The following is a 232,500-nucleotide window of genomic DNA, read 5'->3' as shown; positions in this document are numbered from 1 at the left end:
TGATAAATTGGATTTCCATTGATTATTTTTGGGTGATTTTGTTGTCAGCACATTCAACTATGTAAAGAAAAAAGTATTTAATAAGATTATTTCTTTCATTCAGATCTAGGATGTGTTGTTTGTGTTCCCTTTATCTATATATATATATATATATATATATATATATATATATTTATTTATTTATTCAATGTAGCTACTGTGTGTGTGTGTGTGTGTGTGTGTGTGTGTGTGTGTGTGTGTGTGTGTGTGTGTGTGTGTGTGTGTGTATATATGTGTGATATATATATATATATATATATATATATATATATATATTTTTATATATATATATACAGTAGCTACATTGTGTGTGTATGTGTATATACATATTTTAAATGTAGCTACTGGGTATATGTATGTATTATTAAATGTAGCTACTGGGTATATGTATGTATTATTAAATGTAGCTACTGGGTATATGTATGTATTATTAAATGTAGCTGTATTATTAAATGTATTATTAAATGTAGCTACTGGGTATATGTATGTATTATTAAATGTAGCTACTGGGTATATATATATGTATGCATTATTAAATGTAGCTTCTGGGTGTATATATATATATATATATATGTATTATTAAATGTAGCTTCTGTGTGTGTGTGTGTGTGTGTGTATATATATGTGTGTATGTGTATATATATATACGTATATGTATATATATATATATAAATATACGTATATATGTATATATATATATATATATATATACGTATATATATATATATATGTATGTATATATACGTATACATATGTATATGTATATACATATGTATATATACGTATATACATATGTATATATATACATATGTATATGTATATACATATGTATATATATATATATTATTAAATGTAGCTACTGGGTGTATATATGTGTATTATTAAATGTAGTATATATATATATATTAAATGTTGCTACTGGGTTTATATATATATATGTTTATGTGTGTGTGTGTGTGTGTGTGTGTGTGTGTATATATATATATGTGTGTGTCTATGTATATATGTGTATTGCTAAATGTAGCTACTGGGTATATATGTGTATTTTTCAATTGTCATGTAAATGAAATGAATTCCAACAGAGACTTCACGCAGCATCACTACCTACCTTACTACTACTCCATACGAGGGGTGCTGAAAGACGGGTTCACATACGTACTGTACATCAACGGAGGGCATCCGCCCTGGACGCTCTTATATCCTTTACTACAAGGGGGGTGGGCGGGGATTGGTGGGGGGGTACAAGTGTGGGGGTAGGAGTTTGAGTGTGTGTGTCCATGTGGAGCTCCTGGACTAACTTAGATGTGTCACAGCAAGGGGGTGTGAAGACCTTTGCAATCAATATTTCTTTGTTTTTATTTGTAATTTATTTCAGAAATTGTTTTTTTTTTTCACTTTTAAAATGTGGCATAGGTTGTGTAGATCAGTGGTAATAACATCTCTATTTTGAAATTGAAGACAGCAACACATGAAGACTGTGCACGGGTATGTAGACTTCCCCTAGGCACAATTCTGGAATTCAAGCAGGAAGTGGAGAATTTAATTACATTTGAATTGGAATTGCAGTAATCTTTAAAAGTCTAATTGTAAAAGAAAATCATTCCTGGAATTGGAATTGAACTGAATTGAACAAGAGCCATCATTGGCTGTGTTTGCTAGTGACAGCGACATGGTTGTTGTGTTCAGTTCTTATCCATTCTGCAGCCTTCCCAAAGTGAGTGCCTAATTGAATATATTATCCTTAAAATGTATCCCGTTATATCAATACATTACATATCATCAAATCAACGTTTATTTGTCACGTGCGCCGAATACAACCGGTGTAGACCTTACTGTGAAATGCTTACTTACAAGCCCTAACAACAGTGACATTTTTAAGTAAAAAATAGGTATTAGGTAAACAATAGATAAGTAAAGAAATACAAAATAAAACAGTAAAATTATAGTGAAAATAACAGTAGCGAGGCTATATACAGGTGGTACCGGTACAGAGTCAATGTGGAGCCTATATACAGGTGGTACTGGTACAGAGTCAATGTGGAGGCTATATACAGGTGGTACCGGTACAGAGTCAATGTGGAGCCTATATACAGGTGGTACCGGTACAATGTGGAGGCTATATACAGGTGGTACCGGTACAGAGTCAATGTGGAGCCTATATACAGGTGGTACCGGTACAGAGTGAATGTGGAGGCTATATACAGGTGGTACTGGTACAGAGTCAATGTGCCGGGGCACCGGTTAGTCGGGCTAATTGAGGTAATATGTACATGACTGTATAGTTAAAGTGACTATGCGTAGATGATAAACAAAAATAAAAAAATACAAATAAAAAGAGTAGCAGCAGCGTAAAATCATAAGGTTATAGCTCAACAGCGTAGTTTTACCCCAACGCAGTGGTCTGAAACTCCTGGTTTGCAGGCCATATCAGGCAAGTCACATTATGCTGGCTTGTAAAGGGGGCAATAAGTCCAACTACTAACAGATTGGATTTGTTTAGATTGTATGTGGGGTTCCTCTATGATGCTTTTGGCCTTGTCCCTTGCATGTTTGTCAGAGCGGCCCTGAAGCCCCCTGCACTGCAGCCCACAGAGCTTGGACCCTTTTTATCCCACCGACAGCCCACCGTACCGGGTCCACCGACAGCCGTTCAGTCGTCTCAGTCTGGTGTTGACATTCTGAATGATCAAAATGATAGTAAACTGTTCCTCCTCCTTTATATTTATCCCTTGGGTTTTCTTCTCAGCTTGTCACCCTAAAGATCAATTACAAAAACACATATTTATTTTTTAAATCCACCTGCAATAAAGCATGCTGGGAAATATGATAATGATGGGTGTGGTTTTGAGAGTTTTACTGTACACAGAGTGAAAATGACACAATCACCTCTGGTCGTTAACACCAACACTCAGGTCTTTACAACACTGAGTGTTCATTTAACTCCTAAATTACCTTTTTTTAGTATTTTTGCTTTAGACAGACACAGCATGATCGGTGGAGATGGGAATCGAACCCTGGGCTCCAGTGGGGAAGCTGGGAGTGTTGACCACATGACCACAGCTCAGGATGAGCCTCTAGTTTCTACTATGAATCTTGTTTCTAACAGTGCATTTAAGCAATTTACAACGTGTAAATGTTACAATTGTTTTTGTTGAAATATAATAATGGTGTTTTTAGTTGTTTCCCAATCTCATAAAAAAAGTGTTTCGGGATTATTGTAATTGTTTTTAGAGCAGGAAGTTTTGTTCCCCACAAAGTGCCAAACCAATTGGAAAAAATGGGTAACTCAATAAAGGATAATAATCACATTTATTTATAATGGCCTTTTTATATCAGCTGATGTCACAAAGTGCTATACAAAAACCCAGCCGAAAACCCCAAACATCAAGCAATGCAGATGTAGAAGCACGGTGGCTAGGAAAAACTCCCTAGAAGTCAGGAACCTAGGAAGAAACCTAGAGAGGAACCAGGCTATGAGGGGTGGCCAGTCCTCTTCTGGCTGTGCCGGGTAGAGAGGAACCAGGCTCTGAGGGGTGGCCAGTCCTCTTCTGGCTGTACTGGGTAGAGAGGAACCAGGCTCTGAGGGGTGGCCAGTCCTCTTCTGGCTGTGCCGGGTAGAGAGGAACCAGGCTCTGAGGGGTGGCCAGTCCTCTTCTGGCTGTGCCGGGTAGAGATTTTAACAGAACATGGCCAAGATGTTGAAACGTTCCTAGATGACCAGCACGGTTTAATAATAATAATGATAATGATAATAATAATAATAATCAATACAGTAGCCTATACAGAGTGGAATAGAGTATTGAGCATTTCCAGAATGATTTCATGCTGTTCATATTAAACAGCTTCAACAGCTCTGATATTCACTCATTGGATTGGTTAAATTTAGGATCATGTTTTACATCTTTGATTTGTATGTTTTAATATGAAAGCAAATACCTGAAAGTTTTCAGAATTCAGGGGACATTTAGAGGTTTACCAGGAATATTCCCTGTTAGTTCGTTAAGAGTTTGACTTAGTCTGGAATTGGACATTAGTTGAATTAAATATAAATTGAAGAACTGTTATAGAATATTACATTGATATATAGGGAGATGGAATTGAATTTGTGTAATTGACCCCGACCTTGTTACATAAATCCTATAGTCCTTGACGATCCCCTTGCACTGACTACATCCAACACATTGGCTCGGCCCTGGCCAGCCTCAGTCCCTGCTCAATCCCCCAGAGACTCTACAGACAGGCCCAGTCTCTGCTCCGCAGCCTGATACCCTGGTCCGGCATCGCATCCAAGACTGGTATCCAGTACAGCAGGACCATGTGACAGTAGAGGTGTGTATTTGGGAGAGGGGGAGGTGTGTGTACAGTATCTGTTGTTGATTGACTTTCATTTAACTCAATACTCTCTCCCCCCTCTCTCTCCCCCCTCTCTGTCTCTCTCTCTTTCCCTCTCTCTTCTCTCCCCTCTCTGTCTCTTCTCTCCCCTCTCTGTCTCTCCTCTCCCCTCTCTGTCTCTCCTCTCCCCTCTCTCTCTCTCCTCTCCCCTCTCTCTCTCTTCTCTCCCCTCTGTCTCTCCTCTCCCCTCTCTGTCTCTCCTCTCCCCTCTCTGTCTCTCCTCTCCCTTCTCTGTCTCTCCTCTCCCCTCTGTCTTTTCTCTTCCCTCTCTCTCCTCTCCCCTCTCTGTCTCTCTTCTCTCCCCTCTCTGTCTCTCTCTGTCTCTCCTCTCCCCTCTCTGTCTCTCTTCTCTCCCCTCTCTGTCTCTCCTCTCCCCTCTCTGTCTCTCTTCTCTCCCCTCTCTGTCTCTCTCTCTTTTCTCTCCCCTCTCTGTCTTTCTCTGCATCTCTCTCCCCTCTGTCTCTCTCTCTCCCCTCTCTCTCTCTCTCTCCCCCCTCTCTGTTTATCTCTGTCTCTCTCCTCTCTCTCCTTATCTCCTTCTTTTCTCTCCCCATCTGTTTTTCTTCAGGGTCTTCACCTGTGTTCTTCAGGACCCTCTGACCTCACCTGACCCACCACCACCCGGAACCCTGGAAAGACTGAGGGCTGAGACCCCCCAAACACCAACCAAGACACCCAGCCACTAAGCCCAGACCCTACAAACCAAGCCGCCCAGCCCACCAAACCAAGCCGCCCAGCCCACCAAACCAAGCCGCCCAGCCCACCAAACCAAGCCGCCCAGACCCTACAAACTAAGCCTCCCAGCCCACCAAACCAAGCCTCCCAGCCCACCAAACCAAGCCGCCCAGCCCACCAAACCAAGCCGCCCAGACCCTACAAACTAAGCCTCCCAGCCCACCAAACCAAGCCTCCCAGCCCACCAAACCAAACCAAGCCGCCCAGCCCACCAAACCAAACCAAGCCGCCCAGCCCACCAAACCAAGCCTCCCAGCCCACCAAACCAAGCCGCCCAGCCCACCAAACCAAGCCGCCCAGCCCACCAAACCAAGCCGCCCAGCCCACCAAACCAAGCCGCCCAGCCCACCAAACCAAGCCTCCCAGCCCATTAAACCAAGCCTCCCAGCCCACCAAACCAAGCCGCCCAGCCCACCAAACCAAGCCTCCCAGACCCTACAAACCAAACCAAGCCTCCCAGCCCACCAAACCAAGCCTCCCAGCCCACCAAACCAAGCCTCCCAGCCCACCAAACCAAGCCTCCCAGCTCACCAAACCAAGCCTCCCAGCCCACCAAACCAAGCCTCCCAGCAAGCTACACACCAAGCGTCTCATCTCTCCCTAGCTGTCCTATCCTGTCCTACAGCTCATACAGAGACGATGTATTATAGCTGTACATTACATATATCCTCTAATATATATATATATATATATATATATATATATATATATATATATATATATATATATATAATATACCCTGTCAGTAGCTGCCCTGTCCTCACTGTACTGTCTGAGCCAGTGGTGTAGTGGAGGGTCAACACATGTAGATGCCATTCACCTTTTCTTTACTATTGTGGGAAAATGCATTGAAATACAGAGATTGAGTGTTACCTTATTCACTGGAATGGTGTGGACCGGGGTGAGATTCAGTAGGGTTGAAGTCAACTCTGGTTTCAACTAGACCGGGGTGAGATTCAGTAGGGTTGAAGTCAACTCTGGTTTCAACTGGACCGGGGTGAGATTCAGTAGGGTTGAAGTCAACTCTGGTTTCAACTAGACCGGGGTGAGATTCAGTAGGGTTGAAGTCAACTCTGGTTTCAACTGGACCGGGGTGAGATTCAGTAGGGTTGAAGTCAACTCTGGTTTCAACTAGACCGGGGTGAGATTCAGTAGGGTTGAAGTCAACTCTGGTTTCAACTGGACCGGGGGGAGATTCAGTAGGGTTGAAGTCAACTCTGGTTTCAGTTCAGACAATTTGAAATTCTATTTGTCAATAATCCGAATCCACATAGAAAAATAATTTGTCTTATTTCAATACAATCATTGAAATTCTGATTCCCGAGTTGAGATCAGCACTCACATTTTCACACAAATCTTCCATTGACATCAATGTATGATCTACACGGAAGTCTACTTTAAGTGTGCACAGAGATCTCAAGGACTAGGATTCCTCCCAGATTGACTTTCAGTTCACTTTGTGTTCCGATTCAGACTTGAGATAAGTAGACTTACAGTAAATCCATTTTTTTGTTTTACTGAAGTCCACGTTTAGTCAACTTTATCTCAAGTCTGAATTGTGCCCTTCCTGACCTAATTTTGATCTGAAATGTGTTTTGACCTGAAACCCTGCTGTCTGTCTGTCCCCTTCAGGGCTGTCTGTCATTCTGCTGGTCATGTAGACAACCAGACAGTCTGGTTTAAATCCAGATGTTTAACATAGCTGACAATAGATTTGTTTGTCTTCCTGTTTGTATTAACAGATTAAAAAATATAACATGGTAGAAGTTCCTCCCTCTGTGAGATTCTCCCAATACCCCAAATATATGTATGTGTGTGTGTGTGTGTGTGTGTGTGTGTGTGTGTGTGTGTGTGTGTGTGTGTGTGTGTGTGTGTGTGTGTGTGTGTGTGTGTGTGTGTGTGTGTGTGTGTGTGTGTGTGTGTGTGTGTGTGTGTGTGTGTGTGTGTGTGTCTAGTCAAATGTAGTGCACTATATAGGGAATATGGTGCTATTTGGGACTGAACCGAGGTGTAGTTAAGTTAGACAGTTTCTAGGTAATGTTTTAAAGAGGAGCAGTGTGTGTATAGGGTTACGGAATTCCTCTAACTTTCCCAAAATCCTGGTTGGACGATTCCTGGAATTACAACGGAATACGTGAATCGTCCAACTAGGATTTGTTAAATACCATGGAACTTTGAGAAAGTTAACGGAGTTCTGCAACGCTACTAGGTGTCTAGATAACATCTTTAAACAGGAGGGTGTATTGAGGTAATACTGAATGTAGTGTTGATAGCACCAGTTAACTGACCAGTCTGATTTTAGAAGAAACAACTCAGTCTGAACACGGATCCTAAATTGAGATGTATTCTCATCAATAGCAGCATTAGAGCCACATTTTTATTGTGCAAAATGTACTGTAAAACTTGTTATAATGTGGAAGTTGGATTTCATTTAAAACTTTTCTTCAACAATGTGTAACGAGAGGTATATTAATGCATCACTCAGTTTACTAAACTCTAGTTAGGCAATCGCCTCTATTTTAACGCATATTGTTGAAGAAAAGCTTCAAATTAAATCAAACTGCGAGATTATAATGAGGTTTATGGTACTTTTGCGCAATATTTTTGCAAAATAGGAACCCTTAATCAGGGTCTGGGAACCTTCCCCTGTTGATGAAATGGAACAGAGTGGGTCTCGTAGAAACTGTCTGAACCCCAAATGGCACCCAGTTCCTGAATTTGTCCACTACTTTTGACCACGAACCAATGTTAAGCTCTGGTCAACAAGTAGTGCACTATATAAGGAATAAGGTGCCATTTTGGATCGAGACACTATTGTTCAACTGAAAATATTATTTTGTCAGGAGGTGTTTCAAAAAAATGTTTTATTGTGCTTGACAGCCTTGGTCACATGCAGGTCACGTTTGTGTCTTAAGAGGCATGTGTGTCCCAAATGGCACTCTATTCTCTACGTAGTGCACTACTATAGACCTTAACCACAGAGGGTTAGCCATTCAGGGCTATGGTTAAAAGTAGTACACTACTATAGACCTTAACCACAGAGGGTTAGCAATTCAGGACTCTGGTTAAAAGTAGTGCACTATATAGGGAATAGGGTTCCATTTGGGTTGTAGTTCATCTGGTTGTAGGTAGTGTAAATACAAAATATATAGTGTCCTTTTTTTCCACAGCAGAAGAATGGATGGTTTTTAAACTATTGTCTGTGATTGCATCTTGAGCTGGTTTTCTATTTAATATATATATATGTTTGTGCTTATTTCTTTCTGTTGATTTGTTGTCTTCTATGTGGACAGGGACAGGAAAGATCCCTTTTATTTGGTTTGTTAAGTAAGTCTTTTCACTACATTGTCTTGCCTTGAGTTTTTCAATAAGTTTGGTTTTTCAATAAGGGACAACCTTGTATCGTTCTAGCTGATTTGACTAGAACTTCAAATTGATCCTTTTCTCCGTTGTGAATGAGAAACCACTTTTTCAAGTTCACCTGCGGCCTTGGTTCCAATACACCTTTATCCAGACCAAATATAACCGTTCAGATGCGGACTACTAGACATGATGACGCAGAATACACATTACATGTATCCAGTAGCACGTTCATGTTAATATTCTGTGTTACAGAAATGAATCACTTTTCTATCATGTAGAGGTTACCAGGGTTGGGGTCAAATCACTTTTTAAATTCCAGTCAGTTGAGGATGTACACTGACATTCCAGTTCCAATTGTCTTCAATGCATTTCAATAAAGAACATTTGGAGTTTGGTTTACTTAGTGAATTGAAATAGAGCTCCACCCTGATAGCTATATATATTGCTGTGTATACTGATAGGTGTACTACGCTGTACAACCCTTTCCCCAACCAACGGTAAAACTGTTGTGGCGCCATCTGGTGTTTAATGGAAGTAGTGCAGTCTAATGTCCCCCTTCACGTCTTCACACACCTGGGTCGTGTTCATTAGTAGCACACCTTAGCAAAACGCTTTACAACAGAAAATGAGTGTTTCTTATTAGACATGTTCAGGTCGTCCCTCCTCGTTTCAGCCTGTTTGCTTCCGTTTGATTCCTAGTGAATATGACCCTGTCCTGTGGTGTATTCATTATGTTTGATTCCTAATGAATATGACCCTGTCCTGTGGTGTATTCATTATGTTTGATTCCTAATGAATATGACCCTGTCCTGTGGTGTATTCATTCCGTTTGATTCCTAATGAATATGACCCTGTCCTGTGGTGTATTCATTATGTTTGATTCCTAATGAATATGACCCTGTCCTGTGGTGTATTCATTATGTTTGATTCCTAATGAATATGACCCTGTCCTGTGGTGTATTCATTATGTTTGATTCCTAATGAATATGACCCTGTCCTGTGGTGTATTCATTATGTTTGATTCCTAATGAATATGACCCTGTCCTGTGGTGTATTCATTCTGTTTGATTCCTAATGAATATGACCCTGTCCTGTGGTGTATTCATTCTGTTTGATTCCTAATGAATATGACCCTGTCCTGTGGTGTATTCATTATGTTTGATTCGTAGTGAATATGACCCTGTCCTGTGGTGTATTCATTATGTTTGATTCCTAATGAATATGACCCTGTCCTGTGGTGTATTCATTATGTTTGATTCCTAGTGAATATGACCCTGTCCTGTGGTGTATTCATTCTGTTTGATTCCTAGTGAATATGACCCTGTCCTGTGGTATATTAATTTGTGCACACTAGGAAAACGTAGCAAAGTGTTTTGCAACAGAAAATGCTTTGTAATGAAATTGAGTGTTTCCTACTGGATAAGTTCAGGTAGTCCTTCACTGTTTGCTTCTGTTTGGTGCCTAATGAATACAACCATGTCCTGTTTCCTGCATCTGGTTTAGTTTGAATACAACCGTGTCCTGTTTCCTGCATCTGGTTTAGTTTGAATACAACCGTGTCCTGTTTCCTGCATCTGGTTTAGTTTGAATACAACCGTGTCCTGTTTCCTGCATCTGGTTTAGATTGAATACAACCGTGTCCTGTTTCCTGCATCTGGTTTAGTTTGAATACAACCGTGTCCTGTTTCCTGCATCTGGTTTAGATTGAATACAACCGTGTCCTGTTTCCTGCATCTGGTTTAGTTTGAATACAACCGTGTCCTGTTTCCTGCATCTGGTTTAGTTTTTGATTTCATACATCCAGTACCAGGGCTGTTCCTTACTTGTGTTGATTTCAGAACATGTCTTCACAGCTCCTGTTCCTCTGGTTTATATCATCACATATTATCATCAGACATACATTCTCTCTATCTCTCTCACACACACACACCAATGTTAAACGTTTGTACCAACAGCTCAGATAAAAATAAATGAATTTACAATGTCACGCTGTGGGGTCCCTTGATTGAGTGTTTTGTTTGTTAGGGCATGTCTCAGTGTTTTGTTTGTTAGGGCATGTCTCAGTGTTTTGTTTGTTAGGGCATGTTGGAGTGTTTTGTTTGTTAGGGCATGTCTCAGTGTTTTGTTTGTTAGGGCATGTTGGAGTGTTTTGTTTGTTAGGGCATGTCTCAGTGTTTTGTTTGTTAGGGCATGTCTCAGTGTTTTGTTTGTTAGGGCATGTTGGAGTGTTTTGTTTGTTAGGGCATGTCTCAATGTTTTGTTTGTTAGGGCATGTCTCAGTGTTTTGTTTGTTAGGGCATGTCTCAGTGTTTTGTTTGTTAGGGCATGTTGGAGTGTTTTGTTTGTTAGGGCATGTCTCAGTGTTTTGTTTGTTAGGACATGTCTCAGTGTTTTGTTTGTTAGGGCATGTTGGAGTGTTTTGTTTGTTAGGGCATGTCCCAGTGTTTTGTTTGTTAGGACATGTCTCAGTGTTTTGTTTGTTAGGGCATGTCTCAGTGTTTTGTTTGTTAGGGCATGTTGGAGTGTTTTGTTTGTTAGGGCATGTCTCAGTGTTTTGTTTGTTAGGGCATGTCTCAGTGTTTTGTTTGTTAGGGCATGTTGGAGTGTTTTGTTTGTTAGGACATGTCTCAGTGTTTTGTTTGTTAGGGCATGTCTCAGTGTTTTGTTTGTTAGGACATGTCTCAGTGTTTTGTTTGTTAGGGCATGTCTCAGTGTTTTGTTTGTTAGGGCATGTCTCAGTGTTTTGTTTGTTAGGGCATGTCTCAGTGTTTTGTTTGTTAGGGCATGTCTCAGTGTTTTGTTTGTTAGGGCATGTCTCAGTGTTTTGTTTGTTAGGGCATGTCTCAGTGTTTTGTTTGTTAGGACATGTCTCAGTGTTTTGTTTGTTAGGGCATGTCTCAGTGTTTTGTTTGTTAGGGCATGTTGGAGTGTTTTGTTTGTTAGGGCATGTCTCAGTGTTTTGTTTGTTAGGGCATGTCTCAGTGTTTTGTTTGTTAGGGCATGTCTCAGTGTTTTGTTTGTTAGGGCATGTTGGAGTGTTTTGTTTGTTAGGGCATGTCTCAGTGTTTTGTTTGTTAGGGCATGTCTCAGTGTTTTGTTTGTTAGGGCATGTCTCAGTGTTTTGTTTGTTAGGGCATGTTGGAGTGTTTTGTTTGTTAGGGCATGTCTCAGTGTTTTGTTTGTTAGGGCATGTCTCAGTGTTTTGTTTGTTAGGGCATGTTGGAGTGTTTTGTTTGTTAGGACATGTCTCAGTGTTTTGTTTGTTAGGGCATGTCTCAGTGTTTTGTTTGTTAGGACATGTCTCAGTGTTTTGTTTGTTAGGGCATGTCTCAGTGTTTTGTTTGTTAGGGCATGTCTCAGTGTTTTGTTTGTTAGGGCATGTCTCAGTGTTTTGTTTGTTAGGGCATGTCTCAGTGTTTTGTTTGTTAGGGCATGTCTCAGTGTTTTGTTTGTTAGGGCATGTCTCAGTGTTTTGTTTGTTAGGACATGTCTCAGTGTTTTGTTTGTTAGGGCATGTCTCAGTGTTTTGTTTGTTAGGGCATGTTGGAGTGTTTTGTTTGTTAGGGCATGTCTCAGTGTTTTGTTTGTTAGGGCATGTCTCAGTGTTTTGTTTGTTAGGGCATGTCTCAGTGTTTTGTTTGTTAGGGCATGTTGGAGTGTTTTGTTTGTTAGGGCATGTCTCAGTGTTTTGTTTGTTAGGGCATGTCTCAGTGTTTTGTTTGTTAGGGCATGTCTCAGTGTTTTGTTTGTTAGGGCATGTTGGAGTGTTTTGTTTGTTAGGGCATGTCTCAGTGTTTTGTTTGTTAGGACATGTCTCAGTGTTTTGTTTGTTAGGGCATGTTGGAGTGTTTTGTTTGTTAGGGCATGTCTCAGTGTTTTGTTTGTTAGGGCATGTTGGAGTGTTTTGTTTGTTAGGACATGTCTCAGTGTTTTGTTTGTTAGGGCATGTCTCAGTGTTTTGTTTGTTAGGACATGTCTCAGTGTTTTGTTTGTTAGGGCATGTCTCAGTGTTTTGTTTGTTAGGGCATGTCTCAGTGTTTTGTTTGTTAGGGCATGTCTCAGTGTTTTGTTTGTTAGGGCATGTCTCAGTGTTTTGTTTGTTAGGGCATGTCTCAGTGTTTTGTTTGTTAGGGCATGTCTCAGTGTTTTGTTTGTTAGGGCATGTCTCAGTGTTTTGTTTGTTAGGGCATGTTGGAGTGTTTTGTTTGTTAGGGCATGTCTTAGTGTTTTGTTTGTTAGGGCATGTCTCAGTGTTTTGTTTGTTAGGGCATGTTGGAGTGTTTTGTTTGTTAGGGCATGTCTCAGTGTATTGTTTGTTAGGGCATGTCTCAGTGTTTTGTTTGTTAGGACATGTCTCAGTGTTTTGTTTGTTAGGGCATGTCTCAGTGTTTTGTTTGTTAGGGCATGTCTCAGTGTTTTGTTTGTTAGTGTAGCGTGGTTCTTTCTGCGTTGTGTACTTTTAATCAGGACACTGCCACAACTGGAATTATGATGGTTGAATCATGTTTATTGGTCCTGCACACGAAGAGACAACACACAATATGTTAGCCCTCGGTGCAGTCACAGCTCTCGGGCACCTTGCTAGCTGAAGGTCCGGCCAAAAGAGCGGGAACTGCACACATACATTCAGTGCCCAACAGCACACTATACAATACAATTAAAATTATATACAACATATTCGGAACAAAATAAAAGACATACCTGCACACGAAGAGACAACACACAATATGTTAGCCCTCGGTGCAGTCACAGCTCTCGGGCACCTGCGTGAGCACATAGCAACTCACTCAAACACGGTCCCAAATACTCCCGAGTTACAATAGGTACCCTAATTAGCGAGCTTGGTGAAAGTTAACATAAATCTTTATAATTGTTCACATTGTAACAAAACATATAATTGCGTAACAGCACTTTATGTAACTTTACCACAGTTTTATATTGCCAAATTACGGCGCCAAGGACAACATACCTTGCTAGCTGAAGGTCCGGCCAAAAGAGAACGATAAAAGGGTCCGTAAGTACGGATAACCCGCGATGGACCAAACCAAAATATACCAACTTTTACAATTAGGTGTATTTACAATATAGATATCAAAAAAAAATTGTACACCGAAAAATAACATTAACTATGCTGCTGTAATTAAATAAAGAAAACACATTGAATTATTATTATTGTTATTAACTTATTAACATCCCCTCTTGACCTGGCCTACTTGAACTGTCCTTGCGTGCAACTTGGTGCATAATCTAGGGGAACAACATCACTCTACTACATTCACCCCCACTGTATTACACTAGATTATAGGCACAAAACAAAACACATTACCTCGAAGGTAACAAAGCAAAGAAAGAAAAAAAAAATTCACACCCACAGAGCGACGGAGTAACCCAGTGTAGTCCCTTAAGTCTAGACCCACAAATGGTCGATCAGCTGGAAAGCTATCCCACGAAGGATTAGGAAAAAATAAGAGGTAGCTAATCCCTTATTCAACCGTATACAAAAAATGCCAAATACATTTTATGCTGATGAACTACACACAAAGTTACATGAATTGTCAAAAATATTAGACCAACCCACAAATCACTCTAAGACCCAGTTAGATTACCATATACACCCAAAAAAATGAAAAGGTAGGCAATATCCTACCGTCACTGAGAAACCAAGAACGGTTTCATTTCCTGTGTAGACATAGTTTGGATTAACCTATTCACTGGCTTAATAAATCTACCTAGTCTAGTCCGAACACCCTCACCCAAAAACCTAGCAGGAATGTCACGGACAGCACTAACCGTGCTCAGAGGTCTAACCTCAGGTTGGGGAATACTACAACTCGGCCTATCCGGAGCCAGCACACTTTCAGTTACAGACTCAACACTAGTAGTGTCAGACGACTGATCAGAATCCTGGTAGATTGCCACAGACCACACTGACAAAGCATCTTCAACCAAGTTAACAACATCTGTTACAGCACCATCCCCACTGAATGGAGTTTCGCCATCAGAACTCTTGTAGGCTTTGGGGATCTCTCTCTGGTCCACTTCTACTGAGCACACCTCACTCAAGGGGACGTCATATGGCCGTTCCACTTCACTTCCATCAACTGGGACTACACTATCCTCTTGGAATATCCTCCCAGAAGACTCAGGAAGGCTTGCTACCCAGTGGACAGTCCTTGCGTCACTCCCATCCATTTTGCTGGACGCTGCAGACATCTCAGAGAACACGTCACCACTCGATAGATAAACCGTGACTCTCAGGTTCCTCCCAAGAAGGCAAAGGCAGAAAGTTGACTGGCATAATCAGGTTCCTATGCACCGTCTTGATGCGTCCAGTGGTAGGGTGCTGTATACGATATGTGTTCAGTGAGCTGTTCTTCGCAACAACTATGTACACCGCACTGTCCCGGCGATCAGCCAGTTTCTTCTTGCCCCTCTCTCCCTTGTTAGCAAGTAGAACTCTGTCTCCCTTCTCTACCGAATGACCCTTCGACCGTCTGTTGTAGACCTCGGCTTGTCTCTTTTGTTGCTTACTTGCATGCTGCTGAGCCAATGTCATGGCTTCTCTCAGATCCTCACCCAAAGACTGGACATACTTATCCACATCGACCGTGTCCCCATCCAACAGCACACTTTCAAACATAACATCTACTGGCAGCCTAGGGGTGCGTCCAAACATCAAGAAGAAGGGCGGAAACCCAGTAGTCTCGTGAACAGTGCAGTTATAGGAGAATGTCAATGTGTTCAACATCTGAGGCCATTTAGCCTTGGACCTAGCTGGCAGAGCTCTAATCATCCCACCCAGCGTGCGATTTAGACGTTCTGCTTGACCGTTCCCCATGGGATGATAAGGTGTGGTGTGGGACTTTCCAACACCAGATAACTGAAGTAATTCTGCAATAAGTGAACTTTCAAAGTTAGCACCCCTGTCAGAATGGATACAATCAGCGAACCCATAAACGCAGAAGAAATTATTCCAGAGAACACGAGCCACAGTCTTAGCAGACTGGTTTGGACACGGATACGCACATGCCAGCTTAGTAAAGTGATCAGTCACTACTAACACATCAATAGACTTGTTGTTTGAATCTTCTGCAGTCCAGAAATCAATACACACAAGTTCCAAAGGTGCCGTTGTCACAATGGAGACAAGTGGAGCTCTTGCTTCAGGCTCAGGTGCTTTACTCAACACGCATCTCTTACAGTGGGCCACGTATTCCTTGACATCCTTTTCCATAGAGTCCCAGTAAAACCGCTGTCTCGTAAGCCACAATGTGCGCTGCTGACCCTGATGACCAGCATCATCATGAACTCCCTTCAACACAAGGCCTCTCAAAGACACAGGTACAACATACTGGAATATTTTCTTCTTACTCACTGGGTGTTTTGAGACACGATACAGAATCCTAACCGTGTGGTGAGTTTTCCCCACTGTCTTAGAGTATAAACTGTTTCATTAGCTTCAAGGACTCGCTCTCTCCTAGATGGGCGCCGGCCTCTATCTACAAAGAACATGACTCTGCTGATGACAGGATCCAGTGACTGGTTATCATACAGCTCCTTGTGTGTAAAGACAGGTAAAGGGCTCTGACCCATGGACATCAACTTCTCAAGGTGCTGCGCATGTGAAATGGCCCTCACCGTGGCACCATCATCCCATCGGCGGTGAGCATGGAGGACAGCAGACACCTCTTCACAGGAAACCAACCCACTGACATCGTCTCCAGCTCTACTTAACTCACTCCCAGGAGCCATAGACGTTCCACAGCCAGCCTTGGGCTGTTCACAGGAGAGGCGGAACATGTCTTGAACATCACCCACTCGAAGACCTCTGGCTTCCTCCAGCAGGACATCATATGGGATTCTTGTCAGTCGGTGCAAAACTGTGGAGCGAACAAATGGCTCTCTGCTCAAGGCATCAGCAACGACATTCTTGGGACCTGGTATGTACTGGATATCAAAGTCAAAGGGTGCCAGCTTTGCGACCCATCTCTGCTCGCATGCATCAAGTCTCGGCTTTGTAAGAATATATTTGAGTGGATTGTTGTCGGTCCACACAGTAAACTTATGCCCTCGCAGCCAATGGCCGAATTTATCATGAATGGCCCATTTCATGGCTAGAAATTCCAGCCGGTGAGCAGGATACATGGATTGTGCATGATTAAGAGATTTACTAGCAAAAGCTATTGGCCTGGCTATTGCCATCCCATCTTGCACTTGGGATAGTACAGCTCCAAAACCACTAGTAGATGCATCCACAGAAAGTAAAAATGGCTGAGAAAAATCTGGATGAGCCAGCAGTGCCTGGTCAACTAGTGCTGATTTCAAAGCTTCAAAAGCGAGTTGACATTCGGCAGTCCAGTCTGCAGCAGTGAGCCTGCGAGAGGGACCAGGCCTCCTCCTACCCTTGCCTCCCCTAGGCTTCTTCTGACCTGTAGTTAGCTGAAACAACAGCCTAGCAACCATGGAACAATTCTCAATGTAGTGTTGATAGTATACTACCATACCAAGAAAAGAACGGATTTTGCTAGGAGACGGAGTGACACCATCAGCTTCCATCATCTCGCTCTCAGTCACGTTCAAAATAGTTTGAACTTTAGCAGGGTCAGTGGCTACACCCTCCTGAGAAATGATGTGACCCAAAAACTTAACAGACCTCCTCAAAAACTTGCACTTAGACGGAGACAGTTTAAGATTGTGCTCCTGCAACCACTGAAAAACCATCTCAAGTCTCTGCAGACTCTCTTCCTCAGTCTTAGCAAAAACCATCAGATCATCCAAATAACAAAGGAGACTTAGAAAGTTTTGGTCACCAAAGATGGTCAGCATCATTCTCATAAACGTAGCCGGGCTGTTGCATAGGCCCTGAGGCAACCGATTGTACTCGTGCAGACCTAAAGGAGAGGAAAAGGCAGTGTATTTCTTATCCTCTTCATGCAGTGGCACGTTATAATACCCTGACGTCAAGTCCATTGTGCTGAAGAAGGCATTACCTCCCAGCGCGGCCAGTACATCAGCCTGATGAGGCAGGGGATGAGCGTCCTTTACAGTGCGTGCATTTAACCACCTAAAGTCAGTACATAGGCGCAAGTCCCCATTCTTTTTCCATACCAGCACCAAAGGTGAGGCATACTCACTGCTGGATTTTCTGACGATTTACTTTTCCTCCATATCATCCAGTGTTTCCCTGAGTTTTTGGTAATGAGCTGGAGAAAGCCTACGATAAGGTAATCGAAATGGGCGGTCATCAGTCAGCCGTATGCGATGGCAGAACCCCTTTGCCTCACCACAATCTAGGCTATGTCTAGAGAACACTGTGTCATACTTCCCAATTAAATTGACAAGTTTATCCTTCCAGAACTGTGAAACTGGACACTCCTCAACAGACAGGCCTTGAAGTCCAAGATTGCTCAGTGTACTGTTGCCATGAACTACACTGCCACCAACTGAACTCTTAGCTGTCAGACTGCCGTGTGAGCTGTCACATTGAACTTTAGCCACGTTCTGGTAAGCTGCTTGCTGCTTGACATCATCAAAATCCTCTAATGCAATGCAAGGATACACATCCGCCACTTTAGCATTTCGTCTCAGGGTAACTGGTGATGTTGTTGGATTCACTATCTTCACAGGTAGCCATCCATCCCCCCACAGAGGCGTAACTACTCTCCCCACTAGTATGTGTCGATTCACACAACGAGACGTGCTGGGCTCGACAACAACAGTACTGCCCACAGAAAGTTTTGTCTTTGGGGGTAGGCGGCCCCACACCAGATGCTCACTCATGGGTTGGAGTGTTACTGCCCTCTTCAACTTAATGGTGCCTACTTTATCTGGGATAGAGTCTCCTCTCCATCTCTCCAGATTTGACAGAAGACGCAGGAAGTGGCTGTCATCGCACTGGCTAGAGGAACCTGGTGTACCCACCACCCGCCAGTAGCTGTCATTTGATTTGAACTGTCTAATCAAAGACTTCAACACATTAGTGCCCACAATGAGTTCATCAACCTGCCCATCTACAATAAGCACTGGGACGACATAGCTGAAACCATAAAGCTGAATTTTTAAATCACACATGCCCACTGGGCTAGTTTGCTTCCCACCACAACCCACCAGGATGATATCTGAAGGAGCTAGAAAGTTCCCCTCTACCACTCCTGCCTCCCTCAACCGAGGTACAATATCTGCGCGCAGAGTAGTAGCCATGGACCCACTATCTAACATCCCCTTCAGCTCAACTTTATCCTGTACTAGCACAGAGGTGTAAAACAAACTGTCATTCGGAGTAATTCTCATTGTGTTCTGAAAAATGACTGTGTTGTTCTTGGGTACTGACTCACAAAAGTAAGAATAAACAGATTGGATATCATCATCAGTGGAGGAAAAATAAGACTGCCCCACATTGCCCTCCTCAGAATGGAGGCATTCTAGTTTTCCTGAGACCTGCCAGTCTGTCCACATCCAGGGCTCTGTCGCTGCCCAGCCTCACTACAGTCAAAGCTCATGTGGCCCGGAGAGAAGCACTTGAAGCACAGCTGGTGCATCTGACAGTGAGCTTTGGTCCAGTGATTAGTGCTTCCACAGACGGCGCACTCACGCTGACGTTTGTGGAACTGTTTACGGGGCCCTCTGTTCACAGACTGAGTATTGCTGACCAGAGCCTTCTCTAACAAAGTCAAAACCTTCTCTAATGTCTCACCCTCAGATATAGATGGTGCCTGGTCTGGTTCACGGCCACATTGAGAAAAGGATGACACCTTAGGTCTGTTCACAGGACCCACTCCCTCCTGGGGGGAGTCAAAGACGGCAGCCACCTGCTGTGAAAGTTGTGTTCTACATGCTTTACGTTCCCTTAACAGTTCATCCAACTGATTCTGTACCTCACTGGCTGTCCAGTCATGAAGGGCTTTGCTCTTGAACACTTGGGCCAACTCTTTATCAGGACAGTTGCGTACAAACATGACTGCCAACTCTGAGCACTCATTGGGTAGGGTCCTGCCCTCACTCACAAGGTACTGTTTGGCTGCCACTGCAGCTTTGTTAAGCCTAATCCAGAAATCTATTGGACCCTCATTAGCATATGGTTTGATTGAATAGAAATCAGCTAATGGCATACCTGAGCAGACAGTATCCCCAAAGTGTTGTTTGAGAACACTGAACACCGCCTTAACATCTGTGACAACAGGGTTGTTACGCATCCAGACTTTGGTCACATCCCGTGCCCTCCCCATGAGCCTAGACATCACCTCCCCAACATTCTCAGACCCAGTGTAACCCCTCTTCTCTAAGTAGACTCCCATTAACTCCTCCCACTCCAGGACAGAGTACTTATCTGAGCCATCACCCCTAAAGAAAGGTGGAGGACTAACATCGGACTTCACAACCAGATTCAGCTTGGACGCATCAATAAAGGTTGACCCACACTGCTCAGGCAGGGGAAACTGCTGGGGTTGGTGAGAGGGACAGGCAGGAGCAAGACTTGAAACCCCAGACTGCAGTAAACTCGCTCTGATAGATTCACCTATCTCTGAACCAATCTGCTTAATAATGTCACTAAGCTGACTCGGAGGCGTCCCATTATCACTGAGGACTGTGGATGACGGTACATCAAAAGACAGAGGTGGGATACCCTGGTCAGGTGGAACAAACAGCCTACCCCTCCCAGCGCTTGCAAACTCAGGACTAGCAAACGCTCTACTCCCAGGAGCTGACTGTACAAGTGGTGTAAATGCAAGGACACCCCTCCCTCTACCCACACTAAAATCCCCAGCATAACTAAATTTGTGGACTTGAGAGTCTTCCATGGCTCAACAGAGCACTAAAATACAATGTAATTACTGCAATCAAATACAAAAAAAAATTGCAATAAACAAATTCATCAAAAACATACAAATAAGCACGAATACCTGTATCTAATGAGTATGGTACACTCACATTCACTGTTCACAGTATATATTAGCTTACAGCAAACCATCAACAAATGCGCATGCGCAGGTCGTGCACCTCAGCCACATGCACAGCTCCCGGGGGTCGGCTTGAGCTGACCAGTCGGCAGGTCACGGCACCAGTTTGTAGCGTGGTTCGTTCTGCGTTGTGTACTTTTAATCAGGACACTGCCACAACTGGAATTATGATGGTTGAATCATGTTTATTGGTCCTGCACACAAAGAGACAACACACAATATGTTAGCCCTCGGTGCAGTCACAGCTCTCGGGCACCTTGCTAGCTGAAGGTCCGGCCAAAAGAGCGGGAACTGCACACATACATTCAGTGCCCAACAGCACACTATACAATACAATTAAAATTATATACAACATATTCGGAACAAAATAAAAGACATACCTGCACACGAAGAGACAACACACAATATGTTAGCCCTCGGTGCAGTCACAGCTCTCGGGCACCTGCGTGAGCACATAGCAACTCACTCAAACACGGTCCCAAATACTCCCGAGTTACAATAGGTACCCTAATTAGCGAGCTTGGTGAAAGTTAACATAAATCTTTATAATTGTTCACATTGTAACAAAACATATAATTGCGTAACAGCACTTTATGTAACTTTACCACAGTTTTATATTGCCAAATTACGGCGCCAAGGACAACATACCTTGCTAGCTGAAGGTCCGGCCAAAAGAGAACGATAAAAGGGTCCGTAAGTACGGATAACCCGCGATGGACCAAACCAAAATATACAAACTTTTACAATTAGGTGTATTTGCAATATAGATATCAAAAAATGTTTGTACACCGAAAAATAACATTAACTATGCTGCTGTAATTAAATAAAGAAAACACATTGAATTATTATTATTGTTATTAACTTATTAACATCCCCTCTTGACCTGGCCTACTTGAACTGTCCTTGCGTGCAACTTGGTGCATAATCTAGGGGAACAACATCACTCTACTACATTAGGGCATGTTGGAGTGTTTTGTTTGTTAGGGCATGTCTCAGTGTTTTGTTTGTTAGGGCATGTTGGAGTGTTTTGTTTGTTAGGGCATGTCTCAGTGTTTTGTTTGTTAGGGCATGTTGAAGTGTTTTGTTTGTTAGGGCATGTTGGAGTGTTTTGTTTGTTAGGGCATGTCTCAGTGTTTTGTTTGTTAGGGCATGTCTCAGTGTTTTGTTTGTTAGGGCATGTTGGAGTGTTTTGTTTGTTAGGGCATGTCCCAGTGTTTTGTTTGTTAGGACATGTCTCAGTGTTTTGTTTGTTAGGGCATGTTGGAGTGTTTTGTTTGTTAGGGCATGTCTCAGTGTTTTGTTTGTTAGGGCATGTTGGAGTGTTTTGTTTGTTAGGGCATGTCTCAGTGTTTTGTTTGTTAGGGCATGTTGAAGTGTTTTGTTTGTTAGGGCATGTTGGAGTGTTTTGTTTGTTAGGGCATGTCTCAGTGTTTTGTTTGTTAGGGCATGTCTCAGTGTTTTGTTTGTTAGGGCATGTTGGAGTGTTTTGTTTGTTAGGGCATGTCCCAGTGTTTTGTTTGTTAGGACATGTCTCAGTGTTTTGTTTGTTAGGGCATGTTGGAGTGTTTTGTTTGTTAGGGCATGTCTCAGTGTTTTGTTTGTTAGGGCATGTCTCAGTGTTTTGTTTGTTAGGGCATGTCTCAGTGTTTTGTTTGTTAGGGCATGTCTCAGTGTTTTGTTTGTTAGGGCATGTCTCAGTGTTTTGTTTGTTAGGGCATGTCTCAGTGTTTTGTTTGTTAGGGCATGTCTTAGTGTTTTGTTTGTTAGGACATGTCTCAGTGTTTTGTTTGTTAGGGCATGTCTCAGTGTTTTGTTTGTTAGGACATGTCTCAGTGTTTTGTTTGTTAGGGCATGTCTCAGTGTTTTGTTTGTTAGGGCATGTCTCAGTGTTTTGTTTGTTAGGGCATGTCTCAGTGTTTTGTTTGTTAGGGCATGTCTCAGTGTTTTGTTTGTTAGGGCATGTCTCAGTGTTTTGTTTGTTAGGGCATGTCTCAGTGTTTTGTTTGTTAGGGCATGTCTCAGTGTTTTGTTTGTTAGGGCATGTTGAAGTGTTTTGTTTGTTAGGGCATGTTGGAGTGTTTTGTTTGTTAGGGCATGTCTCAGTGTTTTGTTTGTTAGGGCATGTCTCAGTGTTTTGTTTGTTAGGGCATGTTGGAGTGTTTTGTTTGTTAGGGCATGTCCCAGTGTTTTGTTTGTTAGGACATGTCTCAGTGTTTTGTTTGTTAGGGCATGTTGGAGTGTTTTGTTTGTTAGGGCATGTCTCAGTGTTTTGTTTGTTAGGGCATGTTGGAGTGTTTTGTTTGTTAGGGCATGTCTCAGTGTTTTGTTTGTTAGGGCATGTTGAAGTGTTTTGTTTGTTAGGGCATGTTGGAGTGTTTTGTTTGTTAGGGCATGTCTCAGTGTTTTGTTTGTTAGGGCATGTCTCAGTGTTTTGTTTGTTAGGGCATGTTGGAGTGTTTTGTTTGTTAGGGCATGTCCCAGTGTTTTGTTTGTTAGGACATGTCTCAGTGTTTTGTTTGTTAGGGCATGTTGGAGTGATTTGTTTGTTAGGGCATGTCTCAGTGTTTTGTTTGTTAGGGCATGTCTCAGTGTTTTGTTTGTTAGGACATGTCTCAGTGTTTTGTTTGTTAGGGCATGTCTCAGTGTTTTGTTTGTTAGGGCATGTTGAAGTGTTTTGTTTGTTAGGGCATGTTGGAGTGTTTTGTTTGTTAGGGCATGTCTCAGTGTTTTGTTTGTTAGGGCATGTCTCAGTGTTTTGTTTGTTAGGGCATGTTGGAGTGTTTTGTTTGTTAGGGCATGTCCCAGTGTTTTGTTTGTTAGGACATGTCTCAGTGTTTTGTTTGTTAGGGCATGTTGGAGTGTTTTGTTTGTTAGGGCATGTCTCAGTGTTTTGTTTGTTAGGACATGTTGGAGTGTTTTGTTTGTTAGGGCATGTCTCAGTGTTTTGTTTGTTAGGGCATGTTGGAGTGTTTTGTTTGTTAGGGCATGTCTCAGTGTTTTGTTTGTTAGGACATGTCTCAGTGTTTTGTTTGTTAGGGCATGTTGGAGTGTTTTGTTTGTTAGGGCATGTCTCAGTGTTTTGTTTGTTAGGGCATGTTGGAGTGTTTTGTTTGTTAGGGCATGTTGGAGTGTTTTGTTTGTTAGGGCATGTCCCAGTGTTTTGTTTGTTAGGACATGTCTCAGTGTTTTGTTTGTTAGGGCATGTTGGAGTGTTTTGTTTGTTAGGGCATGTCTCAGTGTTTTGTTTGTTAGGACATGTTGGAGTGTTTTGTTTGTTAGGGCATGTCTCAGTGTTTTGTTTGTTAGGGCATGTCTCAGTGTTTTGTTTGTTAGGGCATGTCTCAGTGTTTTGTTTGTTAGGGCATGTCTCAGTGTTTTGTTTGTTAGGGCATGTCTCAGTGTTTTGTTTGTTAGGGCATGTCTCAGTGTTTTGTTTGTTAGGGCATGTCTCAGTGTTTTGTTTGTTAGGGCATGTCTCAGTGTTTTGTTTGTTAGGGCATGTCTCAGTGTTTTGTTTGTTAGGACATGTCTCAGTGTTTTGTTTGTTAGGGCATGTCTCAGTGTTTTGTTTGTTAGGACATGTCTCAGTGTTTTGTTTGTTAGGGCATGTCTCAGTGTTTTGTTTGTTAGGGCATGTCTCAGTGTTTTGTTTGTTAGGGCATGTCTCAGTGTTTTGTTTGTTAGGCCATGTCTCAGTGTTTTGTTTGTTAGGGCATGTCCCAGTGTTTTGTTTGTTAGGGCATGTCTCAGTGTTTTGTTTGTTAGGGCATGTCTCAGTGTTTTGTTTGTTAGGGCATGTCTCAGTGTTTTGTTTGTTAGGGCATGTCTCAGTGTTTTGTTTGTTAGGGCATGTCTCAGTGTTTTGTTTGTTAGGGCATGTCTCAGTGTTTTGTTTGTTAGGACATGTCTCAGTGTTTTGTTTGTTAGGGCATGTTGGAGTGTTTTGTTTGTTAGGGCATGTCTCAGTGTTTTGTTTGTTAGGGCATGTCTCAGTGTTTTGTTTGTTAGGGCATGTCTCAGTGTTTTGTTTGTTAGGGCATGTCTCAGTGTTTTGTTTGTTAGGGCATGTCTCAGTGTTTTGTTTGTTAGGGCATGTTGAAGTGTTTTGTTTGTTAGGGCATGTTGGAGTGTTTTGTTTGTTAGGGCATGTCTCAGTGTTTTGTTTGTTAGGGCATGTCTCAGTGTTTTGTTTGTTAGGGCATGTTGGAGTGTTTTGTTTGTTAGGGCATGTCCCAGTGTTTTGTTTGTTAGGACATGTCTCAGTGTTTTGTTTGTTAGGGCATGTTGGAGTGTTTTGTTTGTTAGGGCATGTCTCAGTGTTTTGTTTGTTAGGGCATGTTGGAGTGTTTTGTTTGTTAGGGCATGTCTCAGTGTTTTGTTTGTTAGGGCATGTCTCAGTGTTTTGTTTGTTAGGGCATGTCTCAGTGTTTTGTTTGTTAGGGCATGTCTCAGTGTTTTGTTTGTTAGGACATGTCTCAGTGTTTTGTTTGTTAGGGCATGTCTCAGTGTTTTGTTTGTTAGGACATGTCTCAGTGTTTTGTTTGTTAGGGCATGTCTCAGTGTTTTGTTTGTTAGGGCATGTCTCAGTGTTTTGTTTGTTAGGGCATGTTGGAGTGTTTTGTTTGTTAGGGCATGTCTCAGTGTTTTGTTTGTTAGGACATGTCTCAGTGTTTTGTTTGTTAGGGCATGTCTCAGTGTTTTGTTTGTTAGGGCATGTCTCAGTGTTTTGTTTGTTAGGGCATGTCTCAGTGTTTTGTTTGTTAGGGCATGTCTCAGTGTTTTGTTTGTTAGGGCATGTCTCAGTGTTTTGTTTGTTAGGGCATGTCTCAGTGTTTTGTTTGTTAGGGCATGTCTCAGTGTTTTGTTTGTTAGGACATGTCTTAGTGTTTTGTTTGTTAGGGCATGTCTCAGTGTTTTGTTTGTTAGGACATGTCTCAGTGTTTTGTTTGTTAGGGCATGTCTCAGTGTTTTGTTTGTTAGGGCATGTTGGAGTGTTTTGTTTGTTAGGGCATGTCTCAGTGTTTTGTTTGTTAGGGCATGTTGGAGTGTTTTGTTTGTTAGGGCATGTCCCAGTGTTTTGTTTGTTAGGACATGTCTCAGTGTTTTGTTTGTTAGGGCATGTTGGAGTGTTTTGTTTGTTAGGGCATGTCTCAGTGTTTTGTTTGTTAGGACATGTTGGAGTGTTTTGTTTGTTAGGGCATGTCTCAGTGTTTTGTTTGTTAGGGCATGTCTCAGTGTTTTGTTTGTTAGGGCATGTCTCAGTGTTTTGTTTGTTAGGGCATGTCTCAGTGTTTTGTTTGTTAGGGCATGTCTCAGTGTTTTGTTTGTTAGGGCATGTCTCAGTGTTTTGTTTGTTAGGGCATGTCTCAGTGTTTTGTTGTTAGGGCATGTCTCAGTGTTTTGTTTGTTAGGGCATGTCTCAGTGTTTTGTTTGTTAGGGCATGTCTCAGTGTTTTGTTTGTTAGGGCATGTCTCAGTGTTTTGTTTGTTAGGGCATGTCTCAGTGTTTTGTTTGTTAGGGCATGTCTCAGTGTTTTGTTTGTTAGGGCATGTCTCAGTGTTTTGTTTGTTAGGGCATGTCTCAGTGTTTTGTTTGTTAGGACATGTCTCAGTGTTTTGTTTGTTAGGGCATGTCTCAGTGTTTTGTTTGTTAGGGCATGTCTCAGTGTTTTGTTTGTTAGGGCATGTCTCAGTGTTTTGTTTGTTAGGACATGTCTCAGTGTTTTGTTTGTTAGGGCATGTCCCAGTGTTTTGTTTGTTAGGGCATGTCTCAGTGTTTTGTTTGTTAGGGCATGTCTCAGTGTTTTGTTTGTTAGGGCATGTCTCAGTGTTTTGTTTGTTAGGGCATGTCTCAGTGTTTTGTTTGTTAGGGCATGTCTCAGTGTTTTGTTTGTTAGGGCATGTCTCAGTGTTTTGTTTGTTAGGGCATGTCTCAGTGTTTTGTTTGTTAGGACATGTCTCAGTGTTTTGTTTGTTAGGGCATGTCCCAGTGTTTTGTTTGTTAGGGCATGTCTCAGTGTTTTGTTTGTTAGGGCATGTCTCAGTGTTTTGTTTGTTAGGGCATGTCTCAGTGTTTTGTTTGTTAGGGCATGTCTCAGTGTTTTGTTTGTTAGGGCATGTCTCAGTGTTTTGTTTGTTAGGGCATGTCTCAGTGTTTTGTTTGTTAGGGCATGTCTCAGTGTTTTGTTTGTTAGGGCATGTCTCAGTGTTTTGTTTGTTAGGGCATGTCTCAGTGTTTTGTTTGTTAGGGCATGTCTCAGTGTTTTGTTTGTTAGGGCATGTCTCAGTGTTTTGTTTGTTAGGGCATGTCTCAGTGTTTTGTTTGTTAGGGCATGTCTCAGTGTTTTGTTTGTTAGGGCATGTCTCAGTGTTTTGTTTGTTAGGGCATGTCTCAGTGTTTTGTTTGTTAGGGCATGTCTCAGTGTTTTGTTTGTTAGGGCATGTCTCAGTGTTTTGTTTGTTAGGGCATGTCTCAGTGTTTTGTTTGTTAGGGCATGTCTGCAGTGTTTTGTTTGTTAGGGCATGTCTCGAGTGTTTTGTTTGTTAGGGCATGTCTCAGTGTTTTGTTTGTTAGGGCATGTCTCAGTGTTTTGTTTGTTAGGGCATGTTGAGTGTTTTGTTTGTTGGGCATGTCCCAGTGTTTTGTTTGTTAGGGCATGTCTCAGTGTTTTGTTTGTTAGGGCATGTCTCAGTGTTTTGTTTGTTAGGACATGTCTCAGTGTTTTGTTTGTTAGGGCATGTCCCAGTGTTTTGTTTGTTAGGGCATGTCTCAGTGTTTTGTTTGTTAGGGCATGTCTCAGTGTTTTGTTTGTTAGGGCATGTCTCAGTGTTTTGTTTGTTAGGGCATGTCCCAGTGTTTTGTTTGTTAGGGCATGTCTCAGTGTTTTGTTTGTTAGGGCATGTCTCAGTGTTTTGTTTGTTAGGGCATGTCTCAGTGTTTTGTTTGTTAGGGCATGTCTCAGTGTTTTGTTTGTTAGGGCATGTCTCAGTGTTTTGTTTGTTAGGGCATGTTGAAGTGTTTTGTTTGTTAGGGCATGTTGGAGTGTTTTGTTTGTTAGGGCATGTCTCAGTGTTTTGTTTGTTAGGGCATGTCTCAGTGTTTTGTTTGTTAGGGCATGTTGGAGTGTTTTGTTTGTTAGGGCATGTCCCAGTGTTTTGTTTGTTAGGACATGTCTCAGTGTTTTCTTTGTTAGGGCATGTTGGAGTGTTTTGTTTGTTAGGGCATGTCTCAGTGTTTTGTTTGTTAGGGCATGTTGGAGTGTTTTGTTTGTTAGGGCATGTCTCAGTGTTTTGTTTGTTAGGGCATGTTGAAGTGTTTTGTTTGTTAGGGCATGTTGGAGTGTTTTGTTTGTTAGGGCATGTCTCAGTGTTTTGTTTGTTAGGACATGTCTCAGTGTTTTGTTTGTTAGGGCATGTCTCAGTGTTTTGTTTGTTAGGACATGTCTCAGTGTTTTGTTTGTTAGGGCATGTCTCAGTGTTTTGTTTGTTAGGGCATGTCTCAGTGTTTTGTTTGTTAGGGCATGTCTCAGTGTTTTGTTTGTTAGGCCATGTCTCAGTGTTTTGTTTGTTAGGGCATGTCCCAGTGTTTTGTTTGTTAGGGCATGTCTCAGTGTTTTGTTTGTTAGGGCATGTCTCAGTGTTTTGTTTGTTAGGGCATGTCTCAGTGTTTTGTTTGTTAGGGCATGTCTCAGTGTTTTGTTTGTTAGGGCATGTCTCAGTGTTTTGTTTGTTAGGACATGTCTCAGTGTTTTGTTTGTTAGGACATGTCTCAGTGTTTTGTTTGTTAGGGCATGTCCCAGTGTTTTGTTTGTTAGGGCATGTCTCAGTGTTTTGTTTGTTAGGGCATGTCTCAGTGTTTTGTTTGTTAGGGCATGTCTCAGTGTTTTGTTTGTTAGGGCATGTCTCAGTGTTTTGTTTGTTAGGGCATGTTGAAGTGTTTTGTTTGTTAGGGCATGTTGGAGTGTTTTGTTTGTTAGGGCATGTCTCAGTGTTTTGTTTGTTAGGGCATGTCTCAGTGTTTTGTTTGTTAGGGCATGTCTCAGTGTTTTGTTTGTTAGGGCATGTCCCAGTGTTTTGTTTGTTAGGACATGTCTCAGTGTTTTGTTTGTTAGGGCATGTTGGAGTGTTTTGTTTGTTAGGGCATGTCTCAGTGTTTTGTTTGTTAGGGCATGTTGGAGTGTTTTGTTTGTTAGGGCATGTCTCAGTGTTTTGTTTGTTAGGGCATGTTGAAGTGTTTTGTTTGTTAGGGCATGTTGGAGTGTTTTGTTTGTTAGGGCATGTCTCAGTGTTTTGTTTGTTAGGGCATGTCTCAGTGTTTTGTTTGTTAGGACATGTCTCAGTGTTTTGTTTGTTAGGGCATGTCTCAGTGTTTTGTTTGTTAGGGCATGTCTCAGTGTTTTGTTTGTTAGGGCATGTTGGAGTGTTTTGTTTGTTAGGGCATGTCTCAGTGTTTTGTTTGTTAGGGCATGTCTCAGTGTTTTGTTTGTTAGGACATGTCTCAGTGTTTTGTTTGTTAGGGCATGTCTCAGTGTTTTGTTTGTTAGGGCATGTTGAAGTGTTTTGTTTGTTAGGGCATGTTGGAGTGTTTTGTTTGTTAGGGCATGTCCCAGTGTTTTGTTTGTTAGGACATGTCTCAGTGTTTTGTTTGTTAGGGCATGTTGGAGTGTTTTGTTTGTTAGGGCATGTCTCAGTGTTTTGTTTGTTAGGACATGTTGGAGTGTTTTGTTTGTTAGGGCATGTCTCAGTGTTTTGTTTGTTAGGGCATGTTGGAGTGTTTTGTTTGTTAGGGCATGTCTCAGTGTTTTGTTTGTTAGGACATGTCTCAGTGTTTTGTTTGTTAGGGCATGTCTCAGTGTTTTGTTTGTTAGGGCATGTCTCAGTGTTTTGTTTGTTAGGGCATGTCTCAGTGTTTTGTTTGTTAGGGCATGTCTCAGTGTTTTGTTTGTTAGGGCATGTCTCAGTGTTTTGTTTGTTAGGGCATGTTGGAGTGTTTTGTTTGTTAGGGCATGTCCCAGTGTTTTGTTTGTTAGGACATGTCTCAGTGTTTTGTTTGTTAGGGCATGTCCCAGTGTTTTGTTTGTTAGGGCATGTCTCAGTGTTTTGTTTGTTAGGGCATGTCTCAGTGTTTTGTTTGTTAGGGCATGTCTCAGTGTTTTGTTTGTTAGGGCATGTCTCAGTGTTTTGTTTGTTAGGGCATGTCTCAGTGTTTTGTTTGTTAGGGCATGTTGAAGTGTTTTGTTTGTTAGGGCATGTTGGAGTGTTTTGTTTGTTAGGGCATGTCTCAGTGTTTTGTTTGTTAGGGCATGTCTCAGTGTTTTGTTTGTTAGGGCATGTTGGAGTGTTTTGTTTGTTAGGGCATGTCCCAGTGTTTTGTTTGTTAGGACATGTCTCAGTGTTTTGTTTGTTAGGGCATGTTTGAAGTGTTTTGTTTGTTAGGGCATGTTGGAGTGTTTTGTTTGTTAGGGCATGTCTCAGTGTTTTGTTTGTTAGGGCATGTCTCAGTGTTTTGTTTGTTAGGGCATGTTGGAGTGTTTTGTTTGTTAGGGCATGTCCCAGTGTTTTGTTTGTTAGGACATGTCTCAGTGTTTTGTTTGTTAGGGCATGTGTTTTGTTTGTTAGGGCATGTTGCAGTGTTTTGTTTGTTAGGGCATGGAACTACACTGCCACCAACTGAACTCTTAGCTGTCAGACTGCCGTGTGAGCTGTCACATTGAACTTTAGCCACGTTCTGGTAAGCTGCTTGCTGCTTGACATCATCAAAATCCTCTAATGCAATGCAAGGATACACATCCGCCACTTTAGCATTTCGTCTCAGGGTAACTGGTGATGTTGTTGGATTCACTATCTTCACAGGTAGCCATCCATCCCCCCACAGAGGCGTAACTACTCTCCCCACTAGTATGTGTCGATTCACACAACGAGACGTGCTGGGCTCGACAACAACAGTACTGCCCACAGAAAGTTTTGTCTTTGGGGGTAGGCGGCCCCACACCAGATGCTCACTCATGGGTTGGAGTGTTACTGCCCTCTTCAACTTAATGGTGCCTACTTTATCTGGGATAGAGTCTCCTCTCCATCTCTCCAGATTTGACAGAAGACGCAGGAAGTGGCTGTCATCGCACTGGCTAGAGGAACCTGGTGTACCCACCACCCGCCAGTAGCTGTCATTTGATTTGAACTGTCTAATCAAAGACTTCAACACATTAGTGCCCACAATGAGTTCATCAACCTGCCCATCTACAATAAGCACTGGGACGACATAGCTGAAACCATAAAGCTGAATTTTTAAATCACACATGCCCACTGGGCTAGTTTGCTTCCCACCACAACCCACCAGGATGATGTCTGAAGGAGCTAGAAAGTTCCCCTCTACCACTCCTGCCTCCCTCAACCGAGGTACAATATCTGCGCGCAGAGTAGTAGCCATGGACCCACTATCTAACATCCCCTTCAGCTCAACTTTATCCTGAACTAGCACGGAGGTGTAAAACAAACTGTCGTTCTGCGTAATTCTCATTGTGTTCTGAAAAATGACTGTGTTGTTCTTGGGTACTGACTCACAAAAGTAAGAATAAACAGATTGGATATCATCATCAGTGGAGGAAAAACAAGACTGCCCCACATTGCCCTCCTCAGAATGGAGGCATTCTAGTTTTCCTGAGACCTGCCAGTCTGTCCACATCCAGGGCTCTCTCGCTGCCCAGCCTCACTACAGTCAAAGCTCATGTGGCCCGGAGAGAAGCACTTGAAGCACAGCTGGTGCATCTGACAGTGAGCTTTGGTCCAGTGATTAGTGCTTCCACAGACGGCGCACTCACGCTGACGTTTGTGGAACTGTTTACGGGGCCCTCTGTTCACAGACTGAGTATTGCTGACCAGAGCCTTCTCTAACAAAGTCAAAACCTTCTCTAATGTCTCACCCTCAGATATAGATGGTGCCTGGTCTGGTTCACGGCCACATTGAGAAAAGGATGACACCTTAGGTCTGTTCACAGGACCCACTCCCTCCTGGGGGGAGTCAAAGACGGCAGCCACCTGCTGTGAAAGTTGTGTTCTACATGCTTTACGTTCCCTTAACAGTTCATCCAACTGATTCTGTACCTCACTGGCTGTCCAGTCATGAAGGGCTTTGCTCTTGAACACTTGGGCCAACTCTTTATCAGGACAGTTGCGTACAAACATGACTGCCAACTCTGAGCACTCATTGGGTAGGGTCCTGCCCTCACTCACAAGGTACTGTTTGGCTGCCTCTGCAGCTTTGTTAAGCCTAATCCAGAAATCTATTGGACCCTCATTAGCATATGGTTTGATTGAATAGAAATCAGCTAATGGCATACCTGAGCAGACAGTATCCCCAAAGTGCTGCTTGAGAACACTGAACACCGCCTTAACATCTGTGACAACAGGGTTGTTACGCATCCAGACTTTGGTCACATCCCGTGCCCTCCCCATGAGCCTAGACATCACCTCCCCAACATTCTCAGACCCAGTGTAACCCCTCTTCTCTAGGTAGACTCCCATTAACTCCTCCCACTCCAGGACAGAGTACTTATCTGAGCCATCACCCCTAAAGAAAGGTGGAGGACTAACATCGGACTTCACAACCAGATTCAGCTTGGACGCATCAATAAAGGTTGACCCACACTGCTCAGGCAGGGGAAACTGCTGGGGTTGGTGAGGGGGACAGGCAGGAGCAAGACTTGAAACCCCAGACTGCAGTAAACTCGCTCTGATAGATTCACCTATCTCTGAACCAATCTGCTTAATAATGTCACTAAGCTGACTCGGAGGCGTCCCATTATCACTGAGGACTGTGGATGACGGTACATCAAAAGACAGAGGTGGGATACCCTGGTCAGGTGGAACAAACAGCCTACCCCTCCCAGCGCTTGCAAACTCAGGACTAGCAAATGCTCTACTCCCAGGAGCTGACTGTACAAGTGGTGTAAATGCAAGGACACCCCTCCCTCTACCCACACTAAAATCCCCAGCATAACTAAATTTGTGGACTTGAGAGTCTTCCATGGCTCAACAGAGCACTAAAATACAATGTAATTACTGCAATCAAATACAAAAAAAAATTGCAATAAACAAATTCATCAAAAACATACAAATAAGCACGAATACCTGTATCTAATGAGTATGGTACACTCACATTCACTGTTCACAGTATATATTAGCTTACAGCAAACCATCAACAAATGCGCATGCGCAGGTCGTGCACCTCAGCCACATGCACAGCTCCCGGGGGTCGGCTTGAGCTGACCAGTCGGCAGGTCACGGCACCAGTTTGTAGCGTGGTTCGTTCTGCGTTGTGTACTTTTAATCAGGACACTGCCACAACTGGAATTATGATGGTTGAATCATGTTTATTGGTCCTGCACACAAAGAGACAACACACAATATGTTAGCCCTCGGTGCAGTCACAGCTCTCGGGCACCTTGCTAGCTGAAGGTCCGGCCAAAAGAGCGGGAACTGCACACATACATTCAGTGCCCAACAGCACACTATACAATACAATTAAAATTATATACAACATATTCGGAACAAAATAAAAGACATACCTGCACACGAAGAGACAACACACAATATGTTAGCCCTCGGTGCAGTCACAGCTCTCGGGCACCTGCGTGAGCACATAGCAACTCACTCAAACACGGTCCCAAATACTCCCGAGTTACAATAGGTACCCTAATTAGCGAGCTTGGTGAAAGTTAACATAAATCTTTATAATTGTTCACATTGTAACAAAACATATAATTGCATAACAGCACTTTATGTAACTTTACCACAGTTTTATATTGCCAAATTACGGCGCCAAGGACAACATACCTTGCTAGCTGAAGGTCCGGCCAAAAGAGAACGATAAAAGGGTCCGTAAGTACGGATAACCCGCGATGGACCAAACCAAAATATACAAACTTTTACAATTAGGTGTATTTGCAATATAGATATCAAAAAATGTTTGTACACCGAAAAATAACATTAACTATGCTGCTGTAATTAAATAAAGAAAACACATTGAATTATTATTATTGTTATTAACTTATTAACATCCCCTCTTGACCTGGCCTACTTGAACTGTCCTTGCGTGCAACTTGGTGCATAATCTAGGGGAACAACATCACTCTACTACATTAGGGCATGTTGGAGTGTTTTGTTTGTTAGGGCATGTCTCAGTGTTTTGTTTGTTAGGGCATGTTGGAGTGTTTTGTTTGTTAGGGCATGTCTCAGTGTTTTGTTTGTTAGGGCATGTTGAAGTGTTTTGTTTGTTAGGGCATGTTGGAGTGTTTTGTTTGTTAGGGCATGTCTCAGTGTTTTGTTTGTTAGGGCATGTCTCAGTGTTTTGTTTGTTAGGGCATGTCTGCAGTGTTTTGTTTGTTAGGGCATGTCCCAGTGTTTTGTTTGTTAGGACATGTCTCAGTGTTTTGTTTGTTAGGGCATGTCTGGAGTGTTTTGTTTGTTAGGGCATGTCTCAGTGTTTTGTTTGTTAGGGCATGTTGGAGTGTTTTGTTTGTTAGGGCATGTCTCAGTGTTTTGTTTGTTAGGGCATGTTGAAGTGTTTTGTTTGTTAGGGCATGTTGGAGTGTTTTGTTTGTTAGGGCATGTCTCAGTGTTTTGTTTGTTAGGGCATGTCTCAGTGTTTTGTTTGTTAGGGCATGTTGGAGTGTTTTGTTTGTTAGGGCATGTCCCAGTGTTTTGTTTGTTAGGACATGTCTCAGTGTTTTGTTTGTTAGGGCATGTTGGAGTGTTTTGTTTGTTAGGGCATGTCTCAGTGTTTTGTTTGTTAGGACATGTCTCAGTGTTTTGTTTGTTAGGGCATGTCTCAGTGTTTTGTTTGTTAGGGCATGTTGAAGTGTTTTGTTTGTTAGGGCATGTTGGAGTGTTTTGTTTGTTAGGGCATGTCTCAGTGTTTTGTTTGTTAGGGCATGTCTCAGTGTTTTGTTTGTTAGGGCATGTTGGAGTGTTTTGTTTGTTAGGGCATGTCCCAGTGTTTTGTTTGTTAGGACATGTCTCAGTGTTTTGTTTGTTAGGGCATGTTGGAGTGTTTTGTTTGTTAGGGCATGTCTCAGTGTTTTGTTTGTTAGGACATGTTGGAGTGTTTTGTTTGTTAGGGCATGTCTCAGTGTTTTGTTTGTTAGGGCATGTTGGAGTGTTTTGTTTGTTAGGGCATGTCTCAGTGTTTTGTTTGTTAGGACATGTCTCAGTGTTTTGTTTGTTAGGGCATGTCTCAGTGTTTTGTTTGTTAGGGCATGTCTCAGTGTTTTGTTTGTTAGGGCATGTCTCAGTGTTTTGTTTGTTAGGGCATGTCTCAGTGTTTTGTTTGTTAGGGCATGTCTCAGTGTTTTGTTTGTTAGGGCATGTCTCAGTGTTTTGTTTGTTAGGGCATGTCTCAGTGTTTTGTTTGTTAGGGCATGTCTCAGTGTTTTGTTTGTTAGGGCATGTCTCAGTGTTTTGTTTGTTAGGACATGTCTCAGTGTTTTGTTTGTTAGGGCATGTCTCAGTGTTTTGTTTGTTAGGGCATGTCTCAGTGTTTTGTTTGTTAGGGCATGTCTCAGTGTTTTGTTTGTTAGGACATGTCTCAGTGTTTTGTTTGTTAGGGCATGTCCCAGTGTTTTGTTTGTTAGGGCATGTCTCAGTGTTTTGTTTGTTAGGGCATGTCTCAGTGTTTTGTTTGTTAGGGCATGTCTCAGTGTTTTGTTTGTTAGGGCATGTCTCAGTGTTTTGTTTGTTAGGGCATGTCTCAGTGTTTTGTTTGTTAGGGCATGTCTCAGTGTTTTGTTTGTTAGGGCATGTCTCAGTGTTTTGTTTGTTAGGGCATGTCTCAGTGTTTTGTTTGTTAGGGCATGTCTCAGTGTTTTGTTTGTTAGGGCATGTCTCAGTGTTTTGTTTGTTAGGGCATGTCTCAGTGTTTTGTTTGTTAGGGCATGTCTCAGTGTTTTGTTTGTTAGGGCATGTCTCAGTGTTTTGTTTGTTAGGGCATGTCTCAGTGTTTTGTTTGTTAGGGCATGTCTCAGTGTTTTGTTTGTTAGGGCATGTCTCAGTGTTTTGTTTGTTAGGGCATGTCTCAGTGTTTTGTTTGTTAGGGCATGTCTCAGTGTTTTGTTTGTTAGGGCATGTCTCAGTGTTTTGTTTGTTAGGGCATGTCTCAGTGTTTTGTTTGTTAGGGCATGTCTCAGTGTTTTGTTTGTTAGGGCATGTCTCAGTGTTTTGTTTGTTAGGGCATGTCTCAGTGTTTTGTTTGTTAGGGCATGTCTCAGTGTTTTGTTTGTTAGGGCATGTCGCAGTGTTTTGTTTGTTAGGGCATGTCTCAGTGTTTTGTTTGTTAGGGCATGTCTCAGTGTTTTGTTTGTTAGGGCATGTCTCAGTGTTTTGTTTGTTAGGGCATGTCTCAGTGTTTTGTTTGTTAGGGCATGTCTCAGTGTTTTGTTTGTTAGGGCATGTCTCAGTGTTTTGTTTGTTAGGGCATGTCTCAGTGTTTTGTTTGTTAGGACATGTCTCAGTGTTTTGTTTGTTAGGGCATGTCCCAGTGTTTTGTTTGTTAGGGCATGTCTCAGTGTTTTGTTTGTTAGGGCATGTCTCAGTGTTTTGTTTGTTAGGGCATGTCTCAGTGTTTTGTTTGTTAGGGCATGTCTCAGTGTTTTGTTTGTTAGGGCATGTCTCAGTGTTTTGTTTGTTAGGGCATGTCTCAGTGTTTTGTTTGTTAGGGCATGTCTCAGTGTTTTGTTTGTTAGGGCATGTTGAAGTGTTTTGTTTGTTAGGGCATGTTGGAGTGTTTTGTTTGTTAGGGCATGTCTCAGTGTTTTGTTTGTTAGGGCATGTCTCAGTGTTTTGTTTGTTAGGGCATGTCTCAGTGTTTTGTTTGTTAGGGCATGTTGAAGTGTTTTGTTTGTTAGGGCATGTTGGAGTGTTTTGTTTGTTAGGGCATGTCTTAGTGTTTTGTTTGTTAGGGCATGTTAGTATTTCGTTTGTTAGGGCACGTCTCAGTGTTTTGTTTGTTAGGGCATGTCTCAGTGTTTTGTTTGTTAGGGCATGTCTCAGTGTTTTGTTTGTTAGGGCATGTCTCAGTGTTTTGTTTGTTAGGACATGTCTCAGTGTTTTGTTTGTTAGGGCATGTTGGAGTGTTTTGTTTGTTAGGGCATGTCTCAGTGTTTTGTTTGTTAGGGCATGTTGGAGTGTTTTGTTTGTTAGGGCATGTCTCAGTGTTTTGTTTGTTAGGACATGTCTCAGTGTTTTGTTTGTTAGGGCATGTCTCAGTGTTTTGTTTGTTAGGACATGTCTCAGTGTTTTGTTTGTTAGGGCATGTCTCAGTGTTTTGTTTGTTAGGGCATGTCTCAGTGTTTTGTTTGTTAGGGCATGTCTCAGTGTTTTGTTTGTTAGGGCATGTCTCAGTGTTTTGTTTGTTAGGGCATGTCTCAGTGTTTTGTTTGTTAGGGCATGTCTCAGTGTTTTGTTTGTTAGGGCATGTCTCAGTGTTTTGTTTGTTAGGGCATGTCTCAGTGTTTTGTTTGTTAGGGCATGTCTCAGTGTTTTGTTTGTTAGGGCATGTCTCAGTGTTTTGTTTGTTAGGGCATGTCTCAGTGTTTTGTTTGTTAGGGCATGTCTTAGTGTTTTGTTTGTTAGGGCATGTTAGTATTTCGTTTGTTAGGACACGTTAGTGTTTTGTTTGTTAGGGCATGTCTCAGTGTTTTGTTTGTTAGGGCATGTCTCAGTGTTTTGTTTGTTAGGGCATGTCTCAGTGTTTTGTTTGTTAGGACATGTCTCAGTGTTTTGTTTGTTAGGGCATGTTGGAGTGTTTTGTTTGTTAGGGCATGTCTCAGTGTTTTGTTTGTTAGGGCATGTTGGAGTGTTTTGTTTGTTAGGGCATGTCTCAGTGTTTTGTTTGTTAGGACATGTCTCAGTGTTTTGTTTGTTAGGGCATGTCTCAGTGTTTTGTTTGTTAGGGCATGTCTCAGTGTTTTGTTTGTTAGGGCATGTCTTAGTGTTTTGTTTGTTAGGGCATGTTAGTATTTCGTTTGTTAGGACACGTTAGTGTTTTGTTTGTTAGGGCATGTTAGAGTGTTTTGTACAGATATCATGCTTGCAAACAAATTCTAGAGTTCACAAACCATATTAATATTAGATTGCCTTTTTTTATAAATAATGTCTTGTTACATTTAACAATGTTATGAAGGTTATTTCCTTAGTAGGTGATGTCAGAGGTCAGTATGTGGTGGAAGTGGGTGTTCAGGATGATAGACTAGTAATTACCAGGATTCCCACTTCCCAAAAACGGAAGCAAACGGGATGGAACAGAGAGTGACCTCTGTGAATTTGTCCAATAAAAACTCCTTGTCGTTGCGAGACATTTTTTACTACGGTGTGCACAGGTTAGTCCCTCCCTGTTTTGGCCTGTTGGCTTCTGTTTGGTTTCTAGTGAATACCACCCACTTGAAGCCCACAGGGTAACAGTTTGCCCATTCACCTAATCTTTTTATTTAACTAGGCAAGTCAGTTAAATACAAATATTAGGGGAATGGGCAAACTGTTACCCTAATGGTAGGTTAAAGCTGGGTTTCAGTCCTGGTGAGGGTTTGACCGGGGTAGGCCGTCATTGTAAATAAGAATTTGTTCTTAACTGACTTGCCTAGTTAAATAAAGGTAAAATAAAAATAAAAAATCCAGACGTTGTAAAATCTGGCATGTGTCTGTAATGTAGTGAGACAGGAACTCGACCAATGGCCTGGTAATCTGTTCCTAGATCTGTTGGTAAAGTCAAATCCTTTACTCTAGGCTCATGTTGCGTAAGGTAAAGGTTGACTTTTGCACTTGGAGACAATATTTTGGCGTCCTAACGTGCCGCACGGAGAGCTGGACGATCGATATCGAGTGCTACTGAAGCCATGTATCTCCGTTGTGGGGGTTTAGATTCAGATCCTTTCGGTGAGTTACGGTACTGATTAGTCTACTCCATGATGATGTCATCGGTAGATGGAAGCTAGTGGGTCCTGCCCATCGGGACTCGCACCGAAACGAACGGAGAAACAAACCCAGCTTCACTGCTGTCGTGGACTTCACATGTCCCATCTATTCTCCCAGATAAGTGTTTTGTTGTGAGAAAAGGTTACCAATTGACTGATTCCAATCTCAGACTGTAGGGGGGTAGTTTTATCCATTATCTGCTGCTCGACCTCAAAAGGAAAGTGTTTTTGTTTCCTCCACGGAAAAGTTCAGAAAAGGTGAGTGGTGACGCGCTTCACTTCAAAGCCTTGCGCAAACATGATTGATTCATTAATGCCATTCATATAATGCGTACAGCATTTATATCGTACAGCATTTAGAAACAGTTACGCTGTTAGCCTACATTATTGATGAAAATCAGTGCAGTCGCTCGATACAATCAAAATAACTGTAGTTGGCTATTTTACATAGATTTTTCATAATTAAGTCTAAATCATACCCATTAATGATTGATTAACTGATTTGGATTCAAAACGAAGTGAAGCATATTTTTATTTATTTAAATATGTGTAGTTGTAAATTAGGGCGGGAGTGGGTTGCGTGGGGGCGGGGTAGTTTAGGGGGGCGAATGGGGGGTTGCGTGCGTGTTGGTGGATGCCCTAACAAACAAAACACTAACATGCCCTAACAAACAAAATACTTAAATGTCCTGACTGGTGGAAATCCCAGTTTTCTGCTGTCAATATGAATGGTTCTAGAAGGCTAATGTTCTGTAGACTAGTGTTCTATTGTCAATATGAATGGCTCTAGAAGGCTAGTGTTCTGCTGTCAATATGAATGGTTCTAGAAGGCTAATGTTCTGTAGACTAGTGTTCTATTGTCAATATGAATGGTTCTAGAAGACTAGTGTTCTGCTGTCAATATGAATGGTTCTAGAAGACTAGTGTTCTGCTGTCAATATGAATGGTTCTAGAAGACTAGTGTTCTGCTGTCAATATGAATGGTTCTAGAAGGCTAGTGTTCTGCTGTCAATATGAATGGTTCTAGAAGGCTAGTGTTCTGTAGACTAGTGTTCTATTGTCAATATGAATGGTTCTAGAAGGCTAGTGTTCTGCTGTCAATATGAATGGTTCTAGAAGGCTAATGTTCTGTAGACTAGTGTTCTATTGTCAATATGAATGGTTCTAGAAGACTAGTGTTCTGCTGTCAATATGAATGGTTCTAGAAGGCTAGTGTTCTGCTGTCAATATGAATGGTTCTAGAAGACTAGTGTTCTGCTGTCAATATGAATGGTTCTAGAAGACTAGTGTTCTGCTGTCAATATGAATGGTTCTAGAAGGCAAGTGTTCTGCTGTCAATATGAATGGTTCTAGAAAGCTAGTGTTCTGCTGTCAATATGAATGGTTCTAGAAGGCTAGTGTTCTATTGTCAATATGAATGGTTCTAGAAGGCTAGTGTTCTATTGTCACTGTAGACTAGTGTTCTGCTGTCAATATGAATGGTTCTAGAAGACTAGTGTTCTGTAGACTAGTGTTCTGTAGACTAGTGTTCTGCTGTCAATATGAATGGTTTTAGAAGGCTAGTGTTCTGCTGTCAATATGAATGGTTCTAGAAGGCTAGTGTTCTGTAGACTAGTGTTCTGCTGTCAATATGAATGGTTCTAGAAGACTAGTGTTCTGTAGACTAGTGTTCTGCTGTCAATATTAATGGTTTTAGAAGGCTAGTGTTCTGCTGTCAATATGAATGGTTCTAGAAGACTAGTGTTCTGTAGACTAGTGTTCTGTTGTCAATATGAATGGTTCTAGAAGGCTAGTGTTCTGTAGACTAGTGCTCTGTGCTAATGGTCCCTAGTGGGCAATAAGACGAAAGTAGGAGGGGAGGATAATAGGAGGGGAGAGACAGAGGGGGAGGATAATAGGAGGGGAGAGACAGAGGGGGAGAGACAGAGGGGGAGGATAATAGGAGGGGAGAGACAGAGGGGGAGGATAATAGGAGGGGAGAGACAGAGGGGGAGAGACAGAGGGGGAGGATAATAGGAGGGGAGAGACAGAGGGGGAGGATAATAGGAGGGGAGAGACAGAGGGGGAGAGACAGAGGGGGAGGATAATAGGAGGGGAGAGACAGAGGGGGAGGATAATAGGAGGGGAGAGACAGAGGGGGAGGATAATAGGAGGGGAGAGACAGAGGGGGAGGATAATAGGTGTGAGAGAGGAAATAACTACATAATAGAAGTAGAGGGGGAGGAAATAACTACATAATAGAAGTAGAGGGGGAGGAAAGGTAGAATGAGGAAGAGATATGGGGGTGGAGAAAGATAATAGATGGAGAGGGGAGGGAGTAAAAGTTACAGTGAGGTATAAGGTTAAGGTGGTCTCTACCACTCCGAGGTCTGGGAATGGGGAAGAAGATGTCTCTACCACTCCGAGGTCTGGGAATGGGGAAGAAGATGTCTCTACCACTCCGAGGTCTGGGAATGGGGAAGTAGATGTGTCTCTACCACTCCGAGGTCTGGGAATGGGGAAGTAGATGTGTCTCTACCACTCCGAGGTCTGGGAATGGGGAAGTAGATGTGTCTACCACTCCGAGGTCTGGGAATGGGGAAGTAGATGTCTCTACCACTCCGAGGTCTGGGAATGGGGAAGTAGATGTGTCTCTACCACTCCGAGGTCTGGGAATGGGGAAGTAGATGTGTCTACCACTCCGAGGTCTGGGAATGGGGAAGTAGATGTGTCGTGTCTACCACTCCGAGGTCTGGGAATGGGGAAGTAGATGTGTGTCTCTACCACTCCGAGGTCTGGGAATGGGGAAGTAGATGTGTCTCTACCACTCCGAGGTCTGGGAATGGGGAAGAAGATGTGTGTCTCTACTACTCCGAGGTCTGGGAATGGGGAAGTAGATGTGTCTCTACCACTCCGAGGTCTGGGAATGGGGAAGTAGATGTGTCTCTACCACTCCGAGGTCTGGGAATGGGGAAGTAGATGTGTCTCTACCACTCCGAGGTCTGGGAATGGGGAAGTAGATGTGTCTCTACCACTCCAAGGTCTGGGAATGGGGAAGTAGATGTGTGTGGGGGAAGTTCTAAGTGTCATAGAAATGCTGTACAGTAAATCCTCTGTGTTTGTCCGGGTAAATGTGTACAGTTCTGTTTTGTGCCCTAAATGGCACCCTAATCCCTCCATAGTGACCTACTTTGGACTGGAGCCTTATGGGCCCTGGTCAAGTAGTGTAAAACATAGAGAATAGGCTGCCATTTAGGACACAGTCCTGGGAACCTTGCCTTTGTACAGTATTATGACTGCTCACTCACACTAAGTGTGTGTGTGTGCTGTATTATCAAAACATTTCAGCTGTTTGTGAATGTGATATCAGGAACCATAATGTTTAGAAGGATCTTGACAGAGTAGAAGGGTTGTGTTACTAAAGGTATTGAGTTACAATGTGGACGGATGGGGGGGCAGACAGACAGGCAGACAGAGAGACATGAAGTCAGACAGTCTGAGAGTTAGTGTCTTTTCTGTGTTTTCTTAGAGAGCGCTGTGAGTTGGCTACATCCCTCCAGACTCCCGCTGTGTGTTGTTGAACAGAAAGACACATTAGCTGTTACCTTCTCTGTTGTTGAAGAGGCACAAAGACATGGACACACCTGTTACCCTCTCTGTTGTTGAACAGACACAGACATGGACACATTAGCTGTTACCTTCTCTGTTGTTGAAGAGGCACAAAGACATAGACACACCTGTTAGCCTCTCTGTTGTTGAACAGGCACAAAGACATAGACACATTAGCTGTTAGCCTCTAGCTCCTGTCAGCCTGACGATGGTGTTATGAAACTATTATCTATAGAGATGCATGATATATCGTTATTTACAATGACGGTCCGGACGACGCTGAGCCAATTGTGCGCCGCCCTATGGGACTCCCAATCACGGCCGGATGTGATACAGCCTGGATTTGAACCAGGATCTGTAGTGATGCCTCTTGCACTGAGATGCAGTGCCTTAGACCGCTGCGTCCATGTGTGTGTGTTAAGTATTTAACTGTACTAGAATGCTTAAAAGGCCTCAAAATATTTTTATATCGGCATCGTTTTTTTTGGCAAGGAAAATATATCGGTATCGGCCAAAAATGTCATATTGGTGCATCACTAATTAGCTATTAGCCGCTAACTCAGATCAGTCTGACCCACAAGGGTGTTATGAAACTGTTAGCATTAGCATTGTTAGCTATTAGCCGCTAGCTCAGATCAGTCTGACCCACAGCATTGTAACCCACAATATTTCTGTGTCTCTGTCCCTCCATGCTATAAATCAAATGTAATTTTTTACATGCTTGGTAAACAACAGGTGTAGTCTAGCAGTGAAATGCTTATGGGCCCTTTCCAACAATTCAGAGAGAAAAAAACATGAGGAATAAATACACGGGCTATCAGTACCGAGTCAATGATAACTTGGCTATATGTACATGGGGTATCAGTACCGAGTCAATGATAACTTGGCTATATGTACATGGGGTATCAGTACCGAGTCAATGATAACTTGGCTATATGTACATGGGGTATCAGTACAGAGTCAATGATAACTTGGCTATATGTACATGGGGTACCAGTACAGAGTCAATGATAACTTGGCTATATGTACATGGGGTACCAGTACAGAGTCAATGATAACTTGGCTATATGTACATGGGGTACCAGTACAGAGTCAATGATAACTTGGCTATATGTACATGGGGTACCAGTACAGAGTTCATGATAACTTGGCTATATGTACATGGGGTACCAGTACAGAGTCAATAATAACTTGGCTATATGTACATGGGGTACCAGTACAGAGTCCATGATAACTTGGCTATATGTACATGGGGTAGCAGTACAGAGTCCATGATAACTTGGCTATATGTACATGGGGTAGCAGTACAGAGTCCATGATAACTTGGCTATATGTACATGGGGTAGCAGTACAGAGTCCATGATAACTTGGTTATATACACGGGGTACCAGTACAGAGTCAATGATAACTTGACTATATACATGGGGTACCAGTACTGAGTCCATGATAACTTGGCTATATACACAGGGTACCAGTACAGAGTCAATGATAACTTGGCTATATACACAGGGTACCAGTACTGAGTCCATGATAACTTGGCTATATACATGGGGTACCAGTACTGAGTCAATGATAACTTGGCTATATACACGGGGTACCAGTACTGAGTCAATGATAACTTGGCTATATACATGGGGTACCAGTACTGAGTCAATGATAACTTGGCTATATACATGGGGTACCAGTACTGAGTCCATGATAACTTGGCTATATACATGGGGTACCAGTACTGAGTCCATGATAACTTGGCTATATACATGGGGTACCAGTACTGAGTCAATGATAACTTGGCTATATACATGGGGTACCAGTACTGAGTCCGTGATAACTTGGCTATATACATGGGGTACCAGTACTGAGTCAATGATAACTTGGCTATATACATGGGGTACCAGTACTGAGTCCGTGATAACTTGGCTATATACACGGGGTACCAGTACTGAGTCCGTGATAACTTGGCTATATACACAGGGTACCAGTACTGAGTCAATGTGCAGGGGTACGAGGTAATGGAGGTACATGCACTGACCCCTGAGTCAATGCGTGTTAGCATTACCTTTGGTAGTGATTACAGCTGTGAGTCTATCTGGTTAATTCTCTAAGAGCTTTGCACACCTGGATTGTACAATGTTTGCACATTATTATAAAAACAATTCTTCAAGCTCTGTCAAGTTGGTTGTTGATCATTGCTAGACAGCCATTTTCAAGTCTTGCTCATACATTTTCAAACCGATTTTTAAGTCAAAACTGTAACTAGGCACCTCAGGAACATTCAATATCATCTTGGTAAGCAACTCCAGTGTATATTTGGCCTTGTGTTTTAGGTTACTGTCCTACTGAAAGGTGAATTCATCTCCCATCTCTCTGGAGAAAGCAGACTGAACCAGGTTTTCCTCTAGGATTATGCCTGTGCTTAGCTCTGTTCAGTTTATTTTTGTTCTCAAAATATGAAGTGGTACTCAGTGATGTGTTGTATTGGATTTGCCCCAAACATAACACTTTGTATTCAGGACATTAAGTACAGTTCTTTGCCACATTATTTACAGTTTTACTTTAGTACCTTGTTGTAAACAGGATGCATGTTTTTAAATATTTGTACTCTGAACAGGCTTCCTTTTTTTCACTCTGTCACTTAGGTTAGTATTGTGGAGTAACTACAATGTTGTTGATCCATCCTCAGATTTCTCCTATCACAGCCAATAAACTCTGTAACTGCTTTAAAGTCACCATTGGCCTCATGGTGAAATCCCTGAGTAGTTTTCTTCCTCTCAGGCAACTGAGTTAGGAAGGATGCCTGTATCTTTGAAGTGACTGGGTGTATTGATGCACCATCCAAAGTGTAATTAATAACTTCACCATGTTCAAAGGGGTTTTAAATGTCTTTTTTTTTTGTTGCATGGCAGTGGAAAACCTCCCTGGTCTTTGTGGTTGAATCTGTGTTTGAAATTCACTACTCGACTGAGGGACCTTACAGATAATTGTATATGTGGGGTACAGAGATGAGGTGGTGATTCAAAGATTATGTTAAACACTATTATTGCACACAGACTGAGTCCTTGTAACTTATTATGTGACTTGTTAAGCACATTTTTACTCCTGAACTTATTTAGGCGTTTCCATAACAACGGAGTTGAATACTTATTGACTCAAGACATTTATGCTTATTAATTTGTTAACATTTCTAAAAACGATATTTAACTTTCTCATTATGGGGTATTAAGTGTAGGTCAGTGACACATCTCAAATTTAATCAATTTTGAATTCAGGCTGTAACACACAAACATGTGAGGAAAGTCAAGGGGTGTGAATCATTTCTTGAAGGCTCTGTAACTAGGAATAAAGTGACTAGGCAACAGGATTGATAATAAACAGTAGCAGCAGCATATGTGATGAGTAAAGAAGTGTAGTGCAAAAAGGGTCAATACCAACTATCTACCCAGACGGACTATTTAGCAGCCTTATGGCTTGGTTAAATATTGAACTAACTATTTAGCAGTCTGATGGCTTGGGAGGTAGAAGCTGTTCAGGGTCCTGTTGGTTCCTGACTTGGTGCATCGGTACTGTTTGCCATGCGGTAGCAGAGAGAACAGTCTATGACTTGGGTTGCTGAAGTCTTGGACAATTTTTGGGGCCTTCCTCTGACACGGCCTGGTATAGAGGTCCTAGATGGCAGTCTCAGTCTGACTACTGCTTTACATCTTCTGCTGCTCCTTGCTTCACCCTTTGCAGGAAGAGTAGAACTAAATAGAACAGAAGGACATTTCTCAGTTTAGTTAAAGGTATTTAATCTCCGGTGACTGGGCAAGAAGAGACTTGGGCACTTCCTGATTTGTGTTTTCCAGGAAGCGCCAGTCCTGTTCCTGGTTTCCTCCCTGAGGATGGTGTGGGAAGGAAGGATAGGGGTGGGGAGAAAGAGAAGGGGAGGGGGGACTAGCTGTGTCTCTACCCATGGTGTGTGTGTGTGTGTGTGTGTGTGTGTGTGTGTGTGTGTGTGTGTGTGTGTGTGTGTGTGTGTGTGTGTGTGTGTGTGTGTGTGTGTGGTGTGTGTGTGTGGTGTGTGTGTGTGTGTGTTTTAAGCCTATCCTTAACTATTCAGAGTTAATGCCTAAACTTCACCATAAACACAAAATGTGATGTTTGAGAAACATGGATGAACATCTAATTCTGACGTGAGACTGAGACAGCTGATAGGACAAACACAGACCAGAAAGACTACTACTAGAACCAGCTGATTCTCCTCCATTATGTCAACCTGTTGTTGTGTTCACTACTAGAACCAGCTGATTCTCCTCCATTATGTCAACCTGTTGCTGTGTTCACTACTAGAACCAGCTGAATCTCCTCCGTTATGTCAACCTGTTGTTGTGTTCACTACTAGAACCAGCTGAATCTCCTCCGTTATGTCAACCTGTTGTTGTGTTCACTACTAGAACCAGCTGAATCTCCTCCGTTATGTCAACCTGCTGTGTTCACTACTAGAACCAGCTGAATCTCCTCCGTTATGTCAACCTGTTGCTGTGTTCACTACTAGAACCAGCTGATTCTCCTCCATTATGTCAACCTATTGCTGTGTTCACTACTAGAACCAGCTGAATCTCCTCCGTTATGTCAACCTGCTGTGTTCACTACTAGAACCAGCTGAATCTCCTCCGTTATGTCAACCTGTTGATGTGTTCACTACTAGAACCAGCTGAATCTCCTCCGTTATGTCAACCTGTTGCTGTGTTCACTACTAGAACCAGCTGAATCTCCTCCGTTATGTCAACCTGCTGTGTTCACTACTAGAACCAGCTGAATCTCCTCCATTATGTCAACCTGCTGTGTTCACTACTAGAACCAGCTGAATCTCCTCCATTATATGTCAACCTGTTGCTGTGTTCACTACTAGAACCAGCTGATTCTCCTCCATTATGTCAACCTGTTGCTGTGTTCACTACTAGAACCAGCTGAATCTCCTCCGTTATGTCAACCTGCTGTGTTCACTACTAGAACCAGCTGAATCTCCTCCGTTATGTCAACCTGTTGCTGTGTTCACTACTAGAACCAGCTGAATCTCCTCCATTATGTCAACCTGTTGATGTGTTCACTACTAGAACCAGCTGAATCTCCTCCGTTATGTCAACCTGTTGCTGTGTTCACTACTAGAACCAGCTGAATCTCCTCCGTTATGTCAACCTGTTGCTGTGTTCACTACTAGAACCAGCTGAATCTCCTCCATTATGTCAACCTGTTGCTGTGTTCACTACTAGAACCAGCTGAATCTCCTCCGTTATGTCAACCTGCTGTGTTCACTACTAGAACCAGCTGAATCTCCTCCGTTATGTCAACCTGGCTGTGTTCACTACTAGAACCAGCTGAATCTCCTCCGTTATGTCAACCTGCTGTGTTCACTACTAGAACCAGCTGAATCTCCTCCGTTATGTCAACCTGTTGTTGTGTTCACTACTAGAACCAGCTGAATCTCCTCCGTTATGTCAACCTGTTGCAGTGTTCACTACTAGAACCAGCTGAATCTCCTCCGTTATGTCAACCTGCTGTGTTCACTACTAGAACCAGCTGAATCTCCTCCGTTATGTCAACCTGTTGCTGTGATTGGCCACAGCCAGTTACTTTGAAGAAAATAGGAACATTCTCTCTGAAGGTCACCAACGTTTCAGCAGCTTCATCATCATGTAAATAGCCCATCCAACCAACTACCTACCTCATCCTCATATTTTTTATCTTTTTTTTTCTGCTTTTTTGCACACCAGTATTTCTACCAGTATTTCTACCAGTATTTCTACCAGTATTTCTACTTGCACATCCTCATCTGCACATCTCACTCCAGTGTTAATTGCTAAATTGTAATTAATACGCTACTATGGCCTATTTATTGCCTTACCTTCTTACTTCATTTGCACACTGTATATAGATTTTCTGTATTCAGATTTTCTACAAACGTACAGTCAATGTACAGTGTTATTGACTGTACGTTTGTTTGTGTAACTCTGTGTTGTTTGTGTCACACTGCTTTGCTTTATCTTGGCCAGGTCGCAGTTGTAAATGAGAACTTGTTCTCAACTGGCCTACCTGGTTAAATAAAGCTGAAAAAAATCAAGCTGTAAAACAACTGAGATGTAGTGTCCTGCTGGTTAGTGTCTACACTATTAAACAGTGATTCACTGGTAAGGACTATATTTCATCTGTAGTGTCCTGCTGGTTAGTGTCCACACTATTAAACAGTGATTCACCGGTACAGACTATAATTCACCTGTAGTGTCCTGCTGGTTAGTGTCCACACTATTAAACAGTGATTCACTGGTACAGACTATAATTCAGCTGTCGTGTCCTACTGGTTAGTGTCTACACTATTAAACAGTGATTCACCGGTACAGACTATAATTCAGCTACTCAAGTGGAAACACTGCATCTAGAATCATGGAGGATAACTCAACGTGTTGACTTGTTTCCATTGTGGACACACTACATAGTGTCAACTCCAAGAGGTTTAACTGTGTCTGATCCTATACAGACATGAGGGAAGGGACAGTGATGATAATCACCGTGATGGTGTATTTATGTATGTTATGGTAGCAGTACTGCTAAACCTGTCTGACTGGTAATATTGATGGAGGTTATTCAAAAACCAAAAATATAGGCCACACACACACAGAGATGTAGAGATCAGCATTGGTCTCTGGTGGAATATTCCATGGGTCTGATCGCTACTGAAACCAGTGTGTGTGTGTGTGTGTGTGTGTGTGTGTGTGTATGTGTGTGTGTAAAATAGCCACACATGTCAACCAGATGGACACAATGGAACTATCTCAATTGCAGCCAGAGGAGGAGGGTCAGTTTATACAGGGAATGTATCCAAAATGGTACCCTATTCCCTGTGGAGGGAACCCTATAGCACCCTCTTCCCTGTGGAGGGAACCCTATAGCACCCTCTTCCGTATTGGCCCTGGTCAAAAGTAGTGCACTACATAAGTGATTCCTCAAAAAACCTAGTCCCCAAAAAATAGTTTGGGGGTTTTCAGGAAACGTAAACCATAGAATAGTCCTTTGGCGGAAAGATTGTTGACATATTTGGCGTTTGTATCTAAAAGCACAATGGAGAAATAATTAAGCAAAGTTAGCATATATATGCCTTTTTGGCCTTACACAGGCTTCCTTTAAGACTCCATAGTGCTTCATCTATAGAGGCTACAGGCCTGCTTTAAGACTCCATAGTGCTTCATCTGTAGAGGCTACAAAGCAACATTGGTGTCACATGAAGCTTTACTGCTTGCTCTTGAGCAAGTGAATTTTCCCCAGTGTCTGGTGGAAAGCAGACTGAACCAGGATTTTCTCTAGGATTTTGCCTCTATTCTGTTCATTTTTGTCCTAAAAGACTCCCTAGTCCTTGCTGATGACAAGCATACCCATAACATTATGCCACCACCACCATGCATGAAAATATGAAGAGTGGTACTCAGTGATGAGTTGTGTTGGATTTGCCCCAAACGACGCTTTCTTTTCAGGACATAAAGTTAATTTATTTTCCATACTGTTTTAATGTCACCGTTGGCTTCATGGTGAAACTGACGGGTTTCCTTTCTCTCTGGCAACTGAGTTGTAGTGACTGGGTGTATTGATACACCATCCAAAGTGTAATTAATAACTTCACCATGCTCAAAGGGATGTTCAATGTCTGTTTGTTTTTTTACCCATCGACCAATAGGTGCCCTTCTTTACGAGGCATTGGAAAACCTCCATGGTCTTTGTGGTTGAATCTGTGTATGAAATTCACTGCTCGACTGAGGGTCCTTACAGATAAATGTATGTGTGGGGTACATAGATGTGGTCATTAAACACTGTTATTGCACACAGTGACTCCATGCAACTTATTATATGACTTGTTAAGGACATTTTTACTCTTTAACTTTAGGCTTGCCATAACAAAGGGGTTGAATACTTATTGACTCAAAACATTTTTAAATAATTTGTAAACATTTCTAAAAACATTATTTAACTTTAACATGATCGGGTATTGTGTGTAGGCCAGTGACACAAAATCTGAATTGAATCAATTTTAAATTCCGGTAGAATTTGGTAGAGCATAGCTCGGTTGGTAGAGTATGACTCTTGCAACACCAGGATAGTGGGTTCAATCCCAGGGACCACCCATATGGTAAATGTTGGCACGCATGACTAAGTTGCTTTGGATAAAAGCGTTTGCTGAATGACATACAGTTGGAGTTGGAAGTTTACATACACCTTCGCCAAATACATTTAAACTCAGTATTTCACAATTCCTGACATTTAATCCTAGTAAAAATTCCCTGTCTTTGGTCAGTTAGAGTCACCATTTTTATTTTAAGAATGTGAAATGTCAGAATAATAGTAGAGGGAATTATTTATTTCAGCTTTTAATTTTTTCATCACATTCCTAGTGGGTCAGAAGTTTACACACTCAATTTGTATTTGGTAGCATTGCCTTTAAATTGTTTAACTTGGGTCAAACGTTTCGGATAGCCTTCCACAAGCTTCCCACAATAAGTTGGGTGAATTTTGGCCCATTCCTCCTGACAGAGCTGGTTTAACTGAGTCAGGTTTGTAGGCCTCCCTGCTCGCACACGCTTTTTCAGTTTTGCCCACAAATGTTCTATAGGATTGAGGTCAGGGCTTTGTGAAGTCCACTCCAATACCTTGATTTTGTTGTCCTTAAGCCATTTTCCCACAACTTTGGAAGTATCCTTGGGGTCATTGTCCATTTGGCAGACCCATTTGCGACCAAGCTTTAACTTCCTGATTGATGTCTTGAGATGTTGCTTCAATATATCCACATAATTTTCTTGCCTCATCTATTTTGTGAGGTGCACCAGTCCCTCCTGCAGCAAAGCACCCCCACAACATGATGCTGCCACCCCCGTGCTTCACGGTTGGGATGGTGTTCTTCGGCTTGCAAGCCTCCCCCTTTTTCCTACAAACATAACGATGGTCATTTTGGCCAAACAGTTCTATTTTGGATTCATCAGACCAGAGGACACTAATCCAAAAAGTATGATCTTTGTCCCCATGTGCAGTTGCAAACCGTAGTCTGGCTTTTTTATGGCGGTTTTGGAATAGTGGCTTCTTCCTTGCTGAGTGACCTTTCAGGTTATGTTGATATAGGACTCGTTTTACTGTGGATATAGATACTTTTGTACCTGTTTCCTCCAGCATCTTCACAAGGTCCTTTGCGTTTTGTTCTCGGATTGATTTGCACTTTTCGCACCAAAGTACGTTAATCTCTAGGAGACAGAACGCGTCTCCTTCCTGAGCGGTATGACGGCTGCGTGGTCCCAAACTATTGTTTGTACAGATGAATGTGGTACCTTCAGGCATTTGGAAATTGCTCCCAAGGATGAACCAGACTTGTGGAGGTCTAGAATTGTTTTCTGATGTCTTGGCTGATTTCTTTAGATTTTCCAATGATGTCAAGCAAAGAGGCACTGAGTTTGAAGGTAGGCCTTGAAATACATCCACAGGTACACCTCCAATTGACTCAAATTATGTCAATTAGCCTATCAGAAGCTTCTAAAGCCATGACATTTTCTGCAATTTTCCAAGCTGTTTAAAGGCACAGTCAACTTAGTGTATGTAAGCTTCTGGCCAACTGGAATTGTGATACAGTGAATTATAAGTGAAATAATCTGTCTTTAAACTATTGTTGGAAAAATGACTTGTGTCATGCACAAAGTAGATGTCCTAACTGACTTGCCAAAACTATAGTTTGTTAACAAGAAATTTGTGATGGGGTTGAAAAACAAGTTTTATTGACTCCAACCTAAGTGTATGTAAACTTCAGACTTCAACTGTATATATAAAATGTGTTCTACACATTTCTATCTGAATGGTCTGTAATGTTAAACCCTCCTGAACAGGCCCCATGGGCTAGAACCTGGCAGCTCTTTGATTGGTGTTGCCATGGTGAAGAGGATTCTTAATGTCCTAGGAGGACACTGATTGGACAGCCAGGGTTTGAGTGGGTGTGTTTGTGTGTCTGCAGTCAGGCTTGTGCCTATGTAGCTGATGGACAGTTTTCAGTGTGAGTCTAATAGAGTGGAAATAGCCTGGTCCCAGATCTACTGATCTATCATAGTAGAGTGGAAATAGCCTGGTCCCAGATCTACTGGTCTATCATAGTAGAGTGGAATTAGCCTGGTCCCAGATCTACTGATCTATCATAGTAGAGTGGAATTAGCCTGGTCCCAGATCTACTGATCTATCATAGTAGAGAGGAAATAGCCTAGTCACGTCCCAGTTCTGTTTGTGCATCATGCTAATACGTCTTGTCATGTCTAACAGTGGCATAATGGCACAAACAGACTGGTACCCAGGCTAGGGAAGAAATGACAGACCAAATACATTTCCGAGACAGTGGAACAGGAAATGAAAGTGGAAGAGTTTGGAGGGAAGGACAAAAATGATCCACCCCTCCCTCCCTCTTATCTCTTAGTATTCTCTGTAGTTACGACATCCACCTCTCCTGTCTATTGTAAACTGTTTAGAGGGCTATTTGGAACTGTGATGTTATTATCAGGTCTATTAGTATAACAACTAAAATGGGTTTCTCCTCCCTTTCTCTCCTCTCCTGTCTGCCTCTTTCTGTCCGTCTGTCTACTCTAGGTGGTTGTCACGACTGCCCTTCCTCCCACAATGTCTTCTGAAACAAAGCCCATCCAGGGGTCAGTATCCCCATGCTCTACGACCCCTCCCCTGACCTCCAGGTCCCCTGGCTCCCCGGTCTCTCCGGTGTCCCCTGGGTCCCTGTGCCCGCCAGCCTCCCGGCACCGAGACCGTTCCCCCTCCCCCATGAGAGGTTACCTCATACCCAGCCCCCTGCCAACCAGACGTACTAGGACCTGCTCCGCGTGAGTACATACACACACACACACACCACACACACACACACACACACACACACACACACACACACACACACACACACCCAGTTAGTGTTATAATTCAATAGTTATGAAACTGCTTAACTCATTATGTCTAGGAGTCCTAGCTACATGGTCTGTAACCTGACACATTATGTCTAGGAGTCCTAGTCCTAGCTACATGGTCTGTAACCTGACTCATTATGTCTAGGGGTCCTAGCTACATGGTCTGTAACCTGACTCATTATGTCTAGGAGTCCTAGTCCTAGCTACATGGTCTGTAACCTGACTCATTATGTCTAGGGGTCCTAGTTACATGGTCTGTAACCTGACTCATTATGTCTAGGGGTCCTAGCTACATGGTCTGTAACCTGACTCATTATGTCTAGGGGTCCTAGTCCTAGCTACATGGTCTGTAACCTGACTCATTATGTCTAGGAGTCCTAGCTACATGGTTTGTAACCTGACTCATTATGTCTAGGAGTCCTAGTTACATGGTCTGTAACCTGACTCATTATGTCTAGGGGTCCTAGCTACATGGTCTGTAACATGACACATTATGTCTAGGAGTCCTAGTCCTAGCTACATGGTCTGTAACCTGACTCATTATGTCTAGGAGTCCTAGCTACATGGTCTGTAACCTGACTCATGTCTAGGGGTCCTAGCTACATGGTCTGTAACCTGACTCATTATGTCTAGGGTCCTAGCTACATGGTCTGTAACCTGACTCATTATGTCTAGGGGTCCTAGCTACATGGTCTGTAACCTGACTCATTATGTCTAGGAGTCGTAGCTACATGGTCTGTAACCTGACTCATTATGTCTAGGAGTCCTAGTCCTAGCTACATGGTCTGTAACCTGACTCATTATGTCTAGGAGTCCTAGCTACATGGTCTGTAACCTGACTCATTATGTCTAGGAGTCCTAGCTACATGGTCTGTAACCTGACTCATTATGTCTAGGGGTCCTAGTTACATGGTCTGTAATCTGATTGGATGTGTGCATTAATATGAGAAGTAAGCGTATGTGACCAGGTGTTGACTGCATTTACCCAGGAGACACCTTACCTTGGTCCAGGACCAGCTCTGTCTCTCTTGACCTCATGGTCGGTCAGTCCAAGAGGATTATTATTGGTTCAGATGGTGAGGAAACATTAAAATGGATAAAAAGGAAACATACCAAAGGCCCAAACTAAAGACCAAACCAAAGGCCTCAAGGCCACCAAAGTAAACCTCCAGCCTCAGGGTTTTTCCAGCTGGGACACCGACTGATATTCACCTTAATTGGCAACACCTGATGTGCTTATCAAGGCTTAGCTCAGCACCTAGACCCGGTTGCTGCTGCCACCTGGGGAATGGAGTGTGGAAGTGTATCCTGGCAGTGGCAATGTGTTGACTAACTGTTTGCCAACACTACCCCCCACCCCATATCGTAACACTGTGCAGCGTATCGTAACACTGTGCAGCGTATCGTAACGCTGTGCAGCGTATCGTAACGCTGTGCAGCGCACCGTAACGCTGTGCCCCGCACCGTAACGCTGTGCCCCGCACCGTAACGCTGTGCCCCGCACCGTAACGCTGTGCCCCGCACCGTAACGCTGCGCCCCGCACCGTAACGCTGAAGTGGTACCTCAATTAAAAGTTGTGATCTTTATGCCTCAACTTCTGTCATTGCACCACACTATCACAAGGGGGAGTTAGAACGCTGATATGTCACTCGTCTAAACTGTGGCACAAATTGGGGGATTTTTCACACCAAGCTCAGCTATTTACACTATCCTTTTGTAAATGAATGGAGGTGGGAATGTTTCAGTCTGAGAGTCTCTCTCCTCTGGCGCTAGAGTCCTGCATCAGGCAAAACAACATTTAGCTGGCGGGTTGGTCCCAGAATTGAGAGAGAGAGAGAACATGGGTCAATACAATGGCTCAATTACACTTGACATGTGGACTGATGATTTTAGAAAAATAGACATGGTGTCCTTTTGGTTTCTCTCCCTCTAAAAACAGAAATAAACCATTCTAAATAACAAACTGTCTTTATTTACCACAGTGTGAGAGTGACAGCCCCTCTATAGAAAGTGAGTTTCTGAAACACGGAGTCCTTCTTTACTGATGAGAAGAAGAAACTGAATGAAAGAAAGTACAGCGAGGATAGGGAGGGGAAAAAGATTGCCCATATTTTCAAGACCTGAGCTAGTTCATTTATATAATTAATGAAATGTACTAGTTTATTTAGGCAATTTAATATTAATCTAGGTTTGGCCTATTTAGTAGGCTATTTACAGCAAAATCTATATTTGTCAGCATAAAGCTGTGACTCACTCATTTCTGGCTTTGGATCAAAATAAATAAGTACCAACATTCTTTCTGTTTTAACTTGGTCAAAACATTTCTTTATTGAAGACTAATCTGCTCATATTGTTTGTGTTCAATTATTTGTGACGTTGTTGTGGTTACAATGAAGAATGGAAACAAAATATATCAAATCTTATTCACACTGAATAATTAGATGAGTGTTGCAAGCTTGTCATTGTTCCTTTTTTTAAATGTTGCCTGCCTTTTATTGTGTGTGTGTGTGTGTGTGTGTGTGTGTGTGTGTGTGTGTGTGTGTGTGTGTGTGTGCGCGCGTGTAGGGCGGAGCGTGCAGCGGAGGGTCCTTCGTTCAGCGGCGTATGTAAGTGTTTCTCTCGGACAAAAGGACACGGCTTCATCACACCAGCCGACGGAGGCAGCGACATCTTTGTCCACATCTCAGAGTGAGTTTGTGGGTCACAGCCTCAACACACATTAAAAAAATAATAGCAGCTCCCACTCACCCAGTGATGAGGACGGTGACGAGGGGTACGGTCTGCAGTTCACTGTGTGTCCTTCCACCTTTTATCGTGGCGTCATTGGTCCCTGAGGTCCTAGTGCCCGTCTTTAGAGAGGAGATTCTCTCTCCTTCAAAAGCAGGCTATTCGAGTGGTCGACCGTATCAGAAGTGGGTACAGCCGGTACTTTTAGTCCCCAAGAGCAATGGAACGTAGCGTCCCGTCCTGAACCTCAAGGTAGCAAGTTCAAAATGCTCACACTCTGCCGCCGCCGGCTACTGCAGTCGGTGCCTCCCAGCAGTTGGTTCAAGTCCATTCATCTGAAGGATTTCTATTATTTTCAATGTGCTATACATCCTCCCCATCTCCCAATCATCCTTCTCTATGGTAGTGGAGGCGGTGCCAGGGGATCAGAGTATTGGCCTATCAGGGTCATTGGCTGGTCGTAGCGGAGTCGAGAGAACAAGTGGAGCTCCACGCTGGTTTCCCATAGTCAGTCTCTGAGTTCATAGTGAATCTCTGGGGTTCGTGGTGAATAACAAGAAAAGTTGTTTGTCTCCGGCTCAGTGGATTCAGTTTCTGGGTCTGGTTTTGGACTTGCTTCTGAATCATTTGTTTTTGTCCCAACAGAGGAGGGTCGCATTGCAGCTTTGTAATTGCAAACTGTCTGGAACAGTTTCAGCTGGGGCACTCTTTTAGACTTGTGCATGCGGTTATTGTGTCTGATGGTCTCTATGATAGCTGTGGTGCCTCTGGGACTTCTGTTAATCATACCTGCTGGCCTTGTACGAGTCGCGTTGGGATAGGTCATCGGGGTTCGTTCTGTTGACATTGAATGCTGCAGTATGGGCTCTCAGCATGGCAGGGATTTCTCCGTTCATCCAATGTTTTTGGTTGGTTTATGTCCGGATTGTTATTTTGTAGGTACATCATCATCAACACATTTCCTAATGAAGTCTGTGACTGACGATGTATATTCCTCAATGTTGATGGATGAGTCTTTAAACATATTCCACTCAGTATTCTCAAAACATTCCTGCAGCATTGAGTCTGCCTCTGTCCAGCTCCTCACTGTTCTCTGTGTTGGTGGCTCCCTCTTGAGTTGCAGCTTGGAGGAGGGGAGTAGGAACAGAGAGCCATGATCTGATTGGACGAAGTGAGGGCAGGAGATGGTTATTTACGAGTCACTGAATGTACAAAACATTATGGACACCTTCCTAATATTGAGTTGCCCTTTGTTCAAGGCACAAAAAAATGTTCTTGCCCATTCACCATTTTTTTCAAAAATGTTTATTTTTAATTGAACCTTTATTTAACTAGGCAAGTCAGTTAAGAACAAATTCATATTTACAATGACGGCCTACTGGGGAACAGTGGGTTAACTGCCTTGTTCAGGGGCAGAACAACAGATTTTAATTTTCTTATTTTTTTATGTGTGCCTTTTGAATAGCACACATACACAATCCATGTCTCAATTGTCGCAAGGTTTAAAAACACTTCTTTACCCTGTCTCCTCCCCTTCATCTATACTAATTGAAGTGGATTTAACAAGTGACATCAATAAGGGATCATATCTTTCACTGGATTCACCTGGTCAGTCTGTCATGGAAAGAACAAGTGTCCATAATGTGTTGTACACTCAGTGTATGTTTGTGGTCTGGCAAGTTGTGTACATGTGGTTCTAGGAGAGAAGACAGTTGGAAAAGAGAAAACTGATAAAGATGAGCATGCATTCTCATCTCTCACTCATCCCTCCTCCCTCTACAGTATCGAGGGGGAATACGTGCCAATGGAAGGAGATGAGGTGAGCTATAAGGTGTGCTCCATCCCTCCCAAGTACCAGAAGGTCCAGGCGGTGGATGTCACCATCACCCACCTCAACCCAGGATCGAAGCACGAGACCTGGGGTGGGGCGCTGCTCAGCTCCCCCTGAGTCCCGGAGGTTTCTGGAGGGGAGAAATGTCAACAGGGAAAGGGTCCCCTTCTTTTTAGTTTTTCTGAAGGGACATATGGGTTAAAGCTTGTTGTGGGAGGAAATGGAAAGGTTGGTATTTGAATGGGGAAGATATGTATCATTAGATGGGAAGGTTAATCAAATAAAACTGCATCACTTCAACAATACATGGTTCTCTAGTTTTTATTCATGGTTTGAACTAATATCACTGAGATCTCCTGTTCAATTGGATTCAATTCCATAGTGCCTGCCGACCGATGCACCATTTCAAGCATCTGCAGTGTTGTAGAGTTAATGCAGTCTCTACAAACATGGTAACATTGCCTTTTAAAAGCCGCATCGTCGACAACACCTGATCAGATTGAATCTCGGCCTATTTGTGAGTGTGACTGTTGAATATAACAGAATGAGAGGGTTCTGTTGTGAATGGGAGGTGTGTTTTCAAATGGGAGGTGTGTTTTCAAATGGGAGGTGTGTTTTCAAATGGGAGGTGTGTTTTCAAATGGGAGGTGTGTGTTTTCAAATGGGAGGTGTGTGTTTTCAAATGGGAAGTGTGTGTTTTCAGATGGGAGGTGTGTGTTTTCAGATGGGAGGTGTGTGTTTTCAGATGGGAGGTGTGTGTTTTCAGATGGGAGGTGTGTGTTTTCAGATGGGAGGTGTGTGTTTTCAGATGGGAGGTGGGTGTTTTCAGATGGGAGGTGGGTTTTCAAAGTTGCGTTTAAATACAAATTGACAATGCAACTTTCATAACAGTTACATAACAATAAAAAAACACTAGCCTGCTGGTCTTACTGGGTCAATAGGAACATTAGCCCAAGCTATTTAGGAGAGATATCACACCGCTAGTTCTGTTTTTCCTGCCGAGGGGTGCCTTATACCTGCGCCCAGAGGGGAGTAGTTCAAATTCCGGGTACAGGGGGTGGCTTGGGTCTAAAATGATTTTGTAAGCCTAGCGTAGGGCCCTGACCTTAAAGATCTCATCCAGGCCTGTCTGTTTGACTCCAAGTACCCTGCTGAGGGCCCTGACCTTAAAGATCTCACCCAGGCCTGTCTGTTTGACTACAAGTACCTTGGGGAGGGCCCTGACCTTAAAGATTTCATCCAGGCCTGACTGTTTGACTACAAGTACCTTGGGGAGGGCCCTGACCTTAAAGATCTCATCCAGGCCTGACTGTTTGACTCCAAGTACCCTGCTGAGGGCCCTGACCTTAAAGATTTCACCCAGTCCTGACTGTTTGACTACAAGTACCTTGGGGAGGGCCCTGACCTTAAAGATTTCACCCAGTCCTGACTGTTTGACTCCAAGTACCCTGCTGAGGGCCCTGACCTTAAAGATTTCACCCAGTCCTGACTGTTTGACTACAAGTACCTTGGGGAGGGCCTGACCTTAAAGATTTCATCCAGGCCTGACTGTTTGACTCCAAGTACCCTGCTGAGGGCCCTGACCTTAAAGATCTCATCCAGGCCTGACTGTTTGACTCCAAGTACCTTGCTTGCTGTGGTGATAATCCTTCTCAGCATATTTCTCTGGCTGACAGTGGCATTGCCAAACCAACAAACAATACAAGAAGTTAAACTACTCTCATTGAAAGATTTGTAAAACAGAGTCCGTATAGTACAGTCAAAATTAAAAGATCCCAGCTTTTTGAGAACGTACAGTCTGACTCTTGTTGTAGATCAGATCTGAATACTGTAAAGTATTCAGATCCCTTGACTTTTTCCACATTTTGTTACGTTATTCTAAAATATATATATTTTGTAATTCCTCAATCTACACACAATACCCCATAATGATAAAACGAAAACAGGTTCAGAAATCTTAGCAAATGTTTAAAAATAAAAAAACAGATACCTTATTTACATAAGTATTCAGACCCTTTCCCATGAGACTCGAAACTGAGCTCAGGTGCATCCTGTTTCCATTGATCATCCTTGAGATGTTTCTACAACTTGATTGGAGTCCACCTGTGGTAAATTGAATTGATTGGACATGATTTGAAAGGCACACACCTGTCTATATAAGGTCCTACAGTTTACAGAGCAAAAACCAAGCCGTGAGGTGGCAGGTAGCCTAGTGGTTAGAGCGTTGGACTTGTAACCGGAAGGTTGCAAGATCAAATCCCAGAGCTGACAAGGTAAAAATATGTTGTTTTGCCCCTGAGCAAGGCAGTTAACCTGCTGTTCCTAGGCCGTCATTGAAAATAAGAATTTGTTCTTAACTGACTTGCAAAGTTAAATAAAGGTAACAAAATAAAGGTAACAAATGAGGTCGAAGGAATTGTCCGTAGAGCTCCGAGACAGGATGGTGTCGAGGCACAGATCTGGGAAAAGGGTACCAAAAAAATTCTGCAGCATTAAAGGACCCCAAGAACACAGTGGTCTCCATCATTCTTAAATGGAAAAAGTTTGGAACCATCAAGACTCTCCCTAGAGCTGGCCGCCAGGCCAAACTGAGCAATCGGAGGACAAGGGCCTTGTTCAGAGAGGTGACCAACAACCCGATGGTTTCACAGTTTCACTCTCTCCACGTACTGGGGGGGTGCAGTTTCACTCTCTTGGGTTGCTTTCTATGGTGAGATACTGCACATTCAGCCTCTTGTGAATTGAAGGAAAATTATGAAACACAGAGCGACGAAAGATACATTTTTTTGTTGTATTATACAGTTTTGGGGGGAAGCCTAGCTTCTCTTGGCTTCCATTAATACATGCCACAACTACATTTCAACGTACTTGCAGCCTATACACATGGACACAGTATAACAAATTGGTCAATGAACAATTTTATTAACAATCATACATCACTTCAGTATTTCATTACAACGTTCAAGTGCTAATTGTCTTTTACACTACTGAAGGAGGATGACTCAAATCATTACCTACTCATAGTTCAAATATTCAGCAGGACAAAACATCTAGCGTGACAAAACATCTAGCATCACAAAACATCCAGCATGACAAAACATCCAGCATGACCAAACATCCAGCATCACAAAACATCCAGCATGACCAAACATCCAGCATGACCAAACATCCAGCATGACCAAACATCCAGCATGACAAAACATCCAGCATCACAAAACATCCAGCATGACAAAACATCCAGCATGACCAAACATCCAGCATGACAAAACATCCAGCATGACAAAACATCCAGCATGACAAAACATCCAGCATAACAAAACATCCAGCATGACCAAACATCCAGCATGACCAAACATCCAGCATCACAAAACATCCAGCATGACCAAACATCCAGCATGACCAAACATCCAGCATGACAAAACATCCAGCATGACCAAACATCCAGCATGACAAAACATCCAGCATAACAAAACATCCAGCATGACAAAACATCCAGCATGACCAAACATCCAGCATGACAAAACATCCAGCATGACCAAACATCCAGCATGACAAAACATCCAGCATGACCAAACATCCAGCATGACAAAACATCCAGCATAACAAAACATCCAGCATGACAAAACATCCAGCATGACCAAACATCCAGCATGACCAAACATCCAGCATGACCAAACATCCAGCATCACAAAACATCCAGCATGACCAAACATCCAGCATGACCAAACATCCAGCATGACAAAACATCCAGCATCACAAAACATCCAGCATCACAAAATAATCTCAAAACATCCAGCATGACAAAAGATGCATGGAAAAATATTTAAAATGTCTCACCATTAAGTGAATTATTGTCAGTACAGTAGATAAAAGGGTTTTCCATTCGGATTTCATATTTGCATTTCATGTAACATTTAGCAGTAATCATTATTTATGCAACCGACAGTGTTACATTTTTTTTGTCAAACAAGCTTATATTTTGGTTTGGACATTGCATCCTATTCTTACTGTTTTAATCAATGCATCAACATATTGGAACATATATGTGCAAAAGCAAAACATCTTGGTCCATCTTAGTATGAAAAACAGTATAAGTGCAGCATGTATATTGGTAAACACATCCCCCCATGGTAGGCTACAGTGGTAAACATCCCCCATGTAGGCTACAGTGGTAAACATCCCCCATGTAGGCTACAGTGGTAAACATCCCCCATGTAGACTACAGTGGTAAACATCCCCCATGTAGGCTACAGTGGTAAACATCCCCCATGTAGGCTACAGTGGTAAACATCCCTCCATGTAGGCTACAGTGGTAAACATCCCTCCATGTAGGCTACAGTGGTAAACATCCCCCCATGTAGGCTACAGTGGTAAACATCCCCCATGTAGGCTACAGTGGTAAACATCCCCCATGTAGGCTACAGTGGTAAACATCCCCCATGTAGGCTACAGTGGTAAACATCCCCCATGTAGGCTACAGTGGTAAACATCCCCCATGTAGGCTACAGTGGTAAACATCCCTCCATGTAGGCTACAGTGGTAAACATCCCTCCATGTAGGCTACAGTGGTAAACATCCCCCATGTAGGATACAGTGGTAAACATCCCCCATGTAGGATACATTGGTAAGCACCCCTCCATGTAGGCTACAGTGGTAAACATCCCCCATGTAGGCTACAGTGGTAAACATCCCCCATGTATGCTACAGTGGTAAACATCCCTCCATGTAGGCTACAGTGGTAAACATCCCCCCATGTAGGCTACAGTGGTAAACATCCCTCCATGTAGGCTACAGTGGTAAACATCCCTCCATGTAGGCTACAGTGGTAAACATCCCCCATGTAGGCTACACTTGTAAACATCCCCCATGTAGGCTACACTTGTAAACATCCCCCATGTAGGCTACAGTGGTAAACATCCCCCATGTAGGCTACAGTGGTAAACATCCCCCCATGTAGGCTACAGTGGTAAACATCCCCCATGTAGGCTACAGTGGTAAACATCCCCCATGTAGGCTACAGTGGTAAACATCCCCCATGTAGGCTACAGTGGTAAACATCCCCCATGTAGGCTACAGTGGTAAACATCCCCCATGTAGGCTACAGTGGTAAACATCCCTCCATGTAGGCTACAGTGGTAAACATCCCCCCATGTAGGCTACAGTGGTAAACATCCCCCATGTAGGCTACAGTGGTAAACATCCCTCCATGTAGGCTACAGTGGTAAACATCCCTCCATGTAGGCTACAGTGGTAAACATCCCCCCATGTAGGCTACAGTGGTAAACATCCCCCATGTAGACTACAGTGGTAAACATCCCCCCATGTAGGCTACAGTGGTAAACATCCCCCCATGTAGGCTACAGTGGTAAACATCCCCCCATGTAGGCTACAGTGGTAAACATCCCCCCATGTAGGCTACAGTGGTAAACATCCCTCCATGTAGGCTACAGTGGTAAACATCCCTTCATGTAGGCTACAGTGGTAAACATCCCTTCATGTAGGCTACAGTGGTAAACATCCCTCCATGTAGACTACAGTGGTAAACATCCCTCCATGTAGGCTACAGTGGTAAACATCCCTCCATGTAGGCTACAGTGGTAAACATCCCTCCATGTAGGCTACAGTGGTAAACATCCCCCCATGTAGGCTACAGTGGTAAACATCCCCCCATGTAGGCTACAGTGGTAAACATCCCTCCATGTAGGCTACAGTGGTAAACATCCCCCATGTAGGCTACAGTGGTAAACATCCCTCCATGTAGGCTACAGTGGTAAACATCCCTCCATGTAGGCTACAGTGGTAAACATCCCCCATGTAGGCTACAGTGGTAAACATGCCTCCATGTAGGCTACAGTGGTAAACATCCCTCCATGTAGGCTACAGTGGTAAACATCCCTCCATGTAGGCTACAGTGGTAAACATCCCCCCATGTAGGCTACAGTGGTAAACATCCCTCCATGTAGGCTACAGTGGTTGTATAGACCGTTTTCTGTGTTTACAAAGTTGGTGTCAGAACAAGGGGGAGTTCTTAAAGAAGGCCAGCAAAAAAAGGGCTCTATTTACATGTTTCTTATGAGGACATTCACTCTACTTATGGATTATAATGGGATTTTAAGGCTCATATGAATGTCCTGTTTATTATAACGTTTGTGTCATCATCGCAAATCAACTGCATTATACTTTAAAAGAAAAACCACTTCAAGTTCAACCAGTAAAATGGCTCTTTCTTTAGCTTTTGCTACAGCCTGTATCAATGAGCTTTAGCGTTCTAGCTAACGACTGCGGCATCCAAAATAGTTATTTTGCAAAGATCAAAACCACATTTTAATCTTAGCGACTGTTCAAGCAAGAATCAACATATCACTGTAAGTGTATGAGAACCCCAAAAATATGTTTAGTTTAGAAGTGATTAAAAGGTAGATCTAGGCTGTGTTGAATGGGCGCAGATGGAGAGGGCTTTCTTACTGCAGCCAATAGTCGCGCTCATCTGTGCTTGACGTCAGTGTGTCGTGTACAGGAAATGAGTCTATTGTCGGAGGAGAAAAACATTCACACATTTAAAAACAATTTGCTACTTATCCTTTTATCTATAAAATGTGTTGCAACTTTTAACTTCATTTGTTTTTATTCACTTTACACATATTTTGGGATCCACCCTTGTAAATGTAATTTGCTTGATGACGCGCAAGTGGGAAAGGAGCTTCTCGTTTCATACAAGGGTATTCTCCTCGATTACCTTTGACCTTTATCAAAAAGAGGCGAGAGAGAGAACAGAGGAGAAAGGATGCAGGAGTTAAGAGTCCATTGAAAAAGAAAGAGATGATGCGATGCAGGAAGCAAACATTTTCTTCCTCTCCTTTCCTTCCACTGAGGTAAAATTCACAGGTGGAAGCTGATTCCCAGTTCTTCTCTTCCATGCTGGACCCTCGTCCTTCCACCTCTCATTTCCTTCTGTTTAGATAGAGAAGACTGGAGAGTTGCTATATGCCTGTTCTTTAACATCTCCTAATAAGGTCACTTTGAATACTGCAAGCTCAACTTCCTGATCATAGTGGTTTCTTCTCAGGGTATTTCAAAGTTAAAAATGCTGTGACGCAACCAATAGTTAATGCAATGTAACGCCTACACATCTAGTCAGGCAAGAACTTAACCAGTGGTTTCCTGCCAGGGGGTTACCCCTCATCGTGACGCCTCCATCACACGACAGCTTCATTGTGCAAAATTGTACCCAACACCATCTGGATATGTGTGCAACAAAAGTTCAATATTTACGTGTCAAGCCGTCTACACATATCGTTTGATGCATATGTTTGATAAATCCAAAGTATGCACCACACAGAACGCACTGCAACTGCCTCTGCAACGCAATGCTGCAAGGCAAACGTGGCGTTCCATTGGAAATTAATGTACTTCCGGTCTACCTAAACGCCATAACACTGTTGGTGTGATCGAGGCATGAGATGCTGTGATGCAGGAAGTGAACATAATTGAGAAAACAGAGAAGTGAATATGTAGCTGCTATAAAAGAGAACAGAGTGAATATGTAGCTGCTATAAAAGAGAACAGAGTGAATATGCAGCTGCTATAAAAGAGAACAGAGAATGAAGTAAGTACAATAATATACATTACAAAGAACAGAGGATGAGGAGATTATTAAATATGATTCATAATGTTATGATTTTTGTGGAATACTGTTCATGTGACTCGATTTAGTCAAATATGGAGATATGTTCTGACTGGAAAGTGAACCCACTGAGTCGACTAAATATGATTCAACTCTAAACTTGATTGATTCAGTTAATTTACCTAATAAAAGCTATGCATGTGGTTGATGACGCATGAATTAATCATAAAAATTGAGCATTAGCTGACAACTGCGAAACAAACATTCTGGATAATATAGAGAACCTTGAACTATTTATTGATCAGCATTTTGATATCCTCGAAAAAGAATCAGATACATCGAAGCGAACAAGTGAAGACCTTTCATCTAGCGAAACTGAAAGGAACCCGCCCTAAAAATTCCACATGTAACGTGATTTAGGCAATTTGGAACTTTGGACTGTATGGACTTAAAATCAGGTTTTGATTTAGGGAAGGCGAAGATGAGTAAGGCTGACCTTTTTTCTTTTTGATTGTTTTTTAAATTTAATTTGAACATTGTACATTAGAAATTCCATGTTTTTTTGGTTTGATATGATATGGCCTAGTTGTATAGGTCGGGTCTGCTATATTATGACTTAAAAGCTGTTATATAGTGCGGCCCTTGTTCGCGGATGTGAATCGGAATGATTAGCTTTTAAGATGAAACGTAATACATATGAAAAGATCTAATGTAGGGCTAGGATAAAGGATTATAAAGTTAAAAACCGGATTAGGCTCTCTATTGGAGTAGGTCTATACGATTCCAAAAGAAATGGTGTCATTTTGTTTTTATTTCAAAAAAAAAAATACATCTCAATATAAAAACTGTATTGTTCCGATACACACCTGCAAATGGATTAGGTATTGTCAACAGGGTTGTTGTCTGTGTGTGGAGGGCTGGATAACACTGGGATAAACTGATTAAAGATAACGCTAGAACCAACAATTATGGAAACACTTGTGAGAGAGAGGTATATTATATATTTCTATATAAGCTATTTTACGCTACCTTTTATATTCTTGATCCTAATGATATAGGCTGAGGTGACAGAGCAACGACCCTGGAATAAAAACAAAATGTGTGTAGGGTGGAGTGAGGGTTGGTTTTACAGGTTAACTCGCTCTGGATTGTCAGTACTGCATGTATTCTATCGTGCCATGGTTGTGTCAGAGTACATTGGAAGTTAAACTTAGTCGTCACACTACCCATAAAGGAATACCTACGTCATTAGTGGCCGTTAGAATCAATGTTCCTTTTTCCTTCTTTTTTTGCCGGAATATAACAGGATATAATGAGGACATGTCTTTCTGCTGATAGGAATATAACAGGATATAATGAGGACTACATGTCTCTGCTGATAGGAATATAACAGGATATAATGAGGACATGTCTTTCTGTTGATAGGAATATAACAGGATATAATGAAGACTACATGTCTCTCTGCTGATAGGAATATAACAGGATATAATGAGGACATGTCTTTCTGTTGATAGGAATATAACAGGATATAATGAAGACTACATGTCTCTCTGCTGATAGGAATATAACAGGATATAATGAGAACTACATGTCTCTCTGCTGATAGGAATATAACAGGATATAATGAGGACATGTCTTTCTGTTGATAGGAATATAACAGGATATAATGAGGACATGTCTTTCTGTTGATAGGAATATAACAGGACATAATGAGGACTACATGTCTCTGCTGATAGGAATATAACAGGACATAATGAGGACTACATGTCTCTGCTGATAGGAATATAACAGGACATAATGAGGACTACATGTCTCTGCTGATAGGAATATAACAGGACATAATGAGGACTACATGTCTCTGCTGATAGGAATATAATGAGGACTAGAATGAGAGCTCCTATAGGACCAGGGCACAAATATTAATATAATAATAATCCATAATTTTGTTCTTTATTTAACTGTCTTATAAAACCTTATTTGTTCATGGAAAATTGTGAATAACTCACCACAGGTTAATGAGAAGGGTGTGCTTGAAAGGATGCACATACCTCTGCAATGTTGGGTTGTATTGGAGAGAGTTTTAGTCTTAAATCATTTTTTCACAGTCTGTGCCTGTATTTAAAAATTATACAATGATGGAAAGACCTGTGTGTTGTCCTTGTTAATGCAGACAGAGAAGAGCTCCAACTTCTTAATCATAGCCTCAATTTTGTCCCGCACATTGAATATAGTTGCGGAGAGTCCCTGTAATACTAGATTTGTAATTGTTTTTCACCTTTATTTAACCAGGTAGGCTAGTTGAGAACAAGTTCTCATTTACAACTGTGACCTGGCCAAGATAAAGCAAAGCAGTGCGAAAAAACAACAACACAGAGTTACACATGGAGAAAAACAAACGTACAGTCAATAACACAATAGAAAATCTGTATAAAGTGTGTGCAAATGAAGTAAGGAGGTAAGGCAATTCAGATCATTTAAGCGAGAAAAAACATCTCCCAGATAGGCCAGTCGTGTGAGAAACTCGTCATCATGCAAGCGGTTAGACAAGTGAAAATGATGGTCAGTAAAGAAAACTTTAAGCTCATCTCTGAATAAAAAAAACATGTCAATACTTTGCCCCCTGATAACCAGCGCACTTCTGTATGTTGTAAAAGCGTTACATGGTCGCTGCCCATATCATTGCATAGTGCAGAAAATACACGAAAGTTCAGGGGCCTTGCTTTAACAAAGTTACTCATTTTCATTGTACTGTCCAAAACGTATCTTTCAAGCTGTCAGGCATTCCCTTGGCAGCAAGAGCCTCTCGGTGGATGCTGCAGTGTACCCAAGTGGTGTCGGGAGCAACTGCTTGCACGTGCTTTACCACTCCACTATGTCTCCCTGTCATGGCTTTTGTGCCATCAGTACAGACACCAACATGAGCAGCAGCTACATTTGGCTACATACAGACCGTTAGTGGAATTCCCACGAGAGAGTAATGGTTAATGTGATTGAATGTTTATTATTTGACTAGGCTACCTGTATTTGACATTATATTGTTATTTCGCTGAACACTAGATGGTTTAATTTTACTTTTGGCAGTGAAACAAGGCTACTCAGGTGAGAAAAAAAACTCACCCAAATGTATAGCCTCTTTGGAAAAAATAAATGGACTGTTTTAAAATGTGAAGAAAAAGAAATTAAAAAATATATACATTTTAAGGCAGAAGTTAACATACACCCAGGTTGGAGTCATTAAAACTAGTTTTTCAACCACTCCACGAATTTCTTATTAACAAACTATAATTTTGGCAAGTCGGTTAGGACATCTACTTTGTGCATGACACAAGTGATTTTTCCAACAATTGTTTACAGACAGATTATTTCACTTATAATTCACTGTATCACAATTCCAGTGGGTCAGAAGTTTACATACACTAAGTTGACTGTGCCTTTAAACAGCTTGGAAAATTCCAGAAAATGGTCCCGTGTGGCTCAGTTGGTAGAGCATGGTATTTGCAACGCCAGGGTTGTGGGTTCGATTCCCACGGGGCGCCAGTACGGGAAAAAAAGTATGAAATGTATGTATTCACTACTGTAAGTCGCTCTGGATAAGAGCGTCTGCTAAATGACTAAAATGTAAATGTAATGATGTCATGGCTTTAGAAGTTTCTGATATGCTAATTGACATAATTTGAGTCAATTGGAGGTGTGGATGTATTTCAAGGCCACCTTAAAACTCAGTGCCTCTTTGCTTGACATCATGGGAAAATCAAAAGAAATCAGCCAAGACCTCAGAAAAAAATTGTAGACCTCCACAAGTCTGGTTCATCCTTGGGAGCAATTTCCAAACACCTGAAGGTACCACATTCATCTGTACAAACAATAGTACGCAAGTATAAACACCATGGGACCACACAGCTGTCATACCGCTCAGGAAGGAGAGGCGTTCTGTCTCCTAGAGATGAATGTACTTTGGTGCGAAAAGTGCAAATCAATCCCAGAACAACAGCAAAGGACCTAGTGAAGATGCTGGAGGAAACAGGTACAATAGTTTCTATATCCACAGTAAAACGTGTCCAATATCGACATAACCTGAAAGGCCGCTCAGCAAGGAAGAAGCCACTGCTCCAAAACTACGGACTACGGTTTGCAACTGCACATGGGCACAAAGATTGTACTTTTTGGAGAAATGTCCTCTGGTCTGATTAAATAAAAATAGAACTGTTTGGCCATAATGATCATCGTTATGTTTGGGGGAAAAAGGGGGAGGCTTGCAAGCCGAACAACACCATCCCAACCGTAAAGCATGGGGGTGGCAGCATCATGTTGTGGGGTGCTTTGCTGTAGGAGGGACTGGTGCACTTCACAAAATAAATGGCATCATGAGGAAGGAACTTTATGTGGATATATTGAAGCAACATCTCAAGACATCAGTCAGGAAGTTAAAGCTTGGTCGCAAATGGGTCTTCCAAATGGACAATGACCCCAAGAATACTTCCAAAGTTGTGGCAAAATGGCTTAAGGACAACAAAGTCAAGGTATTGGAGTGGCTATCACAATCCCTGACCTCAATCCCATATAAAATATGTGGGCAGAACTGAAAAAGCATGTGTGAGCAAGGAGGCCTACAAACCTGACTCAGTTACACCAGCTCTGTCAGGAGGAATGGGCCAAAATTCACCCAAATTCACCCAATTGTGGGAAGCTTGTGGAAGGCTACCTGAAACATTTGACCCAAGTTAAACAATTTAAAGGCAATGCTACCAAATACTAATTCAGTGTATGTAAACTTCTGACCCACTGGGAATGTGATGAAAGAAATAAAAGCTGAAATAAATCATTCTCTCTGCTATTTTTCTGACATTTCACATTCTTAAAATAAAGTGGTGATCCTAACTGACTTAAGACAGGGAATTTTTACTAGGATTAAATGTCAGGAATTGTGAAAATCTGAGTTTAAATGTATTTGGTTAAGGTGTATGTAAACTTCCAACTTCAACTGTAGATATGTATATATTTTTTTAAATGTGAATCACATTTTTATTTGGCTTACACCCGATGGCATTGCACGTACCCCTGCGAGTATGCCTACCCAATTTTGGGAATACCTGATTTAAGGAAATCAGTCAATTGAAATAAAATGTTGGTTACAGATACTGTAAAAAAAATATTAAAAAATTAGGGGCATGGATCAGAAAACCTGTCAATATCTGGTGTGACCATAATTTCCCTCAGGAAGCGGGACAGTTCCTTGCGACATAGGGCTGTGCATTATAATGCTGAAACATGAGGTGATGGCGGCAGATGAATGGGACTACAATGGGCCTCAGGATCTCGTCACGGTATCTCTGTGCATTCAAATTACCATTGAGTAAATGCAATTGTGTTTGTTGTCCGTAGCTTATGCCAGCCCATACCACAACCCCACTGCCACCATGGGGCACTCTGTTCTCAAAACGAACATCAGCAAACCGCTCACCCACATGACCATGACAGGGCAGCAGGTAGCCTAGTGGTTAAGAGCAATGGGCCAGTAATCAGAACAATCTGTCTATGTGCGCTTGAGCAAGGCACTCAACTCTAATTGCTCCTGTAAGTCGCTCTGCTATAACTAAAATGTAAAAACAACGCCATATATGCTGTCTGCATTGTGTCCGGTACAGTTGAAACTGGGATTCATCTGTGAAGAGCACACTTCTCCAGCGTGCCAGTGGCCATCGTCGGTTATGACTCCTGCAGTCAGTTCAAAACTTTGGTGAGGACGACGAGCACACAGATGAGCTTGTCCGGGTGGCTGGTCTCGGATGATCCCGCAGGTAAAGAAGCCGGATGTGGAGGTCCTGGGCTGGTGTGGTTATATGTGGTCTGTGGTTGTGAGGCTGGTTGGACGTACTGACAAATTCTCTAAAACAACGTTGGAGGTGGCTTATGGTAGAGATATTAACCTTCAGTTCTCTTGCAACAGCTCTGATGGACATTCCTGCAATCAGCATGCCAATTGCATGCACCCTCAAATCTTGTGGCATTGTGTTGTGTGAAAAAAACTCCTCATTTTAGTGGCCTTTTGTAGTCCCCCGCACAAGGTGCACCTGCGTAATGATCATGCTGTTTAATCAGCATCTTGATATGCCACAGCTGTCAGGTGGATTATCTTGGTAAAGGATAAACACTCCTCCTTACAATTGCCCATGTCCCTTAAAGTGTATGATGTGGTTGTTACTGACAAGAAGCACATGGCTGAGCTTTATAATCACCACTTCATTAAGTCAGGATTCCTATTTGACTCAGCCATGCCTCCTTACCCGTCCAACATTTCCTCATCTCCCACCCCTTCTAATGCGACTATCCCCGATGCTCCTCTCTCTTTTTCCCCTGCCCCACTACAAAGTTTCTCCCTGCAGGCGGTCACTGAGTCTGAGGTGCTTAAGGAGCTCCTTAAACTTTACCCCAAAAAAACATCTGGGTCAGATGGTTTAGACCCTTTCTTCTTTAAGGTTGCTGCCCCTATAATCGCCAAGCCTATTTCTGACCTTTTTAACCTGTCTCTCCTCTCTGGGGAGGTTCCCATTGCTTGGAAGGCAGCCACGGTTAGTCCTTTATTTAAAGGGGGAGATATAGCTGATCCTAATTGTTATAGGCCTATTTCTCTTTTGCCCTATTTATCAAAAGTGTTGGAAAAACTTGTCAATAATCAACTGACTGGCTTTCTTGATGTCTGTCTATAGTATTCTCGCTGGTATGCAATCTGGTTTCCGCGCAGGCTATGGATGTGTCACTGCAACCTTAAAGGTCCTCAATGATGTCACCATTGCCCTTGATTCTAAGCAATGTTGTGCTGCTATTTTTATTGACTTGGCCAAAACTTTTGATACGGTAGACCATTCCATTTTTGTGGGCCGGCTAAGGAGTGTTGGTGTCTCTGTGGGGTCTTTGGCCTGATTTGCTAACTACCTCTCTCAGAGTGCAGTATATAAAGTCAGAACATCTGCTGTCTCAGCCACTGCCTGTCAACAAAGGTGTACCACAAGGCTCGATCCTAGGCCCCACGCTCTTCTCAATTTACATCAACAACATTGCTCAGGCAGTAGGAAGCTCTCATCCATTTATATGCAGATGATACAGTCTTATACTCAGCTGGCCCCTTCCTGGATTTTGTGTTAAACGCTCTACAAAAAAGCTTTGTTAGTGTCCAACAAGCTTTCCCTGCCCTCAACTATGTTCTGAACACCTCCAAAACAAATGTCATGTGGTTTGGTAAGAAGAATACCCCTCTCCCCACAGGTTTGATTACTACCTCTGAGGGTTTAGAGCTTGAGGTTGTCACCTCATACAAGTACTTGGGAGTATGGCTAGATGGTACACTGTCCTTCTCTCAGCACATATCAAAGCTGCAGGCTAAAGTTAAATTTAGACTTGGTTTCCTCTATCGTAATTGCTCCTCTTTCACCCCAGCTGCCAAACTTAGCCTGATTCAGATGACCATCTTACCCATGCTAGATTACAGAAATGTAAGTTATAGATCGGCAGGTAAGGGTGCTCTCAAGTGGCTAGATGTTCTTTACCAGTTGGCCATCAGATTTGCCACCAATTCTCCTTATAGGACACATCACCACACTCTACTCTTCTGTAAACTGCTCATCTCTGTATACCCGTCGCAAGACCAACTGGTTGATGCTTATTTTTAAAACCCTCTTAGGCCTCACTCCCCCCTATCTGAGATATTTACTGCAGCCCTCATCCTCCACATACAACATCCGTTCTGCCAGTCACATTCTGTTAAAGGTCCCTAAAGAACACACATCCCTGGGTCGCTCGTCTTTTCAGTTCGCTGCAGCTAGCGACTGGAACGAGCTGCTACAAACACTCAAACTGGACAGTTTTATCTCCATCTCTTCATTCAAAGACTCAATCATGGACACTCTTACTGACAGTTGTGGCTGCTTTGCGTGATGTATTGTTTTCTCTACCTTCTTGCCCTTTGTGCTGTTGTCTGTGCCCAATAATGTTTGTACCATGTTTTGTGCTGCTGCCATGTTGTGTTGCTACCATGTTGTGTTGCTACCATGCTGTGTTGTCATGTGTTGCTGCCATGCATGTTGTTGTCTTAGGTCTCTCTTGTCGTGATGTGTGTTTTCTCCTATATTTAATTTAATTAATTTTTTATTTTTAATCCCAGCCCCCGTCCCCACAGGAGGCCTTTTGCCTTTTGGTAGGCCGTCATTGTAAATAAGAATTTGTTCTTAACTGACTTGCCTAGTTAAATAAAGGTTCAATAAAAAATAAAAATGCTCACTAAACAAATTTGTGCACAAAATTTGATAGAAATAAGATTATGGAACATTTCTTGGATCTTTTATTTCAGCTCATGAAACCACCACTTTACATGTTGCCTTTATATTTTTGTTCAGTGTAGTTTTAATCACTGATATTTAATGATATTTCAAAGCCCCAGGGGAGAGAAGAGAGGTGGGCAGCTTTAGTAGGACATGAGAAGACGTTCATGAGGAAAGGTTAAGACTATGCTATTGGGATTTGTGGGGCTTGGAGTTACTCCCCCAACATTAACACAGTAGAAAAAAATGTAATAACTTCTGCATACACGATTTTACCTCTGAACATTTATTGTCATCAAGGTTATTGTCATTGAACTGTCCACACACTGTTTAAAGATGAGGAAGTAAAATGTTGCAATACTGATCATTACATTAAAAAAAAAATCATTTTAACTACAGTTTAGGGCAAGACTAGAAAATAAAGTATTGTACCGAAACATTGACAATAAATGTGCAGAGGTAAAATCCTGCTCGATTTTTGTTGTTGCAATGATCAGTATTGCAACATATTACTCCATCTTTAAACAGCAGGTGGACAGTTAATCAACATATTACTCCATCTTTAAACAGCAGGTGGACAGTTAATCAACATATTACTCCATCTTTAAACAGCAGGTGGACAGTTAATCAACATATTACTTCATCTTTAAACAGCAGGTGGACAGTTAATCAACATATTACTCCATCTTTAAACAGCAGGTGGACAGTTAATCAACATATTACTCCATCTTTAAACAGCAGGTGGACAGTTAATCAACATATTACTCCATCTTTAAACAGCAGGTGGACAGTTAATCAACATATTACTCCATCTTTAAACAGCAGGTGGACAGTTAATCAACATATTACTTCATCTTTAAACAGCAGGTGGACAGTTAATCAACATATTACTCCATCTTTAAACAGCAGGTGGACAGTTAATCAACATATTACTCCATCTTTAAACAGCAGGTGGACAGTTAATCAACATATTACTCCATCTTTAAACAGCAGGTGGACAGTTAATCAACATATTACTTCATCTTTAAACAGCAGGTGGACAGTTAATCAACATATTACTCCATCTTTAAACAGCAGGTGGACAGTTAATCAACATATTACTCCATCTTTAAACAGCAGGTGGACAGTTAATCAACATATTACTCCATCTTTAAACAGCAGGTGGACAGTTAATCAACATATTACTTCATCTTTAAACAGCAGGTGGACAGTTAATCAACATATTACTTCATCTTTAAACAGCAGGTGGACAGTTAATCAACATATTACTTCATCTTTAAACAGCAGGTGGACAGTTAATCAACATATTACAGTGGGGGAAAAAAGTATTTGATCCCCTGCTGATTTTGTACGTTTGCCCACTTACAAAGAAATGATCAGTCTATAATTTTAATAGTAGGTTTATTTGAACAGTGAGAGACAGAATAACAACAAAAAAATCCAGAAAAACGCATGTCAAAAATGTTATAAAATGATTTGCATTTTAATGAGGGAAATAAGTATTTGATCCCTCTGCAAAACATGACTTAGTACTTTGTGGCAAAACCCTTGTTGGCAATCACAGAGGTCAGATGTTTCCTGTAGTTGGCCACCAGGTTTGCACACATCTCAGGAGGGATTTTGTCCCACTCCTCTATGCAGATCTTTTCCAAGTCATTAAGGTTTCAAGGCTGACGTTTGGCAACTCGAACCTTCAGCTCCCTCCACAGATGTTCTATTGGATTAGGGTCTGGAGACTGGCTAGGACACTCCAGGACCTTAATGTGCTTCTTCTTGAGCCACTCCTTTGTTGCCTTGGCCGTGTGTTTTGGGTCATTGTCATGCTGGATTACCCATCCACGACCCATTTTCAATGCCCTGGCTGATTTGACGGTACATGGCCCCGTCCATCGTCCCTTTGATGCGGTGAAGTTGTCCTGTCCCCTTAGCAGAAAAACACCCCCAAAGCATAATGTTTCCACCTCCATGTTTGACGGTGGAGATGGTGTTCTTGGGGTCATAGGCAGCATTCCTCCTCCTCCAAACACGGCGAGTTGAGTTGATGTCAAAGAGCTCCATTTTGGTCTCATCTGACCACAACACTTTCACCAGTTGTCCTCTGAGTCATTCAGATGTTCATTGGCAAACTTCAGACGGGCATGTATATGTATTCTTGAGCAGGGGGACCTTGCGGGCGCTGCAGGATTTCAGTCCTTCACGGCGTAGTGTGTTACCAATTGTTTTCTTGGTGACTATGGTCCCAGCTGCCTTGAGATCATTGACAAGATCCTCCCGTGTAGTTCTGGGCTGATTCCTCACCATTCTCATGATCATTGCAACCCCACGAGGTGAGATCTTGCATGGAGCCCCAGGCTGAGGGATATTGACAGTTCTTTTGTGTTCCTTCCATTTGCGAATAATCGCACCAAATGTTGTCACCTTCTCACCAAGCTGCTTGGCAATGGTCTTGTAGCCCATTCCAGCCTTGTGTAGGTCTACAATCTTGTCCCTGACATCCTTGGAGAGCTCTTTGGTCTTGGCCATGGTGGAGAGTTTGGAATCTGATTGATTGATTGCTTCTGTGGACAGGTGTCTTTTATACAGGTAACAAACTGAGATTAGGAGCACTCCCTTTAAGAGTGTGCTCCTAATCTCAGCTCGTTACCTGTATAAAAGACACCTGGGAGACAGAAATCTTTCTGATTGAGAGGGGGTCAAATACTTATTTCCCTCATTAAAATGCAAATTTATAACATTTCAGACATGCGTTTTTCTGGATATTTTTGTTGTTATTTTGTCTCTCACTGTTCAAATAAACCTACCATTAAAATTATACACTGATCCTTTCTTTGTCAGTGGGCAAATGTACAAAATCAGCAGGGGTCAAATACTTTTTTCCCTCACTGTACTTCATCTTTAAACAGCAGGTGGACAGTTAATCAACATATTTCTTCATCTTTAAACAGCAGGTGGACAGCTAAATCGATTCAAATCACTATTTTCAAGTGTTCATTTTGAGACTTATTAGACAGTGAGGGACTAAAGTAAAGTTTGTGTCACTTGTTGTAATTCTCCATTTCCAGATAGCTTTTGCTCTCTTTCAGAGCAGCAGTGTATCTTTAAAGGGCAATTCCGCCACAAATAAATGCCTGTTTAAAAAAAACGCCCGGTCTAAATTAATTATTTACAATGTTACTATGAATTACCATGACTTGTTTACAAGGTTTAATGTTTGATTTGTTAAATTAAATAATTCAGTAATGACTCGAAATTATGGCAATCATTCATTTTTATCACCAGTAAGAACCTGCTAGCTATTGGCTGCTAACAAGTGACAACTGCTAGCTAACTAGCAAGCACAAAAACAGTCAACAACTTCGGGAGTACAGACCCCAAGAAATCGGCCCTCTAATGGCGAAAGAAAGAACTGCTGAATATGCACAGTCAAAGAGGAGAATAATGTATACATTTTTGATCAAAATATAGGCATACTAAGACAAAAGAAACGGGATACAGTGTGTAAACGATGACACGTTAGTGCCAGAAATCAAGAAATGTATTAAAATGCTGGAAGTGAATGCTAGAATTAAAGAATTAACTATGCAAATGAGCAAAAGCTGTGTGCATTAAGGAAATAGACGCCTGACTCAAATAGAAGCCTGTCTCTAATAACTGCCTGTTGTGTCCAGTGAAAATAAACGCCCGGGCTATTAATTGAAGTTCGTTTCTATGATCTGTGGTTAAAAAGAGAAGGTCCTAAAAAAATGCTTCTCTCTGACATCACAGGGTAGGATAGAAAAATTCTAAAAAATAATTACTTGCAAGGAGTTTCTAGCCAAAGGGAGGGTATTTTCTTGATCCCCACATCACCGCAAATCTCAGAGTTTAAAAAATCACTGTTTTAAAAATATTTTAATTTTTGATGATGTCATCAGATATAACTTTTTCAACTTTATTTTTTTTTCTACAAAACTTAGAAATGGGCCATTTTCACATAGTAGACCCTGGTATTGAGATGGAGATAATGAATAGTAGGTTGAAAAGTGATGCAATTACCATTTTAAGTGAGAGCTGGGTCATTCATTAGTGCATACATAGCAAAACATTTTGCAACGGAAAACTAAAACAAGTGCCTCCGTTTCAAAAGAGGACGCTGCCGCCATGTTGTAGAGTTCATGTGCTGGTCCTTGTCTTTGTACATTACATGTTCATTTTTTCACAGTTTGCAAAAAGACAAACATTCCTGTCCTTTTCTTTGTTCCTTATTTAGGTGTGGAAGCAGTGCAGATAGTTAAACTGTTTCTGTGCAGAATCCATTTTAAGATTCTGAGAGGTCTGTTGTAGCCAATAGTCTGAATCAATACTAATGCAAAGTCTTGGCTCCACCTCCTCCTGCTAACAGTTGTTAATGGGTTTGTTGTCAGCTGGAACTGAGAGAAGAAAGACTACAGGATACATTTTGCGACAACATAGCTGTGTGCTGGTGAAGGGTGACCTGTAGGACTGGTTACTCCTATTGAAGACGACCCTGGTGGGATCCAACAAATTTACATCTTGCGACAATGAAGCAGAATAAACTGATTTATAGACCAGAGAATAATGGAAGTTAGACAATTCATGTGTTGGTCCTTCTGTTTGTACACGGCATGTTTTTCCTCTTATTCTTTGTTCCTTATTTGGGTGTGGAAGCAGTGCAGAAGGTTTTGAACTATTTCTGTGCACAATCTATTTTAAGTCTGTTGTAACAAATAAGGTGGGAGTGGTGACTGAAGTGTGACACCAGACAGGCCAATATGTCGCTAGGCCAACAAACACGTCGCTAGGCCAACCAACACGTCGCTAGGCCAACACGTCGCTAAGCCAACCAACATGTCGCTAGGCCAACCAACACGTCGCTAGGCCGAGACGGCCAACATGTCGCTAGGCCGACACGTCCGTCGCTAGGCCGACACGTCCGTCGCTAGGCCGACACGTCCGTCGCTAGTGTAACAGATGTAAATCGTACACTCCTTGCCTTGTGTTTTCTCCAAATAAATCACATCAGCCAGTGGTCCCAGTTGAGCATAATTTATTTATGTTGTTAAATGGGAAACAGCACGTTAGTTGTGCAGGGCTTAACGATATTGATGGCTGTTGATGGCAAAATCTGTAGCATGAAGACAACTGTGTTAGCAGTGGGCTTATGTGACCATTACATCGGTGTATGCTAGCTAACACACTTATTTACAGCAATCATATGCCAAAGCACATCCCAGAAAGCCCCTCAATCCCTAACAGGTACCATATACGCACACATGTATAAATCAGTAACGTACAGCAAACTTGTAAAATATAAAATATAAAACAGTATTCAGAACGTGACCTACCCCTTGCATCACATTTTCATACTGGGAAGACCTGACGTTCGCGATCTCCCCCTATCTGCAAGCGGGGACAATCACAACACACCTTATTGTCATCAGAGTTGAACCAACCAATAAGAATGCTTGAACATGAAATACACATTTCTTTAGAGGCAAGTGGAAACATAACCAACCCTGTTACACTAGGTCGACACATCGCTAGGCCGACCAACACGTCGCTAGGCCGACACGTCGCTAGGCCGATCAACACGTCGTTAGGCTGACACGTCACTAGGCCGACCAACACGTCGCTAGGCCGACCAACACGTCGTTAGGCTGTCACGTCGCTAGGCCGACCAACACGTCGCTAGGCTGACACGTTGCTAGGCCGACCAACACGTCGCTAGGCCGACACGTCACTAGGCCGGCTAACACGTCGCTAGGCCGACCAACACATCGCTAGGCCAACATGTCGCTAGGCCGACCAACACGTTGCTAGGCCGACACGTCGTTAGGCCTACCAACATGTCGTTAGGCTGACACGTCGCTAGGCCAACCAATACGTCGCTAGACCGACATGTCGCTAGGCCAACACGTCGCTAGGTCAACCGAAATGTCGCTAGGCCAACCGACACATCGATAGGCCGACCAACACGTCGCTAGGCCGACCAACACGTCGCTAGGCTGACACGTCGCTAGGCAGACCAACACGTTGTTAGGCCAACCAACACATTGCTAGGTCAACCAACACGTCGCTAAGCCAACACGATTAAGCAGAAGACATAGCATTCACATTATGCTACAGAACTGGATCCCGGTTCCCAGTGTTAATCCCTAATTCACACACACCTACTGCACTCATTTACAAAAAAACAACCTCCCCAACATTTTAAGAGGTGATTGAAGACAGGAGATGTCTTGAGAGATAGCAATCTCCCTAGAGGACTTTGGGTCTTATCAACATTTTAACAGATGATTGAAGACAGGAGATCACATGAGAGATAGCAATCTCCCTAGAGGACTTTGGGTCTTATCAACATTTTAACAGATGATTGAAGACAGGAGATGTCTTGAGAGATAGCAATTTCCCTAGAGGACTTTGGGTCTTATCAACATTTTAACAGATGATTGAAGACAGGAGATCACTTGAGAGATAACAATCTCCCTAGAGGACTTTGTTTTGGGGTCTTATCAACATGTTATCTGCTCTTTTGTTTCATAGTGTCTGATTATCTACAATGGCATCATCTGTACCAGAGCTGCTTCTGGCCACTCTGAATCAGCTGGCTGATGATGACTTGAAGACATTTAAATGGTACCTGAAGCAACATGACGGCTTTATATCTCAGATGGGCTTATGTGCCATTTCAAAGAGTCAGTTAGAGAATGCTGACAGAGAGGACACAGTAGATAAGATGACGGAGACCTACAGTTATGCAGACACATTGAAGATCTCACTGGAGATACTGAGGAGGATTAACCAGAACAATCTTGCTGAGAAGTTGAAGACTGACTACGAAATAGGTAATTCACAACTGATACGTGCATGACATGTTAGTGTACTTTTTGGTGCACAGGAAGTAAATCATTATAAATGTGAAACTTTGTATTGTTGAAAGTCCAAACAAGCTTTTTCTGGTTAGAATATGTATTTTATCACCCCAACACCACCCCCTTCTTTTGAGGACAACGTTGTTGTGGATTTCCATTTCCATGACGACCTCATTAGACTGATGTGTGTTGCTGTGCCTAGGTCAGCAGTCTGGGTCGGGTCCTGATCAGCACATGCACCAAGCCCCAGCAGTTATAAAGACTGACTACGAGAAACCTGTAGAGAAACCTCCTAGCTCAACAACAGGTAATATACTGTAGAGAAACCTCCTAGCTCAACAACACAGGTAATATACTGTAGAGAAACCTCCTAGCTCAACAACACAGGTAATATACTGTAGAGAAACCTCCTAGCTCAACAACACAGGTAATATACTGTAGAGAAACCTCCTAGCTCAACAACACAGCTAATATACTGTAGAGAAACCTCCTAGCTCAACAACACAGGTAATATACTGTAGGGAAACCTCCTAGCTCAACAACTGGTAATATACTGTAGAGAAATCTCCTAGCTCAACAACAGGTAATATACTGTAGAGAAACCTCCTAGCTCAACAACACAGCTAATATACTGTAGAGAAACCTCCTAGCTCAACAACAGGTAATATACTGTAGAGAAACCTCCTAGCTCAACAACAGGTAATATACTGTAGAGAAACCTCCTAGCTCAACAACACAGGTAATATACTGTAGAGAAACCTCCTAGCTCAACAACAGGTAATATACTGTAGAGAAACCTCCTAGCTCAACAACAGGTAATATACTGTAGAGAAACCTCCTAGCTCAACAACACAGGTAATATACTGTAGAGAAACCTCCTAGCTCAACAACACAGGTAATATACTGTAGAGAAACCTCCTAGCTCAACAACAGGTAATATACTGTAGAGAAACCTCCTAGCTCAACAACAGGTAATATACTGTAGAGAAACCTCCTAGCTCAACAACACAGGTAATATACTGTAGAGAAACCTCCTAGCTCAACAACACAGGTAATATACTGTAGAGAAACCTCCTAGCTCAACAACACAGGTAATATACTGTAGAGAAACCTCCTAGCTCAACAACAGGTAATATACTGTAGAGAAACCTCCTAGCTCAACAACAGGTAATATACTGTAGAGAAACCTCCTAGCTCAACAACACAGGTAATATACTGTAGAGAAACCTCCTAGCTCAACAACAGGTACTATACTGTAGAGAAACCTCCTAGCTCAACAACAGGTAATATACTGTAGAGAAACCTCCTAGCTCAACAACAGGTAATATACTGTAGAGAAACCTCCTAGCTCAACAACACAGGTAATATACTGTAGAGAAACCTCCTAGCTCAACAACAGGTAATATACTGTAGAGAAACCTCCTAGCTCAACAACAGGTAATATACTGTAGAGAAACCTCCTAGCTCAACAACACAGCTAATATACTGTAGAGAAACCTCCTAGCTCAACAACACAGCTAATATACTGTAGAGAAACCTCCTAGCTCAACAACACAGGTAATATACTGTAGAGAAACCTCCTAGCTCAACAACACAGGTAATATACTGTAGAGAAACCTCCTAGCTCAACAACAGGTAATATACTGTAGAGAAACCTCCTAGCTCAACAACAGGTAATATACTGTAGAGAAACCTCCTAGCTCAACAACACAGGTAATATACTGTAGAGAAACCTCCTAGCTCATCAACACAGCTAATATACTGTAGAGAAACCTCCTAGCTCAACTACAGGTAATATACTGTAGAGAAACCTCCTAGCTCAACAACAGGTAATATACTGTAGAGAAACCTCCTAGCTCAACAACACAGGTAATATACTGTAGAGAAACCTCCTAGCTCAACAACACAGGTAATATACTGTAGAGAAACCTCCTAGCTCAACAACACAGCTAATATACTGTAGAGAAACCTCCTAGCTCAACAACACAGCTAATATACTGTAGAGAAACCTCCTAGCTCAACTACAGGTAATATACTGTAGAGAAACCTCCTAGCTCAACAACAGGTAATATACTGTAGAGAAACCTCCTAGCTCAACAACACAGGTAATATACTGTAGAGAAACCTCCTAGCTCAACAACAGGTAATATACTGTAGAGAAACCTCCTAGCTCAACAACACAGGTAATATACTGTAGAGAAACCTCCTAGCTCAACAACAACAGGTAATATACTGTAGAGAAACCTCCTAGCTCAACAACACAGGTAATATACTGTAGAGAAACCTCCTAGCTCAACAACTGGTAATATACTGTAGAGAAACCTCCTAGCTCAACAACACAGCTAATATACTGTAGAGAAACCTCCTAGCTCAACAACAGGTAATATACTGTAGAGAAATCTCTTAGCTCAACAACAGGTAATATACTGTAGAGAAACCTCCTAGCTCAACAACAGGTAATATACTGTAGATAGTTCCTGTATTGTTTATTGATGTTGAGTAGCCAGAGAACACATGCTTGCCAACTTCATCTCCAACAGAAGAACAGCTGTTGAAAAGGATGGTGATATTAGTGCTGCATACGTTACGTAACCCCCCTCCATCTATGTATATACCCCTTCCTCTTTCTCTTAGCAGGGGTTGGTGTTGAGAAAGAAGCTGTTGAGGAAACATCTAATTCTTCTGTTCTAGTTCAGAGTCCCTCTGCAGATCCTTCCCTCCAACAACATTGAGACTGAAGACCCTGGTGTTGTCCCTACACTTCCTGTTTTAAAGTCTACAAAAGATGGTAATGCTTAATCACAACATTTTAATATTCACTAAACCATTCACAAAATAATGGTTCTATATAGAGCCAAGTAAGGGTTATTTGGCTCATAGCCATAGCGGATCCCATTGTGTTCCAAATGGAACCTTTAGGATGCTATAAATAACCGTTCCTAAGGTTCTGTAAATAACCATTATTAAACATTTCTATATAGCCCCCAAAAAGAGTTCTGCTATGGTTACAACCCTTAAGGGGCTATATAGAACCGTTTAAACTTTTTTTATCGAACCTTTATGGAGAACCATATTATAAAGAACCTTCCTCAATCTCAATGGTTCTTTGTAAACCCCTTTGAAGAACCATACCGGGCTTTTTATTCTGGGTAGCCATATTATATTTGTTTAATTCCATAAATATTATTATTGTGTTAATTGACCAGTTTAATCAGGTGTGGTAGCTCTGGAACAGCTGGGGGTCCCTGAGGAGAACATTGAGAACCACTGACTTCATCAACCATTGTCAGTTGACAGAAGGCCATATATGGCAAAAAAAACGAACAAAACTAAAAAGTCTGGAAATGTACTGTAAGTCGCTCTGGATAAGAGCCTCTGCTAAATGACTCAAATGTATGACCTCACTAGTGCAAGTCTCTCTGGATAAGAGCTAAATGACTTCAAGATAAATGTGAGGCTTTCACAAGATACCGTCACTGGCCATAGTCATATTTAACATGTAAAGGCATAACACAACTGATTAAATAAACTGGAATTACACTCTCACGGTTGCACAAAAAGTGCTGGGCGCAAACCACGCCACAAAATATTCTAATGATCCACCGCCACTAAATTTGAATCGATAAAAGGTGAAAGAACCATTTTCTGAACTGCAAAGAACCATTGAAGGGCTCAATGGGTTTTCATTATGGTTCCACATAGAACCAAGGTTTAGTGAATATTAAAATGTTGATTAAACATGACCATATTTTATAGACTTCTAAACAGGAAGTGTAGGGACAACACCAGGGTCTTCAGTCTCAATGTTGTTGGAGGGAAGGATCTGCAGAGGGACTCTGAACTAGAACAGAAGAATTAGATGTTTCTTCAACAGCTTCTTTCTCAACACCAACCCCTGCTAAGAGAAAGAGGAAGGGGTATGTCCCAGAGAACCTTTGAGAAACCCTCTTTTCTTCATGTCTTTGAACATTTACTAAATTAAATGTTGTTTGGATATATAGATCGTTCTGCATACCAATGGAAACTCAAGTCTTACCTGAAAGATACATACACAAATGTATTTGAGGGGATACCTGAAGCAGGAAATTCAGTAGATCTCAATGAGATCTACACAGCGCTCTACATCACAGAGGGTGGAAGTGGAGAGGTCATAACTGGACATGAGGTGAGGCATATTGAGACAACAACCAGGAGATCAACAAGACCAGAGACATCAATCAAATGCAATGACATCTTTAAACCCTCAACTGGACGAGGCAAACATATCAGAACTGTGCTGACAAAGGGAGTCGCTGGCATTGGAAAAACTGTATCTGTGCAGAAGTTCATTCTGGACTGGGCGGAAGGAAAAGCAAACCAAGACATTCATTTCATTTTTCCACTCCCTTTTCCAGAGCTGAATTTGATGAAAAAGGAAGAGCATAGCTTTGTTGGCATTGTAGATCATTTTTTTGTAGGTGTGAAAGAATCAGGAATTTTCAAGAACAACAATTTCAAATTTCTGTTTATCTTTGATGGTCTGGATGAGTGCCGACTGCCCCTAGACTTTGAAAATAACAAGAGTTGCCGTGATGTGACAAAGTCAACCTCAGTGGACGTGCTGTTGACAAACCTCATCCACAGGAAGCTGCTTCCCTCTGCTCTCCTCTGGATAACCTCCCGATCTGCAGCAGCCAATCAGATCCCTCCGGAGTGTGTTGACCAGGTGACGGAGGTACGAGGGTTTAACGATCCACAGAAGGAAGAGTACTTCAGGAAGAGATTCAGTGATGATGAGGACGTGGCCAGCAAAATAATCACTCACATAAAGACATCAAGGAGCCTCCACATCATGTGCCACATACCGGTCTTCTGTTGGATTTCTGCCACAATTCTTGAAGACCTGTTGTCTGAAAAGAAGACAGGAGAGATACCCAAGAACCTGACTGAGATGTACTCACAATTCTTTGTATTTCAGTCCAAACAGAAGAATAGGAAGTATAATGGACAAGCTAAGACAGTGTCACACTGGAATAAAAAGATGATAATGAAAATCTGTAAGTTGGCTTTCCAACAGCTTCAAAATGGCAACCTGATCTTCTACAAGTCAGACCTGAAAGAGTGTGGCATTGATGTCACTGAAGCCTCAGTGTACTCAGGAGTGTGCACACAGATCTTTAGACAGGAGACTAGGATTTCCAAGGAGAAGGTGTACTGCTTTGTGCATCTCAGCATACAGGAGTTTCTAGCTGCTGTGTATGTCTTTCTCTCATTCAACAACAGAAATCGAAATCTATTATCTAAGACACAGTCAACCCCCCGAAGGCTTCTCACGCAGTTCAGGACAATATCGACAATTGAATTCCACAAGCGTGCAGTGGACAAGGCCTTACAGAGTAAGAATGGACACCTGGACTTGTTCCTTCGTTTCCTTCTGGGTCTCTCACTGGAGTCCAATCAGATTCTCTTACGAGGCTTACTGAACGAGAGAACAAGAAGGTCAGAGGACAATGAGGAAACAGTCAAGTACATCAAGGAGAAGATCAGGGAGAATCCCTCTCCAGAGAGGTGCATCAATCTGTTCCACTGTCTGAATGAACTGAATGACCATTCTCTAGTGGAGGAGATCCAAAGCTACCTGAGATCAGGAAGTCTCTCAAAACCCAAACTGTCACCTGCACAGTGGTCAGCTCTGGTCTTTGTGTTGCTGACTTCAGAAAAGGAGCTGGATGTGTTTGACCTGAAGAAATACTCCAGATCAGAGGAAGGCCTTCTGAGGCTGCTGCCAGTGGTCAAAGCCTCCCAAACCGCTCTGTAAATATGGGTTTTTAATATAATCATCAGTCAGAATACACAGATACACATCAGCATATTACAAATTCATTGTTGATTCTCAAATGCTCTGCTACATGTACACACAGTGGTCTAAATTAATGTTCATTGTGTTTTACTTTTCAAAGGCTTAATGAGTGTAACCTCACTGTGAAATGCTGTGAAGCCTTGGCCTCAGCTCTGTACACGACCTGTAAACAACACCTGAGAGAGTTGGACCTAAGTGACAATGACCTGCAGGATTCAGGAGTGAAGCTGCTCTCTGCTGGACTGGAGAATCCCCACTGTAAACTGGAGACTCTGAGGTCAGTGAATCTTATTGTTTTGTCATTAAATCCACAAATGTCTACTCCGTATTCCTGCTGTTCTTTAGTTTCCATTAAACTGAACTATCACTGTTCCCAAGCTAACCAATTAAAACCCTGTTTGTAAATGAAAATCTAACTCACCATACAGTACAGTATGTGATTAGACTGACCGTATACAGTTGACATGGTGGTTGGGTTTTAAACTTGAGGTTCTGTCAATTGGAATGAGACTTGTAAGACGTGTGATCATCAAAGCGGCCCCCTTGAACCCTTCAAATGTAATCTCTCTGTCAGGCTGTCCGGCTGTCTGCTCACAGAGGAAGGCTGTGCTTTTCTGGTCTCAGCTCTGAGGTCAAACCCCTCACACCTGAGAGAGCTGGACCTAAGTGACAATGACCTGAAGGATTCAGGAGTGAAGCTGCTTTCTGATGGACTGGGGAATCCCCACTGTGAACTGGAGACTCTGAGGTCAGTATTCCTGTAATTGTGATAGTTCAGTAGAACCATATGTTTATAGTAGACGGTATCAGCCTGATGTGTTTGGTATCAGCTGATTTGAAATTAAATGTCATGGATCCCATACTTCTAATTGTACAGCATGTTTATGTGACACGCTTACCGTTTTGTCTTTTTACTTTTCAAATAGGCTTCTTAGATGCAACCTCACAGAGAAAAGTTGTGAATTTCTGGCTTCATATCTCAACTCCTCACACCTGAGAGAGCTGGATCTGAGTAACAATGACCTGAAGGATTCAGGAGTGAAGCTGCTCTCTGCTGGACTGGAGACTCTGAGGTCAGTATTCCTGTAGTTGTGATAGTTCAGTAGAACCATATGTCTATAGCAGACAGTATCATACTAATGTGTTTGGCATCAGTTGAAATGAAATGTCATTGTTCCCAAACTTCAACTTGTACAGTATATTTATGACATGCTGATCATTGCCTTTTTGGGTTTCATGTAGAGTTAGAGGATGCAACCTCACAGAGAAAAGCTGTGAATTTCTGGCCTCATATCTCAACTCCTCCCACCTGAGAGAGCTGGACCTGAGTGACAACAACCTGCAGGATTCAGGAGTGAAGCTGCTCTCTGCTGGACTGGAGAATCCCCACTGTAAACTGGAGACTCTGAGGTCAGTAAATCTTATTGTTTTGTCAGTAATCCACAAGTCTACAGATACCAATGTTCTCCTGATCTTCTTAATTTCCATTGAACTGAACTTTCACTGTTCCCAAGCTACCCAATTAAAATCCAGCTTGTATTTTTTTTTTCACTCACCATACAGTATGTGATTAGACTGACCATAAACAGTATGTGATTAGACTGACCATATACAGTATGTGATCAGACTGACCATAAACAGTATGTGATTAGACTGACCATACAGTATGTGATTAGACTGACCATACAGTATGTGATTAGACTGACCATACAGTATGTGATTAGACTGGCCATACAGTATGTTGTCACGGCTCCTCCTCTGCAGTGCAGGGGCGGTTCCTCCTGCAGGCAGAGGAGGGTCGTTAGTGATTGGAGCTGGTGTGATTGGAGCCACCTGGGCTCAGGGTATTTAACAAACTGCTCCACTAACCTCTCTCTCACTTGGCTTGCTCTCTCTCTCCCTGCTCCTCCAGGTATGATCCTGTTTTGTTTGTTCCTTTGTTGGTTTATTTAGTTTCCACTCAGTCATGTTCACACACACATATTCACGCATCCATGCACCCTACATACACCCTACATTATGACATTTCCACACCTCATTCCTTTTTCTTTGTTTAGAATTAATAGTTTTGTTTTATAATAAAGAACTTTTTGAATTGGCCTATACCGGTTGTTGATGTCCTCTCATTTTTGCCACAGGCTATGAGCCGGCCTGTGATTAGACTGACCATAAACAGTATGTGATTAGACTGGCCGTATACAGTATGTGATTAGACTGACCATATACAGTAAGTGATTAGACTGACCATACAGTATGTGATTAGACTGACCATACAGTATGTGATTAGATTGACCATAAACAGTATGTGATTAGACTGACCATATACAGTATGTGATTAGACTGGCCGCATACAGTATGTGATTAGACTGACCATATACAGTAAGTGATTAGACTGACCATACAGTATGTGATTAGACTGACCATATACAGTATGTGATTAGACTGACCATAAACAGTATGTGATTAGACTGACCATATACAGTATGTGATTAGACTGGCCGCATACAGTATGTGATTAGACTGACCATATACAGTATGTGATTAGACTGGCCGTATACAGTATGTGATTAGACTGGCCCTATACAGTATGTGATTAGACTGACCATATACAGTATGTGATTAGACTGGCCATATACAGTATGTGATTAGACTGGCTGTATACAGTATGTGATTAGACTGACCATGTACAGTAAGTGATTAGACTGGCTGTATACAGTATGTGATTAGACTGACCGTAACTTGAGGGCCCCCTTGAACCCTTCAGATGTAATCTCTCTGCAGGCTGTCAAGCTGTCTGCTCACAGAGGAAGGCTGTGCTTCTCTGGTCTCAGCAATGAGGTTAAACCATTCCCACCTGAGAGAGCTGAACCTGAGTGACAACAACCTGCAGGATTCAGGAGTGAAGCTGCTCTCTGCTGGACTGGAGAATCCCCACTGTAAACTGGAGACTCTGAGGTCAGTAAATCTGTATTAGTTCATCAAGTGATAGTTTATTAGAACCACATGTTTTACAATGGACTTTGTGTTTGGTACCTTTGGAAAGTATTCACTATTCAGACCCCTTGACTTTTTCCACATTATTCAAAAATGTAATAAAAGAAAACAGGTTTTTAGAAATGTTTTGACATTTTTGCTAATTTAGAACAGTTACATACACTACCGTTCAAAAGTTTGGGATCATTTAGAAATGTCCTTGTTTTCAAAGTGTGGTGGTTAATTGCTGTATTACTAAATGAGGAGAGACAAACTTCACACATCAGTCAGAGTTATACTTAAACTACATCTTTAATTATAAGAGCTTTGCAAAAGCACTTGACTTTCAACGATTAACCATCTAATGAACCATTGAGTGTCAACACAATAGCTACTGAGATCTTTTATAGCAAAGATCCACCCCCCTTTGACATGACAAACCACAGACATTTAGGAACGGTTCACAAAGAAAGACTGTTTACTTTAGAGAGGAGTATCCACAGCCAGATGGCATTCGCTATAAATTATCGTTCAGTTTGGTCCCCTTGATGAGGTTCTACTCTCGTTCCTGGTACTTTATAGTACAAAAACACCAACTCATCCAATGGCATATATCAATTGTCAACTCTAGATACTCCCATCTCAAGCAAACCCCCTCTTGACCCCACTCCTGGACAAGCTCACTGAGGGGAGTGAGCCTCTAGGTCATACACTATCCTAGGATAAGTGCAAGATCTAAAAGAGGACACACACATACATGGTTCCAGACACTGCCATACACCTCCCCACAAAATGGAAAAGGAGGGAGTGACTTGTGCACAGACATTGTGGAGACAAGTAATTGGTTCCCCATTAATCACGCCATCCCTTCACATGGTTTAAGAATAGGTAAAGACACATTCACATATGAAGACAATGTTCCATTCTGACCAGTCCCCTCTCTGGGCCCCAAGTGACTAAGCCCCAGCTGAGGGAAGAAGTACAACTGCCAACACCAGAGTCCAAAGGGATACATTCTAATGACAAGTATCTCACATAAGCATATTATGCAAATAAAACATCTTAATTATTTATGTTACCCAACTAATTCTGATTCATCCGCCACAAAAGAAAAGCAAAAAATGTTGTCCATTGTTATTCCATTGTTAATGTTGTAAATGACTATTGAAGCTGGAAACAGCAGATTTTTAATGGAATATCTAGGCCCATTATCAGCAACCATCACTCCTGCGTTCCAATGCCACGTTGTGTTAGCTATTCGAAGTTTATCATTTTAAAAGTTTATAATTTTAAAAGGCTAATTGATCATTAGAAAACCCTTTTGCAATTATGTTAGCACAGCTGAAAACTGTTGTTCTGATTAAAGAAGCAATACAACTGGCCTTCTTTAGACTAGTTGAGTATCTAAAAATGGCCAGAAATAAATAACTTCCTTTTGAAACTCGTCAGTCTATTCTTGTTCTGAGGAATGAAGGCTATTCCATGCTAGAAATTGCCAAGAAACTGAAGATCTTGTACAACGCTGTGTATTACTCCCTTCACAGAACAGCGCAAACTGTCTCTAACCAGAATAGAAAGAGGAGAGGGAAGCCCCGGTGCACAACTGAGCAAGAGGACAAGTACATTAGTCCTCAACTGGCAGCTTCATTAGATAGTACCCGCAAAACACCAGTCTCTTCGCCAACAGTGAAGAGGCGACTCCAGGATGCTGGCCTTCTAGGCAGAGTTGCAAAGAAAAAGCCATATCTCAGACTGGCCAATAAAAAGAAAAGATTAAGATGGGCAAAAGAACACAGACACTGGACAGAGATATTTGAATTTGTATTTATTAAGGATCCCCATTAGCTGCTGCCAAGGCAACAGTTACTCTTCCTGGGGTCCAGCAAAATTAAGGCTGTTCATAACACTTTTCACAACACATTAAGTGTGTTCCCTCAGTCCACATATCTACAATACAAAATCCATGTGTACGTGTGTGTGCATGTCTTATCATGTGTGTCTGTGCCTGTGTGTGTGTTTCTTCACATTCCCCGCTATTCCATAAGGTATAAGCATTATTCTGCAGCATACTGTAAATTATGATACATTGTGGGAAAAAGTTGTGGGAAGGGAAATAATTACTGTAATTTCACCCGACAGAATACAGTACCGTACCGTATTTTTGGAGCGCCAAAAATCTTTTCACCACTAGAGATTGCATGGTATTGTTGTTTCTGGCTCATTAACATACATTATATACAAAAGTATGTGGACACTCCTTCAAATTAGTGGATTTGGCTATTTCAGCCACCCCCGTTGCTGACAGGTGTATCAAATCGAGCACACAACCATGCAATCTCTATAGACAAACATTGGCAGTAGAATGGCCTTACTGGAGAGATCAGTGACTTTCAACGTGGCACCTTTCCAAACAAGTCAATTCGTCAAATTTCTGCTCTGCTAGAGCTGCCCCAGTCAACTGTAAGTGCTGTTATTGTGAAGTGGAAACATCTAGGAGCAACAACGGCTCAGCCGCGAAGTGGTAGATCACACAAGCTCAGAGAACGGGACCGCCGAGTGCTGAAGCGCGTAAAAATGGTCTGTCCTCGGGTTGCAACGCTCACTACCGAGTTTCAAACTGCCTCTGGAAGCAACTTCGCACAAGAACTGTTCGTCGGGAGCTTCATGAAATGTGTTTCCATGGCCGAACAGCCACAACACAAGCCTAAGATCACCATGCGCAAGGCCAAGCGTTGGCTGGAGTGGTGTAAAGCTCGCTGCCATTGGACTCTGGAGCAGTGGAAACGCGTTCTCTGGAGTGATGAATCACGCTTCACCATCTGGCAGTCCGACGGACAAATCTGGCTTTGGCGGATGCCAGGAGAACGCTACCTGCCCCAATGCATAGTGCCAACTGTAAAGTTTGGTGGAGGAGGAATAATGGTCTGGGGCTGTTTTTCATGGTTCGGGCTAGGCCCCTTAGTTCAAGTGAAGGGAAATCTTAACGCTACAGCATACAATGACATTCTAGACGATTCTATGCTTCCAACTTTGTGGCAACAGTTTGGGGAAGGGCCTTTCCTGTTTCAGCATGATAATGCCCCCGTGCACAATGCGAGGTCCATACAGAAAGGGGTTGTCGAGATTGGTGTGGAAGAAATTGACTGGCCTGCACAGAACCCTGACCTCAACCCCATCAAACACCTTTGGGATGAATTGGAACGCCGACTGCTAATCCCCCAACATCAGTGACCTCACTAATGTTGTCACTAATATTAAAGTAACAATATTAGATACCATAAAATACGGAAACATACTTTACTTTTTTAGTGTAACTTACAGGCAACTGGCCTGAAAAAACAACAGGAACATTTTTACGGTGCATGCTCAACAGAGGAGATTGACTTACATCGGGTTTGGGGCTGAAAAATGTTATTATTAGCGTTTGTTGTCAGTGGCTAGCTTGTTTAGGGCAGTCCCTCCTTGTACATAGACTGCTGTCAAGGTAAGGAAACAAACATCTAAATACAAAGTTTAGCTGAATTTAACAAGATGGTCATTAGAACCTTGTGTTTTATAGCAAGTGTGCCTAAACCTATTTGAAAGAAATCAGACACTATTTGAATCCAGGTCTGTCAGGGACGTGACGTGTTGTTATTAAGAGCATCTGAGAATGAGAAGATAAGGTTGTATTGTCTGGTGTGGTCTGGTATTTAGTCAGTGTGTGGTTAAATAATGTTTAACTCTGCAGGCTGTCAGGCTGTCTGGTCACAGAGGAAGGCTGTGCTTCACTGGTCTCAGCTCTGAGGTCAAACCCCTCACACCTAAGAGAGCTGGACCTGAGCTACAATCACCCAGGAGACTCAGGAGTCAGACTGCTCTCTGCTGGACTGGAGGATCCACACTGGAGACTGGAGAAACTTGAGTAAATTGATAACTTGTGGGCCAAACATCCAGTTAAATTAGGACAGTGTTTGGAGCTCTCGTTGTCTCTTTCTCATAGAATCTGAATGTCTGTAATGCGTAATTATTGTTATTATTATTTTTGTGTATTTTAAGTGTCTATTTGATTCTCCTTCAGCATTGGAAATGGTGAAAAGTGCAGAATCAGACCAGGGCTAAAGAAATGTGAGTATTGGCTGCTGGGAAGAATAACCTATACCCCCTCCCACTGTCTACTAGCTCCTCTCCCATTGGATGAATAACCTATACTCCCCTCCCACTGTCTACTAGCTCATCTCCCATTGGATGAATAACCTATACCCCCTCCCACTGTCTACTAGCTCCTCTCCCATTGGATGAATAACCTATACCCCCTCCCACTGTCTACTAGCTCCTCTCCCATTGGATGAATAACCTATACTCCCCTCCCACTGTCTACTAGCTCATCTCCCATTGGATGAATAACCTATACCCCCTCCCACTGTCTACTAGCTCATCTCCCATTGGATGAATAACCTATACTCCCCTCCCACTGTCTACTAGCTCATCTCCCATTGGATGAATAACCTATACTCCCCTCCCACTGTCTACTAGCTCCTCTCCCATTGGATGAATAACCTATTCTCCCCCTCCCACTGTCTACTAGCTCCTCTCCCATTGGATGAATAACCTATTCTCCCCCTCCCACTGTCTACTAGCTCATCTCCCATTGGATGAATAACCTATACTCCCCTCCCACTGTCTACTAGCTCCTCTCCCATTGGATGAATAACCTATACTCCCCTCCCACTGTCTACTAGCTCCTCTCCCATTGGATGAATAACCTATTCTCCCCCTCCACTGTCTACTAGCTCATCTCCCATTGGATGAATAACCTATACTCCCCTCCCACTGTCTACTAGCTCACCTCCGATTGGATGAATAACCTATTCTCCCCTCCCACTGTCTACTAGCTCCTCTCCCATTGGATGAATAACCTATTCTCCCCCTCCCACTGTCTACTAGCTCCCCTCCCATTGGATGAATGAACTATTAGGGCGCCCACCAATGCAGCCTGTCCCATTAATAAATGAGGGATAACATATTACAAAAACACTATTCCTTGTGTTTTGAATTTTGATGTGTAGCATATTCTAAACTTGATACCGTATTGGTTTCTACTTTCCTAAAACAATAATTGTCTACCTCACGGTTCAGATGTTGGGAGATTTGAGCTTTAAATGTATCAGGGCATTGCATGCATAGACCTATAGGCTGAGGCATCCACTGTATGATATTAATATTACAAAATCTATATAAAGAAGAGAAGCCCCAGAGAGAGAGAGAGAGAGAGATGCTGGTGACATGCTACAACACCCACATTCTTTATGTCAGATGGCTACTGTGTCTGCTAAACACATATAGACTCACAGAAGGAGTCTAATTCCTACATTTTTTGTATGTAAAGATAAGAATTATATTGTTAGATTATCGGAGTAACTCCTGTGGGCCTAAAACCTTCTTCCTCACCTCAAGTTGAACTGTCGGAGCGCCAGTGCACACTGCCTTCATATCGTAGACCTGCACTATAACAGACTAACAGCCACACCACACCAAACCTTTAGAAACTTTATTAAGGTCACTTCAAAAGTAATCAAGCCATTGTTTCTAGGGTAAATACGAGCAGGATTGTTTCCTTCTCAACAGAATGAAACAAAACACGTTTTGCATAGGCTATTAAAATAACTGGTTTAGATGAATAAATAGGACTATAATAATAACAATGATATAAGATTATAATGATAAAACAAATGATTATAAATACAACTTTTGTTAATAAATTAAGTTCCAAAATTGCATCCTAGAGAGTTGATCAGTAGCCTGCATTTGGCCATTTGTGTGGTATTCAAAAATATTCTGTTAAATATCCTTTAAAAACACTTCTTTATAGAGCCTTTATCAATCTCAAAGAAGAATAATGTAGGGTTTTCTATTCTGGGTAGCCATATTATATTTGTTTATTTCCATAAATGTTATTGTGTTAATTGACCAGTTTAATCAGGTGTGGTAGCTCTGGAACAGCTGGGGGTACCTGAGGAGAAAATGTAGACCCACTGACTTCATCAACCATCCTCTATTGACACAAGGCCATAGTCATAAATATAACACAACAGATTAGATCAACTGGAATGACACTCACTCATGGTTGCACAAAAAGAGCTGTGAGCAAACCACGCTCCCTTACATTTTAATTACCACTACAGAGCAAAGAACACTTTTGTGAACGGCAAAGAACAATTGAAGGGCTCAAAGGGTTCCACATAGAACCATCACCCATCCCAAAGAACCCTTGAGGAACCCTCTTTTCTTAGTGTGTAGCCCTGTACAGAATTCAGTGAATTGAGTCTAAAACGTGGTTCTGTGCACAGAGCCAGGTATCCAATCCAATTGATTTTGTTTGTTTGTTTACATGTAAACTGTACTCTATAACTGACATCTTTCTGGTAAACCACACGAGGGTTTAGGGTCAGCCGTTATTATGAGCCATCCTCCCCTGGTCACACAATCATCAGACTTGAGATGAAAAGACCCCCAAAAATACATATTGATGCGCTGTCTGTCAGATGAATTAAAGAGGAACTATCGCAAAAACAAACTTTTCCGGTTGACAACAGGCTATGTGGCATCCGTAATAGTCACATCAATTATAGTCCCAAACTTAACCCCAAAATACCAGAGACTACACAAAGGTCTTAACAAGCAGTATGTCTGTCTGATGTCATAATTCCATTACATCATCGTCTTCATAAAAGGCCTTGATGATTAACATTCTGATGTGAATGATTTCTAATACTGATCTTCCCTAACAGATGCCTGTGATGTCACACTGGACCCGAACACAGCATACAGAAACCTCTCTCTGTCAGACGGGAACAGGAAGGTGACATGGAGGTTAGAGAACCAGCTGTATCCTGATCACCCAGAGAGATTTAACTACTGGGACCAGGTGCTGTGTAGAGAGGGTCTGACTGGGTGCTGTTACTGGGAGGTAGAGTGGAGTGGGAGGGCTCATATAGGAGTGACATATAAAGGAATCAGCAGGAGAGGAGACAGGAATGATTGTGTGCTGGGAGCCAATAACAAGTCCTGGAGTCTGTGGAGTTCCAACGACAGTCACACTGCCTGGCACAATAACAAGGAAACTGACATACCTGTCCCATCAGCCCACTCCAACAGAGTAGGAGTGTATCTGGACTGGCCAGCCGGCACTCTGTCCTTCTATAGAGCCTCCTCTGACACACTGACCCACCTGTACACATTCACCTCCACGTTCACTGAGCCCCTCTATCCAGGGTTTTGGGTTTGGTATGAATCCTCAGTGTGCCTGTGTCAGGTAAAAACATTTCATTAGGAAAGCTTAGATCTTACTGTTGACTGATGTTTGTAAATAATGATGTTTGTAGAATGTTTATTTAGTCAAATTGTTGACGCAACAACCCTGCCTCTGTTTGAACTCAGTTCCACTATATGGGACGTTCTTGGTTCGGATAAAGAAAAAATAAAGCTGTTGTTTTAAAACACATTAAAGATGTTTACTTTTTTTGTCCTATGAAAGAAGAATGGGCTGTTAAATGTAGTGTTTGGTTGACAGCCTGTCAGAAACCAACACAACACACACTTCCACCCCTCTCCATTGTTGTAGACAAGGCAAACAGAACCATATGAGAAGGAACACACAAACTCCAGAGGAATTCATTCAAATGGGATTCTGCTTTTATTTTAGGATACATAAAGAGGATGCTTCATAGACAACAATAATTAGATATCTGCAATAACCTTTAACCTCACAGAACAATGTAAACAAACATAGCAATGCTTCTACTATTGTTAAGGGTTACCAGGAAATCAGCTCTCTATACAATACTGATTGTTAAGGGTTAACAAGACAGGTATCATCATCACTGTAATCGTCATCACCATCATCATGGCCATATTATAATGCTGAAGCCTACTCCTTGGTGTTACTGCTGCTATTTCAACCTGTCCACAACATTTAAAAAAACAACGTAGACACCTTGTGCTGTACATCAATGAGTTCAGTCGTTTCATGAGGAAACCGGATGAATATGGCAAGATGCACTACTACGACTACGTCCCAAACAAGTCAACATCTTTTTATTAGCGGTCCTTACTGCAAAAACCTGCCTTCAATTTAAACATGGGTATATCTGTATGGTTATGGGTTTAAAATAGACTGTTAGCCCTGGCGTACGGTGAGTCTGGAACCCAGGTCTCAATTCCTTCAACCCAAAGGAAGTTCAGGAACAACAACATGCAGACACACTACATAATCTAATATAATATTCTCCTTCACAAAATCCCAATGTCTGGGGTTGAGATAATCCAAGACAAACAGAAACATAATTGTTCTGTTAAAAAGAGCTAGGACCCACAGAACCCAAACTAGGACATGGGTTAAAGGTCGGTGTGCGGCAGCCATTTTGTATCATTACAACCTCGTTTAGGTTAGCTTGCTGCTAACCACTCCTGTCAGGTGTGTTTGTTCTAAAATATCTTGCTGTTCCTTCATTTGTTAGGGAGTTGGAGGGTTTGTGTGACATGACCAAAATAAGACTATGTTTTGTGCTTGTGCCTTTTGCAGGCGTATCATTAGGACATTACTGTGACATGAGGAATGCTAGGACTGCCACATGAGCAATGGGACAAATTCAAGTGTGTATGGTGTGTGTGTTAAAGGGATACTTCGGGATTGTGGCAGTGAGGCCCTTTATTCACTTCCCCAGAGTCAGATGAACTCGTAGATTCCATTTTATGTCTCTGTGTCCAGGTTGAAGGAAGTTAGAGGTAGTTTCACGAGCCAACGTTTCCAGTCATTGCGCTAATGCTAGTTAGCAATTGCACTAGTTAGCAACTTCCTTCAAACAGCACACAGATACATATAAATGGTATCCACGAGTATCATCTGACTCTGGGGAAGGAGAAAAAGGTCTTCAATCCCGTAGCATCCCTTTAAGTGTATGCGTTACTGTGTGAACCTCTGTGATAGGTTAAGACTCTTGTGCTTCCTCTCCCCTACACCGCATCCCCAGCTGATCTTGGCCCATGTTGGTTTGGCCCAGTCCAGTGTGGACGGGACCGGGGCAGGGTTCTAGTTGTGTTCTGCCAGGACGTCGCTGAACACGTTCAGGAACATGTGAACATGGTACTCTTTAAACACCAGAGCAGGACGGAACCGGATGGACCGATCTCCACAGCCACCCAGCAGAACACCTGAGAGACAGACAGAGAAGATAGAGGTTACACAGAACATCACCAGCGTGGAGTGTGGATATGAGTGTGTACGCAGGTGTTTCTGTCTATCCGTGTGTGTGTGTGTGTGTGTGTGTGTGTGTGTGTGTGTGTGTGTGTGTGTGTGTGTGTGTGTGTGTGTGTGTGTGTGTGTGTGTGTGTGTGTGTGTGTGTGTGTGTGTGTGTGTGGTGGGGGGGGGGGGGGAATAGTGTGTCTTACCCTTGTCCCGGGCTTTGAGGATGATGCTGTTGCGTGTGGCGTCATCACGGATGTCGATGGCACAGAATGTCCCCTGTCCCCGAGCACTGCTCAACAGGTTAGGGTACTGGTCCTGAAGGAGAGGCACAGACGTTAGCATGCACACACAACGTCTCTGGTACCTGTAGTTTTATAGAGTCTCTGGTACCTGTAGTTTTATAGAGTCTCTGGTACCTGTAGTTTTATAGAGTCTCTGTCTCTGGTACCTGTAGTTGGTAGAGTCTCTAGTACCTGTAGTTGGTAGAGTCTCTGGTACCTGTAGTTGGTAGAGTCACTGGTACCTGTAGTTGGTAGAGTCACTGGTACCTGTAGTTGGTAGAGTCTCTGGTACCTGTAGTTGGTAGAGTCTCTGGTACGTGTAGTTGGTAGAGTCTCTGGTACCTGTAGTTGGTAGAGTCTCTGGTACCTGTAGTTGGTAGAGTCTCTGGTACCTGTAGTTGGTAGAGTCTCTGGTACCTGTAGTTGGTAGAGTCTCTGGTACCTGTAGTTGGTAGAGTCTCTGGTACCTGTAGTTGGTAGAGTCTCTGTCTCTGGTACCTGTAGTTGGTAGAGTGTCTGGTACCTGTAGTTGGTAGAGTCTCTAGTACCTGTAGTTGGTAGAGTCTCTAGTACCTGTAGTTGGTAGAGTCTCTGTCTCTAGTACCTGTAGTTGGTAGAGTCTCTGTCTCTAGTACCTGTAGTTGGTAGAGTCTCTGTCTCTAGTACCTGTAGTTGGTAGAGTCTCTGTCTCTAGTACCTGTAGTTGGTAGAGTATCTGGTACCTGTAGTTGGCAGAGTCTCTGTCTCTAGTACCTGTAGTTGGTCGAGTCTCTGTCTCTGGTACCTGTAGTTGGTAGAGTCTCTGTCTCTAGTACCTGTAGTTTGTAGTCTTTGGTACCTGTAGTTGGTAGAGTCTCTGTCTCTAGTACTTGCAGTTGGTAGAGTCTCTGTCTCTGGTACCTGTAGTTGGAAGAGTATCTGGTACCTCTAGTTGGTAGAGTCTCTGTCTCTGGTACCTGTAGTTGGTAGAGTCTCTGTCTCTGGTACCTGTAGTTGGTAGAGTCTCTGGTACCTGTAGTTGGTAGAGTCTCTGGTACCTGTAGTTGGTAGAGTCTCTAGTACCTGTAGTTGGTAGAGTCTCTGGTACCTGTAGTTGGTAGAGTCTCTGGTACCTGTAGTTGGTAGAGTCTCTGGTACCTGTAGTTGTTAGAGTCTCTGTCTCTAGTACCTGTAGTTGTTAGAGTCTCTGGTACCTGTAGTTGGTAGAATCTCTGGTACCTGTAGTTGGTAGAGTCTCTGTCTCTAGTACCTGTAGTTGGTAGAGTCTTTGTCTCTAGTACCTGTAGTTGGTAGAGTCTCTAGTACCTGTAGTTGGTAGAGTCTCTGGTACCTGTAGTTGGTAGAGTCTCTGGTACCTGTAGTTGGTAGAGTCTCTGTCTCTAGTACCTGTAGTTGGTAGAGTCTTTGTCTCTAGTACCTGTAGTTGGTAGAGTCTCTAGTACCTGTAGTTGGTAGAGTCTCTAGTACCTGTAGTTGGTAGAGTCTCTGGTATCTGTAGTTGGTAGAGTCTCTGGTACCTGTAGTTGGTAGAGTCTCTGGTACCTGTAGTTGGTAGAGTCTCTGGTACCTGTAGTTGGTAGAGTCTCTGGTACCTGTAGTTGGTAGAGTCTCTGGTACCTGTAGTTGGTAGAGTCTCTGGTACCTGTAGTTGGTAGAGTCTCTAGTACCTGTAGTTGGTAGTCTCTGTCTCTAGTACCTGTAGTTGGTAGAGTCTCTAGTACCTGTAGTTGGTAGTCTCTGTCTCTAGTACCTGTAGTTGGTAGTCTCTCTGGTACCTGTAGTTGGTAGAGTCTCTGGTACCTGTAGTTGGTAGAGTCTCTGGTACCTGTAGTTGGTAGAGTCTCTGGTACCTGTAGTTGGTAGAGTCTCTAGTACCTGTAGTTGGTAGAGTCTCTAGTACCTGTAGTTGGTAGTCTCTCTGGTACCTGTAGTTGGTAGAGTCTCTAGTACCTGTAGTTGGTAGAGTCTCTAGTACCTGTAGTTGGTAGAGTCTCTAGTACCTGTAGTTGGTAGAGTCTTTGTCTCTAGTACCTGTAGTTGTTAGAGTCTCTGTCTCTAGTACCTGTAGTTGGTAGAGTCTCTGTCTCTAGTACCTGTAGTTGGTAGAGTCTCTGTCTCTAGTACCTGTAGTTGGTATAGTCTTTGTATCTAGTACCTGTAGTTGGTATATTCTCTGGTACCTGTAGTTGGTAGAGTCTCTGGTACCTGTAGTTGGTAGAGTCTCTGGTACCTGTAGTTGGTAGAGTCTCTGTCTCTAGTACCTGTAGTTGTTAGAGTCTCTGGTACCTGTAGTTGGTAGAGTCTCTGGTACCTGTAGTTGGTAGAGTCTCTGGTACCTGTAGTTGGTAGAGTCTCTGTCTCTAGTACCTGTAGTTGGTAGAGTCTTTGTCTCTAGTACCTGTAGTTGGTAGAGTCTCTAGTACCTGTAGTTGGTAGAGTCTCTAGTGTCTGTAGTTGGTAGAGTCTCTGGTACCTGTAGTTGGTAGAGTCTCTGGTACCTGTAGTTGGTAGAGTCTCTGGTACCTGTAGTTGGTAGAGTCTCTGGTACCTGTAGTTGGTAGAGTCTCTGGTACCTGTAGTTGGTAGAGTCTCTGGTACCTGTAGTTGGTAGAGTCTCTGGTACCTGTAGTTGGTAGAGTCTCTGTCTCTAGTACCTGTAGTTGGTAGAGTCTCTGTCTCTAGTACCTGTAGTTGGTAGAGTCCTGCTCGGCACCTGTAGTTGGTAGAGTCTCTGGCACCTGTAGTTGGTAGAGTCTCTGGCACCTGTAGTTGGTAGAGTCTCTGGTACCTGTAGTTGGTTGAGTCTCTGGTACCTGTAGTTGGTAGAGTCTCTGGTACCTGTAGTTGGTAGAGTCTCTGGTACCTGTAGTTGGTAGAGTCTCTGTCTCTAGTACCTGTAGTTGGTAGAGTCTCTAGTACCTGTAGTTGGTAGAGTCTTTGTCTCTATTACCTGTAGTTGGTAGAGTCTCTAGTACCTGTAGTTGGTAGAGTCTCTAGTACCTGTAGTTGGTAGAGTCTCTGGTACCTGTAGTTGGTAGAGTCTCTGGTACCTGTAGTTGGTAGAGTCTCTAGTACCTGTAGTTGGTAGAGTCTCTGGTACCTGTAGTTGGTAGAGTCTCTGGTACCTGTAGTTGGTAGAGTCTCTGGTACCTGTAGTTGGTAGAGTCTCTGGTACCTTTAGTTGGTAGAGTCTCTAGTACCTGTAGTTGGTAGAGTCTCTAGTACCTGTAGTTGGTAGAGTCTCTAGTACCTGTAGTTGGTAGAGTCTCTGTCTCTAGTACCTGTAGTTGGTAGAGTCTCTGTCTCTAGTACCTGTAGTTGGTAGAGTCTCTGTCTCCAGTACCTGTAGTTGGTAGTCTCTGTCTCTAGTACCTGTAGTTGGTAGAGTCTCTGGTACCTGTAGTTGGTAGAGTCTCTGGTACCTGTAGTTGGTAGAGTCTCTGGTACCTGTAGTTGGTAGAGTCTCTGGTACCTGTAGTTGGTAGAGTCTCTGGTACCTGTAGTTGGTAGAGTCTCTAGTACCTGTAGTTGGTAGAGTCTCTAGTACCTGTAGTTGGTAGAGTCTCTGGTACCTGTAGTTGGTAGAGTCTCTGGTACCTGTAGTTGGTAGAGTCTCTGTCTCTAGTACCTGTAGTTGGTAGAGTCTCTGGTACCTGTAGTTGGTAGAGTCTCTGTCTCTAGTACCTGTAGTTGGTAGAGTCTCTAGTACGTGTAGTTGGTAGAGTCTCTGGTACCTGTAGTTGGTAGAGTCTCTGTCTCTAGTACCTGTAGTTGGTAGAGTCTCTAGTACCTGTAGTTGGTAGAGTCTCTAGTACCTGTAGTTGGTAGAGTCTCTGGTACCTGTAGTTGGTAGAGTCTCTAGTACCTGTAGTTGGTAGAGTCTCTAGTACCTGTAGTTGGTAGAGTCCCTGTAGCAGAGTCTTCCCAGAGCGGGTCACCTCCTCCAGAAGGTTCTCTCTGCGGATCACGTTCAGAACCTCAGCCAGGAACAGGTTCTTAGACGGGTCACCCATCCACGTGTTAAAGATACGGTAGGCCTGGGAAAGAAAACACACACAGCCATAATAAGGTTATACATTGTACACGTAAACAAAGTGTGTGTGCATGTCTGTGTCCTGTGTGTGTGTGTCCTGTGTGTGTGTGTTACCTTGTCTGCCTGCAGCTCATCTTTATGGTAAAAACCTCCAGTGAGCATCTTCTTGCTGAAGGAGACAATGTCAGCGGGGTCGTCCATCCCCCAGTGTTCATGAGCCCAGAACTTCCCGGTAGCTCCTCCACCTGTCTGCACCTCATCCACATGGAACGCACTGCCATGCTGAGAGAGGGGAGAGGAGGGGAGGATGTTTTGTTCCTTCCATGATTGATGGATGGACTTTATTTCAGTGTCACCCCAGACTACCATGTGTTAAGGCTGGGCGATATGACGATATATATCGTGTGATGATAGACGTTTTTCTATCGTTTTATATTATGCTCTATCGTTTATTTCATTGTGTCGCAAATCACACTATTTACGGCAATATTTTTAGTCAATTGGACGACGCTTTGCGTTGTGTAAGGAAATTTGCTACACAAACAAACATGAAAGAAAGTGAATGTGACACAGAGCACAGAGACACGGAGCTCGTAAGTAAAAGAGGGCCTCATGGACGTGGTTTGGGTATGAAAAGTCTGACAAGGACCAGAAAACCATCCACTACTAAATATGCCGCAGGCCGGTCCCGACAACAAGCTCAAACACCACTAACCTCCTTTACCACCTAAACAAGAATCATGTGAAACAGTACGGAGAGAGTCTACGGATGAGACCCAAAAACGTACAGTCGAGTGCCATATGGTGTGACGCGGGGAAAAGCCTCTTGCAACGTCTGAGTCAGGGGGTTTGTTTTGAGCACTCGGCTGTACGTTTTTGGGTCTCATCCGTAGACTCTCTCCGTACTGTTTCACATGATTCTTGTTTAGGTGGTAAAGGAGGTTAGTGGTGTTTGAGGCCCTCTTTTACTTACGAGCTCCGTGTCTCTGTGCTCTGTGTCACATTCACTTTCTTTCATATACATATATACACACACACACACACATACATACATACATACATATATATATAATATTTATTTATTTATTTATTAGGCCTATATTTATTTAGTTTGCAACTATAGTTGAAGTGTTTTCTATATACCTTTTTAGATTTTATACATTAATATTTTGTTACATGCTTAATTGAAAATTTGCACAAAGGTTGTAAATAAAAGGAGAAATAATCAAATATGAGTCAGTACCTTTTATTTGTTGAGTTTAATTCAAAATGTAATAAGAAATAGGCCTTTAACATGTGGCCATTTTATATAAACTATTTATTCAATGAATTTACAGAAAATGTGCTATATCGTGATATGTATCGTTATCGGGATATGAAATGTACTAAATCGGGATATGAGATTTTGGCCATATTGCCCAGCCCTACCTTGTTAATGACTCTCATCCCCTCCCTCCCTCTCCAGACTACAGTGGCTTGTGAAAGTATTCACCCTCGGCATTTTTCCTATTTTGTTGCCTTACAACCTGGAATTAAAATCGATTTTGGAGTTTGTATCATTTGATTTACACAACATGCCTACCACTTTGAAGATGCAAAATATTTCTCATTGTGAAACAGACAAGAAATAAGACAAACTGAAAACTTGAACGTGCATAACTATTCACCCCCCCAAAATCAATACTTTGTAGAGGCACCTTTTGCAGTAATTACAGCTGCAAGGTCTTGGGGTATGTCTCCATAAGCTTAGCACATCTAGCCACTGGGATTTTTGCACATTCTTCAAGGCAAAACTGCTCCAGCTCCTTCAAGTTGGATGTGTTCTGCTGGTGTACAGCAATCTTTGTCATACCACAGATTCTCAATTGGATTGAGGTCTGGGCTTTGACTAGGCCATTCCAAGACATTTAAATGTTTCTCCTTAAACCACTCGAGTGTTGCTTTAGCAGTATGCTTAGGGTCATTGTCCTGCTGGAAGGTGAACCTCCGTCCCAGTCTCAAATCTCTGGAAGACTGAAACAGGTTTTCCTCAAGGATTTCCCTGTATTTAGCGCCCTCCATCATTCCTTCAATTCTGACCAGTTTCCCAGTCCCTGCCAATGAAAAACACCCCCACAGTGTGCTGTCACCATCATGCTTCACTGTGGGGATGGTATTCTCGGGGTGATGAGAGGTGTTGGGTTTGCGCCAGAAATAGCATTTTCCTTGATGGCCAAAAATCTCAATTATAGTTTAATCTGACCAGAATACCTTCTTCCATATGTTTGGGGAGGCTCCCACATGCCTTTTGGCGAACACCAAACGCGTTTGCTTATTTTTTTCTTTAAGCAATGGCTTTTTTTCTGGCCACTCTTCCGTAAAGCCCAGCTCTGTGGAGTGTACAGCTTAAAGTGGTCCTATGGATAGATACTCCAATCTCCGCTGTGGAGGTTTGCAGCTCCTTCAGGGTTCTCTTTGGTCTCTTTGTTGCCTCTCTGATTAATTCCCTCCTTGCCTGGTCCGTGGGTTTTGGTGGGCGGCCCTCTCTTGGCAGGTTTGTTGTGGTGCCATATTCTTTTCATTTTTTAATAAATCAAAACAAATTGATTTATATAGCCCTTCTTACATCAGCTGATATCTCAAAGTGCTGTACAGAAACCCAGCCTAAAACCCCAAACAGCAAGTTATGCAGGTGTAGAAGCACAGATAATAATGGATTTAATGGTGCTCCGTGGGATGTTCAAAGTTTCTGATATTTTTTTATAACCCAACCCTGATCTGTACTTCTCCACAACTTTGTCCCTGACCTGTTTGGAGAGCTCCTTGGTCTTCATGGTGCCGCTTGCTTGGTGGTGCCCCTTGCTTAGTGGGACCTTTCAGAACAGGTGTATATACACTGAGATCATGTGACAGATCATGTGACACTTAGATTGCACACAGGTGGACTTTATTTAACTAATTATGTGACTTCTGAAGGTAATTGGTTGCACCAGATCTTATTTAGGGACTTCATAGCAAAGGGGGTGAATACATATGCACGCACCACTTTTCAATTTTTTTTACTTTTTTGAAACAAGTCGTTTTTTTTCATTTCACTTCACCAATTTGGGTTATTTTGTGTATGTCCATTACATGAAATCCAAATAAAAATCCATTTAAATTACAGGTTGTAATGCAACAAAATAGGAAAAAATGCCAAGGGGGGTGAATACTTTTGCAAGGCATTGTACCTTGTATATGACTCTCACCCCTCCCTCCCTCTCCAGACTACCTTGTGTATGACTCTCCCCCCTCCACACTCTCTCTCCAGCCAACCTTGCGTGCGATGTTCCGTAGCTTCTTGAAGAAGTCCGGTGTTGCGTGGTTGTCTCCTCCCTCAGCCTGGATGGGTTCAATCACTATCCCAGCCACCGGCCGGCCCTTCTGACGCCACTGGACTATCAGGTCCTCTACCTGGTACACACGTACACACGTACACACGTACACACACACACACACGCGTACACACGTACACACACACACACACGTACACACGCACACACACGTACACACACACACACACGTACACACACACACACACACACACACACACACACACACACACACACACACACCACACACACACACACACACACACACACACACACACACACACACACACACACACACACACGTCAAAATACCAGCAGCGGTTTGAGGCACTCGCCACGATCCAAGCCACCCCAGTCTGTGGCCAATTTGTGACCAAGATCAGAAAACCAGGAAGCATTGGTGCACTGTGCTTTTTGAGAGCCCACAGGTACAGCCTATAGCCTATGATTTTGTTTGTTAGTTTGTTTGCTACGGGGTAGGCCCACCAGGTTGATTTACGTAGCCTAAGTTGTGTGTAGAATGCTTTTCTACATTTGTTTGGCTGGGTCTTGAGAATCAGTCAGCTACAATCACAGTAACCTACCTATATTTACTCTGTTTCTGACAGAGTCTGTTTTTGACCCAGAGACCCATAGGGCAGTGCCTACATTGGCCCAGCGTTGTCCGGGTTAGGGAAGGGTTTGGCCGGCAGGGATGTTCTTATCCCATCGCGCTCTAGCGACTCCTGTGGCGGGCCGGGCGCAATGCACACTGACACGGTCGCCAGGTGCACTGTGTTTCCTCCGACACATTGGTGCTTCTGGGTTAAGTGGGCATTGTGTCAAGAAGCAGTGCGGCTTGGCTGGGTTGTGTTTTGGAGGACGCACGGCTCTCGACCTTCGCCTCTCCAGGGTCCGTACGGGAGTTGCAGCGATGAGACAAGACTGTAACTACCGATTGGATACCATGAAATTGGGGAGAAAAATAACGGGAGAACAGGGTGTCTTTTAATGAACTCAAATTGAACAAGAAAGTTTTGTGAAAATGAAAAAGTGATAATGGTGTAAAGTAATAAAGGAAAACAGTAATGTCTCGAGGTCTGGACTTGTTTACAACATCTTATTATACAGTCATTGACTTTATTGCTAGAAATATGCCTACCATAGATTTTTAGGCTAACAAATGCTAACGAATGCTAACAACTGATATCGAATATGCTAACAACTGATATCGAATATGCTAACAACTGATATCGAATATGCTAACAACTGATAACGAATGCTAACAACTGATAACGAATGCTAACAAGTAAATGTTATCTTTTATATGAAACATAGCCAAACTTAGAATGGCGTATGATTCACAGTGGGTTTAGATACGCGGGCAATTTATAATCCACAGCGCTATCCATGGTACTGAATCTCCGCTACAGCGGATCGGTTTGATTAGCGGAGAATCAGATATGTTCCCTCTGTCAAAATCACCACAACAAGAGAAATAAAAAAACTGCCACAACCTTCCCTGATTCCCCCGATAGCCAGGTGTAAGGAGAGAGAAAAGGACCAAGCTTCATCTTTCAGTTAAAGGTAGGCTAAAATAAATAGAATTTTCACTAGACTGTAATAACCTCATCATATTTTACTAGTCGGCCAACAGTGGTTCATAGACCTACATTAAAACTAGACTAAACCAGTCATACAACAGTGGTTCATAGACCTACATTAAAACTAGACTAAACCAGTCATACAACAGTGGTTCATAGACCTACATTAAAACTAGACTAAACCAGTCATACAACAGTGGTTCATAGACCTACATTAAAACTAGACTAAACCAGTCATACAACAGTGGTTCATAGACCTACATTAAAACTAGACTAAACCAGTCATACAACAGTGGTTCATAGACCTACATTAAAACTAGAGTAAACCAGTCATACAACAGTGGTTCATAGACCTACATTAAAACTAGACTAAACCAGTCATACAACAGTGGTTCATAGACCTACATTAAAACTAGACTAAACCAGTCATACAACAGTGGTTCATAGACCTACATTAAAACTAGACTAAACCAGTCATACAACAGTGGTTCATAGACCTACATTAAAACTAGACTAAACCAGTCATACAACAGTGGTTCATTGACCTACATTAAAACTAGACTAAACCAGTCATACAACAGTGGTTCATAGACCTACATTAAAACTAGACTAAACCAGTCATACAACAGTGGTTCATAGACCTACATTAAAACTAGTCTATACCAGACAGTAGTTCATAGACCTACATTAGAACTAGTCTATACCAGTCAGTGGTTCATAGACCTACATTAAAACTATCAACCAAATAGTGTGGTGACTTCAATAGAACTTTGAGATTGATTCAATTGAATCAATGTGTCTATTTCTCCATTTACAGTGGTATAATTATGTGTCTATTTCTCCATTTACAGTGGTATAATCATGTCTTTCTCCATTTACAGTGGTATAATCATGTCTTTCTCCATTTACAGTGGTATAATCATGTCTTTCTCCATTTACAGTGGTATAATCATGTCTTTCTCCATTTACAGTGGTATAATCATGTCTTTCTCCATTTACAGTGGTATAATTATGTCAGATTTGTTTTTGGGCTGGTATTATACGCTTTTAAAATAGCACTTCCAGTTTGAAAGGGAATACTGGAAAATTGGTAGATTCTCAGGAAAATATTAAATCCTAACACACACACACACACACACACACACACACACACACACCTCCTCCAGGCAGCGGGCCTCTTCCTGTGCGTTCTCCCGTTTGAACTCCTCCAGAGGGTACTTCAGTTTAGGGAAGGGAGCGATCGGCCAATCAAATGACGGCACATCCAGCTTGTGGATGGCCTTGGAGTGCGTCGTTGCCAAGCAACCTGAAAACAGATCAGACATGGTGAGTTGTTGTTTTTAAGGAGTGGGGCAGTCCTACCCTCGTTCGAGCATCCTGATCCTGCGAGGTTACATTGTTACGCTACCGTAAAACTAAACGAGACCGCAGGATGGTGGATCTTAACTGACTTGCTTAGTTAAATAAAGGTTCAATAAAAAAATATAAAAACATCAGGATAGGGCAGTCCTCAGGATGGTGGATAGGGTAGGGAAGTCCTCAGGATGGTGGACCTGGAAGTCCTCAGAATGGTGGACCTGGAAGCCCTCAGAATGGTGGACCTGGAAGCCCTCAGAATGGTGGACCTGGAAGCCCTCAGAATGGTGGACCTGGAAGCCCTCAGAATGGTGGACCTGGAAGCCCTCAGAATGGTGGACCTGGAAGCCCTCAGAATGGTGGACCTGGAAGCCCTCAGAATGGTGGACCTGGAAGCCCTCAGAATGGTGGACCAGGAAGCCCTCAGAATGGTGGACCAGGAAGCCCCCAGAATGGTGGACCAGGAAGCCCCCAGAATGGTGGATAGAGCAGTCCTCAGAATGGTGGATAGAGCAGTCCTCAGAATGGTGGATCAGGATAGAGCAGTCCTCAGAATGGTGGATCAGGATAGAGCAGTCCTCAGAATGGTGGATCAGGATAGAGCTGTCCTCAGAATGGTGGATCAGGATAGAGCTGTCCTCAGAATGGTGGATCAGGATAGAGCTGTCCTCAGAATGGTGGATCAGGATAGAGCTGTCCTCAGAATGGTGGATCAGGATAGAGCTGTCCTCAGAATGGTGGATCAGGATAGAGCTGTCCTCAGAATGGTGGATCAGGATAGAGCTGTCCTCAGAATGGTGGATCAGGATAGAGCAGTCCTCAGAATGGTGGATCAGGATAGAGCTGTCCTCAGAATGGTGGATCAGGATAGAGCTGTCCTCAGAATGGTGGATCAGGATAGAGCTGTCCTCAGAATGGTGGATCAGGATAGAGCAGTCCTCAGAATGGTGGATCAGGATAGAGCAGTCCTCAGAATGGTGGATCAGGATAGAGCAGTCCTCAGAATGTCGACTGGCTCACATCTGGGTTATGTGGAGCTGTCAGTCTTTGTCAGGCTTAAGGCTTTTCAGGAGCCTGTTGATGTCCTTGGGGTTTGAATGGGTCTCGATAGAGCAGCTAGAGGAAAACTCCATACATGGAGCAAGAGTCTTTTGCATCTTGTAGGTGGCATTTCTGTGCAAAAGCCTCACAGAACACTTCTGCTCTGTCCCATGCAGTGAGGTGTGTTACGTCGTGGTGTATGATGACAGGGATATCAGAGTTAGCAGCTCTTCCAGAGAGGGAGTTGACAAGCCTCCACCATCTCTTGCTGCTTAGGGTGTTATCAGTGAGTTCCTTTGTGAGTTTGATATCACGGTTCCTTCTAGCTTGCTTCTCAGTCTGGTTGAATGTGTCTGGCCTGGGAAAACTTCTGCTTGTTGGCGGCATTTTCTTTTTTTAGCTGTTGGGGAAGAAAAAGCAACATTTCTTCATCCATGCTGCTCTCTTGGTCTTTCATCAAACCATACTTTTCCCCCAGGCTTTCTGGTGACAGTTCTGCTAGGGATGAATTGCTCCATGGCATCATGGGTGATGTCAGTGATCTAGTTATACATCTTCTCCGTATCTTCCTCAGAGAAGACTTTCTGCCAGTCAGTGGATGTGATAAAGCCTGGCATTCCCCAGTAGCTGGCTTTGTTGTATTGTCACACTTTCCTCTTGTAAGTATTGTCTCTGTATACAGGCAGATCAAGCTTTACTAGGACAGGGTTGTGGTCAGAGGTGCCCAGGTTGGTGAGTGTTGTAGACACAGTCGGAAGGTCAGTCATGATGTGGTCCAGGATTTGATCTCCTCTGGTTGGAGTAACCACAATCTGTTGTAGGCCTAAGCAGCTTGCAAGCTGTCGGGCCCAGCAACCAGCATGACAGTTGTTCGGCTACCCAGCCAGTCTTCATGGTGGACATTGAAGTCGCCCGCCAGCATGACAGTTGTTTGGCTACCCAGCCAGTCTTCATGGTGGACATTGAAGTCGCCCGCCAGCATGACAGAATGTGCACCAAACTCTGTCATTTTGGGTTTCAGTGTCTAGGTCTATAAAACAGCTCCTATGAGCAGCTTCTGGGAGTGTAAGGTGACTAGAAGACATGTCTTTTGGGTCTTTGTGGGTCTCATGGTGGATGGAGATTTCTTGCAACTGCAATGCTGATGAGTCAGGTCTGTTATTTTACTTTCATTCAACAATAAGACGTGTAATAATATTTAACCTTACTGACCCATTGTCCTGCCATGAAATCCACCCATAAACGACAGGATGCTGAGGTCTGGACAGCCAGGGCTCTGGGAGAGAGAGAACAAGGGAGAGAGGAGAGAGAGGGAGAACAAGGGAGAACAAGGGAGAGAGAGAGAATTAGAGTGAGAGAGTGTTTTTAGTGTGGCTACTAAAGAATAGTCAAGAGGAACGTGATGATGAACACCGGTCATGGCCTGCTCTGATTCTCCGCACCTTACACACACACACACACACACACACACACACACACACAGATTATACTGCTCAGTTTATACACTGCCCCTCATCCCCTCCTTCCCAAATACATGTGTAAATACTGGACTATAAATTGTTCCTTCCTGTATTATACTGATATTAAAATGTTTATTCTACTGAGACATTTACTTTATGTTCCTAGTCATATCTTTTAAAAGTTCTTATTGTTGTTGCATTGTCCAGAAGGAACCTGCCAGTAAGCATTTAATTGGACAATGTGTACCATGTGTATCCCGTACACACGACTAATAAAACAGATTTCACCCACCTGGTTGATCATACAGGAGCTCATGTCTTCATCAGAGGGGATGTTGTGGCCTCTCTCCTTATTCTGAGACAGACAGACAGACAGACAGACAGACAGACAGACAGACAGACAGACAGACAGACAGACAGACAGACAGACAGACAGACAGACAGACAGACAGACAGACAGACAGACAGACAGACAGACAGACAGACAGACAGACAGACTACTATGTTTCTATTGTGTCCAGTCGTATTCAATACATTTAGTAAATATATTGACTGTATAATATGTATTGTCTCAGCTAAACATGGTAGTGTTTCATCTATCTATCTATCTATATATATATATATATATATATATATATATATATATATATATATACACATACACACTACTCAAAAAAATAAAGGGAACATTAAAATAACACATCCTAGATCTGAATGAATGAAATAATCTTAAATACTTTTTGTCTTTACATAGTTGAATGTGCTGACAACAAAATCACACAAAAATAATCAATGGAAATCCAATTTATCAACCCATGGAGGTCTGGATTTGGAGTCACACTCAAAATTAAAGTGGAAAACCACACTACAGGCTGATCCAACTTTGATGTAATGTCCTTAAAACAAGTCAAAATGAGGCTCAGTAGTGTGTGTGGCCTCCACGTGCCTGTATGCCCTCCCTACAACGCCTGGGCATGCTCCTGATGAGGTGGCGGATAGTATCCTGAGGGATCTCCTCCCAGACCTGGACTAAAGCATCTGCCAACTCCTGGACAGTCTGTGGTGCAACGTGGCGTTGGTGGATGGAGCGAGACATGATGTCCCAGATGTGCTCAATTGGATTCAGGTCTGGGGAACGGGCGGGCCAGTCCATAGCATCAATGCCTTCCTCTTGCAGGAACTGCTGACACACTCCAGCCACATGAGGTCTAGCATTGTCTTGCATTAGGAGGAACCCAGGGCCAACCGCACCAGCATATGGTCTCACAAGGGGTCTGAGGATCTCATCTCGGTACCTAATGGCAGTCAGGCTACCTCTGGCGAGCACAGAGGGCTGTGCGGCCCCCCAAAGAAATTCCACCCCACACCATGACTGACCCACTGCCAAACTGGTCATGCTGGAGGATGTTGCAGGCAGCAGAACGTTCTCCACGGCGTCTCCAGACTCTGTCACGTCTGTCACGTGCTCAGTGTGAACCTGCTTTCATCTGTGAAGAGTACAGGGCGCCAGTGGCGAATTTGCCAATCTTGGTGTTCTCTGGCAAATGCCAAACGTCCTGCACGGTGTTGGGCTGTAAGCACAACCCCCACCTGTGGACGTCGGGCCCTCATACCACAGACACATGCACATTTGTGGCCTGCTGGAGGTCATTTTGCAGGGCTCTGGCAGTGCTCCTCCTGCTCCTCCTTGCACAAAGGCGGAGGTAGCGGTCCTGCTGCTGGGTTGTTGCCCTCCTACGGCCTCCTCCACGTCTCCTGATGTACTGGCCTGTCTCCTGGTAGCGCCTCCATGCTCTGGACACTACGCTGACAGACACAGCAAACCTTCTTGCCACAGCTCGCATTGATGTGCCATCCTGGATGAGCTGCACTACCTGAGCCACTTGTGTGGGTTGTAGACTCCGTCTCATGCTACCACTAGAGTGAAATCACCGCCAGCATTCAAAAGTGACCAAAACATCAGCCAGGAAGCATAGGAACTGAGAAGTGGTCTGTGGTCACCACCTGCAGAACCACTCCTTTATTGGGGGTGTCTTGCTAATTGTCTATAATTTCCACCTGTTGTCTATTCCATTTGTACAACAGCATGTGAAATTTATTGTCAATCAGTGTTGCTTCCTAAGTGGACAGTTTGATTTCACAGAAGTGTGATTGACTTGGAGTTACATTGTGTTGTTTAAGTGTTCCATTTATTTTTTTGAGCAGTGTATATTCTGCTTATACTGACTAGATATTGTGTATATAAATATATACACTGAGTGTACAAAACATTAAGAACACCTTCCTAATATTGAGTTGCACCTCCTTTTGCCCTCAGAACAGCCTCAATTGGTCGGGGCATGAACTCTACAAGGTGTTGAAAGCGTTCCACAGGGATGGATTCTGGCCCATGTTGACTCCAATGCTTCCCACAGTTGTGTCAAGTTGGCTGGATGTCCTTTGGGTGGTGGACCATTCTTGGTACACACAGGGAAACTGTTGAGTGTGAAAAACTCAGCAGCGTTGCAGTTCTTGACACAATCCGGTGCACCTGGCATCTACTGCCATATCCCGTTCAAAGGCACTTAAATCTTTTGTCTTGTCCTCTGAATAGCACACATACAATATCCATGTCTCAATTGTCTCAAGGCTTAAAAACACTTATTTAACCTGCCTCCTCCCCTTCATCTACACTGATTGAAGTGGATTTAACAAGTGACATCAATAAGGGATCATAGCTTTCACCTGGATTCACCTGGTCAGTCTATGTCATGTATAACACATGTATTACACCTGGTCAGGCTATGTCATGTATTACACCTGGTCAGTCTATGTCATGTATTACACCTGGTCAGTCTATGTCATGTATGTCATGCATAACACCTGGTCAATCTATGTCATGTATTACACCTGGTCAGTCTATGTCATGTATTACACCTGGTCAGTCTATGTCATGTATGTCATGCATAACACCTGGTCAATCTATGTCATGTATAACACCTGGTCAGTCTATGTCATGTATAACACCTGGTCAGTCAATGTCATGTATAACACCTGGTCAGTCTATGTCATGTATAACACCTGGTCAGTCTATGTCATGTATAACACCTGGTCAGTCTATGTCATGTATTACACCTGGTCAGTCTATGTCATGTATTACACCTGGTCAGTCTATGTCATGTATTACACCTGGTCAGTCTATGTCATGTATGTCATGCATAACACCTGGTCAATCTATGTCATGTATTACACCTGGTCAGTCTATGTCATGTATTACACCTGGTCAGTCTATGTCATGTATGTCATGCATAACACCTGGTCAATCTATGTCATGTATAACACCTATCTTATACATAGGTCAGTCTATGTCATGTATGCCATGTATAACACCTGGTCAGTCTATGTCATGTATGTCATGTATAACACCTGGTCAGTCTATGTCATGTATGTCATGTATAACACCTGGTCAGTCTATGTCATGTATGTCATGTATAACACCTGGTCAGTCTGTCACACTTTGTGAAATCAGCTGATGTAAAAAAGAGCTTTAGAAATATATTTGATTGAAAGAGCAGGTGTTCTTAATGTTTTGTACACTCAGTGTATGTACTCACTCTGTACCAGATGAACATGGCTTTATATGCATTCTCATTGGAGCAGGATCCACAGGCCATGGTCTGAACACGGCTCATACCACTAGGAGCAACCTGGACAGAGGAGAAAAGGAGAAGTGGGGAGGAGAGAGAAGGAGCATTTTGGATGGTATCCAGTCAGAAGGATTGCACAATCCACAAAATGGAGGAAGTCAGTCTACAGCGGTGGGGTCCAGCTAGAATCCCTTCACTAGTTAATTTCTGGTCTTTCAGTAAAGGATCCAGTGTATTCAACGTGTGTGTGGCACTCACTGAGAGAAGGCTTTCCGCCAGCTTTTCCGGAAAGTTCTCGGGTGGCATGATCCCAAGAGCTGGCCTGTTCACAAACGCACTCTGAGAGGAAGGGAGAAAGAGGTAAACATGGGGAACTAAGCAGGACTGTCAGATAAACCTGGGGAGAGATGTTCAACTCCAATGTCTTCTGATTGGTTTTCAATAACAGTTAGTGCTGAGAGATTCCATTTCGTTAGGTTTTTTCTGTGAGCTCATAGAGAGCAGTTACTTCGCAAGGTATCTCTACCTGAAAATACATGATCTAAGTGATTGATAGTTGGTATTCAGCAGTCATAAAGCCTTATTTACTATGAAGAAATACTAAAATAGTGATTTTGTCAGACAGCAGAGACAGCAGCTCTATAGAGATGAGATGATGACTTGGAATGAGATAATAAAGTCATCAAATTAAACTAATGTAATATACACAACAGCTGAAATATTCTATTAAAGTAAAGTGAATAAGTGATGGTTAATAAGTGATAAGCAGTAATGAACAGTCACTAGCATCATGGGACTTTTCTAAAAAATATATTCTGTGTTACAGCATTCAACCCACATAACGCATTCCCTCCCTCCCTCCCTCCCTCCCTCCCTCCCTCCCTCCCTCCCTCCCTCCCCTCCCTCCCTCCCTCCCTCCCTCCCTCCCTCCCTCCCTCCCTCCCTCCCTACCTACCTACCTACCATATTGTTGGGGTTGGACATCACTTTAATGAGTGAGGGATGGTTATATCCTGAAAGAGAAAAATTACAATTCGTGTTACCACTTCATTATAACTAAACCATTTTAACCCAATGGAGTCAAATACAAGCTATAACCTAACCAACTATTGTAGTGTAGAAGACTGATTCCCACTGATGTAGCATATGAAACACAACAGTGTTTGACTGTACTATCAGCCTTATATAAAGATCTGCATAGCAGTTCCAGTTCCCACCACTAGGGGCCAGTACGAGAAGATGGAACCCCTCAGACACCAGGGCCTGTTTCCACAAAGAGTCTCAAAGTAGGAGTGCTGATCTAGGATCTGTCTATCTCAGGGTTCTCCAACTCTGTTCCTGGAGAGGTACCCTCCTGAAACCTCTCCAGGAACAGATACCCTCCTGAAACCTCTCCAGGTAACAGATACCCTCCTGAAACCTCTCCATGTAACAGATAGCCTCTTGAAACCTCTCCAGGTAACAGATACCCTCCTGAAACCTCTCCAGGAACAGATACCCTCCTGAAACCTCTCCAGGAACAGATACCCTCCTGAAACCTCTCCAGGAACAGATACCCTCCTGAAACCTCTCCATGTAACAGATAGCCTCTTGAAACCTCTCCAGGTAACAGATACCCTCCTGAAACCTCTCCAGGAACAGATACCCTCCTGAAACCTCTCCAGGTAACAGATACCCTCCTGAAACCTCTCCAGGTAACAGATACCCTCCTGAAACCTCTCCAGGTAACAGATACCCTCCTGAAACCTCTCCAGGAACAGATACCCTCCTGAAACCTCTCCAGGAACAGATACCCTCCTGAAACCTCTCCAGGTAACAGATACCCTCCTGAAACCTCTCCAGGAACAGATACCCTCCTGAAACCTCTCCAGGTAACAGATACCCTCCTGAAACCTCTCCAGGAACAGATACCCTCCTGAAACCTCTCCAGGTAACAGATACCCTCCTGAAACCTCTCCAGGAACAGATACCCTCCTGAAACCTCTCCAGGTAACAGATACCCTCCTGAAACCTCTCCAGGTAACAGATACCCTCCTGAAACCTCTCCAGGTAACAGATAGCCTCCTGAAACCTCTCCAGGTAACAGATACCCTCCTGAAACCTCTCCAGGAACAGATACCCTCCTGAAACCTCTCCAGGTAACAGATACCCTCCTGAAACCTCTCCAGGAACAGATACCCTCCTGAAACCTCTCCAGGTAACAGATACCCTCCTGAAACCTCTCCAGGTAACAGATACCCTCCTGAAACCTCTCCAGGTAACAGATACCCTCCTGAAACCTCTCCAGGAACAGATACCCTCCTGAAACCTCTCCAGGAACAGATACCCTCCTGAAACCTCTCCAGGAACAGATACCCTCCTGAAACCTCTCCAGGTAACAGATACCCTCCTGAAACCTCTCCAGGTAACAGATACCCTCCTGAAACCTCTCCAGGTAACAGATACCCTCCTGAAACCTCTCCAGGAACAGATACCCTCCTGAAACCTCTCCAGGTAACAGATACCCTCCTGAAATCTCTCCAGGTAACAGATACCCTCCTGAAACCTCTCCAGGAACAGATACCCTCCTGAAACCTCTCCAGGTAACAGATACCCTCCTGAAACCTCTCCAGGTAACAGATACCCTCTTGAAACCTCTCCAGGTAACAGATACCCTCCTGAAACCTCTCCAGGAACAGATACCCTCCTGAAACCTCTCCAGGTAACAGATACCCTCCTGAAACCTCTCCAGGTAACAGATACCCTCCTGAAACCTCTCCAGGTAACAGATACCCTCCTGAAACCTCTCCAGGTAACAGATACCCTCCTGAAACCTCTCCAGGTAACAGATACCCTCCTGAAACCTCTCCAGGTAACAGATACCCTCCTGAAACCTCTCCAGGAACAGATACCCTCCTGAAACCTCTCCAGGAACAGATACCCTCCTGAAACCTCTCCAGGTAACAGATACCCTCCTGAAACCTCTCCAGGTAACAGATACCCTCCTGAAACCTCTCCAGGAACAGATACCCTCCTGAAACCTCTCCAGGAACAGATACCCTCCTGAAACCTCTCCAGGTAACAGATACCCTCCTGAAACCTCTCCAGGTAACAGATACCCTCCTGAAACCTCTCCAGGTAACAGATACCCTCCTGAAACCTCTCCAGGTAACAGATACCCTCCTGAAACCTCTCCAGGTAACAGATACCCTCCTGAAACCTCTCCAGGAACAGATACCCTCTTGAAACCTCTCCAGGTAACAGATACCCTCCTGAAACCTCTCCAGGAACAGATACCCTCCTGAAACCTCTCCAGGAACAGATACCCTCCTGAAACCTCTCCAGGTAACAGATACCCTCCTGAAACCTCTCCAGGTAACAGATACCCTCCTGAAACCTCTCCAGGTAACAGATACCCTCCTGAAACCTCTCCAGGTAACAGATACCCTCCTGAAACCTCTCCAGGAACAGATACCCTCCTGAAACCTCTCCAGGTAACAGATACCCTCCTGAAATCTCTCCAGGTAACAGATACCCTCCTGAAACCTCTCCAGGAACAGATACCCTCCTGAAACCTCTCCAGGTAACAGATACCCTCCTGAAACCTCTCCAGGTAACAGATACCCTCTTGAAACCTCTCCAGGTAACAGATACCCTCCTGAAACCTCTCCAGGAACAGATACCCTCCTGAAACCTCTCCAGGTAACAGATACCCTCCTGAAACCTCTCCAGGTAACAGATACCCTCCTGAAACCTCTCCAGGTAACAGATACCCTCCTGAAACCTCTCCAGGTAACAGATACCCTCCTGAAACCTCTCCAGGTAACAGATACCCTCCTGAAACCTCTCCAGGTAACAGATACCCTCCTGAAACCTCTCCAGGAACAGATACCCTCCTGAAACCTCTCCAGGAACAGATACCCTCCTGAAACCTCTCCAGGTAACAGATACCCTCCTGAAACCTCTCCAGGTAACAGATACCCTCCTGAAACCTCTCCAGGAACAGATACCCTCCTGAAACCTCTCCAGGAACAGATACCCTCCTGAAACCTCTCCAGGTAACAGATACCCTCCTGAAACCTCTCCAGGTAACAGATACCCTCCTGAAACCTCTCCAGGTAACAGATACCCTCCTGAAACCTCTCCAGGTAACAGATACCCTCCTGAAACCTCTCCAGGTAACAGATACCCTCCTGAAACCTCTCCAGGAACAGATACCCTCTTGAAACCTCTCCAGGTAACAGATACCCTCCTGAAACCTCTCCAGGAACAGATACCCTCCTGAAACCTCTCCAGGAACAGATACCCTCCTGAAACCTCTCCAGGAACAGATACCCTCCTGAAACCTCTCCAGGTAACAGATACCCTCCTGAAACCTCTCCAGGAACAGATAGCCTCCCGAAACCTCTCCAGGTAACAGATACCCTCCTGAAACCTCTCCAGGAACAGATAGCCTCCCGAAACAGGGTTGGAGAGCCCTGGTTGATATATTCTTAATGATCCTGGATCAGCAGTCTTACTCTGAGGCACTTTGTGGATACGGGCCCTGAAGTTATAGAGCCCCATCATCCTAACCTACCACTTCCCAACACACCTGGGTTCAAATACTATTTGATATTTTCCGAATTCCGCAGGGTTTTTGTATTTTTGAGCCATTCTATTGGTCCATTAAAGCCAGGCCACCGCAATCAAACGAAGAAAATGTATATAAAATAGTATTTGAACCCAGGTCAGTTAACACAAAGAATGTATAATCTGGGTGAAAAACATGTGGTTCTCTATGACAGCTGTTTTAGCCAGAAAAACTAGACAACATGACATGAGGATTTCAAGCTTAGTTTAGAGCGAGGCAGCAAGGCAGGTAATACCATGGTTGCTCATTGAAGGTTGTGATTGTGTGTGTGTGATTGTGTGTGTGTGTGGTGTGTACTTTGACGGAAAGTGCACCGGGTGTATAGCCAAGGGCTGTGTGTGTTTGGTCCAATACAGTGTGTGTGATCTCTGCCTCATGGCTTTATCTTAGTATTCCAGACCACTGTTACGCCTCAGAGAGAGACAGAGAGAAAGAACGAGAGGGAGAGAGAGAGAGAAATTGAGAGAGAGAAATTGAGAGAGCGAGAGAGAGAGAGCGAGAAAGGGAGAGAAATTGAGAGAGGCAGAGAAATTGAGAGAGACAGAAATTGAGAGAGACAGAAATTGAGAGAGGGAGAGAAATTGAGAGAGAGAGAGAGAGAAATTGAGAGAGAGAGAGAGAGAGACAGAGGGGTGGGGTTATAACAGGTCTTGTGATTATTTGAGAGGAAACTCAGACAGTGAATGAGAGGATTTATTTTAAATGGTTATGTAATTGCATTGGTCCAGGGCAGGGACCTGTGTGTGAGTGGCCTGTGACAGGGTGAGTCATTGACCTGTCTCCATGCAGTCTGTTAGACAGAAACTGATTGGATAATATTAATAATAAATACTGTCAAACGCCACCACAATGTCCTGTCCTGGTAAGCCTGGCCTCTGTGGCTGTGTGTGTGGGTCTATCTTCTGTGTGTATGTGTGTGTGCGTGCCTGTGTGTTAAACGCACCATCTCCCCTCTTATTAAGCTGTCGCTGAGTTGTCACAGCGAGTTTACATCAGGACATGCTTCTGGTAACCTTAGCAACCAGGGCTATGTGTTACTATGGCAGCATTAGTCCCTGAGAGAGAGAGAGAGAACACCATCACTTTATCACTAACCCTACTGTAGATCCCTGTCCTGTCTGACTGGACCACAACACTTTATCATTAACCCTACTGTAGATCACTGTCCTGTCTGACTGGACCACAACACTTTATCATTAACCCTACTGTAGATCCCTGTCCTGTCTGACTGGACCACAACACTTTATCATTAACCCTACTGTAGATCACTGTCCTGTCTGACTGGACCACAACACTTTATCATTAACCCTACTGTAGATCCCTGTCCTGTCTGACTGGACCACAACACTTTATCACTAACCCTACTGTAGATCACTGTCCTGTCTGACTGGACCACAACACTTTATCACTAACCCTACTGTAGATCACTGTCCTGTCTGACTGGACCACAACACTTTATCACTAACCCTACTGTAGATCACTGTCCTGTCTGACCACAACACTTTATCACTAACCCTACTGTAGATCACTGTCCTGTCTGACTGGACCACAACACTTTATCACTAACCCTACTGTAGATCACTGTCCTGTCTGACTGGACCACAACACTTTATCATTAACCCTACTGTAGATCCCTGTCCTGTCTGACTGGACCACAACACTTTATCACTAACCCATTGTAGATCCCTGTCCTGTCTGACTGGACCACAACACTTTATCACTAACCCTACTGTAGATCCCTGTCCTGTCTGACTGGACCACAACACTTTATCACTAACCCTACTGTAGATCCCTGTCCTGTCTGACTGGACCACAACACTTTACCACTAACCCTACTGTAGATCCCTGTCCTGTCTGACTGGACCACAACACTTTACCACTAACCCTACTGTAGATCCCTGTCCTGTCTGACTGGACCACAACACTTTATCACTAACCCTACTGTAGATCACTGTCCTGTCTGACTGGACCACAACACTTTATCATTAACCCTACTGTAGATCCCTGTCCTGTCTGACTGGACCACAACACTTTATCACTAACCCTACTGTAGATCACTGTCCTGTCTGACTGGACCACAACACTTTATCACTAACCCTACTGTAGATCACTGTCCTGTCTGACTGGACCACAACACTTTATCACTAACCCTACTGTAGATCACTGTCCTGTCTGACCACAACACTTTATCACTAACCCTACTGTAGATCACTGTCCTGTCTGACTGGACCACAACACTTTATCACTAACCCTACTGTAGATCACTGTCCTGTCTGACTGGACCACAACACTTTATCATTAACCCTACTGTAGATCACTGTCCTGTCTGACTGGACCACAACACTTTATCATTAACCCTACTGTAGATCCCTGTCCTGTCTGACTGGACCACAACACTTTATCACTAACCCATTGTAGATCCCTGTCCTGTCTGACTGGACCACAACACTTTATCACTAACCCTACTGTAGATCCCTGTCCTGTCTGACTGGACCACAACACTTTATCACTAACCCTACTGTAGATCCCTGTCCTGTCTGACTGGACCACAACACTTTACCACTAACCCTACTGTAGATCCCTGTCCTGTCTGACTGGACCACAACACTTTACCACTAACCCTACTGTAGATCACTGTCCTGTCTGACTGGACCACAACACTTTATCACTAACCATAACCAGTGGGGTAGTGGAGGGTAAACGCTGTTAAAAACATTTTTAATTTGGAGCAAGCAGTTACTCACCTACAGCAGAAAAATGCATTGAAAAAATACAGGCCGTTACTTGATTTACCATGAATAGGGAACAGAGTTGATGTTTACTACATCACTGGCCTTAACCAGCATGTAATCTGGTCCTCAACCTGCTAACTCCTACAGCATGTAATCTGGTCCTCAACCTGCTAACTCCTACTGCATGTAATCTGGTCCTCAACCTGCTAACTCCTACAGCATGTAATCTGGTCCTCAACCGGCTAACTCCTACTGCATGTAATCTGGTCCTCAACCTGCTAACTCCTACAGCATGTAATCTGGTCCTCAACCTGCTAACTCCTACTGCATGTAATCTGGTCCTCAACCTGCTAACTCCTACTGCATGTAATCTGGTCCTCAACCTGCTAACTCCTACAGCATGTAATCTGGTCCTCAACCTGCTAACTCCTACAGCATGTAATCTGGTCCTCAACCTGCTAACTCCTACAGCATGCAATCTGGTCCTCAACCTGCTAACTCCTACAGCATGTAATCTGGTCCTCAACCTGCTAACTCCTACAGCATCTATTGATATCTGTATTGTGCCAATGTTGCCGTTAGTTATATGATAACTATATATCTCCTTTAAATCTTAATCCACCTTCTCTCTGGGTAGAATGTACCTCTCCTGTTCTATTATAGTCCTAGTCAGAGAGATTCTCAACTAGAATAGCTACATTGTGTCCTTCCTCCACTTCCTGACAGTTCCCTTAGAACATTCTACAGTGATGTTATGAAACCTAAGTTAATAGGAGACATACTGTAGATACACATTTACATCATTAATGTCTACATGGAAATCCATCAGGAAAAAGTCAAATATGCCACACGCACGCACACACACACGCACGCACACAGTTATCCTCATAAACCAGATAGGACATGAATAAGTCAGTCCCTGAACAGATGGTTTCTCTCTCAGTCTCAGATAAGATGTCCAGAGTCCTAGAAACACTTCACACGCCCTAAATGGCTCCCTATTCCCTACATAGAGCTCTGGTCAAAAGTAGTGCACTATAAATGGCTCCCTATTCCCTACATAGCGCTCTGGTCAAAAGTAGTGCACTATAAATGGCTCCCTATTCCCTACATAGCGCTCTGGTCAAAAGTAGTGCACTATAAATGGCTCCCTATTCCCTACATAGCGCTCTGGTCAAAAGTAGTGCACTATAAATGGCTCCCTATTCCCTACATAGCGCTCTGGTCAAAAGTAGTGCACTATAAATGGCTCCCTATTCCCTACATAGCGCTCTGGTCAAAAGTAGTGCACCATAAATGGCTCCCTATTCCCTACATAGCGCTCTGGTCAAAAGTAGTGCACTATAAATGGCTCCCTATTCCCTACATAGTGCTCTGGTCAAAAGTAGTGCACTATAAAGGGAAAAGGGAGCCATTTGGGACACAAACACTATCAATCCATTAAAGTGCAGAGCAGCGTCCAGTCCTCCATTGACCTTCCCACATTTTGTTACGTTACAGCCTAATTCCAAAACTGGTTCAATATCTTTTCCCCCATCATTGATCTACACACATACCCCATAATGATAACCTGTTTTTACTTTAACTTTTTTTGCTAATTTATTATAAATAAAAAACTTAAAAATCACATTTACATAAGTTTTCAGACCCTTTACTCAGTACTTTGTTGAAGCACCTTTGGCAGCGATTACAGCCTTGAGTCTTCTTGGGTATGATGCTACAAGCTTGGCACACCTGTTTTTAGGGCGTTTCTCCCATTCTGCTCTGCTGATCCTCTCAAGCTCTGTCAGGTTGGATGGGGAGTGTTGCTACACAGCTATTTTCAGGTCTCTCCAGAGATGTTCGATCGGGTTCAAGTCCGGACTCTGGCTGGGTCACTCAAGGACATAAAGAGACTTGTCCCAAAGCCACTCCTGCATTGTCTTGGCTGTGTGCTTAGGGTCGTTGTCCTGTTGGAAGGTGAACCTTCGCCCCAGTCTGAGGTCCTGAGCGCTCTGGAACAGGTTTTCATCAAGGATCTCTCTGTACTTTGCTCCGTTCATCTTTGTCTCGATCGTGACGAGTCTATCAGTCCCTGGTGCTAAAAAACATCCTCATATCATGATGCTGCCACCACCATGCTTCACCGTAGGGATGGTGCCAGGTTTCCTCCAGATGTGATGCTTGGCATTCAGGCTAAGTTCAATCTTGGTTTCATCAGACCAGAGAATCTTGTTTCTCATGGTCTGAGAGTCTTTAGGTGCCTTTTGGCAAACTCCAAGCGGGCTGTCATGCGCCTTTTACTGACGAGTGGCTTCTGTCTGGTCACTCCACCATAAATGCCTGATTGGTGGAGTGCTGCAGACATGGTTCTCTCATCTCCACAGAGGAACTCTAGAGAGCTCTGTCAGAGTGACCATTGGGTTCTTGGTCACCTCCCTGACCAAGAACCCTGATTGCTCAGTTTGGCCCGGGCAGCCAGCTTGGTGGTTCCAAACTTCTTCCATTTAAGAATGGTGGAGGTCATTGTGATCTTGGGGACCTTCAATGCTGCAGAAATGTTTTGGTACCCTTCCCCAGATCTGTGCCTCCACACAATCCTGTCTCTGAGCTGGACAGACAATTCCTTCAACCTCATTGCTTGATTTTTGCTCTGACATGCACTGTCAACTGTGGGACCTTATATAGACAGGTGTGTGCCTTTCCAAATCATATCCAATCAATTGAATTTACCACAGGTGGACTCCAATCAAGTTGTAGAAACATCTCAAGGATGATCAATGGAAACAGGATGCACCTGAGCTCAATTTCTAGTCTCATAGCAAAGGGTCTGAATACTTACAGTGGGGCAAAAAAGTATTTAGTCAGCCACCAATTGTGCAAGTTCTCCCACTTAAAAAGATGAGAGAGGCCTGTAATTTTCATCATAGGTACACGTCAACTATGACAGACAAAATGAGAAGAAAAAAAAATCCAGAAAATCACATTGTAGGATTTTTTATGAATTTATTTGCAAATTATGGTGGAAAATAAGTACTTTTAGGCATGAGTAGTCCTGGGAATCAACCCCACTAACCCGGTGTTGCAGGCGCCCTGCTCTACCCAGCTACAGTGAACCGCTAACCTTGAGAGTCTAGGGTCGCAAGTTCAACACCTGCCAGGCAGAAGTACTGTGGTGTTAAAATGGGAAAATGCTACGCTACAGATAAGTTGCTTACCTCCAGCACGCTACTCTGTCAAACTATAGAACACATGACTAGATAGATCTTCTAGACACCAACCGATAGGAATAGAGGAGATGTGTGTGCTAACCAATAGGAATAGAGGAGATGTGTGTGCTAACCAATAGGAATAGAGGAGATGTGTGTGCTAACCAATAGGAATAGAGGAGATGTGTGTGCTAACCAATAGGAATAGAGGAGATGTGTGTGCTAACCAATAGGAATAGAGGAGATGTGTGTACTGACCAATAGGAATAGAGGAGATGTGTGTGCTAACCAATAGGAATAGAGGAGATCTGGGTACTAACCAGTAAGGATGGAGGAGATCTGTGTAAATCAAATAACATTTTATTGGTAACATACACATGGTTAGCAGATGTTATTGGTAACATACACATGGTTAGCAGATGTTATTGGTAACATACACATGGTTAGCAGATGTTATTGGTAACATACACATGGTTAGCGGATGTTATTGCGAGTGTAGCGAAATGCTTGTAGTGTAGCGAAATGATTTTACTGACCAATAGGGATGGAGGACATGTCTGTACTAACCAATAGGGATGGAGGAGATGTCTGTACTAACCAATAGGAATGGAGGAGATGTCTGTACTAACCAATAGGGATAGAGGACATGTCTGTACTAACCAATAGGAATAGAGGAGATGTCTGTACTAACCAATAGGAATAGAGGAGATGTCTGTACTAACCAATAGGGATGGATGAGATGTCTGTACTAACCAATAGGGATGGAGGAGATGTCTGTACTAACCAATAGGAATAGAGGAGATGTCTGTACTAACCAATAGGAATAGAGGAGATGTCTGTACTAACCAATAGGGATGGAGGAGATCTGTGTGTAGACGTCCAGCATGCGGTTTCCGTCCACGTCCACCAGGTAGTTTCCTCTGCTCTCCTCATAGTTACAGAAGAAATTGATTGCTCCCACATTCTAGGGGGGAGGGAGAGAGCGAGAGAGAGCGAGAGAGAGCGAGAGCGAGAGAGGGACAGAGAGCGAGGGACAGAGAGCGAGACAGAGAGCGAGTGAAAGGGATACAGAGAGAGAAAGAGATAAGGTAGTCATTCAGTTAACACAGACTAGACACAGAGAGAGACTGTGTGTCTGCATTGTGTGTGTGTGTGTCTGCGTTGTGTGTGTGTGTGTGTGTCTGCGTTATGTGTGCACGCATGCAAGTGTGTGACCCAATAATGCATTGTTTTATTCCATCATCAAAACAGCCTCACACACACACACTCTCTTGGCGTACCTGCATCTCTCCCAACTGTTTGGTCAGCTCCTGGTGGGGGAGGAGAAGGAGGGAGGGGAGGAGAGAGGAGAGAAGAGGGAGGGGGAAGAGGGGAAGAGGGAGATGTCATGTCAAGATGGTTCCTCAACAGTATGCTAATGTTAATGTAATGGCAGCCTATTCCCTCCATAGTGCCCTGTCCTATGGGCCCTGGTCTAATGGCAGCCTATTCCCTCCATAGTGCCCTGTCCTATGGGCCCTGGTCTAATGGCAGCCTATTCCCTCCATAGTGCCCTGTCCTATGGGCCCTGGTCTAATGGCAGCCTATTCCCTCCATAGTGCCCTGTCCTATGGGCCCTGGTCTAATGGCAGCCTATTCCCTCCATAGTGCCCTGTCCTATGGGCCCTGGTCTAATGGCAGCCTATTCCCTCCATAGTGCCCTGTCCTATGGGCCCTGGTCTAATGGCAGCCTATTCCCTCCATAGTGCCCTGTCCTATGGGTCCTGGTCTAATGGCAGCCTATTCCCTCCATAGTGCCCTGTCCTATGGGCCCTGGTCTAATGGCAGCCTATTCCCTCCATAGTGTTCTGTTTGGGACGAAACCTGTGTGCAACAGAGTGTTCAGGACGGGTGTGTACAGTCCACTGTTGCCAATACAGGGTCACACAGAGGTCACCATTGAACATGAACAAATGTCAAACGGAACGAGCCTTTTAACAGATACCTATTCTTCTTACTGATTCATTGTGCTGTTAGTGACATACGGGGAATCAGGCCCGGCATTTAACCCGATGTGTGGTTCAGTACCTTGGAACGGGGTCCTGGGACCTCGGTCTTCATGGAAGGCCCATCGTATTCAAACTCCATCTGAGTCTTAGCTGCTGCCTTACTGACATACCTGCAGCCTGTCCGCACGCACGCACGCACGCACGCACGCACGCACGCACGCACGCACGCACACACGCACGCACGCACGCACGCACGCACGCACGCACGCACGCACACACACACACACACACACACACACACACACACACACACACACACACACACACACACACACACACACACACACACACACACACACACACACACACACACACACAGAGTGTTAAGGCAATGCTGTGTTGCTGACTTGTCCTGCAGAAGATCCTTCAACTTAACCTTAGACAAGGACAAGCCCTCTATTCATTATGTCATGCTCTATCAGCCTTAGTTCCTGTCTGTCTGGCCACAGGGTATGTAGGGTTAAATCATTAGTCTGTCTGGCCACAGGGTATGTAGGGTTAAATCATTAGTCTGTCTGGCCACAGGGTATGTAGGGTGATATCATTAGTCTGTCTGGCCACAGGGTATGTAGGGTGATATCATTAGTCTGTCTGGCCACAGGGTATATAGGGTGATATCATTAGTCTGTCTGGCCACAGGGTTTAAAGGGTGATATCATTAGTCTGTCTGGCCACAGGGTATGTAGGGTTAAATCATTAGTCTGTCTGGCCACAGGGTATGTAGGGTGATATCATTAGTCTGTCTGGCCACAGGGTATATAGGGTGATATCATTAGTCTGTCTGGCCACAGGGCATGTAGGGTGATATCATTAGTCTGTCTGGCCACACGGTATGTAGGGTGATATCATTAGTCTGTCTGGCCACAGGGTATGTAGGGTTATATCATTAGTCTGTCTGGCCACAGGGTATGTAGGGTGATATCATTAGTCTGTCTGGCCACAGGGTTTAAAGGGTGATATCATTAGTCTGTCTGGCCACAGGGTATGTAGGGTTAAATCATTAGTCTGTCTGGCCACAGGGTATGTTGGGTTAAATCATTAGTCTGTCTGGCCACAGGGTATGTAGGGTTAAATCATTAGTCTGTCTGGCCACAGGGTATGTAGGGTTAAATCATTAGTCTGTCTGGCCACAGGGTATGTAGGGTGATATCATTAGTCTGTCTGGCCACAGGGTATGTAGGGTGATATCATTAGTCTGTCTGGCCACAGGGTATGTAGGGTGATATCATTAGTCTGTCTGGCCACAGGGTATGTAGGGTGATACCATTAGTCTGTCTGGCCACAGGGTATGTAGGGTGATATCATTAGTCTGTCTGTACATTGCCCACCCTATGTACAGCTGCAGTGATCGGTGTGTGTACACCAAACGGGATATAACTGGTATAGAGCATTAGCTGTTTGCATATAGATATTACCTCTAACAGACATAACCTCTACACACGACTGTTCCTACTAGCTCTGTGTGTGTGAGCGGTGTGTACCTGGTGCAGTGAGCCTGAGGTTCTGCTGGAGGGAGAGGACCAGCTGCCTGCTGAGCAGAGAGGACGCCATGACTCAGAACAACAGAATGAGGCAGAGAGAGAAAGACAGTCCTCAACACCTGCCTTCACGCCACCTGAAGACGGAGGGAGAAATGTCAGTCATATACAATCAGAGGACACGCATAGAGACAGTGACAGAGAGAGCACTAAGGCATAGGTACAGTTCTCAGAGCAGTGGATTTAACTGAGAGTCCATCCTACAGCACCACAACAAGTCTGACAGACAGTGTAGAGGTTAGCAGCACAGTGACAGACAGTGTAGAGGTTAGCAGCACAGTGACAGACAGTGTAGAGGTTAGCAGGTCAGTGACAGACAGCGTAGAGGTTAGCAGGTCAGTGACAGACAGTGTAGAGGTTAGCAGGTCAGTGACAGACAGCGTAGAGGTTAGCAGGTCAGTGACAGACAGTGTAGAGGTTAGCAGCACAGTGACAGACAGTGTAGAGGTTAGCAGCACAGTGACAGACAGTGTAGAGGTTAGCAGCACAGTGACAGACAGTGTAGAGATTAGCAGGCCAGTGACAGACAGTGTAGAGGTTAGCAGGCCAGTGACAGACAGTGTAGAGGTTAGCAGCACAGTGACAGACAGTGTAGAGGTTAGCAGGTCAGTGACAGACAGTGTAGAGGTTAGCAGCACAGTGACAGACAGCGTAGAGGTTAGCAGGTCAGTGACAGACAGCGTAGAGGTTAGCAGGTCAGTGACAGACAGCGTAGAGGTTAGCAGGTCAGTGACAGACAGTGTAGAGGTTAGCAGGTCAGTGACAGACAGTGTAGAGGTTAGCAGCACAGTGACAGACAGCGTAGAGGTTAGCAGGTCAGTGACAGACAGCGTAGAGGTTAGCAGGTCAGTGACAGACAGTGTAGAGGTTAGCAGGTCAGTGACAGACAGTGTAGAGGTTAGCAGGTCAGTGACAGACAGCGTAGAGGTTAGCAGGTCAGTGACAGACAGTGTAGAGGTTAGCAGCACAGTGACAGACAGTGTAGAGGTTAGCAGCACAGTGACAGACAGTGTAGAGGTTAGCAGCACAGTGACAGACAGCGTAGAGGTTAGCAGCACAGTGACAGACAGTGTAGAGGTTAGCAGGTCAGTGACAGACAGTGTAGAGGTTAGCAGCACAGTGACAGACAGTGTAGAGGTTAGCAGGTCAGTGACAGACAGTGTAGAGGTTAGCAGCACAGTGACAGACAGTGTAGAGGTTAGCAGGTCAGTGACAGACAGTGTAGAGGTTAGCAGCACAGTGACAGACAGTGTAGAGGTTAGCAGGTCAGTGACAGACAGCGTAGAGGTTAGCAGGTCAGTGACAGACAGTGTAGAGGTTAGCAGGTCAGTGACAGACAGTGTAGAGGTTAGCAGGTCAGTGACAGACAGTGTAGAGGTTAGCAGCACAGTGACAGACAGTGTAGAGGTTAGCAGGTCAGTGACAGACAGCGTAGAGGTTAGCAGCACAGTGACAGACAGCGTAGAGGTTAGCAGCACAGTGACAGACAGTGTAGAGGTTAGCAGGTCAGTGACAGACAGTGTAGAGGTTAGCAGCACAGTGACAGACAGTGTTGAGGTTAGCAGCACAGTGACAGACAGTGTAGAGGTTAGCAGGTCAGTGACAGACAGTGATAACTAAAAAGCATCTGAGGACAACACTAACTGTCTCATTCCATCTCACTAGATAGACCCTGGTGCAGCCATACAGTACTGTTATGTAGACAGATGACTGTAACTCTGGTGCAGCCATACAGTACTGTTATGTAGACTGATGACTGTAACTCTGGTGCAGCCATACAGTACTGTTATGTAGACTGATGACTGTAACTCTGGTGCAGCCATACAGTACTGTTATGTAGACTGATGACTGTAACTCTGGTGCAGCCATACAGTACTGTTATGTAGACAGATGACTGTAACTCTGGTGCAGCCATACAGTACTGTTATGTAGACTGATGACTGTAACTCTGGTGCAGCCATACAGTACTGTTATGTAGACAGATGACTGTAACTCTGGTGCAGCCATACAGTACTGTTATGTAGACTGATGACTGTAACTCTGGTGCAGCCATACAGTACTGTTATGTAGACAGATGACTGTAACTCTGGTGCAGCCATACAGTACTGTTATGTAGACAGATGACTGTAACTCTGGTGCAGCCATACAGTACTGTTATGTAGACTGATGACTGTAACTCTGGTGCAGCCATACAGTACTGTTATGTAGACAGATGACTGTAACTCTGGTGCAGCCATACAGTACTGTTATGTAGACTGATGACTGTAACTCTGGTGCAGCCATACAGTACTGTTATGTAGACAGATGACTGTAACTCTGGTGCAGCCATACAGTACTGTTATGTAGACAGATGACTGTAACTCTGGTGCAGCCATACAATACTGTTATGTAGACAGATGACTGTAACTCTGGTGCAGCCATACAGTACTGTTATGTAGACAGATGACTGTAACTCTGGTGCAGCCATACAGTACTGTTATGTAGACAGATGACTGTAACTCTGGTGCAGCCATACAGTACTGTTATGTAGACTGATGACTGTAACTCTGGTGCAGCCATACAGTACTGTTATGTAGACTGATGACTGTAACTCTGGTGCAGCCATACAGTACTGTTATGTAGACAGATGACTGTAACTCTGGTGCAGCCATACAGTACTGTTATGTAGACAGATGACTGTAACTCTGGTGCAGCCATACAATACTGTTATGTAGACAGATGACTGTAACTCTGGTGCAGCCATACAGTACTGTTATGTAGACAGATGACTGTAACTCTGGTGCAGCCATACAGTACTGTTATGTAGACTGATGACTGTAACTCTGGTGCAGCCATACAGTACTGTTATGTAGACTGATGACTGTAACTCTGGTGCAGCCATACAGTACTGTTATGTAGACAGATGACTGTAACTCTGGTGCAGCCATACAGTACTGTTATGTAGACAGATGACTGTAACTCTGGTGCAGCCATACAGTACTGTTATGTAGACAGATGACTGTAACTCTGGTGCAGCCATACAGTACTGTTATGTAGACAGATGACTGTAACTCTGGTGCAGCCATACAGTACTGTTATGTAGACTGATGACTGTAACTCTGGTGCAGCCATACAGTACTGTTATGTAGACTGATGACTGTAACTCTGGTGCAGCCATACAGTACTGTTATGTAAACAGATGACTGTAACTCTGGTGCAGCCATACAGTACTGTTATGTAGACTGATGACTGTAACTCTGGTGCAGCCATACAGTACTGTTATGTAGACTGATGACTGTAACTCTGGTGCAGCCATACAGTACTGTTATGTAGACAGATGACTGAAACTGACTGGCTTCACTGATACCATAGTTGGAACATTCTGGAAACTTTCCCAAAATCCTATCAGGTTGTATAAACCCTATCAGGTTGTATAAACTATATAAATCCTATCAGGTTGTATAAACTGTATAAATCCTATCAGGTTGTATAAACTACATAAATCCTATCAGGTTGTATAAACCCTATCAGGTTGTATAAACTGTATAAATCCTATCAGGTTGTATAAACTACATAAATCCTATCAGGTTGTATAAACCCTATCAGGTTGTATAAACTGTATAAATCCTATCAGGTTGTATAAACCCTATCAGGTTGTATAAACTGTATAAATCCTATCAGGTTGTATAAACTACATAAATCCTATCAGGTTGTATAAACCCTATCAGGTTGTATAAACTGTATAAATCCTATCAGGTTGTATAAACTGTATAAATCCTATCAGGTTGTATAAACTGTATAAATCCTATCAGGTTGTATAAACCCTATCAGGTTGTATAAATCCTATCAGGTTGTATAAATCCTATCAGGTTGTATAAACCCTATCAGGTTGAATAAACTATATAAATCCTATCAGGTTGTATAAACTATATAAATCCTATCAGGTTGTATAAATCCTATCAGGTTGTATAAACCCTATCAGGTTGTATAAACTATATAAACCCTATCAGGTTGAATAAACTATATAAATCCTATCAGGTTGTATAAACTATATAAATCCTATCAGGTTGTATAAACCCTATCAGGTTGTATAAACTATATAAACCCTATCAGGTTGAATGAACTATATAAATCCTATCAGGTTGTATAAAGCCTATCAGGTTGTATAAACTGTATAAACCCTATCAGGTTGTATAAACTATATAAACCCTATCAGGTTGTATAAACTATATAAATCCTATCAGGTTGTATAAACCCTATCAGGTTGTATGAACTGTATAAATCCTATCAGGTTGTATAAACTATATAAATCCTATCAGGTTGTATAAACTATATAAATCCTATCAGGTTGTATAAACCCTATCAGGTTGTATAAACCCTATCAGGTTGTATAAATCCTATCAGGTTGTATAAACTGTATAAATCCTATCAGGTTGTATAAACTGTATAAATCCTATCAGGTTGTCTAAATCCTATCAGGTTGTATAAACTGTATAAATCATATCAGGTTGTATAAACTGTATAAATCCTATCAGGTTGTATAAACTGTATAAATCCTATCAGGTTGTCTAAATCCTATCAGGTTGTATAAACAGTATAAATCCTATCAGGTTGTATAAACTACATAAATCCTATCAGGTTGTATAAACCCTATCAGGTTGTATAAACTATATAAATCCTATCAGGTTGTATAAACTGTATAAATCCTATCAGGTTGTATAAACTACATAAATCCTATCAGGTTGTATAAACCCTATCAGGTTGTATAAACTGTATAAATCCTATCAGGTTGTATAAACTGTATAAATCCTATCAGGTTGTATAAACTGTATAAATCCTATCAGGTTGTATAAACTATATAAATCCTATCAGGTTGTATAAACCCTATCAGGTTGTATAAATCCTATCAGGTTGTATAAATCCTATCAGGTTGTATAAATCCTATCAGGTTGTATAAACCCTATCAGGTTGAATAAACTATATAAATCCTATCAGGTTGTATAAACTATATAAATCCTATCAGGTTGTATAAATCCTATCAGGTTGTATAAACCCTATCAGGTTGTATAAACTATATAAACCCTATCAGGTTGAATAAACTATATAAATCCTATCAGGTTGTATAAACTATATAAATCCTATCAGGTTGTATAAACTATATAAATCCTATCAGGTTGTATAAACCCTATCAGGTTGTATAAACTATATAAACCCTATCAGGTTGAATAAACTATATAAATCCTATCAGGTTGTATAAATCCTATCAGGTTGTATAAACTGTATAAACCCTATCAGGTTGTATAAACTATATAAACCCTATCAGGTTGTATAAACTATATAAATCCTATCAGGTTGTATAAACCCTATCAGGTTGTATAAACTGTATAAATCCTATCAGGTTGTATAAACTATATAAATCCTATCAGGTTGTATAAACCATATCAGGTTGTATAAACCCTATCAGGTTGTGTAAACCCTATCAGGTTGTATAAACTGTATAAATCCTATCAGGTTGTATAAACTGTATAAATCCTATCAGGTTGTCTAAATCCTATCAGGTTGTATAAACTGTATAAATCCTATCAGGTTGTATAAACTGTATAAATCCTATCAGGTTGTATAAACTGTATAAATCCTATCAGGTTGTCTAAATCCTATCAGGTTGTATAAACTGTATAAATCCTATCAGGTTGTCTAAATCCTATCAGGTTGTATAAACTGTTTAAATCCTATCAGGTTGTCTAAACCCTATCAGGTTGTATAAACTATATAAATCCTATCAGGTTGTATAAACTATATAAATCCTACAGGTTGTATAAACTACATACATCCCCAGGTTTTCCTTAAATCCTGGTTGGAGGATTATGTATTTTCTGCTCATTCTGTGTATCTTCAAACCAGGACATATGGAATTTGGGGAATTTTGTGGAAGCCACTGATATACTGACTGGTTTAACTGGTACACCTGCATCCTTCATCTGGACAGAGACAGCAAATAATCCCCGACTAAAACAACATCTCATTAACACACAGCAGAACCCTGAGACTTAGGTCAGCCTGTCTGGGGACATCATCTAACAACCAACAACATTATGTGCCCGCCCACACATACACACACTACGTCAACTATAATGAGGGATGGAGAGAGGCAGACAGAGACTACGTCAACTATAATGAGGGATGAGAGAGGCAGACAGAGAGACTACGTCAACTATAATGAGGGATGGAGAAAGAGAGAGGCAGACAGAGAGACTACATCAACTATAATGAGGGATGGAGAGAGGCAGACAGAGAGACTACGTCAACTATAATGAGGGATGGAGAGAGGCAGACAGAGAGACTACATCAACTATAATGAGGGATGGAGAGAGGCAGACAGAGACTACGTCAACTATAATGAGGGATGGAGAGAGGCAGACAGAGAGACTACGTCAACTATAATGAGGGATGGAGAGAGGCAGACAGAGAGACTACGTCAACTATAATGAGGGATGGAGAGAGGCAGACAGAGACTACGTCAACTATAATGAGGGATGGAGAGAGGCAGACAGAGAGACTACGTCAACTATAATGAGGGATGGAGAGAGGCAGACAGAGAGACTACGTCAACTATAATGAGGGATGGAGAGAGGCAGACAGAGAAACTACATCAACTATAATGAGGGATGGAGAGAGGCAGACAGAGAGACTACGTCAACTATAATGAGGGATGGAGAGAGGCAGACAGAGAGACTACGTCAACTATAATGAGGGATGGAGAGAAGCAGACAGAGAGACTACGTCAACTATAATGAGGGATGGAGAAGGAGAGAGGCAGACAGAGAGACTACGTCAACTAGATTTTTACCTTTTCAGCTTGGGGATTTGATCTAGCAACCTTTCAGTTACTGGTCCAACACTCCAACCACTAGGCTACTTGCTGCCGGGATAATCATATAGTCGTCGTACAGTCATATAGTCCCAGTGGTATAGCCATATAGTCCCGGTCGTATAGCCATATAGTCCCGGTCGTATAGTCATATAGTCCCAGTGGTAGTCATATAGTCATATAGTCCCAGTGGTAGTCATATAGTCCCAGTGGTAGTGATATAGTCATATAATCCCAGTGGTATAGTCATATAGTCCCAGTGGTAGTCATATAGTCATATAGTCCCAGTGGTAGTCATATAGTCCCAGTGGTAGTCATACAGTCATATAGTCCCAGTGGTAGTCATACAGTCATATAGTCCCAGTGGTAGTCATATAGTCATATAATCCCAGTGGTCGTCATATAGTCATATAATCCCAGTGGTATAGTCATATAGTCCCAGTGGTAGTCATATAGTCATATAGTCCCAGTGGTAGTCATATAGTCCCAGTGTTATAGTCATATAGTCCCAGTGGTATAGTCATATAGTCCCAGTAGTATAGTCATATAGTCATATAGTCCCAGTGATATAGTCATATAGTCCCAGTGATATAGTCATATAGTCCCAGTGGTATAGTCATATAGTCCCAGTGGTATAGTCATATAGTCCCAGTGGTATAGTCATATAGTCCCAGTGGTATAGTCATATAGTCCCAGTGGTATAGTCATATAGTCCCGATGGTATAGTCATATAGTCCCAGTGGTATAGTCATATAGTCCCAGTGGTATAGTCATATAGTCCCAGTGGTATAGTCATATAGTCCCAGTGGTATAGTCATATAGTCCCAGTGGTATAGTCATATAGTCCCAGTGGTATAGTCATATAGACCCTGTGGTATAGTCATATATTCCCACAGTCCCAGCGGTATAGTCATACAGTCCCAGTGGTATAGTCATATAGTCCCAGTGGTATAGTCATATAGTCCCAGTGGTATAGTCATATAGTCCCAGTGGTAGTCATATAGTCCCAGTGGTAGTGATATAGTCATATAATCCCAGTGGTATAGTCATATAGTCCCAGTGGTAGTCATATAGTCATATAGTCCCAGTGGTAGTCATAGAGTCCCAATGGTAGTCATACAGTCATATAGTCCCAGTGGTATAGTCATATAGTCTCAGTGGTATAGTCATACAGTCCCAGTGGTATAGTCATATAGTCCCAGTGGTATAGTCATATAGTCCCAGTGGTATAGTCATATAGTCCCAGTGGTATAGTCATATAGTCCCAGTGGTATAGTCATATAGTCCCAGTGGTATAGTCATATAGTCCCTGTGGTATAGTCATATAGTCCCTGTGGTATAGTCATATATTCCCACAGTCCCAGTGGTATAGTCATACAGTCCCAGTGGTATAGTCCCAGTGGTATAGTCATATAGTCCCAGTGGTATAGTCATATAGTCCCTGTGGTATAGTCATATAGTCCCTGTGGTATAGTCATATATTCCCACAGTCCCAGTGGTATAGTCATATAGTCCCAGTGGTATAGTCATATAGTCCCAGTGATATAGTCATATAGTCCCAGTGGTATAGTCATATATTCCCACAGTCCCAGTGGTATAGTCATATAGTCCCAGTGGTATAGTCATATAGTCCCAGTGGTATAGTCATATAGTCCCAGTGGTATAGTCATATAGTCCCGATGGTATAGTCATATAGTCCCAGTGGTATAGTCATATAGTCCCAGTGGTATAGTCATATAGTCCCAGTGGTATAGTCATATAGTCCCAGTGGTATAGTCATATAGTCCCAGTGGTATAGTCATATAGACCCAGTGGTATAGTCATATAGTCCCAGTGGTAGTCATATAGTCATATAGTCCCAGTGGTAGTCATACAGTCATATAGTCCCAGTGGTAGTGATATAGTCATATAATCCCAGTGGTATAGTCATATAGTCCCAGTGGTAGTCATATAGTCATATAGTCCCAGTGGTAGTCATATAGTCCCAATGGTAGTCATACAGTCATATAGTCCCAGTGGTAGTCATACAGTCATATAGTCCCAGTGGTAGTCATATAGTCATATAATCCCAGTGGTAGTCATATAGTCATATAATCCCAGTGGTATAGTCATATAGTCCCAGTGGTAGTCATATAGTCATATAGTCCCAGTGGTAGTCATATAGTCCCAGTGTTATAGTCATATAGTCATATAGTCCCAGTGGTATAGTCATATAGTCACAGTGATATAGTCATATAGTCCCAGTGGTATAGTCATATAGTCCCAGTGGTATAGTCATATAGTCCCAGTGGTATAGTCATATAGTCATATAGTCCCAGTGGTATAGTCATATAGTCCCAGTGGTATAGTCATATAGTCCCAGTGGTATAGTCATATAGTCCCGATGGTATAGTCATATAGTCCCAGTGGTATAGTCATATAGTCCCAGTGGTATAGTCATATAGTCCCAGTGGTATAGTCATATAGTCCCAGTGGTATAGTCATATAGTCCCACAGTCCCAGTGGTATAGTCATACAGTCCCAGTGGTATAGTCATATAGTCCCAGTGGTATAGTCATATAGTCCCAGTGGTATAGTCATATAGTCCCAGTGGTAGTCATACAGTCATATAGTCCCAGTGGTAGTGATATAGTCATATAATCCCAGTGGTATAGTCATATAGTCCCAGTGGTAGTCATATAGTCCCAGTGGTAGTCATACAGTCATATAGTCCCAGTGGTAGTCATACAGTCCCAGTGGTAGTCATATAATCCCAGTGGTAGTCATATAGTCATATAATCCCAGTGGTATAGTCATATAGTCCCAGTGGTATAGTCATATAGTCATATAGTCCCAGTGGTAGTCATATAGTCCCAGTGTTATAGTCATATAGTCCCAGTGGTATAGTCATATAGTCCCAGTGGTATAGTCATATAGTCCCAGTGGTATAGTCATATAGTCCCAGTGATATAGTCATATAGTCCCAGTGGTATAGTCATATAGTCATATAGTCCCAGTGGTATAGTCATTTAGTCCCAGTGGTATAGTCATATAGTCCCAGTGGTATAGTCATATAGTTCCAGTGGTATAGTCATATAGTCCCAGTGGTATAGTCATATAGTCCCAGTGGTATAGTCATATAGTCCCAGTGGTATAGTCATATAGTCATATAGTCCCGATGGTATAGTCATATAGTCCCAGTGGTATAGTCATATAGTCCCAGTGGTATAGTCATATAGTCCCATTGGTATAGTCATATAGTCCCAGTGGTAGTCATACAGTCGTATAGTCCCAGTGGTAGTGATATAGTCATATAATCCCAGTGGTATAGTCATATAGTACCAGTGGTAGTCATATAGTCATATAGTCCCAGTGGTAGTCATACAGTCATATAGTCCCAGTGGTAGTGATATAGTCATATAATCCCAGTGGTATAGTCATATAGTCCCAGTGGTAGTCAAATAGTCCCAGTGGTAGTCATATAGTCCCAGTGGTAGTCATACAGTCATATAGTCCCAGTGGTAGTCATATAGTCATATAGTCCCAGTGGTAGTCATATAGTCATATAATCCCAGTGGTAGTCATATAGTCATATAATCCCAGTGGTATAGTCATATAATCCCAGTGGTATAGTCATATAGTCCCAGTGGTAGTCATATAGTCATATAGTCCCAGTGGTAGTCATATAGTCCCAGTGTTATAGTCATATAGTCCCAGTGTTATAGTCATATAGTCCCAGTGTTATAGTCATATAGTCATATAGTCCCAGTGGTATAGTCATATAGTCCCAGTGATATAGTCATATATTCCCAGTGGTATAGTCATATAGTCATATAGTCCCAGTGGTATAGTCATTTAGTCCCAGTGGTATAGTCATATAGTCCCAGTGGTATAGTCATATAGTCCCAGTGGTATAGTCATATAGTCCCGATGGTATAGTCATATAGTCCCAGTGGTATAGTCATATAGTCCCAGTGGTATAGTCATATAGTCCCAGTGGTATAGTCATACAGTCCCAGTGGTATAGTCATACAGTCCCAGTGGTATAGTCATATAGTCCCGATGGTATAGTCATATAGTCCCAGTGGTATAGTCATATAGTCCCAGTGGTATAGTCGTATATTCCCACAGTCCCAGTGGTATAGTCATATAGTCCCAGTGGTATAGTCATATAGTCCCAGTGGTATAGTCATATAGTCCCAGTGGTATAGTCATATAGTCCCAGTGGTATAGTCATATAGTCATATAGTCCCGATGGTATAGTCATATAGTCCCAGTGGTATAGTCATATAGTCCCAGTGGTATAGTCATATAGTCCCAGTGGTATAGTCATATAGTCATATAGTCCCAGTGGTATAGTCATATAGTCCCAGTGATATAGTCATATAGTCCCAGTGGTATAGTCATATAGTCCCAGTGGTATAGTCATATAGTCCCAGTGGTATAGTCATATAGTCCCTGTGGTATAGTCATATATTCCCACAGTCCCAGTGGTATAGTCATACAGTCCCAGTGGTATAGTCATATAGTCCCAGTGGTATAGTCATATAGTCCCAGTGGTATAGTCATATAGTCCCAGTGGTATAGTCATATAGTCCCAGTGGTATAGTCATATAGTCCCTGTGGTATAGTCATATATTCCCACAGTCCCAGTGGTATAGTCATATAGTCCCAGTGGTATAGTCATATAGTCCCAGTGGTATAGTCATATAGTCCCAGTGGTATAGTCATATAGTCCCAGTGGTATAGTCATATAGTCCCAGTGGTATAGTCATATAGTCCCAGTGGTATAGTCATATAGTCCCAGTGGTATAGTCATATAGTCATATAGTCCCAGTGGTATAGTCATATAGTCCCAGTGATATAGTCATATAGTCCCAGTGGTATAGTCATATAGTCCCAGTGGTATAGTCATATAGTCCCAGTGGTATAGTCATATAGTCCCAGTGGTATAGTCATATAGTCCCAGTGGTATAGTCATATAGTCCCAGTGGTATAGTCATATAGTCCCAGTGGTATAGTCATATAGTCCCAGTGGTATAGTCATATAGTCCCAGTGGTATAGTCATATAGTCCCAGTGGTATAGTCATATAGTCATATAGTCCCAGTGGTATAGTCATGTAGTCCCAGTCTCCAGATCTTTCCTCTCTCACCGCTCCATGTTAACCTCTATGGGCTAGGTGGGACGCTTGCGTCCCACCTACGTAACAGCCACTGCCAGCCTGTGGCGCGATTTTCAAAACCTTAAAAATCCTATTACTTCAATTTCTCAAACATATGACTATTTTACAGCCATTTAAAGACAAGACTCTCGTTAATCTAACCATACTGTCCGATTTCAAAAAGGCTTTACAACGAAAGCAAAACATTAGATTATGTCAGCAGAGTACCAAGCCAGAAATAATCAGACACCCATTTTTCAAGCCAGCATATAATGTCACCAAAACCCAGAAGACAGCTAAATGCAGCACTCACCTTTGATGATCTTCATCAGATGACAACCCTAGGACATTATGTTATACAATACATGCATGTTTTGTTCAATCAAGTTCATATTTATATCAAAAACCAGCTTTTTACATTAGCATGTGACGTTCAGAACTAGCATACCCCCCGCAAACTTCCGGGGAATTCGCTAACATTTTACTAAATTACTCACGATAAACGTTCACAAAAAGCATAACAATTATTTTAAGAATTATAGATACAGACCTCCTCTATGCACTCGATATGTCCGATTTTAAAATAGCTTTTTGGTGAAAGCACATTTTGCAATATTCTAAGTACATAGCCCAGGCATCACGGGCTCGCTATTTAGACACCCGGCAAGTTTAGCACTCACCATAATCATATTTACTATTATAAAAGTTTGATTACCTTTTGTTGTCTTCGTCAGAATGCACACCCAGGACTGCTACTTCAATAACAAATGTTGGTTTGGTCCAAAATAATCCATCGTTATATCCGAATAGCGGCGTTTTGTTCGTGCGTTCCAGACACTATCCGAAATAGTAAAGAAGTGTCGCGCGCATGGCGCAATTCGTATTCTAAATATTCCATTACCGTACTTCGAAGCATGTCAACCGCTGTTTAAAATCAATTTTTACGACATTTTTCTCGTAGAAAAGCGATAATATTCCGACAGGGAATGTCCTTTTCGGCAAACAGAGGAAAAAAATCCCAAAGGCGGGGGCGGTCGGGGTCACGCGCATAAACCCAGTGTCCCTTGATCGGCCACTTGAGAAAGGCGATAATGTGTTTCAGCCTGGGGCTGGAATGACGACATTCTGTTTTTCCCCGGGCTCTGAGCGCCTATGGACGACGTGGGAAGTGTCACGTTAGAGCAGAGATCCTTAGTAAATGATAGAGATGGAAAAGAAGTTCAAGAAATGGTCAGACAGGCCACTTCCTGTAAAGGAATCTCTCAGGTTTTGACCTGCCATTTGAGTTCTGTTATACTCACAGACACCATTCAAACAGTTTTAGAAAATTTAGGGTGTTTTCTATCCATATGTAATAAGTATATGCATATTCTAGTTACTGGGTAGGAGTGGTAACCAGATTAAATCGGGTATGTTTTTTATCCAGCCGTGTCAATACTGCCCCCTAGCCCTAACAGGTTTAACAGAGAAGCCAGTCTCCAGATCTTTCCTCTCCATGTTAACAGAGAAGCCAGTCTCCAGATCTTTCCTCTCTCACCTCTCCATGTTAACAGAGAAGCCAGTCTCCAGATCTTTCCTCTCCATGTTAACAGAGAAGCCAGTCTCCAGATCTTTCCTCTCTCACCTCTCCATGTTAAAGAGAAGCCAGTCTCCAGATCTTTCCTCTCTCACCGCTCCATGTTAAAGAGAAGCCAGTCTCCAGATCTTTCCTCTCTCACCTCTCCATGTTAAAGAGAAGCCAGTCTCCAGATCTTTCCTCTCTCACCTCTCCATGTTAAAGAGAAGCCAGTCTCCAGATCTTTCCTCTCTCACCTCTCCATGTTAAAGAGAAGCCAGTCTCCAGATCTTTCCTCTCTCACCTCTCCATGTTAAAGAGAAGCCAGTCTCCAGATCTTTCCTCTCTCACCGCTCCATGTTAAAGAGAAGCCAGTCTCCAGATCTTTCCTCTCTCACCGCTCCATGTTAACAGAGAAGCCAGTCTCCAGATCTTTCCTCTCCATGTTAACAGAGAAGCCAGTCTCCAGATCTTTCCTCTCTCACCTCTCCATGTTAAAGAGAAGCCAGTCTCCAGATCTTTCCTCTCTCACCGCTCCATGTTAAAGAGAAGCCAGTCTCCAGATCTTTCCTCTCTCACCTCTCCATGTTAAAGAGAAGCCAGTCTCCAGATCTTTCCTCTCTCACCTCTCCATGTTAAAGAGAAGCCAGTCTCCAGATCTTTCCTCTCTCACCTCTCCATGTTAAAGAGAAGCCAGTCTCCAGATATTTCCTCTCTCACCGCTCCATGTTAACAGAGAAGCCAGTCTCCAGATCTTTCCTCTCTCACCTCTCCATGTTAAAGAGAAGCCAGTCTCCAGATCTTTCCTCTCTCACCTCTCCATGTTAACAGAGAAGCCAGTCTCCAGATCTTTCCTCTCCATGTTAACAGAGAAGCCAGTCTCCAGATATTTCCTCTCTCACCTCTCCATATTAAAGAGAAGCCAGTCTCCAGATATTTCCTCTCTCACCGCTCCATGTTAACAGAGAAGCCAGTCTCCAGATCTTTCCTCTCTCACCTCTCCATGTTAAAGAGAAGCCAGTCTCCAGATATTTCCTCTCTCACCTCTCCATGTTAACAGAGAAGCCAGTCTCCAGATCTTTCCTCTCTCACCTCTCCATGTTAAAGAGAAGCCAGTCTCCAGATCTTTCCTCTCTTACCGCTCCATGTTAACAGAGAAGCCAGTCTCCAGATCTTTCCTCTCTCACCTCTCCATGTTAACAGAGAAGCCAGTCTCCAGATCTTTCCTCTCTCACCGCTCCATGTTAACAGAGAAGCCAGTCTCCAGATATTTCCTCTCTCACCTCTCCATGTTAACAGAGAAGCCAGTCTCCAGATCTTTCCTCTCTCACCTCTCCATGTTAACAGAGAAGCCAGTCTCCAGATCTTTCCTCTCTCACCTCTCCATGTTAACAGAGAAGCCAGTCTCCAGATCTTTCCTCTCCATGTTAACAGAGAAGCCAGTCTCCAGATCTTTCCTCTCTCACCGCTCCATGTTAACAGAGAAGCCAGTCTCCAGATCTTTCCTCTCTCACCTCTCCATGTTAAAGAGAAGCCAGTCTCCAGATCTTTCCTCTCCATGTTAACAGAGAAGCCAGTCTCCAGATCTTTCCTCTCCATGTTAACAGAGAAGCCAGTCTCCAGATCTTTCCTCTCTCACCTCTCCATGTTAACAGAGAAGCCAGTCTCCAGATCTTTCCTCTCCATGTTAACAGAGAAGCCAGTCTCCAGATCTTTCCTCTCTCTGTTATAAAACTGAACTGATCATTATTCATCAGGGGTCTCCACTTCATTCTGTCACTGAGCAGAGGGCTGACACACACACACACACGGTTCTCACTCAGTCAGAGAATCCAGTGTTTAGCGAGAATGGAGAATGAATGACACACAAAAGCATTAAGACATTCATGAATGAATCTGTCGTGTTATAACACGAGGACGTAGCCTGGGTGTCGTGTTATAACACGAGGACGTAGCCTGGGTGTCGTGTTATAACACGAGGACGTAGCCTGGGTGTTGCTTCTAGTCCCCCCCCACCTCTCTCCCTCTCTACCTCTCTCCCCCCCTACCTCTCTCCCTCACCTCGCTCCCTCACCTCTCTCCCTCACCTCTCTGACTCTCTCTAGGGTGGCAGATATCCTAGCTGTTAGAGTGTTTGGCCAGTAACTGAAAGATCACTGGTTCCAATACCCCAGCAGACGAGGTGAAAAATCTGCCGACGTGCCCTTGAGCAAGGCACTTCACCCAAATTTCCTCCAGGAGTACTGTACTACTATGGTTGACCCTGTAAAACAACATATTTCTCTGCACCTATCAGGTGTATAAAAATACATTCTAGGAATGACCGGGTGAGTGTAGATAGACCACAGACGCTCAGTGATGATGCAACAACAGACAGATACAGGTTGTAATGTATGGACCGTTCAGCAACGACAGACAGATACAGGTTGTAATGTATGGACCGTTCAGCAACGACAGACAGATACAGGTTGTAATGTATGGACCGTTCAGCAACGACAGACAGATACATGTTGTAATGTATGGACCGTTCAGCAACGACAGACAGATACAGGTTGTAATGTATGGACCGTTCAGCAACAACAGACAGATACAGGTTGTAATGTATGGACCGTTCAGCAACGACAGACAGATACAGGTTGTAATGTATGGACCGTTCAGCAACGACAGACAGATACAGGTTGTAATGTATGGACCGTTCAGCAACAACAGACAGATACAGGTTGTAATGTATGGACCGTTCAGCAACAACAGACAGATACAGGTTGTAATGTATGGACCGTTCAGCAACAACAGACAGATACAGGTTGTAATGTATGGACCGTTCAGCAACAACAGACAGATACAGGTTGTAATGTATGGACCGTTCAGCAACGACAGACAGATACAGGTTGTAATGTATGGACCGTTCAGCAACGACAGACAGATACAGGTTGTAATGTATGGACCGTTCAGCAACAACAGACAGATACAGGTTGTAATGTATGGACCGTTCAGCAACAACAGACAGATACAGGTTGTAATGTATGGACCGTTCAGCAACGACAGACAGATACAGGTTGTAATGTATGGACCGTTCAGCAACGACAGACAGATACAGGTTGTAATGTATGGACCGTTCAGCAACGACAGACAGATACATGTTGTAATGTATGGACCGTTCAGCAACGACAGACAGATACAGGTTGTAATGTATGGACCGTTCAGCAACAACAGACAGATACAGGTTGTAATGTATGGACCGTTCAGCAACGACAGACAGATACAGGTTGTAATGTATGGACCGTTCAGCAACGACAGACAGATACAGGTTGTAATGTATGGACCGTTCAGCAACGACAGACAGATACAGGTTGTAATGTATGGACCGTTCAGCAACAACAGACAGATACAGGTTGTAATGTATGGACCGTTCAGCAACGACAGACAGATACAGGTTGTAATGTATGGACCGTTCAGCAACGACAGACAGATACAGGTTGTAATGTATGGACCGTTCAGCAACAACAGACAGATACAGGTTGTAATGTATGGACCGTTCAGCAACGACAGACAGATACAGGTTGTAATGTATGGACCGTTCAGCAACGACAGACAGATACAGGTTGTAATGTATGGACCGTTCAGCAACAACAGACAGATACAGGTTGTAATGTATGGACCGTTCAGCAACAACAGACAGATACAGGTTGTAATGTATGGACCGTTCAGCAACAACAGACAGATACAGGTTGTAATGTATGGACCGTTCAGCAACAACAGACAGATACAGGTTGTAATGTATGGACCGTTCAGCAACAACAGACAGATACAGGTTGTAATGTATGGACCGTTCAGCAACGACAGACAGATACAGGTTGTAATGTATGGACCGTTCAGCAACAACAGACAGATACAGGTTGTAATGTATGGACCGTTCAGCAACAACAGACAGATACAGGTTGTAATGTATGGACCGTTCAGCAACGACAGACAGATACAGGTTGTAATGTATGGACCGTTCAGCAACAACAGACAGATACAGGTTGTAATGTATGGACCGTTCAGCAACAACAGACAGATACAGGTTGTAATGTATGGACCGTTCAGCAACAACAGACAGATACAGGTTGTAATGTATGGACTGCTACCAGAGAGTCATGATTCATATGACAACAATGAGACAACACACATGACCAGTCATAACAGTCTCGCCACTCTCCCTACAGCATGACCCTATGAGACAGTGACATCCACTGTGTGTGTGTACATACTAACCCACATTATGTCTGGCCCACTGTTCTACATGAAACCAGGACAGAGAGATCCCTCTGGGACCTAACTACAGGTGGAAACACTACTACCATACCCCGTGTACAGACAAGCAGAATACCCAGGACCTGTTTCCAGGACACAGATTAAGCCTAGTTCAATTTACATTCTCCATTGAAAATGCTTCTTAGTCCAAAACTAGTGTTCATCTGTGACTGGGAAAATCCCCCCTCAATGTTTAATCAGAATTCTACTGACTACATGGTTGGTATGATCATTTAACCTCTGACCTTAAGGCTGCATAGCGCTAATGCTAAAAGTGACAGTTAAATATAGTTCCATGACATCCTCTTTGGCATGGCCCCTGTAGAGATACTACAACATGCAGCTATACATCAGATGTGAAATCAGATCTACTGAGGCAGGACAGGACAGAGGGAGAGTGCAGGGTGTATCAAAAGCCTGAGCTACTTAACCTATTTCTGAGAGGCCAGAGACAAGATTCCTCTACTGTAGTTCCTGTTACGTCATGTCGTTTGACTTGTATATACTCTCTGGTACTGAAGTCCACATGACAGACAGGGAGGGTCTCTGGTACTGAAGTCCACATGACAGACAGGGAGGGTCTCTGGTACTGAAGTCCACATGACAGACAGGGAGGGTCTCTGGTACTGAAGTCCACATGACAGACAGGGAGCGTCTCTGGTACTGAAGTCCACATGACAGACAGGGAGCGTCTCTGGTACTGAAGTCCACATGACAGACAGGGAGGGTCTCTGGTACTGAAGTCCACATGACAGACAGGGAGCGTCTCTGGTACTGAAGTCCACATGACAGACAGGGAGCGTCTCTGGTACTGAAGTCCACATGACAGACAGGGAGCGTCTCTGGTACTGAAGTCCACATGACAGACAGACAGGGTCTCTGGTACTGAAGTCCACATGACAGACAGGGAGGGTCTCTGGTACTGAAGTCCACATGACAGACAGGGAGCGTCTCTGGTACTGAAGTCCACATGACAGACAGGGAGCGTCTCTGGTACTGAAGTCCACATGACAGACAGACAGGGAGCATCTCTGGTACTGAAGTCTACAGTGTTCAGTCCTATACAGTCAGCCTGTCCTACAGTGTTCAGTCCTATACAGTCAGCCTGTCCTACAGTGTTCAGCCCTATACAGTCAGCCTGTCCTACAGTGTTCAGTCCTATACAGTCAGCCTGTCCTACAGTGTTCAGTCCTATACAGTCAGCCTGTCCTACAGTGTTCAGCCCTATACAGTCAGCCTGTCCTACAGTGTTCAGCCCTATACAGTCAGCCTGTCCTACAGTGTTCAGTCCTATACAGTCCTAACGCAAACAGAGTTAATAACCTCATCACAGACCCATGGTGTAAAATCAGTCACCCTGGCAACGAGAGAGATGAGAGAGACGATTTCACCCTGGGAGGAACAACCCTGAAACACAGCACCAACTATACTGACCTTGGTCTGACTAGAAGTTCATCTGGGCGGTTTGCCGTGGCCATAAAGTCTAACAGATAAAGCACGCAGAGAACCTTTTGCAATTAGAAAGACCCTGTATAAATGTAACCGAACAATTACAATTTGGCTTAAATTATTTTACTCTGTCATAACTACAATGTACAATTTAAAATATACATCATAAAGCCCCACTGAAATTTTACACCTGGAATTTTGAATAAATATTGTAGGTGTGCACATATATTGCCCCAAACCTAGCCTGTAGGGAGATTGGGAGATTCTTGGGAGATTTGGGAGATTCCCCCTAGTACAGATTCTGGACTCTAGCTAACACACTGTAATCCAGAATATTATCATCACACTGTAATCCAGAATATTATCATCACAAGGCTTTCTTATGCAAACACCACAACCCAGAGAGTGAATATTTAGTCAACTCACCCAAAAGCACCAGCTAATTTCAACCATTCAACCCATCAATAACCACATTAAAACAAATAGAAATCTCTATCCAAAATTCATACACTAATTATTGGCAAAACTAAAATTTCATTTAATTATAAACTTCAACGTTACCAGATAATAAATAGAGATATCAAAGCACAACACCTGGTCAAAATCAAAGAATTCAAACAAAGGAAGAAATGAACAGTGTACAGACTCACTGACCATAACCTGGCAATAGAGTCAGGGCACCATAGAAAAACATGGACGGCCAGAGAAGACAGACTGTAAACATTTTGCTCCAAATATCTCATTACATTTAAAGAAAGAATTGCAGGACTTCTTGAACTGCCTGTTGAGGAGAAAATGTGCCTTTTGTTAGGAGAAAACATAGAGACAGTAGATCTAGCTCCAGATTATATCCTGGTCTGTCATAATATAATAGAGACAGTAGATCTAGCTCCAGATTATATCCTGGTCTGTCATAATATAATAGAGACAGTAGATCTAGCTGCAGATTATATCCTGGTCTGTCATAATATAATAGAAATAGTAGATCTAGCTGCAGATTATATCCTGGTCTGTCATAATATAATAGAGATAGTAACCCCCACCATGTCATACACATGAGCCCTTGTTGATTTAATTTCTCAGTTGTTGCAGTTAGTTTGCTTTGTGTATTATACAGTGCCTTCAGAAAGTATTCACAACCCTAGATTTTTTCCCACATTGTTGTGTTACAAGGTGGGATTAAAATGGATTTAATTGTAATGTTTTTGTGTTTTAGGTTATTGTCCTGCTGAAAAGCTACATTTGTCTCCCAGTGTCTGTTGGAAAGCAGACTGAACCAGTTTTTCCTCTAAGATTTTGCCTGTGCTTAGCTCTATTCCTTTTATTTTGTATCCTCAAATAAAAACTCTGAAGTCCTTGTTGATGACAAGCATACCCATAACATGATGCAGCAACCACCATGCTTGGTACTCAGTGATGTGTTGTGTTGGATTTGGCCCAAACATAATGCTCTGTATTCAGGACAAAGTTATTTTCTTTATCCACATTTTTGCAGTATTTCTTTAGTTCCTTGTTGCAAACAGGATGTATGTTTTGGAATATTTTTATTCTGTACAGACTTCCTTCTTTTCACTCTGTCATTTAGGTTAGTATTGTGGAGTAACTACAATGTTGTTGAGGCATCTTCAGTTTTCTCCTATCAAAGACATTCAACTCTAAGTTTTTTTTAAAGTCACCATTGGCCAGGGGTGCAACTTTCACTGGGGGCATCGGTCTGCTTTAGGACCATACTACAGAGCGTGCAGACAGGCTGTGTGAAGGCTAAGCTTCTGAAAGTTTGGCTTACAGGATGAACGGAGGCAGCTGCTGTCTGTGTGTGTGTTGCGCTTTTTCTCTGAGTTGTAAAAGCAAGCAGAGCAGACACTGGCTACTCTTCATTTGACTGATGTAGGCAAGGTAACTGCTGTTTGACTTAACAGAAGAGAAAAAATATTATAATATATATATATATATATAAAATATTATAATATATATATATATATATATATATATATATATTAGACCTATGATATGAATTACAGTGCCCTCCAAAAAGTTATACTTTTGACTCATCTGTCCATAGAACATTCTTCCAAGATTCTTGATGATCATCCATGCGCTTTTTCGACAAATTTGAGTAAACTTTTTGGACGACATGGGTCCCAAACCCCGCATTCCACAGTAAGAACCACACACCAACGGTCAAGCATGGTGGTGGTAGTGTGATGGTTTGGAGATGCTTTGCTGCTTCAGGACCTGGACAACTTGCCTTAATAGAAGATAATTCTACAGGAGAATGTCAGGCCAGCTGTCTTTGAGCTGAAGCTGAAGCACAGCTGGTTGATGCTGCAAGACAATGATCCAAAAAACAATCAAGTCTACTGCTATAATTCAGACTGAGCTTGTGCAGTGGGAGAGACCACTGTAACTATAGGAACGGTCCTGGGAGAGGTCACTGTAACTATAGGAACGGTCCTGGGAGAGGTCACTGTATCTATAGGAACGGTCCTGGGAGAGTTCACTGTAGCTATAGGAACGGTCTTGGGAGAGGTCACTGTAGCTATAGGAACGGTCCTGGGAGAGGTCACTGTAGCTATAGGAACGGTCCTGGGAGAGGTCACTGTAACTATAGGAACAGTCCTGGGAGAGGTCACTGTAACTATAGGAACGGTCCTGGGAGAGACCACTGTAACTATAGGAACGGTCCTGGGAGAGGTCACTGTAACTATAGGAACGTCCTGGGAGAGACCACTGTAACTATAGGAACGGTCCTGGGAGAGACCACTGTAACTATAGGAACGGTCCTGGGAGAGACCACTGTAACTATAGGAACGGTCCTGGGAGAGGTCACTGTAGCTATAGGAACGGTCCTGGGAGAGACCACTGTAACTATAGGAACGGTCCTGGGAGAGACCACTGTAACTATAGGAACGTCCTGGGAGAGACCACTGTAACTATAGGAACGGTCCTGGGAGAGGTCACTGTAACTATAGGAACGGTCCTGGGAGAGGTCACTGTAACTATAGGAACGGTCCTGGGAGAGGTCACTGTAACTATAGGAACGGTCCTGGGAGAGACCACTGTAACTATAGGAACGGTCCTGGGAGAGAGCACTGACACAGTAGCTCTAGTGTTGTGTAATCACTGCTACAGTGGGGTGGGGGTTATTATTATGGAACACTGCAGATAGTAATACTGAACAGAGAGGTTTGACAACAGAGAGAGAGAGAGAGAGAGAGAGAGAGAGAGTTAGAGAAGTCTTCATAGCCTGTGATACTGAACAGAGGTTTGACAACACACACAGAGAGAGAGAGAGAGAGAGAGAGAGAGAGAGAAGTCTTCATAGCCTGTGATACTGAACAGAGGTTTGACAACACACAGAGAGAGAGAGAGAGAGAGAGAGAGAAGTCTTCATAGCCTGTGATACTGAACAGAGGTTTGACAACACACACAGAGAGAGAGAGAGAGAGAGAGAGAGAGAGAGAAGTCTTCATAGCCTGTGATACTGAACAGAGGTTTGACAACACACACAGAGAGAGAGAGAGAGAGAGAGAGAGAGAGAAGTCTTCATAGCCTGTGATACTGAACAGAGGTTTGACAACACACACACAGAGAGAGAGAGAGAAGTCGTCATAACATGTGTATATATTTTCTACTTGTTTATGAAGGATGCAGCAGCACGGCAAGCAGCTACAGACACCCAGAAACAGGAAGAGGTAACATCAAAGCTCTGAGATAAAGACAGCTACAGGAAGAGGTAACGTCAAAGCTCAGAGATAAAGACAGCTAAAATCCAGAAAACATTCCTTAACCCAGGATACTTCAACTGGTAACTATCATTCCTTAACCCAGGATACTTCAACTGGTGACTATCATTCCTTAACCCAGGATACTTCAACTGGTGACTATGATTCCTTAACCCAAGATACTTCAACTGGTGACTATCGTCCCTTAACCCAGGATACTTCAACTGGTGACTATCGTTCCTTAACCCAGGATACTTCAACTGGTGACTATCGTTCCTTAACCCAGGATACTTCAACTGGAGACTATCGTTCCTTAACCCAAGATACTTCAACTGGTGACTATCGTTCCTTAACCCAGGATACTTCAACTGGTGACTATCGTTCCTTAACCCAGGATACTTCAACTGGTGACTATCGTTCCTTAACCCAGGATACTTAAACTGGTGACTATCGTTCCTTAACCCAGGATACTTCAACTGGTGACTATCGTTCCTTAACCCAAGATACTTCAACTGGTGACTATCGTTCCTTAACCCAGGATACTTCAACTGGTGACTATCGTTCCTTAACCCAGGATACTTCAACTGGTGACTATCGTTCCTTAACCCAGGATACTTCAACTGGTGACTATCGTCCCTTAACCCAGGATACTTCAACTGGTGACTATCGTTCCTTAACCCAGGATACTTCAACTGGTGACTATCATCCCTTAACCCAGGATACTTCAACTGGTGACTATCGTTCCTTAACCCAGGATACTTCAACTGGTGACTATCATTCCTTAACCCAGGATACTTCAACTGGTGACTATCATTCCTTAACCCAGGATACTTCAACTGGTGACTATCATCCCTTACCCCAGGATACTTCAACTGGTGACTATCATCCCTTACCCCAGGATACTTCAACTGGTGACTATCATCCCTTACCCCAGGATACTTCAACTGGTGACTATGATTCCTTACCCCAGGATACTTCAACTGGTGACTATGATTCCTTAACCCAGGATACTTCAACTGGTGACTATCGTTCCTTAACCCAGGATACTTCAACTGGTGACTATGCTGGAAAATGAAGAAAAAGGAGCACTCTGTGTCAATCTGATAGATATTTCATTTGAACTGATGCCTGTTTTGGGTATACCTTTCCCCCCATATAGACAGAGCTCTCAGAGTGGTGTCTACGGTGTTGTGATCATTGTGTAACATCAAAATGAGACGTTACATGACTCTCTGTAAAAGGTGCTAGATCAACAGCAGTACAGGTTGAATTGAGTTCCTCCAGCCCAACCCTGGGAAGTTCAGTCTACTCTATTCTAGCCTTCCCACACGTCATCCCCGTCTGTCTCTGTAGGGACTTGGAGAGTGCTGGGTGCATCTCAAATGGCACCCTATTCCCTATATAGTGCACTACTTTTGACCAGGGCCTATGAGGCTAAAGTAGTTCACTAAATGGGGAATAGGCAAGGTGCCATTTGGGAACATATCCATGCTGTCAGAAGTTGACGTGATTGTGTACTAAAGCCTTCATGGAGCCAGTGATCCCACAACAACAGTCCCACCCACATGGTCTAGGCTGTGACCTACAGTAACCTGACAGGTTCCCTGTCTAAAGCACTACTTTTCCTATTGACATCCTTATGATGCATTATAACCACATTATGATGCATTACACAGAGATCCTATACAAGTAGTTATCGTTATTAATTATATGGGACTATACCTGCAAACTCTGGACTAAGAGATAATAGATATCCTTAAAGTAAAAGTGTTACCGGCTATTGTTATGCAAATGAATCCTAGCCGCTGTTAGAACCAGAATAAACTGCCTTCCACTGGGCGCTATCAGAAGAGCACTGCACTGTTGCACAACAACTGTAGCCTAGTGCCTCATGAACCGGTTCCGACTGGATCAGTCTGGATCCCTTCCGCAGAGAAGAGGCAAGAAGAATTGAGTCTGCCTGTCTGCAGCAGACTAAAAGAACGCAGAGTAAAAGCGACACAAAACGAAATGACCATCTATTCTCTAGGCTCCATAGGACAGCAGCGCTACAGTGTAGTGACGTTATAGACTAGTAGCCTGTCTGGCAGCGCAGGTGACCTATTCACTACCTACTCTACTGTATTGTATTGCTAACTAGGATATAGGCAAAAGCGCTCACGTCAAGACAGAACGTGTCCAGAGTCACTGCTAACTAAATGCAGATGTGTCTTGCAAAGACGATTGAAAAGCGGCTTTATGAGCCACACAACAGCTAGGGCAGTACCGCGCGGTGGGTTCGACATGTCACATGTCTGTGCGTCCTAGTGTGTGCAGAGTTATTTGGTGGTTTGTGTGTGTGTGTGTGTGTGAGAGAGAGAGAGAGAGAGAGAGCGAGAAACACAGACAGATGACAGCGCATAGGGGAACTCACCGAGGCTTCACCCGGTACCGCTGGGAGCTTGGTGTCCGCTTGGGTCGTGCGGTAAGACTGGCTGGCTGAAACACTATGTAAAAACGGTGGAGACGCGTACTGGAAGGATGAACAGAAACACTGCCTTTAAATGATCAATCAGAATCTGTCCTTTTTGCTGGGAGGAGGCGGGTCCACGGGCAGGCTGACTGCGGCTCAGCCAATAGCAGAAGCCGAAGTAGTCAAAAGGAACTAATGCTGGCCAATGAGCGACGTGGCTTCCCAGTTCAGCGGAACTCCAGACGATTCATCGAAGCGAATCATGACATCTACGTTCACGAAGTATCCGTTTCACAGAACAGTGTCAAGGTAGCGGACTGGCTAAACACTAACCGCTCAATGATACAACTAGGAAACGGTATATTGGACTCATAAACAGATTTGGTCTTGTTATGTCAGAGTCTCAGAGAGCATGCCGTATAACAACCTAGTTTAAATGACTGATGGGCATGGATAAAATGTAGACCTGTGTACCAGACATACCTTTGCTCCTAGTCAATCATTCATAACGCGTATCAACGTTTGCCTAACAAGTTACTGGCTACAGTAGACCATGGACAGCTTTTCAGATGACACCCTAGCCTTCACTCTCCCGACATCTACTGCAGCCCTCATGCTCCACATACAACACCCGTTCTGCCAGTCACATTCTGTTAAAGGTCCCCAAAGAACACACATCCCTGGGTTTCTCATCTTTTCAGTTCGCTGCAGCTAGCGACTGGAACGAGCTGCAACAAACACTCAAACTGGACAGTTTTATCTCCATCTCTTCATTCAAAGACTCAATCATGGACACTCTTACTGACTGTTGTGGCTGCTTTGCGTGATGTATTGTTGTCTCTAACTTCTTGACCTTTGTGCTGTTGTCTGTGCCCAGTAATGTTTGTACCATGTTGTGTTGCTACCATGCTGTGTTGTCGTCTTAGGTCTCTCTTTATGTAGTTGTGTTGTCTCTCTTGTCGTGATGTGTGTTCTGTCTTGTATTTAATCACATTTATTTTTAATCCCAGCCCCCGTCCCCACAGGAGGCCTTTTGGTAGGCCGTCATTGTAAATAAGAATTTGTTCTTAACTGGCTTGCCTAGTTAAATAAAGGTTCAATAAGTACAAATAAAATTCTGATCTATCAGAACATAACATGGAACTGGACCTTTCTATGTGTTAACTGTTGATGAATGCAAATTGTCAGCAACACACATGCACAGATAATCAAAACATATCTGGTCACACACAACAAACTCAAACAACCAGTGGTGGAAAAAGTACCCAATTCTCATACTTGAGTTAAAGTAAAGGTACTTTAATAGAAAATGACTCAAGTAAAAGTAACCCAGTAAAATCATATTTGAGTAAAAGTCAAAAAGTATTTGGTTTTAAATACACTGCTCAAAAAAATAAAGGGAACACTTAAACAACACAATGTAACTCCAAGTCAATCACACTTCTGTGAAATCAAACTGTCCACTTAGGAAGCAACACTGATTGACAATAAATGTCACATGCTGTTGTGCAAATGGAATAGACATCAGGTGGAAATTATAGGCAATTAGCAAGACACCCCCAATAAAGGAGTGGTTCTGCAGGTGGTGACCACAGACCACTTCTCAGTTCCTATGCTTCCTGGCTGATGTTTTGGTCACTTTTGAATGCTGGCGGTGCTTTCTCTCTAGTGGTAGCATGAGACGGAGTCTACAACGCACACAAGTGGCTCAGGTAGTGCAGCTCATCCAGGATGGCACATCAATGCGAGCTGTGGCAAGAAGGTTTGCTGTGTCTGTCAGCGTAGTGTCCAGAGCATGGAGGCACTACCAGGAGACAGGCCAGTACATCAGGAGATGTGGAGGAGGCCGTAGGAGGGCAACAACCCAGCAGCAGGACCGCTACCTCCGCCTTTGTGCAAGGAGGAGCAGGAGAAGCACTGCCAGAGCCCTGCAAAATGACCTCCAGCAGGCCACAAATGTGCATGTGTCTGCTCAAACGGTCAGAAACAGACTCCATGAGGGTGGTAATGAGGGCCCGACGTCCACAGGTGGGGGTTGTGCTTACAGCCCAACCCCATGCAGGACGTTTGGCATTTGCCAGAGAACACCAGATTGGCAAATTCGCCACTGGCGCCCTGTGCTCTTCACAGATGAAAGCAGGTTCACACTGAGCACGTGACAGAGTCTGGAGACGCCGTGGAGAACGTTCTGCTGCCTGCAACATCCTCCAGCATGACCGGTTTGGCGGTGGGTCAGTCATGGTGTGGGGTGGCATTTCTTTGGGGGGCCGCACAGCCCTCCATGTGCTCGCTAGAGGTAGCCTGACTGCCATTAGGTACTGAGATGAGATCCTCAGACCCCTTGTGAGACCATATGCTGGTGTTGTTGGCCCTGGGTTCATCCTAATGCAAGACAATGCTCGACCTCATGTGGCTGGAGTGTGTCAGCAGTTCCTGCAAGAGGAAGGCATTGATGCTATGGACTGGCCCGCCCGTTCCCCAGACCTGAATCCAATTGAGCACATCTGGGACATCATGTCTCACTCCATCCACCAACGCCACGTTGCACCACAGACTGTCCAGGAGTTGGCGGATGCTTTAGTCCAGGTCTGGGAGGAGATCCCTCAGGATACTATCCGCCACCTCATCAGGAGCATGCCCAGGCGTTGTAGGGAGGTCATACAGGCACATGGAGGCCACACACACTACTGAGCCTCATTTTGACTTGTTTTAAGGACATTACATCAAAGTTGGATCAGCCTGTAGTGTGGTTTTCCACTTTAATTTTGAGTGTGACTCCAAATCCAGACCTCCATGGGTTGATAAATTGGATTTCCATTGATTCTTTTTGTGTGATTTTGTTGTCAGCACATTCAACTATGTCAAGAAAAAAGTATTTAATAAGATTATTTCTTTCATTCAGATCTAGGATGTGTTGTTTAAGTGTTCCCTTTATTTTTTTGAGCAGTATATATTTAAGTGTCAAAAGTAAATGTAATTGCTAAAATATACTTTAGTATCAAAAGTAAAAGTATATATCTTTTCAAATTCCTTATATTAAGCAAACCAGACGGCACCATATTCTTGTTTTTTAAATTTACGGATAGCCAGGGGCATGCTCCAAGACTCAGACATCATTTACACACGAAGCATGTGTTTAGTGAGTCCGCCAGATAAGAGGCAGTAGGGATGACCAGGGATGTTCTCTTGATAAGTGTGTGAATTAGACAACTTCCTTGTCCTGCTAAGCATTCAAAATGTAGAGTACTTTTGGATGTCAGGGAAAATATATGGAGTAAAAAGTTTTTAAAAATCTTTAACAATGTAGTGAAATAAAAGCAAAAGTGGTCAAAAATATAAATAGTAAAGTAAAGGACAGATACCCCCAAAAACTACTTAAGTAGTACTTTCAAGTATTTGTACTTAAGTACTTTACACCACTGCAAACAACCAACCATTTCATTTCGATTTGACATGTTATCTAAGACCTAAAAGCAGTAAAATGTCCTCACCTGATAGGCTGCTCTGACTGTAGAGGGAAACACCTGATAGGCTGCTCTGACTGTAGAGGACAACACCTGATAGGCTGCTCTGACTGTAGAGGACAACACCTGATAGGCTGCTCTGACTGTAGAGGACAACACCTGATAGGCTGCTCTGACTGTAGAGGACAACACCTGATAGGCTGCTCTGACTGTAGAGGACAACACCTGCCTTACATTGTTCTGACTGTAGAGGGCAACACCTGCCTTACATTGTTCTGACTGTAGAGGACAACACCTGCCTGACATTGTTCTGACTGTAGAGGGCAACACCTGCCTTACATTGTTCTGACTGTAGAGGACAACACCTGCCTGACATTGTTCTGACTGTAGAGGGCAACACCTGCCTTACATTGTTCTGACTGTAGAGGGCAACACCTGCCTTACATTGTTCTGACTGTAGAGGACAACACCTGCCTGACATTGTTCTGACTGTAGAGGGCAACATCTACCTTACATTGTTCTGACTGTAGAGGACAACACCTGCCTGACATTGTTCTGACTGTAGAGGGCAACATCTACCTGACATTGTTCTGATGGTAGAGGACAACACCTGCCTGACATTGTTCTGACTGTAGAGGGCAACACCTGCCTGACATTGTTCTGATGGTAGAGGACAACACCTGCCTTACATTGTTCTGATGGTAGAGGGCAACACCTGCCTTACATTGTTCTGACTGTAGAGGGCAACACCTGCCTTACATTGTTCTGACTGTAGAGGACAACACCTGCCTGACATTGTTCTGACTGTAGAGGGCAACACCTGCCTTACATTGTTCTGACTGTAGAGGGCAACACCTGCCTTACATTGTTCTGACTGTAGAGGACAACACCTGCCTGACATTGTTCTGACTGTAGAGGGCAACACCTGCCTTACATTGTTCTGATGGTAGAGGGCAACACCTGCCTTACATTGTTCTGACTGTAGAGGGCAACACCTGCCTTACATTGTTCTGACTGTAGAGGACAACACCTGCCTGACATTGTTCTGACTGTAGAGGGCAACACCTGCCTTACATTGTTCTGACTGTAGAGGGCAACACCTGCCTTACATTGTTCTGACTGTAGAGGACAACACCTGCCTGACATTGTTCTGACTGTAGAGGGCAACACCTGCCTTACATTGTTCTGACTGTAGAGGGCAACACCTGCCTGACATTGTTCTGACTGTAGAGGACAACACCTGCCTGACATTGTTCTGACTGTAGAGGGCAACACCTGCCTGACATTGTTCTGACTGTAGAGGACAACACCTACCTGACATTGTTCTGACTGTAGAGGACAACACCTGCCTGACATTGTTCTGACTGTAGAGGACAACACCTACCTGACATTGTTCTGACTGTAGAGGACAACACCTACCTGACATTGTTCTGACTGTAGAGGGCAACACCTGCCTTACATTGTTCTGACTGTAGAGGACAACACCTGCCTGACATTGTTCTGACTGTAGAGGACAACACCTGCCTGACATTGTTCTGATGGTAGAGGGCAACACTATTTACCTACTCTCCACTCCTTCAGCTCTATAGGACCAGGGCCCGTCTCAGAGTAGAAGTGATGATCTAGGATCTGTCCTAGATCATCCTAGATCAGCACTCTTACGCTTTGTGGATATGGGCCCTGGGTTGAGAATACTGTTCTCTATAACCCTACTGCATAACAAACCCACTGTTCTCTACAGCCCTACTGTATAACACAAACCCACTGTTCTCTATAGCCCTACTGCATAACACAACCCCACTGTTCTCTACAGCCCTACTGCATAACACAACCCCACTGTTCTCTACAGCCCTACTGCATAACACAACCCCACTGTTCTCTATAGCCCTACTGCATAACACAACCCCACTGTTCTCTACAGCCCTACTGCATAACACAACCCCACTGTTCTCTACAGCCCTACTGCATAACACAACCCCACTGTTCTCTATAGCCCTACGGCACCTCCGTACCTTCAGGCTCTGATCAGGCCCTACACCCAAACAAGGGCACTCCGTTCATCCACCTCTGGCCTGCTCGCCTCCCTACCTCTGAGGAAGCACAGTTCCCGCTCAGCCCAGTCAAAACTGTTCGCTGCTCTGGCACCCCAATGGTGGAACAAGCTCCCTCACGACGCCAGGACAGCGGAGTCAATCACCACCTTCCGGAGACACCTGAAACCCCACCTCTTTAAGGAATACCTGGGATAGGATAAAGTAATCCTTCTAATCCCCCCTCAAAAGATTTAGATGCACTATTGTAAAGTGGTTGTTCCACTGGATATTATAAGGTGAATGCACCAATTTGTAAGTCGCTCTGGATAAGAGCGTCTGCTAAATGACTTAAATGTAAATGCATAACAAACCCACTGTTCTCTACAGCCCTACTGCATAACAAACCCACTGTTCTCTACAGCCCTACTGCATAACACAACCCCACTGTTCTCTATAGCCCTACTGCATAACACAACCCCACTGTTCTCTATAGCCCTACTGCATAACACAAACCCACTGTTCTCTATGGTCCTACTGCATAACACAACCCCACTGTTCTCTATAGCCCTACTGCATAACACAACCCCACTGTTCTCTATAGCCCTACTGCATAACACAACCCCACTGTTCTCTATAGCCCTACTGCATAACACAACCCCACTGTTCTCTACAGTCCTACTGCATAACACAACCCCACTGTTCTCTATAGCCCTACTGCATAACAAACCCACTGTTCTCTACAGCCCTACTGCATAACACAACCCCACTGTTCTCTATAGCCCTACTGCATAACACAACCCCACTGTTCTCTATAACCCTACTGCATAACACAACCCCACTGTTCTCTACAGCCCTACTGCATAACACAACCCCACTGTTCTCTACAGCCCTACTGCATAACACAACCCCACTGTTCTCTATAACCCTACTGCATAACAACCCCACTGTTCTCTACAGCCCTACTGCATAACACAACCCCACTGTTCTCTATAGCCCTACTGCATAACACAACCCCACTGTTCTCTATAACCCTACTGCATAACACAACCCCACTGTTCTCTATAGCCCTACTGCATAACACAACCCCACTGTTCTCTATAGCCCTACTGCATAACACAACCCCACTGTTCTCTACAGCCCTACTGCATAACACAACCCCACTGTTCTCTATAACCCTACTGCATAACACAACCCCACTGTTCTCTACAGCCCTACTGCATAACACAACCCCACTGTTCTCTATAGCCCTACTGCATAACACAACCCCACTGTTCTCTATAACCCTACTGCATAACACAACCCCACTGTTCTCTATAGCCCTACTGCATAACAAACCCACTGTTCTCTATGGTCCTACTGCATAACACAACCCCACTGTTCTCTATAGCCCTACTGCATAACACAACCCCACTGTTCTCTATAGACCCTACTGCATAACACAACCCCACTGTTCTCTACAGCCCTACTGCATAACACAACCCCACTGTTCTCTACAGCCCTACTGCATAACACAACCCCACTGTTCTCTATAACCCTACTGCATAACAACCCCACTGTTCTCTACAGCCCTACTGCATAACACAACCCCACTGTTCTCTATAGCCCTACTGCATAACAACCCCACTGTTCTCTATAGCCCTACTGCATAACACAACCCCACTGTTCTCTATAACCCTACTGCATAACAACCCCACTGTTCTCTACAGCCCTACTGCATAACACAACCCCACTGTTCTCTATAGCCCTACTGCATAACACAACCCCACTGTTCTCTATAACCCTACTGCATAACACAACCCCACTGTTCTCTATAACCCTACTGCATAACAAACCCACTGTTCTCTACAGCCCTACTGCATAACACAACCCCACTGTTCTCTATAGCCCTACTGCATAACACAACCCCACTGTTCTCTATAACCATACTGCATAACACAACCCCACTGTTCTCTACAGCCCTACTGCATAACACAACCCCACTGTTCTCTATAGCCCTACTGCATAACACAACCCCACTGTTCTCTATAGCCCTACTGCATAACACAACCCCACTGTTCTCTATAGCCCTACTGCATAACACAACACCACTGTTCTCTATAGCCCTACTGCATAACAAACCCACTGTTCTCTATAGCCCTACTGCATAACAAACCCACTGTTCTCTACAGCCCTACTGCATAACACAACCCCACTGTTCTCTACAGCCCTACTGCATAACACAACCCCACTGTTCTCTATAGCCCTACTGCATAACACAACCCCACTGTTCTCTATAACCCTACTGCATAACAAACCCACTGTTCTCTACAGCCCTACTGCATAACACAACCCCACTGTTCTCTACAGCCCTACTGCATAACAAACCCACTGTTCTCTATAACCCTACTGCATAACACAACCCCACTGTTCTCTATAGCCCTACTGCATAACACAACCCCACTGTTCTCTACAGTCCTACTGCATAACACAACCCCACTGTTCTCTACAGCCCTACTGCATAACACAACCCCACTGTTCTCTATAGCCCTACTGCATAACACAACCCCACTGTTCTCTATAGCCCTACTGCATAACACAACCCCACTGTTCTCTACAGCCCTACTGCATAACACAACCCCACTGTTCTCTACAGCCCTACTGCATAACACAACCCCACTGTTCTCTATAACCCTACTGCATAACACAACCCCACTGTTCTCTATAACCCTACTGCATAACACAACCCCACTGTTCTCTACAGCCCTACTGCATAACACAACCCCACTGTTCTCTATAGCCCTACTGCATAACACAAACCCACTGTTCTCTACAGCCCTACTGCATAACACAACCCCACTGTTCTCTATAGCCCTACTGCATAACAAACCCACTGTTCTCTATAACCCTACTGCATAACACAACCCACTGTTCTCTATAACCCTACTGCATAACAAACCCACTGTTCTCTATAACCCTACTGCATAACACAACCCACTGTTCTCTACAGCCCTACTGCATAACAACCCCACTGTTCTCTATAGCCCTACTGCATAACACAAACCCACTGTCTCTAACACATCAACTCACCCTCATCAAAGCCAACGGGCACAATGAAAGAAAGCAACACAGGAGGGTACACAGAGTGACAGCCTAACATTAATGACATGCATGTCATTCTCTCATGGCTCAAAGTGGAAGAGAGATTGACTTCCTCATTACTTTTTGTAAGAGGTGTTGACAAGCTGAAGGTACCGAGCTGTCTGTTTAAACTACTGGCACACAGCTCAGACAGCCATGCATACCACACAAGACATGCCACATGTCTCTTCACAGTCCCCAAGTCCAGAACAGACTATGGGAGGTGCACAGTACTACATAGAGCCATGACAACATGGAACTCTATTCCACATCAGGTAACTGATGCCAGCAGTAGATTCAGATTTAAAAAGCAGGTCAAATCAAAGTTTATTTGTCACGTGCGCCGAATACAACAGGTATAGACCTTACAGTGAAATGCTTACTGACAGGCTCTAACCAACAGTGCAAAAAAGGTGAACAATAGTTAAGTCAAGAAATAAAAACAACAGTAAAAAGACAGTGAAAAATAACAGTAGCAATACACCTTATGGAACACTAACATAGGCACAGATACCTGCATACACACACATGATAACACTATACACACACGTACACATGGATTTTGGGTTGCAGATATGTGGTAGTGGAGTATGGACCTGAGGGCACACACTTAGTGTGTTGTGAATTCTGTAATGAATGTATTGTAATGTTTTTAAAATTGTATAACTGGCTTAATTTTGCCGGACCAGGAAGAGTAGCTGCTGCCTTGGGAGGAACTAACGGGTATCCATAATAAACCCCAGGAAGAGTAGCTGCTGCCTTGGCAGGAACTAATGGGGATCCATAATAAACCCCCAGGAAGAGTAGCTGCTGCCTTGGCAGGAACTAACGGGGATCCATAATAAACCCCAGGAAGAGTAGCTGCTGCCTTGGCAGGAACTAACGGGGATCCATAATAAACCCCAGGAAGAGTAGCTGCTGCCTTGGCAGGAACTAATGGGGATCCATAATAAACCCCAGGAAGAGTAGCTGCTGCCTTGGCAGGAACTAATGGGGATCCATAATAAACCCCCAGGAAGAGTAGCTGCTGCCTTGGCAGGAACTAATGGGGATCCATAATAAACCCCAGGAAGAGTAGCTGCTGCCCTGGCAGGAACTAATGGGGATCCATAATAAATACAAATACACCCTCAGAGGAATAGACAGCCTGCACACATCAACTATAACTTATGAGAGGAACACATAGCTCCCTCTGCTGGTCACTCTGGGGAATGGCACTGTTTCATCTCTGTACAGAACACAGAGCTCCCTCTGCTGGTCACTCTGGGGAATGGCACTGTTTCATCTCTGTACAGAACACAGAGCTCCCTCTGCTGGTCACTCTGGGGAATGGCACTGTTTCATCTCTGTACAGAACACAGAGCTCCCTCTGCTGGTCACTCTGGAGAATGGCACTGTTTCATCTCTGTACAGAACACAGAGCTCCCTCTGCTGGTCACTCTGGAGAATGGCACTGTTTCATCTCTGTACAGAACACAGAGCTCCCTCTGCTGGTCACTCTGGGGAATAGCATTGGTTCATTTCCAGAATCAAACACTTCATTTCACAACAGGATGCTGAAAAACTAGTCCAATGCATTTGTCTTACCAGGGTTATATTATTGGAACACCCTCCTATCTAGTGGCTCAATTAAAACCCTGCAACTTGTTTCAGTTTCAAGTTTAATTAGTCATATGTACAGGACACGCATGGTAACAGGGGATGTTATTATTCTTTTTTGGGGAGGGGGGGTATGATATTTATGTCTCCAACTTCCTCACTCATCTTTATTCATGGTTCATTCAGGGTTATCTGTAACCATAGTAACATCCACATTTATGTAGAAGTGTTTAGAAACATTCTATGCGTATTTAGGGATTTACAAGCTTGATGTAGTCATTGCGTGCTATGAATATGGGCCCAAATATTTCACTTTTTAATACACCAGTGAATTTGTCCCAATACTTTTGATCTCTTAAAATGGGGGGACTATTTACAACAAGTGCTGTAATTTCTAAATGGTTCACCTGACATGGATGAAAATCCCCTCAAATTAAAGCTGACAGTCTGTACTTTCTCATAGTCATTGTTTCATTTCAAATCCAAAAGTGTTGTTGTACAGAGCCAATACAACAAAAAATGTGTCACTGTCCCAATACTTTTGGAGCGTACTGTATATATTGATGGATAAAACTTATAAATGACTCAAGAGCTTAATTAAACCGTCTTACCGGACCAGAACCCAAAATATAAGCTTGTTATACTCCACTGTGTGTAAAGAACGTCATTGTAAACAGACACCGTATAGCCTCATAACATGGTTCAAACTATCATTTTGATCTCAGAGATGGTCAGTCGTAGCTCCGTCTATGAATTTGAGATGGTTCCATTTCTCCAGCTCCATTCCTCAGCTGTTTACATAAAAAAGTGGCCGGGTGGCAGCTCGGTTGTTGTTTCAATCCCAGATTGCCCCTTTAAGACAGTATGAATCAAAGTTCACCACTTCTAATAAAGACATTTTTGTTGAAATAATCAATAATCAGTATTTTATTTAGTAATTTGAATCAAAAGATGACTGTATAATTGTGAAAGAAACAGTGCCATGGTTTTGTATCAACACACACACATTAACACTATATGTCTGCTTATAAATCTCTTAAACATTATTAGGTAGTTTATTTTAATAAATATATGAACTTATAAAAACTGATTGATAAACAGCTTATTTACTAAATTGTTAACAAGCTATTTCATAATGTCTTATAAATTATAAACAGACATTAAGATAGGGTGCCATTTGGGACACTATGCCCTATACTGTGTACTACTTTAGACCAGGGTCCATAGGGCTCTGGTCCAGGGTCCATAGGGCTCTGGTCCAAAGTAGTGCACTATATTGAGGATAGGATACCATTTGGGATGCATCCTAGGTCAGTGTTTACCTGATCACTCATCATTTACACAGGAACAAAACATTCAGAGGCTATGGGGCTGTCCCATTTGACCGGTTCACTTCAATCTAACAGCAAGTAAATGAGAATATACTGAATATCTATGTCACAACCCCTGGTCTGAGCTTAAAAACATCTTATTTAACAAGTGAGTTCATTTACAGAGATAATTCCTAGTGCCTTTGTTCACCGCTGTCCAGCTGCCCTGATTGAAATGACTGCTATTAGTTCTCTAAATAATCTATATATTTTATCAATACCTTCTCAACACTGACCACAAGAGGTTCAGAAAACACTAGGTCTAAGATCAGAAAACTCCATGTCTCAGGTCTAGGAGCAGGTCAAGGAGCAGGTCAGCTCCTCAGAGGGTTAGACAGGCACTGCTGTCACTTTCCACAACTCCTGAAAAAGAGAAAGTCTAACATCGGAATTGAAGTTGATGACAACGCAATATATAAAAGACTGTAAATACCCAACTTGAAGCAACCATATATTTAGCCATGGAGCATTTTCTGATTGGCCAGTGAGGGGGTCATGCCTCGACACAGCTACAACTTATTCACCAAAACCCAGCCCTTCAACGCCACCACCAGCTCTTGCGCTCATAATTCCGGCTGTGAAAATAGCTAAAATATTTCCACCCTGGACCTATAGTACCATTGTGTTAAGCTTTGTAGATGTACCATTGTGTTAGCTTTGTTAAATAGAGCCCACAGTCTCACAGTGTAGTAGACATAAGGATATAGTACTAGAAACATTCTGTTGGGTTTAGGATATAGTACTAGAAACATTCTGTTGGGTAGGGGTTTTCTAGGTTCAGTAAAGTGTGTATGTGAAACTGTACGTGTGTGTGTGTGAGAAACTCCACTGTGTGTGTGTGTTTCTCACCAGTTGCTCTATGCGCTCATACAGCAAGCACTGTGGGAAAGAGGGTTTGACCTGCTCCACTGTGAAGCATGTCCGTCCGTCTCTTAGCTCCTGCATCTCACACAGACAGTGGCGGAAATGGTCGTAGGCCTCGCATGATATGTCCAAGTGTCTCAGAGTGAAGTTCAGCCTGGGGAACACACACACACACAGACACACACACACACACGTAGGCAAGCACGCACGCACACACATCATTACACACAAAGACTGTAATTACAAGATGTGGCACATGAGCTGGATTTATTTTTTACATTTAGCATAAATCTATATGCATAAATCTATATAACCCGAGGGTCACTCTGACAGAGCTCCAGAGTTCCTCTGTGGAGATGGGAGAAACTTCCAGAAGGACAACCATCTCTGCAGCACTCCACCAATCAGGCCTTTATGGTAGAGTGGCCAGACGGAAGTCACTCCTCAGTAAAAGGCACATGACAGCCCACTTGGAGTTTGTCAAAAGCACCTAAAGACTCTCAGACCATGAGAAACAAGATTCTCTGGTCTGATGAAACCAAGATTGAAATCTTTGGCCTGAATGCCAAGCGTCACCTCTGGAGGAAACCTGGCACCATCCCTACGGTGAAGCATGGTGGTGGCAGCATCATGCTGGGGGGATGTTTTTCAGCGGCAGGAACTGGGAGACTAGTCAGGATCGAGGGAAAGATGAACGGAGCAAAGTACAGAGAGATCCTTGATGAAACCTGCTCCAGAACGCTCGGGACCTCAGACTGGGGCGAAGGTTCACCTTCCAACAGGACAACGAACCTAACTACACAGCCAAGACAATGCAGGAGTGGCTTCGGGACAAGTCTCTGAATGTCCTTGAGTGGCCCAGCTAGAGCCTGGACTTGAACCCGATAGAACATCTCTGGAGAGACCTGAAAATAGCTGTGCAGTGACGCTCCCCATCCAACCTGACAGAGCTTGAGAGGATCTGCAGAGAGGAATGGAACTCCCCAAATACAGGTGTGTCAAGCTTGTAGCGTCATACCAAAGAAGACTCGAGGCTGTAATCGCTGCCAAAAGTGCTTCAACAAAGTACTGAGTTAAGGGTCTGAATATTTATGTAAATGTCTTAATTCATTTCATGGTTTTTGCTTTGTCATTATTGGTAACTGTGTGTAGATTGATGAGGAAAAAATGAAATGTAATACGTTTCAGAATAAGGCTGTAATGTAACAAAATGTGGAGAACGTTAAGGGATCTGAATTCTTACCGAAGGCACTGTAGTACAGGTACTGTATGTTACCTCTTCTCTATAGACAGGTATGTAGTACAGGTATGTTACCTCTTCTCTATAGACAGGTATGTAGTACAGGTATGTTACCTCTTCTCTATAGACAGGTATGTAGTACAGGTATGTTACCTCTTCTCTATAGACACGTATGTAGTACAGGTATGTTACCTCTTCTCTATAGACAGGTATGTAGTACAGGTATGTTACCTCTTCTCTATAGACAGGTATGTAGTACAGGTATGTTACCTCTTCTCTATAGACACGTATGTTGTACAGGTATGTTACCTCTTCTCTATAGACAGGTATGTAGTACAGGTATGTTACCTCTTCTCTATAGACAGGTATGTAGTACAGGTATGTTACCTCTTCTCTATAGACACGTATGTTGTACAGGTATGTTACCTCTTCTCTATAGACAGGTATGTAGTACAGGTATGTTACCTCTTCTCTATAGACAGGTATGTAGTACAGGTATGTTACCTCTTCTCTATAGACACGTATGTAGTACAGGTATGTTACCTCTTCTCTATAGACAGGTATGTAGTACAGGTATGTTACCGCTTCTCTATAGACACGTATGTAGTACAGGTGTGTTACCGCTTCTCTATAGACAGGTATGTAGTACAGGTGTGTTACCGCTTCTCTATAGACAGGTATGTAGGACAGGTGTGTTACCTCTTCTCTATAGACAGGTATGTTACCTCTTCTCTATAGACAGGTATGTTACCTCTTCTCTATAGACAGGTGTGTTACCTCTTCTCTATAGACAGGTGTGTTACCTCTTCTCTATAGACAGGTGTGTTACCTCTTCTCTATAGACAGGTGTGTTACCTCTTCTCTATAGACAGGTGTGTTACCCCTTCTCTATAGACAGGTGTGTTACCTCTTCTCTATAGACAGGTATGTTACTTCTTCTCTATAGACAGGTATGTTACCTCTTCTCTATAGACAGGTATGTTACCTCTTCTCTATAGACAGGTATGTAGTACAGGTATGTTACCTCTTCTCTATAGACAGGTATGTAGTACAGGTATGTTACCTCTTCTCTATAGACAGGTATGTTACCTCTTCTCTATAGACAGGTATGTGGTACAGGTGTGTTACCTCTTCTCTATAGACAGGTATGTAGTACAGGTATGTTACCTCTTCTCTATAGACAGGTATGTAGTACAGGTATGTTACCTCTTCTCTATAGACAGGTATGTAGTACAGGTATGTTACCTCTTCTCTATAGACAGGTATGTAGTACAGGTATGTTACCTCTTCTCTATAGACAGGTATGTAGTACAGGTATGTTACCTCTTCTCTATAGACAGGTATGTAGTACAGGTATGTTACCTCTTCTCTATAGACAGGTATGTTGTACAGGTATGTTACCTCTTCTCTATAGACAGGTATGTAGTACAGGTATGTTACCTCTTCTCTATAGACAGGTATGTAGTACAGGTATGTTACCTCTTCTCTATAGACAGGTATGTAGTACAGGTATGTTACCTCTTCTCTATAGACAGGTATGTTGTACAGGTATGTTACCTCTTCTCTATAGACAGGTATGTTACCTCTTCTCTATAGACAGGTATGTAGTACAGGTATGTTACCTCTTCTCTATAGACAGGTATGTAGTACAGGTATGTTACCTCTTCTCTATAGACAGGTATGTTACCTCTTCTCTATAGACAGGTATGTAGTACAGGTATGTTACCTCTTCTCTATAGACAGGTATGTAGTACAGGTTGACCTCCCGCGGTTGACCTCTTCTCTATAGACAGGTATGGACGGTTGACCTCTTCTCTATAGACAGGTATGTAGTACAGGTATGTTACCTCTTCTCTATAGACAGGTATGTAGTACAGGTATGTTACCTCTTCTCTATAGACAGGTATGTAGTACAGGTATGTTACCTCTTCTCTATAGACAGGTATGTAGTACAGGTATGTTACCTCTTCTCTATAGACAGGTATGTAGTACAGGTATGTTACCTCTTCTCTATAGACAGGTATGTAGTACAGGTATGTTACCTCTTCTCTATAGACAGGTATGTAGTACAGGTATGTTACCTCTTCTCTATAGACAGGTATGTAGTACAGGTATGTTACCTCTTCTCTATAGACAGGTATGTTACCTCTTCTCTATAGACAGGTATGTAGTACAGGTATGTTACCTCTTCTCTATAGACAGGTATGTTACCTCTTCTCTATAGACAGGTATGTAGTACAGGTATGTTACCTCTTCTCTATAGACAGGTATGTAGTACAGGTATGTTACCTCTTCTCTATAGACAGGTATGTAGTACAGGTATGTTACCTCTTCTCTATAGACAGGTATGTAGTACAGGTATGTTACCTCTTCTCTATAGACAGGTATGTTACCTCTTCTCTATAGACAGGTATGTTACTTCTTCTCTATAGACAGGTATGTTACTTCTTCTCTATAGACAGGTATGTTACCTCTTCTCTATAGACAGGTATGTAGTACAGGTATGTTACCTCTTCTCTATAGACAGGTATGTAGTACTGGGGAGACGGAGGTTGTTACAGATTCTGTACAGAGTTCGGAACAGCGCGTCTGTCAGATCGTCATCGTAGCACACTGGAACAAATGACAAATAAATACAGTTTATTACCATACTATCTGTGTTCTGTACCTGTAGTCTGCTCTGAGTGCTAGTGAATTAGCAGGGTGATTATTAATATTCCACAGAGATCACTCAGCACCATACCATCTGTGTTCTGTACCTGTAGTCTGCTCTGAGTGCTAGTGAATTAGCAGGGTGATTATTAATATTCCACGGGATAACAACAGATCCCACGGGATAACAACAGATCCCACCGGATAACAACAGATCCCACCGGATAACACCTGATCCCACCGGATAACACCTGATCCCACCTGATAACACCTGATCCCACCTGATAACACCTGGTCCCACCTGATAACACCTGGTCCCACCTGATAACACCTGGTCCCACCTGATAACACCTGGTCCCACCTGATAACACCTGGTCCCACCGGATAACACCTGATCCCACCTGATAACACCTGATAACACCTGATCCCACCTGATAACACCTGGTCCCACCGGATAACACCTGATCCCACCGGATAACACCTGATCCCACCGGATAACACCTGATCCCACCTGATAACACCTGATCCCACCTGATAACACCTGATCCCACCTGATAACACCTGATCCCACCTGATAACACCTGATCCCACCTGATAACACCTGATCCCACCTGATAACACCTGATCCCACCTGATAACACCTGATCCCACCGGACAACACCTGATCCCACCTGATAACACCTGATCCCACCTGATAACACCTGATCCCACCGGACAACACCTGATCCCACCTGATAACACCTGATCCCACCGGACAACACCTGATCCCACCTGATCCCACCTGATAACACCTGATCCCACCTGATAACACCTGATCCCACCGGATAACACCTGATCCCACCGGATAACACCTGATCCCACCGGATAACACCTGATCCCACCGGACAACACCTGATCCCACCGGACAACACCTGATCCCACCGGACAACACCTGATCCCACCGGACAACACCTGATCCCACCGGATAACACCTGATCCCACCTGATAACACCTGATCCCACCGGATAACACCTGATCCCACCTGATAACACCTGATCCCACCGGTTAACACCTGATCCCACCGGATAAACACCTGGTTACAACTGTCTTACCGTCAGCAGCAATGATAATGGTTGTGTTGTCATGGAGATCTGCCACTTCATCCTCTGTCCATCCAAACTCTGCATCAGCGTCTGAGAAACAAGAGATGAATGGAGAGAAAGAGAGATCAGCAGAGAGACCATGGTTTAACATCATGTGTGTGTGTTTCTCAATGTGTGTGTGTGTGTGTATGTGTATGTGTTCGTGTAGCCTGCCCACCTGTGCAGAGATCGTGTCTGAGCCAGTCCAGTAGACGTACTCGCACCTCCCCACCTGTTAAAGAGACAAGACAACACTAATATTCAATACTGTCTGGTACAACATATTGTAATGAAACAGCCAGGGAGAGAGAGAGCTAGCCTGGTACAACATATTGTAATGAAACAGCCAGGGAGAGAGAGAGCTAGCCTGGTACAACATATTGTAATGAAACAGCCAGGGAGAGAGAGAGCTAGCCTGGTACAACATATTGTAATGAAACAGCCAGGGAGAGAGAGAGCTAGCCTGGTACAACATATTGTAATGAAACAGCCAGGGAGAGAGAGAGCTAGCCTGGTACAACATATTGTAATGAAACAGCCAGGGAGAGAGAGAGCTAGCCTGGTACAACATATTGTAATGAAACAGCCAGGGAGAGAGAGAGCTAGCCTGGTACAACATATTGTAATGAAACAGCCAGGGAGAGAGAGAGCTAGCCTGGTACAACATATTGTAATGAAACAGCCAGGGAGAGAGAGAGCTAGCCTGGTACAACATATTGTAATGAAACAGCCAGGGAGAGAGAGAGCTAGCCTGGTACAACATATTGTAATGAAACAGCCAGGGAGAGAGAGCTAGCCTGGTACTACATGTAATAATTTACACTCTGGTAGGAATCGTTGCTTAGTTACACTGTGGTAAGAATCGTTGCTTAGTTACACTCTGGTATGAATCGTTGCTTAGTTACACTTCACATTTGTCATCTACAGCAACATCCTCTCTGCAATTCAAACCTGCATCTGTTCATTTTTTTAATGGAAAAACAAAGTGTGCCGAATCAGAACAGAACAGAACCCATAATCAGTGAACCAGTATGGTACTGTTAAGTACCAAGGTGGAAAAACCCTACAGTACATCTAACATCGGCTAAACCAGAGGTGTGTACCCCAGGTTCCAGAGGGGTGGGGCTCAGAGTTTTTCCTGATCTGGTAACCTAACCAGGTAGAACTCTGTTCTCTGTAGGGTAGGACAGGGATTAAATCAGGTGTTTTATATGGGCTATGATGGAGCCAGCGGTTTTCTAATCAGGTCATATGGTTTAAAAAGAAACTGCTGGGAAAAACTCCTGGTCATAGAGAGGATGAAAACTCTGGAACTGCAGCAACGTGGTTCTTGCTCATATGAATTTCATTTTAAAACTAAACAGGGCGTGTCCGTTGCACAGACACAACAACTGTGATTGGACAATAGAACTAACAGGGCTGAGCTTTCTTTGCATCATGTAGGGCTTTGCATCTGTAATTAAAAAGTTACTCACAGTCTGTCATCACTGTGTTGATTGATTTCCAGTTCATCATTTGTGATTGATAATGTCCAGGTGAACTAGCTAGCCGAAATTTGAATATAAAGCAAATTTGATGACCTTAACTGATTTTCTCCTAACACCAATAAAAGGGCTATAAATAGATAACGTTAGAGGTTGGTTTACCCTGTCAGGAAGGACAGGAAAGGAAAGGGGGATACCTAGTCAGTTGTCCAACTGAACGTATTCAACTGAAATGTGTCTTCTACATTTAACCCAACCCCTCTGAATCAGAGCGGTAAGGGGGGGGGGGGGCTGCCTTAATCAACATCCACGTTGTCGGCGCCCGGGGAATAGTGGGTTAACTGCCTTGCTCAGGGGCAGAATGGCAGATTCAGGGATTCGATCCAGCAACCTTTCGGTTACTGGCCCAACGCTCTAACCACGAGGCTACCTGCCGTGCCTAGGCTACCTGCCGGACCACCGTAGGCTGAATTCAGTAGGCCAGTTGATCAGACTGGTAAATCATCTCCTTGTTATCCCATACAGCATGTCAGACTGCTAATGGTTTGGTGTAGGCTGCAGCAACATTTCTGTTAAAGAGTTTATGCTTGTGTCTGGACTCGGGAGGGATGCGTTATCATGTCTGCTAAATAAATAAGCCTATTCTTTAATGCGTAGTGCCTGGCCTGCGTGACCTGTGATTTCTAGGAATCTGGTTGGTCAAGAAACACACAGCCTGCAGCACTCCCATGTGCCTGCAGCACTCCCATGTGCCTGCAGCACTCCCCCGTTAACAAATCATGAGGCAAATCAGTCTAAAAAACATGACTTTGTACTTCATCTTAACGCTTTGCATAAATATTTTTTATTAAACTAAATCAAGTGATGAGGCGCTGCCCGACCTGATTGAAAATGCCAGCTGGTCACACGTTTGCCGGCAGCCCTGTGCTAAACGTTGTTTAAGTAACGTTCTCTAACTAATGTTCTCTAACTACACATTGTCTAACTGTTCAATGTTCGCTCACCTGCAGGTTCCATCAGGTGTCTGTTTAACGTCACGTTCTTCTGGCACATGCTCAGTAGGTCCTCCCCAACGTCTGCAACACAACGTTACACAGATATTGGGATTTTACACAGCATTTATGTAACTTTAAACTTGGGCTTCCAACATTCTAAAACACAACATTGGAAATACAGTGGGGGAAAAAAAGTATTTGATCCCCTGCTGATTTTGTACGTTTGCCCACTGATAAAGAAAGGATCAGTCTATAATTTTAATGGTAGGTTTATTTGAACAGTGAGAGACAGAATAACAACAAAAATATCCAGAAAAACACATGTGAAAATGTTATAAATTGATTTGCATTTTAGAAAACTGCAATTTCTCAAGCAATTATTTTGTTAGGACTGTCTGAGTTAGGTAGGGAAAACTAGCTGTTATTGGGGGAGGTTCCAAACCTCCCCCAACGCCTTTTCAAACAGCTCTTATACTAAAAGGAAATTGGAATAATACTGTGAAGTTGGGAAAATTATGACAATCTCATAGTGTGGTAATATACAGTGCCTTCGGAAAGTATTCATACCCCATCGACTTTTTCCACATTTTGTTACGCTACAGCTTTATTGTAAAATGTATTAAATCGTTTTTTCTCCTCATCAATCTACACACAATTATTCAGACCCTTTACTTGTTGAAGAACCTTTGGCAGCGATAACAGCATTGAGTCTTCTTGGGTATGACGCTACAAGCTTGGCACACCTGTATTTGGGGAGTTCTATTCTTTTCTGAAGATCCTCTCAAGCTCTGTCAGGTTGGATGGGGAGCGTCACTGCACAGCTATTTTCAGGTCTCTCCAGAGATGTTCGATCGGGTTCAAGTCCAGGCTCAAGGACATTCAGAGACTTGTCCCGAAGCCACTCCTGCGTTGTCTTGGCTGTGTGCTTAGGGCCGTTGTCCTGTTGGAAGATGAACCTTCGTCCCAGTCTGAGGTCCTGAGCGCTCTGGAGCAGGTTTTCATCAAGGATCTCTGTACTTTACGCCGTTCATCTTTGCCTCGATCCTGATTAGTATCCCAGTTCCTGCCGCTGAAAAACATCCCCACAGCATGATGCTGCCACCACCATGCTTCACCGTAGGGATGGTGCCAGGTTTCCTCCAGAGGTGACATTTGGCATTCAGGCCAAAGAGTTCAATCTTGGTTTCATCAGACCAGAGAATCTTGTTTCTCATGGTCTGAGAGTCTTTAGGTGTCTTTTGGCAAACTCCAAGTGGGCTGTCATGTGCCTTTTACTGAGGAGTGGCTTTCGTCTGGCCAATCTTCCATAAAGGCCTGCTTGTGTGCTGCAGAGATGGTTGTCCTTCTGGAAAGTTCTCAAATTTCCACAGAGGAATTCTAGAGCTCTGTCAGTGACCCTCGGGTTCTTGGTCACCTCCCTGGACCAAGGCCCTTCTCCCCCGATTGACCAGTTTGGCAGGGTGGTCAGCTCTAGGTAAAGTCTTGGTGGTTCCAAATTTCTTACATTTAAGAATGATGGAGGCCACTGTGTTCTTAGGGACCTTTAATGCTGCAGAAATGTTTTGGTACTCTTCCCCAGATCTGTGCCACGACACAATCCTGTCTTGGAGCTCCGCTGACAATTCCTTCAACCTTATGGCTTGGTTTTTGCTCTGACATGCACTGTCAACTGTGGGACCCTATATAGACAGGTGTGCGCCTTTCCAAATCATGTCCAATCAAATGAATTTACCACAGGTGGACTCCAATCAAGTTGTAAAAACATCAAGGATGATCAACGAAAACAGGATGCATCTAAACTCAATTTCGAGTCTCATAGCAAAGGGTCTGAATACTTCTGTAAATAAGGTATCTGTTTATTTTTTTCATAAATGTGCAAACATTTCTAAAAACCTGTTTTTCACTTTGTCATCAGGAGGTATTGTATGTAGATTGCCGAGGATGTTTTTGTATTTAATCCATTTTAGAATAACGCTGTAACGTAACAAAATGTGGAAAAAGTCGATGGGGTATGAATACTTTCCGAAGGCACTGTGTATAAAACCCAGGAAAACCACATTGTGGACTGCACTGGGCCTTTACAGAAGAAACACCCACCTGCACTCAGTTCATTAAGCTGAAAGGACTGACGTGATACTGGCAAGAGTAGTATGCTTTTTCCCTTTCAACATATTACTCCCACGCACAAGCCCAAATCAGATGGGAGAGTGCTTTTCCTCATGTTGAATGTCTTGATTGCATTATATAATAGTGACAGAGGTAGAATAGAGGGGTTTGAAACTGCCAAGGTGTTGGAGACCGGTTATGTCTGTGCTGCCTCCTCTCAACTCAGTTGTAACTGTGAAATCTGTGTAGTGAAGAGATAGTTGATTAAACACTCCGATGTGTGTGTTTTAATGGTCTCTGGTGGTCTTTATAAAACATTACTATAGTGTAACATGTTGGTCTTTATAAAACCATACAGCGTTGACTGGTAGAAACACACAGCACCATTCCAGTCAGATCACTATCCTGGTCACCATTATCTACAGATGTGGGTTTAGAGGCATGTTAAATCACTATCCTGATCACCATTATCTACAGATGTGGGTTTAGAGGCATGTTAAATCACTATCCTGGTCACCATTATCTACAGATGTGGCTTTAGAGGCATGTTAAATCACTATCCTGGTCACCATTATCTACAGATGTGGCTTTAGAGGCATGTTAAATCACTATCCTGATCACCATTATCTACAGATGTGGGTTTAGAGGCATGTTAAATCACTATCCTGGTCACCATTATCTACAGATGTGGGTTTAGAGGCATGTTAAATCACTATCCTGGTCACCATTATCTACAGATGTGGGTTTAGAGGCATGTTAAATCACTATCCTGGTCACCATTATCTACAGATGTGGCTTTAGAGGCATGTTAAATCACTATCCTGGTCACCATTATCTACAGATGTGGGTTTAGAGGCATGTTAAATCACTATCCTGGTCACCATTATGTCAATGACTTGATACATCACTGAACCATCCTTTTAACAGCTTTGAATGAATCTTTTCTAAATGTGTTGGCTGCTAGTCACTACATTTAATCCATCTGTTCCCTTCATTGTTGGAGCTATACATTTAAACATAATGTGTGATATTACCTGGATAAGATTAATGTGACTGTATATTCTTAGCCAGTTTGTTGGCAGGGCCAGGGGTGGGGGTGTGAACATTTAAACCTTTAAACATTTAAAATAAACTGGGTCATTAAGAAAAAATCCCTAAATGAAAAACGATGTTTAAAAATCGAAATTAAATGTGCACAGTGCACCTGTCACAAAACTACCACTAACAGGTCCAGATCATCATCATCATGATGACGGGAAACATTCTAATTAAACAAATACCTAACACAACAATGCTGTCACGTTAGTAGGAGAAATTATTTGCCACAGAGAAAGACAAGCTACAGCAGCGAACAGCCTGCTCTGCCTTGAGTCAGTACATTGGGTTGGCTGGCCTTCTCTAGTCACTCGTAGGCTCAGTCACTGGTATACTTTTATTTATAAAGGCATTTTGGGTTTACTACATTTTTATTGTTCAGAAATGTGGTGGGTACTCTCTTCGTTCGCTGGACTTTATCCTGCTAACTGTTCCAAATGTCCGAACTGAATTTGGTAAAAGGGCTTTTATGTACTCTGGCCATCGTCTTGGAACGCCTTACAAAATACTTTTAAACTGTAACTTGTCCCGATTGGTATTTTTAAATCACTGATGAATGAACTTGAGACTGATTCCCTGACCTGTCAATGTTTTTAATTTGCTGTTTTGATTTTGTTATACTCTTGTGAATTCTATGGTTTTTACTAGATTACTTGTAGTTTTTCATGTTGTTTGTCTGTAATTTTTGTAATGACTTGGTGCTGACTATCTTGGCCAGGACGCTCTTGAAAAAGAGATTTTCAATCTCAATGAGCCCTTCCTGGTTAAATAAAGGTTAAATAAAAAATAAAAAAATATCAAATTAATGAGTCTGCTGCTGCGCTGTGCTTTTACCTGACCCAACGTTACAATGTCGTGATTGGTGCTTTGGAAACAGGCTGAAGTCCAGACTGACTGCTGGGAACGTCACTGCATCACCAAGCTGTCAAACTATCCTAAATAAGTGAAAATCTACATGCTGTTTATCAGTGCAGTGCCCAACAGCCTTAGTTAGCTAACATTGCATCACTGTGTTTATCAGTGCCCAACATCCTTAGCTAGCTAGCTAACATTGCATCACTGTGTTTATCAGTGCCCAACATCCTTAGCTAGCTAACATTGCATCACTGTGTTTATCAGTGCCCAACATCCTTAGCTAGCTAACATTGCATCACTGTGTTTATCAGTGCCCAACATCCTTAGCTAGCTAGCTAACATTGCATCACTGTGTTTATCAGTGCCCAACATCCTTAGCTAGCTAACATTTCATCACTGTGTTTATCAGTGCCCAACATCCTTAGCTAGCTAGCTAACATTGCATCTCTGTGTTTATCAGTGCCCAACAGCCTTAGCTAGCTAATATTGCATCACTGTGTTTATCAGTGCCCAACATCCTTAGCTAGCTAGCTAGCCAACATTGCATCTCTGTGTTTATCAGTGCCCAACAGCCTTAGTTAGCTAACATTGCATCACTGTGTTTATCAGTGCCCAACAGCCTTAGCTAGCTAGCCTATGAGTGAGTGAGTAAGTATGTGTGTGTACCATTACTATGATTGAGAGCAATAGAATTCCAGCAGCTTTATTATGAGAAGGGGAAATTAGCCTAGTATGAGAAGGTGAAATGGGCCTGCAACAGCAGCCATGCATAAAATTGCTAAATTGAGAAAAACAGTGCAATTATTTCAAAAGGTACGATTTCTTATCAAATCATGCCAAGGGATTATTCAAAAGTGAGATTTTCTGCCTAGGATAGTATTCTTCAGACTGGGCCAGACTATCTGGGCAAGGAGAGCTACGAGGTGAGCAACAAGATGCTCTCAATTCAAGTTACAGTGCAATCTGTTGAATTGGACCAGGACCAGGGGCCTCATTTATAAACAGTGCAGGGCTGGAACAGAAGCCTGCAACCCCAGTATCTCTCCAGGACCAGGGGCCTCATTTACAAACAGTGCAGGGCTGGAACAGAAACCTGCAACCCCAGTATCTCTCCAGGACCAGGGGCCTCATTTACAAACAGTGCAGGGCTGGAACAGAAAGCTGCAACCCCAGTATCTCTCCAGGACCAGCACCATACGTGGGGGGCATGATGAATACGTGGGGGGCATGATGAATACGTGGGGGGCATGATGAATACGTGGGGGGCATGATGAATACGTGGGGGGGCATGATGAATACGTGGGGGGGCATGATGAATACGTGGGGGGCATGATGAATACGTGGGGGGGCATGATGAATACGTGGGGGGGCATGATGAATACGTGGGGGACATGATAAATACGTGGGGGGCATGATGAATACGTGGGGGGCATGATGAATACGTGGGGGACATGATGAATACGTGGGGGGACATGATGAATACGTGGGGGGACATGATGAATACGTGGGGGGACATGATGAATACGTGGGGGGCATGATGAATACGTGGGGGACATGATGAATACGTGGGGGGATATGATGAATACGTGGGGGATATGATGAATACGTGGGGGACATGATGAATACGTGGGGGACATGATGAATACGTGGGGGATATGATGAATACGTGGGGGAGATGATGAATACGTGGGGGAGATGATGAATACGTGGGGGAGATGATGAATACGTGGGGGAGATGATGAATACGTGGGGGAGATGATGAATACGTGGGGGATATGATGAATACGTGGGGGATATGATGAATACGTGGGGGACATGATGAATACGTGGGGGATATGATGAATACGTGGGGGATATGATGAATACGTGGGGGATATGATGAATACGTGGGGGATATGATGAATACGTGGGGGACATGATGAATACGTGGGGGACATGATGAATACGTGGGGGACATGATGAATACGTGGGGGACATGATGAATACGTGGGGGACATGATGAATACGTGGGGGACATGATGAATACGTGGGGGATATGATGAATACGTGGGGGATATGATGAATACGTGGGGGATATGATGAATACGTGGGGGATATGATGAATACGTGGGGGATATGATGAATACGTGGGGGATATGATGAATACGTGGGGGACATGATTCATTTAAAAAAGGGAAACATTAACAAGATGCAGACATTTGACATTAGAGAGAAAATCTGTTACATTTTTAGTATCTAAAATAATTAAACAGGAATCTATTTTCTATAAATTTTATGTTCATAACCATTGCAGAAGACATTTCTCACCTTTCCTGGCTGTGATGGATTCATATTCCCATAGTAGCAATACAACAAATGACGATGTGTATCTCTCTTCAACCTAGTAGCCTAGAACAGTACCAGGCAACAGTTTGAACACACCTACTCATTCAAGGGTTTCTTTTTCTTTTTACCATTTTCTACATTACAAAATAATAGTGACGACATCAAAACTATGAAATAACACATATGGAATCATCTAGTAAGCAACAAAAAAAAAAAGTGTTAAAATCTAAATATATTTTATATTCTTCAAAGTAGCCACCCTTTGCCTTGATGACAGCTTTGCACACTCTTGGCATTCTCTCAACCAGCTTCATGAGATAGTCTCATTGAATGCATTTTAATGAACAGGTGTGCCTTGTTAAAAGTTAATTTGTGGAATTTCTTTCCTTCTTAATGCATTTGAGCCAATCAGTTGTGTTGAGACAAGGTAGGGGTGGTATACAGAAGATGGGACTATTTGTGGTATTTCATTTTTTTTTTATAAATTTGCAAAAATTTCTAAAAACCCATTTTCACTTTGTCATGATGGGTTATTGTGTGTAGATTGATGAGGGAAAAAAAACAAACAATTGAATCAATTTTAGAATAAGGCTGTAACTAAATGTGGAAAAAGTCAAGGGGTCTGAACACTTTCCGAAGGCACTGTAGATGTAAAACCATTGTTGAATTCAAATGTTCTGCTGACAGGTCCACAACAATTTGACATTGTTTTCTCTTTCAGAAACTGTCACAGTCCATTGTTCCAAATACAGTATCAATTACTGATAAAAAAAAAGCATTCTTCCAACACAGTAAATAGACCTGTAGCTTATGTAAAAGCTACCGGTACAGGCTACAGTATTGCTTTGCGACAGGAGCACAACATCACAGCCTAATGAATCTCAGAGCCTAGGCTATAGCAGATAGAAATACAATAATATAGGGTGTCATTGTCCAGGAGGACTTACCGATTCTTCTCAGAAACGGAGCACGCAGATATTTAGTGTGGCATTTACGCAGCAAAATGTATAAATGAGGATCCCAGGGGCGAAGGACCCTGGTTTACCCGATGGTACCTTACCTGTGCAGTACACTGTTTTGGCCACCGTTGCCATGACTACGCTGGTCAGCCCAGTCCCCGCCCCCAACTCCAAGACGGTGGCTCCTCTGAATGTAGTTGGCTGAGACAGGATTAAATCAGCCAATAGGAACGCACCTCGCCAAACCTAGTAAAGGAGCCATACAGAGCCTTCAGAAAGTATTCACACACCTGGACTTTTACCACATTGTGTTGTGTTACAGACTGAATTTAAATGGATTACATTTATATTTTGTGTCACTGGCCTAAACACAACACCCCATTATGTCAAAGTGGAATTCTGTTTTTAGTCATTTGTACATATAATTACAAATGAAAAGCTGAAATGTATTGAGTCAATAAGTATTCAACACCGCCGTTATGGAAACGCCTAAATAAGTTCAGGAGTAAAAATGTCCTTAACAAGTCACATAATAAGTTACATGGACTCAGTCTGTGTGCAATAATAGTGTTTAACATAATTTTTGATTCACCACCTCATCTCTGTACCCCACATATACAATTATCTGATTCAACTATAAAGACCAGGGAGGTTTTCCAATGCCTCGTTAAGAAGGGCTCCTATTGGTAGACAGGGTTGGTAGATTACTTTCTAAATGTAATCTGTTACTCCCCAAACACTAGACGGGTCAAAAAAAAAAAAAAAAGCAGACATTGAGTATCCCTTTGAACATGGTGAAGTTATTAATTACACTTTGGATGGTGTATCAATACACCCAGTCACTACAAAGATACAGGCGTCCTTACTAACTCAGTTGCCTGAGAGGAAGAAAACTACTCAGGGATTTCACCATGAGGCCAATGTTGACTTTAAAACAGTTATATAGTTTAATGGCTGTGATAGGAGAAAACTGAGGATGGATCAACAACATTGTAGTTACTCCACAATACTAACCTAATTGACAGAGTGAAAAGGAAGCCAGTACAGAATAAAAATATTACAAAACATACATCCTGTTTGCAACAAGGCCCTAAGTAATACTGCAAAAAATGTGGCAAAGAAATTCACTTTATGTCCTGAATACAAAGCTTTATGTTTGGGGTAAATCCAATATTACTGACCACTCTCCATATTTTTAAGCATAGTGGTGGAAGCATCATGTTATGGGTATGCTTGTAATAATTAAGGATCGGGGATAAAAAAGAAATTAGTTTCAGGATAAAAAAGAAACGGAATAGAGCTGAGCACAGGCAAAATCCTAGAGGAAAACCTGGATCAGTCTGCTTTCCACCAGACACTGGGAGATTAATTCACCTTTCAGCTGGACAATAACCTAAAACACAAGGCCAATCTAGACTGGAGTTGCTTACCATGAAGACAGTGAATGTTCCGGAGTGGGCGAGTTACAGTTTTGACCTAAATCTACTTAAATCTACGGCAACACCTGAGAATGGTTATTTAGCAATGGTCAACAACCAATTTGACAGAACTTAAATATTTTTTTTGAAGAATAATGAGGAAATGTTGAACATCTAGGTGTGAATACTTATGTAAATGAGTTATTCCTCTACATCTTTTTCAATAAATTTGCAAAAATGTCAAAAAACAGGTTTTCACTTTGTCATTATGGGGTATTGTGTCTTGATGGGTGAGAAAATAAATCAATTGAATCAATTTTGAATTCAGCTGAAAGATCCCGGGATAACAAGTACAATAGTTAGTTAGTCATGTCTCACACAACAAAATGTGGAATAAGTCAAGGGGTATGAATACTTTCTGAAGGCACTGTACATTAAATTTATGAGGAAGGAAAAATAAAGTAGCATGAGAGAGAGGGAGAGAGAGCGAGAGAGAGAGAGCGGGGGAGAGCGAGAGGGAGCGAGAGAAAGACAGAGTGAGAGAGCGAGAGTGACTCACCTGTTTGCCAACATCTTCTAAAGGCGTGGCCATAGTGTGTTCTGTTAAAGACATGTTGATTTAAACAGTTATAAACACAAACAGTTATAACACACACAAGCTGTCATAACACACACAAACAGTCATAACACACATAAACACAATTATAACACATACTTCTGCCTCTCAGACCTGTCTTCACTCAGCTATTCAGAAATTACATTGGACTAAAAACAAAATAAGTAACCAGGGTCAGTCAGAGGTAGAAACCAGTCCTGTTCTCTTCTCACCTATCCTGATGACGTCTCTAGGACACTCCTCCTCCTCCTCCTCCTCTTCCTCTCTTCTTGCCTGGCTGAGGATGATGGGGTAGACCATGTCTCTGTCCCTCTCAGGGAGTCTTTGTCTGGGCCTGGATAACATGTAAAATAGTTAGACAAGGTCTGAGCTAGTCATGTCCCTGTCTGGACAGGGATAACATGTACAATAGTTAGTCATGTCTATCTCAGACTCTGTCTGGACAGGGATAACATGTAAAATAGTTAGTTAGTCATGTCTCCATCTCAGACTCTGTCTGGACAGGGATAACATGTACAATAGTTAGTCATGTCTCTATCTCAGACTCTGTCTGGACAGGGATAACATGTACAATAGTTAGTCATGTCTCTATCTCAGACTCTGTCTGGACAGGGATAACATGTACAATAGTTAGTTAGTCATGTCTCTATCTCAGACTCTGTCTGGACAGGGATAACATGTACAATAGTTAGTCATGTCTCTATCTCAGACTCTGTCTGGACAGGGATAACATGTACAATAGTTAGTCATGTCTCTATCTCAGACTCTGTCTGGACAGGGATAACATGTAAAATAGTTAGTTAGTCATGTCTCTATCTCAGACCCTGTCTGGACAGGGATAACATGTACAATAGTTAGTTAGTCATGTCTCTATCTCAGACTCTGTCTGGACAGGGATAACATGTACAATAGTTAGTCATGTCTCTATCTCAGACTCTGTCTGGACAGGGATAACATGTACAATAGTTAGTCATGTCTCTATCTCAGACTCTGTCTGGACAGGGATAACATGTACAATAGTTAGTCATGTCTCTATCTCAGACTCTGTCTGGACAGGGATAACATGTAAAATAGTTAGTCATGTCTCTATCTCAGACTCTGTCTGGACAGGGATAACATGTACAATAGTTAGTCATGTCTCTATCTCAGACTCTGTCTGGACAGGGATAACATGTACAATAGTTAGTTAGTCATGTCTCTATCTCAGACTCTGTCTGGACAGGGATAACATGTAAAATAGTTAGTTAGTCATGTCTCTATCTCAGACTCTGTCTGGACAGGGATAACATGTAAAATAGTTAGTTAGTCATGTCTCTATCTCAGACTCTGTCTGGACAGGGATAACATGTACAATAGTTAGTTAGTCATGTCTCTATCTCAGACCCTGTCTGGACAGGGATAACATGTACAATAGTTAGTTAGTCATGTCTCTATCTCAGACTCTGTCTGGACAGGGATAACATGTACAATAGTTAGTCATGTCTCTATCTCAGACTCTGTCTGGACAGGGATAACATGTACAATAGTTAGTTAGTCATGTCTCTATCTCAGACTCTGTCTGGACAGGGATAACATGTACAATAGTTAGTCATGTCTCTATCTCAGACTCTGTCTGGACAGGGATAACATGTACAATAGTTAGTCATGTCTCTATCTCAGACTCTGTCTGGACAGGGATAACATGTACAATAGTTAGTTAGTCATGTCTCTATCTCAGACTCTGTCTGGACAGGGATAACATGTAAAATAGTTAGTTAGTCATGTCTCTATCTCAGACTCTGTCTGGACAGGGATAACATGTAAAATAGTTAGTCATGTCTCTATCTCAGACTCTGTCTGGACAGGGATAACATGTACAATAGTTAGTCATGTCTCTATCTCAGACTCTGTCTGGACAGGGATAACATGTACAATAGTTAGTCATGTCTCTATCTCAGACTCTGTCTGGACAGGGATAACATGTACAATAGTTAGTCATGTCTCTATCTCAGACTCTGTCTGGACAGGGATAACATGTACAATAGTTAGTCATGTCTCTATCTCAGACTCTGTCTGGACAGGGATAACATGTACAATAGTTAGTCATGTCTCTATCTCAGACTCTGTCTGGACAGGGATAACATGTACAATAGTTAGTCATGTCTCTATCTCAGACCCTGTCTGGACAGGGATAACATGTACAATAGTTAGTCATGTCTCTATCTCAGACCCTGTCTGGACAGGGATAACATGTACAATAGTTAGTCATGTCTCTATCTCAGACTCTGTCTGGACAGGGATAACATGTACAATAGTTAGTTAGTCATGTCTCTATCTCAGACTCTGTCTGGACAGGGATAACATGTACAATAGTTAGTCATGTCTCTATCTCAGACCCTGTCTGGACAGGGATAACATGTACAATAGTTAGTCATGTCTCTATCTCAGACTCTGTCTGGACAGGGATAACATGTAAAATAGTTAGTCATGTCTCCATCTCAGACCCTGTCTGGACAGGGATAACATGTACAATAGTTAGTCATGTCTCTATCTCAGACTCTGTCTGGACAGGGATAACATGTACAATAGTTAGTTAGTCATGTCTCTATCTCAGACCCTGTCTGGACAGGGATAACATGTACAATAGTTAGTTAGTCATGTCTCTATCTCAGACTCTGTCTGGACAGGGATAACATGTACAATAGTTAGTCATGTCTCTATCTCAGACCCTGTCTGGACAGGGATAACATGTACAATAGTTAGTTAGTCATGTCTCTATCTCAGACCCTGTCTGGACAGGGATAACATGTACAATAGTTAGTCATGTCTCTATCTCAGACCCTGTCTGGACAGGGATAACATGTACAATAGTTAGTCATGTCTCTATCTCAGACTCTGTCTGGACAGGGATAACATGTACAATAGTTAGTTAGTCATGTCTCTATCTCAGACCCTGTCTGGACAGGGATAACATGTACAATAGTTAGTCATGTCTCTATCTCAGACTCTGTCTGGACAGGGATAACATGTACAATAGTTAGTTAGTCATGTCTCTATCTCAGACCCTGTCTGGACAGGGATAACATGTACAATAGTTAGTTAGTCATGTCTCTATCTCAGACTCTGTCTGGACAGGGATAACATGTACAATAGTTAGTCATGTCTCTATCTCAGACCCTGTCTGGACAGGGATAACATGTACAATAGTTAGTTAGTCATGTCTCTATCTCAGACCCTGTCTGGACAGGGATAACATGTACAATAGTTAGTTAGTCATGTCTCTATCTCAGACCCTGTCTGGACAGGGATAACATGTACAATAGTTAGTTAGTCATGTCTCTATCTCAGACCCTGTCTGGACAGGGATAACATGTACAATAGTTAGTTAGTCATGTCTCTATCTCAGACTCTGTCTGGACAGGGATAACATGTACAATAGTTAGTTAGTCATGTCTCTATCTCAGACTCTGTCTGGACAGGGATAACATGTACAATAGTTAGTCATGTCTCTATCTCAGACCCTGTCTGGACAGGGATAACATGTACAATAGTTAGTTAGTCATGTCTCTATCTCAGACCCTGTCTGGACAGGGATAACATGTACAATAGTTAGTCTGCAACAGGGATGGGAAACTTTGATGGGGGGGCACAAAAAAAAGTGGCAGAGAGAAGATCTAGCTTTTTTTATTTTATAACTCATTTCATGTAATTCTCTCACTTTGCCATTGGGCGGAGAGAAACATTTTCAGTTTTAAAGCAAATTTGCTGCAATTCTACACATTCTGCTATAGGGTAGAGAGAAATGTTTGCTGTTTATAACATGATATCTGAGTGAGAGCGGGCCCCCCGGTCGGCAATTCGACCATGATATACTTCAAGTTTACATAGCTGACCGCTAGACTAACTTACCAATCTAAAAAAAAAAACCTGCTGAGAGAGATAATTGAGTGACTGTCAGTGGCTGTTATAAAAAGAGAAACACTGCTGAGAGAGATAATTGAGTGACTGTCAGTGGCTGTTATAAAAAGAGAAACACTGCTGAGAGAGATAATTGAGTGACTGTCAGTGGCTGTTATAAAAAGAGAAACACTGCTGAAAGAGATAATTGAGTGACTGTCAGTGGCTGTTATAAAAAGAGAAACACTGCTGAGAGAGATAATTGAGTGACTGTCAGTGGCTGTTATAAAAAGAGAAACCCCGCTGAGGGAGATAATTGAGTGACTGTCAGTGGCTGTTATAAAAAGAGAAACACTGCTGAGAGAGATAATTGAGTGACTGTCAGTGGCTGTTATAAAAAGAGAAACACTGCTGAGAGAGATAATTGAGTGACTGTCAGTGGCTGTTATAAAAAGAGAAACACTGCTGAGAGAGATAATTGAGTGACTGTCAGTGGCTGTTATAAAAAGAGAAACCCCGCTGAGGGAGATAATTGAGTGACTGTCAGTGGCTGTTATAAAAAGAGAAACCCTGCTGATGCACAACCACATTTCTAAATTGGACCTTGGTGTATTCTACTATTCTATTGATCCACCGGCCTTAAAACATTTACAGTAGAACAATCAAATGAAGGGAATAAAAAACAAAGGGAAGGTTTGACTGGAATAACTGTGGTGACTGATGTGGAGGTGAGATGTAACTGACCTGCGTGGTACCTCTAAATCTCCATCTTCATCCAGGGGTGGTTCTACCCCTCCGTCCTCCCCTCCGTCAGCCCCTCCGTCAGCCCCAGTCTCACTCCCCCTAGCATCTCCCCTTCCACTCTCCTCCTGGGTGTCGCGGTCTAACTCTTCCCCTCCGCAGGGGGAACCGAGGTCACAAGTGTGCTGCTTCGCTCCGTCCCACAGGATTCTGAACCGGGAGATGAACACTAGACACATAGGCTGCGTTTAGACAGGCACCCCAATTCTGATCTTGTTTTCACTCATTGGTATTTTGACCAATCAGATCAGATTTGAAACAGATCTGACGTGAAAAGATCTGATGTGATTGGTCAAAAGACCAATTATTGGGAAAAAATACCAGAATTGGGCTGCCTGTGTAAACACAGCAATAGAGGGTTGGGACAGTTCCATTGACATTCAGGAGAGGCCTACATTGAAACTAAATTACAACATTTTCATCATTTAATTTTGTGTCATTTTACACACACACCACACACGCACACACGCACGCACGCACACCACCACACACACACCACCACACACCACACACACACACCACACACACACACACCCACACACACACCACACCACACACCACACACCACACCACACACACACACGCGCTCTCCAGTACCTGGTTGTCCTACGCGGTTAAGGCGTGCCATGAGGTGGCGAGAGTTGGGCAGCAACAGGTGAACGTCAGACAGCACTGTGTCATAATGGAAGGTGATCTGGTCCATGGCTCACCCTGCATGTCATCTACCTGCCTGCAGCACACCTGGGGAACACACACACGTCAGACACACGTTTTGCAAGCACAAACTGACACACAGGCGCATATATACATTTGTCACAAGCACACAGGTCACACACACACACACACACTTAAACTACCAAATGGTCTGTATTTCACCTGTCTAACAGAAATACAGCCTGTCTCTGCTATCTGCTAGACAGGTGAAATACAGCCTGTCTCTGCTCTCTGTTAGACAGGTGAAATACAGCCTGTCTCTGTTAGACAGGTGAAATACAGCCTGTCTCTGCTATCTGCTAGACAGGTGAAATACAGCCTGTCTCTGTTAGACAGGTGAAATACAGCCTGTCTCTGTTAGACAGGTGAAATACAGCCTGTCTCTGTTAGACAGGTGAAATACAGCCTGTCTCTGCTAGACAGGTGAAATACAGCCTGTCTCTGCTAGACAGGTGAAATACAGCCTGTCTCTGCTAGACAGGTGAAATACAGCCTGTCTCTGCTAGACAGGTGAAATACAGCCTGTCTCTGCTAGACAGGTGAAATACAGCCTGTCTCTGCTAGACAGGTGAAATACAGCCTGTCTCTGCTAGACAGGTGAAATACAGCCTGTCTCTGCTAGACAGGTGAAATACAGCCTGTCTCTGCTAGACAGGTGAAATACAGCCTGTCTCTGCTAGACAGGTGAAAAACAGCCTGTCTCTGCTAGACAGGTGAAATACAGCCTGTCTCTGCTAGACAGGTGAAATACAGCCCGTCTCTGCTAGACAGGTGAAATACAGCCCGTCTCTGCTATCTGTTAGACAGGTGAAATACAGCCTGTCTGTGTTATCTGTTAGACAGGTGAGATACAGCCTGTCCCGGAACACAGAACTAAAAGACAAGGCCAACAGCTAAATGGATTCCCCAACCTGCGGCTCAGCAAAGTGCCCTCTCCAGCATCATAGTGAACTGTTGTGGCAGCAAGCCGCCTAATAGCTGGAAAAGCACCAATTGACGTCGCCATAGCTACCGACTAAGGAGAGTGTCTTGACGACCCTGTATGCATTATGTCAACAAGAGGCATAATAAATGGTTCGTAAAAACAATCTTCTTAGTCGGTGTGGCTAAAATGTATGTTGTTATGCCCTGCAGTTAGCAGCCAACGTTACTTATAACTGATAGCGGTCACTCACCTTTCCAGTGGTAGTTAGCGAACTTGCTAGCCAAAAGCTGTCAATGAAAATGCTGCAAAGACGTGTGTCTGGTAAACATGTATTCATTTGGTTAGCCAAATGAACTAGCCTTCTCTACGGTGGGAACTTCTGACAAATGTAACGAATGGGTGGGAGGGAACATGCTAGAAACAACTACCATGAGCTAGCTTGATGCTAGCTACTTTGATAATGAATGACTGCAAGGTCCAGGGGCAGACTACACGGCTAGCCGAGGGACGGCCTAAATGAAACACTTCCAACACATGACATTCAGTACAGTCTAATAACATAAACACGCATTTAATTCATTCTGAGCTTACAACGACGCGCAGATTGTCTCAAATGTCAGCTTCCAAGTCGTACAGAAAGAACACTGGGTGTAAAGAATACATACGGTGCAGCATTATTATTTCACCCACCAACAAAGGAAACAAAAGCCATCCAAAATGTTCCGCGTGCTACGCATCTAGAAATAACTCAGTATGTAAACCAGAACACTGCTCCGAAAGGACTTAAATGGCATTTGTATTAGAATTCAAATGTAAAATTAGTTAGAATTTCACTTAGATTGTGATTAAATATCTACACGTGTGTGTTGTAGGCACTTTTCCTCACTCAAATAATTACATTTCTAAAACTCTGATTAAATTAACATAATGTGTTCAACACTTTGAAACGTTAAACATTATTCCAGTACAAGCATGGTGGTGGCAGCATAATGCTGTGGGGATGTTTTTCAGTGGCAGGGACTGGGAGACTAGTCAGGATCGAGGGAAAGATGAACGAAGCAAAGTACAGAGAGATCCTTGATGAAAACCTGCTCCAGAGCGCTCAGGACCTCAGATTGCTGCGAAGGTTCATCTTCCAATAGGACAACGACCCTAAGCACACAGCCAAGACAATGCAGGAGTGGCTTCGGGACAAGTCTATGAATGTTCTTGAGTGGCCGAGTGAGAGCCCAGACTTGAACCTGATCGAACATCTTTAGAGAGACCTGAAAATAGCTGTGCAGCGATGCTCCCCATTCAACCTGACAGAGCTTGAGAGGATCTGCAGAGAAGAATGGGAGAAACTCCCCAAATACAGGTGTGCCAAGCTTGTAGCGTCATACCCAAGAAGACTCGATGCTGTAATCGCTGCCACAGGTGCTTCAATAAAGTACTGAGTAAAGGGTCTGAATACTTATGTAAATGTGATAATTTCTTTGCCACATTCTTTGCAGTTTTACTTTGGTGCTTTATCGCAAACAAGATGGATGTTTCGGAATATTTGTACTCTGTACAGGCTTTCTTTTTTTCACTCTGTCATTTAGGTTAGTATTGTGGAGTAACTACAATGTTGTTGATCCATCCTCAGTTTTCTCCTATCACAGCCATTAAACTTTGTAACTGTTTTAAAGTCACCATTGGCCTCATGGTGAAATCCCCGAGCGGTTTCCTTCTTCTCTGGCAACCGAGTTAGGAAGGATGCCTGTATCTTTGAAGTGACTGGGTGTATTGACACACCATCCAAAGGGTAATTAATAACTTCACCATGCTCAAAGGGATATTCAATGTCTACCAATAGGAGCCCTTCTTAACGAGGCATTGGTAAACATCCCTGATCTTTGTAGTTGAATCTGGTGTTTAAAATTCACTTCTCGACTGAGGGACCTGACAGGTACAGAGATGAGGTAGTCATTCAAAAATCATGTTAAAAACTATTGTACACAGAGTGAGTCTATGCAACTTATTATGTGACTTGTTAAGCACATTTTTATTCCATAACTTATTTTAGCTTGCTATAACAAATATGTTGAATAATTATTGACTCAAGACATTTCAGATTTTAATTTAATTAATTTGTAAAAACGTCTAAACAGAATTACACTTTGACATTATGGGGTAAATTGAATCCATTTTAAATTCAGGCTGTAACAACAAAATGTGGGGCAAGCCAAGGCATATGAATCCTTTCTGAAGGCACTGTAAGCACCTGGTCCTAATGAACTTTAGTCAATGATCAATAAATGTATCTTTGCTATATTGTTTCAGAGATCTAACAGTTATTGTGTTGAGTTAAAGAGCTTTTTTTAACCTTTCTTGTTTTGTAAAGTATTGAATAGTCAGTAATCCCATAGGGAATGACACCAAATCCTAGATGTATCAGACACCAAGATCAAATCTATGATGGTTTGGGCTGGTATGGTATGTAGCATGCCTCCTCCAGTGCTAGGTAAAAGTCATTCTGATTGGCTGGTATGTAGCATGCCTCATCCAGTGCTGGGTAAAAGTCATTTTGTTTGGGTGGCCTGTAGCATGCCTCCTCCAGCGCTGGGTATGTCTTGTCTCAGAGAAGCATATAATCAATTTCAGAGATGGTACTGTCCAGCGATGTCTCAGAGAAGCATATAATCAATTTCAGAGATGGTACTGTCCAGCGATGTCTCAGAGAAGCATACAATCAATTACAGAGATGGTACTGTCCAGCCATGTCTCAGAGAAGCATATAATCAATTTGAGAGATGGTACTGTCCAGCCATGTCTCAGAGAAACATATAATCAATTTGAGAGATGGTACTGTCCAGCCATGTCTCAGAGAAACATATAATCACTTTGAGAGATGGTACTGTCCAGCCATGTCTCAGAGAAACATAGAATCAATTTGAGAGATGGTACTGTCCAGCCATGTCTCAGAGAAACATAGAATCAATTTGGTGAAGAAGCCAAATTGGACGTACTGCCAAATTCTCAAAAATTACATTTGAGGTTGCTTATGGTAGAGAAATTAACATTACATTCTCTGGCAACAGCTCTGGTGGACATTTCTGCAGTCAGCATGCCAATTTCACGCTCACTCAAAACTTGAGACATATGTGGCATTGTGTTGTGTGACAAAACTGCACATATTTGAGTGGCCTTTTACTTTCCCCAGCACAAGGTGCACCTGTGAAATGATCATGCTGTTTTATCAGCTTCTTGATATGCCACACCTGTCAGGTGGATGGATTATCTTGGCAAAGGAGAGATGCTCACTAACAGGGATGTAAACAAATGTGTGCAGAAAATTTGAGAGGAATAAGCTTTTTGTGGGATTTCTGGGATCTTTTATTTCAGCTCATGAAACATGGGACCAACACTTTACATGGTGCATTTGTACTTTTATTCAGTGTATATTCCTGCACACATATGACAGACAGTTGGTCAGAGCACGTCTTTGGAGCCTCTGAGCTGGAGGCTCCAGAGACATTAATCCTCAAATGAATGGCTAAAATGAACGAGTCACTCAGAAAAAACTAATCATGACTCTCGAGTCAGTAAAAATAGTTATTCAAAAATACTAATTTGTTAAACCCATAGAGATAGAGGACTCATCTTTGTGTCTGTGCCATTATAGCATCTGTGACAGAATGGAAAGCTGCATAGAGAGGTGGCAGGTAGCCTAGTGGTTAGAACATTGGGCCAGTAACCGAGAGGTTGCCAGATCGAATCCCTGAGCTACCAAGGTTAAAAATATGCTGTTCTGCTCCTGAACAAGGCAATTAACCCACTGTTCCTAGGCTGTTGTTGTAAATAAGAATTTGTTCAAAAGTAACTTGAACAGTTAAAAAAAAGATAAATAGTGAACTCATCTTTGATTCTGGGGCAGCTGTATAGAGATAGCTAGAGGACTTGTCTGTGCTGTTATAGCATCTGTGACAGCATGGGCAGTTCCATGGAGATAGATAGAGGACTCATTTTTATCTGTGCTTGTGAGAGCATAAAATGTCCAACCGAGATAGGACTCATCTTTGTATCTGTGTCATTATAGCATTTGTGAGAACAGGCACAGTGCCATTGAGGCAATCCCCATTTTGAAGTAGTCAATTTCTTCACGATTGGCTGATCCTTTCTGATGCCTGGGTTGGACATGACTCCAACAGGGTCATCAGGATGGATCAGCCAATGAAGTTGGATGTCCCACCCAGTTGACTACATTAAAATGGAAAGGTGGAAGCCCTCAATGTCACTGCCCATGCTAACACAGCCTTTTGGCTACTAGAACTCTATCCTTCTCTATGGTAAAACCATAAATCCACCTTCGGTAGTCTCTGTCATATAGAGTACCACAGTACGAGTCATAATACCCATAAAACCTAGCGGTCAAACAGAGAAACGGTTCCAATTGTTTTTGCACCATTCATTTTTCTCATTGAGGATTTTAGAAACAGTTAAAATAAGGGCTGTGTTTCGTGTAGGCTTACACTGGTGTGACATTTTGATAACCTTGTAATTTTTTTATTTAACCCCCCCCAAAAACATTTTTTTAAATGCTAATTATCTGCAAATGTGCCTATCATAAAGAACTACAAAATGCCATGATGATGCACCATCAAGAGCATCCCGACTGGTTACATCACCGCCGGGTATGGTAACTGCACGACATCTGACCGCAAGGCGCTACAGAGGATAGTGAATACAGCCCATTACATCACTGGGGCCAAGCTTCCTGCCATCCAGGACCTCTAAACCAGGCGGCGTCAGTGGAAGACCCTAAAAATTGTCAAAGACTCCAGCCACCCTAGTCATAGACTGTTCTCTCTGCTACGCTGCTGCTACTCGCTGTTAAATGATGAATAGTCACTTTACCCCCACCTAAATGTACATATTACCTCGACTAACCTGCACATTGACTCGGTACCGGTACTCCTTGTATATTTAGTGTTACTTTTCATTAATTTAGCAAATATTTTCTTACTCTGCGTTGTTGGTTAAGGGCTTTTAAGTAAGCATTTCACGCTAAGGTCTACACCTGTTGTATTTGGCACATTCAATTTTGATCTGGACGAGACTGCCGAATCGAGGTAAAGGTAAAAATCTCTGGATGAACTATCTAATGTTAGCTAAATGTAGTAATGAATAAATTGGCTAAATCTTTTTAAATGGACAATTCTGTGAACTGTGTTGTGCACATTTGAAATTGGCACAATACCTGTTAGCAAAGGCGTCAGCTGGAGACGACATTCAGGAGCTTGCAGGGACCTGTAGTCTTGCATGATGTCTACTGTGGCAGACCAGGGGGTTTGGTCAAGACGTTAAAACAGATTAGACACGGACAGAGTAGGATTAGCTTGGCTTCAAGGGTGTTTATTTAAATAAATCCAAAATAAAAAGGATAGGTCTCCCCCATGAGACCCTCTCCAGGATACCGTCTTCTGGGCTCCGGGTCCTGCTGTATTCTGTCGGGAGCAAAACTGCACTCACTCCTGTTACCTCTGCAACCATCCCCAACTATACGGGAGTCCTTTCTTTCCCCAACTATACGGGAGTCCTTTCTTTCCCCAACTATACGGGAGTCCTTTCTTTCCCCAACTATACGGGAGTCCTTTCTTTCCCCAACTATACGGGAGTCCTTTCTTTCCCCAACTATACGGGAGTCCTTTCTTTCCCCAACTATACAGGAGTCCTTTCTTTCCCCAACTATACGGGAGTCCTTTCTTTCCCCAACTATACGGGAGTCCTTTCTTTCCCCCAACTATACGGGAGTCCTTTCTTTCCCCAACTATACGGGAGTCCTTTCTTTCCCCAACTATACAGGAGTCCTTTCTTTCCAACTATACGGGAGTCCTTTCTTTCCCCAACTATACGGGAGTCCTTTCTTTCCCCAACTATACGGGAGTCCTTTCTTTCCCCAACTATACAGGAGTCCTTTCTTTCCCCAACTATACAGGAGTCCTTTCTTTCCCCAACTATACAGGAGTCCTTTCTTTCCCCAACTATACAGGAGTCCTTTCTTTCCCCAACTATACAGGAGTCCTTTCTTTCCCCAACTATACAGGAGTCCTTTCTTTCCCCAACTATACAGGAGTCCTTTCTTTCCCCAACTATACAGGAGTCCTTTCTTTCCCCAACTATACAGGAGTCCTTTCTTTCCCCAACTATACAGGAGTCCTTTCTTTCCCCAACTATACAGGAGTCCTTTCTTTCCCCAACTATACAGGAGTCCTTTCTTTCCCCAACTATACAGGAGTCCTTTCTTTCCCCAACTATACAGGAGTCCTTTCTTTCCCCAACTATACAGGAGTCCTTTCTTTCCCCAACTATACAGGAGTCCTTTCTTTCCCCAACTATACAGGAGTCCTTTCTTTCCCCCAACTCTCCCTGTGTGCTGCCCTTCTGGCAGCTTTATGGTCCTTGCACAGCTGGTGAGCAATCAGCCCTTGATTACTCACCAACTCCTTATCAGGCCCAATTAGTCCTGGCTGGAGAACCCGTGGAGACCTGGCACATCCAGCAGATGGAGCCATCGCCTCGTGATGTATACACCGTCTGTCACCAGGCCTCGCCGAGTCTCCCCCTGGTGGCTGACCTGCTGTACGCCACTCTACATTGATGCTAATTAGCATTTTTGAATCTGAGTGTAACTAGAGACGAATATATTGATAAGAGTCACCTTGTCCGAGAGAGATTTACACGATTATCAAACCTTCACACCAGGGTAAGCCTACATGAAACACAGCCCTTATTTTAACTGTATCTAAAATCCCCTTTGGCAAAAATGAATCGTGGAAAAACAATTGGAACCATTTCCCTGTTTGACTGCTAGGTTTTATGGGTATTATGACACCTCCACCGTGGAGCTCTATAAGGCAGAAACACTTTGGTTTTACCAATAAAGAAAGCACTTTTATAGACCTCCACTGTCTCCAAGAGTTGCTGAATTTCCAATTCACTCACACAGGTGAGATGAAATTATATAATGTATCGACTTTGCTCATGATGCGAGCCGCTCAAATGTAACACATGTAATAACAGCCGATACAAACGTATTAACTTTGCCTGCTCCCAACAGCACAAATAGAATTTAGGCATCTGGTGTATTATATTGGTAAATGTTTTTTATAGGAGCACCAGTGCTACCAAATCAAAACTCCATGGCCCACAGCAAAATAGTTAATAACATTTTTTTTTAAAAGTAAGAGATAAGAAAAACTAATAATTAAAGAGCAGCAGTAAATAACAATAGTGGGGCTATATACAGGGGGTACCAGTACAGAGTTAATGTGGAGACTATATACAGGGGTACCAGTACAGAGTCAATGTGGAGGCTATATACAGGGGGTACCAGTACAGAGTTAATGTGGAGACTATATACAGGGGTACCAGTACAGAGTTAATGTGGAGACTATATACAGGGGTACCAGTACAGAGTCAATGTGGAGGCTATATACAGGGGGTACCAGTACAGAGTTAATGTGGAGACTATATACAGGGGTACCAGTACAGAGTCAATGTGGAGGCTATATACAGGGGGTACCGGTACAGAGTCAATGTGGAGGCTATATACAGGGGGTACCAGTACAGAGTCAATGTGGAGGCTATATACAGGGGGTACCGGTACAGAGTCAATGTGCGGGGGCACCGGTGTCGAGGTAATTGAGATAATTATGTACATGCAGGTAGGGTTGTTAAAGTGGCTATGAATAAATAATAACGTCCGGGTAGCCATGTGATTAGTTGTTCAGGAGTCTTATGGCTTGGGGGTAGAAGCTGTTTAGAAGCCTCTTAGACCTAGACTTGGCGCTCCGGTACCGCTTGCCGTGCGGTAGCAGAGAGTACAGTCTATGACTAGGGTGGCTGGAGTCTTGGATTTTTAGGGCCTTCCTCTGACACTGCCTGGTATAGAGGTCCTGGATGGCAGGAAGCTTCGCCCCGGTGATGTACTAGGCCGTACGCACTACCCTCTCTAGTGCCTTGCGGTCGGAGGCTGAGCAGTTGCCATACCAGGCAGTGATGCAACCCGGCAGGATGCTCTCGATGGTGCAGCTGTAAAATCTTTTGAGGATCTGAGGACCCATGCCAAATCTTTTCAGTCTAGGTTTTTTCGTGCCCCCTTCACGACTGCTACATTTTATATTTACGTCATTTAGCAGACGCTCTTATCCAGAGCGACTTACAAATTGGTGCATTCACTTTCTGATATCCAGTGGAACAACCACTTTACAATAGTACATCTATATCTTTTTCGGCGGGGGGGGGGGGGGGGGGGGGTAGAAGGATTACTTTATCCTATCCCAGGTATTCCTTAAAGAGGTGGGGTTTCAGGTGTCTCCGGAAGGTGGTGATTGACTCCGCTGTCCTGGCGTCGTGAGGGAGCTTGTTCCACCATTGGGGTGCCAGAGCAGCAAACAGTTTTGACTGGGCTGAGCGGGAACTGTGCTTCCGCAGAGGTGGGGGGGCCAGCAGGCCAGAGGTGGATGAATGCAGTGTCCTTGTTTGGGTGTAGGGCCTGATCAAATCCTGAAGGTACGGAGGTGCCGTTCCCCTCACAGCTCCGTAGGCAAGCACCATGGTCTTGTAGCAGATGCGAGCTTCAAATGGAAGCCAGTGGAGTGTGTGGAGGAGCGGGGTGACGTGAGAGAACTTGGGAAGGTTGAACACCAGACGAGCTGCGGCGTTCTGGATGAGTTGTAGGGGTTTAATGGCACAGGCAGGGAGCCCCGCCAACAGCGAGTTGCAGTAATCAAGACGGGAGATGACAAGTGCCTGGATTAGGACCTGCGCCGCTTCCTGTGTAAGGCAGGTTCGTACTCTGCGAATGTTGTAGAGCATGAACCTACAGGATCGGGTCACTGCCTTGATGTTAGCGGAGAACGACAGGGTGTTGTCCAGGGTCACGCCGAGGCTCTTAGCACTCTGGGAGGAGGACACAATGGAGTTGTCCACCGTGATGGCGAGATCATGGAAAGGGCAGTCCTTCCCCGGCAGGAAGAGCAGCTCCGTCTTGCCGAGGTTCAGCTTGAAGTGGTGATCCGTCATCCACACTGATATGTCTGCCAGACATGCAGAGATGCGATTCGCCACCTGGTTATCAGAAGGGGGAAAGGAGAAGATTAATTGTGTGTCGTCTGCGTAGCAATGATAGGAGAGACCATGTGAGGATATGACAGAGCCAAGTGACTTGGTGTATAGCGAGAATAGGAGAGGGCCTAGAACTGAGCCCTGGGGGACACCAGTGGTGAGAGCACGTGGTGCGGAGACGGATTCTCGCCACGCCACCTGGTAGGAGCGACCTGTCAGGTAGGACGCAATCCAAGAGTGAGCCGTGCTGGAGATGCCCAACTCGGAGAGGGTGGAGAGGAGGATCTGATGGTTCACAGTATCAAAGGCAGCAGATAGGTCTAGAAGGATGAGAGCAGAGGAGAGAGAGTTAGCTTTAGCAGTGCTGAGAGCCTCCGTGACACAGAGAAGAGCAGTCTCAGTTGAATGACCAGTCTTGAAACCTGACTGATTTGGATCAAGAAGGTCATTCTGAGAGAGATAGCGAGAGTGATACTGCTACTACTTCTGACACTACTACTGATGCTACTGATACTACTGATGCTACTGACACTACTACTGATGCTAATGACACTACTACTGACACTACTTCTGATGCTACTGATACTACTTCTGATGCTACTTCTGATGCTACTGATACTACTTCTGATGCCACTACTGACGCCACTACTGACGCCACTACTGATACTACTTCTGATGCCACTACTGATGCTAATGATACTACTACTACTGACACTACTTCTGATGCTACTGCTGCTGCTAATGATACTGCTGCTAATGCTAATGATACTGCTGCTAATGCTAATGATACTGCTGCTACTACTGCTACTAATGATACTGCTGATGCTACTGCTGATGCTACTGATACTACTGCTGATGCTACTGCTGATGCTACTGATACTACTGCTGATGCTACTGATACTACTGCTGATGCTACTGCTCGCGATGCTACTGCGATGCACGATGCTACTGATACTACTGCTGATACTACTGCTGATGCTACTGATACTACTGCTGATGCTACTGCACGCACTGATAGTGATGATACTATTGATACTACTTCTTATGCTACTGATACAACTGATTCTACAAATACTTCTGTTACTATTGATGCTACTGATTCTACTGATGCTACTACTGATTCTACTGACACTATCAATCAATGAAATATATTTATAAAGCCCTTCTTACATCAGCGGATGTCACAAAATGCTGTACAGAAACCCAGCCTGAAACCCCAAACAGCAAGCAATGCAGGTGTAGAAGCACGTTGGCTAGGAAAAACTCCCTAGAAAGGCCAAAACCTAGGAAGAAACCTAGAGGAACCAGGCTATGAGGGGAGGCCAGTCTTCTTCTGGCTGTGCCGGGTGGAGATTATAACAGAACATGGCCAAGATGTTTAAATGTTCATAAACGACCAGCATGGTCAAATAATAGTAATCACAGTAGTTGTCGAGGGTGCAACAGGTCAGCACCTCAGGGGTAAATGTCAGTTGGCTTTTCATAGCCGATCATTCAGAGTATCTCTACCGCTCCTGCTGTCTCTAGAGAGTTGAAAATAGCAGGTCTGGGACATGTAGCACGTCCGGTGAACAGGTCAGGGTTCCAGCAGGTCTGGGACAGCAGGTCTGGGACAGCAGGTCTGGGACAGGTAGCACGTCCGGTGAACAGGTCAGGGTTCCATAGCTGCAGGCAGAACAGTTGGCCAGGTGGACTGGGGACAGCAAGGTGTCATCAGGCCAGGTAGTCCTGAGGCATGGTATAAGGGCTCAGGTTCTCCAAGAGAGAGAAAGAAAAAAAAAGAAAAAGAGAGAATTAGAGAGAACATACTTAAATTCACACAGGACACCAGATAAGACAGGAGAAATACTCCAGATATAACAGACTGACCCTAGCCCCCGACACAAACTATTGCAGCATAAATACTGGAGGCTGAGACAGGAGGGGTCGGGAGACACTGTGGACCCGTCCGACGATACCCCCGGACAGGGCCAAATAGGCAGGACATAACCCCACCCACTTTTCCATAGCACAGCCCCCAAACCACTAGAGGGATAACTTCAACCACCAACTTACCATCCTGAGACAAGGCCGAGTATAGTCTCCCAGTCCCTGCAACTGAAAAACATCCCCACAGCATTATGCTGCCACCACCATGCTTGAAACTGGAAAAATGTTTAACACATTATGTTAATTTAATCAGAGTTTTAGAAATTTAATTATTTGAGTGAGGAAAAGTGCAGGCCGAGTATAACCCACAAAGATCTGTCAATGGTGTCGTAGAGTAGAGACCAAGACGCAGCGGGAAAATGTATACTCATCTTCTTTTATTATGGTGAAGAAGGAAAACGCATTCAAAACAAAAACGAACTTGACAGTCTCGTCAGGCAAAACAGCTAAACAAGAACAATCTCCCACAAAATCCCATGAAAAACAAACTCCTAATTATAGGACCCTCAGAGGCAACAATAACCAGCTGCCTCCAATTGAAGGTCCAACCCCAATTAACTAAACATAGAAATATACTAACATAGAACAATGACTAACAAACCCCGGACTAATAAATCAAATACCCCTCTACCTAAACACATACACAAAACACACCCTGAACCACATAAAACAAACACCCCCTACCACGTCCTGACCAAACTACAATAACAAATAACCCCTATACTGGTCAGGACATGACAGTACACCCCCCCAAAAGGTGCAGACCCCGGATGTACCTCACACAAATAACCCCCAAGGGAAGGGAGGGTGGCTGCTGTCACTGACGGCGCCTGTGCTACACCCCCCCCCCCCCAAACCTCCTACAGTGGAGGTGGCTTAGGCTCAGGCCTTAATCCCCTACCTGACCAAACCACCCCCACTGCATACCTTTTACAGAGGCCAGTCACTGAAGACCCTGGACTGTCCTCTGGGAGCTCCGGACCGTAGGGCGACTCTGGGAGCTCCGGACTGTAGGGAGACTCTGGGAGCTCCGGACCGTAGGGCGACTCTGGGAGCTCCGGACCGTAGGGCGACTCTGGGAGCTCCGGACCGTAGGGCGACTCTCCTGGTTCCGGACATTCTGGACGAGGCACTGTCGCCGGACGAGGCACTGTCGCCGGAAGTTCTGGACGAGGCACTGTCGCCGGAAGTTCTGCACGAGGCACTGTCGCCGGAAGCTCGGGACTGGGCTGACGCACTGAAAGCCTGATGCGTGGGGCTGGTAGTGGAGGTACCAGACTGGGGACACGCACCTGAGGGCTAGTGTGGGGAGCAGGAACAGGACGAGTTGGACTGGGTTGACGCACTGGAAGCCTGGTGCTGGTTTAGGAGACGCCAGACTACGTACCTCAGGGTCAGCACGAGAAGCAGGAACTGGATATACCGGGCCATGGGTAAGTACTGGAGGTCTGGAGCGCACCTCTTGCACAACCCATCCTGGCTGGATAGAAATAGCAGCCCTGCACAAGTGGACTGCTGGTACAGGGTGAACTGGGCTGTGCAGAGGCCTGATGGTTGCCGTGCGAAGAGCAGGCATAGGGTAGCCTGGGCCTAGGAGGCGCACTGGTGGCCAGATGCGCTGTGCAGGCATCCTCCTTCCAGGCTGGATGCCTACTCTAGCACGGCACTTGCGAGGGGCTGGGATCGCTCGCACCGGACTGTGCGTGCGCATGGGCGAGATCTTGCACACTTCCGCATACTCTGGCACTCTCCCCTCCAGTTGCTTCCCATAATAAGCATGGCGAGTTGGCTTGCAGCTCAATCCTGGCCCCGCCAAACTACCCGTGTGCACCCCCCAAAAAAATTATTGGGGGTACCTCTCGTGCTTCCCCATCGGCGCGTATAAAGCCTCATACCAGCGCCGCTCCGCCTTGGCTGCCTCTATCTCCTCCGGTGGGCGACGATATTCCCCAGCCTGGTGCCATGGTCCAGAATTTCCTCCCATGTCCATGATTCCCGACAGTTTTCTTTTGCTGCTTCCTCCGCTGCTTGGTCCGTGGTTGGTGGGAGATTCTGTCACTGGTGTCGTAGGGTGGAGACCAAGACGCAGCGGGAAAATGTATACTCATCTTTTATTATGGTGAAGAAGGAAAACGCATACAAAACAAAAACGAACTTGACAGTCTCATCAGGCAAAACAGCTAAACAAGAACAATCTCCCACAAAAACCCATGAAAAACAAACTCCTAATTATAGGACCCTCAATCAGAGGTAACAATAACCAGCTGCCTCCAATTGAAGGTCCAACCCCAATAAACTAAACATAGAAATATAAAAGACTAGATAGAACATAGAAATATACTAACATAGAACAATGACTAACAAACCCCGGACTAACAAATCAAATACCCCTCTACCTAAACACATACACAAAACACACCCTGAACCACATAACACAAACACCCCCTACCACGTCCTGACCAAACTACAATAACAAATAACCCCTATACTGGTCAGGACGTGACAATCTCCCCCACGGCACAACCCAAGGGGAGGCGCCAACCCAGACAGTAAGGCCATGTCAGTGACTCAACCCACTTAAGTGACACACCCCTCCTAGGGATACTACTACAACTGATGCTTCTGATACTACTGATACTACTACTGATACCACTACTGATGCTACTGATACTACTACTGATACTACTACTGATACTACTGATACTACCACTGATACTACTGATATTACTACTGATATTACTACTGATACTACTACAACTGATACTACTGATACTACTGATACTACTACTGATGCTACTGATACTACTACTGATGCTACTGATACTACTACTGATACTACTACTGATACTACTGATACCACTACTGATACTACAGATACTACTACTGATGCTACTGATACTACTACTGATGCTACTGATACTACTACTGATACTACTGGTACCACTACTGATACTACAGATACTACTACTGATGCTACTGATACTACTACTGATACTACTACTGATACCGCTACTGATACTACTACTGATACCGCTACTGATACTACTACTGATACTACTACTGATACCACTACTGATACTACAGATACTACTACTGATGCTACTGATACTACCACTGATATTGATGCTACTGATGCCACTGATGCTACTGATACTACTACTGATGCTACTGAAGCTAATAATAATACTGATACTTCTGCTGATGCTACTGATACTGATACTACTACTAATACTGACACAACTGATACTGATACTACAACTGATACTGATACTACTGATACTGATAATACTGATACTACTGATACTGATACTACTGATACTACTACTGATACTGATACTACTGATACTGATACTACTGATACTACTACTGATGCTACTGATACTGATACTACTGATACTACTACTGATGCTACTGATACATACACAGAGATCATAACAAACATTCAAAATGCACAATGTCTGTCCCACGCTACCCTCATCTGGCCCAGGACGGTACTACACCCTGCTGATAGAGCGTCTGGTAGGGCAGGGTTTTCCAAACTTGTTCCTGGCCCACCCTCTGGGTCCTGGGCCCCCCTTGGTCCTGCCCCCCCCCCCCTCCCCCTCTCCCCCCCACCCCCCACCCCACTGGGTGCACATTTATATGTTTACCCTAGCACTACACAGCTGATTCAAATAACCAACTCATCATCAACCTTTGATTATTTAAATCAGCTGTGTAGTGCTAGGGGAAAAACCTAAACGTGCACAGAGGAGGGGCCCAAGGACTGAGTTTGGGAAACCCTGTGGTAGGTAGACTACTTCAGTACCAGTACCACTCCACAGATGGCAGATACACACTCTGACATAGAGACAGTCCACAACAGCTCTCCATCTCTTTCATTGATCTATCCATCTCTTTATCTTTCACCCCCTGTATTTCTCTTATTCCCCCTCTTCCCCTGTGTATGTTTGCCACTCTGATCTCTCTCTCACTCCCACCTAATCTCTCTCTCTGTTCCTCTCTCTCTCTCTGTTCCTCTCTCTGTTTTTGTTCCTCTCTCTCTGTTCCTCTCTCTCATTTTGTTCCTCTCTCTCTCTCTCCCCCTCTCTCTCTCCATTGCTTCAATTATTATTATCTTCCTCACTCCCTCATGCTCTGTACACCTCTTTCTTTCTCGCGCTTCTTTGCCTCACCACGTCTATCACTCTCTCTGTTTCTCTCTCTTCTCTCTCCTCTCCTCTTCTCGGTATGGTGAGGCTGACTCTGGGAGCTCTGGCAGTGTTTGTAGCTGTGTGTGGAGTGTCCAGTTTTGTGTTGCTGGGGGTGGCTATAGGGACAGACTACTGGTACCTCATAGATGTCTCTCAGAGGCAAAACAACTCCAACCTCTCCCTCAGCTCACACTCAGGACTATGGAGAACCTGCAACTGTAAGTCACTGCATGTTACTTTTATTTGATCAGGGAGCCAAATACTGGTCCTTTGTGGCTTAGTGTGACCATCTGTAAACTCAGCTGGTAGAGCATGGTACTACCAGGGTTATAACATGTATAGTGTAGTCCTCTGTAGCTCAGCTGGTAGAGCATGGTACTACCAGGGTTATAACATGTATAGTGTAGTCCCCTGTAGCTCAGCTGGTAGAGCATGGTACTACCAGGGTTATAACATGTATAGTGTAGTCCCCCGTAGCTCAGCTGGTAGAGCATGGTACTACCAGGGTTATAACATGTATAGTGTAGTCCCCCGTAGCTCAGCTGGTAGAGCATGGTACTACCAGGGTTATAACATGTATAGTGTAGTCCCCTGTAGCTCAGCTGGTAGAGCATGGTACTACCAGGGTTATAACATGTATAGTGTAGTCCCCCGTAGCTCAGCTGGTAGAGCATGGTACTACCAGGGTTATAACATGTATAGTGTAGTCCCCCGTAGCTCAGCTGGTAGAGCATGGTACTACCAGGGTTATAACATGTATAGTGTAGTCCCCCGTAGCTCAGCTGGTAGAGCATGGTACTACCAGGGTTATAACATGTATAGTGTAGTCCCCCGTAGCTCAGCTGGTAGAGCATGGTACTACCAGGGTTATAACATGTATAGTGTAGTCCCCTGTAGCTCAGCTGGTAGAGCATGGTACTACCAGGGTTATAACATGTATAGTGTAGTCCCCTGTAGCTCAGCTGGTAGAGCATGGTACTACCAGGGTTATAACATGTATAGTGTAGTCCCCTGTAGCTCAGCTGGTAGAGCATGGTACTACCAGGGTTATAACATGTATAGTGTAGTCCCCTGTAGCTCAGCTGGTAGAGCATGGTACTACCAGGGTTATAACATGTATAGTGTAGTCCCCTGTAGCTCAGCTGGTAGAGCATGGTACTACCAGGGTTATAACATGTATAGTGTAGTCCCCTGTAGCTCAGCTGGTAGAGCATGGTACTACCAGGGTTATAACATGTATAGTGTAGTCCCCTGTAGCTCAGCTGGTAGAGCATGGTACTACCAGGGTTATAACATGTATAGTGTAGTCCCCTGTAGCTCAGCTGGTAGAGCATGGTACTACCAGGGTTATAACATGTATAGTGTAGTCCCCTGTAGCTCAGCTGGTAGAGCATGGTACTACCAGGGTTATAACATGTATAGTGTAGTCCCCTGTAGCTCAGCTGGTAGAGCATGGTACTACCAGGGTTATAACATGTATAGTGTAGTCCCCTGTAGCTCAGCTGGTAGAGCATGGTACTACCAGGGTTATAACATGTATAGTGTAGTCCCCTGTAGCTCAGCTGGTAGAGCATGGTACTACCAGGGTTATAACATGTATAGTGTAGTCCCCTGTAGCTCAGCTGGTAGAGCATGGTACTACCAGGGTTATAACATGTATAGTGTAGTCCCCTGTAGCTCAGCTGGTAGAGCATGGTACTACCAGGGTTATAACATGTATAGTGTAGTCCCCTGTAGCTCAGCTGGTAGAGCATGGTACTACCAGGGTTATAACATGTATAGTGTAGTCCCCTGTAGCTCAGCTGGTAGAGCATGGTACTACCAGGGTTATAACATGTATAGTGTAGTCCCCTGTAGCTCAGCTGGTAGAGCATGGTACTACCAGGGTTATAACATGTATAGTGTAGTCCCCTGTAGCTCAGCTGGTAGAGCATGGTACTACCAGGGTTATAACATGTATAGTGTAGTCCCCTGTAGCTCAGCTGGTAGAGCATGGTACTACCAGGGTTATAACATGTATAGTGTAGTCCCCTGTAGCTCAGCTGGTAGAGCATGGTACTACCAGGGTTATAACATGTATAGTGTAGTCCCCTGTAGCTCAGCTGGTAGAGCATGGTACTACCAGGGTTATAACATGTATAGTGTAGTCCCCTGTAGCTCAGCTGGTAGAGCATGGTACTACCAGGGTTATAACATGTATAGTGTAGTCCCCTGTAGCTCAGCTGGTAGAGCATGGTACTACCAGGGTTATAACATGTATAGTGTAGTCCCCTGTAGCTCAGCTGGTAGAGCATGGTACTACCAGGGTTATAACATGTATAGTGTAGTCCCCTGTAGCTCAGCTGGTAGAGCATGGTACTACCAGGGTTATAACATGTATAGTGTAGTCCCCTGTAGCTCAGCTGGTAGAGCATGGTACTACCAGGGTTATAACATGTATAGTGTAGTCCCCTGTAGCTCAGCTGGTAGAGCATGGTACTACCAGGGTTATAACATGTATAGTGTAGTCCCCTGTAGCTCAGCTGGTAGAGCATGGTACTACCAGGGTTATAACATGTATAGTGTAGTCCCCTGTAGCTCAGCTGGTAGAGCATGGTACTACCAGGGTTATAACATGTATAGTGTAGTCCCCTGTAGCTCAGCTGGTAGAGCATGGTACTACCAGGGTTATAACATGTATAGTGTAGTCCCCTGTAGCTCAGCTGGTAGAGCATGGTACTACCAGGGTTATAACATGTATAGTGTAGTCCCCTGTAGCTCAGCTGGTAGAGCATGGTACTACCAGGGTTATAACATGTATAGTGTAGTCCCCTGTAGCTCAGCTGGTAGAGCATGGTACTACCAGGGTTATAACATGTATAGTGTAGTCCCCTGTAGCTCAGCTGGTAGAGCATGGTACTACCAGGGTTATAACATGTATAGTGTAGTCCCCTGTAGCTCAGCTGGTAGAGCATGGTACTACCAGGGTTATAACATGTATAGTGTAGTCCCCTGTAGCTCAGCTGGTAGAGCATGGTACTACCAGGGTTATAACATGTATAGTGTAGTCCCCTGTAGCTCAGCTGGTAGAGCATGGTACTACCAGGGTTATAACATGTATAGTGTAGTCCCCTGTAGCTCAGCTGGTAGAGCATGGTACTACCAGGGTTATAACATGTATAGTGTAGTCCCCTGTAGCTCAGCTGGTAGAGCATGGTACTACCAGGGTTATAACATGTATAGTGTAGTCCCCTGTAGCTCAGCTGGTAGAGCATGGTACTACCAGGGTTATAACATGTATAGTGTAGTCCCCTGTAGCTCAGCTGGTAGAGCATGGTACTACCAGGGTTATAACATGTATAGTGTAGTCCCCTGTAGCTCAGCTGGTAGAGCATGGTACTACCAGGGTTATAACATGTATAGTGTAGTCCCCTGTAGCTCAGCTGGTAGAGCATGGTACTACCAGGGTTATAACATGTATAGTGTAGTCCCCTGTAGCTCAGCTGGTAGAGCATGGTACTACCAGGGTTATAACATGTATAGTGTAGTCCCCTGTAGCTCAGCTGGTAGAGCATGGTACTACCAGGGTTATAACATGTATAGTGTAGTCCCCTGTAGCTCAGCTGGTAGAGCATGGTACTACCAGGGTTATAACATGTATAGTGTAGTCCCCTGTAGCTCAGCTGGTAGAGCATGGTACTACCAGGGTTATAACATGTATAGTGTAGTCCCCTGTAGCTCAGCTGGTAGAGCATGGTACTACCAGGGTTATAACATGTATAGTGTAGTCCCCTGTAGCTCAGCTGGTAGAGCATGGTACTACCAGGGTTATAACATGTATAGTGTAGTCCCCTGTAGCTCAGCTGGTAGAGCATGGTACTACCAGGGTTATAACATGTATAGTGTAGTCCCCTGTAGCTCAGCTGGTAGAGCATGGTACTACCAGGGTTATAACATGTATAGTGTAGTCCCCTGTAGCTCAGCTGGTAGAGCATGGTACTACCAGGGTTATAACATGTATAGTGTAGTCCCCTGTAGCTCAGCTGGTAGAGCATGGTACTACCAGGGTTATAACATGTATAGTGTAGTCCCCTGTAGCTCAGCTGGTAGAGCATGGTACTACCAGGGTTATAACATGTATAGTGTAGTCCCCTGTAGCTCAGCTGGTAGAGCATGGTACTACCAGGGTTATAACATGTATAGTGTAGTCCCCTGTAGCTCAGCTGGTAGAGCATGGTACTACCAGGGTTATAACATGTATAGTGTAGTCCCCTGTAGCTCAGCTGGTAGAGCATGGTACTACCAGGGTTATAACATGTATAGTGTAGTCCCCTGTAGCTCAGCTGGTAGAGCATGGTACTACCAGGGTTATAACATGTATAGTGTAGTCCCCTGTAGCTCAGCTGGTAGAGCATGGTACTACCAGGGTTATAACATGTATAGTGTAGTCCCCTGTAGCTCAGCTGGTAGAGCATGGTACTACCAGGGTTATAACATGTATAGTGTAGTCCCCTGTAGCTCAGCTGGTAGAGCATGGTACTACCAGGGTTATAACATGTATAGTGTAGTCCCCTGTAGCTCAGCTGGTAGAGCATGGTACTACCAGGGTTATAACATGTATAGTGTAGTCCCCTGTAGCTCAGCTGGTAGAGCATGGTACTACCAGGGTTATAACATGTATAGTGTAGTCCCCTGTAGCTCAGCTGGTAGAGCATGGTACTACCAGGGTTATAACATGTATAGTGTAGTCCCCTGTAGCTCAGCTGGTAGAGCATGGTACTACCAGGGTTATAACATGTATAGTGTAGTCCCCTGTAGCTCAGCTGGTAGAGCATGGTACTACCAGGGTTATAACATGTATAGTGTAGTCCCCTGTAGCTCAGCTGGTAGAGCATGGTACTACCAGGGTTATAACATGTATAGTGTAGTCCCCTGTAGCTCAGCTGGTAGAGCATGGTACTACCAGGGTTATAACATGTATAGTGTAGTCCCCTGTAGCTCAGCTGGTAGAGCATGGTACTACCAGGGTTATAACATGTATAGTGTAGTCCCCTGTAGCTCAGCTGGTAGAGCATGGTACTACCAGGGTTATAACATGTATAGTGTAGTCCCCTGTAGCTCAGCTGGTAGAGCATGGTACTACCAGGGTTATAACATGTATAGTGTAGTCCCCTGTAGCTCAGCTGGTAGAGCATGGTACTACCAGGGTTATAACATGTATAGTGTAGTCCCCTGTAGCTCAGCTGGTAGAGCATGGTACTACCAGGGTTATAACATGTATAGTGTAGTCCCCTGTAGCTCAGCTGGTAGAGCATGGTACTACCAGGGTTATAACATGTATAGTGTAGTCCCCTGTAGCTCAGCTGGTAGAGCATGGTACTACCAGGGTTATAACATGTATAGTGTAGTCCCCTGTAGCTCAGCTGGTAGAGCATGGTACTACCAGGGTTATAACATGTATAGTGTAGTCCCCTGTAGCTCAGCTGGTAGAGCATGGTACTACCAGGGTTATAACATGTATAGTGTAGTCCCCTGTAGCTCAGCTGGTAGAGCATGGTACTACCAGGGTTATAACATGTATAGTGTAGTCCCCTGTAGCTCAGCTGGTAGAGCATGGTACTACCAGGGTTATAACATGTATAGTGTAGTCCCCTGTAGCTCAGCTGGTAGAGCATGGTACTACCAGGGTTATAACATGTATAGTGTAGTCCCCTGTAGCTCAGCTGGTAGAGCATGGTACTACCAGGGTTATAACATGTATAGTGTAGTCCCCTGTAGCTCAGCTGGTAGAGCATGGTACTACCAGGGTTATAACATGTATAGTGTAGTCCCCTGTAGCTCAGCTGGTAGAGCATGGTACTACCAGGGTTATAACATGTATAGTGTAGTCCCCTGTAGCTCAGCTGGTAGAGCATGGTACTACCAGGGTTATAACATGTATAGTGTAGTCCCCTGTAGCTCAGCTGGTAGAGCATGGTACTACCAGGGTTATAACATGTATAGTGTAGTCCCCTGTAGCTCAGCTGGTAGAGCATGGTACTACCAGGGTTATAACATGTATAGTGTAGTCCCCTGTAGCTCAGCTGGTAGAGCATGGTACTACCAGGGTTATAACATGTATAGTGTAGTCCCCTGTAGCTCAGCTGGTAGAGCATGGTACTACCAGGGTTATAACATGTATAGTGTAGTCCCCTGTAGCTCAGCTGGTAGAGCATGGTACTACCAGGGTTATAACATGTATAGTGTAGTCCCCTGTAGCTCAGCTGGTAGAGCATGGTACTACCAGGGTTATAACATGTATAGTGTAGTCCCCTGTAGCTCAGCTGGTAGAGCATGGTACTACCAGGGTTATAACATGTATAGTGTAGTCCCCTGTAGCTCAGCTGGTAGAGCATGGTACTACCAGGGTTATAACATGTATAGTGTAGTCCCCTGTAGCTCAGCTGGTAGAGCATGGTACTACCAGGGTTATAACATGTATAGTGTAGTCCCCTGTAGCTCAGCTGGTAGAGCATGGTACTACCAGGGTTATAACATGTATAGTGTAGTCCCCTGTAGCTCAGCTGGTAGAGCATGGTACTACCAGGGTTATAACATGTATAGTGTAGTCCCCTGTAGCTCAGCTGGTAGAGCATGGTACTACCAGGGTTATAACATGTATAGTGTAGTCCCCTGTAGCTCAGCTGGTAGAGCATGGTACTACCAGGGTTATAACATGTATAGTGTAGTCCCCTGTAGCTCAGCTGGTAGAGCATGGTACTACCAGGGTTATAACATGTATAGTGTAGTCCCCTGTAGCTCAGCTGGTAGAGCATGGTACTACCAGGGTTATAACATGTATAGTGTAGTCCCCTGTAGCTCAGCTGGTAGAGCATGGTACTACCAGGGTTATAACATGTATAGTGTAGTCCCCTGTAGCTCAGCTGGTAGAGCATGGTACTACCAGGGTTATAACATGTATAGTGTAGTCCCCTGTAGCTCAGCTGGTAGAGCATGGTACTACCAGGGTTATAACATGTATAGTGTAGTCCCCTGTAGCTCAGCTGGTAGAGCATGGTACTACCAGGGTTATAACATGTATAGTGTAGTCCCCTGTAGCTCAGCTGGTAGAGCATGGTACTACCAGGGTTATAACATGTATAGTGTAGTCCCCTGTAGCTCAGCTGGTAGAGCATGGTACTACCAGGGTTATAACATGTATAGTGTAGTCCCCTGTAGCTCAGCTGGTAGAGCATGGTACTACCAGGGTTATAACATGTATAGTGTAGTCCCCTGTAGCTCAGCTGGTAGAGCATGGTACTACCAGGGTTATAACATGTATAGTGTAGTCCCCTGTAGCTCAGCTGGTAGAGCATGGTACTACCAGGGTTATAACATGTATAGTGTAGTCCCCTGTAGCTCAGCTGGTAGAGCATGGTACTACCAGGGTTATAACATGTATAGTGTAGTCCCCTGTAGCTCAGCTGGTAGAGCATGGTACTACCAGGGTTATAACATGTATAGTGTAGTCCCCTGTAGCTCAGCTGGTAGAGCATGGTACTACCAGGGTTATAACATGTATAGTGTAGTCCCCTGTAGCTCAGCTGGTAGAGCATGGTACTACCAGGGTTATAACATGTATAGTGTAGTCCCCTGTAGCTCAGCTGGTAGAGCATGGTACTACCAGGGTTATAACATGTATAGTGTAGTCCCCTGTAGCTCAGCTGGTAGAGCATGGTACTACCAGGGTTATAACATGTATAGTGTAGTCCCCTGTAGCTCAGCTGGTAGAGCATGGTACTACCAGGGTTATAACATGTATAGTGTAGTCCCCTGTAGCTCAGCTGGTAGAGCATGGTACTACCAGGGTTATAACATGTATAGTGTAGTCCCCTGTAGCTCAGCTGGTAGAGCATGGTACTACCAGGGTTATAACATGTATAGTGTAGTCCCCTGTAGCTCAGCTGGTAGAGCATGGTACTACCAGGGTTATAACATGTATAGTGTAGTCCCCTGTAGCTCAGCTGGTAGAGCATGGTACTACCAGGGTTATAACATGTATAGTGTAGTCCCCTGTAGCTCAGCTGGTAGAGCATGGTACTACCAGGGTTATAACATGAATAGTGTAGTCCCCTGTAGCTCAGCTGGTAGAGCATGGTACTACCAGGGTTATAACATGTATAGTGTAGTCCCCTGTAGCTCAGCTGGTAGAGCATGGTACTACCAGGGTTATAACATGTATAGTGTAGTCCCCTGTAGCTCAGCTGGTAGAGCATGGTACTACCAGGGTTATAACATGTATAGTGTAGTCCCCTGTAGCTCAGCTGGTAGAGCATGGTACTACCAGGGTTATAACATGTATAGTGTAGTCCCCTGTAGCTCAGCTGGTAGAGCATGGTACTACCAGGGTTATAACATGTATAGTGTAGTCCCCTGTAGCTCAGCTGGTAGAGCATGGTACTACCAGGGTTATAACATGTATAGTGTAGTCCCCTGTAGCTCAGCTGGTAGAGCATGGTACTACCAGGGTTATAACATGTATAGTGTAGTCCCCCGTAGCTCAGCTGGTAGAGCATGGTACTACCAGGGTTATAACATGTATAGTGTAGTCCCCCGTAGCTCAGCTGGTAGAGCATGGTACTACATGGCTGTAAGATGCTTTGGATAAGCTCCAGCTAAAGTGTCAGCTAGATGGCAGATATTCTATTATCAGATATTCTATTATCAGATATTTTATTATCAGATATTCTATTATCAGATATTCTATTATCAGATATTCTATTATCAGATATTTTATTATTAGATATTCTATCATCAGATATTTTATTATTAGATATTCTATCATCAGTTATTCTATTATCAGATATTCTATTATCAGATATTCTATCATCAGATATTTTATTATTAGATATTCTATCATCAGATATTCTATCATCAGATATTCTATCATCAGATATTCTATCATCAGATATTCTATCATCAGATATTTTATTATTAGATATTCTTTTGTAAGATATTCTATTGAGACCCAGGTCAACTTATTCAATTTATTAGACTTATCATAACAACATTGATTACTTGGAACAGGTGTATTAGTACTGGGCTGGAAGAAAAGCAGTCCCACCCTGACAGTCCCCAGGACCAGGGTTGAGGGGAGCTGCTTTACTGCAGCGTGGGTGTAAGAGCCAGTGTGGTTGACGGCATGTCTGTTTTCTGTTGTAGACAACCTCTGGGTTGTAACAATGTCATAACAGAAAACTCAACCTAGGCTAGGACTGCTGTGGTGTTTAGAAACAGACTGACATCCAGGCTATACTATTGTGGTGTTTAGAAACAGACTGACACCCAGGCTATACTACTGTGATGTTTTGAAACAGAGTTGAGGGGGAGGAGATGAAGGGGAGGAGATGGGAGAGTTGAGGGGGAGGAGATGGGAGAGTAGAGAGGGAGGAGAAGAGGGGGAGGAGATGGGAGAGTTGAGGGGGAGGAGATGAGGGGGAGGAGATGGGAGAGTTGAGAGGGAGGTAGTGAGGGGGTTGGAGATGGGAGAGTTGAGGGGGAGGAGATGAAGGGGAGAAGATGGAGGAGAGGAGATGGGAGAGTTGAAGAGGAGGAGATGAGGGGGAGGAGATGAGATGAGGGGGAGGAGATGATGGGGAGGAGAGGAGATGAAGGAGAGGAGATGGGAGAGTTGAGGGGGAGGAGATGAGGGGAGCAGATGAGGGAGAGGACATGAGGGAGAGGACATGAGGGAGAGGACATGAAGGAGAGGAGAGGAGGGAGAGGACATGAAGGAGAGGACATGAGGGAGAGGACATGAAGGAGAGGAGAGGAGGGAGAGGACATGAAGGAGAGGAGAGGAGGGAGAGGACATGAGGGAGAGGACATGAAGGAGAGGAGATGAGGGGAGCAGATGAGGGAGAGGACATGAGGGAGAGGACATGAGGGAGAGGACATGAAGGAGAGGAGAGGAGGGAGAGGACATGAGGGAGAGGACATGAAGGAGAGGAGAGGAGGGAGAGGAGATGAGGGAGAGGACATGAGGGAGAGGACATGAAGGAGAGGAGAGGAGGGAGAGGAGATGAGGGAGAGGAGATGAGGGAGAGGACATGAGGGAGAGGAGAGGAGGGAGAGGACATGAAGGAGAGGAGAGGAGGGAGAGGACATGAGGGAGAGGACATGAAGGAGAGGAGAGGAGGGAGAGGAGATGAGGGAGAGGAGATGAGGGAGAGGACATGAAGGAGAGGAGAGGAGGGAGAGGAGATGAGGGAGAGGAGATGAGATGAGGGAGAGGAGAGGAGGGAGAGGAGATGAGGGAGAGGACATGAGGGAGAGGACATGAAGGAGAGGAGAGGAGGGAGAGGAGATGAGGGAGAGGAGATGAGGGAGAGGACATGAGGGAGAGGAGATGGGCGATTTGAGGGAAAGGAGAATAGGGGGGAGAAGATGAGGGGGGAGGAGATGAGGGGGGAGGAGATGAGGGGGGAGGAGATGAGGGAGGGAGGAGGGGAGGGGGGGAAGATGAGGGAGGGAGGAGGGGAGGGGGGGAAGATGTGATTGGTTGATCCATGTTGTCTGTCTTCTCTCCCAGCCCAGCAGCTCTGTCAGCCATTCGTCAACCCGTTTGAAGGCGGACAAAACCTCACAGACTCTTACAGACAACTTTTAAGTAAGAACAGTTACAGTAACTAAAACACTAATCATCGTTATCATCATCTTCATCATTACCATTGTCATCAAATGATTACCACCTTTTGGGCAGTATTTTGCTGTGTGTAAATGTTAAATATATTGGTGAGTATTTAGCAGTGTTTAAATGTAAGATATATTGGTGAGTATTTAAATGTAAGATATATTGGTGATTATTTAGCAGTATTTAAATGTAAGATATATTGGTGAGTATTTAGCAGTGTGTAAATGTAAGATATATTGATGAGTATTTAGCAGTGTTTAACCCATTTAATCCCAAATGAAATAATCAATCAATTTATTTTTATTTTCATGGAAAAGTATGCGAAAAAGTGTGTTTTATGGTCGGTGGGATAATGTGATGTATACTGAATTAACATATTTCTCCTATGCAGTCATACAAATTGTTATATATCCCAGCCCAGTTATTAACACTGTCACGGTTGTCGTAGGGTAAAGACCAAGGCGCAGCGGGTTGCGTGCTCATCATTATTTTATTTATAGGTGAACACAAAAAAAACAATAAATAAAGAACGACAGTTTCGCAGGCTATACACAGCAGTGCAAAAACAACTACCCACAAAGGGACAGGTGGAAAACAGGCTCCCTAAGTATGACTCTCAATCAGAAACAACGATGTACAGCTGTTCCTGATTGAGAGCCACACCAGGCCAACAAAGAAATACACAACATAGAAACCCTAGAATACAAAACAAGAACATAAACCAAAAACCCCGGAACACATAAATCCAACACCCCTCTACATACACACACACCCCGAACCATATAAAACAAATACCCCTCTACCTAAATACATAGCCCAAACCACATGAAACAAACACCCCCTGCCACGTCCTGCCCAAACTATAATAACAAATAACCCCTATTACTGGTCAGGACGTGACAAACACATTTAAAACTCTGTCACTGGCAGTCCCCAGCATTGCCACTAGAATGCCCCATCACATTCTAGTGTGACTATTTTACATATCAAAAACCCTTCTACAACACCGATATGAATACTGAGAGCAAAAACAAAAAACAACAATCATCAACGTATTTCAACATTGTTACTTTATTGTAACATACATTGTAACATTGCTACTTTAGTGCAACATGTATTGAAACATTAATATTGTAACTTTGTGTATACATATATATAATAGAGGTAGGCTTCAGAACCAAGTGCACGATTAGTTTGTGCATCACTATTTTGAACTGTGATCAGTCAGACCTACTGTCATACAGTACGTCTTGAATCAATTTACCTTTTTTCCCAAAAACATTTGTCATTTTGATTGTCTTTTTCGTCAACTTTTCTTTTCTTCCTAGAGTCCGTTGTTTCTCCTCACCCTTTATCGACTTTTCTATTTTTATTTTATTGGCTTTTTCATTTGCTCTTATCTCCTTTTCTACTGTCCATGGTATATCTTGAAGCACTCAATGTGCAGTGACGGTTTGCATTTCTCACATGCATAGGGGTTGTTTGTTATTGTAGTTTGGTCAGGGCGTGGCAGGGGGTGTTTGTTTTGTGTGTTTCGGGGTTTTTGGTTGATGTTCTGTTTTATATTTCTATGTGGTTTTTCTATTTCTATGTTGGGGTTTTGGACCGACCTCCAATTAGGAGACAGCTGGTTGTTGTTGCCTCTGATTGGAGGCCATATTTAAGTGGGTTAGTTCGCTTGTGTTTGTGGGTGGTTGTTTCCGTGTATAATCTGAGCACCTTACAGTTTTGTTTTCGTCGTTTGTTTTGTATGAGTATTTTTTTCCTTTCTTTAATAAATAAGAAGATGAGCAATTTAACCGCTGCATATTGGTCCGATGATTTCTCCTCCTCAGACGACGAAGTTTGTGACAGATGCACTGTGTTATCTCGCCAGTCACTATTGTTGCCGTCAACATGTTTACTCATTCTATGACCACACTGAACAAATTTGAGTAATTGAAAATGCATATATTAATACTAGACACCTTTTAAGATGATGTGTACCAAAACTCTTTGTCCTATCTTAATGTTAACATACTTTACTAACCTTTTGTTTGGGAGCTTTGATGCAGCCATCCTCTTCTCATGGTGCAACCAGGAAGTAAACAGCTCTGGTCATGTGACAATTTACACTAAACATGTGACACTGCACATATTTCACTGAGACCTTTTATTATTTCAATATTTGCTGGAAATGCATTGATACGTCATTCAGAAAATGTTTTAGAGCCTTATAACTGAAAACATTTTTTTACGGTGTCACGGTTGTCGTAAGGATCAGACCAAAACGCAGCGGGAATATGTATACTCATCTTTTTATTTTGAAGAAGGAGAAACAAATAAATACGTACACAAAAAAAGAACAAAACAGTCCTGTCAGGTGCACAAACACTAAACAAGGAACAACTACCCACAAAATCCCATAGAAAACACCCCTCTTAAATAGGACCTTCAATTAGAAGCAACGAGGAGCAGCTGCTTCCAATTGAAGGTCAACCCCATTAACTAAACATAGAAATAGAAAGACTAGAACGAACATAGAAATATACTAACATAGAACATTAACCACAAACCCCGAAACACATAAAACAAACACCCCTCTTACATAAGAACATAGCCCAACAAACCCCGAAACACTCTAAACATACACCCCCTGCCACGTCCTGACCAAACTACAATAAACAAATAACCCCTTTACTGGTCAGAACGTGACATACGGTCACTATTGTGACTTACGGGATTAAATAGGTTAATTGTAAGATATATTGGTGAGTATTTAGCTGTGTGTAAATGTAAGCTATATTGGTGAGTATTTAGCAGTATTTAAATGTAAATGATATTGCTCATTATTTTTCAGTGCTTCTGCAGCAGGAGGGGTTGTTGGAGGTGTTCATTATTGTTTAACATAATTAACCATGCTCCTGTATAGGTATTGGCTGGCTAATGATAAAATACATTTTAGCAGATGTTCTTATCCAGAGCAACTTACAGTTAGTACATTCATCATCAGATTGCTAAGTGGGACAACCACATACAGTGCCTTCAGAAAGTATTCACACCCCTTGACTTTCAAATTTTGTACAAATTATTAAAAAAATGTAAGGCTAAAATGTCTTGTGTCAATAAGTATTCAAACCCGTTGTTATGGAAATTCCTAAATAAGTTCAGGTGTAAAAATGTGATTAACAAGTCACATAATAAGTTGCATGGACTCACTCCGACTGCAATAATAGTGTTTATTAACATCATTTTTGAATGACCACCTCATCTCTGTACCTCACATATACAATTATCTGTAAGGTCCCTCAGTCAAGCAGTGAATTACAAACACAGATTCAACCAGGAAGGTTTTCCAATGCCTTGCAAAGAAGGGCACCTATTGGTCGATGGGTAAAAATGATAAAAGGAGACATTGAAAATCCCTTTTGATCATGGTGAAGTTAATATTTACATTTTGGATGGTGTATCAATACACCCAGTCAACAGAACTCATTTGCCGGAGAGGTAGGAAACCACTCAGGGATTTCAACATGAGGCCCATGGTGACTTTAAAACATGGCTGTGATAGGAGAAAACTTGAGGATGATCAACAACATTGTAGTTACTCCACAATACTAACCTAAATGACAGATTGAAAAGAAGGAAGTCTGTACAGAATAAAAACATGTATCCTGTTTGCAACAAGGAACTAAAGTAAAACTGCAAATAATGCGGCAAAGAAATTAACTTTATGTCCTGATGTTTGGGGCAAATCCAATACAACTCATTACTGAGTACCACTCTCCATATTTTCAAGCATAGTGGCTGCATCATGTTATGGGTATGCTTGTAATCGTTAAGGACTGGGGAGTTTTTCAGGATAAAAAAAATTAACAAAATGGAGCTAAGCCCAGGTGTCACGGTTGTCGTAAGGAGAAGCGGACCAAAGTGCAGCGTGTGTGTCGTTCCACATTTTATTTACACTGTGAAACTATGCAATGCATAAACTAAAGAACAAAACAACAAACCGTGACGCAGAGTTGAAACACACTACTCAGAAACAATCTCCCACAAACCCAGGTGGAAAACAACCCTACTTAAATATGATCTCCAATTAGAGACAACGAGGACCAGCTGCCTCGAATTGGAGATCATCCCAACCAAAACTCAACATAGAAATACAAAACTAGAACATAACAACATAGAAAAACTAAACTAGAAAACCCCCCTGTCACGCCCTGACCTACTCTACCATAGAAAATAACAGCTTACTATGGTCAGGACGTGACACCAGGAAAGATCCTAGAGGAAAACCTGGTTCAGTCTGTTTTCCACCAGAACACTGACTTGAATTCACCAATAACCTCAAGGCCAAATCTACACTGGAGTTGCTTACAAAGAAGACAGCGAATGTTCCTGAGTGGCTGAGTTACAGTTTTGACTTAAATCTACTTGAAAAGCCATGGCAAGATGGGAAAATGGTTGTTGAGCAATGATCCATTTTGAAGAATTTTGAAAAGAATAGTGGGAAAATATTGAACGATCCAGGTCTGGAAAGCTCTTAGAGATTTACCAAGAAACATTCACAGCTGTAATCGCTGCCAAATGTGCTTCTACAAAGTATTTATTTTATTTTATTGAACCTTTATTTAACTAGGCAAGTCAGTTAAGAGCAAATTCTTATTAACAATGACGACCTACCAAAATACAGAAGACCTCCTGAGGGGATGGGGGCTGGGATAGAAAAACAATAATAAATAAATAAATAACATAAATATAAGACAAAACACACATCACAACAAGAGAGACAACACAACACTACATAAAGAGAGACCTAAGACGACAACATAGCAAGGCAGCAACACACGACAACACAGCGTGGTAGCAACACAACATGGCAACAACATGGCAGCAGCACAACATGGTAGTGGCATAAAACTTGGTACAAACATTATTGGGCACAGACAACAACACAAAGGGCAAGAAGATAGAGACAACAATACATCACACAAAGCAGCCACAACAGTCAGTAAGAGTGTCCATGATTGAGTCTTTGAATGAAGAGATGGAGATAAAACTGTCCAGTTTGAGTGTTTGTTGCAGCTCGTTCCAGTCGCTAGTTGCAGCGAACTGAAAAGATGAGAAACCCAGGGATGTGTGTTCTTTAGGGACCTTTAACAGAATGTGACTGGCAGAACGGGTGTTGTATTGACTCAGAGGTGTGAATACCTTCGTACGTAAATTAGATATTTCTGTATTTCATTTTCAATACATTTGCGAACATTTCTTAAAACATGTTTTCACTTTGTCATTCTGGGGTCTGTATCACAGTCATAGTAAGTACATTTTTCATCAAAGTTACTATCAGCAAAGTCAGAGCCAGTAAGGGGGGAAAGGTCAAGTGTGAGTGTTAGACAATCTCAAACCCAACACTTGGCCCCTAAGCACTTTATCGAGTGGCCACTTGGCCCCTAAGCCCTTTATCGAGTGGCCACTTGGCCCAAGCCCTTTATCGAGTGGCCACTTGGCCCCTAAGCACTTTATCGAGTGGCCACTTGGCCCCTAAGCACTTTATCGAGTGGCCACTTGGCCCCTAAGCCCTTTATCGAGTGGCCACTTGGCCCCTAAGCACTTTATCGAGTGGCCACTTGGCCCCTAAGCACTTTATCGAGTGGCCACTTGGCCCAAGCCCTTTATCGAGTGGCCACTTGCTGTTGTGTTCGATAGTGATTTATTTTATTTTTATTTAACCTTTATTTAACTAGGCAAGTCAGTTAAGAACAAATTCTTATTTACAATGACTGCCTACCAAAAGGCAAAAGGCCTCCTGAGGGGACGGGGGATTCAAAATAAAAATACATTAAATAAATGTATATAGGACAAAACACACATCACGACAAGGGATCACTTGAGTCTGCAAGTGTTTTGGTCAAAAGGAACATTGATGACCCATCTGACATTTTGCGAGCATCGTCTCCCGCAACCTGTCTTGTAGCATGACTCACTTGCTATAAAACATGGGCACCGGGGATCTGCAGCAGACACAACACACACACTCTGATAGACAGTGAGAAAGTTGTAAAAACAAAACGACATCTCTCTACTCCTGCACAAAATATGTAGAAGTATATCGGTCGCCAGTGATTCCATCAGCTGTTAGCTTGTTGTAGCCTGTCTTCTGCTAGCTAGCTTCACTGACAAACACAGCCAACTAATGATGTTGGGCACTGCACTGATAAACAGCATGCAGCTTGTTACTTATTTAGGATAGCTTGACAGCTTGCTGACTAAGTTGTAGACAAGTTCCCAGCAGTCAGTCCGTACTTCAGCCTGTTTCCAAAGAACCACTCTTTAGAATCTAATATAACGGATTAACAAAACACCACTCTGTAGATTCTAATATACTGTCTTAACAAAACACCACTCTGTAGAGTCTAATATACTGTCTTAACAAAACACCACTCTGTAGAGTCTAATATACTGTCTTAACAAAACACCACTCTGTAGAGTCCAATATACTGTCTTAAAAGAAGTTAACAAAACACCACTCTGTAGAGTCCAATATACTGTCATAACAAAACACCACTATGTAGAGTCCAATATACTGTCTTAACAAAACACCACTCTGTAGAGTCCAATATACTGGCTTAACAAAACACCACTCTGTAGAGTCCAATATACTGTCTTAACAAAACACCACTCTGTAGAGTCCAATATACTGGCTTAACAAAACACCACTCTGTAGAGTCCAATATACTGGCTTAACAAAACACCACTCTGTAGAGTCCAATATACTGGCTTAACAAAACACCACTCTGTAGAGTCTAATATACTGGCTTAACAAAACACCACTCTGTAGAGTTCAATATACTGTCTTAACAAAACACCACTCTGTAGAGTCCAATATACTGGCTTAACAAAACACCACTCTGTAGAGTCCAATATACTGGCTTAACAAAACACCACTCTGTAGAGTCCAATATACTGTCTTAACAAAACACCACTCTGTAGAGTCCAATATACTGGCTTAACAAAACACCACTCTGTAGAGTCTAATATACTGGCTTAACAAAACACCACTCTGTAGAGTCCAATATACTGGCTTAACAAAACACCACTCTGTAGAGCCCAATATACTGGCTTAACAAAACACCACTCTGTAGAGTCCAATATACTGGCTTAACAAAACACCACTCTGTAGAGTCCAATATACTGGCTTAACAAAACACCACTCTGTAGAGTCCAATATACTGGCTTAACAAAACACCACTCTGTAGAGTCCAATATACTGGCTTAACAAAACACCACTCTGTAGAGTCCAATATACTGTCTTAACAAAACACCACACTGTAGAGTCCAATATACTGGCTTAACAAAACACCACTCTGTAGAGTCTAATATACTGGCTTAACAAAACACCTCTCTGTAGAGTCCAATATACTGGCTTAACAAAACACCACTCTGTAGAGTCCAATATACTGGCTTAACAAAACACCACTCTGTAGAGTCCAATATACTGTCTTAACAAAACACCACTCTGTAGAGTTCAATATACTGTCTTAACAAAACACCACTATGTAGAGTCCAATATACTGGCTTAACAAAACACCACTCTGTAGAGTCTAATATACTGTCTTAACAAAACACCACTCTGTAGAGTCTAATATACTGGCTTAACAAAACACCACTCTGTAGATTCTAATATACTGGCTTAACAAAACACCACTCTGTAGAGTCCAATATACTGTCTTAACAAAACACCACTATGTAGAGTCCAATATACTGGCTTAACAAAACACCACTCTGTAGAGTCTAATATACTGTCTTAACAAAACACCACTCTGTAGAGTCTAATATACTGTCTTAACAAAACACCACTATGTAGAGTCCAATATACTGGCTTAACAAAACACCACTCTGTAGAGTCTAATATACTGTCTTAACAAAACACCACTCTGTAGAGTCTAATATACTGGCTTAACAAAACACCACTCTGTAGAGTTCAATATACTGGCTTAACAAAACACCACTCTGTAGAGTCCAATATACTGTCTTAACAAAACACCACTATGTAGAGTTCAATATACTGGCTTAACAAAACACCACTATGTAGAGTCCAATATACTGGCTTAACAAAACACCACTATGTAGAGTCCAATATACTGGCTTAACAAAACACCACTATGTAGAGTCTAATATACTGGCTTAACAAAACACCACTCTGTAGAGTCTAATATACTGGCTTAACAAAACACCACTCTGTAGAGTCTAATATACTGGCTTAACAAAACACCACTCTGTAGAGTTCAATATACTGGCTTAACAAAACACCACTCTGTAGAGTCCAATATACTGTCTTAACAAAACACCACTATGTAGAGTTCAATATACTGGCTTAACAAAACACCACTATGTAGAGTCCAATATACTGGCTTAACAAAACACCACTATGTAGAGTCCAATATACTGGCTTAACAAAACACCACTATGTAGAGTCTGCTAACATCACAAACTGCAAAGGTCTCTCCAGAGGCCCATAGATACACTCCTCATACAATAAGATGACGAGGATTCTTTAAAAGGGAATTGGCCGCCCTTTGTGATGCAGACAGTGGAGGTGGGCAATCCCATTACTCATGTACAAGAGAAAATGAACAGCGGCTCAGTGTTTTCCTCTCTAGGCAGTTTGTGGACTTAGCTGATATTTACAGCTGAGGCTGCTGGCTCCTTTATACGCACTGCTGGTATACGTTCCAAAATGGCACCCTATTCCCTATATATTTCACTATTTTAACCAGGGACCATAGGGCTCTAGTCAGAAGTAGTGCACTATATAGTAAAAAGTGTGCCATTTGGGATGCACCCTTCATACAGGAGGATCCTTTGAAAGCAGTGACTGAACCCCCAGTGACACTCCTTAATAATACTACTCCTGTTTCCTGAGCTCACATCATGTGTTTCTACTGAGTTATTGATCCAAGGCTCCCTGTCTATAACACCTCCAACAGCCCTGTCAAAACCAAGAACCTTTATAGACCAGAGTTTTCAAGGCAAGAAACACAGTCTGAAGATGAAGATGAAGAAGAGAGGAAGAAGAAGGAGAAGAAAATTCCCTTGTTTTCCAGAAATCCTGTTTTTAGGATTCCCGGATTTCCTGCTTATTCCTTCGTAATTCCATGGCTCGGCACCGTTAGCTTCTCCTGGTCGATGGTGCCACCGTTCGACAGGAAGTCACACAGCTCCTTAGCCTGCACTGCCAAGTAGACGGAGAGGAGGGACAGCTGTCTTCACAGAGCACACGCTGCCTGAGCTGCAGATCGATAGCTCTTCTCATAGAGATCTTCTCTATTTCAACCATTTTATATTTATGATGTACTACATTAAGTGGCTTGCTAAAAAAATCTGAAGAGCGGCACATGTCCTCCTCTACACAAAGGAGAAGATCCTTTTTGATAACTATCGTCCAATTTAAGTTATCTCAACTTATTAGTATATTATATAACTTAAATTGGACGATAGATATCTCAACTTTCCAAAGTTTTGCTTAGATGATAACAAAACATTGTGCTAACTTATTTGTAGACCTTTTCTGAGGCCTTTTGACATGGTTTACCATTACATTCTCATTCAAAAGGCTGACTAAAAAAGGCCTGGATCAGCCTTCTTGCAAGTGGTTTGAGAATGATCTGTCAAATAGGACACTGTGTGATTTTTAAGTGTGTCAAGTTTAGTTTCCTGGATATTAAAGAAGGTGTACCGCAGGGGTCTGTATTGGGACCTGTTATCTTTACTATTTATATCAATAACATTAATCTATCTGTTAAACATTTTTATATTCATCTGTATGCAGATTACACTGTGATGTATGCCATTGACCTAACTGTTGCCCAGGCTATAATAGAGTTGCAATCTGACCTTGTTACCTCACAGAAAGCCCTGCTTGGTTTAATGCTGGAAAGGCTAAAGATGGACTACATATGTATTCATTGGATGCTTCTCCCATCGATCAGGTTTCCGCTTATACATATGTGGGTTTGGTTTGACAAAGATTGCATGTTTAATTTTTTGGGGGGATTATCTAGTTATAAAGCTCAATTTTCAAGTGGGTTTGATTTAAGAAAAAATACATCTTGTCTCTCCCTAAATAGCAGGAAGCAGATTTTACAGTCTACTGTCCTGCCAGTTCTTGACTATGGTGAAACTATTTATCAGATTGCAGCAGCCACTACTCTTCATCCTTCGGATGCTGGCCTTCTAGCATAGAGCCCTATGCTTTATCACAGGTGACAGTTTTAAAACCCACCATTGCATCCTGTATCAAAAGGTTGGCTGGTCCTCATTAAAGTCCTGTAGATTACTTCATTATTCCCTTTAATGCACAAGCTTTTGACTAACTTCACTGTTAAAATATAAAAACAGTACATTAGTCAACAGGATTTGTTAGGCTTGAGCTGCTTCTTCTACCCCTTGGTCGGTACATTAGTCAATAAGATTTGTTAGGCTTGAGCTGCATCTTCTTCCCCTTGGTCGGTACATTAGTCAACAAGATTTGTTAGGCTAGCGCTGCTTCTTATTCCTCTAGGTCAGTACGTTAGTCAACATCGTTTGGACTGGGTGGACGAAAGCGGGTGGAAACACCGGGGGGATGGTTAGCTACTCCACGCGCTACTAACTCAACGGAGACATGCTCTATGTAGTCAATAGGATGTAGTCTAAGGCTATCTGGACAGGATGGAGGGGAAAGCATTCTGGATATAGTCTATCTGGACAGGATGGAGGGGAAAGCATTCTGGATATAGTCTATCTGGACAGGATAGAGGGGAAAGCATTCTGGATGTGGTCGATCTGGACAGGATGGAGGGGAAAGCATTCTGGATGTAGTCTATCTGGACAGGATAGAGGGGAAAGCATTCTGGATGTGGTCTATCTGGACAGGATGGAGGGGAAAGCATTCTGGATGTAGTCTATCTGGACAGGATAGAGGGGAAAGCATTCTGGATGTGGTCTATCTGGACAGGATGGAGGGGAAAGCATTCTGGATGTAGTCCATCTGGACAGGATGGAGGGGAAAGCATTCTGGATATAGTCTATCTGGACAGGATGGAGGGGAAAGCATTCTGGATATAGTCTATCTGGACAGGATGGAGGGGAAAGCATTCTGGATATAGTCTATCTGGACAGGATGGAGGGGAAAGCATTCTGGATGTAGTCTATCTGGACAGGATGGAGGGGAAAGCATTTTGGATGTAGTCTATCTGGACAGGATAGAGGGGAAAGCATTCTGGATGTGGTCTATCTGGACAGGATGGAGGGGAAAGCATTTTGGATGTAGTCTATCCACAACAGAAGCTAGCCAGAGGTTAGCCAGTTCACTGGCTAACGTTGGAGTTCAGATCGCCACGGTTAGCGGGTCATCAGCTATCCATTAGCTCAAAAAGCTATCGGCAGTTTTTTTGTACAGCGCGACTCAGACCAGAGCATACCGGACCTATTCTCTCTCCATATCCCCGGATTTCTACCGCAGGCTCTGGACATTTACACCTGGCTCTTGCAGCTAGCTAGCTGCTACCTGAGTGACTATTGGCAAACGTCGGTCCCGGAGCTAACATAAATTATTCCGGAGCTAGCCAGCTGAAGAGTTCCATCAGCCACTCCTGGGCTACAATCACCTATCCGGACCCGTTTTACTGCCGATGCGGAGCCCCATCGGGCCTTCATGACTGGACTACCGACGTTATCTGCCCGAGGGTGTTATCCAACTGGCCCCTCCGTCGCGACGTAACCCGAACGCCCATCTGCGGTCCGCTAATCGTTAGCTGTCTTATCGGCTGCTATCTGAATAGGTCTATCGGACAATTTTCTTGTGCCACTATAACTATAACTATTTTGCCAATTGAACTGGTCCCCCCTACCACACGGAACCCCACTAATGTACAGACGGAAACGCACGAGGTGGCTATAAACAGACCTTCCTCCATCTTCTACCAGCTTGCTACCTAGGCTAGCTGTCTTATTCTCACTGGACCCTTTGATCACTCGGCTTAGCATGCCTCTCCTTAATGTCAATATGCCTTGTCCATTGCTGTTCTGGTTAGTGTTTATTGGCTTATTTCACTGTAGAGCCTCTAGCCCTGCTCATTATACCTTATCCAACCTTTCAGTTCCTCCACCCACACATGCTATGACATCTTCTGGTTTCAATGATGTTTCTAGAGACAATATCTCTCTCATCATAACTCAATGCCTAGGTTTACCTCCACTGTATTCACATCCTACCATACCTTTGTCTGTACATTATACCATGAAGCTATTTTATCGCCCCCAGAAACCTGCTCCTTTTACTCTCTATTCCGGACGTCACAGACGACCAATTCTCATAGCTTTTAGCCGTACCCTTATCCTCCTTCTCCTCTGTTCCTCTAGTGATGTAGAGGTGAATCCAGGCCCTGAAGTGCCTAGCTCCACTCCTATTCCCCAGGCGCTCTCTTTTGATGACTTCTGTAATCGTAATAGCCTTGGTTTCATGCATGTTAACATTAGAAGCCTCCTCTCTAAGTTTGTTTTATTCACTGCTTTAGCACACTCTGCCAACCCGGATGTCCTAGCCGTGTCTGAATCCTGGCTTAGGAAGTCCACCAAAAACTCTGAAATCTTCATCCCTAACTACAACATTTTCAGACAAGATAGAATGGCCAAAGGGGGCGGTGTTGCAATCTACTGCAGAGATAGCCTGCAGAGTTCTGTCCAACTATCCAGGTCTGTACCCAAACAATTTGAACTTCTACTTTTAAAAATCCACCTCACTAAAAACAAGTCTCTCACCGTTGCCGCCTGCTATAGACCACCCTTGGCCCCCAGCTGTGCTCTGGACACCATATGTGAACTGATTGCCCCCCATCTATCTTCAGAGCTCGTGCTGCTAGGTGACCTAAACTGGGACATGCTTAACACCCCAGCCATCCTACAATCCAAGCTTGATGCCCTCAATCTCACACACATTATTAATGAACCCACCAGGTACCACCCCAAAGCCGTAAACACGGGCACCCTCATAGATATCGTCCTAACCAACTTGCCCTCTAAATACACCTCTGCTGTTTTTAACCAAGATCTCAGTGATCACTGCCTCATTGCCTGCATCCGTAATGGGTCAGCGGTCAAACAACCTCCACTCATCACTGTCAAATGCTCCCTGAAACATTTCAGCGAGCAAGCCTTTCTAATCGACCTGGCCCGGGTATCCTGGAAGGATATTGACCTCATCCCGTCAGTAGAGGATGCCTGGTAATTTTTTTTAAATGCCTTCCTCTCCATCTTAAATAAGCATGCCCCATTCAAGAAATTTAGAACCAGGAACAGATATAGCCCTTGGTTCTCTCCAGACCTGACTGCCCTTAACCAACACAAAAACATCCTGTGGCGTTCTGCATTAGCATCGAACAGCCCCCGTGATATGGAACTTTTCAGGGAAGTTAGAAACCAATATACACAGGCAGTTAGAAAAGCCAAGGCTAGCTTTTTCAAGCAGAAATTTGCTTCCTGCAACACAAACTCAAAAAAGTTCTGGGACACTGTAAAGTCCATGGAGAATAAGAACACCTCCTCCCAGCTGCCCACTGCACTGAGGATAGGAAACTCTATCACCACCGATAAACCCACTATAATTGAGAATTTCAATAAGCATTTTTCTACGGCTGGCCATGCTTTCCACCTGGCTACCCCTACTGCAGTCAACAGCACTGCACCCCCCACAGCTACTCGCCCAAGCCTTCCCCATTTTTCCTTCTCCCAAATCCATTCAGCTGATGTTCTGAAAGAGCTGCAAAATCTGGACCCCTACAAATCAGCCGGGCTAGACAATCTGGACCCTTTCTTTCTAAAATGATCTGCCGAAATTGTTGCAACCCCTATCACTAGCCTGTTCAACCTCTCTTTCGTGTCGTCTGAGATTCCCAAAGATTGGAAAGCAGCTGCTGTCAAAGGAGGGGACACTCTTGACCCAAACTGCTACAGACCTATATCTATCTACCCTGCCTTTCTAAGGTCTTCGAAAGCCAAGTCAACAAACAGATTACCGACCATTTCAAATCCCACTGCACCTTCTCCACTATGCAATCTGGTTTCAGAGCTGGTCATGGGTGCACCTCAGCCACGCTCAAGGTCCTAAACGATATTGTAACCGCCATCGATAAGAAACAACACTGTGCTGCCGTATTCATTGACCTGGCCAAAGCTTTCGACTCTGTCAATCACCACATCCTCATCGGCAGACTCAATAGCCTTGGTTTCTCAAATGATTGCCTCGCCTGGTTCACCAACTACTTCTCTGATAGAGTTCAGTGTGTCAAATCGGAGGGCCTGTTGTCCGGACCTCTGGCAGTCTCTATGGGGGTGCCACAGGGTTCAATTCTTGGGCCAACTCTTTTCTCTGTATACATCAATGATGTCGCTCTTGCTGCTGGTGAGTCTCTGATCCACCTCTACGCAGACGACACCATTCTGTATACTTCTGGCCCTTCTTTGGACACTGTGTTAACAACCCTCCAGACGAGCTTCAATGCCATACAACTCTCCTTCCGTGGCCTCCAACTGCTCTTAAATACAAGTAAAACTAAATGCATGCTCTTCAACCGATCGCTGCCTGCACCGGCCCGCCTGTCCAGCATCACTACTCTGGACTGTTCTGACATAGAATATGTGGACAACTACAAATACCTGGGTGTCTGGTTAGACTGTAAACTCTCCTTCCAGACTCACATCAAACATCTCCAATCTAAAGTTAAATCTAGAATTGGCTTCCTATTTCGCAACAAAGCATCATTCACTCATGCTGCCAAACATACCCTCGTAAAACTGACCATCCTACCAATCCTCGACTTCGGCGATGTCATTTACAAAATAGCCTCCAATACCCTACTCAACAAACTGGATGCAGTATCACAGTGCCATCTGTTTTGTCACCAAAGCCCCATATACTACTCACCACTGCGACCTGTACGCTCTCATTGGCTGGCCCTTGCTTCATACTCGTCGCCAAACCCACTGGCTCCAGGTCATCTACAAGACCCTGCTAGGTAAAGTCCCCCCTTATCTCAGCTCACTGGTCACCATAGCAGCACCCACCTGTAGCACGCGCTCCAGCAGGTATATCTCTGGTCACCCCCAAAGCCAATTCCTCCTTTGGCCGCCTCTCCTTCCAGTTCTCTGCTGCCAATGACTGGAACGAACTACAAAAATCTCTGAAACTGGAAACACTTATCTCCCTCACTAGCTTTAAGCACCAGCTGTCAGAGCAGCTCACAGATCACTGCACCTGTACATAGCCCATCTATAATTTAGCCCAAACAACTACCCCTTCCCCTACTGTATTTATTTAGCTCCTTTGCTCCTATTTCTACTTTGCACTTTCTTCCACTACAAATCTACCATTCCGGTGTTTTTGTAACAGTTGTCGTCGGGAATAGAGGACCAAAACGCAGCAGGAATGTGGATGCTCATCTTGTTATTTATTTTTAATCAAGAAAACACCAAAATAACAAAACGAAGAACAACAAACCAGTCTTGTCAGGCTCATACAGGCAAAACAAGAAACAATCTCCCACAACACTACACCAAACAATTACCCATATATAGGACTCTCAATCAGAGGCAACGAGAAAGCACCTGCCTCCAATTGAGAGTCCAACCCCCCATTAACCTACACATAGAAATACCACAAACCAAAAAGAACATAGAAATACAAAACATAGAACATAGACCAAAACCCGGAAATAATAAATCAAACACCCTACTACATAAATCACCACCCCGAACCACTTAAACAAAATACCCTCTGCCACGTCCTGACCAAACTACAATAACAAATAACCCTTATACTGGTCAGGACGTGACAGTTTTACTTGCTATATTGTATTTACTTTGCCACCATGGCCTTTTTGCCTTTACCTCGCTTATCTCACCTCATTTGCTCATATTGTATATAGACTTATTTTTCTACTGTATTATTGACTGTATGTTTGTTTTTACTCCATGTGTAACTCTGTGTTGTTGTCTGTTGTCGAACTGCTTTGCTTTATCTTGGCCAGGTCGCAGTTGTAAATGAGAACTTGTTCTCAACTTGCCTACCTGGTTAAATAAAGGTGAAATAAAATAAAACAAATCTGGACAGGATAGAGGGGAAAGCATTCTGGATGTAGTCCATCTGGACAGGATAGAGGGGAAAGCATTCTGGATGTAGTCCATCTGGACAGGATGGAGGGGAAAGCATTCTGGATGTAGTCCATCTGGACAGGATGGAGGGGAAAGCATTCTGGATGTGGTCTATCTGGACAGGATAGA

General features: G+C 43.3%; 6 protein-coding genes across 10 annotated transcripts in view; 4 read left to right on the top strand and 2 right to left on the bottom strand.

Moving 5' to 3' along the window:
* Window positions 1-10,513, top strand: part of nat15 (N-acetyltransferase 15 (GCN5-related, putative)) — a 42,531-nt gene extending 32,018 nt beyond the window's left edge. The window contains 4 exon segments of one of the 2 annotated variants that reach the window (NM_001173686.1): window positions 1,122-1,235; window positions 4,204-4,368; window positions 5,000-6,098; window positions 6,195-6,927. In NM_001173686.1, the coding sequence (NP_001167157.1) occupies window positions 1,122-1,235; window positions 4,204-4,360 (271 nt within the window). In that variant the 3' untranslated portion in view covers window positions 4,361-4,368; window positions 5,000-6,098; window positions 6,195-6,927. 2 annotated transcript variants of the gene reach the window in all.
* A 27,932-nt stretch (window positions 10,514-38,445) lies between these two features.
* LOC106595384 (calcium-regulated heat stable protein 1) lies at window positions 38,446-57,853 on the top strand. Its single transcript, XM_082972957.1, has 4 exons — window positions 38,446-38,704; window positions 52,667-52,911; window positions 55,556-55,678; window positions 57,500-57,853. The coding sequence occupies exons 2-4, from the start codon at window positions 52,697-52,699 to the stop codon at window positions 57,663-57,665; spliced, it is 504 nt and encodes a 167-aa protein (XP_082829083.1). The 5' UTR covers window positions 38,446-38,704; window positions 52,667-52,696; the 3' UTR covers window positions 57,666-57,853.
* Window positions 57,854-64,510: 6,657 nt separating this feature from the next.
* Window positions 64,511-96,659, top strand: LOC106602008 (NACHT, LRR and PYD domains-containing protein 3). Its single transcript, XM_045715922.2, has 12 exons — window positions 64,511-65,154; window positions 80,031-80,332; window positions 80,562-80,666; window positions 84,361-86,152; window positions 86,299-86,475; window positions 86,773-86,946; window positions 87,125-87,271; window positions 87,441-87,608; window positions 88,980-89,153; window positions 92,902-93,075; window positions 93,232-93,278; window positions 95,942-96,659. The coding sequence occupies exons 2-12, from the start codon at window positions 80,047-80,049 to the stop codon at window positions 96,481-96,483; spliced, it is 3,786 nt and encodes a 1,261-aa protein (XP_045571878.2). The 5' UTR covers window positions 64,511-65,154; window positions 80,031-80,046; the 3' UTR covers window positions 96,484-96,659.
* A 164-nt stretch (window positions 96,660-96,823) lies between these two features.
* On the bottom strand, window positions 96,824-155,403 carry LOC106602007 (4-aminobutyrate aminotransferase, mitochondrial). Its single transcript, XM_045715929.2, has 16 exons — window positions 154,671-155,403; window positions 129,190-129,323; window positions 127,728-127,825; window positions 126,941-126,970; window positions 126,507-126,624; window positions 116,092-116,141; window positions 115,387-115,467; window positions 115,096-115,188; window positions 111,795-111,857; window positions 111,255-111,318; window positions 108,803-108,951; window positions 106,007-106,144; window positions 102,827-102,994; window positions 102,570-102,716; window positions 98,602-98,713; window positions 96,824-98,363 (listed from the first exon to the last, which is right to left on the bottom strand). The coding sequence occupies exons 2-16, from the start codon at window positions 129,257-129,259 to the stop codon at window positions 98,242-98,244; spliced, it is 1,503 nt and encodes a 500-aa protein (XP_045571885.1). The 5' UTR covers window positions 129,260-129,323; window positions 154,671-155,403; the 3' UTR covers window positions 96,824-98,241.
* A 10,422-nt stretch (window positions 155,404-165,825) lies between these two features.
* On the bottom strand, window positions 165,826-191,052 carry mettl22 (methyltransferase 22, Kin17 lysine). 4 transcript variants are annotated; one of them, NM_001139791.1, is given in 13 exon segments: window positions 165,826-166,655; window positions 167,142-167,310; window positions 170,907-171,009; window positions 172,140-172,220; window positions 172,348-172,401; window positions 174,658-174,729; window positions 182,090-182,234; window positions 183,966-184,006; window positions 184,235-184,356; window positions 188,643-188,868; window positions 189,297-189,440; window positions 190,589-190,656; window positions 190,930-190,997. In NM_001139791.1, coding segments are annotated over 11 exon segments (1,152 nt in total). In that variant the 5' UTR covers window positions 189,403-189,440; window positions 190,589-190,656; window positions 190,930-190,997; the 3' UTR covers window positions 165,826-166,622.
* A 14,257-nt stretch (window positions 191,053-205,309) lies between these two features.
* LOC123741855 (transmembrane protein 114-like) overlaps window positions 205,310-232,500 on the top strand; it is a 55,215-nt gene continuing 28,024 nt past the window's right edge. Inside the window, exons 1-2 of the mRNA XM_082973141.1 lie at window positions 205,310-205,768; window positions 216,100-216,177. Of these exons, the coding sequence (XP_082829267.1) occupies window positions 205,588-205,768; window positions 216,100-216,177 (259 nt within the window). The 5' untranslated portion in view covers window positions 205,310-205,587. The remainder of the gene's footprint in view (window positions 205,769-216,099; window positions 216,178-232,500) is intronic.

The sequence above is a fragment of the Salmo salar genome, chromosome 03 (assembly GCF_965601325.2).
Source record: "Salmo salar chromosome 03, fSalSal1, whole genome shotgun sequence".
Classification (NCBI taxonomy): Eukaryota; Metazoa; Chordata; class Actinopteri; order Salmoniformes; family Salmonidae; genus Salmo; species Salmo salar.
The sequence above is the reverse complement of the archived record's forward strand: the minus strand, read 5'-3'. Positions and strand labels throughout refer to the sequence as shown.

Coding starts and splice junctions, on each gene's coding strand:
- LOC106602007 (XM_045715929.2), bottom strand. CDS start 129,259: ATGGCGTCCTCTCTGCTCAGCAGGCAGCTGGTCCTCTCCCTCCAGCAG. Junction 115,189..115,386: donor TGGCGGAAAGCCTTCTCTCA/GTGAGTGCCACA, acceptor TCCTCTGTCCAG/GTTGCTCCTAGTGGTATGAG. Junction 106,145..108,802: donor AGGCCCGCTGCCTGGAGGAG/GTGTGTGTGTGT, acceptor CGTGTGTACCAG/GTAGAGGACCTGATAGTCCA.
- LOC106595384 (XM_082972957.1), top strand. CDS start 52,697: ATGTCTTCTGAAACAAAGCCCATCCAGGGGTCAGTATCCCCATGCTCT. Junction 52,912..55,555: donor CGTACTAGGACCTGCTCCGC/GTGAGTACATAC, acceptor GCGCGCGTGTAG/GGCGGAGCGTGCAGCGGAGG. Junction 55,679..57,499: donor ATCTTTGTCCACATCTCAGA/GTGAGTTTGTGG, acceptor CTCCCTCTACAG/TATCGAGGGGGAATACGTGC.
- mettl22 (XM_045714243.2), bottom strand. CDS start 189,402: ATGGACCAGATCACCTTCCATTATGACACAGTGCTGTCTGACGTTCAC. Junction 182,235..183,965: donor TAGAAGATGTTGGCAAACAG/GTGAGTCACTCT, acceptor CTCCTTTACTAG/GTTTGGCGAGGTGCGTTCCT. Junction 174,730..182,089: donor CAAAACAGTGTACTGCACAG/GTAAGGTACCAT, acceptor GTTGTGTTGCAG/ACGTTGGGGAGGACCTACTG.
- LOC106602008 (XM_045715922.2), top strand. CDS start 80,047: ATGGCATCATCTGTACCAGAGCTGCTTCTGGCCACTCTGAATCAGCTG. Junction 86,947..87,124: donor TGTGAACTGGAGACTCTGAG/GTCAGTATTCCT, acceptor CTTTTCAAATAG/GCTTCTTAGATGCAACCTCA. Junction 89,154..92,901: donor TGTAAACTGGAGACTCTGAG/GTCAGTAAATCT, acceptor TTAACTCTGCAG/GCTGTCAGGCTGTCTGGTCA.